The sequence below is a fragment of the Eleutherodactylus coqui genome, chromosome 7 (assembly GCF_035609145.1).
Source record: "Eleutherodactylus coqui strain aEleCoq1 chromosome 7, aEleCoq1.hap1, whole genome shotgun sequence".
Classification (NCBI taxonomy): domain Eukaryota; kingdom Metazoa; phylum Chordata; class Amphibia; order Anura; family Eleutherodactylidae; genus Eleutherodactylus; species Eleutherodactylus coqui.
This window is the reverse complement of record NC_089843.1, coordinates 98,593,619-98,877,465: the sequence shown is the minus strand read 5'-3', so window position 1 is coordinate 98,877,465 and position 283,847 is coordinate 98,593,619. Positions and strand designations below refer to the sequence as shown.

At 42.7% G+C, this 283,847-nt stretch overlaps 1 protein-coding gene across 15 annotated transcripts; it reads right to left on the bottom strand.

Moving 5' to 3' along the window:
* Positions 1–53,818: 53,818 nt before the first annotated feature.
* SORBS2 (sorbin and SH3 domain containing 2) lies at positions 53,819–282,650 on the bottom strand. Of its 15 annotated transcripts, XM_066573447.1 has the most exons (29): positions 281,505–282,650; positions 243,555–243,652; positions 187,661–187,710; positions 184,090–184,182; positions 180,419–180,445; positions 180,129–180,256; positions 170,816–171,364; positions 153,305–153,437; positions 148,550–148,722; positions 135,278–135,344; positions 132,397–132,441; positions 129,947–130,139; positions 126,568–126,682; positions 116,127–116,210; positions 109,744–109,800; positions 102,605–102,654; positions 100,845–101,023; positions 96,466–98,031; positions 94,275–94,360; positions 92,840–92,880; positions 92,495–92,609; positions 87,204–87,332; positions 85,652–85,852; positions 75,648–76,472; positions 74,031–74,213; positions 66,429–66,536; positions 61,665–61,708; positions 58,937–59,043; positions 53,819–54,454 (listed from the first exon to the last, which is right to left on the bottom strand). In XM_066573447.1, the coding sequence occupies exons 3-29, from the start codon at positions 187,668–187,670 to the stop codon at positions 54,393–54,395; spliced, it is 5,370 nt and encodes a 1,789-aa protein (XP_066429544.1). In that variant the 5' UTR covers positions 187,671–187,710; positions 243,555–243,652; positions 281,505–282,650; the 3' UTR covers positions 53,819–54,392. The 15 variants fall into 15 exon arrangements, with proteins under 15 accessions (XP_066429544.1, XP_066429530.1, XP_066429531.1 ...); XM_066573433.1 differs by lacking the exon at positions 96,466–98,031; XM_066573434.1 differs by lacking the exon at positions 96,466–98,031 and having other exon boundaries at positions 180,129–180,184.
* Positions 282,651–283,847: the final 1,197 nt, after the last annotated feature.

Here is a 283,847-nt window from a genome sequence, read left to right as displayed (position 1 = left end):
TGTTCTTGCTTGAAGCCGGTCACTGGTGCCAAAAAGGTTGGGGACCACTGTTCTAGAGAAGTCTCATAGGGAAAAAATGAGAGGTTCGGGCTAAAGGGGCGTTTAATCTGATTTTGTTGGCGGAGCGGAGGGTGCGGGATTGGTGGAGGATTGAGATGAGGGAAGCAATGTAGGGTTGTGCGGTGCTGGCGAGAGCTGGAGTCATGTCCCAATGCTTGTTAAAAGGTCAGACTTTGACTTTTGGGATGCTAACTTCCATTAGGTGGTGCTGCAGAGGCATTATATCATCGGTCTTTTGCACACCAAATTTTCCAGAGGAGCATTGTATGGCCTATAAGTCTCCTCATACAAACTTGCCACTCCCCACAAAGAGAAATACTACCCCCCCGACCCAGATCACAACCCTCTCACCCAGCCAACCAGAACCTTACCCTTTACTGATGGGCCAGAACCCTAAAATAGCTGTATGTAGGTGACTGCTGCAGCCAATCAGAGGCCCCAGCAATACCGTCCAAATTGCTGGCATCAGTGCTCACATCCTGGGTGCCATGATGCCAGGAGTTTAAGACTGTGGTCTCTGGATGCAGTGATCACCTGAATTCCTCCAAATGTACACACGGCTCAACTGTTTTCCAGGCAGGCTGAAGACAGGTGAGTATTGTCTCTTTATTTTTTTTATTTTAGGCCATGTCCAGTCTTTATTATTATTATTTTTTTAATAGTCCGAAAACCCCTTTTAAGTGTCATAATGTTTCTTTTTATAGTCCGAAAACACCTTTTAAGTGTCATTATGTTTCTGTGTCCATCATTTTTCCTCTTTCCTTATATATAAATACCACTCATGCTACCTGTTATTTGCTTCTGTGAACCTCTCTCTTTCCAAAGTTTTTAATGATTTTTATATATGTTAGATGACATCTAGAGATGAGCAAGCGTACTCGCTAAGGCAAACTACTCGAGCGAGTAGTGCCTTATGCGAGTACCTGCCCGCTCGACTCAAAAGATAGAAGTAGTTTGCCTTAGCGAGTACGCTCGCTCATCTCTAATGACGTCGCATAGCTGAGCATGCGAAAATTGCTCTTTTTCTAATACAAAATTAAAAAAATAAATTTTACTCAAATTGGACCAGAACTGTGGAATTGTATATGATACATACAAGCTATATATAAGATTTTAAAAGAAAACAGAAGTTATCCATGATCTAGATATGTAGCATCTATGTTTGCAATTCTACTATGTTGCTGGAAAGGCACTTTACTGTTGGTTGCTGTAAGAAATATTGAAAGTGTAATAAGAAACCTAAGAGCTGGAAGAGGCCAAAAAAAAAGAGATACATACCTGACATGTGCTCTAACAACTGCTGTCAGACAGGCAGCACTATATTGGAATACATAGATAAAATGGGTAAAGTAATTAGTAAAAAGAAAATTGCACACAAAGTATATTATTTCTTGAAATCATGATGATCATCTGATCATCCGACAAGTACGAGAAGTTCCAGCTGTTTAGTTGGCTATCCAGAAACAAGTGGCACCATCATTACCGGCCTCTCTGTCTGTCGGAACCGTTTCCAGGCACTTCGCTAAAGGACATCTGGTCTCACGGTGACCATTACATGTACTGCCCTTGACACCGACTTACCGTAATTTCCGTTTGCGATGGTTTCATGAACGACGAAACTGGACTGATACTGAGGGGAACTGGGTTGTCTTCAGCAACGAATCCAAGTTTAGTTTGGGCACTGACAGTGGCCATGTTTGTGTCTGAAGACCTAGAGGTGAGCACCTCAATCCTGCCTTTGCTGTGGAGTGGCACACTTCCCCTACTGCTGGTGTGATGGCCTAGAAGGTACTAGTAGTGGTACAAGGGACAATGACAGCTCAGCGATACGTTCAGAACATTCTGCAGCCACATGTGTTCCTCTCATGGCGGCTTCCAAGAGGCATTTTCCAACAGGATAATGCTTGGCTGCGCACAGCAAGGGTGTCAGAGGAATGCCTCCACAACATTGTCACACTTCCGTAGCCTTCCTAGTCACCAACTTTATCGCCAATAGAACATGTATGGGAACATCTGGGACATCAACTTCGACAGCCTTTGAGTTTCCATGATCTAGAGGCTCAGTTAAAACAAATGTGGACTGATATGCTGCAGGATACCATACGGAACCTGTATGCTTCCATGCCCACTTGTATCACATCTTGCATCTAAGCTAGAGCCGGTACTACAGGGTACTAGAACCTCCATGCCCACAGGCATCACATCTTGTATCCAAGCTAGAGATGGTACAACAGGGTACTAGAGCCTCCATGCCCGCCTGTTTCACATCCTCCATCCAAGCTAGAGGCGGTACAACAGGGTACTAGAGCCTCCCTTCAAGGGTTCAATTTTCCACAATTTAATGATCCTTTTGCTCTAATATTGTAATAATTTACTTATATCAACGTTAGAATCACCCACAAAGTTTCATTTGATTTCAACAACTCCTTATAGGTGCTTGATTTTACTTGACAAGGAGTGTACATCCGTTATGTATCCCCTTAATTGTTACAACACATACAGTAAATTTAAAATATAATTTAGGGTGTTGGGAGAATGATGAAAGAAAAACAAAAAGGACTGAATTAAATTTTGTGCAAATTGTACTTGGACAAATTAATAAAAATGAAAACTTAATTTCCAGATGCTGAATAATTACATAAAGAAATACATCCTGACACAGTTAGATGCTATGTATACTTTTTGCATTCTACTGCTTCAGTTCAGTGCACCTAAAGCAAAAAAATGAAGCAACTTTGCAATAGGTCTTTGTAATGAGACACCGGCTGTTTACTGCCATACCTCAGCTAGCTGCCGTTGCCAATCTGCTGCTGCCTCTGACACTACACACGGCCTCATCCTAGGTTTTCTAAAGGGACAGTGTGTTACAAATAGTTTCTTCTCAGTTGATGGTTGAGCATAACTGTCTATTTAGCTTGCACCCTTCTATTTGTTTATCTGGTTATTTCTTTGCTTCTTAATTGCTGCCTGCCCTCACCCTTATCTTTGTGCCTGTGCTTATTGAACTCTGCTTACGCATAACTCAACTACCATGCTTCTGCGTTATAATTTTTTTTACCCGTTATTGGATTACCTTTGCAAAACATCAGCAGTTGCAACTGGAGTTCAAAGTCCTATGAAGTTTGCTTTAAGATAAATATTGCAAAATCCTTTAGGCCTCATGTCCACTTGCACGCAGCGAAATTCAGCCGTGCCCACAGACATAGACAGAAAAATAGATTTTCTTACCTGTCCAGATCCAGCACAGGTCTCCTGCATGCTGGCCGGATCATCTTTCTTTAGCACGGCGGATACGTCCGGACGTGCTGGCTGACGTGCCGGAAGCATGCACAGTGCATTTTTTAAAAAATCTGCTTTCCCGCGGATCCACGGCACGTCCACAGTGACAGCTGTGGCTGTGCTGTGGATCGGACGGCTTCCATTGACCTCAATGGAAGCTGTCCTTGTAGGATCTGCAGAAAAATGGAGCATGCTGCGATTTCTTCCCGCGCGTGTGATCCGCACAGCGGGGGGAGGGGGGAAATCGCATCCGCATGCTTTAAATTGTTTTGCGGATGCTAATGCATCCCTATGGGCGGCTTGATTTGTGGATCTCTCACGCGGGTTCCACAAATCAAATCCGCCCGTGGACATTGGGCCTTAGACTCTCTTTCCCAGTTTAGCCCTCATTCAAATCCAGTAATGACGCAGTGAGTTCCTGTCCTGGGGTTAGTTTGTAACATGACTTAGATTTCTCATTGTTTTGTCTCTTAATTAATGCTAGTACACTACATGCAGATGGATGATTGACTATATGACTGCAGGATCAGACTGCAAACTTTGTTTGCATCTTTCTAGATTGTAAGTCCATAGGCCTACATGGTAGCTGCATACACAAAGTGGTAGCAATTTTTTAAACAAATCCATTAAAAAGTTTTTTGTTTTTTTAATTTATAGTGATTTGGACACACACAAAATCAAAGCCATATGTGAAAGTCCACTGGAGTCTGTGGGGAATATGGAAATGGTCAAGCTAGTGACTCACTTAGAGACTCTGTCTCCTACTTTTAGCCCTATAAGCTAAGCTTTTGGTTTAAAATTTGGTAATCGGTTGCGTCCGGGCATGTAAGTGCTCTACTTGCCTCTCCCGTCATTCCCCAGAGTGTCAGCGCTGGAAGTGGCTGCTCAGTACATTGAGCGGTGCTGCTAAGTAGGCCGCCCATTCTAAAGTAGAACGGGCGGACTACTTGGCAGTGCCGCTCAATGCATAGAGTGGTGGCTAACAGTGCTAATGAAGGGGAAGGTTAAGTAAGTATAACACTTACATCCTTGGACTCAGCAGGTTACCTACTTTTAACCCATAATCTTAGGCCATAGGACTAAAACTAGGTGACGAGTCTTCTCAGGATATGTCTAATTGAATTTTTAAATAATTGAAATGTTCATGAAAGAACAATTCTGAAGAATTTATGCTTAGAACTTTGAACAGTGCTATTCCTCTGTTATCCCTTTTTGAAATTTATTAATAAGTTAGGAACTGGGTATTACCGCCTGAGGAAAATAGGTCTATACACATTTTAACAGTGTCATGTCCGTGTTGACAGTATCAGTACATACCACTCTGACAAGGGGAATGGCAATTCTCAGTTGCTATTCTTTTATAAATATTTAGCAGTATCAAAGATGGCACAATACTGAATTATTAGGTAAATGCCTCTAGAATTGTTATTTCATGGGGAATCCAAGTATTGACTAAAATAGACAGATGTGATGACTGACCCTCTTTGAAAAGGAAGCCACAGAGAATCATGGCCCCCTTTCAATCTTTTTTTGCTTGGATAGTATTGTCACTCAAGATGTTGTGGTAGTAGAGATGAACAGTGTATATACCACCTATCTAAATAGGTGCTACCAGGGGTGTAAATATAAAATTATTGGTAGGGTAAATAGGAAAGACCAGTCTCAACAAGTGATAACAGGTGGTGGGGTTTTTTATAAATTAAGGGAGTGGAAGACCGTTGTTTCGGTGCCTTTTAACACAATTTTAGAAAATGTACAAGTGTATACGTAACGTAAAGGTTTTAAAAATGATGCAACTAAGGTTGGTTTTACATCTGCGTCTGTCCCAAAATCGGGCAGCTGGTCAAAAAGCTGTTTGGTCCCGTCCAGAGACAGAATCGCTTGTCCGCAGGTATTCCCCCTTTCTTCCCCCTGAATGGAGCAGGAAAGCAAAATCCCCAGCACAAGTGTGAAACCACACTAAGACTTTCCAAGCAAATAAGCAAAGATTTGCCATGCTGATTTAACTTGATAACTGAGCATTACAGAAAAGCAGAAAATATTATTACTGCAAGAATAGATGTTGTGCGGCTTGACAGAGTTTAGTCTTATCTGGTGTGTATGTGATTTGTGATTTGATGCCCTTCAGTTTTGTCTGCCACGTGGCTGAACAAGACAGGTCTAGTCTGAGGTCTGTAAGAATGAAGGGGAAAAAATGGCTTCTTGGCTATCTCCTGTGACACAAATAGAAGAACTCTTTTATATATTTCTCATAGGTTGGAATGCAATATGAAACAGTTTAGAAAATAAGTAGAGGGGTCTGTTATAGAAAGAATTGCTGACTTTTCAAGGAGGTGTAGTGTGTTTCCTTATCTCAGCTCCACAATCTCTCTTTATATTTGCAGTTTGCACTGTGGTTAAAAATGTTAATATAGAAGAATCATATTTAGTAGAAAAAGCCCTAACTTCCTCATCAAGAGAATCTGTCTTGATAATCTGGTAATGTGTGAACTGATATAGGTGGCAAGAGGAAGGTGAGAAAGAAAGTGTAAGACTGTTGTCTATGGATAAACCATCTGAAAATAGGCAACCCTAACTATATTGAAGATTATGATAATGTGAGCACGACTGTGAGAAACTGCAAATAAGAACTGAAGCGTTTGAGATGACGTCTTGCAAATTGGAGCTTATACAGATGCATGTAACCAATTTGGAAATGCAGTTAGCAAAGAGAAATAGTAAACTGGAGTTGCAGATAACTGCACTCAGGGAAAGCCTGGTAATGGAGAAAGCTGCTTGCAGTCAGGCACAGAAGCAAACAAAGCTCTTAAAAGATTTACTGGATTACAAGGAAAACCAGGAAACACTCCATGAGCTACTGCTGTCCCAGCTACACATGAGCATAGATGAGGAAACTGAAGAATATGAAGCTCAACCCAGGAGCTTAAACAGAATCATGTTCTAGTTATTAGGGAACTGTCCAGACAGTTGGAACAAGCTGAAAAGGAGAAAGAAACCTTGGAAAAGGCCAAGCGGGCTTTGAAAGGTGAATGTAATGAGCAAACCCATAGAGTGAAGGGGATATTGGAAGACAAGCTTGTGTCTGAATGCAAGAGTAATGCTTCAAGAGCTGCAAGTACAAATCACTGAAAGTGACAGATTGCAGACATAGAAGTCTGAGAAGATTAACAGACTGCAGGTGGAGTTAAAAGCTCAGATTGAAGAGTCTCAGAGGCTGATCCAAAAAGAGATGCGCCAGAGGCTTGGCCTTAGTGCACACCTTAGGAGAATGGAAGCTGAGAGAGATGTGTTTTTTAAGCAGTTAGAGGAACATGCAGAAACTAAGAAATCGTCAGCAGATCTCAACACTTCAGGCTCAGGTGCCAGATATGGAAAAGACAATGGATGAGAACCCTGCATGCTGGGTGTTTGTTGAAGAGCAAGAGAGAAAAATTCTAGAAGAATTGGAAGCTATAAATCTGCTTTTTCCTTATACCGTTGCCTATGATAAATAAGAGAAGTTTTAAACAAGTCTTCAGCAGGAAGTGGAAGATATTAGTGTGGAGTTTGGTTACCAATGTCAGATGGTGTCCAACTGGGAGAAGAAACAGAAGATGTGTAAACAGTGGCTTACTGAGGAGAAAACCATGTCTGCTAAAGATGCAAAAGAATGGTTTAACAAGCAGGTGCGCATGGAAATAGACGATTGGTTTAGCACCAAGATGGATGCTGAAAAGAGAACTCTGGTCCAAAGCATTTTCCAACAACCAGTAAAAGAATGGAGACCCTGTTGGAGAATCTTAAGAAAGAGACTGAAGCGCTAACCTTGACGTGCACCCTGAAAGTGGTGTCAGAGGAAAAGGTAGTGTTTTAAACGTTCGCTAAGAAGTTAAGCGCAAAAGTGAAACTCTGGGAATCAAATAGTTGTGTTGCTGGAAGTAACGTTAAGACGCTACAGAGGTGTAGGACCCAGTTCAGACAGAGAGTAAAATAAGAGTTCCTGTTGAAGAATTGTAAAAATGAAATACAAGCAGTGAAGTATACCAAATTATGCGAAGCTGACGGGTGCTACAGGGGAGCGGTTTAGGAAAACTGGAAAGTCTTGAGGAAAGAAATCGCTTCTGTAAACAAGAGTAAAGTAATTGAGAAAGTAAAAATTGAGCAAAAGTTGGAGGCTGAGAAATCTTCTAAAGTGCAAGAGACTAAAGAGAAGGCAGTAGGTTAGGCTACTGAGGCTGAGGAAGCCATTGTAGAGACTGGAAAAGAGGCCTCAGAAGTTGCAGGTGGAAAAAGTCCTATAAAAGAAGTTGCAAAGAGTAGAAAAACAGAGTCTGTAGAGGCAGACTCCACACCAAGACCTGAAGAGAGGCCAGTTAAAGAGAGAGGGTCAGTTATAGAACCTAAAGAAAGGTGCAGTGTTAGTCCTGTACAGAGACATTCTCGAGCCTGGTGTTTTGACCCCGAAGGGGCAAAAGCTGCATTGAGGCCTACAGCCTTCATCAGAAAAGGGGATATGTAGGAGTGCAGCATCAGAATGGCCTGCAGAGGGTGCTAGACAGGCATTCTGATAAAAGAAACCAAACCAACCAGAGGGTTAACACCCTGGGTGTAGCAGGAATAAGATAAAAGCCATTTCCTTCCAGACTCAAAGGGGAAAGTGGTAGCTCAGTGGAAATGGAAGGGCTGCAAGTCTGAGGTCCAGTTTGGACCAGTGGAGGCAGTGTGAAATCGCATCAAGAACTTAGAGCCTGAGGTCTGACGCAGACCAGTCTGGGACTGTCGCGCCAGTCTGAAAGAGGAGGGACGCCCGGGTGGGGTTAGTGACGGGGACCCAGTGGGTTTGTGAACCCTGAATAATGAGCATGGTGTGATATGCTGGACTGTATTTACCTTGCTATGCTGTGTGCAATAAATACTGGCAGGCGCCAGTTTTAAAGAAATTCTGTCTCTGGAGCATCTATCTACAAGTGTGGTGCTCATTTCCAGTCCCAAAGGTTGACTACACAAGGTGTGAACTGTTCTGTTCAGTGTGTATGTTGTATTTTCCTTTAGTTACCATCTAGGACGAACCAGGCTCCTAGGTTCCAACGTGTGGCCATCCTTATTGGGAGGATTGCTCCGATTGTAGGCAGGGTTTCATTTTGTGTTTTCTGTTGTCTTGTTAATGTAGGGATTCACAAGACAACGAGGACCCTTGATGTGGGCTTGTGAGCTTATATATTTTGGCCACAATACAAGCCAATACCTCGTACCTGCCAACAGATATTTCTATCTGTATGCTAGTTCAGTACATTGGTAATTATTGGGCTGTCTGGCGTTGGGTCTGATGTCCCTATTTTTCTTTTGGGTGTTGTATGCACGTCTAGTTTGTTTGTTGTTGGTGTCCGGTTGTGTATGTATGTCCCCTATTTCCCTTTCTTCTCTCTTGGTATAAAATTGGGTTGCGTTCATGTAGGTCGTTCCCGTGGCCTGCACAGATGTATTAGTAACATAGTAAGCCACAGTTTGCACACTTCCTGGGTTGCATAAATCAACATAGCTCCCTGTGCGGCACTGTTTCTATAACTCCCATGCATCTCTATGGAAGTTACAGTAATAGCGTAAAAAAGGCATCTCGCTTGCTTCCGAAATTCTGGCCACCAGTGGTGGCAAAATACAGACTGGTATTCTCACTTTAGCCACGATTGACTGAGATGGGACTAGCCCTTTAAGGTTCCGTGCACATGAAATATACATACTGCATGCACAAACCGTCATCTACTCACCCATTAAACACATACAGAAGCACACTTAAGTTTTATATTGTAGCTTCATAACCGTCCATAGCTATACTATATAAACTCACTATATGGCTACGTGCATGCAAGTGACTACTATACTTTGTATGTAAATGACCACCCCTAGCTTACAGTTATAAGCACTCACAATATACATGTGTGGTATGATTGTAGCATTTACAAAAATGGAAGGTGATGGTAAAACATAAATGCAACCCAAACAACCGAGTAATACTTTCTGAATGTTAGTGATGCTGTGTACTCAGTATGGATCTGTGTCATTTTCAGATAAAGATTCATGAACCATTTACTGTACATCATGATTTAGGTTGTTCTTTTCTTACAGAAAGACCTGTCAGCACCGAAAGCTCAGAAGTAAAAATCCAGTTCTGTGGCTGGTCATCAGTGGCTAAGCTCCATGCTTAATAGCTGGAATCGTACGTCACCCCCGTGTTTGGCAGGCTGCTTCCATATTTGGTTTGAACTTAAATCCCTGTCTGGCAAATGGAAACTGAGCAGGCTCATTCCAAGAGAGCTGATTTGGAGGGTCTCCAACTAGGAACTGTGCCAATACTGTAAGAAATGAGAAGGGGAAGACTGTAGTCCTTAAGTATACCGCAGATAGTGAATATGAAGAAATATTAGTAAGGTTTGTGAATAATCAAGTTAAATATAACTACATACCTAAAGTTTAAAGTCCTTATTAAATAGTTTCTACTGTATATAGATCACAATGTTTTTCAATGTAAAATTAATATGTGCGTATGTGTATATAGTGTAGTATTGTGCAAATAGAAATTTAGGTGACGCCTATAGACATGTCTAAGTGCATATATACAAAGCAGCTTCTTAGTCTTCTCCATGGGCAAGGATGGATCTCTGAACAAGAAGCAGTTTTTTCCCAGCTTGCTCCCTGCTAAGTGGTGGCCTTTAACCCCTGACTATACCTCCAGGTCTAAGGTATCAACCCATAGCCAACAGAGAGCATGCTTAATGTGGATACTACGGTACTCATCTTTAATGCATTTTATTACGAACTCCTTTTAATAATCTCATGTGTGACAACTTGGGGGGTCAATTAGTTCACAGGATGGTCAAGATCAATGGTATAGAAAATGTGACCAGGTCCTTAAGCTAGGGGGCCCAGAGGCCCTCATTACCACAAACATCACTAGGCTTGTGTGTCCCCCCTCCTGCGCCCTCCGGCTGGCTGAACAGTAAGAAAAAGTCAGAGCTTTTCTGATTCATCAAATACAGCACTGTACTCACACTGCTTGTCACTTGGGTTATACGGCAAGAGCATAGAACACCTCCTCTCCCTTCTTATGATGTCTGGTGCTTATAGCGCATAGTGAACAGGAGGGGAGGGAGGAATAGTTCTACATTCTGACCACATAGCCCGGTCGACAGGCATCATGAGTGCAGCTCTGTGACTTGTTTTTGCTGCTCGGCTGGACAGGGGATGGGGGGACACATTCAGTAGTCTTTACTTTGAAGGGTGAGGGGCATTGGAGGGATCTATTTTTTTGTAGTAGTACAAGGGGGCTCTATTACTTTGTAGGGGCAGCGAGGGTTCTATTACTTTAAAAGGGCCTGGGGGTAAGGCTCTGTTACTCTAAAGGGGCACAGGGGGTCTTACTTTAAAAGGTTTCCCAGTGTTCGAAGAAACAAAAAGCTCCTTCAAAAAATAATAAACAATCACATACTTATCTCTCCCCGTAGCTTCAGCGCCACATCCTCAGGTCTCTGCTATGACACTGTATTGACATCTTGCAACAGCCTATTTTCAGGACATTACAGGCTGCTGCATCTAATCACAGACCTCAGCATCCGGCTGCAGCAGCCTGTGGCTTCCCGTAGACCGGCTGACTGCAGCTTGTTAATGCAGACCCAGCGTTGAAAACAAAGCTATGGTGCTGGAGCTGAGGGCAAGCGGCAGAGGTGAGTATACAATTGTTTGTTTTTATACGTAAGGAGTGTGACTTTAAAAAATTAACTCTGTGAGGGGCATTGGTAGAGGCAGATGGATAAAGTGTGATCAGACAACCTGTAGGTTTAACAGATCTTCGTGGTGATCTGGGCCAGATGGAAAAGAAAAGACAAAGTAAAAGACACCAATCGGAAAAAAAATACCTGTAATCACTAGAGGTCACTGCACTGTAATCACTATCACTGTGTAGAGCTGGTATCTGTTATATGGTGGCTGCATTATATAGAGGTTACTAGAGTCGAACTGCTGTATCCAAGCTATTGGATTATAATTATTCTATATATAAATAAAATATATGTGTATATTTTTTGGGGGTGGACCAAGACTGATAGCCATGCAGAGTAGTTCCATCAGGGCGGAGTAAGCTGAACGCTTGCACAAGAGCTCCTGAGTCATCTGTAGGCACACAACTGTATTAGCATTGCGGAATCTGGAGCGAAGGGCTGCCTCTGTATTCTGCAGCAAATACCTTCCATAGCATGCTATGGAAAGGTACTTTTTCCTGCACACGAGTGGAAATCGTTCAATTTTCCACTCGTGAAGGAAAAATTGCAGCATGATTATTTTTGTGCGGATTCCATGCTGACAGCTTCCATTGAAGCCTAGAAATGACGCGGGAAAATCAGGGGTTTAAAAAACAAAAATCTGTACTGCGCATGTCGTCAAGCCGTGGAGACAATCCGCAGAAGAGAATAAGTAATGACCGGTTCGTGCGGACGCAGGCCAGGCACAGGGTTGGATTCTGCTGTGGGCTTCTGCATGCAGAATCTAATCCGGGCGTGTGCAGCTGGCCTTATTCTTCACACATGAAAATAATAAGTTCACAATTCAAAATAAACACCTAGGCTGTCTAACCTCTTGCAACATAAGGGATCTCTAGCAGTCAAGGTATGAACCTATTACCTAGCTACTAAAATAAGTCAGTTTGTTCATACTGTCATGGTGGCTCTCACAGGCTATTGTTTCAGTCTGCTTCTTTCATAGTCATACTTCTTTTAATGAGCGCTCTCAGGTGAAGCATAACAAACTTAATTACAGCAGTTCAAAACTATAAGTGGATGGATGGGGTGGTTGTCAGCCCTGCTCTCCCTACGTTAAGCAATCCTGGCCACTTTTCTGGGTTTCACTTGTAATCCAGTGTTGAAAAATGCCTTCTCCCCTATTGTTTCCACCCTGGTTGCCTGTAATTTGAAATTTTAGCGGCATAAATACGCTACTTTTGCAACCACGTAGTGACAGTTATGTGGATTTTTTTACTTTTTATTAGTGAAAATGTACTTTTGATCAGTTAAAACTTGGTTGGAAAGTTTCCTGACTACAATATGATTTCTAAAAATAAGAAATGGAAAAATCATGCATGCTAATTTGTTTGTAATCTTCCAATGTAGCTCTATGTCCCAGAATAAAACAAGTATCACTTTCAGGATTTCCTTTGGGCTTTAACTATTTTTGTCACAAGATTTATATTGTCTTTTTGTACAAAAAGAGCAGTTTATGTATTTAGTAATCAATTTATTTGATTGACGTGTTTGAAATAAAGTGAAGCAGAAAACAAAAATAGTTTTAATTATAACCACAAGTTGAGTATATTTTTATGTTGTTGTGTTTCATATTTGTAGAGAATATTGCTAACAAATGCTAGTCACCACAATAATGTGGACTGTTGCTCTGTAAACAGGGACTCATGAACAGTAAAACTAATGGATACTAGGAGTGCACATAGCAATGTTAAAGGTACACTCCCGTGAAAATACTGTTTTCTATCCCTGCTTCCCTCACCTGATTGTCACACTCTGGACGTCTCCGATGCATATTGCAGTCGCTTCCAGGTAGTGCAGCCTCATGTCTGATGCTTATCAAGTATCATCTCAATGTTAACTTATGTCTGTGCTTTCTCTTTTACTGTTCTATGTGATCAATCCCATCATACATCGGCGCAACAGCACATGAGTATCTAGAAAACATATTCCATCTCTGCCTGCTGGGACATCACTGTAAATATCATTACCTTCTATGTTAACCTAAATTTGCTAAGTCCCTAAGTATACAGTTAGGAGACTGAACTATCATCTTCTTCATTATAACTGTGTAACACGAGCCTCTGATCATCATCAGTAACTGTGATAAGATTGTCTGTACTTCCCTCTTAAGAGCTTGTGTGGTAGAGTCCATGACAGTAATTATTATGGCTGAAATACTGACTTTTTGAGAGAAACCTAAAGCCAAGTTAATATCAGACAGTAACAATGATATCACATGACCACCTGAAGAGTAGGATTCCAGGAGTCTCAGATGGAAAGGAGTAACTGAACAACGTAATACTTGCCAACTTATATATACTGGGGGGAATAACTACTGTACATAATACATGAAAAATAAATTCAACAGAGTGGCTTCTTAAATGACCAAGAGCTACTAATTATCATTGCCTAGACATCATTGCCTAGACATCAAGTTCTTCAAGATGGCTACAATAGTGGCTGGCAGCATGGTACAGGACTCTACTAATGCCACTCTCATCCAGCAGGCCGGCAATGCGCTGTGATTTCACTTTCATTTTCGGCCATAGCTCCCTGTGGCCGACAGCAGGGTTTAGCACACCACGTTTACCGCAGTGTGGAAAACGCCACGTAACTGCGGAAGAAACACCTGCGTGAGAGCGACCCAAGAGTCCGAAACTGACAATTCTATCAAATTGGCACACACTATGTGTTAAATTTAGCATATCTTGCTTAGATATATTTCAAACTATTCTCTTCCTTACGCCGCTTCCTGGTTGGCTTATGTTACATTAATATTTTGTGCCAAAGTAATGGCACACAATTAATGAATTTGGTACATTTTACGACTGCTGTTTACCATTCTCCCTTTTTCTAGACACTGCAAAACTGTCTAGTAAAACATAAAAACTGTCTCAAAACAATAAAGCAATTCAACTTTTTGGTGCACTTTGAGATGGAATTATTGTACATTATGTTTAGTAAATCTCCCCCATTCCTCCTATCTCCCTCTTATCACCAAGTGACCCATCTAAAAAAAATGAACCAGGCTTTTAAAGCCCAGGGAGTTTGAAGAAGTACAAGAGTTTCAGACAAACACAACCATAGGGGAGTATAGTGTAGAAAAGAGCTAGTGAGTCAAAGGTTTTTGCTCCAACTGTTTACTTCCCACCACAGAACTGTCTATGACTCTCCCAAATGGTATCACCAGTTTGTAGATGCCCCTTTTAAAGTGAATTGGTTAAACAACTTGGATCATTCTCTGCAGTTGTGTCTCCTTTCATAGTTAATACAGCAAGTGTTGATTTCTACAAGCACTGATCCAGGTTTAATGAGTCACAGTCATAAATATACGAGCAACACGGGAAATGCCATATGTGGAGTTGACTTTTGTAACTTGAGATATGTTTTTATGTATCTGTGATTGGTGTACATATCATCACTTGGACACACTGATCTGTTCTGTGATTTGATTTATTTTACTGAAAATGAATGGCATTACTATATGAAGGTGTTAACTTTAGCTTTAAACTTCAAGTTTTTATTACTATCATTACTATTAGATGACTTATCGTAAAGTCAATAAAATATTATTTTGTGTACATATTTAAAGGGAACCTATCACCAGGCATGAGCACTGTAAACTAAGTTTATGATGCTTATACAACAGATTCCCTGGAGTTCAGGAAGGTATTTTAACTTAGCAACATCTTACAGGTTATATATCTTAATGAAATGAATAGAACTCCATTTTCCCTTGACTGTCTTATAGTATGCTCCTTCCATTTTGTATAGTGTGCCAATATTTTGTACTTTTCCTTTAAGAAGATTTGCTCGTCTTGTTAGTAAAAAGGGACCTCTATGTTTAGAACATTCCAAGGCTCTAGATTGAATGTCTCGAGTCATTGTGCCCTGCTCTCCTGTTACTCTTTAAACAGCTTATTGTTTATACATACTGTACTTTTGTATTCTAAGAAGTTAATCACATATGATTGTTTCTGCGCCTGAGTTGCATTTGCCTGGCATTTTACATGTTAAATTCCTTATCTTGCATATTCATATTTTGTTTTTCTTTGACCAATGGTAATAAATGAATTTCATAATAGATTTGAATTATCATAATTGAATCATGTGCCCCTATAAAAACTGTTGCCTGTCAATCAATAAACAGATAACTTTGATCACAGTAAGTGTTGATGTGGGGAGAGTTATTCTCTAGTGCTTGGCACATCTTCTTATTAAGAATTAGACCCCAAAGGATATATTTGCAAATATTATTGATTGCACTAACATATATCATCACAAGAATTCTTGACTTTTAGAAGTTTGGAAGTGGACATCAACATGGAAGGGTAGAGTAGCCATATGGTGAACTGCAATGTATGCTATATGTTTACAGACCTACCAGAGGAAAAGCCAAACCTTACCTGCTAGAAATGCAACCTTGTGTGTCTATTGGAGGAAAAGGTGCAAAGTCTTCAGCAGAGAATAGAAACATTAAAAGTCTTTGGGGAGATGAGGATTTCCTTGACAGAGCAGAATTGTCTCTTTAGAATATTGAAGGAAAATAAATTCAGTGTACCTACAGAAGTAGAGGAATGGAAGCATATGACCTAAAGAAGTGGAGGATCAGATGTCAGTCTGCACTCATACTGTTCAGAAACTAGTACCAGGCTCTCATGCAGAACAGTGAAGAGTTACATTAAGAAATGACTTTGCCTACAAAGAACAGTCTAGTAAGCACTCAAAAACCTCTTGGATGGAGAAAAGTAAGTGTTGTGAAGAAGAAAAGGAGAGTGGTGGTTGTGGGAGATTCCCTATTACGAGGAACAGAGACCGGTGTCTTCAGACCTGACATAAACTCATGGAAGGTGTATTGTCTTCCAGGTGCACAAACAAAAGATGTGTCTGATAGGCTATCAAGACTCTTTAGTTCTATAGACAATTATCCATTGCTACTGATACATGTAGGGACAAATGACACTGTAAAAATGGACATTCCAATTATCTACAGAGACTTTGAAGACCTTGGCAGAAAAGTGAATGACCATGGAATAAGGAGAAAGAACAGGATTCTAGAGGTGAACAACTAGTTACGTTGATGGTGCTGTAAGCAAAGCTTTGGTTTTGTAGACCATGGAGTGAAAATAACTTTGTGATGGTCTTCTTGCTAAAGATGGGTTGCACCTTACAAAGACAGGAAAGCATATATTTGGCAGGTGCCTTGCTACAGATCAGGAGAGCTTCAAACTAGAACAATATGGGAAGGGAAGGTTAAGGCCAGTCAAAATATACAGCTAATGAATACAATTGAGAACCGTTCTACACAGATGCGCAGAGTATGAGAAACAAAAAAGGAGAATTGGAGCTCCTAACACAGGAAGAGAAATATGATGTCATAGGCATCACGGAAACTTGGTGGGGTGTTACATATGATTGGAATACAAAGCTTTAAGAATACAACTTATACATAAAAAGCAGACTTAATGAAAGAAAGGGGGGAGTTTGAAGGAAAGCAAACAAGGGAGTTATGTTAGGAAAGCATACAGCTCCACAGAGATTAAAGCTTCAGAGAATAGTAGTTTTGTAGTAACTGTTTGGGTAAGTATACAAGGAGAGACCAACATATGGCAGTTGCTACCGGCCCCTTTTGAGGCCTTGGAGGATAACCCTTGAGGCACCAAGGGATATATAGTAGTGTTCTACGTTTAGAATTCTGAATGTGGGGAAGGAAGTTGATGAGGCATGGTATAGTGACGATATCTGCATTTAGGTACCTTAGATTCCTGGAAATGTGTTTCCTGTATGAAGACTATCATTGTCTTCTTACAGTGGAAGTGATCTAAGATCTGCCCCCTCTTGGCCGGCTTGTTTAACCCCCTTGCATTAAAAGTGCTAAAAGTAAAGTCAGCATCTGGTTGGATTATGGAGTGTCTCGTCTTAGGTCGGATGTGGATAGTTGAGTGGTGAGTGGGAGGGGGGAATGGTGTGGAGGGAAGAAATGTGTTAAGGATGAAGAAGTACATAGAGAGAGAAAAGGGAAAGTGAAGTGAAAAAAGCTTGCTTATTGAAGCCTTGTGCAGCGCTAAGTAGTTGCGCATGCTTACTGGGTGGACTACTGGCTTGAGCTTGCTAGCGTTTGCAAAAGTGCTACTGGTCACCCTGTGTGGGGAGCGAGGAGGTACCGGTAGGAGGTGCACCGAACCCCCGAGTCCCCCACCCACGAGACCAACGTATGGCAGTTGCTACCGGCCCCTTTTGAGGCCTTGGAGGATAACCCTTGAGGCACCAAGGGATATATAGTAGTGTTTTGCGTTTAGAATTCTGAATGTGGGGAAGGAAGTTGATGAGGCATAGTATCTAAGAGTAAAGAAGGAATGCATGAAGAAAACAGTCTATAACCACGGTTTATAACTATTAACTCAGGAAACAGCTCGCAGGTCCGGTCTCTTAGCATAGAATCAGTCCATAGAGCCTCGTGTCTTTTCCGACTCGGTGGGCGGTCTCACGTGCCACTTTTCCCAATACCAGACTTCGATAGCTTATGGAGGGTAAAGTCAGATTGTCTCTGCGTCTACTCGTGGGGTAACCGAAGCACGAACGGTAGGGTCTAAGTCTCTTTAGTGTTCTGGGCTGTTGCTATGAGAGCCCAAGAGAAGGGCCGGGCGGCCTCTCTAAATTTATCCTCGTAGATTCAGGTGTTCTTATCTGCACAGGTTCGTTTATCGCGTTATGCTTTAGGTTGCATGGTCTGCCATTGTTCTTGTGTTGTGGGGGCCAGAGCCGTTGGGACCATGGGCCAATCCGGGAGGGCTATCATTGGTAGTTGTAGAGTTCCCAGAAAATTGGGGAGGTCACCCAGACTACGGAAAACGGCTGTTTTCCCGTCTTTTGTGGCGGACAGAGAAAAAAGGAATCACCATATGTAGGGGGTCCCCTGGGCTTTCAGTGCCGCTAGGAGAGGTCTGAGGGCTCCTCTCATTCGCAGAGTGTGACGTGCCAGGTCTTTGAGGAGTATGACAGGCTTTCCGTTGTGGTGTAAATCTCCTCTCTCTTTGGCTTTTTGGAGGATCGCGTCCTTATCTTTATAGAAATGCACTCTGCATATAATATCTCTGGGCCTGTTAGGGTCAGTGGCTCTAGGCCCCAGGGCTCTATGGATTCGGTCTATCTCCACAGGACTCTGTGCTGGCTGTTTTAGTAGTTGTTGAAAAAAAGTCTGTGCCCACTCGTCTAGATGCTGACCCTCGACCTCCTCCGGCAAGCCTCGTATTTGTATATTATTTCGACGATTCCGATTTTCCAGATCGTCAATATGCATGATGAGACCTGTGATCTGGTCAGCATGTGCTTGTATGGCTTGTCTGTAGGTTTCTAATATGGCTGCCGTGCCCTCCTGAGCGTCTTCTATTTGCAATATTCTGTGGCCTAGATGCTGTATGTCTGAACGTATGCTGTCTAGAACTTGTTTGTTAGAAGATTCAAACTTGTGAAACAGTTCCGTTAGCTCGCTCTTTGTTGGTATCGCCATTATATGGCGTTTCCACGCATCATCGCCTGTTTCGTGTGGGGAGCCTCTGGTCTCTTTAGGGGATAGGCTAGCTATGGTATTAGGCATAGGGGAGAGTTTCCATGTGGGACTATCACTCCTATCAGCCATGTGTGTCTGTGCTGTGGGAGAGGGTGAGCTGCGCTGTGTGCAGGGGCTGCTGCCCGAAGTACTCACTGCACCCACGTTCGGTCTGTTACCTCTTTGCTTCAGCCATCCTGATGGGGAGAAGTCCGCTCTGTTTTCCCCTCTTGCTGCTCTGCCTTCTGCTAGCCTTCACTTGTCTGGTGCCTTCCCCGGAGTGCTGAACTGCTGGTGAGTGTGGGAGCTGATCCGACTCCCGCGCTTCTGCTGATGCCGGCGCCATCTTGCTTCCCGCGGCCGCCTCTCCCATTCCGCCGAAATACCGCTCTATTCCGCCGCCTCTGCTGACCGGAGTGCAGGACTGTGACTGGGGGGGGGGGGTCTTCTCTTCCCCATGTGCTGCTCTGTGCTCCTTTTCTGACGCTCACCGGTGCCTCAGGGCTGCAGGAAAGGTAGGAGTTGCGGGAGCTTGCCTGGAGTGCGACTTATCCCGCCATCTGCTTGGCCACGCCCCGACTTTTACTATTTGGACATTTTGTTAGGAATCTATCTCAGGCAAAACTAATACATCCAACAAATTATTATCTGCTCCTGCTGCCAACTTTGATCTTCCAAAAAATAGAAGCGAAAACAAGGGAATCTGCTCTCTTGGACCTAATTCTTATCAGGGAGGAAATGGTCTAGGAAGTATGGGTGGCTGGGACTTTAGGAGGCAGTGATCATGTTTATCATTGAATTTTGGATAAAAAGGGGAGGAAGACCTAAGAAGACTCCCGACTTCAAGGCTGGATTTCAGAAAGGCAGATTTTAATGAAGTCAATAAGAGGGTGGGAAGGATCCAATGGATGGATGTTCTTAAGAATGGAAATATCAAAGAAGGATTGGAAATATTGCAAAATTAGATTCTCAGAGCCCAATCATTAACATTCCTTAAAAAAAGGAAGAATGGGAAGCATTTAAAGAGACCGGAATGGATGAACAAAGAATGTAAACACATTCTAAAAAGGAAGAAAAAGGTTTATAAAATGGAAGGGGGGGGAGGGGGATATGTAAAGAAGAATAAAATGCAACAAAAGCAATTAAAAAGGATTTGGGGGTATTTTAAAAGCATAAGACCAGTGAAAGATGCTATAGGGTGTTTACAAGATGAAAATGGGGAATTGGTTAAAAATGACGAGAATGCCTGACTTTTAAATTCCTATTTTGTATATTTTTTGTCTGAGAAAGTAAATGCAACATCAACTGATCTTCCCTGTGCTATTTGGGATATAGAAAAGAATGCAGGCTATCTATAAACCAAGAGATGGTAAGGGAACATTTAGCTAACTTAAATTAATTTAATTCTCCATGTCCAGATAAATTACATCCTAGGATACTGAAGGAAGCAGTAGAGGTTATTGCTGAATCACTCACTGTAATCTTTGAAAATTCCTGGAAAACAGGAGAAATACCAGAAAACTGGAGAAGGGCAAATGTTGTCATCTTTAAAAAAGTGAAAAAGGTGGACCCAGGAAACTATAGGCCTGTGAGCCTGACTTTTTTACTGGGAAAGATTTTTGAACAAATTATTAAAGAGCATGTATGCAAGTACTTGGTTGAGAATGGTATAAGTAACTAGAGCCAGCATGGATTTCTAAGAAACAAGTCATGCCAGATAAATCTAATTTTATTCTATAATAGAATCAGCAAGTTAGTTGATCAAGAAAATGCAGTGGATATAGTATATCTTGATTTTAGTAAAGCATTTGATAAAGTATCTCTTACCATTCTTACTAACAAAATGACCAAATATGGGATTGGCAAGGCAACTGTTTAGATGGATTTACAACTAGCTGAGTGATCGTACTCAGAGTGGTCATAAATGGCTACACATCCAAGTGGAAGAATGTCTGCAGTGGGGTACTACAAGACTTTGTCCTGGGCCAATGTTGTTTAACATTTTTATAAATGATCTAGAGGTGAAACTGATCAAGTCTAAAAACAACACAAAACTTGAAGGGGTGGCTAACACTGGAGAAAAGAAAGGATTCAAAAAGATCTGGACAAGCTTGATCAGTGGGCGGCAACTAACAGTGGTATTTTACAAGGAGAAATGCAAATTACTACATCTTGGCAAGAAACATGAAAAAACATATATAGAATGTGAGTGTTAGGTTGTGCTACTGTTTCCAGGGTCACATTTTCACAGGTGTGGGATAATTGAGCTGGCTGGGTGTGGAGTTTCTCCAGCCAGCCAATCCCCACTGGTTTGTTGCACATATATACCAGCCATTCTGACTGGAGAATGCTGTTTTCTAAACACCCTGGTGTTTGCTTTCATGGATGTTGTTCTGTGTGTGTGAACAGTGATGTGTGCAGGTAGCCAGACATGAGGTATGAAAATCCTGTTCTGTGCTGCATGCAATCCCTGGTGTGTTGGTGTGAACTGTGTCCTGCTTTGGATCATTTACCGTCTTTGAGCCAGTTAGGTCCTTAGGTTCCAATGTGGGGCTGGCCTATGTGACGTTGTGTCAGTAGGGGAGATTGACAAATTTTTCCCCTCTGGGCTTGTGCACTCTCTTTGCAGGGTACTGTGACTGAGGCCATTTGCGTAAGTCGCAGTTGACCTGTTTAGAGGTGCACAATGATTTACGCCCTCCTGTATGGCAGTATCTGTTAGAGGAGGGGTCTAATTTTTTTATATGCCCTAAGGGTCCAAAGGCCCCTTTTTTAAAGGGGAGCTACTCTTGGGGTGTGCTGCTGAGATCTGCAGTTCTATGGTGTTCCAGAAGTACATTGCCACAGGTGTGAGATAATTGAGCTGGCTGGGTGTGGTGTTCTCCAGTCATCCAATCCCCACTGGTCTGTTGCACATATATACCAGCCTCTCTGGCTAGAGGTTCCTGGTTTCCCAATACCGTGGTATTTGCAGTTATGGATGTTGTTGTGTAGCTATGAACAGTGTCATGTTCTGTGTCTCTGTGCAGATGGCTGGACATGTGGTGTGAACAGTCCTGTTCAGGGTACATGGTGTTCTGTGTGGTATGCAATCCCTGGTGTGTTGGTGTGAACTGTGTCCTGTCCTCCTTGGATAGTTTCCATTTAGGGTCTGACCGGTCCTTAGGTTCAAGAGTGGTTCTGTCCCTATTGGGAAGATCGCCCTGCATGCAGGCAAGATTCATGGATAAGTTGTCTTGTAAAAGTAGGGACCTAAGAGACTTCAAGGATCCTTGTCGTGGGCTTAAGTGTCTTGGCCAAGACACAAACCAATACATAGTATGTTCTGCAATAATTCCATCTATCTATGCGTGCTGGTATACTTGGTGAATGTTTTCAGTGTTTGTTAGTCATTGGTTTATGTCTGAGTTCCGTTTGCAGCTTATGAATTCAGTTCAAGTTGGAGGTAGTGGTTGGAGCTGGTTGATGAGTCTATCCTGGATGGAAGCTATCTACATTCAGATAAGTGCTGGTTTTCTTTCCTTTTGCTTTATTAGTGTTTGCACAAATGCTTTGTGGTGTTTAGTGCATCCCTCCAGGTGCCTTCTCAGGGATAGTCAGGTCCTAGATGAAGACCGTGGGGCTGTCCTTACCAGGACACTATCTCTATGTTTAGGCAGGGGGTTCCCCATCTTCCTGACTAGTAAGGGGCAAGTTTCTCCATCTTCTGTTGCCTGGAGTGATGTAGTCTTTCTCAGCATTGTTGTGTGTGCTTTTGCGGTACAGTGTGAACGCCACCCTGCATCCATGCTGGGTGTGGTGCTCTAGCATCACTGGGACACGACAGTGAGGAATTGAGCTAAGCAGCACATGTGGAAAAAGACTTTAGTATACTAATAGATCACAGATGGAACATGAGTCAACAGTGTGATGCACTAGCAAAAAAGGCAAATGCAATTCTGGGATCTATCAAGAGAAGCATAAAGCCTAGATCACATGAGGTAATTATTTCCCTCTACTCCACCTTTCGTCAGACCTGATCTGAAATGCTGTGTCCAGTTCTGGGCACTCCAATTTTAAAAAGGCATCGACAAACTGGATTAAGTTCAGAGAAGAGTTCCCAAGATGGTGAGCGGGCTGCAAACAGTCATGGTTCATGGACCGCAATGGGGTCGGGGTGTAGCGGCCTTACCACGTAAACTGACTTTGTTCCAGTTAGTCCGACAGTTTAACTTTATGTTTCTGGGTTTGTCTTTTTTGAGGGGTGGCTTTTGGTTTGCTCCTGGTGCTAGGTGTTGAAGTTGAAGGGCTGTCACAGTGTAGAGGGATCTGCCCTATTCTTATTTGCACAAAGAAAGATTAGAAGCAATGGAATGAAACTGAAAGGGAGGAGACACAAATTAGATATTAAAGAAAACTTTGAGGATGATGAATGAGTGGAACAGGTTACCATCGGAGGTGGTGAGTTCTCCTTCAGTGGAAGTCTTCAAACAGACGCTGGGCAGATATCTGTCTGGGATGATTTAGTAAATCCTGCATTGAGCAGGGGGTTGGACTAGATGACTCTAGAAGTCCCTCCTACTCTGCTATTCTATGATTTCTTATACTTATTCAGTTCCAACACTGTCACTCTTGAAAGTCAGTGTGTACCATGCAGCCAGACCGCTGGCTGTACATGCGCACTCCTATTGATTTCTTTAAATACATACCTGTTGTGTAATAGACTGCTAGAAAGAATACAGTGTGCTCCATCTTACAAGACTGATGTATTCAAGATGAAAGGAATGCCCTAGCTATCTCTCTATCCCTTCACCAATAACTGACTGTTACCGTTGTGTACAAGCTTATACTGAAGCTGCCATTACTGGGTAGAGCAGTGGTCTCCTACCATTGGCTTGGGAGCTATATCTGGCTCATTTTCCCTTCCTGTGTGGCTCGTCATGGGAGTCTTGAATTGTAATCATATGTACTGGCAATTGACACTATTGCTAAAGTATCCTTACCACCAAACTGTGCCAATTCGGATGGCATAATTTTTGACATCCTTTCTCCACGTTTACTAGGTCTACATGGCAGCTTTCGGTGCGACACGTGTCATGTGGCCAAAGATTGCACTACGGTCTTGCTACATTGCATGTGAATGCAGTCATCAGGTTTGGGTTGCAGCATGATTACATTCACTTACATTAGGTTGTGATATAGCAGGGCCATGGTGCAATCTTTGGCAGCATGACAAGTGTCGTGCCCAAAGATGCTGTGTAACCCTAGCCTAAACATTTCTCTTCATCTTTGAGTTTAATGTGTGGTTATTTAACAACACTCAAAGGTCAATGTGGCTCATAAAATATAAAAAGTTGGAGACCACTGCTTTAAAGAGTGATTGTGATAGTTAAAGGGGTTGTTTGGGATTACAAAACATGGGTCTGCTTATTTTCAGAAATGGTGCCACTGTTGTCAATAGGCAATGTCTGGTATTGCAGAGCGTCCTAATTTAAATGACTGTGACTTGCAATGAGACACATCCCATGCACAAGAGTGGTGCTTTTTCTTTAAAAGAATTGTACCCTTCTTTTTCTAATCTCACACAACACTATTTAGGCTAGGCGCACACTAGCGGTAAGTGTGAGTTGCACCATAGAGGCACAACTCGTCACAACTCGTATCGGATGGCACATGGAGACTAGTCTGTATGCTGTCCAATATACACAGATATCAGGCCATGTTAAAAGGAATAAAAGAAACATCCATGTACATAGCCTTACTAGGTTTATTAGTTGTATAGGAACACAGTGGACCTTTTAAATGTCCAATCAAAAATTCAAATAGTACATAACACATAATGCCCTATAACATTTTACATTTTATCTGTACTTATAGACATCTTTCACAAGCAGCACCTGCAGTTATTTTTGAAGTACCACAGTGTGGACCTCTAAAGGTCACTGCTAGAGATGAGCGAGCACCAAAATGCTCGGGTGCTCGTTACTCGGGATGAAATTTTCGCAATGCTCGAGGGTTCGTTTCGAGTAACGAACCCCATTGAAGTCAATGGGCGACTCGAGCATTTTTGTATATCGCCGATGCTCGCTAAGGTTTCCATTTGTGAAAATCTGGGCAACTCAAGAAAGTGATGAGAACGACACAGCAACGGATAGGGCAGGCGACATGTTGGGCTGCATCTCAAGTTCCCAGGTCCCACTATTAAGCCACAATAGCGGCAATAGTGGGCCCCCCCCCTCCCAACAGCTTTTACTTCTGAAAAGCCCTCATTAGCAATGCATACCTTAGCTAAGCACCACACTACCTCCAACAAAGCACAATCACTGCCTGCATGACACTCCGCTGCCACTTCTCCTGGGTTACATGCTGCCCAACCCCCCCCCCCCCCCGCGCACGACGCAGTGTCCACAGCGCACACCAAAGTGTCCCTGCGCAGCCTTCAGCTGCACTCATGCCACACCACCCTCATGTCTATTTATAAGTGCGTCTGCCATGAGGAGGAACCGCAGGCACACACTGCAGAGGGTTGGCACAGCTAGGCAGCGACCCTCTTTAAAAGGGACGAGGCGATAGCCCACAATGCTGTACAGAAGCAATGAGAAATATAATGCTGTGCCACCGCCATCAGGAGCTGCACACGTGAGCATAGCAATGGGGAACCTATGTGCCACACACTATTCATTCTGTCAAGGTGTCTGCATGCCCCAGTCAGACCGCGGTTTTTTATAAATAGTCACAGGCAGGTACAACTCCGCAATGGGAATTCCGTGTGCACCCACAGCATGGGTGGCTCCCTGGAACCCACCGGCTGTACATAAATGTATCCCATTGCAGTGCCCATCACAGCTGAGGTAACGTCCGATTAAATGCAGGTGGGCTTCGGCCCACACTGCATGCCCCAGTCAGACTGGGGTTCTTTAGAAGTGGACACATGCAGTTACAACTCCCTGTGGACCCACAGCATGGGTGGCTCCCTGGAACCCACTGGCTGTACATAAATCTATCCCATTGCAGTGCGCATCACAGCTGAGGTAACGTCCGATTAAATGCAGGTGGGCTTTACCCCTTTCCTCTTCAGGTATGAGAGTGGAAAGGTTCTCTTTATACCGTGGGTCGAGCAGTGTGTACACCCAGTAATCCGTAGTGGCCAGAATGCGTGTAACGCGAGGGTCACGAGAAAGGAATCCTAACATGAAGTCAGCCATGTGTGCCAGGGTACCTGTACGCAACACATGGCTGTCCTCAGTAGGAAGATCACTTTCAGGATCCTCCTCCTCCGGCCATACACGCTGAAAGGATGACAGGCAAGCAGCATGGGTACCCTCAGCAGTGGGCCAAGCTGTCTCTTCCCCTTCCTCCTCATCCTCCTCATGCTCCTCCTCCTCCTCAACGCGCTGAGATATAGACAGGAGGGTGCTCTGACTATCCAGCGACATACTGTCTTCCCCCGCCTCTGTTTCCGAGCGCAAAGCGTCTGCCTTTGTGCTTTGCAGGGAACTTCTCAAGAGGCATAGCAGAGGAATGGTGACGCTAATGTTTGCTGCATCGCCGCTCACCATCTGGGTAGACTTCTCAAAGTTTCCAAGGACCTGGCAGATGTCTGCCAACCAGGCCCACTCTTCTGTAAAGAATTGAGGAGGCTGACTCCCACTGCGCCGCCCATATTGGAGTTGGTATTCCACTATAGCTCTAAGCTGCTCATAGAGCCTGGCCAACATGTGGAGCGTAGAGTTCCACCGTGTGGGCACGTCGCACAGCAGTCTGGCAGATGAAACTGATGTTGCAGGGTGGCAGCGTCCGTGTGGGACTTGCGGAAATGTGCGCAGAGTCGGTGCACCTTTCCGACCAGGTCTGACAAGCGTGGGTAGCTTTTCAGAAAGCGCTGAACCACCAAATTAAAGACGGGGGCCAGGCATGGCACGTGCATGAGGCTGCCGAGCTGCAGAGCCGCCACCAGGTTACGGCCGTTGTCACACACGACCATGCCCGGTTGGAGGCTCAGCGGCGCAAGCCAGTGGTCGGTCTGCTCTGTCAGACCCTGCAGCAGTTCGTGGGCCGTGTGCCTCTTCTCTCCTAAGCTGAGTAGCTTCAGCACGGCCTGCTGACGCTTGCCCACCGCTGTGCTGCCACGACGCGCGACACCGACTGCTGGCGACGTGCTGCTGCTGACACATCTTGATTGCGAGACAGAGGTTGCGTGGGAGGAGGAGGAGGAGGGTAGTTGAGTGGAGGAAGCATACACCGCCGCAGATACCACCACCGAGCTGGGGCCCGCAATTCTGGGGGTGGGTAGGCCGTGAGCGGTCCCAGGCTCTGACTCTGTCCCAGCCTCCACTAAATTCACCCAATGTGCCGTCAGGGAGATATAGTGGCCCTGCCCGCCTGTGCTTGTCCACGTGTCCGTTGTTAAGTGGACCTTGCCAGTAACCGCGTTGGTGAGGGCGCGTACAATGTTGCGGGAGACGTGGTCGTGCAGGGCTGGGACGGCACATCGGGAAAAGTAGTGGCGACTGGGAACTGAGTAGCACGGGGCCGCCGCCATCATACCTTTGAAAGCCTCCGTTTCCACAACCCTATACGGCAGCATCTCCAGGCTGATAAATTTGGCTATGTGCACGTTTAACGCTTGAGCGTGCGGGTGCGTGGCGGCGTACTTGCGCTTGCGCTCCAACACTTGCGCTAGCGAAGGCTGGACGGTGTGCTGAGAGACATTGGTGGATGGGGCCGAGCACAGCGGAGGTGAGGGCGTGGGTGCAGGCCAGGAGACGGTAGTGCCTGTGTCCTGAGAGGGGGTTGGATCTCAGTGGCAGGTTGGGGCACAGGGGGAGAGGCAGCAGTGCAAACCGAAGGCGGTGAACGGCCTTCGTCCCACCTTGTGGGGTGCTTGGCCATCATATGTCTGCGCATGCTGGTGGTGGTGAGGCTGGTGGTGGTGGCTCCCCGGCTGATCTTGGCGCGACAAAGGTTGCACACCACTGTTCGTCAGTCGTCTGCACTCTCAGTGAAAAACCGCCAGACCTTTGAGCACCTCGGCCTCTGCAGGGTGGCATGGCGCGAGGGGGCGCTTTGGGAAACAGTTGGTGGATTATTTGGTCTGGCCCTGCCTCTACCCCTGGCCACCGCACTGCCTCTTCCAACCTGCCCTGCTGCTGCACTTTCCTCCCCCTCTGAAGACCTGTCCTCAGTAGGCGTAGCAAACCAGGTGGGGTCAGTCACCTCATCGTCCTGCTGCTCTTCCTCCGAATCCTCTGTGCGCTCCTCCCTCGGACTTACTCCAATTACTACTACCTGAGTGATAGACAACTGTGTCTCATCGTCATCGTCCTCCTCACCCACTGAAAGCTCTTGAGACAGTTGCCGGAAGTCCCCAGCCTCATGCCCCTGGACCCCGGGAACTTTCCAAAGGTTGGGCATCGGTCACGACAAACTCCTCCAGTGAGAGAGGATTCGGAACCATTGCTGCCCATTCTGGGCAGGGGCCCGAGAACAGTTCCTGGGAGTCTGCCTGCTCCTCAGAATGTGTCATTGTAATGGAGTGAGGAGGCTGGGAGGAAGGAGGAGCAGCAGCCAGAGGATTCAGAGTTGCAGCAGTGGACGGTTTAGAAGTCTGTGTGGTCGATAGATTGCTGGATGCACTTTCTGCCATCCACGACAGGACCTGCTCACACTGCTCATTTTCTAATAAAGGTCTACCGCGTGGACCCATTAATTGTGAGATGAATGTGGGGACGCCAGAAACGTGCTTCTCTCCTAATCCCGCAGCAGTCGGCTGCGATACACCTGGATCAGGAGCTCGGCCTGTGCCCACACCCTGACTTGGGCCTCCGCGTCCTCGCCCGCGTCCACGTCCTCTAGGCCTACCCCTACCCCTCAGCATGCTGTATTACCAGTAGTGCAGAAACAGAACGCTGTAATTAAATGTGCCGCTTATTGGCCTGTGGTTGGAGGCTGACTTCGCTTACGGAACGCACAGCAGAGCCAGGAAACAATTTTGCGCACGCCTGTAGTGAGACGTAGGTGCGTATGACTGAGCTAGTGGAATTTACAGCGCAGAAGCAGTCAAGTGGCCAAAGCCCAGTAGTAGGCCTTAAGTATTTTGCTTCTATTTTTTTAAAATGCTGAGCTGATACAGCAGACAGATACTGTAGGCAGCGTATAATATTATGTATACTCTTTTCCTCTGGCGGGATGACGGCGATCATGTAACAGAGACAGCAGATCCAGGAAACAATTTTGCGCAAGCCTGCTGTAACGCTTAGCTACGTATTAATTAGGACTACTACCCCCAGCAGATAGATACTGTAGGCAGCGTATAATATTATGTATACTCTTTCCCTCTGGCGGGATGACGGCAATCATGTAACAGAGACAGCAGATCCAGGAAACAATTTTGCGCAAGCCTGCTGTAACGCTTAGCTGCGTATTAATTAGGAGTACTACCCCCAGCAGATAGATACTGTAGGCAGCGTATAATATTATGTATACTGTTTCCCTCTGGCGGGATGACAGCGCTGAAGTAACAGAGACAGCAGATCCAGGAAACAATTTTGCGCAAGCCTGCTGTAACGCTTAGCTGCGTATTAATTAGGACTACTACCCCCAGCAGACACGCATTAAACTGAAGACGGTCACAGGCAGCCCAAATATAGTATTTTTCCCCAATTTTTTGGAAAAAGCCCACTGCCTATATAGCCTGAATATCTCTTTCCCTGCCTCACCAGTACTGGCCCTATACTCTGCACAATGACTGCAGACTGCGGACGCAATGCTCTGCACGCCCGATATACAAAAAAAAAAATTGTGCAACACTGCTAAAAGCAGCCTCAACAGTACTGCACACGGTCAGATGTGGCCCTAAGAAGGACCGTTGGAGTTCTTGAAGCCTAAAATAACTCCTAACGCTCTCCCTATAGCAGCTCCGGCACCAGCAGCACTTTCCCTGATCTCTGTCAGAATGCATCTGTGGCGAGCCGCGGGAGGGGCCGATTTATATACTCGGGTGACACCTGATCTCGCCAGCCACTCACTGCAGGGGGGTGGTATAGGGCTTGAACGTCGCAGAGGAAGTTGTAATGCCTTCCCTGTCTTTCTATTGGCCAGAAAAGCGCGCTAACGTCTCAGAGATGGAAGTGAAAGTAACTCGAACATTGCGTGGTGCTCGCCTCTAGTAACAAGCATCTCGAACACGCTAATACTCGAACGAGTATCAAGCTCGGACGAGTACGTTCGCTCATCTCTAGTCACTGCCAAGTGACCCTGTAGTAATTTTCTAAGCCGTGCATTGTGATAGATGATAGTACAGACCATTTGTTACAGAATAGATCTGTATTGTTTTATGACTCATAATTTGACTTTAGTTCTGATGCAGCCTGTTACAGACACAATATGAACTTCTTAATAGAGATAAACTAAGATTAGTATATAATTTCTTCAAGGTCACAAAGAACTCAAACTGTGTTTCGGGCTGGCTCTGATGCAAGTAATTTACCCATTGACAACCATATTCTGTTACCTCTTTGCGCCTCACTAAACCACTTAACAAATTGTATTGTTTACATCAGTTAAAGCCTTTTAAATGGCATTTGTTAGAAATATAGAAAAAGCATTATCTTAAAGGAAGGGTATGAAAGCTATGTAATACACTTCTAGTTTGTACACTGATGTGGACAGTGAAGGCATTACCTGACTACCCTGGCATGTCTCCAGTAAAGGTATGAACAGTGCATACTTGCAAATAAATTGTCTTAGTGCCGTCTTATTGATTGTTTTCTCATTTGTTCTAGTTGCATTTAGGTACTGTTTGATATTGTTTACCAAGATCTTCATATGTAATAAGCCCTGACATTTGTTGGATTTTCACAGATAAATCTGCAGTTATATCACCACTAGCTTGTTACCCACGATTTCATCCACGTGGAATTAGTATTTTTTTTAATCTAATCTGTGTTTTGCTGTATATTGAAACGTAAAAAGTTGAAATAGTGAAAGTAATGTAACTGCAATCTGCTGTCAGCACAGTTCTGTACGTTTTTGGTCTTGTCATGTTTAGCTATGTTAATCTGTCTTTGGCTCAAGTTTTAGTCCCGGGCAATGCCAGGTATCCCTGCTAGCTTATTAATCACATACATGCGGCGATGACGTCTGCCCTCACGTATCTGCCTGTTTTATGGAGGCATAGTTTATGATGTGCACTCCCTTTCCGCCGCACTTAATAATCGCATACGTGCGGCAATGACGTCTACCCGTTTGTGTAGGTATAGCTTATGATGTGCACCCCCTTCCCCTCTGCCTTGGGTGCGGAGTGGAGGTGCACCTGCGCATCACCAAATAAATCTGTCTTGTCGCGCTACCTAAAGAACTCTATAAATTTTTGGCATAAAATGTAGCCTATGTCCTTCCTCAAGATGCAGCTATCTCCCCGCCAAATTTCATCAAAATGGCTTCAGCGGTTTAGCCTGGAAAAGGTAACACCCAAAGGCAGATTTACTTTCACATTTATAATATTAGTATGGATCATGCGGTGACCCCATTCACTAATGTCCTTCCCTTACTGTTTTCAAGCTTCCTCAGAATGCTTGACTAAAGTATGCAGAGCACTTTCAATGCCCATTGACGGTAAATCATTCTCCATTGCAATGTGGACAAGACAGATACCTAGCAAAAGTAAACCCCAGTACAAACAACAGACCCAGCGCTAGTAAGCTAGAAGTGTCAGATACATTAGAAGGAATGGTGGTGTAGAAGAAAAAAGGCAGGAAGTGGAGCTACTCCGATGAAGGTCCAGTGAGGAGATTAGTGAAATAATTGTTCCAATATAATGGTTTCTTATTTACATACAGTATGTAGTGAAGTATATCTTCAAATCGGCAACTGCTGGGGGTGGGGGGGTGTAATGTTGCTGCTGGGGGGGGGGGGGTGTAATGTTGCTGCTGGGGGGGGTGTAATGTTGCTGCTGGGGGGGGGTGTAATGTTGCTGCTGGGGGGGTGTAATGTTGCTGCTGGGGGGGTGTAATGTTGCTGCTGGGGGGGTGTGTAATGTTGCTGCTGGGGGGGGTGTAATGTTGCTGCTGGGGGGGGTGTAATGTTGCTGCTGGGGGGGGTGTAATGTTGCTGCTGGGGGGGGTGTAATGTTGCTGCTGGGGGGGTGTAATGTTGCTGCTGGGGGGGGTGTAATGTTGCTGCTGGGGGGGGGTGTAATGTTGCTGCTGGGGGGGGTGTAATATTGCTGCTGGGGGGGGTGTAATATTGCTGGGGGGGGTAATATTGTTGCTGGGGGGGTGTAATATTGTTGCTGGGGGGGTGTAATATTGCTGCTGGGGGTGTGTGTAATATTGCTGCTGCTGGGGGGGTGTAATATTGCTGCTGGGGGGGTAATATTGCTGCTGGGGGGGGGTAATATTGCTGCTGGGGAGGGTGTAATATTGCTGCTGGGGGGGCGGGGTAATATTGCTGCTGGGGGGGTTGATATTGCTGCTGGAGATGATATTACTGGCGGGGATAATGTTGCTGAGGGGTTATTACTAGTGAGGGGGTATATATTACTGTGGGGGTCGCTATTACTACTGGAGTAACTGTGGGATACCCTGTTACTACTGGAGCCACTGTGGGATACCCTGTTACTACTGGGTCCACTGTGGGATACCCTGTTACTACTGGGGCCACTGTGGTGCTCGGTATTACTACTGGGGCCACTGTGGGGCTCGCTATTACTACTGGGGCCACTGTGGGGGGTCGCTATTACTAATTGGCCCACTTTGGGGGTCAATATTTTTACTGGGGCCACTATGAGAGTCACTATTACTACTGCGACCACTATAGGGGTCATTATTAGGGCTCGTTCACACGGGCATAATCGTATTTCGATCGCACAAATACGCTGCGTATTTGCACAATCGAAAATCGCTTATGGCTGCATATTTGGGCATGCAATAAAGAACGCAGATGGGCCCACTGAAATGGTGCGCAAATATACAGTGAATACAGAGGTTTCCTGCACATTCACCACGTATTTGCGCGGCCCATTCACTTCAATGGCCTATTGCAGTGCGTCGTACGCAACAAAATAGGTCCTGCTGTATGAAAATATACATCATGCGAATTAACTCATTGAAATTAATGGCTTCTATTCACTGCATATTATGTACGCAAATATGCTTGTGTGAACGAGCCCTTACTGTACTGTCTTACAATCTGCCCTTTGAAGGTCACCATAAGCCTGATGTGGCCCTCGGTGAAAATGAGTTTGACACCCCTGCCCTAGAATGAAGGGATACCAGCCTCCTCTTGCAGAGGGACTGGTGTGTGTGTGTATATGCATCTATGTTTTATATATATATATATATATATATATATATATATATATATATATTGAGTGTCTGTATGTATGTGTGTGTGTGTATTTATATATATATATGTATGTGTCTATGTATATGTGTGTGTGTATATATATATATATATATATATATATATAATATAGCAGACCGTGGGGATTGGCAGGCGGGAGGAACTCCACACCCAGCCAGCTCAATTAACCCTCACCTGTGAAGCTGTGCTCTTGTAAACTGCACACAGTATTATTGTATCTTGACGCCACCAGGAAGGTCTGGTGGAGTCAACATTGACAGGGGAGTAATGCGCCCTGTACCTGATTGGCTAGACAGCTGGCTTGGCTGCAGGTCCTGGCAGCCCAGTAAAATAATACTGTAGCTGCAACCTAGGCCGGCCTGTAACTCCATTCCTTCCCAGGCCCTACTCCAGCTGAAAGCCCCTTCCCCTCTGGTGGTCCAGAAGACGGCACCCTGCTCTGTGTTGAAGCGCAGAGCGGGGGCGGCATGAGGGAGCCCACAGTGCCGGGAAGCAGCTTTGGTGGCGGCACCACTGAAGCCGCTTCCCCCAACCCCCAGGTGTGTTTTACATTGCGGATCGGCTGTAGGGAGAGCACAGCGGCGGGGTTCCACAAACTGACACACTGTCCATCCACTTTCTGACATGCGTCCCCCGTACATTGCATTAGGAGAGCAGGGAGCCAACAGCGGCTGGGAACTCAGAGTTATAGGCACCAGCCGCAGACAGCAGAATTAGAAAGAGGACAGCTGGGAGGCCACGGGGTCAGGGGACAGGCGGTGAGCTGCGGTAACAGTGCTGGAGCAGAGCGGCGGTCAAAACACACGCACGGCTGCTCACTCACTACGGTGCTTCCCGCAGTAATGCAGTTTAGCTCCTTCCAAGACCTTCGCCTCTTGAGCCAATCGGGAGCTAGGGGTGTGACATTGGCGTTCCTCCTGTCAAACCCGTAGCTTCCGGTGGCGTCAAGAAACAATAATACCGAAGCCCAAACCTAACACCTGTGGCTTTTAGAACAGATATTTTGCTTAAAGGTGTTTTAGGCCGCATTGAACTCTTGTAGAGCCCTTGAGCAGCCAAAACGATTAAGAACTCCTACAAATGACCCCATTTTGAAAACTAAATTCCTTAACAAATTCATCTAGGGGTGTACTGCGTATTTTGACCGCACCATTTTTGAATGAATCTAAGCAAAGCAGAAGGAAAAAATTGAGATTTTCATTTTTTTGACAATTGTGTCATTTTAAAAACAGGTTTTTTTGTACAGCACCACACATGAATGAAGACTTTCACCCCAAAATGGGTACCACTGTTTGTCATGATTTCAGAAACATACCCATTGTGGCCCTAATATTATGTCTGTATGCACAACGGGGCTCAAACTGAAAGGATGATCGCCATTGTCTGTTGGATAATGGTGATCACGTGATCGGGGACCGCTCACTGCGACCCTCGGTCACTGCTCCAAGCTCTTGACTACCTTTAGTAGCAAGGAGATTTAAAATTTCCTGGGCTCTCCCCAGATTCTGTGCTTGCGTTCGCCATTTTGCCAACGGGCGCATGCACTGAAGTTGGGAAAAGGTCTACCGATAAAGATCCTGACGGTGGACATCACCGGAGAGCTTAGGTAAGTAATTTCACCTCCCTTCATGGATTGGATGCGTGATGGGAGGTGAAATTTTAACTTTTTTTTTACTTTTACGTGATCGCCGTTATCAATTGGATAGCGGCAATTAGGAGACTAAAAACCACGTACCGCGGCCCCCTGTGAAATGTTCAGGCTCTCGACTACGTTTAGTAGCCAGGAGCACAGATTTTAAATCACCCGCGCAATCCGCGGCTTATGCGCATATGTCCGCCATTTGGGCCGACGGGCGTGTGTGCAGAAGCCTGGGTAAGGTCTATGAGAAATCCGGGGGCCTTAGGTACGTAATCTCATCCTCCCTCACGTATATGATCTGAGGGGAGATGAAACCTACTTTTTTTTTTTTCTTCCAACTTTACATGGTCACTGTTTTCCATTGGATAACAGTGATCATATAACCGAGAACCATGATATCTCTTCGTTCCCAGCTACTCATGCTAGACTGGAGCAGAGAGATTTTAAATCTCCGGTGGTGCGAGCCCTTCTGTGCACGCGCCCGTTTTTGTCAGGTGCGCATGTGCAGAAGACGGCGTAAAGTCCTGGAATGACTGGATTGCCGCGAGCCATCATGGAGGATGGAGGTGAGTATTTTCACCTCCCCTCATGGATCTGATCCTGCATGATAAGTCTGATGTATATTTAAACTGTCTAGTCTAACCTATTGGTTGTCTTAGTTTATGGCAAAAACTGCACCAAATATTTGGCCCAGATTTTGTATCAAAATGTATTTAGAGTACACCCTCTTATCACAAAGCCATACCTCTTTGTTTAATACATCATTGAAAGTGTCTAAACCACATCATAAATGTGGTGCAAACTAGGTACAAGTTGCACCAGAAAGCAGATTAATTTCAATAATAAATGTACTTCAGCAACTGTATGAAAAGGAGGGGGTTATAACTTGTGGATCTGCAGCACTTTTTTCCATAGATGTAGTTCTAGTAGCATTTGTGATGTTCTTAACAAAACCACTTGTAAAATACAGTATGTGGATTGGCTGCTAATGTGCTCAAGGTGAATGTCCACCCTTAATTAGCACCATTTGATTTAATTTCTTAATGTAAATAGGTTGAAACTTATTAACTAATTGTGGATTCACACCTGCCCACAGGTTTCCATTTACCTGCTCTATTCGGTAATCAGGAAAGGGGAATCCCCAGGGACGAACGGCTCCATCTCAGGACAGAGTTGAACAGCGCTGAATGGACCTCCTTGCCTATGGGTTCCCACGGGACTGTTTCACTGCGGAAATCTTGCGGTTTTGCCACAGCGAAAAACAGCAAGATTTCCACGGGATAAACGCAGCTTCAAAACCCGAGGCAATTAGCCGTGGATTTTAGAGCGGCTTTGCTGCATGCTTTTCCGTTGCGGCCAAGTCTCCCATACAGAGAAGCGAGGCCACAAAGGGGAAAAAAAATAATTGACATGCTGCGTCCCGGGAATCCGCGCTGGCTGAAGCCGATTTTGCCGTGACAGATTGTCCGCCCTGTGTGGACGAGATTTTTGACAAATCTCGTCCACATGGCTGGCTAATCCTGGGATTAGTGGCCACAGAGAAATTCCGCAGCAAATGAGGTTTCCATCCAGCTGCCTGGCTTTTAAACGGAAGAAAAAGCGCTGCATGCAGCACCTTTTCTTTCTGTATGTTTGTGTCGGATCTGCGACAAAACCTGCGACTCGTCTTACTTGAACAAAAATAATGCCGTATTTTCTTTTCCCCAATTGCCTTAATCTTGAGTTACTGTGGTTTTAAAGGTAACCTGGCACCTCCCTACAGCACTATTAACTAAGTTATGATGCTGACAGCGAGCCGGATGATGTATTTCTATACACGCCCTCTCTTTTGAACCCGCACTATCACTTGTTGAAGTTCGCGTGCGGTAATCTGATAAGAGTCAGTTTTTCGTGCAGCGCATGGACTTCAGGGGGGTGAGTATAAAAATTACATCACTTGATTCCTTCCCCTAACAAGACCATAATTTATTTTATGGTGCTGTTGGGAGGTGACGGATTCTCTTTAAATGATGTTTTTTTTGTACATTTCTTTGTATTTCAAGTCTTTTATTTACTTATAATGTATTTTCCATTTTAGCAACAGTTACCAGAGATGTTCTCGGCTTGATTATGTCATCCAAACAAACAGTCACAGCTAAAAGGCAAATAAAGCATTCTTTTCTTTGTGCCGTAATGTCGGTTTACATCAACTGTTACAGATAAAAACTTGCTAGTGTTTAGATGACACAATCAGTCAGGACCGAAGGGGTCTACTGTATGTGAAGAAGTAATTTACAATGTGAAAATTGACCTATCTAGCTTTGCAGACATGGCATGTCTATGACTTGCGAACAAAAACCAAAGAGGGTAAATATATTGAAGCATATTTAAATCAGTAGGCCATATAGCACTCTAATTAAATGTATTAAGAGGGGTCACAAGTGTATTGACACACCTGGCGGAGGCACCTCCCTCTGCTAGATGGTAATCTCTGCCAGCTTCATGCTGGCATAGCTTTCTGCTATAATGTATGCCAGTTTCTGGCATACATTATAGTAAATGTAACAGGTTGCCCATGGCCACTTCTACAAATGCTAGGCTGCCTACTTTTTGGGAAAAGTAATGGGGCCTGGTGTAAAAGCTGGAAAATTGTGTGCAAAATTACAACTTTTGTATGCCAGAAAACTGGAGTGCAAAAGATAATAAATATGCACAAGTATTTCTAGTATCTTGGGTATGGGAGTCCTCTCATCCAGTAACATGAAGTTCACATGAGGGCATTGGACAACCTTTGTCCCATAGTTAGGTCTATATTTTTTTAATGCTGTTTATGTAACATTTTACAAAAAAACCCCAAACAAAAGCCAAATATCACCACCAGGGAGTTGGAGGGTTTAAGGGAGGTAGGGTGGGGTCCCTAATGGAATGGAAGTTCTACCAGTATAATTCATTTACCTATATGAATGAGACCTGATCACAAGGATAGGTGTAGTCAGATTTTATTCATGCGTAGTCTAAATGTGTTTTGCCTGCAAGCAATGTCAGAAAGAAGACTGCTGTGCTGGCGGCAAAACCCAAGTTCATTTGAAGTGGAGGTTGGTGAATAGAATGTGTTGACTAGGTGGTGAGTCAGCCGTTGACTAGGTTCTTGAAGGACATTTTGTGAATAGTTAATAAATGTACTCCTCGTGATTTGTCAGGCACATATACTAATGTGGGAAGGGGGTGGAGGAGAATGAGGACGTGTGGAGCAGGACCACCGTAGGTGATAAACTCTCTACGTATCTGGTTACAAGTTGTTGATGTTGTAAGGTCATATGTGATATCTATTTGCTATGGCTTGCTCTAGCTATCATATAAAGGTTTGGAAGCATTCATAGATTATACATTTGTTATAGAAGTACATTTTTATTTAATATTACCTATTGTTCTAGATACTGGAAACTCCTCAGGTGGGACGATGCGCCGCTACAAGAGAGAAACACAATCGAGGTGGTTACTGCCTGCAGTGATGCCGTAGCTTTGTATCGCTCCCTTTAAGGCCTCCATACATATTATAGAGTTTAATCGTCCAATTCATCAATAATGATTTTATCATGTGTATGGGGGCAGCCCAACTTTTCCCCCAAAAGATAATGTTGGAGGAAAAAAGAATCGGGGACGTTGAGTTCAAAGTTTGCAGGAAACTTTAGCTCTATGTGAGATAAGCCAGCAGCAGAGCTGCCTGGCTGTGGCTTTACCTTCCTAAACACAAGAATGTTTGGCCTTGCCAAGCATTCATACGTATGGAGGAGCCAGTGGAAACCCTTGTGAGATAAATGGTGTATGGGCACATGTAGGCACCTCACTAACAAGGCGACCTTCAGATGAAATGCTACATTAAATATGAGGGGATGCTGACAAGTCCTTGGCTTTGTGATCTTGATGTATATTTCATTGATGTAAAAACAAATAATATAAAAACTAATTCTTTGCATTACTCTGTGAGCAAATTTTGGCATGATTTTATGTTATGCAGTTTTGAAAACAACATGGTGGCGTCTGCAGCAGAGTCCACTACAAAGGAGAACAGAGCAGTGATGAAGTTCCTGTTTCTAAAAGGGATGCAGGCCAAAGACATTCACGGTGACATGCTGCAAACATTAGGCGACAAGTGTGCTCCATGCTCCACAGTGAAAAATTTGGTTGCCAAATTTAAAACTGGTAGTTTCAACACCAACGACGAAGACCATTCCAGTGGTGACCATTTCAGAGACCAAAGACCTAAACCATGACATCCAAGGTGATGGCGTCTGTCTTCTGGGATAAAGAAGGGATACTATTCCAAAATGATCCACTAGCACGGCTATGTATTACACAACTTTTCTGGAAAAATTGAAGGAGGTATTACAGTCTAAAAGGTGTGGAAAATTAACCCAACGTATTGTGTTCTTGCACAACAATGCTTGGTCTAACAGAGTGGTCATCATGTGGACTTCTAGGTGCTGGATCTTTATTTGTCTAGTCTGCACCCTGCTGACTATCATCTGTATTCTAATTTGAAAACACCTAAAGGGAAGCAAATTTTCCTTCCATTTCAATTGCAGCAGCAGACATATTTGCTACCCAACTAAAGGAATTCTATCTGGATGGGTTGGGTAAGCTGTAACATTGCAGTCAGAAGTGTATTAAAAGCCCAGGGGACTATATAGAATAATTGTGAAATTTCATTACTCCTTGCCGTTTTTTTGTTGTCAAAGCCAAAGACTAATCGGCACCCCCTCATAGACGCATCTCTCTTGGGCCTAGGCCTTTAACCCCTTGAGTGGCGAGCTCCACTGCCGATAGTGATATAGCCCGGAAGATTTCCGGGCTATGTATCACTATGGGAGCTGCAGAGCAAAATGCCACAAGCTGTGGCATTGTGCTCTGCCTGCACAGTCCCACAGAGAACAAAGCAAGGGCTTTGAAAAACCAGCAGAAGATATTGCCGATCTGCCGGCCATCTCCTGCTTCTAAGTCTCCTGCTTTGTTTACAGGTTGCCATAGAGACCATCGGCTTGTCAGAAGCAAGCCGATGGTCTCTGTGGCAGGGAGAGCTGGTGCTTGGCTGTCAGAGGACAGCTAGGTACCAGCTCTTACAGCAGAGATCAGAGAAAACCTCCGATCTCTGCTGTGTTAACCCTTTACATGCTGCAGTCTATGTGACTGCAGCATGTAAAGGGCTGTCGCCATCGAACCCCTGGAATGTGATCAGGGGGTCCTGATGGGTCCCTGTGGAAGTCCCCTAAAGGGACAAAAAAAAAAAGTAAAAAAAAACAAAAGTAAAAAAATAATTAAAAAAAATAAAAACACTTGTCTCCCTTTACTTTGTAAAAAATCAAAAATAAAATCACACATGTGGTATCCATGCATCGTAATGACCCAGAGAAGGAAGTTAATACATTATTTAACCCCTTAATGACATGGCCCCTTTTTTTCTTTTTTCCCCATTTCTTTTTTTCCTCCCCCCTGTTTAAAAAAATCACAACTTGTCCCGCAAAAAACAAGCCCTTATATGGCTATGTCAATGGAAAAATGAAAAAGTTATGGCTCTTGAGATGCAACTGCAAAATTAGTTGAAATTCAATGATTAGACCATTTTAAAAAACCTGCCCTGGTGGGTCTGACAGGGTGGTAGGAAACCCGCCACTCAAGGGGTTAATACTCAGTGCTTTTGCATCCTTTGTGATTATTTGCATCTCTGTTGCACCACACGATATTTGAATGTGCTATATAACTTTTTTTCCCATTGTACATTTGGGGGTGTGATTGCCTTTATTTTGGACTTGTTCTCCTTCTCATCTGTCCAAAGCTGGTCTTAACTAGAGCAGAGTATAGCTTGATCCTACATGCTCGGAGTTCATTTTGGGGGCCTAGGTCCAAGAGATGTGTATCTGGACAGAGCTGTAGTGGTGGTGAATTGGGTCTAACCTAAGATACAGCTGAAAAGGATATTAACAACTTCACAGAATAGGGCAACACAAGAGTGTTGGACTATATTCACATATGTACCGTGTCTTGCATTTATATTGGAGGCTCCAGTGACAGTGTAAATAAATTTGCAGGCTATTTCTTTGGGTTCATGGTGATACGTTCTGTAAGGGATTCAGCTAATGTGCAGATAAATAGTGTTGGTGTATAGTAGTTTTACTTTTCTCCTATCAGTACTGTACAGCTCTTAATTATAAATACATGATGCCTGCTTAGCTTGTGTCACTAGATCAGGAAAGGACAATATTATATAAGTCCGGTATGTACAATATGTATGTGAGGCACTCTGATAAGAATGTGCCATGAAGAGAAGGCTGCCAGCTGGCGAACGCTGAAACCCGGACAATAATGTGATGAGCAATCTGTACTCACAGATCATCTTAGCACTCAGCCACTTGAAGTGATTATAAGACTGGTGTAATAGTAATTAACCTTTCTGCAGAGACTGTGACAGCACAGGCTATTAGTATCAATGATTCAATTATAAGTAGAAATTGCATATAACGTATTGGTACTCCAGTCAGAACTATCCAAGGTGAAAAACTATGGGATCCAACCTCAAACTTGCCTTTCTTTATTTTTTAACTAACTGATGTTGTGTTATGACAACTTCTGACCGTTATCTATACATGGGGGATCCAACCAATTGCTAAGAGGGGGGCTTTACAAGCGACAACTGTCGTCCGAATAGTCACTTGAAATAGTTGCTAAAGCGTACGAAAGACTGTAGTCTGTCTGCTTTTACACAGAGTGATTGATTATATTTTAATTTCACGATCGCTGAACAAATTGTTGGAAACATTAACATGGGCCCAAATATCATTAAATGACTAGTTAGAGGGTGTGAGGTTGTTTGGCTGGCATATATTTGAAATTTTGCCCCCTAAACAACTCATGCTTATTGATTTCCGAGTCCACTGAATGTACATAAATACATGCAAGTGGTCTTCAAGTGAATACTTGCAGCTGTGAGAGGTTGGATCACCAGCTTTTCTAAAGTAATAAGTAACCATAACATATAATATTGTACAGCTCAAGAAAGACATCCAGGCCCCTCTTGAGCGCTTTTAGTGAGTTTGCCATCACCACATCCTCAAGGGGAGAGTTCCATAGTCTCACTGCTCTTACAGTAAAGAACCCCCTTCTATGTTGGTGTAGAAACCTTCTTTCCTTTAGACGTAGAGGATGCCCCCTTGTTACAGTCACAGTCCTGGGTATAATTAGATGATGGGAGAGATCTCTGTATTGTCCCCTGATATATTTATACATAGTTATTAGGTCGTACCTCAGACGTCTTTTTTTGTAAACTTAATAATCCCAATTTTGATATCCTTTCTGGGTATTGTAGTCCATCCATTCCATTTCTTAATTTAGTTGCCCACCTTTGTACCTGCTCAAGCTCTGATATGTCCTTTTTGAGTACTGGTGCCCAAAACCATACACAATATTCCATGTGTGGTCTGACCAATGACTTGTAAAGAGGATGAACAATGTTCGCATCATGTGCCTGTAGACCATTTTTGATGCACGCCATCATCATATTTGCCTTGGCAGCAGCTGCCTGACACTGGTTGCTCCAGGTAAACTTACAATTAATTAAAATCCCCAAGTCCTCTTCCATGTCAGTTTTACTCAGTGGTTTATTTGAAGACCAAAACCAGCCACAGACGGTAGCAGTGTGAATTCTTTTGAAGACCAGCAGGGACTGGGGGAGAGTAAAACTAAAAACATTATATATATATATATATAATATGCGGCAGCGAATCGGTGTTCAGTCAGAGGTGCAAGCTAAACAAGCGCATACCTGCCTGCAAAGTTGTTGGCGAGTCATCGAAAGACAACTATTACCCGTTTACACTAGACAATAAATAAATAACCAGCTATCATATTTAAGTGAGCTGAAGCAAAGTGACTAGTGAACAAATTCTTGCATGAGCCAGCACATGATTGGTGGCTATGTTTACACTGAACAACTGTCTGTACTGTACTAATAGTTGCTCTATCGATGGTTGCCCTGTTTAAAGCCACCAAAAACAAATATGCCCTTTTACACTTATTGTGCCTTTTTATGCTTTTAATGTATAGATTACTATTGCTGATGTTCTTCCCATACATGTCAGTGGGTCAGTCTGTATGCATATAAGTTAATGGGCAGCTTGTTAACATTAGCCCGGGAATTTGTAGATCTCTGACCGAAAAGCAATAGAGCCTTGCGACAGAGGCAGTTGGATTTGGGGCTATCATCACCTGAGTGAAATTTGTTGTCACTGATTTTCTTATGAACCCCTGAATCACAAGCAACAAAAGCATCAGTGATTCTGCACCATAGCTGACTTCATAGAAATCATCAGAGAAAGTAGAAGTGCATCATCCCACTCCAAGCTGAACTCCTGCTATCTCCCTCTGCTTTAATCCTCTGTGCTGCTTGCTTGCTGTGAATTATGTATTTTGCATTTCATCTGTTTGCATTGGTAAATGAAACTTTACTTTTAGTCATTTCTGCCATCCACCTCCCCCAAATGGCATCTTTCACCCATCCTTGCTGAGATGCTTTCCTTATCTAAGGAGAGCAATACATTTCACCCCCCTTTTGGTCATTAGGTTTGCAATGCTGAAGTCAGCTGGCCAGTCAATTGGAACCTCATTAGCCACTCCCAGCTGTTTCCTAGTCATACCTTAAACTTTCACTATAATATCAGTGTAAACATGCATGCCACGCGTGTGTCTGCCATGCGAATATAATGCTGTATGAAGTATGCTGTAGAAAGTATGATACAGTTTGACCATGGCAGTTCGACATGGTAGGAGACAGGTAGGCCACAAACTCTGCCTAAATAGTTTACACTTCAAAGCTATCGCTAATGCTGTCACTTCTGTTCTCATTCTTGGCTCCCCCACTTCCTATCCTGTGAAATTCCAACCCTCATCTTAGGTGATTTTAACATCCCCACTAACGACCCCAACTCCCCATCTGCCTCTAAGCTTCTCTCGCTCACCTCCTCCCTTGGTCTCTCTCAACTCACAGCCTCTCCCACTCACAGGGATGGCAACACTCTTGATCTGGTCTTCTTCCGTCTCTGCTCTGTTTCCAACTTCACTAACTCCCCTCTCCCGCTCACAGATCATAACTTCCTCTCTTTCTCTGTCACGCTCCCTAACATCTCTCCAGACTCACCTACCTACCGTACCTACAGGAACCTTAAGGCCATTCACACCCAGGACTTTGCTGAATCCCTACAGTCCTCTCTGTCCCATATCTCTCTCCTCGCCTGCCCCAACCTGGCTGCCGCTCACTACAACACCGCTCTCAAACATGCCCTGGATGAAGCAGCGCCCCCCAGAACCCAAGCCATTCGATGTAGAACGCGGCCACCCTGGCTCACACCTCAAACGCGCTTCATCCGGCGGTGCTCTAGAAGTGCTGAACGGCTGTGGAGGAAATCGCAAACGTCCGCAGACTTCCTCCACTACAAATTCATGCTCAGAACCTACAACCTCGCCCTCCACCATGCCAAACAAGTCTACTTCACCTCTTTAGTCTCCTCATTATCGCACAACCCTAAATGGCTCTTTGATACTTTTCACTCCCTTCTCAGCCCAAAACCGCAGCCCCCTGTGACGGATCTCAGTGCTGAAGAGCTGGCTGCTTACTTAAAAAAGAAAATAGACGACATCCGTCAGGAAATAACTTCCCAATACCAGACTAGCCCTGACCCTAGTCTTGTCAGCACTGCATGTATCTCCTGCTCACTGTATGTACTCAGACCAGCGACAGAGGAAGAAGTCTCCAAATTGCTCTTCTCTGCTCGCCCCACCACCTGCGCTGGCGACCCTCTCCCCTCACACCTCCTCCGTTCCTTCTCCCCAGTAGTCATCTCCCATCTCACCACTATATTCAACCTCTCTCTGACCTCTGGCATCTTTCCCTCTTCTTTCAAACACGCCATCATATCCCCACTGCTAAAGAAGCCGACTCTGGACGCGACCGATGTTGCCAACTACCGACCCATCTCAAACCTCCCCTTCATCTCCAAACTACTAGAACGCCTGGTTTACTCCCGCCTTGTAAGCTATTTATCAGAGAACTCTCTCCTAGACCCCCTACAGTCTGGCTTCCGACCTCAACACTTGACAGAAACTGCCCTTACTAGGGTATCCAATGACCTACTGACAGCCAAATCGAGGGGCGATTACTCCCTACTGATCCTCCTCGACCTTTCTGCAGCGTTTGACACTGTTGACCACAAACTCCTCCTCCTTATGCTTCGCTCCATCGGCCTAAAGGACATTGCGTTCTCCTGGTTCTCCTCCTACCTATCTGACCGCTCTTTCAGTGTCTCCTTTGCTGGCTCTACCTCCCCTCCTCTTCCCCTTGCTGTTGCGGTCCCCCAGGCCCCTTTCCCTTCTCTATCTACACAGCCCCTATTGGACAAACCATCAGGCGTTTTGGCCTCCAATACCACCTGTACGCTGACGATACCCAGCTATACACCTCTGCCCATGACATCTCTGCACCCTTCCTCCAAAACATCACCGACTGTCTGTTCGCTGTCTCTAACACTATGTCCTCTCTCTATCTAAAACTAAACCTCTCTAAAACTGACTTACTGGTATTTCCACCCTCCACTAACCGACCTCATCCTGACATCTCCATCTCAGTGTGTGGCGCCACCATAACTCCTAGACAACACGCCCGCTGCCTTGGGGTCATATTTGACTCTGATCTCTCTTTTACCCCCTACATCCAATCTCTCGCCTGAACATGTCAGCTGCACCTCAAGAACATCGCAAGAATCCGCTCTTTTCTCACTGTAGAGACGTTAAAAACGCTTACTGTCGCCCTCATCCACTCCCAGCTCGATTATTGCAACTCGTTGCTGATCGGCCTCCCCTGCACCAGACTCTACCCTCTCCAATCCATCCTGAATGCGGCAGCCAGGCTCATCTTCCTGTCCAGCTGCTACTCGGACGCCTCTGCCCTGTGCCAGTCACTGCACTGGCTGCCCGTTAATTACAGAATTCAATTCAAACTCGCTACCTTCATCCACAAAGCCCTCCACAGCGCAGCGCCCCCCTATATCGCCTCCCTCATCTCAATCCATCAACCAGCCCGGGCTCTCCGCTCTGTTAATGAAACCAGACTGAGTGCTCCTTTCATTCGAACTTCTCATTCCCGCCTCCAAGACTTCTCCAGAGCAGCACCAGTCCTCTGGAACGCACTACCAAAGGCTACCCGAGCAATCCAGGACTCGCAGAACTTCAGGCGTGCTCTAAAAACGCACCTCTTCAGGGAGGCATACCGCATTCCCTAAACAAACCCCTCTGTACTCCGCCTGATAACATGCTCCCTGACCTACTGACTGCAATCCCTGCTAGCCATCATAAACTGCTCCTGCAGTCACACCATTTCTGCCGTCACACGGCTAAATGTCTGACCATTGTCTATGTGTATAACATCGCTCACTCTTCCACTTCGCCATACCGTGCATATCTCCAGCCCCTCTACTTTCTGTATCACCCCACCATTCGTAGTTTGTAAGCTCGTTGGAGCAGGACCCGCACCCCTATTTTTCCATCAATTGATTACTATGTAACTGTGGTTCTGTAATGTTTGTACTTTTGTCTTTCTGTATCCCCCCTGTCTATGTAAGCGCTGCGGAATATGTTGGCGCTATACAAATAAAGTTTATTATTATTATTATAAGTCAAAATGCAGTGTCAAAAAGGGTCTTTTTATTCCATTGAAGCAGGTGTGACTTTTCGGCTGAGCATAGCCTTTTTTTAAACAAAAAAAACTGCCTTTTGGAAGCTGCTTTCTATGTTCTTTGATGATTTACATAGTTGGAATCAGGATTATTCTCACAGAGAAGGCGTGCATCCACGCTCTTCATACTTTTGGAGTGCGTCAGGCTTGCTTTATGGATTGGGACCTCCTCAAAGTAGTTTGTTTTGAGGAAAAGGACACTTGAGCATACGACCCCAAAGGTTCAGTTTAAGGTAGACTAACTGCTCATTGCTTTATGTGTGGTAATTCTTGAGCTGACTTCACAAGCCACCTTGTCTTTAAATAGAATAACCCATGTCCACCAAGTTGTACTTGTGTTTTTTCATTAGCATTTCTGTCTAAAGGTACATTCAGATGGTGGAATCCCATGTGGAGTTTGCCTCTAAAAACAACGGCAGATATCCGCACTGAGCTGCAGATTTCTGCTGTAGCTTCTGCAGGTGTTTTTGGCTGAGCTAGTTTTACAAATGATGTAGATGGTTTCACTACGCCTCACTTTTGAAAGCTGCTTGGCTGAAAACTGCATCACAAAACCGTGACCCTTTGTAGTAAACTGCATGCAGTTTTCAAAAATGTGTTTTTGATTGGAATTACAATGTACATCAAAAAGGCTGCTAAAACATAGAAACACAGTAAAACTGTGCTAAAAATGCCCCGTGGAAAGAGAAAATGCTATTTTTTATTTATTTATTTTCAACATTAACCCAACTTTTTAGCTTGAAAAGCAAATAAAAAGCTGCTCTGAACTTGCGCAGTCTGAACAAGGTCCTCCAATAAATAATGATGAGTCAGTCTATTCCAGGCAAAATTTATTAGATGTCTATTGAAGAAAAATAACAAACCAAAGAAAAATAACACATTTACTGTTTGCTTGTAAGAATCCATAGTTAATGATCTGGAAGCCAGGTATGAAACAGTTTTTTAATCAGATACAGAGTAGAAACAGTGCGTTTTTAAATAATACAGGCATTAATCCAGACATGGGAAAACCTACCCATTCCACCTTTTCTAGAGCCACATCTCCCATAAGCCACCACTTGCAGTACTACCCTGTACATGAGAGATGTCGTTTACAAGGCACGGGATACTGACAGATGCCCATGCATTAGACCCTATACTCCCCCATAGTAATGCCATCCAAAAGTAGGTGTTTATAGCAAAGCTGCATGCAGTAAAACAACTGTAAAATTCAAAGCCTTCCAAATATAAAGCTTCTTTTATTTCTTTAACATGAAATACTTCATACTGCAAAAGGGATGTTTATTTTATAGCATTTCTCTGTAACAAATAAATATGTACATTTAGATACCACTGGTATTGTTTCACAAAATCGTTCATAAAAGGTTATTTTACAGGTTTGAACTGGCTAGTGTGGCAGAGAGCAGAGAAAAGCTGTCAGCCTCACGCTGACTTGGGCACCCCCAATTACAACTTGGCATAACGGAGACGTGGGACGGAGGCTCTGTACAACCGAACCAGGCGACATATGTACAAAATACTACATAAAACGTGAGTGTGTATCTAACAAAAAACAGAAATATAGTAAACACTGTTTAGTAAGGTGCTGAAAGGTGTGTACTCAATGTGTGGTGACACTGTTATATGTTGGGACGTTTACAAAAAGTGCAGCTCCGCACCTATAGGTGGCAGCAGGCCTAAACTTCCTAGTATATGACATCTTGTAGAAGACTCCCATTGTCTTCGTGTTGCATCTAGCGCTTTCTTTTGCAGCCAACTTCCAAACAAAGTTAGCAGGAAAGGAGTTCCCCTCCTAACACATACATCAATGTCATGCAAACTACAAATTATGGCTTTTAAAATTAGATACTTCAGGTAGAATTCTCACATTGCATATCAAAAATAATTACTGGTTTGACCAACATGAGAGATATCAGGAGATACAGAGCCAGAAACATTTGGAATGGAATATGTAAAGGTATTAAATTGGAAAGGTAGAATTAAATTAGAAGCTACTTAATAACATTCAAGACAAGAGGCACCCCTACATTTGGGTGGTGTCTTCACTGACCGCATGTTTGATGCTGCTCCATGTTACGGCTACACATTGCAATAGCTAATGTAGATCAGTGCAGATCTTTGGTAAATTGGTTATGTCCGATCCAAAAATAACTCCTATTTACTGATCACTTTGCTTACTGGAGTTGTCTGAGATTATTATTGGTCTGTGTTTTTCTTGCAGCACCACTCAACATGGTTTGTATGTGGTATTGCAGCTCAGCCCCTATTAAGTGACCGTAAAGGCAGATTCCAGGCATTTCACAGCAGAAACTGTTACTATCTTTGAGCCCCATGAGTTATTGGGATGAGAGGTGAGGAAACGAGGAGTCCGGGGAGCTGTGTTTCATACACACCAGGTGCCCCGTTCCAGCGAACGTTGCGTGTGCACCCAGCATGACTCTTCAGAGGGCTCTCTGTGCGCACTCTCACATAGAGCCGAATGGGACGGCACACACACAGAGCCATCTGGAAAGAGTCAGTCTGCGTATGTACTCCAACTTCGCGAGGACACGTCACAGGAACGGGGTGCTTGGTGAGTATGTAACAAAGCTGACCAGACTCCCTGTTACCTCACTTTTGAGCGCCATAACATAGTTTATGGGGCTCAAAGGTGATGACAGGTTCTCCTTAAAAGAAAGGTCCACTATAATGTTTTTTTTATGTAAGACCTTCTCAAAGTTATTGGATAAGTTATATTATTTATTCATAGATCATTTAAAAACGTTTAGGATTTGTGGTCTGTTATATTCCTTCTGATCTAAAAATATGATAAATGTGTTAGACTTCGTTCACATCCGCGTCAGAGGATCCATCTGGATCTGAATTTTGTTAAATTGCAGGCAGATGGAAATGGAACAGGCTTCATTATAATCAAGGGGTCTGTTTGGCTTTGTCATAAGGTGAATCCATTCGGGCCAGTGGATTCCATTCTCCTGCTCCTACGACAGAACAGGGAAACAGAAGCCACAAGGCTTATGTGGACAAGTCCTAATTCTGCATGCAAAGATTGTGTTTCATACTGGGAAATGTTATGGTAGAGCATTGCTGTAGGATAACAAATGTGTATATTGTCCACATAATTTATTATATTGCGTGTATAGCAGAATTGTCAACCTTTGATACGATTAGTAGTTGTGACTTTCAGGCTTGTGATTCTGTGTGTTGTATATCATAATGTAAAACTCAGACAAATGTTATATATGGTCTTATAAATATGTGCAGTGAATAAGCTGGTTAACTAGAGCTAAATGGTATAAGCTTGTGAGTAAAAACCACTGCAGGACAGAGAATACATGTGATGTTGCTGCTTTCTCTTCCATATTCTTCTTTACAGCAGTTTGTGTGCAAGAGTTGTTCAGCTAGCCTTGAAATGGATGTCCGCCATGGAAAACCATTTTGCTTTTATTATTCTATATATATTCAATATTCTACTCTGATTAATATCTCATTATATCTTTATATTGTTTTCTGTGGTGCAGAACTGAAGATCCCACGCCTGGGTATAGAGCTGAAAGATGACATGTTGGCTGCCTACAAACAACCCCTACAGGTAATATAGGACCTTCCTGTATAATATTATACATTGGACGCAGTAATAATAACGTATGGATACAGCACAGCTTTACTGGATTGGGATAACTTTCTGCAACAAATTATCTTAAGCCATTAAAACTATTCTCTTTTCTTAACAAAACAAAAGCCATTATAAAGCAATAAAAAGTGTAAATAAACTATGGCACAGAGAATTACCATAATGTTAAGTCATGTTAACTTCTGACACATCCAGTATGCAGTAAGTTCCGGAGCTCCCTACAGTGGTGCCTGCAAGCAGCCAACATATTCATCTTTTACATTATATCTACTGAAAGCAGGAAATTTGTAACTCATTGCACAAAACACAGCGTTTCAACACTATAAAGATATATTAAGAAATTTAGTCTGAATTTTGACCCTAAAACGATGTGAAGATGAAAAGGAGAAATTCACATTAAAGACACTAATTGACCCGTATTCCTAACAATAGTTTTTAGTTTTTTTTATAGTCCTTAACTGGTCAAACACATTGTAGAGGTAAAAGCCAATGATTTAATGTGTATGATGGCAGCATGATGTGGCAGAAATATGTGCAGTTCAAGGAAAAAGGAATTGGGCATATTGGATTTCAACAAGCCTGATGCTTTCTTCCCGACAAACAAGTACTGCCAGTATCTGGCAGCCGCTTCCTATTGACATAAAGCTGCATCCTCAGCCGATCGAAGCATGACAAGATAGCGGTCGGTTGGACGAGCAAGTGTGGCTGCCTTTTGTCTTCACTTTCACAGGAGAGAAAAATCTCATATCCCAATAAAGTTATACTATCAAGCTGTCATGTGCTGCCTTTTTTCATTAAGTTTTTTTAAAACTCATTAAGATGGTAAGAGAAAATATTACCTGCACTTGATGCTTGTATAAAGGTGAATGAAGCAGAAGAGAAAGGGGAAGTTGTTTGGGCATCTACTGAGCTATCTTTACTAATGTAGTTACACATATGATAAGGGTTAGCGATCCACCTGGGATTGTATTTAGTAGGCTTCTTTGTTGTGGTGCAGGACTACCCTGCAAATGTATAAACTGGTATCTTCTCTGCACCCTAAAATGGAGTCAACTGCATAGTTATACAGTGGGGAAAAAAATATTTAGTCAGATACCAATTGTACAAGTTCTCCCACTTAAAAAGATGAGAGAGGCCTGTAATTGACATCATAGATAGACCTCAACTATGGGAGACAGCATGAGAAAACGCATCCCGAAAATCACATTACCTGATTTTTTAACTAATTTATTTGCAAATTATGATGGAAAATAAGTATTTGGTCAATAACAAAAGTTCATCACAATACTTTGTTATATATCCTTATTGGCAATGACAGAGGTCAAACATTTTCTGTAAGTCCTCACAAGGTTGGCACACACTGTTGCTGGTATGTTGGCCCATCCCTCCATGCAGATCTCCTCAAGAGCAGTGATGTTTTGGGGCTGTCGCTGGGCAACGCGGACTTTCAACTCCCTCCAAAGGTTTTCTATAGGGTTGAGAACTGAAGACTGGCTAGGCCACTCCAGGACCTTGAAATGCTTCTCACGAAGCCACTCCTTCATTGCTCTGACGGTGTGCTTGGGATCATTGTCATGCTGAAAGACCCAGCCACGTTTCATCTTCAGTGCCCTTGCTGATGGAAGGAGGTTTGCACTCAAAATCTCAAGATACATGGCCCCATTCATTCTTTCATGTATACGGATCAATCGTCCTGGTCCCTTTGCAGAGAAATCGCCCCAAAGCATGATGTTGCCACCCCATGCTTCACAGTAGGTATGGTGTTCTTTGGATGCAACTCAGCATTCTTTCTCCTCCAAACACAACAAGTTGTGTTTCTGCCAAACAGTTCTACTTTGGTTTCATCTGACCATATGACATTCTCCCAATACTTTTCTGGATCATCCAAATGCTCTCTAGCAAACTTCAGTCGGCCACAGACATGTACTAGCTTAAGTAGGGGGACACGTCTGAGTCCCTGGCGGTGTAGTGTGTTACTGATGGTAGCCTTTGTTACGTTGGTCCCAGCTCTCTGCAGGTCATTCACTAGGTTCCCCCGTGTGGTTCTGGGATTTTTGCTCACCGTTCTTGTGATCATTTTGACCCCACGGGGTGAGATCTTGCGTGGAGCCCCAGATTGAGGGAGATTATCAGTGGTCTTGTATCTCTTCCATTTTCTAATTATTGCTCCCACAGTTGATTTCTTCACACCAAGCTGCTTGCCTATTGCTTGCCTGGTGTAGGCCGACAATTTTGTTTCTGATGTCCTTCGACAGCTCTATAGTGGAGTTTGGAGTGTGACTGCTTGAGGTTGTGGACAGGTGTCTTTTATACTGATAAGGTCAAACAGGTGCCATTACTACAGCTAATGAGTGGAGGACAAATGAGCCTTTTAAAGAAGTTGTTACAGACCTGTGAGACCCAGAAATCTTGCTTGTTTGTAGGTGACCAAATACTTATTTTCCACCATAATTTGCAAATAAATTCATTAAAAACCAGACAATGTGATTTTCTGGATGTGTTTTCTCATGTTGTCTCTCATAGTTGAGGTCTACCTATGATGTCAATTACAGGCCTCTTTTTAAGTGGGAGAACTTGACAATTGGTATCTGAGTAAATACTCTTTTTCCCCACTGTAAATTGTAGACCCTCATGGAAGTGTCAGTGGTCCTCATAGATCCCGTTTTTCAGTTCTAAATATACTCTGGCAAGCTGCAATCTAATTGCAAATTAAGGAAAACACTTTTCCTTAAAACATTTTATTTATGCATAATATCTACTAGCCCGGATGGAGGTTTTCTGTGAAGACCTGTGCTAATCCCGTCTTCACAATAGAATGTAGTGAGGTTGCATCCAACATGGCGTGACGTCCTTCACTACCAGGGTTATGTGACACGATGTTACAGTGGACATTACGTCACAATTTTCTTTTGTAGGGACACCATTATTATCGGCATTTTTTCATACATTTTCACACATTTCAAGACACCCCATAAATTTTAATGTGGGATACTGCAGGTATGTGATATTAGGTTTAGGTTTTTCTAAGCCTTTATAATATCTGGCTAAGAGGGCATATACGTTTGTTATATTAGGCACATATAAAGGGTCTGACATGTACTCCAGTTGATGTGGCGTAAGGCTCTGAACACATCTATGTTGAAGCTTTCATCAAATGTAAACTATGACACAGAGTCCGATCTGTTACAGGACGGTAACTGGCAATGACTGATGGATCCCGATGATAGCATGCATTGCTACTCTTCCCATCAAAAACAACGGAATCTGAGACAAAAGCTCATAATGGAGCCTCCGGCACAAATGTGAACAGAGCCTAACAGAAATGAATACCTTATGAACCAGAATATGGCACTCGAAGAACTCGTCATTGTGTTCTTTGGTTAAGCAACAGTTATGATGAGAAAGTGGATTCACAGGCAGCTGCTCAAACACTCGAATGATTCATCAGCCCATCAAATTTTTCCTTCATTCAATATTTTTTTCTAGAAAATATTAACAATTGTGGATTATAAAGAGAAATTTATGTAAAGGTAAATGTGCAGTTACAAATGGCAACCGACCACATTGCTTCTGTCCACTGTGATGTCAGGTTCCAGTACTGATTGTGACTGACATATAGTAGGTGTCTTTTTTTTTTTTCTTCAGTTTTTTCTTCATGGCCCCCCTAGCATTTAGGCGATGTGAATTCAAGTAACATCTAAAATTCACGTTAATTTGCTTACATTTTTTGCATTTTTTTTTTCCGTTTAGGATTTGTTTCAGCAAGTAACAACTCAGTAACAATGCAACAAAGCAGTATATTCTCATATGTTTTATTCATATCACATAGACGTGACTGTGACGAGATCTAATGTTTCATCTGTTATCCACTACTCATACCCTGTGGAAAACCTGCTTTCATACACCAGGGAACCATTAAGTATATAATGCTGGGGTCATCAGACACCATTACCCTTTGAAACGACAGGCTGCGAGATCCATCTGTGATGGATCAGAGCCGTCCCAGTAGCAATTAGTTTACCCACATCTACCTGCTCCTATGAACAGGTATCTAAGCAGGCTAGCATCTTTTAATACCTCGTGTTCTTAAAGTGTCTTACACAGTGTTTCTAACTTGTTGAAAAGCTTCTAAAACACACATCATTAGAGGCAGCGCGTCATCTGAAATTGCAGATTGATGAGGAGTGAATAAGTAACGATTGGTGCTAGAAGATTATCAGTAGTGATTGGACTGGGCCGAGAAGGCTCTAATACTGCTAGACAATGTTGGCAGGCTGCAGGACTACATATAAACTGGTTCAGGTCAAAAATAAAGATGCGTGCTTCCTAGCAATACATGTGAAGTTGAGCATTCAACAAAACAACTGTATTTACAGCCTTTTGACATAGTTTCCAGGGAAAGTTCCAAAGAACTTTGTTCTTCTAGAAGTGCCTGAAAATAGAGAAGAAATTGCAGTTTAAGAACCATGAATTTACTCGTATGAAGAACAGATTTACTATGGAATTTAAAAGCTTTCTATGATAATAACATAGGCTGAGAGAATACAATGTCCATCCAGTTCAGCCTGTTTCTACCTACCTTTGTTGATCCAGAGGAAGGCAAAAAAAACCCCAATGAGGCAGAAGCCAATTTAGCCCATTTTTGGGGGAAAAATTTGTTTCCCCCCTCTATAATGCCAGTCAGAATAATCCCTGGATCAATATTTGAAAGTTCCTACCTGACTCCAAGACCGGGATCAACAACCCTGCTGGTTATTTAATGTCAATATCCTGTAATATCATAGCGCTCTAAAAATATGTCTAGTCCCCTCTTAAAAGTCCTCAATCGATTTTGCCATCACCACATCCTCAGGTAGAATGTTCCTCGGTCTCACTGCTCTTACAGTAAAGAGCCCCCTTCTGTGTTGGTGATGAAACCTTCTTTCCTCTAAACGTAGAGGATTCCCTCTTGTTACCATTGCAGTTCTGGGTGTAAACAGATCATTGGAGAAATCCTTGTATTGTCCCCTCATGTATTTATACATAGTGATTTGGTCGCCCCTTAACTCTCTTTTTTCCAGGTTGAATAATCCCAATTTTGTTAGCCTCTCTGGGTTTTCCATTCTTCTCATTCCATTTTTTAATTTAGTTGCTCATCTTTGAACCCCCTCAAGCACTGCAATGCCTTTCATGAGTACTGATGTCCACAACTGTACACAGTATTCCATGTGAGGCCTGACAAGTGCCTTATGTAAGAATTCTGTACTCATCCCTCACCCCTATACCTCTTTTAATGCACTCCAAGACGTTATTTGCCTTTGCAGCAGCTGACTGGCATTGATTGCCCCAGTTAAGTTTACAGTCAACAGTCTTTCTATCTGGTCATTGAAAAATGTATTGAACAGAATGGGGCCTAATACTGGCCGAATCAGAGTACAAACCATTTATTACCACCCTCTGCTTTCTATCTCTGACCCAGTTCTTTACCCAGATACACACGTTTTCACCCAATCAGAGCTGTCTCATTTTATATATCAGTCTATTATGCGGCACGGTGTCAAATGCTTCAGAAAAATCCAGATATACGAGATCAATATATTCTCTCAGGTCCAGCCTAGAACTTCCTTCGTTCTAGAAGCTGATCAAGTTGGTTTGACATGATTGACCCCTCATGATTCCGTGCTGATGAGGAGTTATACTGTTGTTTTCCTTGAGGTATTCCAGGATAGCATCTCTCAGCAACCCCTCAAATATATTTCCATTTATTAAAGTGAGACTTACCAGCCTGTAGTTACTAGGCTCTCTTTTTAAACCCCTTTTTGGAGATTGCAACCACATTGGCAATATACCAATCCCGTGGTACAACTTCGGTCTCAATAGAGTCCCTAAATATAAGAAATAGCGGTCTATCTATTATGTCACTTAGTTCCCTTAGGCTCTTTGGGTGTTTTCCATCTGGGCCCAGTGATTTGTTGATTTGAATCTTTTTTTTTTTCTAACCAATTCTGCACTTCCTCCTGCTTTAGACATTTACATGATTTGTTTTTTCCCTGTATGATTTTAGCGCTTCTTCATTGCCTTCTACTTGTAGTTCTTTTATTTTTGAAGGGTATAAACTGCTCACATGAGGTGATTAAGATGTTTTTAAACTTCTCCCATGTGATGCCTGTACTGTTATTTTTTTGAGGACATTAGCTCAAAATTACTTTTTGCAACATTAAATGAGACAATCAAATTTTGCTTTGCTAAAGTTTCGTTTTTTTTGTAACTCCAGATAAGGCTTCCTATTGAATGACGACTGAAATTTAATTTATATTGTGGTAGCTATTTCCCAAGTGTCCCTCAACCTGATTCCGTCCGGTTTGTTGGTTAATAAGTACAGAGTGGCTCTCCCGCTAGTTGGCTCCCACACAAGTTGGGTAAGGTAGTTATCTTTAAAGGGGTTGTCTCGCGGCAGCAAGTGGGGTTATACACTTCTGTATGGCCATATTAATGCACTTTGTAATATACATCGTGCATTAAATATGAGCCATACAGAAGTTATTCACTTACCTGCTCCGTTGCTAGCGTCCCCGTCGCCATGGATCCGTCTAATTCTGATGTCTTCTGGCGTTTTTAGATGCGCTTGCGCAGTCCGTGCTTCTGGCTGGTGAATGGGGCCGCTCGTGCCGGAGAGCTGGTCACCGCGTCGTCATCGTAGCTCCGCCCCGTCACGTGTGCCGATTCCAGCCAATCAGGAGGCTGGAATCGGCAATGGAACGCACAGAGCCCATGGTGCACCATGGGAGAAGACCCGCGGTGCACCATGGGAGAAAACCGCAGTGCATCCCTGGGAAAGGACCGGCAGCCATCTTAGGGAGAAGATTTTTATAACTCCATATTTCGTCGGATCGGTGAGTAGCAAGCGGTTTAAAAACCGCTTTAAATTGCTATTTTACGCCAGGGGGGTGACAGGGGGAATGGGGTAATGTAAAATTTTGATGTTTGCCACGAGACAACCCCTTTAATTGTTCTCAAGAGCTTATCACCCTTGTGAGATTCGCAGGTTTCGTCTTCCCATATTATATCCGGATAATTAAAGCCTCCCATAACAATTACTTCATTGCGGTTTGACACCTTTTCTATCTGTCTTAGGGCTCCTGCACACGGGCGGAATTTCTACAGCGGTATTTTCCCTGGATTGTCCGCCTGTGGCCGCAGCCAATACACTTATATGGTTTCCGCAGTTGTCCCCAGATGGTTGGATTTGCAGCGCGGATTTTTTTTCACGCTGTACATCCGCGATGCATCTGCGGATGTACAGCGTAGTAGGTGGATACTGTACACTGGTTGTCATGAAATTGAGGAAGTAGGCATGGAGGAGGCGTGGAGAAGACAGAGCACATAATTCCACAGCAGCCAGCAGATGAATGGGCAGCTGCAGTTTTTTCAGCATGTTTTTTCAAGCAGCACATCCGTGTACATACGTGCGTGATTTTTCACGCATCTGCACTAACTCGCAAGCACATTCAGGTGCCAAACACAGGACTCCCGCAGGTGAAAATCCGCTTGCGAAATCCGGAACACTCGTGTGCAGGCTGCCTTAGTAATAAGTTTTCTGTTTTTTCTGTTATTTTTGGTCGCCTATAGAAAAACCCTATCAGGATTGTATCCCCCCCCCCCCCCCCCCTATATTTCTACCCACAGAGATTCCACGTGTTCATTTCCTACACCTATGGCCTCCTGCACATGGGTGGAAATTCCGCGGCAGGATTTCCCGCAAAATTTTCGCCCGTGGAAGCTGGCATAGGATTGCGTTAGAAAACGCAATCCTAGGCAGACGGCCGCGATTTGTCCATGCGAAATCACACGAAGAAAACAAATCGCGGGATGCTCTATTTCTGTGCGGGGCTCGCACAGCCCCGCACAGAAATGTCACTCCCCGGCCACCGGCTCCGCTCTGCGCATGCATCGGCTGGCTGGCAGCCGGCACATCAAAGTGCCGGAGCCACGGGATAGGTGAGTGCCGCGCTGGTCGGGTCCTGCTGCAAAAATTCTCGCAGCGGGATCCAACCTGGCCGTCTGCAGGCGGCCTATATCTTCTTGTAGCCTTGACATTAAGTAAGATTTAACATACAGATAAACCCCTCCCCCTTTCTGGTTGCTATGGTCTTTCCTGAGATTGTAACCCTGTAAATTCATCGCCCAATCGCAATTATCACCAAGCCATGTTTCCATTATTACTCCTATTTCGTAATTTTCTTCAGACATTCTCGCTTCAAGCTCACCCCTTTTACTGATCAGACTTCTTGCATTCGTCACCATATAATTTATGGGGTTGTTGTTATTTATATTCATTATGCTATGTAGGGTTCTATTAGCTTTTCTATCAGTTCCAAGTGTGCTAACCGTTTCCCCCGCTCGACCACCAATTCCAATTACTTGGTCCCAGGTCACTGTCTACACTGTTTTTCCCCCTACTGCACTTTCGAAAAACTTGACATGCCAGGGTGCTTTCACACGGGATGGAATATTCTGCAACAAAGTTGTAAAATATGCCCTCTTGGAAAATATTCAGCACCAAAATCCACACTGCTAACATTTGGATTTTGATGCGGAATTCCGGGATGGCATATTTCATAAAGCGGTTGTGCAATTTTCCGTCCCATGTGAAAGCACCCTCAGAGGGACGGGTCAAAAGTTTTGATTATTGTGGGAATTCTGCTGCTGAGACCACACCGATTGTTAGAATGGACCACCTGAGGTGCTCGCCCTAGCGCTGTCACTGCATGCTAGCTGAAGATAGGCTCATAGACGTAGACATAGATTCTATTGAGCCGCTCTTTGGCTAGCAGTGCAGTTTTGCATGCATTTTTTCCTTTATACATTTCTTCAAAAACTGTAAAATGTTGATGTATATACCGCACCTAAAAAGATGTGCTAAAAGAAAACATACCTACAAACCAGCCATCATCACATTTTTCCATGACATCTATCACATCGCCTTCCCTTAATTCTAGCTCATCTTCATTCCGTGGAGTATAGTTGTACAAGGACTGGTATCTGACAGAAAGAAAAGTATAACGTCATTATTGTAGGATCAGGTTTTGTCACTCTTCACACACGGGGTATTATTATGATTCTTTAAAATATTTTTGTGCCAGTTTTATCCTAAAACAGGCCACATTCCGATTTGGCAGATTTGTTGCATATTTTCAGTGCAGATTGTAATCTGAATGGAGTTGTGAAAACCTCATTCACACGTAGTGAATTTTTTCTGCTATGGTGTGTCTGAATTTACCCTTAAAATAAGCCATCACATCCTCTGATAAGTGAAATGTGCTGCATAACTTTGTTGCAGCTCCTCGATGATTCCTTCTCTGTTTTTAATTCTGTTCTAGCCCCTCCCCATACTTGGCCCAGAATCTGTCCTCTTATTTTAGGAGTGCAATACAAGTCAGTTGTCAAGTAGGCAGTCTCTACTGCCCAGTGTCAGTGGCTGACGTGAAGTTTGATTGATACCGCATAACGGAGAGGGTGAGGCAGAACCTCTTTAACCCCTTTCCGCCGCTGCAGCCTTTTTTGTTATATTACTTTTTATTTTTTCCCCCACTTTCAAATATCCTCTAATTTTTCCGGTGACATAGCTAGAAGTGGACTTGTTTTTTTTTCTTCTTTGCGTGGCTAGTTGTATTGTTCAGTTGTAGCATCTAACCTACCATGTAATGTATTGGAAAACTTTTAAATATTTCTAAGTGGGACAAATTGGGAAAAAAAGCGCAATTGCCTCATTTTTTGGGATGGCTAGGGGATGTTTGTACAGCATTCATTGTGCAGTAAAAATTACATTTTAATTATGTGCGCGAATACGATTACTAAATTTATATATTTTTTTATGTAGTGCTACTTAAAGAAATATTTTCTCTCACCATCTTTTTTGCTTGCTTGACTTTTTTTCTTTATTCTTCTGTTGTTGCAGCTGTGTCAGGACTTATTTTATGCAAGGTGACCTGTAATTTTATTGGTATCATATTGGAGTACGTAGGATTTTTTGATCAATTTTTATTATTTTTTTTTGGAGACAGGCTGACCAAAAAAGCTTTGTTTTGGCATTGCATTTTTTTTCTGATGGTGTTCATCGTGCTGGATTAAATATGGGGATATTTTAATAAACTGTAATTTTACTAATGGAGTGTTACCAATTTTTATTTTGTTTTTATTTAATGTAATAACTGAGAAATGGGGGGTGGCGGGTTTTAACTTTTAATATTTTTTTACAATAATTTAAAAAATCTTTGTTCCTTGTTTTTCTCTTATTTTTTAAGTTGTTACCATACATTATACTGTATTCTGACAGGTGATCTATTAAGACATGCCACAGGCAGGTCTCAATGCATAATCATGGCAGCCCTGTGGGTCTTCAAACGACCCCAGGCTGCTATGATACCTGAACGGCCCTCATGATCTCATCCATGGCTAGACATTTCAGTCCTGTTCATCACATTTAAATGCCACTATCAGAATTGACAGTCCATTTGAAGGGTTAATGGCCGTGATCAGAGCTAACCCTGATTGTGGCTGTTACAGGTGTGCCGTACATGTACAACGCACATTTGGAAGTGGTTAAGGAGCATCTGTTGCTGTTTTCTAAGTGGCAATTAAAGAAGCAGTCCCCTAATTTTTTTTTTCATTCGCTATATAACTAGCCTAATGAGCATCAGAGAGGAGGCTCTACTATATGGAAGATGCAATATACAGAGGATACCATATGCACAAAAAAAGTGATAAAAAGCGACTGCAAACTTGTATGTACTCCAAAATGGTACCAATAAAAAACTACCAGGATGTGGTGCAAAAATCAAGCTTTTATTATTTCCAAACATACTTAGTTTTTTAAATAGTATGGCAAAAAAAAAAAAAAATATATATATATATAATATAAATTTGCTATCGCCATAATAACACCTGACCCACAAAATGAAGTTATCATGCCATTTTTGCCAGAGTATGTACATCGTAAAAACAAGCACTGTCCAAAGATGGCGGAATTGTTTTTTGTTTTTTTTTCCATTTCAACCCACTTCAATTTTTTTAAAAGTCTTTCAGTGGAGATGGGCGAGCATCGCTCTTCTCGAGTAACTGCTTACTGGTCCGAGCGTGCTCGGGGGTGGGGGGTGGGGTGGAGAGAGAGATCTCTCTCACTCCTCCCCCCCCCCCACTGCCCCCTGAGCATGCTTGGACCAGTAAGCCGTTACTCGAGAAGAGCGATGCTCGCTCGAGTAACTGCTGTATCCGAGCGTGCTCGCTCATCTCTATTTTTCAGTAAATTATATGGTCCAATAGTACCATTGAAAAATACAACTCATCCGACAAAAAAATAAGCCCTCAGAAAACTATGTTGATGGATATATAAAAAAGTTAAGGTTTTTTTGAAAGTGGGGAGGAAAAAGACGCAACTGGAAAAAACAGGGCCGGTCCATAACAGGTTAAATACATGATATCAAAGTACCCAGAAGGCTAGTGATTATGCACTGCACCTATGAAAGGCACAGCAAGGGGACCTCCTGGGTTGCACATGCAACAGGTCAATAATCGAAATTCTTTATCATAGTGCACGGTACATAGCAATATTCATCAAACTTAGACACTTCACATAAATACACATGGAGAAAAGGTAAACTTACGGTTCCCCCATAGCCTGGATGTTTTCATGAGTGAACACAGCTCGCTGTTGGGAGAAATTACATTTATGATTAGTATAATATACACGGATCATACACTGTCTAGTTCTTCACGGTCGGTCATTGCAGAGTATCGGTACACATAATGCAGACAGACTGTTAACAATACTCTTACACTGAACATAATCTGCTTACAAGACTGTTGCAAGTAACATAAGCTAAGCACATGTCACTTATACAGGCAAAGCTTTGTGTTTTACAGATAACACACTATGACCTCTCTACCCCAGGTCAGCTGTAAGATGTCTAGTTAACACTGAGTTGTAAATGGGGGACCATAATAAAGTTCAGTAGAGTATATGGTGGATTCCCTCACCAAAGTTAAGACCCATTTACACGGAGTGATGATAGCTCAAAGATCGCTCAAACGACAGTTTGAGTGACAGCTTTGAGCGATCATTTTGCATAAACTTTTAAGTAGCTACTCCGCTACTTAAGAGCAATTAACTGTGCAAATGAAGCCTTAGCTGAAAGCAGTTAATAGCCCAAAGGCTCTTATCTGCGCTCAGATCCTTTGCTCTTCAGGGGAAACAATGCTATCAGCACTACTCGCAGAGAACTGCTGATAAGGCTGACCGATTTTTAGGTTGGACTAAATTTAACGATCAGCTAGCAATGCATGAAAAGTGCACGATGGCCGCATGTTTAGATGCAACGATTATTGCTCAAACGATCGCTTTTTAGTGATTTTAGCGATCATCGCTCCGTGTAAATGGGACTTTAGAATACACACTTATACTATATGGACCAAAGTATGTGGACATCCCTCCTAATTATTGAGTTAAACTGTTTCAGTCATATCCATTGCAAACTGCTTCATAAAATCAAGCACACAGGCATGTAATCTCCAATGACAAACACTAGCAGTACGACCCACAGTATGGGTCGTACTGAGGAGCTCGCTGACTTTAAATGTGTCACAGTCATAGGATGCCACCTTTGCCAGTCAGACAGTTTGTAAAATTTCTGGTCGACCCCGGTGAACTGCAAATTCTATTACTGTGAAGTGGAAGGTCTAGGATAACAGTTGCTATGAAGCAGCATACCAACACAAACGGCAGGACCACCAAGTGTTGAAGTGAGTGTTGTGCAAAAATCACCTATCCTCTGTTACATCACTCGCTACAGAGTTCAAAACTGCCTCTGGAAGTGATAAGTATAAAAATTGTGTGACGAGCTTCAAGAAATGGGATGTTAGTGCTTAAGCAGCCACACAACACCTTAAAATGGTATCCTGGGAATTTAACTATTTGTGACCTGTCCTCAGGATAGGTCATCAGTAGTTGATTGGCAGGGGTCTGTCGCTCAAGATCCCTGCTGATCAGCTGATCATTTGGCCTGCTGTCAATCATGTCATCATAGGTGGTTTGTTTAGGAAATCCATAGGAGAGTTGTCTCTAATTACACTTCCGGCTCAGGTCAGGGCCTGATATCCAACCCTGATTCAATGAGAATGAAGTCTGCTATTACACTGCCTCCCCTAACCACGTCCAACATGCTGTACTGACAGTGGGTTGAATGATTAAATGATTGGCTTAATTCCGAGCAACAGACCCACTCCAAATAACTATTAATGACCTGTCCTAAGGATAGGTCATCAATAAAGTCCTTGAATACCCCTTTTATGTTTGCCATTCATAATGCCATTGACTGCAGTGGTGTAACTCACCAATACTGGAAGTCTTAAGAAGTGGAAAAGTGTTTGTTTCACTATCTGGATGAATCTGGCTTTGGTGGATGTCTGGAGAATGTAACCTACTAGAATGCACAGTGCCTACTGTAAAATTTGGTGAAGGAGCCACAATGGTCTGGGGCTGTTTCTTCAGTTTTGCGCCCTTTTTTCCAGTGAAGGGTAATATTAATACTATAGCATACAACAATTTAGACAATTGTAGCTTTGTAACTTTGAGACAACAGTTTGAAGAAGACCCTTTTTCTGTTCCAGCATGACTGTGTCATGTACACAAAGCGAGATTCATAAAAACTTGGTGTGATGAGTTAGGTGTAGAACTCAAGTGGTTGCTCAAAGCCTTGACCTCAGTCCCACTGAACAGCTTTGGGAAGAACTTGAATGCAGATTGTGAGCCAGACCTTTCTGTCCAACAGCAATGACTGCAAATTCTCTTTTGGCTTAAAGGGGTATTGCGGAACCTTGTTTTCTTTTCCGAGTGATGACTGCTAGGTCATTAATAATAACCAGCGTGGACCTGCCATTCAAAACAGGAAGTAGAAAGCGTTGACCACAGTGTAGTGGCCTGGGTTGGTATTGGAGGCGCAGCTCCTATTGAATTCAATGGGAATCGGCTCATTGGCTAGGAGTGGCAGTTCACCGTCGATCATATATTAATGAATTGTCTGTCATCAATAGAAAAAAATTTATAAACAGTCCTGAACTACCTCTTTTTACTGGCATAAATTTTACAGACACACTCTAAAATGTTGTTGAAATCCTTCCCAGAAAAGTGAAAGCTGCTCTAGCTGCAAAGGGGAAAACCCAACTCCATATTTATGCTTTCAAATGGAATGCCCAATAGGTGTGATAGTCAGGTGTGTCCACAATACTTCCGGCCATACATATGACTGTCTGTGTTAGTTATTTAGCATCGCCAAATCTACAATTAAAATTCTGAACACATACTACTAATAAAAGACTTCAGTAATAAAGCTATACTCCTTGTTTACACCAGCTATAAACACATTTTTGCACATCCTATTTCAATTAACTTAAATTGCAAAGGGCAGTTTAGTATATATTATACTATATTCTGAGGTTCACATACAAAGCACACACCGTACATGATTAACAAACATTGCAGCAAAAGAAACACTGACTTCATAGCGGTTTAGTAAAAGTCCAGGCAAATATGGAAACCTTCACATGTATGAATATAAGCAATTTGTATTTGGGCCACGCTGACATCTGCGCCTGGGGTTCCATTTGTAGCCTCTGTCACAGATTCCCTTAAACTGCTGGAAAACTTAGCGCAGCATGCCGCAATATTTTTTTAAATCTGCTAAAATGCCAAACACTATAACAGAAACCTGGAAGGCACCATTATGGTCTTTTGGGTGCATATGCCAGATTCAGCACCCCCATAATGTCCTTGTTGTGCACCTAAAATGGAGCAAAACAACAGAAAGTTGGAATGGCATTCAAGGTCAATGTGAACGAGCCCTAATGCAAACATTAAGACTGCAGGTACAAGTAAAGGCCCATTTATATGTAACAATTGTAGCTCAGAATTTGCTCAAAGGAAGGAAAGTGCACGATTAATCATTACGTCTAACGCCAGCCATCGTGCACTTTTCAGTAGCTTTTCATTTGTCGTTCAGTTTCAGCCTGTATAAAAATCATCGCTGGTTCGCTCGCTTCTTGTCATGTCTAAACACTCCCCGCAAAGTGTTGTACATAGGATGTGAGCGGTTCTCAGCCATGATCTGCACAAGCGCCAACGACTAACAGGGACCTCACTTGCTTATTCAAGCGAGAATTATTCCGTGTAAAAGGGGTATAACTTAGTCTTCCCATGGAATAGTCTCACATCCCCAAGATTACCATTATATCCACATACAGCAGCACAACATGTAAGCAGATATAAGCCAAGCAGCATGCTACACATCTCCTTAGACTGCTCTGTCCTGTTTAAGTATCGAAGTGCCATGATAGATAGATTGTTGGGATGGCAAACGTACCAGAGGTCTCTAACATAAGGCTGGTTTATGCTGTAGTATGCTTTATTAAATAACACATTTCATAAAAGGGCATTTCATCCCTATGTAAGAACTGAAGAGGTACTTCTGAGGGCTTTCATTGGACATTACCTGTATTAAAGTTAATCACTGTTCCCATCAGTGTTTATATATAGCAATTGAGTTATAGGCCCCAAAAAAGTAATATTTTAGAGTTTTTTAAAATTTATTTGAGGCTACTATTTGCTACAGTATAACATAAGCATGAAGTTTATAATAAAAATATACAGAGAACAAAAATATAAATTATATAATCTATACGGTAGTCATCAGTGTTAATGGGCTGTACGCACTACAAAGTGTGACACAGTCTACTGGCTTTCTATTGCTTGGATATTTTTGTGTGTGTGTATTTTCTATGCCTAAAGTTCCTTTAAGGGTCCAATTCTGGTTTTAGTTCCTAATATTTTGCTCAAAGAACAGCCAGACAGGTTTTAAGATATTATACACAAGAAGCATCACATGAATGCAAAATACAATTCTACATACATAATTATTTTTGCATCAAAATAAGTACATAAGTAATGCACATCACTAACACAATTATGTACATTTTAAGCAAAAAAGCAACATACATGAGACATACGTGTATAGTGTTGTAAAATCAGGCGCATTCATCACACATAAAGAAGAGAGTAAAGGAATATCATAATGCAGTGGTTGAGGGTCAGAGTCACACTATTGGCGTTCTGAAGGTGAGCGAGAATGTGAGTTTTAAAGTGGTTGTCCAGGCTTACAAAAAATGGCCTAATAGAAACAGCGCCACTCTTGTGCATGGGCTGTCTCTGGTATTGCAGTTCAGCCCTTTTCCCTTGAATAGTGAAGAGCTGCAGTACCCGACATTGTCTATTGACAAACATCGCACTGTTTCCTTTTTTTCTAATCCAAAAACAACTCCTGGTAAAGCAAGCTTCATGATTAAAAAGAAGTTTACAAAATGGATTCAGATTACTCTACCCTTTGGATGGTTTTGGGGCTTTTCACTGGTGAACTGCAGGCTTTTCTAGACATCACAGGACTACGAGGAGGTTTACCAACAACTACTAGATCACTTTTATAAATAGTCTGAAAAACCATAGGACAGGAATCAGTTTCTGAATTTACCAAACCATTTTTAATCTTTATTAAGGTTATTAACCCATGCAAAAATGCCATATAACTGTTAACATGCAAACAACATATGGAAATGTAAGTAATGGGATGAAATACATTATGAATAGCATGGGAAAAATGCACATATAAGAATACAGAACAGACACAACATAAACTATAATTTATAAGAAAAGGGAGAAACATGATGATAAACAAAATATGTTAGATATGTTATTTAGATACTTAAAGGAGTATTCCGAAGGCGCAGCCAATTAAAAAAAATTCCCTCAAAGTATGCGAATGCAATCCTAATAATTACCCAGCCTTAGGTGATGGATAAAACTCCATCTTTTGTATTGAAGTACCGCTACCTCCTGCTCATGCTTTTCAAGATGGCGCTGGCAGAGCAGAAAGCAGGCGGTCAAAAACTACAACACCCTGTCAACTACAACAGGCAGTCAAAAACCTGTGTGTTCACGTATCGGCAGTGTGCATTCTCCATCTCTTTAGACAAATCTGAGATAGGTGCCTATAGTAGCAGTACTGGTTTTGGTTTTAGTATGTAAACCGCAATTTGTGACACTCCACCTTCAGGGCTCGTTCACTCGAGGGACCTAATCATGCAAATATTCTGCATGCAAAAAAATTGCATCTAACTCCGCAAAAAAACTACATGAATGGACGATTTTCTGTGAGACTTATTAGCGGTAAAATTGCCCATTCACACGAGCGGAGTGTTGCCAAACAAATGCGCTGCTGAGAGATTTTTATTTTGTCTGGCCAGCAGGAAACATACATTCAATAGCAATGTTTAGCTTAACTCTGCTAATCTTCCCTCCCACTCCCATTGTTTAGCAGTTTAAGTTAAACAATGGGAATGTTTAGCTAAACCCTGCTAATCTTCCTCTCCCTTTTTTCTCAGCTTCCATAGGAATCTATGGAGACTCCTGTGTTTTGCGCACCAAAGAAAGGTTCAAGACCTATAATTGCAGTTGCTGAATTTTAGTTGCGGATGTCCCATCTTTTTAAGTGTGATTTTTTTTTTCTTCTTTTTTGCGCGTTCAAAATTCCTTCGTCTGAACGTTTTCATAGGAAGCCATTGGTTCTAATAGTCGCAATATTTTTGTGCGTGTAAGTTAGCTGTGCAAATTCCCTACTGTTACTGAGCCCTCAGGGTAGTGCAGCCTGCAGGTTCACGCATTGTACATCACACAGAGAGCCCCAGTCATATAACCCTCACAGGAAGACTGGCACAGACCTGCTGGTTTCTGCAATGTGTTCTGCTCAGGTTCAGCAGAGCACACTGCAGAAACCAGCGGAGCAGCACCAGTCTTCCTGCACGGGTTATATGACTGAGGGTGGCATCATATGAGCTTATGCACAAACGTTCGCCGCAGGTTGGAAGTAGTACATAATCTGTGTGTTGCATATGCTTCTACGCATATTACTGTCATTTTTGCGCACACAAGGCCAGTTCGCATACGTGACACACACTTTTCGGAGTTGTGCCAGTTGTCCTGCAAGAGTTATATGACTGATGCCGTCTGTACAATGTACAACGCGTGGGCCTGTAGGCTGCGCCTTCCTGAAGGTAAAGTGTCACGAACCGCGTTTCACATACTAAAACCAAATTCAGTACTGCCATAGAAAACTGTAGGTAAAACTGTTCCAAAATTAAGATCCACACTTGGATTTGCTGAAATCTTTGGATTACAACTATAAACGTTTTTGCATATACATCCAATTTGAATAATGAATGCTCATGCAATGTTTGTAAGTGTTCTCCGTTCCTACTGTGCACGCTGGACTGTACAGGGTGCTGGAAGCGGGCGCAGCACCTGCTCTTCGCATAACTCTCTAAGTAAAAGAACAAGTGTTTGGAGCGCCTCTACATAAACAAGGTTTGTCAGTTGTTATGGCTGCAGCGGTGAATACCAGCTAAGGGGACAGCATGCTTTTACTGCTGATACCCATAAAGTACTATGCTATTTTGTGAAGCAGCCAAACACACTGACATTTAAGAGCAGAATGACTCACAGGACATAGTGATACCAGAACTAGTACTATATGAGGGAGAGGTCTCCTGTCAAGGGCTTAAGAGAAATCTACCACAATTTGTGATTACTAAACAGGAGACACTTATGTGGTAGATGTAATAATTATTGTTTTAGTCTAATTCAAAAGCCGTTTGAAGCGACATGTCAGAAATCTGTAGATCATTCATTAGAGTTGGCTGCACATGTACACCTCATCTTCAATAAAGTCAAAGGACCATATAAGAACATGAAAGTAAGCGTCCGGGACCCCAGCAATCTGACTCTTGTGACATTACTGATTGCCATGCATGTCAAATTTTTGGAAAATGTTTATAATTACATTGTGCAAAGTTGAAAGCGTTTCACTACATAATTAATTGTTTCAAACACAAACCGTACATCAGTGTTACTGACTGTAAGTGGATCAGTCTGCCCTTTCTATTTATTTGCTGACATTGAAAGGTTCAAAAATGCCTGGCTGGAAAACAAAGGAGCTATTTTCATAGGACACAGGTGCCGGTAATCTTATTAGAAAATCTAAAAAAAGATAATTATGGTACATTGCATGACTTTTCGATAGTAAGAAACAGCAGCACAGGATGCCATTATAATATATACGACCTGTATCTATATTCACAGAAGGACTTGTTCCCCACCTACTTATTGTAAGGTCTTCGAAAATCATGCCTATTTGTGGATGGGTGGAAAGAGAGACTTGTAAATGTCATCATGGAGACTGCAAAAGGTAAACGTAATACCTTATCTCCGTCTTGTATGTAATGCAGTATGGAATTGCAGAGGGGATATGGTGGCTGCTTACTGTATATATATTCTTGTGTCCTGGGAATAATCCTGTATATACAGTGCTATGAAAAAGTATTTCTTCTATGTTTACGTATTTGCCACACTGCAATGTTTCAGATTATCAAACTACTTCTAATACTAGACATAGCCTAAGTAAACACAAAAAATTGTTTTTGAATGATGATGTAATGTATTGGAGGAAAAATGCTGTTGAGCCCTACCTAGCGCTATGTGAAAAAGTAAAAAGTGCCTCCTTGGCTACCAAATCAACCTATTCAATCAGGTTCAATTTCACTGGCCACATCTAGGCCTGATTACTACCAGACCTGTTTACTTAAACAGAATCAGTCTGGCGGTGTGAAGCAGGTTAGGAGGTCTAAAGATACACAACAAGGTCACTGAAATATACCGGTCAGGAAAGGGGGACAAAGGCATTGCTAAAGGCCCACTTAGACACAGTGAATATCGCTCAAAATTCGCTCAAAAGCCATCTTTTGAGCAATAATCATTGTGTCTAAACACGCTGCCATCGTGCACTGTTTGTTCATCGTTGATTCCTAGCAAGCTAGAAATCAACCATGACTTATCAGCGCCACACGCTGGTTTTCTCAGCGGGTGGCGCTGATAGCATTCCTTCAGCTAGTATCCCACTGATACTTCCCAGCAGGATACCAGCTGAAAGCTGGGAGAACAAAGGAGCTGTCAGCCCTCCTGTTGTTCCTCGGTGCTATCAGCTCAAAGGTACACCTCTGATAACTGCGAGAACAGAAATGTAACTCCGCTTACATTTAACTCTTTAAGTAGTTAATTAGCTACTTAAGAGTTATGCAAAGATAATCGCTCAAAACTGTCACTCAAACTGCTGTTTGAGCGATTTTTGAGCCATCATCTTTCAGTCTAAATGCACCCTAAGGGCGCCCACCCACTGGCGTTTGCGATTTCCGTGCGTGAAAAACGCCGTTTTTCCCGCGTTTTTCGCGACGTTTTTTGCCGCGTTTTCGCGGCGTTTCCATTAATTTCCATTGACTTTCATGGGTGCATTAGGAGAAAAATAAGGACACATATGCAACTGACAGTTCCTATGTTAAAAAACGCAACGCAACGCAAAACGCCAGTGGGTGGGAGTACATTCAATTCTAATTGCACTTGAGAAAAAACGCAAAATGCAGAGAAACGCAAATCGCCAGTGGGTGGGCGCCCTAAGGCTTCGGGACTCCAGTAAACTGCCGTAAGAGCCATTATCCACAAATGGAGACAACTTGGAACAATAGTGAACCTTCGCAGGACAGGCTGGTTTCAAGAGCGCATCAATGACTTATTCAGGACGTCACAAAAGAATCCAGACGAACATCTAAATACTGGCAGGCCTTGGTTGCTTCAGTTAAGGGCAATGTACATAAACCCAAAATAATGGCATCCGTAGGAGAGTTGCAAAATGCAAACTACTGCTGACCAAAAAGAACAGAAAGGCTTTCCCACATTTGCCAAAAATATCTAGATGACCCCAAGACTTTTGGAATAATATTCAGTGGACTGATGAGTCAAAAGTGCAATCTTTTGGAAAACATCATGGGTCTCGTTACATCTGATGTAATTATAATACTGCACTTCACAATAAGAACATCATGCCAACAGTCAAACATGGCAGTGATAGTGTGATGGTCCGGAGGGGCTTTGTTTCTGCTGAAACAAGGTCACTTGTTATAATTGATGGAGCCACGGATTCTGCTTTCTTTAAGAAAATTGTGAATGAGATTGTCCACCCATCAGTTCATGACCTAAAGCTCAAGCGCAGTTGGGTTATGCAGCAGGACAATGATCCGAAGCACACAAGCAAGGTCCACCTCTGAATGGCTCAAAAGAAACAAAATTAAGGTTTAGGAGTGGCTTGAATCCCATTGAGATACTGTGGGAAGACCTTCTAGGGGCAGTTTATGCTTGAAATCCTCCAGGGTAGCTGAGTGAACGATTGGCGTTGTTACTGCCAAGGGTGGCACAACTGGTTATTAGATTTATAGGAACAATTTTTCACATGGGTGATTCAGGTTTTCAATGGCTCTTTATTTTCAGTAAAACGATCATTTAAAAGCTGCATTTTGTGTCTTCTCATGTTGTCTTTATCTTATATTAAAATTACTTGGACGATCTGAAACATTTAACAAAAATAGAAGAAATTGGGTGATGGGCAAATACTCTTTCACAGCTCTGTAACTCCTAGTTTTGTGCATGTCCCATAGTATAATACATTATCTGTAATTCTGCACTTGTGCACATATTAGCGTCACATTCATGATTTACTTTATATACGGTATAAAATATCCCTAACCAAAGAGGCTGCATGAAAAGACTGTTCATCCAGAATAAGTCCCTACTGACTTCCCACAGATCACAGCACTTCACATCATTCAGTAGGAAGAAGGAGGGATTTGATGCTATAGTTTTTAAAAATAGTCCCATGTCCTTGCCTCTGCTCAACACTATAGGCCAATTACACGGCCACCTGTCTTCCATTAGTTGGTTTTGCACCCGGACAATGTAACATTGTTGGAGTCATTTTGTCTGTAATTTCTTTATTTAGTAACCCTAATGCTTAGTAATTGGACTGCAGGCTTTAGTTATTAACTCACAATGTTTAATAGAGTGTTTTATTGCACTTTAATGGAAAATTTCTGTAAGCAATTCAAGTTAGTGGACTCATACTGTTAACATGACCTTTTCAAGGATATAACAGCAGAGGACAATTTGATTTTGCTTAAAGAAAACTTACTTTCTGAATAAAGTTGCACACATTGTGCAATTATATGACTTTGCTTTTCTTACTTTATCTTGATTTTATTTCAAGGAGGTATTTTAGTAGATATTAAGTTACTCCCTATCCACAAGTTAAGGGATAACTACTTGATGATCTGACTGCTGGGACCCCCACCGGTTGCCAGCAACTCCACTAATTGAGTGTTTGGTTATTCCTAGCTGTCCCATTGAAGCAAATACAGTGGTGGCCGCTCATGTGCGCTGCTGCTGAATTCGTTGCCAATCATGCAGACTGACACTGGAACCCCAGTTTGGCGATCATGGGGGTACCAACGGTTAAACTTCCACTGATCAGGTAGTTTCTATCCAGTGCATAGGGAATAACTTGATATTGCTAGAATACCCCTTAAAGGTCCATTTAAACTGGCAGATTTTGTTCCCAGTAAGGCCGGATGCCCACAGGCGCGTTATCGCTGTGGAATTCAGGGTCGGACACCTGCCGCAAATTCCACAGCAATGTCTGTCCCGGGGGGGGGGGGGGCGGGGGCGCCAGGTCTAATTCCGCTGTAAAATTTCATAGTCGGAATCCGACCCGGCCGTGGGCATGAGGCCTAACAAGTGCCAACTGACAATATAACAGGTCGATCAGCACTCTCTTAGCTTCAATTACAGCCATAAAGCAATTGGCATTAATGCATGTCACCAAATTTATTATACCTTATTATAGAGTAGTGGACAAAGCTTTACCGTATGAAAACGGATTTGTATGGCACCCTCTAAGATAAAATCTTACCAAAAAGCAAAACAGCTGCCTGCAGTAGAACGTGTGATGACTGGTTTATTTGTAGTTACTGATGCAAATTCTGCAACAGCTGAAAGCGATGTTCTGTCTTACAGAACATAAAGTAAGAAAAAGCACTTGACAGTGTGAGCTGTAGAAGCACGAAGTCCAACTCTGCCAGGGCTTCTGATATGTTAGTAAAATACACTTAAAGGAGACATCACGAAGATGAAAGTTAATAGCGACTTCACTCTTAAATCATCAAAGGGTTATGCCTTTGCTTTGCAACAATACATAGGACCCTTATCTATGAGTTGCTGCACACTCTGGCATGTTAAAGGAAATCTGCCGCTGAGTTCATGCTGCTGGAAGCATGGGCATTATGAGCCCGGTACAGGTATGCCTATTGCCCCCCATGTGTGTCATGTTCTGAAATGCTGCAGAGTTTTTCAATAAACACACTTTGAATATTGACTCTGAAAGGAGCTCTGAGTAAAAGAGGCGGTCCGCTCCGGCTGCTTCCTGCCCGCATTGTAAAGAGTAACAACTCTCCCCCCTTTTACATGTAGGGAGAGAGCTGGCAGTCTAAATACTGATGTGGGTGGGGAAAGATATGCATGGACTACCTCTTTCACTTGGAGCTCCGTTCCGAGTCAATGTTCAAAGAGTGTTTATTCAAAAACTCTGCAGCGTTTCAGAACAACACACATGGGGGGGCAATGGGCAAGCCTGTCCCAGGTTCATTGTGCCCATGGTTCAGACAGTGTGAACCTGGTGACAGCCGCCTGGCTTTCCCTGATGATGCTGCACTACTTGCTTCAATCTGTGCCCTGGAGAAACCTCTTGACAATCTCGTCTTAAATATTTATCAGTACATTATAACTAATATACCATGCATGAAAAGAAGCACAAGAAGTAAACACATGTATCATGCGTCAATATTGGATACAATATGCATAAGGGTTTTGTTCTAATTAGTAATTAGTATTTCCAAACTTAAGCTTGAAACCAAATGTGCCCATGCTTTTTTAAGCAATCAGACTGTAAACTGTGTTGATAGAAAACAAGTGACAACCACATGCAGGTTGGTGTTACCTTCAACAGTGGCGATTGTGTCTGCGGCCTGGATGTGAATTTCATTAGCGCAGAGGAGTGTGATAGAGTGGACTGAGAGGGTGAAGGTGGAGATACACAGTCAGCATGAAAAGGAAGACTAGAAGAAATGTGGGGAGGAGAATGTGCAGGAAACCTTTGCTTTCCAGAAGGAATGGAGGCGTTCTTAAATGTTTAGGAAAGAATAAAACCGCAAAATCAAGTCATAAAAATATACCATCTATTCCTGTAAATAAGTTCCATATTTTGTCAAAGTTTCAGATTTAGTCATTCGGTGAGTCTACTAAAGAACCCCAATGAGTTATAGTTATGTTGTGGGGTCAGAATTAGAAGACTGTCAAAAAAGTGGTGAAGGAAAACCTAAAAAGAACCAAATGACCTTCATGCATTAATATAGAATAGAGAACATGTAATGCGGACAAGACTTGTCAGATACTGTGTGATATGACTAAAGAAATAAATGGGTGACACCACAAACTAAGACTTTACAAAAGTAACATTTACCTCGCAGGACTGTGTAGCAGTCAGATGACCATGGCAAAATAACGTAGAAATATTGTGTGACGTCAAACTACTTATCCAATATTGACCTGTAGGTTCACCTTTTCCCGCGCAAAGTATATTACAAAATCACTTATCTGAGTAATTACCCAATGTTGTATAATAAGTGAAGGCATACTTGACATCCTAAATTTGTATCCAATTAACTCTATTTTGTTGTATTATCACTAGACATGAGCGAGCGTACTCGCTAAGGCAAACTACTGGAGCGATTAGTGCCTTATGCGAGTACCTGCCCGCTCGTCTATAAAGATTCGGGTGCCGGCGGGGGAAAGAGCGGTGAGTTGCGGGAGTGAGCAGGGAGGGGGGGGGGGGGGAGTGAGAGGGAGATCTCCCCTTCGTTCCTCCCCGCTGGCACCCAAATCTTTAGAGACGAGCGGGCAGGGACTCGCATAAGGCACTACTCGCTCCAGTAGTTTGCCTTAGCGAGTACACTCGCTCATCTCTAATTATCAGATTAATGTTATCCAGTGACCTTAATAAAGGTAAGTGTGCTAATCGTGTGAAATAATGAAGAGTATGAAATGTAAACAGAAATTACTTCTATATTATACATATAGATTAGATTTTAAAAATGTGTGTTTTTAAGTCTCAACTACGGCAGCAAATAGGAAATTTATGTTTAAATAAGATTTTAACCATCTTTATTTCAGTGATGTTGTTTTTGGTAAGGAATAGAATTTTAGCATGCATCATATTTTCAAATCTCTGAAATTAGGTTCATTTTAGTGAACTCCAGTCCAACGGCTTCAGACTAGATAAAAGATCTAGGTAGTTAGTGGCTGGGGAAATGACTCTACGGCCTCAAATATCACCCAGCACTTGATTAAAAATGAGGGCCCTACAAATCAAAGTTCTATTGTATGCCTGGCATCATAACTAAAGATGTTACTTGTGGAGTTAATTATATAACCGGATTTACTATAGGCATTTTAATTTTTTGCTTTCAGACTAGACTTATAGTAAAATAATATAACGGACACTGTTGGGCAAACGCACAAGACAACATGCAGTAGCTTGATCTTAGCAACAGAATACCTCTGCATTGATACTGGGCGAATACTCTTCATGACCTATAATAGGTTGCACTATGTTTTCTACTGGTGGTTGTACGTTTGCACTTTCACCATCTTCCTCGATGTAGAGTCTTGGATGTTGCTCTGTTTGAGGTTCACACCTAGAAAACCCTGACTCTTGACGTGCCAGCTGACCTCCTTGAATAATGGACATTAGTTCTTGACAAATCTCCTCTTCCTGTTCATCGACAGATGTTGTGTTCATTGACGATGATGGCCCTGGTGCACACTCTGAGATTGCCAGTTGATTTCCAGAGGTTTCAGGTATAGTAATATGATTTGAGCAACTTTCTGTGGTTTGTTTCATACTTATTTGTCCCTTTGACTGTGTCTGGTCCAAGTATTTTCTCTGTTGTTCAGTCAGACTGATGTCAGTATTAGTTGCAGGCATAGAAGGGACCTCAAGCTGCTGAATTATAGGAGAGGAAAGTGTTGTGTCAGGAAATGGTGAAGGTATGGTGAGATGATTGCAACTTGAAAGGGTCTTTGGTGATGTAATAGGAACAAAATGACCATCCTTAATTCTGGAAGCTACATCACTTGAGAACAACTGTTCAGGCTGCAAAACGGTTAATGGCAAGGAGGTAGGCTTCTCTAGATTAGGAGGAAAGTGGTCAGGAAAAGGTGATGGAGTTGGGATAGGTGTGTTTGAAGGTGAAAAGCCGACAGTCAGTGACAACCATTCACTTGTCACAGCTTCTAGGTTCCCCTTACTAGAGTCTGTACAAGAGGATGAGTCTGCTCTGAGAGTAAGGGGTGGAGTATGGAGGCTCTTAGATGAAGGTAACTTTAGAAATAAAAGATAGGTTAAGAATCAAAGAAAAACAAATACTGTAACAAAAGTGATTTAAAGGAAAATAAAGTAATTTTAAAGAATGTTAAAAGTGACAAAGTAGCTAATTGTGCAGGTGCGCATGCCAAAAACTATTAACACATGAAACCAAATGAGTGAGATAAACCTATCCGAAAATGTCATGGTATCCGCTGATAGAACTGGTTTCAAATGTCAAAACTTGAGAGGAGTCTGAGTCATTCTGTTCAGAGCACGAGTGAACTACGGGTTTCTTCTGTAAGAATGGTAAGCTGCAGCACTGAAAGTCACAGCAATATTTGGCACTATAACACAACAGGTACCAAATGGACGTACTTATTACAGTACTTGACCCACTCTCGTTACTAATCTTGCAAGAACAATACACTCATTAAATACAATTTCTTTACAACATTTACTTGGTCACCCATCTCTTACATTCACACAACATACAGCATACGCTCATTTATCATTTCATTATAAGGTAAAGGTGTTTTCCAGGGAAATACTCTTGATGAACTATTCTCAGGATAGGTTATCGATAGATGATGGGCTGGGGTTGGCCACTAGGGGCCCCAGCTGATATTGCGCTGGTAGCGGCTGCCCAAACACACAAGGATACATAGTGGAAGCTGCTGCTCTAACCCCTGCGTAGTGGTCATTTCTTGTAACTACAGGTGCAGCTACCACTGATTTTAATAGGAACTATGTCTCCAATTACAAGCACCTTCCACTACACAGGGGTGAAAGCAGCAGCTTCTGCTCTGTACTCCTGCATGTTGCGGCACTAATGGCTGTTGCACGAACTGCTGGGTTACAGGGTGGCTAACCCCAGAGGATCAACTATTGATGGCCTAACTTGAGGATAGGTCATCAATACTATTTCCCTGGAAAACCCCTTTATAGGTTTTACTTTCTTACAGGGTTTTCATATGCCGTATGTATCCAGCAGGTACGATGAGAGAAATGTATAAAATAAAAATATTTTAGGATCATAATGAATAGACAGACATCAAATATATACACAAAACAAATACGGAGAATATGGTGTAGACCAAGAAAAACAGTGGATATAGAAAGTTTACACACCCCTGTTACAATACAATGTTTCTGTCATGTTAAAAAATAGAACAGAGATGAATCATTTCCGATTTCTTTCCACCTGCAATGTGACCCGTTATCTGTACAATTCCACTGAAGAACAAACTGCAATATTTTAGGGTGGAAAAATTAAAAAAATAAATAATGTTGCATAAATATGCACACCCCAAACTTTGTTGATGTATCCTTTGACTTTATGGCAGCATTCAGTCTTTTTGGGAAGATGTCTATCAGCATAGTATATCTTGGCAATTTTTGCCCACTCTTCCTTGCAAAAGCCCCCTAAATTTGTTAGATTGTGAGGGCATTTCGTGTGTAGCGCCCTCTTCAGGTCAACACACTGATCTTCAATGTGATTCAGGTCTGGACTCTGGCTAGGCCATTCCAAAACTTTGCTCTTCTGGAGAAGCCATTCTTTAGGTGATTTGGAGGCATGCTTCGGGTCGTTGTTGTGCTGAAAGGTGAAATTCATCTTCAGCTTTTTAGCAGAGACCTGAAGGTTTTGTGCCAAGATGGACTGATATTTGGAACTGCTCATAATTCCCTCCGCCTGGACGGGAGCCCCAGTTCCAGCAGCGAAAATACAGCCCCATAGATAATGCTGCCTCCACATCTTCACTGCGGGTCTGGTGATCTTCCGGTGTTGCGTAGTATTGGCTTTGTACCAAACATACCTTTTGGAATCATTGGTGTGTAGACTTTTTGTATCCACTGTACATGCTATTGACCCTGCCCGCTATTGTCAGAACGGTTTATACATGTTGTTGCCGCTGTTCCCTCTAAGCTGTTAAACCAACATTTTAATGAGTCCAATAAGAGCGCTACCTGTCTGCAGACTCTGGAACTTTTAACTCTTTGAGATCCAGAGCACAGAGCTTAAGGGCTTTTACCCACTAGTGTTTTTTTTAACGCTGTGATATCGCTGCATTTTTTTTCAATGGGACTTTCTCATGTTAAAATCGCATCGCACAAAAATCGCCAAAGCAGAAACTTGTGATTTTAACATTAGAAAGTCCCAATGAAAGAAACGCAGCAATATCACAGCGTTAAAAAAAACGCTAGTGGGTAAAAGCCCTAAGAGAGAACATTGGTTGTTGCCACTACACAGCACTTTGGGAGCGGCTCATATATGCGTTTAGTGCTGCTTGGGGGCATTATTTAAGGCTATCAGTTATTTTTGGGAGCATTCTAAGCAGGTTTTGTGTCACGTATAAACCGTGAGAATGTCCCCTTATGAGTACTGTCACAGGGTGGAACGCTTTGCAATCCACTATGGAAGAAATAAAGTGTATGTTATTTAAAGGGGTTGTACCACTTCTAGCCGTTTTGCTAGAGGAAGCAGACAGCTCTGTACATCATGCAGTGGCCTAGATTGGTACTGCAGGTCGAGTCCAATTGAAGTGAATGGGACAAGACCTTTCAGTTCAGAATCCTGACAATGTTGCCCATGTCAGGCTGGACACACTGTGTTAGGTCATAGGATTTGTGTAGCCTATTCAGTATGCATAGTGTTTCATGTTTTAATCCCTGCTATGATTGATGGCCTAAGGCTGCATTCACACAGGGCGGATTTGCCGCGGTTCTGCCGCAGCAGATCCGCCTGCGGCCGCTAATCTCGGGATTAGCCAGCCATGTGGATGAGATTTCTCAGAAACCTCGTCCACACGGGACGGCTAATCCGCTGCAGTAAATCCGGTTGAAACCGCGGCTGCGGCCGCCGCAGCCACGGTTTCAAAAGATTGAGCATGTCTGTTTACAGACGTTTTTTTGTTTATTTATGTTACGGCTTAAACCGCGGCGGTTCTCCCGTCGGAAATCTCGCGGTTTTTGCTGCGGCCAAACTGCGAGATTTCCGACGGGAATCCGCCGTGTGTGAACCCTGCCTTAAAGCGACCATTTGGGCCTAGACAAACAGATTACCCAGCGCTATCCACATAAGCAGTGCTGGTCAGTCAGAGCAGCATGTATTATCTTAGACTAATGATGTATCCTAATACACAGTGTGCATCAGGTAGTCAGAGAAGCTGGTGCAGCCATCTTTTTTTGTCCAGACCCAGAGAGTTGATTTTAGGGTGTCCATCAGTGTGCATTACCCACGACATGAATTTCATCAGGGTTAGGCTGGGCTCAGACGGCTGTAGTTCATCGTGTGCCGCACACAAGAATGCAGCAAGCACTATCTTGGCGTAATACGCGACAAGATAGAACATGCTGCGCTTTTTTTTCTCTGCGCGCATAGTTCGTGCAATTCATGTGAGCAGCAATATGGGGGATCGGTACAGCGTATTACACGTGCAAAATATGCTGTGACCATACACTCATGTGAGCCCGGCCTTATGGGAAGGCCTTTCCGGTTTACTGATAATACTACATTCTCTGTACTTGTTCTGTGTATTTCATGTCTGTCTATTCTTTATGAACTTATAGGGTCTTTCAATGTTTTTTTACTAAACGTTCCATTTTATAAATTTACCTCATCCTACCTGCTGGATAGATTTGTATTTTAGTAGGAGGAACTGCTGACTTTATTTTGGTCAACTGTTTTTTTGTAACACTGATTTTTACCCACAACACAGGAATAGTTGTAGCAACCATAGAAAATCACCTTCTTGAAGGAATTTCAGAAAATAAGCAACATCACTGCGGCTAAAGTGTCACTGCGGGCAGCAACAATTGTCCACTGCGATCACATTATACCATGAACAGCATTTTATGCCTGAATCTAAATCCAGAAGCAGTGGGTATAAGAAGGTTTATCTAGAAATATGGGGAGCTTTACTTATACTGAGAAAAGCCTTAAGCATTGAAGATATGTTATAAATACCTTTTAAGAATGCGACAAGAATCCACTTGGTGTTTAGTTAATAAATACAGCACTTAAATAGCATGATATTTTATATATACACATTTCTGTCTACCAATTAATTTAGATTTGTGCTTATGTCACAAAAGTAACACACCAGGCATAGAGATAGGACCTCTGTTTGCACTTCTGACAAACAAGCAAAGCTGTGAACAGATCATTAAGTATAGTCTATATTTTTAGAAGCCTGACATCCTAATGTCAGTCAACAGTATTAAAACTTATACTAGTCATTGCAGTTGAGCAGGACACCAGACACCACACTCTGTGTGATATAAACTTAGCAGGTTCATAAACTTTACCGACAAAATCCTGCCAAAGCTATTTACTTTGGTAAATATCAAGAGTTCTTGAACTTCCTAACATATGGTATATACTGGGCGCCCCCCCCAAAAAAAATATGTGCACACTTCACTAGTAATGAAGTAACAAAAATCCTGTTTTCTTGTCCATGTCATTGGAGGACACTGCAAGACCATGGGATGTTCTAGAGCAATACCCAAGGGGTGGGTAAAAAAAAACAAGGAAGAGAAGCGTGATCGGCATCTCGGCCCTGCAGAACCGTAAACTGTCAGGAGAAGGTTCACTACTCCTGTAAAAAAGTCTCAGTCCCCAAGGGGTGAGTATGCAGTGTTTTAAAAGTACCAGACGATGGACATCGTCAGGATAATGGGCAAGACATATCGACCTGTGCTGGCAGACTGGACTGTTGGGGGCGGAAGAAATGTACTGCACAGTTGAATCACATGTTGTAGAATATACCTGCTAAACTGAGGCAAGAGCTAGAAATACACCTAGAAAAGAGGCAGAAGAATAGACCCAGAAAGGAATAATAAGCACATGCCTCTTTGCAGGGGTAAAGGGCAAGCACGAATATGGCTGGCAGATCTGTTCTAGCAGAGTGGAAAAGGAAGAAAGCTGAAATATGGAACCTGAGCCACTGCAGTGGCTGGACCTCCTCGACCTGGCTGTGGTGATGTGGGCTTTCCTCAGATTGTCAGGGTAAGATCCAAGACAAGGAATGAATAGTGAGTAGATCTGGTGTCTGAGGGACAGAAGGCGGGATGAGATGGCAGGGCAAGTATCAAATGGAAAGAATCTTAAAATAATCTGTTGTGAACCAAAGGGAAAAGATAAAATCCCTTTGGCAAGGATAATCAGCCTGATGGAGGGAGTCAAGCTCAAGAAACTGCAGAGGCCTTGGGAAATACCCTTGTTGAAAGCAATGTGAACATACCTGGGAGGAGTATGAGTAAGAATTTGGCCATGAAGAAGTGATGGCTGGAGGATGCTTCTATACCGATTTGAACAATTTTGTGCCATAAATCAAGCGCAGTTAAGAATGTTATCAGCTGGTATCAGCGCTGCCTGCGGAGAACTCAGCATGTTGTCTGTCTAATCAGCTATGATGGATTTCATGCTGACCTGAACTCAGCGATGGACGAAAAGTGCACGGTAAGTGCATGATGGGCGCACATTTACACACAACGATTATCGCTCAAGAGATGGCTTTTAAGCAATAATCGTTGTGTGTAAAAGGACCTTGACAGTGTGTCTGATACAACACTGTTCGCCCTCCCCATTTAGGGACAATCAGGGAAGTTAGTTCATCTTTGATTCTCACCAAAGGGAAAAATAACAAAAGCAGAAAAGGCCTGCAAGCAGGAGGTCAGCCTCCTACAAAATGATCTAGCTTAGTTTCTGCAGGAGGAGTATTGTTAGTGGGAGAGACTAACTTTCTTTGTGCTTAGTGTCTGCCTCCTAGTGGCAGTAGCTATACCCAAGGTCTTACTGTGTCCCCTAGTGCCATAGACAAAAAAATATATTTTTGTACCATAAACTGTAGGCAAAGTGAAATGTTGGGACCATAATATAAAAATAAAACTTGACCACTAAGCCAGTCATGTCAGAGAGCTGTAGGCTGAACAGCTGTCCCTCCTGACTCCCTCCTAAATATGTTTGTTTTAATGGGGAATAAACCGATGTCAGAAAACTTTGACAGCAGCTTTTCTTTTGGATAAACAAAGGATTTAACATGTTGAACTTCGAAATACCTTCTTTTCCTTCACCTCATTTCATCTTATATTTATAGCCAGCTTTACTTGAGCAGGGCATTTTTATTATTAGGAATGAGGGATAACAAAAAAGAGGGGTTTAGTACTGTGTTAGCCAGTAGTGCAAAGTATATACACACAGATACTTATGACAAGGCACAGATCTGGTGGGATTAATTTGCACTTGAAAGAATACTACAACAGAAGTACAAACCTAGATGTGAAGGTTTTATGGTCTCTGAATTAGTGATAAAAGATTATCAGGCCAGCAATGTTATCTGTGCTATAGATTTCTCAAACTTCCCAGTCACACATGAATCCTTTTGACGAATTTAACCCTCTATTTAAAGTGTCAGGGGTGGTTATAAATTTGTATTCCCAAATTCTTCTATGGCTTTGTGATCTGAAATTGCCTTTCAATATAATAACTTTCATGTCTTGCAAGTTGTGTCCATGACTAGAAAAGTGCTCGGCCACAGGGAATTTTGTCTTTCTCTGTTTGATTGTGTGGCGGTGATACCTCATCCTCACTTTAACTTTCTGTCCTGTTTCTCCAACGTAAAGGGCCCCAACAGGTCATTTACTGCACAGAATCAGGCACACAACATTGGACGTTCCCGGGCACATTCACATGTTCCAAGTCTGATAATGTGTACCTGATTCATAAGTATGTGTGTGTATATATGCATGCCTCTTAGGATCCATTTCATTTTGCCTTGGTGAAGGACCCTGTGAGGTCCGAAAGCTTGCATTACCATCATGTATTTTTTTGGCTATTAAAAGGTATCATATCTACAAGATTACTTGGTTTCTCTCTTTCCTTGATAAGGCTTGTTCACATCAGTATTATGGTTTCTGTTTTCCTCTTCTGTTATAGAAGCAGGAAAACGGCATCGATTGGTAGAACAGATCTGTCTTATGATGGAATCTAATGACGCCAAACAGACCCCATAAAAATAAAGGTAGAAGCCACAGCACTCAACCTATGCCACGGTCCGGGGAGGCGGTCTGCATGCAAAGCCACTTAATAGAGAACTGAATCCGTGGTCTCCAAATATATCCAAAGCAAAGTAGGCAAGAGTCGCAGCATAAGTCTCTCAGGTAAAATAAAAGACTTTATTCATTCCATATAAAAACAATATTTCGGCCAAAAATGGCCTTTTTCAAGCTATTTCATCCTGTATTTTAGCGGTATTAAGCTACGGAGGCTCCATACAGAACCTCGAATGCTGATATAAACTTTAAAAGGGTTTTATCATACTTGCAAAAAATGTCCCTATGTGAACAAAGCCTTACAAGTATCAAATCTCTCACTTTATTTAGGATGTCATGAGACATCTGTGTTTATCAATTAAAAAAAAATATCACCATAAGGCCGGCTGTACAGGAAGGGATATTTGCTGCAGAATCCGTGGTCGGCATCCGCATAGAAGATCGGCAGCAAATACCGTTCAAAACATGCCATGGAAAATCCCTTTTTCCTTCACACTTGCGGAAACTAATTGCGATTTCTGCGAGCAGAGGAAAATTGCAGCATACTCTATTTTTGTGCAAGCTCCGCGCGGACGGCTTCCATTGAGGTCAATAGAAGCTGTCCGACCCGTGGCCCATCGGCAATTGACATTGCAAATAGGCCGCGGATACCCACATCATCGCCTAGCAGCCGTGCGGGAAATACAAAAATACAATTTTTTTTTAAAATATCTACTGCACTGGAACGAAGGCGAGCATCCACAGTACAGAGGAAACAAGTACTTGGGGTCGCCGGCCGTAGTCAGAGCCGGATACCGCTGTAGGCTTCCACATGCGGAATCCAGGTCCTCAGTGTGCAGCCAAAATCAAATGTAGCCATGGAAGTAGAAAATTAAACAAAATATAACCAATGTAAGAAAACTAGGGGGTTCTGCAATAAATTATCATGTATGGTAGCATGCTAAGGGCTCACTCACATGGGCGTATGTGGCTCGTGTATTACAAATCCACTAATCCTGTAGATATACCTTTTAAAGGCCAACAAAAATGCATGATGTTAATGCAAGCGTTGGATGCTGCCCCAGCTACAGTGGAAAATTATGAAATCAAAAAAACCACACAATGTAAATGACACCCGGAGGTCTTATATGACATCATGAGGGATATAGATGGTAAAAAAAATAGTTACAAAAATAAGTTTAAAAAATTGCAATATAAAATAAACGTATACATAAGAAAGAAAATGATCCACTGCTGAGACCAACCAACACCATCACCATATGAGCTCGGCAATCCAAAACTATAAATGTTATATATCAAAACATTCGAAACAAAATGAGGAACCCATTCCTGTACTTTTATTTTTTAGCGTAAATGTACTAATTTTTAAAATAAACTATAAATTTTTTAAATCATTTTTTCAGCTTTTTACCCCCCCACCCCCACGTCAAAAATTATTTTGGTACATGAATAAAGAAAATAAGGGCAGTAAAATCACCACATGGGTAAAATCCCTAAAAAGTGTCTGGTCTTTAACCCTTTAAGGGCCAGAGTGTTTTGGTTCTAATGTACTGATAAAATCTATACACAGGAATCCATACAACAAGAGATCAGGTTACAGCTTCTACCAATAGAACTCTATGTAGAGGGAAGGAGGAAAGAACTGACACAGATGTGCCTGCAGCTTCTAGTGTTTTATCTCACTCCAGTGCTGGATTCACAGCTACACTGCTCAGTACTGCTGTATAATGTCTTCCATGCTGCTTCTGAGAGTGTGATAGATAGAAATAGGGGAGCAGAATCTCCTCTGTATGCTGTATATGGGATACATCATAGCAGCTAATCTCTACCCACCAGCCCAGGGAAAACTGAGAATTAGAAATATAGGCTACAGAAGGGGAAAAACTGCTATTCAATCAAGGCTATAAGTCATATAATTGTCAGAAATATTGTTATTCCTCATATACTAACACGGCAGCTTATTCTGAAAAGTCATCTGAAATTGTAGATACACTTTTTAACCATTAACCAGGAAAACTGTTTGTACACATTTTACATCTTCACCTGCACATAGCTCATAAACAATTGGCGAAATACTAATGGAAGAAATTTCAGGTCCAAGCGAAGTGATATAGATGACTATATTTGTGAATGGGAAGACTTACTGTGTTGCTTGAATTATGTATCCTCTCAGTAGGGTAACTTTGATGAAGTGACCGTTCTGGAGATGCGCCTGGACTCTTGGAAGGACTCTTTCTCACAATTTCTACATATGACACTGGGAAGATGCCTTGTCTGTTGGTTCCTGGAATTTTACCTTCAAACCAGTTTTTATCAACCTTCTTAAGAAGTGTTATCCTTTCACCCTGAAAGACAAAGCAGTTATTTATGATGTAAGACATTTTTTCATCTGTTTCAGAACTGACCATCTAAACCTAATTTGTGTTAAGCAGATAGGGGTATAGTTAGGCCAGGCTCACACGGCATGTCCGGATTCCGGCCCTGACTACGGTGGGTGACCATGCGTACCCGTCGTCTTCGTCACCGGCGTCCGATGTGCATGAAGAATAATTTTTCCACAGCGTGCTTTGGAGGGTTATTGCTGCAAAACCCGGAGGTGGACACCAGCCCCAGGATTCCACAGCAAAAATCCGTCCATGTGCATTTGGCCTTAAGGGCAGACACGTGAGTTGAGTGTCCTGGGTATGATAGCATGCCAACTAGACAGTGTGTCTGGGCTATAGAGGCAGGGCTAGGGCAGTAAATTGAATTTCTGCTTTGTGTGTAGATAAGCTTTAGTACAAGCAGCACAGCTCCCCACGTTGTAGTTTGTTGATGCTGAATGATGCATTCTCAGTCCTTCTGTAAAAGACTTGTGTTCAACACTTCTGAAGAAAAAGCTTGTCAGTCAGTGGCTCTTATTTATTTAGTCTTGCCCAGTGCTCTCTGCAGAAAATGCATTTAGCACCTCTAAACTTCACTTTGGAAAACTATAAATAAGGAACTTTGTGCAGACTGTTTAATCCTGTATAGGAATCCTATAGATGTCCTGATTTAAATTGCCACTATTATAGCTGCCTGCAGATGGCCGGGTCGGATCCCACTGTGAGAATTCTCTCAGCGGGATGTGGACCCGTGCCCCTGCAGAGACCTGCGGCTCACCTGCTCCCGACGTCTTCCATCTCTGCTATGTGCCGGCTGCAGGCCCGTCACTAGAACATACATCGTTTTTCACGCATGTTTTCACATGGACAAATCGCAGCTGTGTGCATAGGACTGCATTAGGAAATGCAATCCTATGGCAGTGGGCACGGGCGGAAATTCCTCGGCAAATCCCGCCGCAGAATTTCGGCCCATGTGCAGGGGGCCTAAGACAGATATGCTGCTTTAAAGACTTCTTCACTAGTCCGTAAACTGTGCTCAGCTCGGCTTAACTTTTGCCACTGGCTATCAAAAGTACTGCAAACAAGTAACTTCTGTATCATCCACAGACCTCTTCAAGCCACTGGCAATGACCATATGTGAAGATAAAACAGGAGCGATTGAATGGTTTCGCATGGTTTTCTCACAAGAAACCTCCACAGGATATAGGATATTTTAGGCTATTTTCGACTTGAAATGTGTGATTTCACTGAAAGTAAGAACTTAACAAGATCTCCTGAGGAGGAGAGGGAAAGGCCTTCTGCATTGCAAGCTTAATACATCAAGGGAACTTACCTTTCTCAGTGTTAGCTCCACATTTGTGTCAGCGGTGAAATTATATTTAGCTATTGCTTCTCCAATCTCTCGAACTTGTGCGGGAGGTGGGGGTCGAAGTGGCTGTGATTTCTCAGTTGGGCTTATTTTCTGAAAAAGAAACAGACCATAAGATGCATCTATAAAGCATTAACTCTAAATATTTTTAAACCTAGTCATTAGGGGGTTAACTAGCATAGCTCTGATTCACATTCATTAGATTTTTTTCACAGAAGCAAAAATAAAACCGAATCCACGGCCATGTTCACATCTATATCAGAAACTCAGTCGCTGATTCCATTAGATTAGGCCGAAAGAATGGCAGCAGTACATGAGCGCTATTCTTGGCATCAGAATGATGGACAATACAACAGTACTCAGTGGACCTCATAGGGCAGTGGGGTCCATCAGGCATTGGTTGTCGCATAAATGTAAACCACGACACAGATGTGAAGGCAGTATACGACTTGGGCAAAGAGGCCTGTTTTAATGAAAAAATCATAAATAGTATTAAAGTAGTTGTTCCAGGAAACAAAGTTATCTCCTAATCCACAAGACAGGGGATAACTAAAGGCCCATTTACACTGGATGTATGTTGGGCAAACGATGCCCGACACTCGTTCCTGTGTGTACTTGCGAGTGTCGCTGGCTCACTCACAGAGCGGCCAGCAGTGGGCCAGGGCGGCTGGATGAGATTTCTTTCCTCGCTCTCCCCTGGCCCCTCACCCTTTACCTTAGCAGCGGCTGTTCAGTACTGAACAGCTGCAGTTTACACTGAACGATCATTGTTCAGGATTTTATGCAGCTTAAAATCCTGAATGATGATCATCCAGTGTAAACTGCAGCCGTTCAGTACTGAACGGCTGCTGCTTACTGTGAATGGAAAGCGGCAGGGGAGAGCGAGGAGAGAAATCTCCTCCAGCCACCTGCGTCCCTGCTGAGCCAGCCAGCGATACTCGCTCTTGTGCAGGAGCATGGGAGCGAGTACACACAGGAACAAGTTTGCCCAACATTCATACAGTGTAAATGAGCCTTCAGTGATCAGTGAGGGTCCAACTGAATGGGGGTCTAGAACCATCCCCAAATGAATGGAGCAATAGTCACGTATGTGCGCCACTGTTCCATTCCTTTCAAATAGACTGCTAGGAATAGCCTAATTCACAAGCTATTTGGCCTAATTAACACTTGGCTATCTCTGGAAGTCCTATTGAAAAAAAAAACAATGTATGGGAATTACGCATTGTCAAACACCACTCCATCAAGGTACACTCATAGTTTAAAAATATAACTGCTATTGAGCTGGAATGATTGAATGCGTTATATTCCCATTATTTTCTTTTCTTTCCCATCTCAATGGTGGGAAATGGCAGCCGGCAAGTCTGGGGATACATATTGGAGGGGCGGGAAGACAAAGATCTCCTGCAAATGACTAATTTTGTTATCACTGCAACAAAGGGCTTCCTTGCAGGTCCCAAAAGGAACAAATGGAATCCATGGCCCTCGGGTACAGGTGTAAAAGGCAGTTTAATCAATATAAAATAAAGTACAACCGCAATTGGATTAATTTATTCTTCATAACTGGAAAATCTTACGTGGCAGAAAAAAACGGCTATCATATTTGTATTCAGCACAATAAAGTTACTATAAGCCGCCTATCTGCTACAAAAACTGTGCTGCGCAGTGATATTGTTGAGCATTGCTTGGCAGGAAATACACTTGGGGTGAATGCCCACGGACGGAATCGCTACGCGTTTCCCACTGCGGAAAAACACGTGTGAATTCCGCAGCTATTAGATTCTATTGAACCTAATAGCTTTCTGCCTGCCAGTGCTCACATGTGGAATTCTACCGCAGATTTCCGCTGCGGGAGAGAAAAATCGAGGCCTGTTCTATTTTCCGCGGATTTACGCCGCAGGAGGTATCCATTAATATAGCATTAATGAAGACAACGGAAATCCGTGATCACTCGCAGGCACTTTTTTGTTTTTAATCTCGGGCATATCCCGTGTCGCTCGTGGGCATGGGCCCTAAAACTTCTGCTTAAATCCATTCAACTTTTCCCAGACCAGAAAGGTGGCAGATTGTTACCCATCTTTGCGTGTCAGTCTACCAGTATCATCAGTTTGAAGACACAGGTGATAAAGTAGTTGTGGTTTAAATGCCCCTCATGCCATCAGAAGTGGCTTAAAGAGATTGTTTTACTTCTAGCTATTTTACTGCAGGAATCAGATGGCTCCATACATCACACACTCTCAATAAGTAGACCCCCTAGAAATACTTGTAACTTAAATTGTCGATTATTACATTCTGTTTCTCTTGACGCCGCAGTTACCAGTGACTTATTTAATATTATATTGTAACATTGATAGTCGGGAAATTTTCTTTGATAAAGAGATTGTATCTGTTCTGCCACCGATTTATTACATACATGAGACAAATGTGTAAATCCAGATATCAGAGCGGAGAACTCTATTACAATGAAGTATTAAATTATTTGGGGGCATTCCTGTAAGTGGATTTTAATAATAGTGACAGTCTTAAAAGATCTTCCTGGTTGAGGGTGAATAAAATGTAACCATTCCGTAATGAAAAGTTATGCAATTTTTCCAATATACTTAGTGTGAAAGAGCTCTTATATGTAGTGGCTGACAACCTACACAGAACCATTTCTGCTCACAATGCAGTCTAGACAATCCTCGCTGAACTAGATACTTTAACACAAAACTTTATTATGTCCTGATGGTTAGCTACAATCAATTAGTGTATCTTTAAGGGGTTGTCTGGTTACAAATTAGGTTTTTAAATTATGGCCAGATGGGTAAAAACTAAAATAAATGGAACTTATCCATCTTCGGCCACGGCAGATTTTCCTGTTGTCTGTTGGCAGCGGACGTCAGGTGACCCCTATCTGCCAATCAGAGGCCACTGCATCACCCCCCATTCACCTGGCATCAATGCTCACAGTCTGGGCGCCATCATGCTAGGAGTTTGAATAATGATGCTGCAGCCGCTAATTGGCAGGCAGCGGTCATCTGACTTCCACTGTCAACAAAGACTGGGAGGATCACGGAGCTACAGTGCTGGGGCTGAGGACAGGTAAGAACTATTTTATTGTTTTGACCCATTTGGCTCGAATTTTAAAAACTTACTATGTAACTAGACAACACCTTAAAAGATATTACCCTGGAGTCCATGCTGTTTAGATAACGATGGATTGCTTAGGCAATGTTCCTGTTACGTGAAGCTCTATGTTTAGCATATATGCTAAACGTTTTCATATGATTGACCCGAAGTAAGCCTCTGGTGGGCTGATAGCCACTGGTGTACTTTTTTTTTTTACCGTACAGAAAAGTATAGTATAGCACAATTTTCTATGTAGAAGCATTCCACCAACAAAACATATGCTCCATGGTGTACTTTTTTTCCATGCTATTCTGTGGGCAACATAAGCTACTGCCTATACATCAGAGCCTTCAGTCACAAGGTGTACATCAGACAATACTCCAAACATATACATTTGGCAGAAAACTCAATCATGATGTGAACAGGCCCTTAGATTGCTACAACTCTCACCTGGCACAGGACTAGGTGTGTACATGTTTTTAGCCTCTACATGTAATCAAGCTTTGTACTCCCTAAGGACTCTTTCACACGGACATAGGCAATTTTCTGTTGCCTGTGCCACGGCCACAATGCAACCGAAAACTGCATAAACCGGCGCACAAATCTCCCGTTTATAAACCGGCGCACAAATCTCCGAGTATATGCTGAGCCTGGCATACTGTCGGGCCGGGGAAGACTGTTTCACCCTTTCCACCCCCTCGCCGGCTCTCAGCAAGCACAGGAGCAGGAGCTAGTGTGCTAAGTTCCCGCCCCTTATCGCCTGCTAACAATGGGAGGGGACGGTGAAACTAGTTCCAGCCACCTTTCATTGCTAACAGCTGGCAAGGGGCGGAGAGGTGGAGCGAAGAGGGTGAGAGTTTAGCAGACACGCTGCTAAACTCCCTCTCTTCTCTGGCAGATACCATAGGCTCCCATAGGACTCTATGGGAGACGCTGTCGTATTCCGGCAAGAAGATAGTTCCTGAACTATCTTTTCTGGCCGGCGTAAAAACGCCCGACGGGAAATATGCGCTATCTTGGCCAGCCTGGTGCTTTTATGCCACGGGAATCTGAACTGCCCATCTGAACTGACGCATTGTAAACCAGTGCATCATATGGGCAGCGAATATCATCCGAGTGTGAAAGCGTGGCCGATATACACTCGTGTGAAAGAGCATTAAGCGCTCTTTCACATGAGCATAGGCGTTTTACTTTTTCTCTACAGCGCCGTAAAACCGCGTGAAAGCACTTTTTTCCGCCAGGGTAATTAGCATTTTCTTCCCTATTCACACGACTGGGTGCGTGGTTTTTAGCAAACAATAGAGGCACCTGTAAGCTTTTCGCTGCATTGGCCGCTGCAAAAATGCCTTCCCCTTCCTTTCTTCCCTTGCTTCCATTGGGGTCTATGGGACCTGCCGGAGTATATTGGCCAAAAGATAAGTCCAGAATTATCTTTTGCCCAACGTATATGTGTGGGCATCTATTTCGGTTGCGTACGTTCCATTTTTCACAGTTCAACATTTTTAAGATCGTATATTCGCCCATGTGAATAGATGCATTAGAAACCTATGGCTCAGGTGGTCGCATATATCGGCTGGGCGTAAAAATGCTGACGTTTATATGCTCGTATGAAAGAAGCCTAACAGCAAGCAGAGATCCTGGAAATGTTAAGCAATTGAACAACAAACCATATTAGAAAGTCACAGACGTTTTCATTATACAGTGATCATGCCTTATTTACATAAAACAAGAAAATCCACATAATGCAAATCTAAACAATTTCCTATCTTTTAAGGCCTTATGCTCACGGCCGTGACGGGCTCCGCAAGCGGAATACCACAGCGGAGTCCATCACGGCACCCCCCCCCCCCAAAGACCCTATACTCACCTCCGGATCCGCCATGCAAAATCAAGCATGACGCTCTGGCGTGCATGCGCAGTAGACTACAATGGAAGCCATCCGCGCGTATACACGCGGCAAATAGGACATGCCGCGGGTAATTTCACGCTGCGGAATTCCGCAGCGTGTACATTGAGCTATTAGGTTCAATAGAACCTAATAGCTGGGGTGAAACGCCGCAGATTTCCTCCGCGTTTTATGTGGCGGAAATCCGGACGTTGGAATTACGCCTAAGTAAACAACTAGAATTGAGTAAAGGAATTCCACTTACCTCAACGTAAGAAATTGGCAATATTCCCACTCTCCCATGATGTTCTCCTTCGTACCAGTTCTTGTCTATTTTCCTGAGGATGTACACAGTATCTCCTTTCTTAAAGGACAGCTCTCTGTAAGATAAATGTCACATACATAAAAAGTATCAACCACATAGTAATACAATGCAGCTTGATACAAAAGTATCTCTCCCCCAGTAAAAAAACAAACTAATATAGAATAAAAAAATGAAAGAGAAAAATAAAAATGCACATGGGATCAGCAAGACTTAACATATCTGGATAGATTATGATGCCAGTAGTGCAGCAGAAGTTTATCATCTACTTATGACCAAAGCACTTACTTTGGTGTCTGAGCCTTGAAGTCATACACAGCTCTAGCAACCTAGATATGAAAAAGACAAAGCGGCTAGTATAAAAGGTAACTTTTCGAAATGCATAGAAAAAGTATACAAAAATGAAAATGGGCTCGGTTAACCTGGCCATACATATTACATAGCTGGCCAACCGAGTACTTTGCTGACAGCTAGCTTCTAGTTAACATGCACAGATAGATTTCAGTAGGCACAAGGTTGGCAATACATATTACATAGCTGTCAGCCAAATGACCATTCGCACCACAGCTTTCTTGCCCGATGCCCTTGGCTGAGCAGGCATATGTTCTGAATGCGGAGAGGGAAAAAGCTGCTGCCAGACTCGTCTGAAAGCGACTTACCTCCAGGAGAGCAAAAGGAGTGCGCAGTTGAAATCCAACTGCCTGATCCTTCTCTTCCCCGGCATCTGCCATTAGTGGAGAGTCAGAAGGCCTCTGTACACATTAGATGATCAGCTGGCCCTAATGAAATTGGCAGGTTGTGTTGATCTACTTCTAACGTGTATGGTTAGCTAATGCTGCTGCGGGACATCTAAAATAGCAGTTACCTGCTGCAAGAACATAGAATTGTGCATCTTAATTTTCTCTTCCCAGACGTCTGCTGTTGGGAGGCCCATATATACATTAGATCTTTTGCTAATGCCACCAACTTTTATCTAATGTGTACGGTAAGCTTTAGATGTTTGATTTTCTGTTTTCAACCAAACTGTTGTTTATCTGTGAATGTGTGCAGCCATGTAACAAATCAGTTTAAAAAACACAGGCTGCGTACACCACAGATTTCGGCCATATCCGCGCCACCCTGTGTGGGCATGCCGTTAGTAAGTCAAAGGGGTTGTACCAAGATTACACAGATTCATAGGATAGAGAAAAACTTGCAAATCAGTAGGGGAGCCTCACTGCTGAGATCCTCGCCAATATCGAGAGCAGGGGTCCCGTGTCACCCTCTTCCTGTCACTGAGGGGGTCGCTTCTGGCAGTGCTAACTGAGCATGGGCAGTCAGCACTTCATTCATTTCAATGACACTGCAGGAAATACTAGAGTGCTTGCCACTTGGATATCTCTGCAGTCCCATTGGAAGTGAATAGAGGGCATCTCACTTGCACAACCAGCGTTCATTGAGCCTTCTTTTCACTGTGAAGTATGCATTAACCCCACAGTGAGGATGAGGGACACGTGATCCCCGTTCTCGAGATCAGCATGGGTCTCGTATATGATTATTCTGTGGATAGGAAATAATTTGTACCCTTGAAACAACCCCCGTAGGTTTAATGTGTCCTTTAATTCATTATTTATATAATCTTATGCAATTCCGTAACGCTTCAGCATAAAGGTGAGTATGTTTCTTCCATCAGACCAGCTCAGGTGATAAGAATGTATAGCATTTCTTAAAGATAACTGGTTACCTCCCTCTCCTGTACTCCCCTCTTTGCAGAACTCTTGCTCACATCAGTAAAGGCTGATGAATAATTTCGTGGAGAATCTTGATCAACTATAAAAATACAATATCATTAAGTCAGACCTGCTCTCATTTGCATTCTTTTACTATTTCTAACACTTTTGACAAAATTAAATAAACCTCTTAGTGCTATCCTGTCATACAATCCTATAGGGCTCACTACATACTGTATGTCTCATACGTGCAGTCTATTTTAACTAAGGGACATACTGTAAGCACAGAGCTTCCACTACAAAATAGGTATGCTGATCCCAGCCCTGGTGGCATTCAATGCATTCCTGAGCAGTGACTTCACTGCAGCCGTCCCTGGGAGAAAAGCTTCATCTAGCAGGAACAGGGCGATCTAATACTGTCATACACTATTTTCTGCTAGCACATATCTGTTGTAAACATTAAGTCAAGCAAAACTGCACAAATTAAACACAGATGGACACAGATGGATGTATCATCTACAATGTCATGCTTTATACACATGCATGGAAGGACTGCATGCAGAACGAACATACTCGGTAAAAATACATGATCTCAGCTTTCATTTTAATGCATTTAATAAGGTATATTTTCCCCACTGAGTGCAAATGCCAGATTATAATCTTGCAATACACAATAATCTAACAATTAGGGCCAGAGGTCACTTTTTTGATGTACATAACTGGTAAATGCGGTTTGTGCGCCCTTTAATAAAAGATGAGCGCAGCCTGTGGGAGGGCACCAGACTGAGCTCTGAGCTTACACTGAACACTGGCACAGAAGATTAATGAAGTGCATGGCAGATTTACAGAGTTAAGTGAGATATGCCGGCTGGTAACCTGTATTTGATGGGGAACTATAATATACATATTTTACAGCTGAAAGTGTAAGGGGACTGTCACACTTGCTCTGGGGATTCCGCTTTCCAGCTCTGTTTGGGGAGCAGGAAAGGGGAATAACTACGGTCAAACGGATCCATCTGTGGACAGAAGCGAGCACTGCTGGGCGGTCTTGATGATCTATGATGGAGCCCACCCGTTTTCCACCCAGCTGCCCATTTTTGGGATGGAAGAAAAAGCATGCAGCTCTTTTTCTTTCGGTATTTGCAGCCGGATCTGCAATGGACCCTCTGGTTGGAGGATCCAACAGAGATGTGAAACGTAAGAAAGGTGATCTGGAAAATAATTGCCATGTAGATTAACTGTTCAGATAGAACTGTTTGAAGGTTTTCCTTGGTATTTCTTCCTTTAGTTAGGGCATTGACTAAAGACCCATTTAGACGGGACAAGTGTCGGGCAAACGATGAGCTAGTATGTGTGGGGACGAGTGGCGGGACTCATTTGCCCGCCACTCGTCCTGTCTATGGGCCTTTAGGCAGGACTACAGGGATTTGCAAACTACCAGAGTTGGGGTACTTTTACACAGGCCGTTAGTTACCCAAGTAATTGCCCAAAAGAGCTGTCATCCCATGTAAACACTGGACCCAATAGGGCAAGTGAGTGAGCATTGCTCACTTGTCAGAGTCGCTTGATTTTTAGCTCACCTAAAAACCAAGCGATTATTGGTCTGTTTAAACAGGCAGTAATTTTTCAACAACTGCCTGTTTACTCTGAATGAAGGTAAGCGGCTAAACGAGATCTCTGGCACTCTCTGCCTCCATTCAGTGAGCGATCGTCATTCCTGTGTGAAAGCACAGGGGCGATCATCGCTTCGCTGGCTGTAGGGTGCTTAAACACACAGACAGTCATCCCATGTAAAAATACCAGTAGCCAAATTTAAAGCTCATATAATCATAACATAGGGAAAACTTGCGGTGCATGGTATTCCATCGGTATTCTTAAGTAAACCGATAACTTCATAAAAGCCCAATAAATGGTATGAAAGGAAAGATAAATAGATGGTTTAAATGGAAAATTCTTTGAAACAGAGATGAAGAAGAAGCAGGAAAGATCTAAGATTGATATAGTGTTAATACTAGAAAGGTGGAGTGCATCACTAGATATTGTGGCGATGCATTTGTAATAAGCCAATCTAATGAAAAATAGGCTGCACAATCAGTCTCTTCCTACAACATCTCTGCGTCACAAATGACTCCACAACATGAGAAGTTTGCATAAATGAAATGAGGTGGATACATCATGAAATTTAGGGAAATGATAGCGGAGCACCTTGGAAAGCATATGGGCTATCCTGGGAGTTGTTGTTGGTTGCATCCACATCTGGGTAAGAGGCACTGATGGGCAATCTTCCACAATCATTCTGATAAGGTGGGAAATGAATAGCACCATCTTGAGGCAGCTGGTAGTAAGACTGGTGGGCGGTGGATAAAGGAAATGTTTTTAAAGAAGAATTTCTTTCTGGAACATCTGGTAGGAGCTCACTAATAAGTCTGTGCAGGATGCTGTTGTCTGGCAAGCTCCCACGCCTTTTTTCAGCTTTAATTTGGTCACAGATATCCTGAAGAGCAGAGTCCAGAGCTTCAAAAACAGATGCTTTACATCGGCTCTTTTCAGATTGCTTTTTAGGCGTAGAGCTTTTTTTCCTACGAAAAGGCACTGGACTGACAAGAAATGCAATTTTGGAAAGGCCTGAATCGGTTTCTTTCCTTCCTGAAGTTTCAGTTTTGTCCTGCTTAGCCCTCTCGTGTTTTAACATGGTGGTGAAGCGCGTGTATGATGCTGGGCACCTTCCTTTGCAAGAGCTGATGAGGTGCCGATGGTGGTGGTGATGATGGTGGTGGTGGTGATGGTGATGCCCAGAACCATAAAAACTTTCAGATGATGTGAAGGAATAGTGGTCAAAATCACTCTCGCTGCAAAATGAAGATCCTTCTATTTGTATAAAGTCACTCAAGTCTGAAACCACTGCCTCGGGGTCACTATCGGATAACTCCACGTTGGCTCTTGGAATCTGATCACTTGTTACTTCAATATGGACGGGAACTAAAGGTTTAGCTTTGCCATTGTGCTGTACCTGAGATATATGTCTATCTTGAGCTTCTTCATCGAGAAGAGATTCAATAGAAAACCTACGTTTAGGGCAGGAGCTGTGGGTGGAGATATCTAAGCTGACCGCAGACAGCATTTCATCTGCAAGGTTAGGCATAGATTTGGACTTCTGGATAAGCTGTTCAAACTCTGATATTCTAGTTGGGACCATATCTCTTGGCACTTCTTCGGACGCCGCCCTCCAATTTGCAAATATTCCCTTTTGCTGTTCCTGCTCATACTGCATTATACGAGTTTTCACAGAACAGATCACTTCCGAACTCATTAAGTCCTTACGATTGATGCGATGCATTTTTTTGTATAACTTTAGGAAGCCTGGTGTGTCATGTGCTGACCTGTGACGGACCCTGGACTTGTTTGGCACACACCCTTCTGAGTTTCCCCACAGTGTGGGAATACTCTGCTTAGATTTGTCTTCACATAATAAGGATCCCAAGCTTTCAGATTTGGCCTGGTTTGTAGAGAAGTTATTGTGATCCTCTGTTAATAAATCATCACAACTCCTAGACTTAATTTTTGGCGACGCTGCTTCCTCCGTGCTGCTCCACACCTCTGCGTTTTGTCGATTCATCTGCCAGCCGTTCTTAAAGCTTATTGTACGTTTTGTATCGTCAGGCACAGCTAAGTGGTAACTATAGCCACTACAGTAATCTAATGAGTTTGAGGCATTCGGTTTATGTACAGAATAAGTGAATAGGGGGGGATACATTCTGCTAACATCCCCACCTTCAAAATCCAATGAGCAGCATGACAAGAGAGAGACATTTCCGGAAATTAACAGATTATAGCAAAAGAAAGAAAAGGCATCGATAGAGACATGAAAAAAGTAACCTCAACAGACTTCCCAAAACCCATAAATGTTGCACAAATCATGATTTAGATACATTATCTATCTGAACTTATTACGAACTATATTGGAGAGGCCAGGAAACACCTCAATTATAGACATGGGTCATAATCTACTATCAACTAATGTTGCAATTAAAAACTTGTGATCTTGAGAAATATATTGCTCTAGTCATTATAACCAAAATGACGTAAAAATGGACAACACTGCAAGTATGAAGTTTGTAATCACCAGATTTCTTTGACTTGATTTCATCCATTTCTAAAAAAGCAATTCTTAGGGCCAATGTCCCCGGGCGGATCTGATATGCGTAATTTGCACATGTCACCTGCGCAGAAGGTCCGTAAATCAAGCCGCCCATAAAGATACATTGGTGTCCACAAATGAAATAAAGCATGTGGATTTGATTTGCGGACCTTTTGGTCTGGAAAAAAAAATCGCAGCATGCTCCATTTCAGTGCGGATCCCGCAAGGATGGCTTCCATTGAAGTCAATGGAAGCTGTCTGATCCGCGGCCCTTCAGCAATTGAAATTGTGGATGGGCTGTGGATACCACAGGAAAGCAGGATTTAAAAAAAACAAAAAACCCTCCGCTGCGCATGTGCAGCAGCGTGCCGTCCGGTGCTTCTGCACGCCTACACTGTGAAGAAAAAGAAGACCCGGACAGGTATCTGCCCGTGGACATGAGGCCTTATAAAAGTTCTGTAGTCTTATAAAAACACTATTTCAATGGCTTTATCACTAACCTAAAGCAGTGTTAGGGTGGTTTCACATCCGCACTGGGGATTCTGCGTTCCGTCTCTGGAATCTGTTTGCTTTCTGCCCTATCTGCTTGGCTTTTGGGCAGAAGAAAAAGCGCTGCATGCAGTGCTCTTGCTTCTGGTATTTTCATCCAGATCTATGACAGAATCTTCGGCCGGAGGTTCCGATGCAGATATGAAATCGCCCTTACATAGTGTGCTCACACATTGTAATATACAGTATAAGCTGCTGAGAGCAACTACACAACAGTGAGAGTGAGGAGGGAACAGGCGTTGAGTCAATAGTTGTTCCCTTATTGAATTCAATGTCGGAAAGTTCATGCTTACAACCACTAGGCATTTCTTTCTGCTCCTCATCCTGAAGGTATAGATATTCTCACTACAGAGTTGGGAACCCTGTTTAGGTTGATGCAGAATCCCTTTAACTGTTAGAGTGGCTTTATGTGGGACAGTTATAGCCCGAACAGTTGTTTGACATAGTAGCTTCAGCGAGTCCTTGACGTACAAACGACTGTTTCCGTGCTTTTAGACAAGCAATTGATTAAGGAGTGAAAGCAAACTGGACTAGTCACGGAAAAGCAGACTGTTGACTACTTACACCAGACAATAATTATTTAACCAGAAATTATTTTTTAGGTGAGCTGAAACAAAGTGACTAGTGAACGACTTCTCTATCACTGGTCACCCTGCTGGTGGCCCTTTTTACACAAAATAGCTCTCACATTCGCTCGATTGAGCAACTATTCAGACAATAGCTGTTCCCTTGTAAAGCCACCCTTACTAATATCATGAGTGTTTTCATTCCTGACCATCTACCATACAACTGCTTGCAGGCAGCAAATGGAAACACATTGTGCACATTCAGAGGTTGAAAAACAGTCCTCAAGAGGACAAGCTTCTGCATGCAAACAGTCCAAGGAAAAGCTAGACAGGTTAGCTAGCTGCTACAGCATAGGCCATACAACATTTCCTCCATAAACATGTATGATCAGATAGACTGAGCTTGTATGTTTACTGCCATAGGTAGAGGGGAACAACTGTTAATTCCCAGGGGAACCCCAAAAATGTATGTCTGATCCCTGTGTCAGGGAACAGATATATTATTGTTGAGAGTATATATATCTATAGGGGCTTCTACCAATATGAAATGAAAACCCTTCAGTAGACATAGTCTAAACACCCATATACAGCTAGTGTCACAGCCATTTTGCCATCATCTGAACATACTAATAAACTAGAATGAGTATTTATAGAAAGTGCATGTATCTTTATATTTTGGGCGCTAAGTCCTGTGGATCATTTACAAGTAATGCAAAAAGCCTCAGAACTCTTTTAAAGTGTGACTTTACTCTTGTGCCAATTTTAACATATGAAATTAATAAAGTGTTGGCTAACTCTCTAAATCCAATGCATCACTATGTGCACTAGTGATCTAGACTTACAGCTTATAGCCCAGAGCTGTATTCACAGTTCTGCAGACCTTAGGTCTGAAATCTCTAAGCATTCCTTTATTGTATAACCTGTAAGCTCTGGTGAGTTACATGTTGGGAAAACAGTCTTTACACCAGGCCCTGTAGAGCCTCCAACAGCTCTGTGAATGCAGCTCTGCACAAGGTAAGTAACAGAAAGAGTTTACAAAGTTACTCTACTTTAATGCAGCTTATACCTTTATATAAAGTATGGTGCTTTAAACATAGTTTCAGAAAATAGCTATATCCACCAGACAAGTCTATTTATGTTATATTCCATTGTATTTCTTTAAAATATATCCGAATTGGAAATAACAGCACCAATACTGAATATTTAGTGAGCAAATTGCTGGATATACCAGTAGATGGCGATATTGCATTTTGAGTTAGAAAACACTGATTGAAAACTGTTTAAGCACTGGTTGCAGTGCGGAGTGGTGTATCTATCACCATCATGCCTACCTTTTGTCCGTGAAGGAGATGGAGGTGAGGAGTTAATGAAAGGTTTCCGCAAGGTGGTACTTGTGCCTTGTATTCCTGTTCGACTAAGGCTGTGTCTGTTTGCATTCTGGTCAATGTTCACTCTTTGATGACCTACACTGGGCTCAGACTTCCGTCTTTTCCTGTAATCACTTGCAGAACTTGTAAGAAGAAAATGAATTGATTACATTTCTGGACCAAATCTCCTCCTGTGTGTTACTATTCTCAGGTGTGATGCAAGTTTCCTTCTGTTCATGTCATTTGTTTTCAGCATTTAGTGACTCCTTGGCTACACTTAAACCTCACATCCATAAATACCGAAGGAAGAATATGACTGATACTGCAGCTTTCATATGAAGGTTGTCATCATAATTTTATCACAAACTTCATAAAAATCTATCATGATTATTAATTAATGATGATGATAATTTTTGATAGAACCTATATGGGACATGTTTCTTTAAACTGTAGTGCAGCATTAATGTTTGGTGAACATATCATAGCAGGGTGGTGGTGGTGGGAAATAAACATACAATACTGCATTTTGTCTTGTAAAACGTAATATTTATTGTATATTCACTATTTATATTTATTGTATGGTAGATGTTCATTTAGGATTTTTTCATACCGTTCCTTGCAGAATGCTTCTAGTTCCGTAATATCTTTGATTGTGTTACATGCATAGCGTGTATGAGATCTTCCCATTCAAAAATATTCAAGGGGTATTCCCAACTTATGGAATATCCACATTATATACAATACTATAAAGCTAAATTTAAAGTTCCCCTTTAAAGGGGTTGTTCCACAAAGAATATTTCTTACAGATAGATCCAGACCATAATTATAATTTTTTTTGTATTTATACATAAAATAATGCTTATTTCCCCAGATATTCCAGGATTAATGCCGCTTGCTGTATCTATTTTATGTCCACCTCAGTAAGTGCTCCAAAGTGGTCACACATGCTCAGTCTTGCTCTTCTCTACGGAGTATGTGGAGGGATCCCTCATGTAGTGAGCAGCTGCTTCTCTACGGAGTATGTGGAGGGATCCCTCATGGAGTGAGCAGCTGCTTCTCTATGGAGTATGTGGAGGGATCCCTCATGTAGTGAGCAGCTGCTTCTGAAGTTGCTCTACTTGTCAGAAAAGACAGTGTTACTGAAATTGCTCAGAATCTCTTCTGACAAGGAGAAAAAGATGGATACAGAATAGAAACAGCAGGTGGTGCTATAATAACATCAGTTCTGGAATATCTGGAGAGAGAAATACTATTTAATAAATTAATGTACCGTAAAGGAAAAAAAGGTTTATAATTATGGTCTGGATTAAACTATAAACAATAATATTAGTGGGACGGCCCCTTTACATATGGGGGCTGTGATGGCCATTCCAAGAGCTTAATGTTTGTTTTCTAGCATTACTGAGAGACTGCTTTTTGAAGAATGTTTTAAATTTGAAATGTTAGAAATCTGTGCTGAGCTAATCTAATTTCTTGATTACTGGATGAAAGCATTTTGGAAAAAAAAAATTATATATATTGTGTTAATATAGGATTTTTACAGAATGTGGGTAACTTTCATGGATGGTTGTGATAAATTGCCATAGATACCAACGACTATAATATACAGTATGTGAGTTACATACTTTATTAATAAGTACAACAACTATTAGCAGCCAGTAGATGTCATCTACCTCTATAGTATGATGACGGAGCATATATGTATTAGTCAAAATCACAATTACCTGGACAGTCTTTCATTGCCTCTTTCTATTGTTGGTTGGTACAATGACGTCTGCAGAAAGAAAAGACAGTATCACTGAATGCTAGAAGGTATACATCATAAAAGTACGTATATATACAGGTTAGTAATTTTACAGCCATCTGTCTGCTTAATGTAAGACACTATTCATTGCACATAACTAATTAATGAGCCGTTTCCAGCAAGCTGTCAACGATGTGCTGCCCTGCTAAATAAACTGTAGCGTATATAGCTGCCCGCAGTAATAACGCTTTACACTTTAAATGATGCTCCTTGACATCCTGGCTGTTTGTGAGGTCAGGAAAGGACATAGAGATGAAAGGGCCAGCTGTATACTGGCTGCTTGTGGAAAATAACAAAATCATGCTGTTAAGTGTAATGATAGCATAGGAATAGGCAGCTAAAACTGAGCTTTCATACATCTTCGCCTTTCCATGACTCTAGTGGGAGCTATAAATGTGTAGACTTCTGTAGTGGCCAAGTCTACAGCATACTGATACATTAAGATGAGAGATCTTAGCTCTGTACATATCTTAATCAGGCAAATAACCATGTTATTGCTCCAATCCAAATGAGAAATTGAAGACACTCTGTCAGCTACTCTAAGCCCTATAAACTAAGCTTATGGGCCTAAAGTAGCTGACAGCCTGAGTCCAGGGATGTAAGTCTTATACTTGCCTGTCCCGCCATTCCCCCAATGTCCTCCCTCAAACCTACCGCTACAATGCATTCCAGATATACCTGTCGCTCACCATCAGAGCCACAGGCGCTACCATTTTTTATTTTCATCTATCCTCTTTTGGGCAATTCACTTTCTAGAATTGAGAGCTAGCTGGGGGCTACTATATTCATAGGGTCAACTAGTAATCAACCTGAGTATGTAGCCGTTACATTAGGCCTTATGGAGGGACAATAATTGATCCTTTATTAGATACTCGCTCCTTAGTAAGATTTTACAGGTCTAGCTCTCTACTATAATCCTCATTGGGAAGGCAGACATATTGGATACTCTACCATTGCAATCTGTAGCAGTAGTGACAATCAGTTCTACCAGAAAGCCTCTTGAGTGTACTGCCACACACTATAAAAATATAAGAGGATGGATAATATTGGCACACTGATGCTATGTTTAATATTTATCTATTTGGCTCCTCTGTCTGTATACATCCTCCTTAACATCACTGTGCCAAGTGTTGAGTATTGGACACATGACAGGAATAATAAACCACTGATCGACTGTCACCTTAGTTATCCAGTATGCTTAACTAAACTCTGAGAGAGATTTATTCTGGTGAACCTCATAAGATCTGACTCTGTGATTAGCTCCTGATGAACTGTTAGTAACAGAACAGGGAAACGCGTTGAGCAATAACCTAATGCTAATGAGTCACTACACTTTCATCATCAAGAATCTGGGTGACAACTGAGAACATTGGGGGAGCAACGTCAGTGTGTAGTCCCCATATGTGCATCACCTAGTGACGTGACATTCGCTATCCACTTAGTGATTAACATACTCTATATATTTCAACTAATGTCTAAAATTGATTGATGTCCTATATCTTCATATATATTGAGGACATCTAATACTGACCGCCCCCCCTATGATTGAAGGCTGGTAACCCAGAACAGCCTTACTGTCCGTGTCTGGTTGTAGTTTGTCTGTTTTCATGTTAGCCCAGGATTTTAATAATATTAATAAAGTTTATTTTTTTATTTTTTTATTTTTTCTATATCTGTGAAGTACAATGCATTCCACGGACTATATAGTGCGATTGTTCTCAGTAAGAGAAACCAAGTAATCTGGTAGATATGATAGCTTTTAATGTCTAATAAAATTACAAGATTACTTGGTTTCTCTTGCTGAGAACAACCACACTTTGCTCTACTGGCTAACGTGGTACTAAAGATTTTTTGTTTTACAGACTATATAGGTTGCCAGAAACCTTGGTGGGCAACAATTGTTTCTAAAATAACATTGTAGTAGAGAGTTGCAGTTTAAGAAATGATGTGACGTTATAGGTTCTGGTCCTCTAAGCCAGATGTACTTCTTAAATGGGTTGTCTGGTTTAGAGATACTTTTTAAAAAACCCATTTGTAAAAAGGACAACCCTTTCAAAAGGGATTGTCTGGGACTTTTTTGGACTTTTACTATTGATAACCTATCCCTGGGATAAGTCATCAATATTTAATCGCCAAGCTGGCTGCCAGTGTGAACAGAGCAGGAAGCAAATAGCGCTGTCAACACTGCATTGGTCTAGTTTGCTACTACAGACACAACTCCTATTACATATAATGGAGATGCGCCTGAAGTACGAAACCAGGCCACTGCAATACACACAGCACTATCTGCTTCTAGTGCTGCCTGCACTGACAGTGGGCCCGGAGATCTGCCACCAATCAACTATTTATAACCTATACTAAGGATAAGTCATCGATAGTAAAACCTCTTTAAGTGATGGGGGATGTTCAGGCTTTGCTCAGTTATTAATATCTGATGAGATTTTTTGAATCGGTTTATGAGTAAGTGAAATGTGTCGTGTAATTTTCAATCTGTTTATTGGCTTTTGTAGAATCTATGTGTTATAAAACACATTTATCAAATCTCATTCAAACACTGCAAGATTATCAGCAAAGACTATTATGAGCTCTAGTTAGCTTTGTCCACTGATTGACAGCTGCCCCCTTATGCACAATAGCCAAAAGACACCTGTCAAAAGTGGCGAGAATACTTGATGGGTTAGTCTAATAGAGGACTAGTCCTCAATATTCATGAGATATATTTGTGGATGCTACTAATAAAATGCAAGTTTATCCCAAACTACTGCACAGATACATAAAGCAGACATATCGTTGTCATCAGTGAGCCTGTTACTGTCTTATACTGCCCTCAGAGTAGTATCAGATTCCCTATAAATCCACAGCATGTCAATTTGTGTTGCAGATTCTGAGCATGGGTATCACCCTTTACATGGGTGCTGTTTTTGCCACTTTGCCACTGCAGGTTTGCTACAGAATATTCACAGCAGATCGGCCTAGTGTTGCCATATCCAAAGACACACTAAAAATATAAGTGATATCTTATCAAAAACTGAGTGCACCCCCACAATTGGTGACAGGTACGTGTTAATGACTTCTATAGGATGCTCTGTTGCACTTACACACCCCTGTTAAAGTGCCATGTTTTTGTCATGTTGAGAAATACAACAAAGATGAATCCTTTCTGATTTATTTCCACCTTCAATGTGACCCGTTATCTGTACACTTCCATTGAAATACAAACATTAGGGTGGGAAAATAAAAGTAAAGGCCCATTTACACTGGCGATACTCGCTCCTGTGTAACAGCACGGAAGTGAGTGTATGCGAGGATGAGTGTCGGGCATCCTTTACCCGCCATTCGTCCAGTGTAAATGGGACTTTACAAAACTAAAATAATGCGGTTGCATACGTGTGAACACCCTCTCTTATATATGAGGTTGTGTATGTGTTCAGAATTAGCCAATCAAAAATTGATGAAAAGACCAGAAAAAAATTAGTCCAGGAGGCTGCCAAGAGGCCTACAGCAATATTAAAGGAACTGCAGGAATGTCTGGCAAGTACTGGCTGTGTCGTGCATGTGACAACCATCTCCTGTATTCTTCATATGTCTGGGCTGTGAGATAAAGCCTTTTCTAACAAAGAAAAACATCCAACAAGTCTACCAAAATTATGTGGGAGAACGTATTCTGGTCTGAGGAGACCAAGGCTGATCTGTTTGGCCATGATTCAAAAAATTGTTAGGTGCAAAGCCAACACTGCATCACCAAAAGAACAACATACGCGTAGTGCAGATGGTGGAGGCAGCATTATGTTTGGGCCTGTTTTCTTGCTGCTGGAACTGGGGCTTTCGTCAAGGTGGAGGGAAATATGAGCAGTTCCAAATATCAGTCCATTTTGGCACAAAATTTTCAGGTCTCTGCTAAAAAGCTGAAGATGAATTTCACCTTTCAGCACAACAACGACCCAAAGCATACCTCCAAATCAATAAAAGTGGCTTCTTCAGAAAATCAAAGTTTTGGAATGGCCCAGCCAGAGCCCAGAACTGGATCCCATTGAAGATATAAGGTCTGACCTGGAGAAGGCGCTACACACAAAATGCCCTCACAATCTGACAGAATTGGAGCACTTCTGCAAGGAAGAGTGGGCGAAGATTGCCAAGTCAAGATGTGCCATGCTGATCGACACCAACCCAAAAAGACTGAATGCTGTCAAAAAGTCAAAAGTACATCAACAAAGTATAGTTTTTTTTCCCCACACCAAAGGCCCATTTACAAGCAACGATTATCATTCAAAATTCGTTAAAACGATGGCATATGAGCGATAATCGTTGCAAGTAAATCCTCACATCATTTACGCTTCAGATAAACGATGATTTTAAGGTGAGCTTAAAATCCATCTTTTAGCTGGAGAGTAGATAACACAGACCGCATGCTGTGTTCTCCACCGGAGTGGCTGATTACATTGTATATGTGCTGACAGCCCCTGCGAGAACAAAGGAGCTGATTGCAGAGCTCAGACCACCTGCTGAGTTCTGCAAGCAGCTCCTGGAGGCTCATTTGCATGCAAATGAAGCTGATAAAGTGCTAATGGGCATTAGTGCTCATTAGTACTTCATGCAAAATGATTGCTAAAACTGTCAATCGTTTGAAAGATTGTCTTTGCGTGTAAATGAGCCTTAAATGATTTCCGTTGGTTTTTCAATGGAATTGTACAGATAACGGGTCACATTGAAGGTGGAAATAAATCTGAAGTTATTCTTCTTTGTCGGATTTTTTCACATGATAAAAACGTGGCATTGTAACAGGGGTGAGTAGACTTTTTATATCCACTGTATTGTACTTCTCCCCCATTATCTGTCAACACAATGCTCCAGATTAAACTACAAAATTCACGTAATCCCTATAGCCTCAACTACAGTAATACGATGTCTTTGATGGAAATAAAAGAGAATGTAGAGAATCCAAACTATGCCAGGGTAGCCGTGCCTATAGTGTGTTCTTGCTTAGTAAAACCCTGTAACATTCTCATTTACTGAAGAAACATATAAAAATCCAGTAATGGAAAATATAATGTCTTTTATCCTTTATGGGATCTAAACTAAGTAAAATAAAAATACAGTGGCCAACATTTACTATTCAGTATACACCTAATGTTGGTGGAAACGACATCGGTTATAAAGTCGCGTCGAGAGTTGGGCCAAATTTGCAACATTTGTCTTCTTACTTCCAAAAAAAGAAAACAAGCAAGAAACATGAGCATGGTGAATCCTCCCAGCGGCTTCTGCAGGGGGAAGCTGTGGTTACCCAAGGCTTTCTCCAGCAACTCGAACTTCTTATTGAAGAGGGCTTATCTTTTCAAGACAATCACTTTAATGCAAATACTTAATAATGGAGAAAAGTAAAAAGCTGGATCTTCATTCTCCGAGTAACTTTGCCAAAAGAGCCCCCAAATACCTTCCTATAGTGAAATACGAGCTCACATCAAGATCCCAGTCGTGTCCACCCAGTTCCTGCTTTATAAGTAAATATTCAGGACTTATAACTCAATACTGCCCTCCTCTACTTAAATTTGCACAGTATCTAGAGATGGAGAACTACAAGCGTTTTTTTGTTGAAAAGAAAGCCTGTGCTTACACTAGCTACATAAAACACGGAATGGATAGTATAGGGTTATTACAAATGATCTTCCCAATTTGAACCCCTCATAACTCGCGTATAATGACACTCAGATACATAAATTTGAGATTAATGGAAATTCAAAATTTTTTAGTTAGCAAAACTGTCTAACACTAAGATGTGCTTGTCGCCGATAGCAACCAATGACAGCACAGCTTTCATTTCTCAAGCTGCTGAGGTAAAATGAACGCACCGCTGTGATTGGTTGCTACAGGCAACAAGGACAGTCTTACTGTTAGACAATTTTACTAAAAATGAGGCTCAAAAACATTTTATGCCGTAGTTGTTGCTAGGGTACTATGAGACAAAATGGCTGCCAAGGAAGACAGGAGAGCGTTTTTTGTCCTTGATTTTCACATCTACCTATCTGTCAATAGTGTGCAACGTCATTGTCGAACCATGTTTGGTGAAGATCCACCCAGCGGGCGCACAATTCATAAGAGGTACTTCAGTTTTAAGGCAAAAGGTTACATCTGTAAGCAAACATCATCCGTCTGTCAACCAGCAAGAGGGGAAACAGTGGAGCGTGTCCGGGCAAGTTTCACACAAAGTCCTCAGAAACCACACCTTGTGTAGAAGAGTCTGTGCAAATGTTTACAATGTTACCCCTACTGACTGCAACTGTTACCGGCCCTTGGGCTGTGCAATAAAGAGGGGTGAAGTTCTTTCTGCGAAAGTATGTAAATGAACTGTAATGGAAAGCGATGGTCTCACGGAATCTGTAGTGTTTATTGATGAAGCCGCCTTCCAGCTTTCAGACACCGTTAATAAACGTAATGTCCGAATCTGGGGCGGCCAACATACCTACGTGGAGCAGATGCACGACTTCCCCAAGGTGGATGCGTTTTGCACTCTAACCTGAAGAGGAAACAATCCCAGGGATTTCATACCTGGACACTACAGATACGACTTCTGCAGCAGGTAGTGATGATTGGCTGTGCGGGTAGTGATGATAGTGAACTTGTTCCTTGGCCTCTACGTTCCTCCCGAACGTTACGCCTTAGGAGTGTTAGAGTCTACATGCCACCCACCATCCATGATGTACAAGTACACATTACAGAAGCCATTGCAACAGTGTATAGTGATCCACTACAACGTGAATGGCAGGAACTTGTTACAGGCTTAATGTGTGACAAAGGCGTCTCTGATATGGAAAGCATTTTAGAGTTTATGTTTCCATTTATATAAAATTTATGTATCTCAGTGCCATTAAACATGAATTATGAGGGTTTCAAATCAGGAAGATTGTTTGTAGCAACCCTGTAAATTTCTTAGTAATGTAAATCTATTGTTCCTGACGTGTTCATCCTTTATTACCCTCCTACTGCCCTCACAGACAGAAAGATGAAGAACTACAAACATATTCAGGTGTAGAACAGGCCATGCAAACAATGAATAAGATTTACCTCAGTAGACACACGTGGGGGGCTCTCCTGCACATAATCCAATAGTTTTTTAGGAGGCTGGCGGCAGACACAGAACAGAAATGCAGAGGTGAAATGGATAATCATTATAGTAGACCATTACCAAAAGTGATGGAGAATGTTGGTGTTAGTTTTTAAAAAAAAAGGGGGCTTCACAAGGTAAAGAAAGCAAACTACCGACATGAGGAAAACCAGAAATTAGTGAAAAGTAGTGAAATGTCTACATGCAAGCCACACAAAACAATAAGCACACATCTGCGGAGTGCTGGGGATATGTTAGTGCCATAGTTGTCCTATGCAGCTAGTCACTCTACAGGTTTCCAGCAATGGAAAGAAAACACAAATACACCACACAGTTACAAAAGGAAGACATGCAGGCCCAGCACTCTGTAAACACCCTATTTTGCACCATTGCTCTGTGCACCTCTTTCCACACATACTACACTAGTCGGGTAATGTATCCTAATGATTAATGTTACAGGAAGTGAGCAAATTATATGCAAATGTATACTACGTCATAGACTGACCATTGTTTACTGAGGATTACGCCGGAGTAACCCAACGGATAAATGCTGACTGTGAAAAGTTCATAGATGGCTGGTTGCTCATCTGTATGACTTTTATTAAAAAGTTATGTCTACAAAGCTGCACTATTGTGGTGGCAGATCATTTCCTGGAAATGAGTTTATGGAAACGTGCATGGTGGTATCGTAATAAAAACTACAACTGCTGTAAAGTTGTACGCATGGTTTCCTATTGAATCAATAGGGAAAAACTGTAAAAAAAACAACATGTTACAAACATTTTCTATATCTGGCATAGAAAAATGCATGCTGTAAAGCACTATGGCTTTTCATCACACTGCGTGAATAGGATTTCCTATAACATACCAATCATTTCATTGTAGCACCCGACCCCTGTGGTGCTAGTGCAGCAGCAATAATGGGGCATACCCACTATGACTGAATGTGCCAGAATTCAAAAAAAGAAGCAGAGTAATACTAGCCAGCCCAAAGTTGAGAAGCCTGAGAAGGCCCTCAATTTGTTATAGGATATTAAATCACTGCTCTTCTGCACAACATTGAGGGGGTAATAGGCTGAACTGCATGGACATATGTCTTTTTTTCGAACTAACATACTACCGAGTTTTCCCAAAAATAGGACTCTGTCTTGTATAAATTTTTGCCCCAAAGGAGGCGCTAGCTCTTATTTTCAGGGTATGTCTTATTTTACTTACCTAGCAGGCTCAGTCCAGGTCCCTCCCACTGCTCTCCACAGCTCCGGCATGGTTCCTGCAGTCCTCGGCCGCCCATATAAGATCACTTCCTGGTTACGGGATTCATTAATCCTGCCTCCACGAAGCGATGGATGTGATCGATTCTGCAGGTGCTGCTCTACCAATCAGTGCAGCGAGGACTGCGATTGGTTTTTCGGGCACTGCTCTGCCAACCAGTGCAGCACTCGATGAACCAATCACAGTTATCACGTTATGGAGGTGGGATTTATGAATTGGCTGAGCCGCGGGGACAATAGCAGAAATCCAGGCAGCGCTCAAGAAAAGCATTTTCATTAACCCAGAAAAGATCTTCATTTGAGTGCTGCCTGGATTTCTGTTACTTTGCATTTACAAGAACCTTTGTAGCAGGTTTAGCAAGGCGTGCACCCTTACAAGTTTACGTTTCCTTTGCTGCTGATTTCTATTGTGCATTTGCTCAGACGGGCTCAGTTTGGGTTAAGAATAGAACGTTTTCTACCAATTTAAAATCCTACAACTCCTGAAAATCAGTTTCTGTGTAAATGCAATAAAAATAGGGGCACATATGAAGGGGAACTAGAATTGTATTCATATCTATAACAAGCAATTATTGCTAAGCTGCTTCTTGTTCTGGCAGCTTAGTGTTCATCTGGGTGTGAGAAGTTGTTGGGCAATGCGTTACCTAATAATTGCCTTCTGAAAAGACAGCCTGCCACAACACATGGCCATATTGGCACTAAGCTACAGACTGAAAGTGGCTCAGCACTACTCTAGATGTGTCTTTTACAGTTCAGATGAACTGGCTAATTTAAAGTTGTATGTATACATACAATGCTGTTGTTAGCCGTTTAGTCGTTCGCGACCCTAAATCAATAGTATTTCCACGGAAAACCCCTTTAATTAGAACACATATTTGTTCAAAAATTACACAAAACCTTCAACTCAAATAAATGAAAAATTAAATATTTTCTGAAGTAAACGCTTGAAGATGAAAGTTTTTAACTAGGTTGTTTCATCAAAACGACCAATTCCTTCTTACATTGAAGCTTATTTGATCTCTAGCAGATTGCCTTAGGTCTAGCTTCAGAAACCTCTGCGGCTGGCTTTGTATAGGAAGGAATTGTTCCTGTGAGAACCCATTTAAAAGGGTTTTCCGCTTAGTACAATTACTGCTTGTTAAGGTCCATTTAGACACGATTATCACTCAAAAGACATCTTTTGAGAGATGATCGTTGTGTGCATTTACATGGCAAGATGATCGCTCAAAATCCGCTCAAACAGCAGCTTGAGTGACAGTTTTAAGCGTTTACTTTGCATAAGTGTGTAAATGAAGGCTCACGCTGTATGCAGAAGACTAGCGGGACAGCTATCTTCTGCATACAGCTGTTGTCTTCTTGGAGTGCTCAGCTGGTATCTAGCTGAGCGCTCTGAGCGGGGTATACAGAAAACAGCTGCAGTGCTGTTTTCTGAATACTCCTACTGTGTTCACGGAGTGCTCAGCTGGTATACAGCTGAGCGCTCTGAGCGGGGTATACAGAAGACAGCTGGAGCACTGTCTTCTTCATACTCCAGCTGAGTTCTCCAAGCAGGATACCAGCTGAAACACTAGTATCAGCGGTATCCTGCTGAGAACTCAACACACGGCCCTGATAAGGCTCATCGTTCTCTTTCAGCTTGCTAAAAGACACCGATGAACGACTGGTTAACGAAAACTGCACGATGTCCGTGCCGTTAGATCCAATGATTCTCGCTCAGAAGATGGCTTGGAGCGATTTTTGAGCGAGAATTGTTGGGTCTAAATGAGCCTTTTGAAGGAAGGGCTCCTTGACAATTAGTTTCTCATAAAGTATTCATTTGTTAGTACCTCCACTGATGAGTTGTAACCTGAGGGGAAGCCTGGCAGTAAGGGTTAAGGACTATTTATATTGGATAATTATCATGCAAAATTTGTTCAAACGAACGAAAATGCATGATAATCGTTTACTATTCGTTTACTGTTTTTTACTCGCTTTCAAACAACATAAAAATCATTGCGGGATCGCATTCTTTTGCTGTGTGTAAACGCTCCCCTCTCAGCTGGTTTCACAGGAGCGTAAGCAAAATATTGTGCATGCTCAGCACTGCGTTTTTGCCCACTGAACAAGGCTTTTTGCGCACGTATCGATGTACTTTAATGTACTTTTTGCTGCCCGCAAAGCATGTTCATTTGTGTGCAGCAAACAAACGCACGATTGAAATGGCCAATTAGTTCCAAACGTGTTCTTTTCCCAGCGGAATTACGCAGTGTTTCACGCATCTACTTGGGTATCTACATGCGCATTTGTGCACACCACATTGACTTCTATGAGGACCTGTGGTGCACAAATACGCAGAAAGAGAGAGCATTTTCCATTTTGTCTTGTATGGCCGAAATGCACACGCAAAATACGGAAATATTAACAAAGCCATTGAAATCAATGGGTTCTATCCTCTGCGTATTCTGCGCACAAATACACAGGTGTAAAGCCGTTCCTTACATGGTGCCCGCTCAGATAAATGAGGACAGGACCTATACGCTCTCCACTCTAGCCAAAAGATGAGGATCCTGAAATGGGCACCGATTAACTCAGGGTCCTCTAATACTGTAGGTTACATGACGTTGTTTGTGATGAAGGTTTTTATCTAATTCATGTAAACATATATATATGCTGCTTTTTTTCATACACTGAAAAATTAACTTGTATTTTATTGCTATTTTGACTTGAAATTGTACCAGCAAAAGGGCGGTCTGTGACTGTTGTGCAGCACTGTACACATTTATCTCTCTCTGTGTCTGTCTGTCTGTCCTAATATTTTTGCCACCCAGGCTATTTCCATTTTCAGTTCTATGTTGAAGTCTGAGTTGGAGGACTCATCCCCTGCAGCTTGTAACAATTATCCATCTGAATGTGCTGCTGATCTTCTCTTACCATCACTTCCACTTTCCTGATATGACTTCAATTATGTATTTACTTAGACATATAATAGAAAGTGGCATAATGAGGACATCAGTACTATTTATTGCATTTCATGCAAACTATGGCGACAAGGTACAACCCGTAATACTATTTAACAGTCATTCACAACGATGACCACAATTACAACTTGCAGACCTAGAGATGCACCACTGGACAATACTTAACGGGAACCTGTCACCTCTAAACAGCACCGTAAACAATGTTAGGGTGCTGTTCAGAGAGGTGACTGGGAGCCGGGTGATGTATTTTTTGTACTTGCCTGCACCCCTATTCCCGGGTTGTCTGCTGGGAAAGTTTGTATGATACGAAAATGTGAGTCCTTTCAGACTGCCAAGTGCGCACACTCCTGTGACTATGGGAGAGCGTTCATACAGCAGTTTCATATTCCAACCAGTCATGGACTTACCAGTGCAAACGGGGCAGCGGGTGAGTATAAAACCTACTGGTCCCAGATTGCTGTCTACTCTACAAAAAGCACCATGACTTAGTTTATAGTTCTGTTCAGATGTGACCGGTTCCGTTTAAATATTAAATTGCACCTAAGGACACTTTTATAAGGAGTTTTCTGGTCAATATGTTGTATCAGTATTTGTAAGCCAAAACCAGACGTGGGACCTACAAAGAAAAACTATAACGGAAAGATTTGCACCCCTTCTGTCTACTGAACCCACTCCTGGTTTGGCTTACAAATACTGAAGCAAAATGCGGACCAGAATACTGCTGTGTGAGAGTGGCCTCATTATTTAGGACGACTACCTTTGTATCACTGCTCTCATTTAAGAATAGCCAGCATATAAACAGATGTGCTGGATACAACTTGTTCACATTATATCCTGTTATAATGTCCTTTCGATTCAGTGATTGAACGGATCAATTAACAGATGCATAGCTTCTTGGTGTCACTTCCATCATGTTTAAAATGGTTTGTTTGTCAAATCCATCAGGATCCATTTTTTCAATAGGATAGACAAAGATTGACTCGTTTACCTGTCCTGTTATTAATCCCTACAGATCTTTCTTTTACTATGGCAACAGGATGTTACAGGACAGCCACCCTGAGGCGCCAATCGTGCAATTTTGGCTCATCTGTGTTATGGAATTCCATCTTCTTGTTCTTTCACAAGAAGAGTAACACCGAATGGCAGGCAGGGAATGGATTTGTCCTATGATGTAAAGTAAAAGTACACATTGACTATAGTGGGGTCTGTTGAGTTTCTGTCACGCCGCTTGCCATTTTCCTGTACAAAGTAGCGCAGGGTTCTGCGCTATATCATACAGGACTTTGTGCTGGATCTGCACTGGAAGCTTCTAATAGAACCCCCAAGGCATGTGTGAACAGAACTATACATTAACACCTCTAAAAAAAAAGAAGTAAAATAAAAAGAACTGATCTTTTTAAAATGGATACAACAGATCTATCAAAAAAATGTATTGTTCTTAAAAAAAAAAAAAAAAAGAAAAAACAACCTTTTTTTTAAGCTAAAGAAATAGACATTTCAATAGGATGCAACCTGGCCATAATTAGATTTGCACATGTAAGCTGGCTGTCATGTCTGCTTTGGGGTACATTCACATAGGTGAGAAATTTGTGCGAGATGTACAAAACACGTGAGAAAATACAACCCATTATTTGCAATGGGTATATTGACATGATTTTGATGTGAGTCTCACAAGAGCACAGAACATGCAGATGCGTGCTCTCCGGCACAGCACATGGGCAGGGTTTACGTGTGCTGTGTGATGCGAGCCGTGCTCAAGGATGTGTGAATGCACCCTAGATCACAGTGGGACATAGTACTCATGATGTTGCCCATACAGGATGTAGATAAGTAGCTTCTATTGGGTATAGTTGCTCTGATTTGTACTGTAATATGCATCTTTCATTTTCTGTCCAGCGGGTATAATGGGTGCACAGTATGCAGTATAGGGAGCCTTACGATGGAGTATACCCTAATTCAATGCATTGTAAAGACTATGATTGCTTCTGCCTACAAGTAGGTGCACAGCATACGGTAATCCTTCATGGTGCATAAGTGGGAGTTAATAAACCATAAACTTCACAGGATTAGATTTCCTAACACCTATTGTAAGCATTAGTATCTAACCTCACTTACCGGATGTCCAAACTCCAGCTCTGAAAAGAATTTATACCATGGTTCATTTTCTAAATCTATCTCATCTGGATTTATACGGCCATTCTGGAGTAGGAAGCAAGGAGGGGGAGGTAAAAGGTACTCAAAAGGGTGCAAAGTCTAAAATGACAGCAGCAAACAAGCATAAAACACTAGTGCAGGGGATGTTCAACAGAGGATGTGTTCTAGCAGCACCGATCCTTCAAACAGATGCACTCTTGGCTAGTTTGATTAGCGTGAGGGCAATATCTTGTACATCTATCCAAAGTGTAGGTTTAGCTTCATACAAAATGTTACGGTTTACATAAATAAAAAGCGACATTAAGTTGAGTAACATTACAAATAAATGTCCTAACTTTTCTTCTGCTGATATTGCGTTACATTCGAAATTCGGTTGGTTGGTTCTGGAGTCAGCCAATAACAGACGAGGAGCAATCTAGATGCTCCTATACTATATAGGGCCTGATATAAAAAGTTACACTTGCCACAGTGCAAGTTATGAAAGTGGAAGGATTAGGTGTTGGTAAGGAACTTAGGGATAGATGATATAGATGTATAAAGAAAAAGAAAAAGTATTCACATGTTATCTGAGTCTTCTACGAATATGTACAATACACGTGGATGAAAACAGTGTTTTTGTCAGTTTTTAATGGTAGACCCTGTCCTTAAGGGGATATTGAAGCAAATAATCTTTCTTGGGAAACTGCTCAGCCAGCTGCATAAACAGGAAAGTAGACATGTTCACCTCACTCAGTACCCTGCTGCTCTTTAATTCCTGCTCCAGTGCTGACATTGCTGACAACAGGGACATGTGACTGCTGCAGCCAATCACCTTCAGCTGGTGATTAGTTGAAGTGGTCACATGACCCGTTGTCTGGATGTCATCCCTGCTGCAGCAGGAAGTTGAAAGCAGCAGGGGACCAGACCAGATGCTGTCAAAAAGGGTGCAGTGAGGGATCAGATGTCCTTTTACCCCTATAATGGAGTATGAGCAACCTTCTAAAACATTTTTAAGGTTAACCCCTTTAAATATTTGCTCTAAACACATTCTTATCTGACCCCAGAAAAGCCACTAGACACCAGCTACTTGTATGCAGAGTAGCAGAGGCACAGCTTGGATGGACCCAGGTGCGTAAGAGGTAATTAGGTTCTCCTCCTAGCTGACTAGATGCTAAAGTGTATAATGTCATGTTGCACATAATCTACACTCATTGACGAAAAAAATGATGCACCTAGATAGAAGTGTTGGATTGCTGCAAAACTCTGCATGCAGTTATGTTTCCGGCAGATAAGGCTGACTTCACACGGGTGAGCACGAAAGGCATCAGGGCCCGATATCGTGCTCGCTATCATGTTAATTCCCCGTGGATGCAAGGCGTTTTTATGTCAAAACCGCCTCACATTACTTCGGGGAAGTAGTGATCCTCCGCTGCGGCTGACAGCTGTGGTGGAGTATTGCGGGATTTCTCCCATTGTTTTCAATGGAAGACCTTGCATATCATGCCCCTAGCATGTGGTGCAATACTGGTCCCATTAAAAATAATGGGAGATGCGAGAGCATGCAGAAAGATAGACCATGACTGATTTGTTTCTCGCATCGCAGTGCCATGCAGGATATTCTTGCTCGTGTGTTTGACCCCATTTAAAAGAATGGGGTTCATATTTGTGCGTCTTGTAACGTAGCTGAAAAAAACATGCAAGATTTGTTCGTTATGAGAAGCACAAATCTTGCACGATTTCCTCACCTGAGTGTGGGCAGCCTAAGTAAATAATTACAGTTGTGGTGTGATTACACATTGTGTATTGCCACCAGAGGCCATAAAAGTACTTGCCCCGTTGCCCTATAAAAATGAGGCTACTTTTGTATAGTGTACCTAGTTGTGAGATTGTTGACCACTGGACATGCCTCTGCAACACACTCAAAGACATTGTGCCCAGTTTAAGGCTTTGAGAGGGGGCACAGGATTGAAATGAGAGAAGCAGGACAGTGGTTTCGACAAATTGCCCCTCCTCTAAGCTGTTAGGAGCAGTGGTTACGTGAGGGCACACACACTCCGAATAGGCTTCAGATAGCCCAGACAGACCACCAGTAGAGAGGATCATGTGATGCGCTACCAAGCACATCCAACAGTTTGATTTCCACTATCCAGACACAGGTGGCACCTGCATTACAGAACCCTGGACTGCTACGGACTGGAACGGTATCGTCTTTAGTGAAAATTCCAGGTTCTATTTGGGAGTTGAAAGCAGCCGTGTTCGAGTGAACGCTGCAGTTCTGCCATTGCTGTGTCAGCGACACACTGCCCCAACTGCGGGTGTGATGATCTAGTGATTGAGGGACATTAATAACTCAGTGATATGTGCCAGAAATGCTGCAGTTACATGTGTTGTTTCTTATGGCAGGGCACACACAGCAAGGATTTCCCAGGAATGTCCCTGCCAAGTTGCCACACTTCTTTTGCTTGCCCAGTCGGCAGATTTATTGCCAATCAAGCATTTTTGGGACACGCTGGGACACCAATTTTGGCAGCCTACGAGTGTGCAGGATCCAGAGGCCCACTTGTAACATCTGTGGGCACATGGACCGCAGAACAACATGTGGAGCCTGTATACCTCCATACCTGACCGTATCTCATCATGTATTCAGGCTAGAGGCCGCCCAACAGGGTTCTAGAGCTTCCTCTGAATTGTACAGTCATCCCCAATAAACCTATCCTTTCGCTCTAATATGCTAATCACTTACATATATCATTCACACTTATAAAGTTTCATTTGATTCCAACAACTGCTCCTTGGTGCATTATTTTTTTGTCAATGGAATATATACCTTTTATAGATGAGCGAGTATACTCGCTAAAGGCAATTGCTCGAGCGAGCAGGTTCGGGTGCCTGCAGCGGCCACGGAGCTGCCGGGGAGAGCGGGGCGGAATGGAGGGGAGATCTCTCTCTCCCCCCCCCGCTCCCTCCTGCTGACAGGCGCTACTCACCGCTCCCCCGCGCCGACACCCGAACCTGCAGTCTCGAGCAATTGCCTTTAGCGAGTATACTCGCTCATCTCTAATACCTTTCCATCAAAAAAGCAAGACTGAAAGTGGCCACTCTCCTAATAACCTGAAAGCTGCCACTCTCCTAATAACCACTTCATTATGTAGCATTACCTCTTATGAATAATTTATTAAGTGCAATCATTAATGGGGGCTGAATAGATGATTTCTCATATATATTCACATATAATACGGTGCCCACTGCTATACTGTCCCAGATACCAGTAAACTGTGCTCATCTATACATGCCTCTGTGAAAAAAAGTCCCAGCTCCCATATAAGATGGGCTGAAACTCTGGCATAGGAAATGTTTGGCATGTGTTAGAGGATTGATATCCTGCCAGTGGTTTCACATTTAGCTTTTATTCATGGTTAGATTCATCATAGATGTAGTGTTTATGCAGTGGCTGCAGCAAACACTTGCTGGAGACATGCCCAGGTTATTCCTGCATTAAGAAAACAAGACACACCCGCCTGGCGAGCCCCTGACTGTACCCTGCCTTTAATTATGGATTTTCCCAAAATAAAGTCCTTGGCGGTTTATATGAAGTAGTTACATTAGTGTCAGGAATATTAGATTAAGAACATTTTTCCAAGTGATCCTATTTTGATAAATTATTACTGAAGTACATTTACTGTAGAACTAGTTATGCCTTATGGCCTTATGGCCAATCTTGCTGTGATGGCTTTCCTGGATAACAGGGTTAACATTAGAAATGGACACAAACACTACTATGGGTGCCCTGTGGTAATTGTTGGAGAGATTATATGCCTGAAATTATTTACTTCTCTCTAAAAGTAGCTGCAGATTGTTACAGAGTGAAATGAATGGGCATCAGCAATAAATGTCAAGATATAGCAAGCACTTGGGAGTATTTCTTGGTGCTGTAGATTATTCTGACATGCACAGCCAGCTTTAGGTCTTAATGGAAAGGGTTAATATTTTATACTACCTACATAAAGGTGAAAGATATAGCATGAGTATAAGCTCCACTATTTTGAGCGTTCATTTAGTGAAGTGCGCTGTGTAAGGCCGGGTGCACGCTTCCCGCAGGCGCAGCATGCATTGGACACCCATATACAGAGAGAACTGCAGTCTATACATTTCAGATATCCCCAATAATCAGCTGAGCAACTGTTTTTGTTGGGGAAGCAGCCCAAGCATAGGCATTACACTGCAATCAATTGGAGCTCATCCTCCACATGGCTGTAGAGGGGGTCCCAAGCAAGGGAACCCCAATCCTATGCGCTAAAAAGACAGATAGAAAGAGGTTGTATACATTTGAGACCAATATCCAAATCGATAGGAAAAGCCTTCTTTATGAAAAAAAAAGTCTCTTGTGTAACAGGAAGAGTAGTAGCTACTCCTGCAGTGGGGGACCCTCTGTGACGCCCGTATGCCTAAAGGCCCATTTAGACACGATTATCGCTCAAAAGATGTCGCTCAAGCGACTTTTGAGCGATAATCATTGTGTCATTTACAGCGCAAGATGATCGCTCAAGATGAGCGATCACCTTGCGCTGCCAGCGGAGGATGCAGAAGACAAGCGGGGTGTCCCTGCTTGTCTTCTGCAACCAGCTGTTCCCCGCTCCGAGTGCCCGGCTGTTATACAGCCAAGCGTTCTGAGCGGAGGATGCAGAAGACAAGCGAGGTGTTCCCTCTTGTCTTCTGCATCCAGCTGTTCCCTGCTCAGAGCGCCCGGCTGTTATACAGCCGGGCGCTCGGAGCGGAGGATGCAGAAGACAAGCGGGGTGTCCCTGCTTGCCTTCTGCATCCAGATGTTTTCTGCATGGACTGCCCGGCTGTTATACAGCCAAGTGCTCTCTGTGCGGAGTATGGAGAACATAACTGGACCCCTCTGTTCTTCATACCTAGCCTGTGATCGGGGAGCGGGATACAGCTGAAACAATAGTATCAGCTGTATCCCGCTGTGAATCCCTGATAAGACTCATTGTTGTCTTTCAGCACGCTAAAGACAACGATGAGCGACGGAATAACGAAAACCGCACGATGTCAGTGCAGTTACACGCAACGATTATTGCTCAAAAGAACAGCTTTGAGCAAAATTTGAGCGATAATTGTTGTGTCTAAATGGGCCTTTATACAGCATATTGACGAGGATTGTCAATATAAAATAGTTATACACTTGGTGACCACCCAGATATAATTAGTAAACGATGTCATGTAACAAACTTTGAATATAATTATGGGTGATGTGCTGGTGTGAGTATAAGGGTGTATTCAGATAAGTGTGTCCAATTTTGGTCTCTGTTGCATCCATACTCGCTGCATGTGTTCGGTTTTTTCTTGAATTAGTCCCCGTGGACCATTGTTGTGCGCAGAAAAAAAAAATCCAAATAAGGCCAATTTCACATGGGCAAGAGTGATTTTTCCCGTGGATATGAGGAGTTTTTGTATCAAATACATCTCGCATCACTTCGGGGAGGTAGCAATCCTCCGGTGCAAGCCAACAGTTGCAGCGGAGGATCGTGGAATGATTCCCATTGTTTTCAATGGTAAACATTGCATCGCACTTGTGTGCACCTAGCACGTAGTGCAATGTTTTGCCGGCCCCATTAAAAACAATTTAAAAAGAAGATATGTCGCTCTTTTGTATGACCCCGTTCAAAAGAATGGGGTTCGTATTCGAGCGAGATTCTCGGCTGTGTGAAACCGGCCTAAGGAAGATGGAAGAATACCTCTGCAGCGCCCCCTTTTGGAAAGCAGCATTCCTGGAAGCCAATGTTAGACTCTTTAGACAAGCCTTATAACAATGATTGGGAATTGAAAACCAAGCTAGAATACCATACTTAGACAGCTGTTTCGGGGGTTTTGCCCCTCATCAGTGTGCAGTAGGTTTCTGGCTTGGGTAGTGAGAGGCCTATGATGTGGGTCAGGCAAGGTATCGTTTTTCCTTAAGGAGAGCATCTAGAAGGTGAGTGAGGAGAGTTATAAGGCCATCCATGCTCCTCCGGGAAATGAATAAATAAGGAAGATGGAACAATACCTCTGCAGCGCCACCTATTGGAAGGCAGCATTCCTGCAAGCAAACGTTAGACTCTTTATACAAGTCTTACAATCAATGCAGGAGTCATTGTTATAATGGCTTATTCTGCTTTGTGCAGTCACTTGCAAAAACAGACAGCTCAAAAATGTGAAAATAGCCCAAGAAAAACCACTGCAACTGTTCCAAAAAAGCAGCTAGCATTTTCAGAATGAAGCATAAGGGCTTTTACCCACTAGCGGTTTTTTTATCGCTGCGATTTTTTTGCGATGCGATTTTAACATTAGAAAGCCCCATTGAAAAAAACGCAGCGCTATCGCAGCATTAAAAAACTGCTAGTGGGTAAAAGCCCTTGGACAGCTTTTGCACCTTCCGCTACAATTTTGAAAAGTGCTTAGAAAAAGGGGTGCACCTACCAGCTGTGGTAAAATGCTATATATTTAGTAACAGAGTGCACCAATTTTTTGTGCAGAATACTGGTGTGCTCCATGGCTGGCGTGAGGTAAGTCTTCCCCAATGTCTGAGCTAGGAAATTTGATGCTGGAGCTGAGCGGAGAGTTGTTAGACTTGTACAGTGATCCCTCGTCTATCACAAATGAATCTGTCGGGTGAACTGCCAAACAATTGCAAAAGTGAACAAACAGACCGATGCTACGATCAATGAGCCAATCAGCACCCAGGATACAGAACACATTCCAGCAGCCAATAGTGTGCCATGTACAATCTAGCGTTGACAAGCACTGTATTTCCTGTATGTACTGCAAAATCCCGCGATATAGCAAAAAACTCAATGGAAGCAGAATTCTATATGGTCTATCTAAATCCGCAATGCACTGAAGCCGCAATCACTGAACCGCGATATAGCGAGGGATCACTGTACAGGCAAGCAGACATGCAACAGTTACATAACAGATAATGGGACAGATATACCATTCAAAATAAGACACTTTTCAGGTGCACACTGCACCACAAAACTGTCTTACATGCTTTGCACCACATTTACTATGTGTTTTTAGACGCTTTTGAACACCTTTTCTGAATTGTCAGAAAAGGGTGTGGCTTAGTAAAGAGGGGGGTGTGATCTAAATTGCTCAGAAAATTGTGCCAAATTTGTGGCACAATTTTTGCCATAAACTAAGCCAACAAGTGGTGTAAATATAGTCTAGACAGTCTTAAAATTGTCGACAAATCGCCTGCGGATCACACTATGGAAAGCTTCCAATAGGCTAACTATGGAAAGCGCAGCCGGACATCCACGAGCGGAGAACCATAGCAAGTCTCCGCTTCCGGGATTAAAATCGTGGCATGCTGCATTTTCCAGCAATTCTCTGGGGTAAGCCTATCTATTAGAACTGTCAGGGCTCCCCCCTCCTCCCCTGCGGTGGAATATCGCTAGCGATATTCCGTCACGGCCGTGGACAGGCAACCTTACTTATCTTGTACCTATTGAGAGTTTAAGCCTGTATTTTAGAGTAGCTGCTTCTTATTGCTATTTGGAAACGTAACATAATTATCTGAGCTCCTACAATGTAGTAATAAGAGTGTTTCCTGTACAGAGCATACTTTAGGGAATGCGTTTCTTCACACAAGGAGCAATAGTCCTTCAGTGAATGGAAGGCGGAGCACCCTGAAGATCTCTTCTGGCCACCCACCTCCATTCACAATGAATAGGTTGTCATTCATAGCTGAACAACTACATGTTTACACTAAGGGCTTATTCACACTAACACATTTGCGCTGCGTATTAAGCGTGACAAATTTGTGCACACAATACACAGTGACTAGAACCCATCGATTTCAATGGGTTTGGTGACATCTGCGGTTTTTGCACACACATTTTTGTTGTGCAACAAAAAACACAGAATGTCCTCTTTTGGAGCGTACTGCACACCAATTAGCCCAATTTAAACCTAATTTGCAATTGAAATCAAAGGGAGCATGCTTGCGTGTTTTTTTTTTTGTGCAAGCAAATATGCAGGACACGCGCGTGCAAAAAATACAGAAAAATACGCATACCTGTGCAAAAACGTAGCGCCCATCACACAAATGTGCACGTAAATACTCTTACGCCCGTGTGAAGCCAGCCGCAGGCTGGATTCAGACGAACGTATATCGGCTGGGTTTTCACGCCCAGCCGATATACGGCGTCTCTCTCTGCAGGGGGAGGAGGCTGGAAGAGCCAGGAGCAGTGCTCTGAGCTCCCGCTCCCTCTCCGCCCCTCTGCACTATTTGCAATGAGGAGAGGTGAGATGGGGGCGGGGCTAATTCCCGGAATTTAGCCCCGCCCCCTTTCATTGCAAATGGTGCAGAGGGGCGGAGAGGGGGCGGGAGCTCAGTTCCTTCTCCTGGCTCTTCCATCCTCCCCCCCTGCAGATGAGGACACCGTATATCGGCTCGGCATGAAAACCGAGCCGATATACGGTCATCTGAATCCACCCTAAGTGAGATGTTGCTCCCTAGTTGCTTCATTTCAGTGAGCAGAAATAAAGCTACTGTGAATAATGAGTGAATTCTTGCTCAGTACCTTGTCAAGTCTCGCTTTTACACGGGATGACAAGTGATTGAAATCGCTCGTTAGAGCAATTTTTCAGCCAATAGCCATTCCGTGTAAAAGTACCCTAAGTCACCAGAGCGAGCTCTGTCCAGACATTAAAACAGCGATTAATGCGGACAAATTTCTGCTCTCAGAAGCAGGAAGAATTTTGAATAAAGCTCTTAAAGGGTTCGTCCAGTTACAAACTATTGATGGCCAATCCTCAGGATAGACCATCAATTTTAGACAGGGGTCTGTCGCTTGGGAACTCCACTGATCAGCTGTTTACTGGGTCATTATTGCAAGAAGCAGATAGCTCTGTTACTGTAGTGGACTGGATTGGTATTGCAGGCCACCATCCCATTGAAGTGAATGACCTGTAATACAAAGTCTGGCCACTGCAGTGAGAACACAGCTCTCTGTTTCCTGCTGAAATCAGAGGGCCAGAGAACTGCTGATTGGCAAGGCTCTTAGGCAAATGACTACTACCGATCTACTACTACTATTGATGACCTATCCTGAGGATAAAGGCCCTTTTACACGGGGCGATTATCGTTCTGGTCGTTCCAAAACCTCACACTCCCGTGGGGTTATGAACGATAATCGTCCCATGTAAAAGCATGCAGAAACTGAATGACTGGATGAAAATTGTCCAATCGTTCAGTTTTAAGCTACTTAAAATCCAAACAACCATTGTTCAGTGTAAACAGCAGCCGTTCAGTACTGAACGACCACTGCTTACACTGAATGAAGAGGAGAAGCAGAGAACTCTCCTCCAGCCGCTCCGCCTCCCTGCTGGCCGCGCTGTCAGCAATCCAATGATACTCGCTTCTGTGCAACAGCACGGGAGCGAGAAGACACAGGGACGAGTGTCAGGCATCATTTGCCCCACACTCGTCTCATGTAAAAGGGCCTTTACTGGTCAGCCCCTTTAACTGTACACATGTCGTAGTTTAGGTTAAGTGAAAGATAGGTAATTCAATATATTTGCAAAGCTATTCAACTTTTTCTCTAGAGTAATTTGATATAGCACCAGTAAAATGAGTGTGTAATGCTAGTGACTCTGACATATGACACTCTAGCAGTGATAACTTTTCTAGGTATAGGCTCAAAGTATCGCTGTTTTATGATCGAGGTGTCAGTAAGTTATTCTGCCAGGATGCCAAAAGCAGCAACTATTATCCAGCCCTTCTAAGACTGCTAATTCATAAGCATGTATATTATTATTTAGACTATCTGCCCTTTCTCCCAGGCGAACGAATCATCCACATTCCTGCAATCAGCGAAAATCTGAACGATTGTTGTCCAGCGTGAAAGCATGAACAGACTGAACGAGGAAAGATAATTCATTTGTCCAGTTCATACATGTCTCAAGTCCGAACGACAAATGCAAACAGGCAGTCGTCGTTCATCTATAAATGACTGCCTGTTTACTGTGAATGGAGGCGGGCGGGCCCCCTCCATCTCCATTACTGAGTGTTGATCCTTCATGTGTAAAAGCACAGGTATGATTATCGCTGAGACATCAAAATGTTCAGAGGGTGTCATGGTATATGCATTTGCCATCACGAAAATATAATCTCTGTCTTGTAAAAATACATAAAACACAGAAGTACCGTGGAAAATGGAATCAGCCAACAAAGCCTAAACAGTGGTCTCCAAACTGTGGCTGTCAGAGCATGCTGGGAGTGGTAGTTTTTCATTTTGCAACATCTAGAAAGCCACAAGTTTGGAGAGTATTATACATAGCACATTTTGTTTCTTGAGCCCTGGTACTGGCAGCAATGTAAAATATAAGGCTGCTCCTTATCATGGACTGATAGTTCATAGTTTGCTCTTACCGGTCTTTCATGCTCAAGGATGGAGGATTTTCCAGGTTCATATTCAAAGATACTGCGAGGTTCAGAACGGAATTTGCGGGTATCAACTTTTCTGTCAGGTGGTTCCCACTCATTCCTTGTAGGAGGAAATATACATATTAGTACACATAACATGTCCTTAAAGACAGAGTACTCAAAGTATGGTTAGAGGTTGGTATGTATCACTATGAAGGACTTTAAGGATAATTGATTTTTCTCTCAAATGTTCAGTTGAGTTTTAGAAATGAAAGTGAAGAGAATTTATTTTGATAAAATTATCAATTATTCTTACATTTTCATTTTTTTGCGTATATACACCTTATGCTTAAATAAACGGGAACATGTTAGTGCTATATATTAATAAAGAATGATGGTAAAAATACTAATCAAAATCACAGATAAGGAAAATCTAAAAAAAAAGGTGTGTGAGTGGTTGATCATCAGTACCTTGCACCAGTGTAAATTGCTCCTCCATTTAGCAGTTTGGCCGTCTGCATGTTTGGGATGCGGTGTTTATACCTGCCCTCTTGTATCAGTAGATCAGTAAGTATATGGCCGCTCTCTATTACCATGTTTCCCCGAAAATAAGACCATGTCCTATTACTTTTTGCCCCAAAAGAGGCTCAGGGTCTTATTTTCGGATGTCTTATATTCGCCTACAGGTACAGTCAGAGTCCCTCCTGCTGACTTCCGGCGTTCCTGCAGGCTTCGGTGCAGTTGTCAGCGCCAACAGAACATCTCTTGCTGCTAATGGGGTTTGAAAACCCCACCTTCAGGGGTTTTGATGCACCAATCAAAGCCATTCAATGAAAGGCTGTGATTGCTTCATCGAGCGCGGGCTCTGATTACCTAGGCCGCGGCGCTCAAGAGCCAATCAGAGCAATTGCTTGCTGGAGGCAGGGTTTTCAAACCCCATTACCAGCAAGAGATATTCTGTCGGCACTGACAACTGCACGGAAGCCTGCAGAAACACCGGAGAGCAGCGGTAGGGACCCAGACGACGCCTGCTAGGTGAGTATTGCCTTTTATTTTTCACGTAGTGCAGATAGAGCTTATTTTTGGGGTGGGGCTTTTATTTCAAGCTTTCTCCCAAAAATCAGGTTAGAGCTTATTATCGGGGTAGGTCTTACTTTCAGAGAAACACTGTATAATGATACTGATCTATTATGCAACCTTTTTTACTTGCAGAGTCTTGTAGGGGGTCTTACAGGCAATGCTCCCTGGGAAAAAGTATGTAAATTTGCTTACTACTAAACAGGTATTAACAATAGCAGACCCCTTTATATCATCAGTTGCATGACCTGAAAATCCTCCAAAGACACCACAGCCTGTATGAAACTGGCCCCAGAATGTTATGATGGTGTATTCACTTAAAAACCAGATATATGTATAAGACTGCTGGACTACAAACACTTGTGTCATTTTTAACCTTATTAATGGTGTTACTATGTTTGCAAAAAACTGTTACAGGAAATGTTCCTAAATAGAGATGAGCGAGCACCAAAATGCTCGGGTGCTCGTTACTCGGGCCGAAATTTTCGCGATGCTCGAGGGTTCGTTTCGAGTAACGAACCCCATTGAAGTCAATGGGCGACCTGAGCATTTTTGTATATCGCCGATGCTCGCTAGGGTTTTCATTTGTGAAAATCGGGGCAATTCAAGAAAGTGATGGGAACGACACAGCAACGGATAGGGCAGGCGAGGGGCTACATGTTGGGCTGCATCTCAAGTTCCCAGGTCCCACTATTAAGCCACAATAGCGGCAAGAGTGCCCCCCCCCCCCGCACTGTCAGCATAAAGATCGTTCTCCTCTGCCACAGCTGTAACAGCTGTGGCAGAGAAGAACGATGTTAGCCCATTGAATTCAATGGAGCCGGCAATACAGCAGGTTCCACTGAAAGCAATGGGCTGCCGGCGTGCGCGGGATGAATTGTTGGGAAGGGCTTAAATATAGAAGCCCTTCCCTGCAATTCATCCAGAAATGTGTAAAAATAAAAATATATACCGTATATACCGGCGTATAAGGCGACGGGGCGTATAAGACGACCCCCCAACTGTCACCTTATACGCCGGGAATACAGCAGAGCAAAGAATAAAAATCATTACTCACTTCCCCCGGCGTTCTGCGGTGCTGCTGCAGGCTGTCGCTCCCTCCTGGTCCCCGGCAGAGCATTGCTTTCTGGACGCAGGGCTTGAAATCCCCGCCTCCAGAAAACACACGTGCCTTCAGCCAATCACAGCCAATGACAATGATGTCATTGAATGGCTGTGATTGGCTGACGGCGTGTGTTAGCTAATCACAGTAGCTTTCTGGAGGCGGAGATTTCAAGCCCTGCGTCCAGAAAGCAATGCTCTGCCAGGGACCAGGAGGGAGCGACATCCTGCAGCAGCGCCGCAGACCGCCGGGGGATGTGAGTAATGAATTTTATTCTTTGCTCCGCTGTCTTCCCGGCGTATAAGGTGACAGTTGGGGGGTCGTCTTATCGCCCCGTCGCCTTATACGCCGGTATATACGGTATATATTTTTATTGTAACACATTTCTGGATGAATTGCAGGGAAGGGCTTCTATATTTAAACCCTTCCCGACAATTCATCCCGCGATCGCCGGCAGCCCATTGCTTTCAGTGGAACCTGCTGTATTGCCGGCTCCATTGAATTCAATGGGCAAACATCGTTCTTCTCTGCCACAGCTGTTACAGCTGTGGCAGAGAAGAATGATTTGTCTTCTATATGTTCTCAATGGGGTCGGTGCTGCTGCCGCCGGCCCCATTGAGCGCATATAGAGAAGAGAACAGGAATCGCAGATCGCACATAGGTGCGATCTGCGATTTCTATGGCCTAAGAAGGACCGTTGGGGTTCTTGAAGCCTAAAATCACTCCTAACGCTCTCCCTATAGCAGCTCCGGCATCAACAGCACTTTCCCTGAACTATGTCAGAATGCATCTGTGGCGAGCCGCGGGCGGGCAGATTTTAATACTCGGGTGACACCTGATCTCGCCAGCCACTCACTGCAGGGGGGTGGTATAGGGCTTGAACGTCACAGGGGGAAGTTGTAATGCCTCCCGTCTTTCTATTGGCCAGAAAAGCGCGCAAATTTCTCAGGGAAGAAAATGAAAGTGACTCGAACATCGCGTGGTACTCGTCTCGAGTAACGAGCATCTCGAACACCCTAATACTCGAACGAGTATCAAGCTCGGACGAGTATGCTCGCTCATCTCTATTCCTAAATTAATTTATTATGAAAAACTGCATAGTGGTGCTGTGATAAAAACCTCAAGTAAAATTGTACTGTAGATATGGATCTGAAACAGAACAGAAAAAACTAAGTGAGGAAGGAACATTAATATTTAGTGACTTACTTCTCAGGAGAAGTCAGCTCCCGCATGCGATGAGGCACGGATGGAGGAAGCACAGGTACAGGAGGAGGTGGTAATGGGGATGAAGCTCTAAATACATCGGTGCCATTGTCAGAGATACTTTTAGATAGAGGCCGGTATGTTTGTGTCTTTGCAGCAGGGTGTGAATAGGCAGGTAAAGCCGAGCTGTAGTTATCTGTTATCATATAGACAAGAACATATACTTACATACAATGGAGTTTACATTTTACTAGACTTCTAAGAGGTAAACATACATATCATATATAGACACATTCTCACACACACAGAGGGTGGACAAAAATATGGAAACACTATACAAAATGCATGGGATTTTAATCATTAGCATTGAGCTGCTCTTGACTCCTGCTTGGCTAAGAGCTTTCCACAAAATTTATGTTTACTTCACCTCTTATCCTGCTCTCTGTGGTTTGAGCCTGCCGGTAACAGAAGCTGAGTGGCTCAAATCCCTGACTAATGCAACCTCGTTGGTTGGGCAGATATTCATTTCTGCCTGGCAGCCTCTGTGTCATTGTACCTCCACTTAAAATCGGTCCCTACATGTCTTTATTGAAATATGATTTATAATGCCATGTAATTTAAGGCATGCACTTATAGGTGTTTGTTTTTGTGTCCACCCCCCTGTATATTTACATATGAAAGTATACTGAAAAACAACATAGTCATCTCTCTTTAATTAATGTAATATATTTATTTTCTAAAATGATGAAAATTGGCTTCTACCTCATGGGAGTTTTTCTTGTCTTCTTCTGGATTAACATTGCAGAATAATAGGCTGAACGAGGTGGACACAAGTTTTTTTTTATTTTTAAAAACTTGAATAAAATGGTCATGTCTTTTTTTAGCCTTCCAAACTATTTTACACTCTACATGTCACATAACTGTTAGCTAAACTACCAGCTAAAATGAAACATTTATGGAAATTCTCTGAATTGTGTTAGCATATTGGTGTTCACTGTAGATGGCAGACCCGGAAGCCATCTTCAAGCCTTTAGGTGACATAGCAACCCATCAGGACTCCATGATCAATTGCAAGGGTCCGATTTGTGGGTACTATTGTACCTTGACACCACCCGGAAGCTAGGGGTTTGACAGGGCTTGCATGGAGGAATGCCCGTGTCACGCTCCAGTTCCCGGTTGGATGAATTGCTGAAGGTCCTTGAAGGTCTAGCAGCATCTGTAGTGATTTTCACCTGGGCTTCACCAAAGGCATATATTTGAACACTATGGGATTAAATGAAAGGTAAACAAAGCATTTCAGGACTGAAATCAGTGAGTGGTGCATGCCTGTCTGTAAGCCATTAATTTAATTTAATAAATTGCATGAAAGGGGTTTATCTAAAGCAGGCAACTCCATATAATGCTAGTTTCACATGAGCGCAATATTGCTCTAGTCAACATTTGTTTTATTACGTGCACGCTCGGCGATTTACAGGCAAAAACGCCTCACCTCTGTAAAATTCTGATCCTCTCGCGTGATAGAGGATCAGAAGTGTTTCCTATGGATTTCAGTGGGAAGCATCGCTGGCAGAATTAAGGGATTTTCAACTGCACATCAAAATCCGCAAAGAAGTTGCGGATTTTGGGGCAGAATTTTCCATATCTTGCAGTGCATATTGCCAACTAATTTTGACAGCGTAAAAGCACCCTAAAGGGCCAAATATTATCCAAAAGTATACTTTTAACCAAGTTCTCCTTTATGTTGGCATACTTTTTCTTGGAGGACAGAGTAGGTCTGAAACTTTCTATTGGTAGATTTATAGTATGCTTATTTATTCTACAGAATGTTTAGTTTGTTTCGGCAAGGTATAAAATAATGTTAGGGTTTACTTAAATTATAAGGAGGTTAGGGTTAGATGTAGGGTTAACTTCAATAATAATAGAGTTATGGTTAGTTTTGGCAGAACTTAAAGTAAAAGGGTTATGGTTAAACCTAATATTCTTAGGGTAAGGAAATGTGTATAGAGTCATTTATTTTACACATTGCCGTCAAGTTGTAAGCTACAGTTTGGTCCTTTCACATGTTGTCTAAAACAAGCTAGACCCTCTGTAGAACACCCAGGAAATGTATAAAGATGACTTTATTTTATACATTGCCTTGGAGTTTTAGGCATTCTAAAGAACGTCTGCGTTTCACACCTTGTCTGCAAAATATATGCCATACGTAAAAACAAAAAGTGATGTGAACATGCCATAATTATGGCAATTTGGGGTTTGAAACAATCCATTATTTGAAACAGACACCAACGCTTTGTAAATAGAGGCTCCTGCTAGTTCAGCAGTGCAATCTGACATGACAAAGGCAGTATAGAACTCCTGTACATACATTACTATTCATTGACTTCTTACACAACAGGTCATTCATTCTGATAAATACCCTATTTATACTCGTACATATGGATGGAGTAACTCACCTGTATTATATGCATAGCCTGTATTAGAATAATCACTGTCATTGTCTGTAAAACAAACACAATCTCTGAGTCCTCTAATATGTCAGAGTCACATTTACTACAGGCTGAGAACAAACCAAGAATTACTTCCACCTTCTCCTTTGTGTCTCACGCTTCAGCTCATTTCACAGCTCATCTCACCTTAAAATGATTGCGCACCCATACATTCTCCTTGTTTGAGATTTGTCCTTGTCATATTACTGCATTTCAAGGCTTTGAACAATGAAATTGGCAGAGTCATACGGTAAACTCAAGTCCCAATGATAATGGGGGCACATAAATATCTGCCGAGTTCTCAATGAAGAAACGCCTGTAAGGGCTTGTTTAATATTTCACAAATGTAATCGTGATTTGTGACTTTTCTTTTAAGAGCCGTGATGCAAGACCAGAATTTCAATGAATTTATAGGAAGGTTGTGTCAGCAGAGGTTACACATGGCAGGACATTGGAATTTTAAAAACAATTCCATTATGTCCCTGACTGCCTCAGACTGGAAACCACTTTCTACATATGTTTCTATGTATACTCTCCAGACACAGGTAATTAGTGCTTTGGTAGGCTATCCCTAATTAATAATTTACTATGCTATTCAGGGCTCTTGGGTATCTCAAGTACTATTAGGGCATAGCTGCACTAGATGGCAAAATCCACAGCATAACTGCCAAAAATCAGCGGAATTTTAAAGAAATTATGTAATTTCTGTCATGGATTGCTGCAGAATGCTGAAGATTTACCAATTAAGTGAAATCCGCAACATAAATCGACATGCTGAGGATTTTAAATCTGCACCACAGGTCAATTTCCACACAGATTTTGTGTGATTTTTTTTTTCAACTGCATATGTGATTTGTTTAAATCTCATCCATTTAGCTACTGCTACAAATGCTGTACATTTTCTACACAGAAAATCCATCGTGAACCTGCCTTGTATGCTCATATATTTAGATACATCTAGATCTCTCCTGTGACATAATGCTTACAGGCTGCAGCAGCCCATTTACACAACATCACAAGCTGCTGCAAGCAATCGCAAACCCTAGTTCTGTCATTGGCTGAAGCAACCTATGACGTCCCATACACAGGCTACTACTACAGCCTGTAAACATTATGTCACAGGGAGTCCTATAGCGGTGCTCGACAAAGTGGAGAAGGGAGTATAAGCTACTTTATTATTATTTTCGAATAAGTTGGACAGCTCTTTTTAATGCTTTGATTTAAGCACTTGTCAACTAAAGCAATGGGCATAAGAGTAAACTTTGATTCACTGAAATGTATCCTGAAGATGGGTGAGTTGGTTCACTAGTTACAGGGGTTGTACCAAGATTACCCCCTATCCACAGGATCTCAATAACAGGGGTCCTACATCCCCCATCCTCCTTACTGGGGGCAGGAGGAGACTGAATAGAGAGCTGGTCATGCGAGCATGCTGATGCTCCATTCACTTTCAATGGGACTGCAGTGATAGCCGAGGGGCAAGCACTTTGGTATTTACCTCAGCCCCACTAAAATGAATAGAGCGTCGAGCGAGCATGCTCGGACAGCGCTCCATCCATTCTGACATCACTGCAGGGGAAGAAGCGACTCTGCAGGAGTCAAGAGAGGACATGGGATCTCTGTTCTTCAGATCGGTGGGTGTCCCAGTGTTAAGACCCCCACCCACCAGCAAGTTATCCCCTATTCTGTGGATAGAGAGTGACTTGTAATCTCAAAATAATAAACAAACATGGAGACCACTGGATGGTAAGGAATCCCAAAGCAATCCATTTAGAAAGCTGCAGCATGACACACAAATAAATACCAAGAACAATTTTAATCAAAGGCTGTATCCTTGGGAACATTGGGTCAGCTTAAAAATGGCTGCCTCTGATTTGTATAAGTGACACATCGAATATTCTCAACAACACAATCACTTTCAATTGAATAGGATGGCACTTGATTAGAAGCATAACTTGAAGCTCCGGTGTGCCAATGCAAAAATTGTAAGCGGGTCCCTCAACTATCACATTGTTGGAAGTACTGGTTGTAGAGGTACATCAGGTTACAGGGGTGACCTTTGCACCTTTACAGTTATGCCTGTAATCTACCTTACTACTACATAGGACCTCTCCTTCAAACTTAAAGGGATATTACGGTTGTGAAGCAAATGTTCAAAATTTCAGATATGAAAGGTGTTTGTGCCATGTTTATGCACAGCTATGTACCTTCTTATTCTGTCCTCCACTTTTGAGGTTTTCCCACATCGCTGTTTTCCAAGATGGCCACCACATCCGCGCTGCCATGCAGCTTGAAACTACAGTTAGCACAGTTCCCTGCTCTGTACTTCCTTCCTGTGCAGGTCCCCACTAAGCACTGCCCTATTATTGGTCAACAATCCGGTCCCGAGAGCTGGATAGAAAAAAAAGCCATCCCTGGTCACTCCTACTGAGCAAGCCCAACCGGTAGCGCTGGAATGCCTACAAGTCGTATCAGGGCAACCTGTGAATACCCACTTCTGAAGTGCCAGGAGAAGGTGATGCTTATAGAGCTACAGACACAAAATCCAAAGCAGAACCACATTGCAAACTTTAATAACATTTAATTAGCAATCATCTGACAGCAACTTTGCGTAACCAGTATGCTCCTTTAAATCTGACATTTTGCTGTCAAATAGATTCCAGTAGAGCCGTAAGGAAATTGATCTGTTTCTAGACCATGTAAATACGCAATATGAATTATAAGGTGTTTGTGTAGGTACTCTGCAGAGTCTGAGGTTTCAGGTGGAATTTGCCTTTAAGTGTCAGAAACAATACAGCCTGTGTCGACAAGAAGAAATCACTGCAGAATACAAAGAGCACCCACATACCTGGCTTGTGGACCATATGAATCTGCTTGAACATTGTCTTGTACCAGTCTTTTGGTCTGTCAACCGTCTGGTAAGAAAGATGAAAAGGCAAAATGACATTGTTTATAGAAGTAAAAATAATTATCAAGAAATCATCCAGAAGGATAAAAATACACCAAATTACCAATTTGTTGAGAAGGGCTACCAGATCACTAGATACTGACTGTGAATTATCTGTATGTAACTCCATGTCTGCGATCACTTCACTCTCTGCCTCCTGCGAGATGAAGTTTTGATCTGGGTGATCTTCTTATTGGCACACTGACATCTTTCCACAGTACAATACAAGAACTAATCCAACCTGTTGCACTACAATACCAGCCACATTTTTCCCTCTGCTACAGTATCTGCACAATGCAGCTTGTTACTTAAATTTATCAAAAAATGCACTAAAACATTCAACAATTAAATGGCGGTAGCATGCAATAGGAAATACAGCAGTATTCACACTTTAAAGCAAAGGATTGTCAGATGGACTGAAAAATGACATTCGTGTGCTGTACATTTCCTTTGGTCGCTATTAAAATGGTTGTTTGATGAAAAATGTTGCTTAGGCCTCATGCCCACGGCCGGATCGGATTCCGCCTGCAAAATTTTGCAGCGGAAGCAGACCCGGCGCCCCCCAGAGACCCTATACTCACCTCTCTGGATCCGCCGCAAGTGTCTCGCCCATCATAAATGCGCAGTGCAGCGCATGACATGCCGATGCTGGACTGTGACATGGATTCCCGCAATTTTTCCGCTGTGCCCACTGCGCAGAATATCGCGGGACGGACGGCTTTTCAATTGACTGCAATGACCGCAATTTTCCACACAGAAAAGAACATGCTGCGATTCTCCCCAGTGAGCAGAAAAATCGCAGTTGATTTCCGCTTGTGGGCAGGGGAGAATCATTTACCACAGCACGTCTATGGACCGACATTGCTGCAGAATTCGCGTCAGACGTATCTCCTGAAAAATGATAACGTTATGAATTTTGTTGTAAATGTGTTCTGGACAGAGGCGTATCAATGATCCTTGGTCATGAAAGGGTTAACTAGCATTCTGGATTCTCCTGCAGGCAGTAGTAAGGCTGGCTGTCCACAGGCAATCTGTCTTAGAGTGATCCGCGGCGATAAATCGCACGCAGAGCACGCATGACGCTTTCCATAGGATAACTATGGAAAGCGCAGCCCAATGGACACGAGCGAAAAATCGCTTGTAATTTTCCACTCGCATCTAAATGTCGCGGCATGCCACGATTCTCTACCATGAACCCATCATCAAGATAGGTTCATCACAGAAAATCGCAGTGACAGTAGTGCTCCCCCGCGGCGGAATACCTCTCGCGATATTCCGTCCCACCTGCGGACACTCAGCCTACGTCTTTCTGCATGTGTAATCTTATATATAAAATGCAAAATCTGTTTTTTTTGTTTGTCTCGCATACAAATTCCCAGTTCTGGTCCGATTTGAGTGAAATTTTGCATGAGCGTTCTTCAGCACCAGGTGACAAATACTATAGGTAATAATCGGAAACTCACAGACTTCCCCTGTAATTTTTGTTACCAATGGCAACCAATTACAGCTCAGCTTTCATTTCTTCTTCTGCTGAGGTAAAATGAAAGCTGCTCTGTGATTGGTTGCTATGGGCAACACAGATTTTTTTTTAAGACAGCTTTCCTAAGTGTGCGTTTCTGGGCTCATTTTTGTGGCCCACTTTATATATTCCAGGACTGCTATTCATAGAATCGCCGTGCAACACAAGGGTAAGTCACCTAGTTTGTCATAAAACAGGTCTAGGGGGATAATGCCATGTAAGATTTGCCTGCTAGAAACTGAACAACTCTACACAAATGTGCTATTCTTCATACCAGTTAATGAGCTTTTCAGTCATTTCAATCCACATATGGCTACATGATATGCTAATGAAGTGCATTTGTATCTCTCATTGCCTTAAGGAAGAATATGGCAATTGGCAGTGAAAACAACATGTATCAGTATTGGCGCACGCTGTGGTAATTGGCAATGTCCTGTTCCGTTCTTTAATATGTCATTTTCCCCACTGCTTTTTGGATGCCATAAATGAGACATAAGACTAGGATTGTAGCAATTTTCGAGAGCTTATAGTGGGATGTTGTTGCTTTGTGTTTAAGTGCATTTCCTGGTATATTCTGCACTGAGTCATAATCTGATATGCAGTCTATGTAGAATCAGCACTCTCAATAAATACCATGTCATTTACATAATTACAAACTTAAGTACAATATTTTTGGATTATAAAACACAACCAGGCTTAGATAACAAAATAATAGGAAAAATATTTCATGTTAATTAACACTAAGCTGGTGATCTACAAAAGTGAATGGGTTAATGTCAGTAACTTTAGTGGTCTAGGATAGAAGAGGGGGTTCATCATTAATACTTTTATGTCTTTCATGTCCTCAACTATAAAGACAGCATAGTGAAGAGTCGCCAGCAGTTTATGTGGCATTGGGAAACAAAGAGTGGTAATACGAAGAACAATAGTATGTTAGTGTATGTCTAAAACATAAACATTTATGGTGGATCTTTTCTGTATCAGTAGCTAGGGTGAGGAGCAAAGAGTAACTACTGCCACGGGATGGTGTATTAGGACCACTGTATAGTGCATTTATATTCCTCCAACAGATCTTGTGCCTCATTAACAAATGTTTATGCCTTATTCAGATGGCTTTTGACTGTCAGATTTTTGTGATGTGAATCTGACACCTTAATCCATAGCAGAACTCCAAGACTGAGCCTGAGAGTTCTGCTGCAGATTTTTGTGTGGGTCCACATGTAGATTTGGCTTTAGTTGATGGGATACATCTGCAAGCAGCTGCCCGACCCTAAACCCACATCAGGAATTGATCGTTTTCTTTTAGCAATGTGGATTTGAGAGTCTGTGCCATGCGAATTACGATGCGGATTTGCATAGCATTCAATGAAATGGTAAAACAGCTCAGATTTGAGCTTGCCCAAATCTACTGCAAAATTGCGCAGAGTAAACAGGGCAATATTATTATATAGTCGTTATACATCTGCGGTGACAGCATGCCATGTTACAGTGGGTGCTCCCTCAATCCATATGCCAGTACTATTAAACAGAATATCTCCTAAACAGTAGTGTTATCAGCTTCTGTGTACACTGAATCACTGGACTTGCAACCATTGTTTAAGGCCCATTTACACGCAATGATTATCGCTTAGAATTCGTTCAAGCGATGGCATATGAGTAATAATCATTGTGTGTAAACACTGCTATCGTTCACTCTTCGGCTGAATGATGATTTTAAGGTGAGCTTAAAATCCATCTTTCAGCTGGAGTGATAACAGGGACCGCACGCTGTGTTCTGCACAAGAGTTGGAGATTACATTGTATTCTATCAACAGGCCATGCGAGAACAGTGGAGTAGTGTGCAGAGCTGAGACCACATGCTGTGCTCTGCAAACAGCTCCTGAAGGCCCTTTTACACACAAATGAAGCTAATAAAGTGTTTATGCAAAGCGATCGCTAAAACTGTCAATCTTTCAATCATTTGAAAGATTGTCTTTGTGTGTAAATGTGCCTTCAGGATAATAGGGTGCTGCTATAACAGTAAATTACCCCAACAGTAGTTTGACCTGGGGGATCACAGCAGTGTCTCTACCTTCTAGCTGAACTTGTGCTTTCAGACAGTGCTGGGTACTGGGACAACTCCCAAAAACCCTGCTCCAAGCATCCCTCCAAACAGGCCGGGAAGCAGTAGCTCCTCTATAGTGGCTGCAAGAAGAGGCCATAGACAGGATATACAGTAAGTGGATCAGTTGACCACCCACCTCGCACACACTCCACTCTGTTTAATATCTGTGTGTGCCACCAGAGTATAACACACACAGAGACTTTTAACAAGACTTTCTTTTTTGCTAAAAAGTGTCTTATAGTTCAAACATATTGTAATCCACGTATAAAAGGTTGTACTCTCCCAGTCAATATTAACTTTGTTATATCTTGCCCCTTATTATAGAAACACAAGCATTTTTTTAGATGTACAATATATGGTTATGTATAATCCCTACAGCAGTATACTGTAATAAGTATATGTACAATGTGTGCAATAAAATGGCTTCAATATAGAACAGGTAAAGGGTAGCACAGAAATTTAGAGCGCACCCAGTAAGCAAAACAGAAATATGCTGAAAAGATAATAGCAACGCATCTAGTAGAAATGATCTATTAACAAGACCGTCTTTAGTTACTCCTCACCACCCCAGCCCTGCAGCCTTTCTGTGTGGACACCACATTTTCTTCATAGCATACATTGTAGTAATGAATGAGCTGCACTGCCCACAATATTGTTACATCAGCTTCAGAATAAAACTGTACAACAAAGAGGACTGACTGGCAATAAAGGGACAGAGCAAGGCAAATGCCTAGCGTAGGCCTGGTCATGAGCAGGTTTATAGGGAAGGGCAGGGATAAAGCATAGGACTGTTAATCTGTGTGTGGGAAAGTGTAATGTAGAAAAGGGGGCTAAATCTAGATTGGTGGAGACAGCTGGAGGGGAGGCTGTTACCTGTATTAATACAGGAAGAAGGTGGAGCCTCCCTTTCCCTTCTTGCTAGAGCAGAAAACACCATGCCCGGCCTAAAGAGAACCCTTGGTAGGGATCAAGTGGAGGCTTTGGAATGAACACTGACTGTCGCAGCAGCAACGACGTCTTTGATGACACTTATTGTGGGGTCGTTGTGACCCATCTGGAGCATATAGCCCTTGGTCATGAAGGAAGCTTTACTGATGGTTCTTCTGTGAAGAATCAGTGGTTGGAGAACCCTGACATATTCGTCAATCCTGATTCGGCATGCTATGACTGGAGAGGTTTTGTAAGATAAAGGGTGGTTTCACATCTGCATTGGAACTTCCTGTCGGGGGGTTTGCCACAGATCTGACTCAAAATACCGGAGCAGCGCTTTTTCTTTCGTCTAAAAGCTGAGCTGCTTATTCCACTTGCAATGATCAGCTATAACAAAACCACTGCCAGGTGGAATAAATAACACTGATTATATCCTTACAATGGCACCTGTCAGGAGTGAGATAGATTAGACAGCAACTAAACAGTCAGTTCTTGAGGTTGTTGTGTTGGAAGCAGGAAAAATGAACAACAGTAAGGACTTGAGCAGCTTTGATAAGAACCAATTTATAATGGCTACACAACTAGGTCATAACATCTCCAAAGCAGCAGGTCTTGTGGGGTATTCCTAGCATGCAGTAGTTAGTACCTACCAAAAGTGGCTCAAGGAAGAACAACTAGTGAACCAGCAAAAGAGTCATGGGCACCCCACGACTGATTGATGCATGTGAGGAGTGAAGACTAATCTTTTTGGTGTGATCCTACAGAAGAGCTAAATTGGTACATAATGATGAAATAGTTAATGCTGGCTATGATAGAAAGATGTCAGAACACACAGAACCTTGCAGCTTGCTGTGTGTGGGGCTGCTAACCAGTGTTCACTTCCAAAAACGTCACAATATTCATATGAGCATCAGAAATGGACTATGCAACATGGGGACAAAGTGGATTGGGCTGATGAACCACATTTTCATTTATATCATGTGAATGGCTGGGTACATGTGCACCACTTTACTGGGGAAGTAATGGCACCAGGATGGACTATGGGAAGAAGACAGGCTGGTGGAGGAGTCTGATGTTCTAGGCAATATTCTTTTGGGAAATCTAAGGCCTGGGGATTCCTGTGGATGTTACTTTGACATGTACCAGCTACTTAAACATTGCTGCAGACCAAGTACCCCCCCCCCCCCCCTCATGGCAACAAAATTCCCTAATGGCAAATTGCCTCTTTCAGCAGGATAATACATCCTGCTACACTGCAAAATTGTTCAGAGATGGTTTGATGAACATAGCAAAGATGTCAAGGTGATGATTTAAAGAATCTTCTGCTAACATCTTGGTTCCAGATACCAGAGGACACCTTTAGAAGTGTTGTACAGTCCATGCAGCGACATGTCAGATTGTTTGAGCAGTGTAAGGGGGGTGAGCAGTGCTTCTCAACACCCTTTTCACAGTCTGCCGTGGCCCGAGTGCCGCAGTTTATTCCCTGTCCCTTGTGGACCCGTAACCCAGCTGTGGAGAAGAGAAACCAACAGAGTGCCAGGTTGCTGTGGCACATGCCAGTGCCATGTAGAGAGCCCCTCTAAAGGCCAGGAGCCACGGACAGGGAGGGGAGGTGGAGGAAGAATGTCTGGGCTGTAGTTAACAGGGTCAGTAACAGCCAAGGCCAATTGTATTATGTGACTTGCGGGCTGGCCCAGGTCGGGAAAGTGATGTGTGCAAATAGGAAACGCTATGTTCAGAGAAGAGTTATCAAGATGGTGAGTGGTCTGCAAACCATAGCCTATGAGGAACGGTTAAAGGATCAGGGAATATTGAGCTTGCAAAAAAGAAGGCTGTGAGGAGACTTAATAGCGGTCTGCAAATATCTAATGGGCTGTCACAGTGCAGAGGGATCAGCTCTATTCTAATTTGCAAAAGGAAATACTAGAAGCAATGGGATGAAACTGAAAGGGAGGAGAAACAAATTAGATAGGGAGGGTGATCAATGAGTGGAACAGGTTACCACGGGAGGTGGTGAGTTCTCCTTCAATGGAAGTGTTCAAACAAATGCTGGACAAATACCATCTGTCTGGGATGATTTAGTGAATCCTGCACTGAGATTAAGGCTGGTCCAGATGACCCTGGAGGTCCCTTCCAACTGTACCATCCTATGATTCTATGATGTTGAACGTTGCATTATAACCACTGCATTACAAGTATTACGTGCCCTCCCGCAGGATGTTAAGGAAATGTTGTTATACGTGTGCAGTAAACCATGTTAAAGTTCTAACACACTGTGTGATGTAAGGGCATAGCAACATACTTGACAATATAAGTGTTCGGTAAAGGTGTTTGTAGCCTGAGAGACCTGTGACAAAGCGGTATGTGTAACGTGGTTGCTGTGTAATAGCGTCTACGATGTATTGGATCTCATTTGTAGATACGGGGCTCCTACGGTATGGAAAGATGTTTAGGCAATGTGTAATAGAGTTTGTAATGGCTTATGGCCAGATTGAGAAAGTCAGGTTTCTCATTGTGGCCCAGATCGGTGCAGAGTAAAAGTATATACCCAAGTATTGCTATGTAAGCTATACCGTGTGACGTTCAGGTAATGTTTAAGCTATTCATGCCCTCCTGTGGAGTTTTAAACCATCTAACTTCTGGTTTTTGTAAAGTTTGTTGTTTAAAAAAATGTGTGCTGCCTCTGCCTTCATCTGTCACCGCTGCGCCAAAGTACCATCCAGCTGTTATAGCACAAGGGAGATCTACACAATATTAGATGCGTGTATACTGGTAATTATTTTAAGTAAGATTAGTAAAATTTCTTCAAGCTGACTGCCTTTGAAAATTCATATTTATCTTTGAGCTGAATACATTCTCCGGTGTCTATCAAATTATATTTAAACCCATCTGAATATAAAAAATGATATGGAGAATAAATTGTCTTTTCACTGTATTCTCTACAGATATTTTGGAATAAAAGGGGATCATGGGATTAGAAAAAATTGAATTCTAGTCATAGAAAAAAATAACCTGGCAGGTATTGGTTTAAAGAAGAGATATTGCACCTAGCAAGCTGCAATGAGATGAAAGTATTTTATCTAAAACTTTGTCCCTCACGTCTACTATAGTGGGAATATAATTATCTACCATATTTGATTTAATCTTGTTCCCAATGATAAGGTACCTTACCTGCTTGCCATATAAATGCTGCACTATAAGGTTTAGTTCAAGCATATGTTCATCTTTGAATCCAATTAACACATAATTATATAGCCTAGAATGAATAAAGTTTAGTAACTTTGTACATACAGTACATTACTTGGGGTCTTATTCACATCAGTATTGGAGGATCCATTCAGAACCTCCCTCTCTGGATTTTTCTACAATACAGGAAGACTAACGCTGTATGCAGTGCTACTTCATCCTGTAAGATGCAACCCAGTTGCGTGGAAACCGAACGAGTCCCATTATAGTCGGTGAGGGCTATTCTGCACCATTCAGTTCAATCATAGGACGGATCAGTTCGGCTAATGGGTGGCTTTTTCCTGCAGAAAAACTGTACCCTTTGGCGCAGCTGTGAACAAGACCTTATCTTGTCATTCGCATTAAAAAAATGCAATGTTAAAATGGGTCGCGCCCATAGGAAATCATTGGGCTCCCACAGGTAATTAAATACCTGCGGATGTAATTTTCCCATGGCATGCGGATCGCACGCACGGGAAAACAACCGCAGCATGCTCCATTTTTGTGTGGTTTTCCTGCACGGACGGCTCCTTCAGCTTCCATTAAAGCCAATGGAAGCCGTCCGGATCTGCAGCAAAAACGCAGCTGTGACTTCCTCCGTGCCGCGGACTGTAGAAAAGTAGGAGTTTAAAAAAAAAGATGGCATGGCGCATGTGCGCAGCACGCCGCCGGCGTCCTGAGCGCATCTGCTGCGCAGAAGAAAGAATATCCGGCCTGCAGGGAGGAGAACCCCGCAGCATCCAGAAACCATATGGGCCGGTGGACATCATGCCTTACAGTCTAAAAAATACTTTAGAGCTGCATTCATGATTATGCTAGTTGTCATTGGAAGCATACCACAAACTTGGTAACATATATCTCCCTAACAGTTTTAGTTTGACCCTATGATGCTGCATATTACATGTTGTAAAAACTATATTTCTGAGCATGCAGAATTGTAAATGCAAGTCTGAACAATACAAAATAGGTTGTAACTCAAAATCACTATAGAAGAGCTAGTACAGCATATTTACAAAGTTTACTTATTTTTTAACATACAGTCATGAAAAAAAATAAGTACACACCACATATGAAAAAAAATATCTGATCCTTAGTAGGTTTTAAAATTTGGTAAAAACAACCTCAGATGAACAACAACACATCATTATTTAACAAAAACTAGGCCAAAATCCAAAAGAATGTGTGAAAAATTAAGTACACACTTACTGCTTCTATAGAAATTAAAAGGATAAGTAGCAGCCAGCTGCTGCTAATCAAATGGCTGTGATTAATTGGCCATCAGCAAGTGTTACTACCTCTATAGAAGTGGAATGTTTGGCAGTTTGCTGGTCTGGAGCCTTCAGACTTGTGTTTTCACACAATGCCAAGGAGGAATACATCAGCAGTGATCTTGGAGAAGCAGTTGTTGCTGTCCATTAATATGAGAAGGATTTTATGGCCATTTCCAAACAAAATTGATTCCATCATTCCACAGTGAGAAAGATTATTTACAAGTGGAAAACATTCAAGAGTGCTGACAATCTTCCCAGGAGAGGACGTCCCAGACAATTCACCCTAATTCAGACTGTGCAATGCTCTGATTAATTGCAAAAACCCAAGAACTACAACTCAAGAGTCTAACGGGCGTACTTAGCATTTGAAATGTTCAAGCTCGTGACAGTGCAATTAGATAACGACTGAACAAGTATGTCTTATTTAGAAGGGTTTCTGGGAGAAAAGTCTCTTCCTTTTAAAAAGAACATGACAGAACGGCTAAAGGTTCCAACTAAACAAACCACAAGGCACGCGACCTACAGGTGACGTCATTTTCGCACGCCACGGAGGCGGCTGGCACTGGAGCGCGACAGCCTAATTGGAAGTAAGATTTCTGTGTGTTTATATATGTGAGTTCCTAGATTATAATGTTTATCATTGAAGAAGGCCTTTGTGGCTGAAACGCATTGTGTGTCTGAATAAATTTGTTTAAACTTGTTCCTGTCTCTGGATGGAAGGAGCACAGAGGGTTTTTTCTTCTACTTTACTGGTAATATTTGGAAGGGATTCTGGGAGGAAAAGCTCTTCTTTTTGAAAAGAACATGGCAGCACGGCTAAAGTTTGCAAAGTTTTAACTAAACAAATAACAAGGTTTCTGGAACAATGCCCTTTGGACAGACGAAACCAAATTGGAGATGTTTGGCCATAATACCCAGCATCATGTTTGGCGAAAAGCAACACTGCTTATCAGCACAAACCCCTCATGTCAAGCACGGTGGTGGAGGGGTGACGATTGTACTCTTCTGTATATCAAAGTATTCTAGATTCAAATTTGAGGCCATCTATCCTAAAGCTTAGCTGTAACAGGGTTATGTAATTGGACAAGGATCCCAAGCACACCAGCAAATCTACATCAGGATGGCTGAAAAAGAATCAAGGTGTTTCAGTGGCCCAGTCAAAGTCCAGACCTCAACCCAATTGAAATGCTGTGGAAGGACCTTAAGAGAGCGGTGCATAAATGAATGTCCACAAGCATCATTATAGTAAAGTAACGTTGTAAGGAAGAGGCGGTCAAAATTCCTGCAGAACGATGTCATAGACTGATAAAGTCATACAGAAAATGATTAAAGGTTGTCCCGCGGCAGCAAGTGGGTCTATACACTTCTGTATGGCCATAATAATGCACTTTGTAATGTACATTGTGCATTAATTATGAGCCATACAGAACTTATAAAAAGTTTTTCACTTACCTGCTCCGCTGCTGGCGTCCTCGTCTCCATGGTTGCCGTCTAATTTTCGCCGTCTAAAATGGCCTAATGGCCAAATTAGACGCGCTTGCGCAGTCCAGGTCGTCTTCTTTCTTCAATGGGGCTCCGTGTAGCTCCGTGTAGCTCCGCCCCGTCACGTGCCGATTCCAGCCAATCAGGAGGCTGGAATCGGCAATGGACCGCACAGAAGAGCTGCGGTCCACGGAGGTAGAGGATCCCGGCGGCCATCTTCAACCGGTAAGTATTGAAGTCACCGGAGCGCGGGGATTCAAGTAAGCGCTGTACTGTTCTTTTTTTCAGTCCCTGCATCGGGGTTGTCTCGCGCCGAACGGGGGGGGGGGGGGGTTGAAAAAAAACAAAAACCCGTTTCGGCGCGGGACAACCCCTTTAAATCAAGTTACTGCAACCAAGGGTAGTTCTACTAACTGATTCATGGGGTGTACTTCATTTTTCACACATTGTTCTGCATTTTAGCCTAGGTTTTGTCACTGGCCAACACGTATTTTGGTGCAGAGCGTTTGACAGCTGTTATAAGGTATATTTTGTGCCCTGATTTCAAATATGCCATCCATTTTCCCCTATCAGCTCTAGTTTCTGTGATATAGGCACCGACTGAATTTTGTTACCATATTCCATATTAGACATATGATTGATATAATTAAACAAATACCGTACAAATTAGTGTTTTTTTTCTACAATATTGTGATACAAAGAACAAAACAAAGTGGACTATGTAACAATTTATTTTATCGAATCAAATTAACGACAACCATGTTCTCCCTCACAGGCCACTGTCATTTCACCCAGTGCTCTTGTTTGGCCCTAGTGTCCCAGAGGCACATAAAACATGGATATTTTGTGTACCCGCTTTGTTGGCCTAATGGGAAATTGATAGAGATGAGCGAGCATACTCGTTAAGGGAAAATACTCGAGCGAGTATCGTCCTTTTCGAGTACCTGTCTGCTCAGCAGAAAAGACTCGGGTGCCGGCGGGGGTGAGCAGTGGGTATGCTGAGTGCTTCACTGGCTGGTCACCAGCAGTGTGTAGCAGCTGCGGGAAAGGAGGAAAGGATGCCGGCCTAAGATCACCCCAGTTGTCCTGAAGAGGAGAGGACAGCCGCTGCTATCATTCACCTCACAGCCGTCTCACATGGACCCCCACTGGCAAAGCGGACAGCAGCTTCCAGGACCTGTGGTGATGTCACCAGTGTCGGAGGAGTCAGCAATCACATAGTACCCTAGTGTGTGTGTATTCTAGTACTCTAGCGTGTGTGTAGGAGTGGCCAAAGGGGCTACAAATAAATTTTCACGTAGCGCAGGAAATGTGTTATATTTGGAAAGATTACACCAAGGGGCTAGTTCATGTATGGAAATGTGTTTTGCAGCTGTATGCAGCACGATTTAAGAAGAAGGGAGGGGTCCAAGCTGAACTTTTGCACCTGGGCCCCTGAGCCTTTAGGTATGCCCCTGAACACAATGATTGTATAGCTACAACACCCCACAACACCTCGGGCGACAAATGTACACAACCATTCCTCACTACTGGTCGGGACAAACTAAATGTACGAATAAGATTGGCTATGTGACGCAGCATGGCTGGCAATGCGCATGCGCCGAAACTATAGCTGATGGAGAGAAACTGTTTGCATATTTGCAAATAAAAGGTCAAATATACACTAAATCAGTTGTAACATTCCCGGCACCAAACAATTTTTTCAATTTTGTTGGCCAGTGAATCAATCACATGATGTAATTTCCCATGTGTTGTTGTTCTTCTGAGGTTGTATTTACCTAATTTTAAGACCTTCTAGATATTTTGTTTCTTATGTCCTGACATGTAAAATCACAGAATTCAAAGAGGGTGTACTTAGTTTTTCTCATGACCATATATTAAGGCCTCCCTCACACAGGCGTTCGCAAAAATGCTGCGGGTTTAGCTGTTTTGGCATGCGTTTTGGCTGCATTTTCAGCACAGCTGAAAACATAGCCAAGGAAGCTGAAGAAAAAAAGCAATACTCACCTAGCAGGCACCTCCTGGGTCGCTCTGGCTACTCTTCAGCGTTCCTGCAAGCTTCCCCCCACCACCAGCAAGAGATTGCTCTCATTTGCTCTAGCCAGTCAGAGCCGGTGCTCAATGCACCAATCACAGCCTTACGGTCATATTGCTTTTTTTTTCACATAGTGTAGCTAGGAAGTTTTAACGTTGTAAAAAAAAGCGGTACCAAGTTGTGCCATGTTTTCAGCAGCGCTTTCATTTCAATGGGTGACGCACACTCCCAAAAATAGAACAAACATTGCTTTAAAATCACTGCGTTTAAACCATGCTTTAACCCTGGTCTGAGAAGCCCCATTTAAATGAATGGCAGCGTTGTACAGCTGTTAGCACAGCGCTGAAAACGTAGCAATAAATGCTAAAAAACACCTGTGTGAGGGACACCTAACACTGTTAAATGCTGTTCAAAAGTGGATTTATTTGAACAGCCATGAAAGCCATAAACATATTATTTCCACTTGCAATAACATTTGAGGAACAAGTAACTCAGTATCTCTGAGAACTCATTCACTATACATTGACACTACTAACTTGATATTTCCTGAGGAGAAAATACTGCACTCATCAAGCATGAAAAATAGGTAATAGATTTTAACTCCTACCGTCCTAATAGCCGTTGGTATTCCAGATTCATCAATGGGTCCAATCCCTGCATAGTGTGGTGCTTTAAAAACAGTGACTTTTTTCTCTTCTTCTGAGGTCCTGCAGATTGGGATGGTGCTGCTGCTTCGGGTCACTTCTGACTGGTACTGCTGGGAGAAAGACTCCGTAGAGTCTATACACAAAGGAAAATCAGTTAGAGAGAAATGTAGGAGAAATAGCACAATCAAAGACAAGCAGACATCCCAATATTTCAGATGGTCAAGAAGGGGCTGTCCTAGAACAGAAGTTATCCCCTATCCATAGGGACATTCATTTCGATTGGACTGCTGGAAAACATTGCTATCTGCAGCAGTCCCACTGAAATGAATGACATTGTGTTGCACGTGTGACCACAGCTCCATTTATTCAGGGACCTTCAGGAGTTCCATTTTCGTGATCCATTGAGGTCCCAGCAGTTAGACCCCCACAGATCAGTTATAGGATGGGAGATAACTGCTATTCATGGGACAGCCCAGTTAAGGTTTGACGAGCAATATGTCCAGTTCTTATTTTACATGTTACATGTTTTTTTCAGTGGTGTGAACATAACATCATGCTTTTTATCCCAGTGCCTGTGCATGGGGATTACAAAAACCCTAATTGCATACATTTTATACTGATTTTAAGAAGAACCCCAAAGAGCACCATGCACTGTGTGTAGAGCTGCAGAGGACGAATAGCCTTCTGCCCACTCAATATTGGGTATTTCTATACAAATGTGGTCCCGACTGTTTCCCTTTCCAGTCTAGCCCTGGCATGTGCCTTCCTGTACTCTTAGCTTATAATACAAGCCTCGAAGACTGATATTTTATCTGTCTTTCAGTGACAAGGGCAAACGTTATCTACAAGAGGAATCATTGTTAAAATTCCTACCACTATACTACATAATAGAAAATGAGAAGATAAGTCATTCCTATTGAAAGTATAACCAGCTTGTTATTTAGTATCACGAATATATTGCTAAATGATCTGGACAAGCTTGTAGATGGGACAGAACGGAAGAGAGAATATGAAGTGACTGCTTGTTGTGCTTCCCGACAATCATCAGTTGTGTAACAATATAGAAAGAGCAGAGATAAAACTCAGTTTTTACTACTTTACTAGAGCTAAGACACAGGATATTTACTACTGCCAGTCTGAAAGGGAGAATAAAGCTTTCCCATCATTCATTACCCTAAGCCGTCATATAACATCCTGCTGCCACACAATGGAACATTTCATTTTTCAGCGCACGAGTATAAAAGGTTATACAAATTAGGGTGGGCCCTGGAGGCCAGTGAAAAGCAACGTCAGGAACAATAAGTGTTTCAAATAACGCACGCAGAAGCCAATTGTTTGATTCTGGCAGAATATCACAGGCCTTTTTTGTTTCAGAATCTCTTCTTTGTAGTTACGCTGAAATTAAGCACATTCCTGATGCGGCACACAGGACATATTCACAGAGGAGCAGCCTCCTGACACACCTCTTCATACTCACCCACACTGGGAATTGCACTTCTCATTAAACTTTAAGAAGAAATCAATTGCAAAGTATATAATTATGGCATTGAAAATAGGTTAGCAGGTGGAGAACCTGGATAGTGGGGTCTGACATAAAGCAGATAACTAAAAAAAAAACTCTACACGGAACATGCCGCACTTCTAATTGTTATCGCTCAACCTTGTGTCTTAATTAGAAAGTACTGATGGACCAGGTATGGCCTCCAGTGGCCCATATTGTGACTCAATAATGTCCCCTACAATACAAGAGGGCCTCAAAGGTCCAGTAGAAGAAGTAGGAGCTGATTTGGAGCAAATCACTTACAACAAGGGTCAATTTGTGTTGGTTAATTTACGAATAAGCTATAAGACCTTATTGATAAACTATTATATGTGTACATATTACAGTGAACATAAAAGTGGTGTTATGTCTAAGGCAGACGCAAATATTATGTCCTAATAGGACGGATATACCTACAAGGTACAAATGCGGATGACACAAAACAGTACATAGGGAAACACAAAATTGGGGGAATTGGGAATCATAAAAGTGACCTGGGGCGAACCTGACCCTCCCAGGATAATGACAGGAAATGTGGCAAACCTTAATGTTACTCGAGTATATGATCCACCAATAATAAATGAACAGGATATACGATGTGACTACACCCCATATAATAATACACCAAACAGACTTCTCTGAACTCAGACGCAGGACTGGACAATAAACTGCCGACTGACAGAGTATAACAGGTGTTCTGTGTGAGGAGCAACCGGAATAAATTGGCTAGAAAACACACCTCCCAGCCGACCAATGCAACCACATACCAGCAGAGGAGTGTCAGTGTTAAGCACCGAAATGAGACTGAGCATGGAGCGGCATGAGGATCATATGGGCTAGAGCTGACGCCATGATGTCACCCCGGCTACAATTCTCCAACGTGGCCGGTGAGCTGTGACAAGTGGACATGTATATGTCCTGTGTAGGTGGGTCCTCAGAATCATTTTTCCTGATGGATCCAGTAACAGAAATTATGTCAGAACTCTGTTTTTTTTTTAACTCAGCCATTATAGGTTTTATTGGACTAGGGTAGCTAAGAGAAGTATTTTACAAGGTGACGCAGGGAGAATGGGCGAACATCTGCAGCATCAATGCCTGCTGTTCTTGCTGAGATAATATAAGATCCCGTGTTGTCATATCCCACATAATGTCTCCATACAGGTGAATGCAATGTAATGCAAACACTGTAGCCTAAGGTGCAATACTGTGAAAGAATCAAGTAGCCTTTAGTCCCTGACCTAGTAGGCTTTTTAGTGCATGGATTGTTTTTACATAACTAAAGGATTTACAGTTTTGAGAGCTAAAGATAGGGCTGCTATTCTGCGCAAGTCAATGTAAAATATGGCTATCTTCCTATGTGCTGTGAAAGATCCTCACTTCTACATCTGCCCACTGAAGTCCAGCTCAGTGATTCTGAATATCAGGTCCAGTAGGACACTGGACAGTAAGTGAATTATCCTACAGTTCTTACACAGACAGACATGACGTCTCAGGTACTACACGGTTCCTAGTAGGTCTGACCTTTAATATACCACTAACACGCTGCCAATAAGAGCAGCAGTGTTACAACATGAATAATGGGGCAGTGTAGTGCCTGATGCTAATACTGTATGGTGAACCACCAGCTAGCCATCCATTTCTATCAACAAACATACAACTTTTATAACTTTTCCACAGGACGTAACATTTGAGTGGAGCAATATCTGCAAGATGAAAAGCCACATGTTGTAGTGTGTAATAGAATGAAAAGAACCATTTTCATTTACTTGAGCTGAATTGTCAATCTCTTAGCGAAGGCATCCTACAAGATGTAATACATTTAATATAAAGTAACACAAAACAGTCTTATGCAAGAGTTTGGACAAACTACATGTTCTATTGATGTTGCAACTGAAGAAAAACTCTCCTGCCCAGTCTTGCATGGAGTACATGTTCACATAGGGCAGATTTGCCACAGATTTTCTGTGTGGACCCTGCACATGGAAAACCCACTGCATTTACCGTAGTAGCAGAGTGGATGAGATTTTCAAAATCTCATCCACACACTGAGAAAAAAAAAGTCACACAATACCCTGTGTAAATTGACATGCGGTGTGGAATTTAAATCTGCAGCATATCAATTCTAATATTGGATACGCTGTGAAATACACCTCTTCTGAAATGATGGGGTGCTTTCTGCACTAAAATCCACCCTTAAAACGACATCAAAATCTGCACCAAATAGTGCAGGTTTTGATGCAGATTTTCAGGCGTGGATCTGCATAATGTCTGTTGTGAATGTGTGCATTCCAGAGCAAATCCATTTCATGTGAACATGTCCTGAGTGTGCAAACATGCAAATGTATCAAGGTGGCACTGAGTTGAGTACTGTGCATGATAGTTCCGTTGGGCTGCTTTGTCAACCCTACTGCCTAGTGTGAAGCTGCGTCTCTCCATGATTAATACCAGTTTGGGCAGAAGAGTAAGTCTGGCAGTCCCTTTAAAAAGGAATCTGTCACCACAATGTCACCCTTAAAAATGTCTTTACTCATTGGCAGGGGACAAAAAAAAATCGATCAATTCTACTGACCTCTCTTTTCTTAGTGAGTCCATATACTTTTGCAATTAGATTCCAAAATTACCCCACACCACATACAAATCAGCAGAGAAGAGTCATCTGGCTGAAAAGAGTCACACTGATTCATGAGCTGTTGAGCTAATCACACCCCATTTTTTCTGGGTAGATCGCTCGCTGCATCTCCAATTACACAGGGAATTTTGTCTATCAAACAGAGGGCATGATTGGCGCAACAGCTCATGAATCAGCTTAACCCTCATCAGGCAGATAACTCTTCTCTTCTGATTTGCATATGGGATGGGATCATTTTGGAACCTAATTGTGGAAGTACATGGCCTCATTAGGAAAAGAGAGGGAATTAGAAGTGATTGATTTTTCATCCCCTGTCGGCCAAGTGAACACAGTTTAAGAGTTGAGATGATGTGATCAGTTCCTTATAATGAGCTAGTAACATTTTTTCACCCTACTGTACTGTGGTCACTTAAAAGAGGACAAAATGTAAACTAGTGCAATGATCATTTAAAACACACTCTAAAAATACATCAATAGTTTGGTCTTTTGACTATTACACAACGTAGAAGTCAAGTTGCACATATAAAAATGCAGTTTTAAACCCACCTAATGTTCTGTTGTGTTGCATGACCAAGGAGTTGTGCGATGGTGGAGAGGGGTATGTTGGAGAGAATGGTCTTTGAAAGTGACTCATGGGACTGGCTGGGCTCCCTGAATTTCCATTAACTGTGACTGAAGTCTGTTAAAAAAAAGAAGAAAGTTATTATTAAAAAAAGGCTAGCTGAAAGAGCATGTTTTAAAGGGTCATACTTAAAAACGGTGTCTGGTTATTGGACAACCCCTCTTCAATAGGACCCCTGGGCTAAATTAATAAACGGAGAGACACCCACCACTTCACAGAGCCCAGGATCTAGTGCTACAGCTCGCTGCAGTCCTGGTGATTCCTGTGATAGATGATGACACAGGAAATCAAGTGACCGCTGCAGCCAATAGAGGCTGAAGCGTCACCACAAGTTCTCCCGACATCTGTGCTCACATGCTAAGCACCATGATGAGGGGAGTTCAAGACGCTGCAGCATCTTATTGGCTGCATCGGTCACATGATTTCCTGCGACATCATCTGTCGCAACAAACGCCGTGACTGCAGCAAGCTGCAACGCTGATTCCCGGCGTCCACGGAGTGGTAAGTATCTCTCGGTTTGTTTTTATTACCCTAGGTGGTCCTATTGAAAAGGGGTTGTCTGGTAACCGAACAACCCCTTTAAGAACAAGGAGCGTTAAGGGCCTTTTACACAGGCTAATGATTGGTCATGAATGTTTACCCAAATGTTTCACTGCCCAATCATCTCCCTGTCTGTATCTGCCGGTAATCAGCCAACAAACGCTGATTGCATCTTTTAAAATGCTTTAGTGCTAGGAGCACATCTCTCCATGTAAAGAGGGGGATGTGCTGCCCACAAATAATATCTACATGGGGCAAATTAACATGTTAACGATCTTTTGTCCCTATACTAGTGATTCTCTGCTGTTGTGATTGGCAATAGCGAGCGCTGACGACATGCTATTTTTGATCAGTGCTTGTTATAACGGGCCTATCCTCAGCCTGTGTAAAAGGAGCCTTATTCCTAGTATTGTTTAGAGAATTACGTTTTGTCAGGTAAATAAACCATAACGCCATCATTCAATTAGAAAAAATTAGCAATATATATTCGCTGCACAGGGAGTAAACATGTTAGTATGTTAATTTTTTAACATGAAGGAAAAAACAAAAACTAAGTATACAGTGTGTAATATGTTATATTTGATTACCAAAAATAGGTGCTAGTCTTTCTGTGAACCCAATCAATAACATACAACATGAGAAACATTGTACATCAATGTAATGCGCAGTAAAATTATCTTCTTCCTTGTATTAAATGAAAAATGTTGAAAGCCAAAGTGGTATTGCATCGTATATGGAAATAACAGTCAACCTTCTAGATTGTGGGGGCCGTAAATGTGGCCCTTGACTCCAGCCAACAGCTGCACTGAATTTCTCTGTGTGTCATTCTATGTTTGAGGTATAGAGGTGACCAAATTGATAACATTTCCAGCATTTTTCACAGAAAAAAATACAGCTTAGCCCCCCTACCCCACCCCAGTGCAAACAGCCGGAGGGGAGGAGAGAAGAGGGAGGGAGTCCATGCAGCGGCCGACGTATTCCGGCCCAAAAGATAGTTCCAGGACTATCTTAGTGGGCTGGCTTGAAAGCGCTCGGTGCTATATTGGCCCGGCTGGACGCCTCTAGGCCACATGAATACGGCCATGTGATCTGATGCACTGGAATCCAATGCATCAGATCGTAACGTATATTGGCTGGATGTGAAAATGGCTGGCTGATATACGCTCATGGAAAAGAGGTCTAAGCGTGAGCTGAATTGCTGAATTTGACTGTGTGCAGTAAAGAGGTGACGCTTCATGCTCAGCCACAGTTACCACCATGCCTCCTGTTTACTATAATGGAAGTTGTATGTATGGTCATCTCTCTATTATAAAGTGGACACCTGTTAAAGATGTGGCTGAATCCTAGCAGTCAGACCCCTCCAAACAAGCAAGTATTGTAGAACCCATCAAACTTCTAGTTGCCCACCACTGATATGTCATGGTACAACTATAACAACTTTTGCTTTGTCAATGGTCCATTGTCAATAGTCTATTAACGTTGATATTCTTTGCCCACTCAGTTACTAACGTATTCCTAAATGAAGTCCATAAATGAAAAATAGATTTTTTTTCCTGTATACATACTATAAAAGATAGCATTTTTAAGAACTGTTTTGGTCCGTAGTGGCTGAGATGTATAGCTGATCTATATTACTCATCATATGCACTCAGCTTATATTTGCAGTACATTTAACAACTGTATATGCAGCATGCTTCTTGACGAATGATAATATCCTCATAGACTGACAGCAATTAACAATAACGGCAGGCTGGGTCAATGTACTGCAATTGCTTGCTGTTCCCACAGCTGTTATAGCAGTTATTGCGTTGTGCAGAGGTTGCAAAATCATTTTTGAGTATTATGCTCTCAACCTCAGCAGTTATCAATGCATGGGATATGTCTTTATTTCTTTCATGAAGGCTTTATTAAACCAAACAAAAAAATATATCAGAGATGTGAAATGGGACATTTCAAATGTTGAGCATTCAACCTGATATACTTAATATGAAATGCACAGTTCTGATCATTACTGGTTATCTGTAGAGTGTCATGCTCCACGGCATTGCAGATAATACACTTGCATATGCCCTTGCTTTCAGTGGGGTCCCCAACCTAAAGCGCATGTGCACACCACACACATCTATGTCTATCGGTACAGGAAATTCGGCTATGAACATTTTTGGAATGTGAGATGATGAACCAGGGAGAGACCGTCCTCCTCATTTTATATATTATATACACAAACATATATTTGGGTCATTCACAATACAAAAAAGAACAGGTACGCAGGGTCGCTGGCCGGGGACAGAGCTGGATTCTGTGTGGGCTCCTGCATGCTGTATCCAACCTGTCCGTGTGAGACCAGCCTAAGTTTTTTACATGAGTTTTTTGGCAAACTTTTGGCACGTTTTTGGTGCATGGTCTCTTTTAGAACATGTCACTTTCCAGCAAGCTTATCACCCTTCCCACAAACCCAAGGTCCCTGTTTGGACTTGGAAAAGGGTGCCTTAATATGCAATATAAATGCTGCATTATTTCCACAGTGGTATTTGCTACAGAAAATTTACAACATTTAAGCCAGGATCACAACAATGGGTCAGATTGCAGATATCCGCAGCTGAAGACCTGCAAATGATCACGATTATGAATTGAGTTTAGTCGCATGTGCTTGCAATTTTCCATGCAGATGGACAGAGTAAATTCCGAGTGGAAAACCAACGCAAGCAAGAAATCTCATCAGAAAGTAGCCCAACCCCCTGGAAACACCCTTCTATCACTCAGATGACAGCCCAGGTTTTATTTCCTTGTGCTGACATGTCTTCGGAACGGGATACTGCTCTCTAGGCTTGGCTTGGCTTCGGATCAAACACATCCATAAAGATCAATGGAGCCCATACTCGCGGAATCCGCAGTAAAATAGAGCATGCTGCAATTTTTCTTCATCTCACGGAATCTGCAATTCCTACATGCAATTGTGAATCAACCGGCGAACGTCCATGCATTTCAATGCCCGCATATTACTGCTTATCATATGCACGGACAGCTATAGCGGAATCTGCAATTCAAATCCGCTCGTGTGACACCAGCCTTATAGAACAAACCATGTGGACAAGATTTAGGTCTCAAATAACTGAAGTTTTAAGCATAACAAAATAGGCTGAAAGCCAATTATTTCCCCTTTCAATGGGTGTATTATTATATAACAGAAAATGAACTTCACATGGAACGTCCACACACATTGTCAGGTAATATTTTTGGAGAGTTGAGTATTTTGCTATGAGGCCTTAGTCAGACGGGCGTTTTTTCGCGCGATTTGCGGATCGCATGACGGATGTGCATGTGCAAATCGCGTGACCGGGGGCGAAAAATCGCGGGAAAAATCTGCACCTAGCCGCGTTAATCGTCGCAGCAAAACGCCCGTCTGACCGGAGTAAAATCGCCGTGCGCATCAAAATGCGCATGAAACTTAGACTGGCTGGCGAAAAAAACGCATCTAGCTGCAGTAAATGATTTTGGTGCGCACATAAAACGCCGAACGCAGATAGGCGCGATCTGCGAATCGTCGTGTCCTATAATTTATCGCATATCCGCATAAAAAGCGGACATGTGACTGATACCATAGCGAACCATTGGTTCTATATATGCGCGAATCGCATGCGAATCCGCAAATCGCGCGGAAAAACGCCCGTCTGACTAAGGCCTCAGGGGTAACTTTGAGGAGGCTAATCCCAACAAATCCCACTCCTAGCATTCGTTCACCGCACATTATTTTCATGTGATAAACCGGGTATCTCCAGATATATATGCGGATGAGATTTAAAAAAATCTCATCCACATGGAGTATTTGAAATACTTCAGGCTGTGAAGTCAAAATCTGCAGCATGAACTGACATGCTGTAGTTTTAGACAGTGGATTTCAGCCTTTGAAATGGAAGGTTGAAACACGTGACAAATCCACACCCAAACCTGCTGCAAAATTGTTACAATTTAGGTGCGAATTAGGCCGCTGTGAATTTGCTGAGTACTTACTGCCGAGTTTCCGTTGTGGAAAGTCGGTATCAAATACACCCCATGTGAAGGCACCATAAAGTGTTTACAACTCATTATAGACCTGGTATAAAGTATGAAGGCAGTTTCTGCCGCAATTTGTGCCAGAAAACTGGCGCACTTTCACTAGTAAATATTTGGGGGGAAAAAACACCCTAAAGCAAAATTGCAGCTCTTATTGTGTAATCTTAGACAGACACTGTAGGAAAAGCAGCTGCTCGCTCAAAAGACAACATTATGCACATAATCCTCTCTATTGGGAAAAATGCTTTCAGTATGAACTGAGCCTTTTTCATTTTTTTTTCTAAGAGCATTATGTCCTTAAGACAAAGCAAATAATACATAGCAAAAATCCAGGGGAGTGCTTTGATGTGAGGGGGCCGCATGATGTGATGTGATCTAGTCCTGTGATGTGATCTAGTCCTATGAGGGGGCCGCATAGGAAAAATTAAAGTGATGCACCCTCTAATGCTGGTTAACACCTGCGATAGATCCTTGAGATAATTTCACACACCCTTATTTCTCAAAGAGCTTTTCCCCTCTGGGCCCATCCTCTGGGAGATGAGAATACCACTCTGTACTTTGCAGCCAGGGTGGCCAGGAGTACAGAAACAACCGAGAGGCCTGAACTACACTGTATCCATAGCTAGCTCCCATTCACTTCTGTAGGAGTTATGGAAGCTCTTCCAATCAGAGAATTCATTGGAGCCGTTACTGCGGCTGAGAACTATTTAAAGGAAACAAATGAGTGAGTGTGTGAGCTGCAAGTGCGGTTTGATTGAAAGTGTGGTTTATTGCTCTCCAGCAATGTACATCTTGTGCCACGTAGGCAGTCCTTGAACATCCATTCAAGGGTGCATACATCTGTACGAGAATAGGGCAATGTGCCAAAAAGACTGGAATTATTGAACAGTGTGTTGTCTTCCTGATGCTAGAGTTCGAAGTATCGCAGATCAGGTTGATCGATTACTGGGAGGGAATGGTGAGGACACAGCAATCATGGGGCACATTGGCACCAATAACAAAGTTAGAGGAAAGTAGAAGGCCCTTAAAACAATTTCAGGGACCTAGAATTTAAGCTTAGGGTAAAGACATTAAAAGTAGTATTTTCCGAAATACTATCTTACCACATGCCACACCAGAAAGGCAGCGGGAGATTAGGGGGGTAAAGAAGTGGCTCAAGAGTTGGTGTAGGAAGGAGAGATTTGGGTTTCTGTGCCATCTTTGTTGTCGGCTACAGGTTCTAACATAGGAATGGACTGCACCTCATTTGGGAGGGTACAGCTGTGCTGGGGATAAGATGGCTAAAAGGTTGGAGAGCTGTTTAAATTAGGGACTGGGGGAAGGCAACCAGAGAGATAAAGAGTAAGATAGTGTAGACAGTGACATGAGATTAAGTATTAGAAATGGGGGTGGAGCAGTGGGAGGGGTTAGTACAGTTAGAATCGGCAAAAACGTTACTAGGGATACACTTAAAATAACAAAATAACCAAAAACTTCTAAACTGCTATGGTGACTAATGTGACCAGTCTGACCAATAAGGTTGATGAACTAGATGTAATAATGGCTGAGAAAAACTATGATCTAGTTGGTATAACTGAGACCTGGCTGAAAAGTGTGGTAAGGTGGTTAACTTACAGAGCTATAGTTTGTTTAAAAGGTATAGTAAAAGGGAGTGGGTTTGTCTTTATGTAAAGTCCTATTAAATGCCCACACTATGGGAAGATATATGTGAAGGAGATGAACATGTGGAGTCTCTATGGGTAGAAATACATTGGGGAAAAAACAATAAAATCCTCACAGGGGCTTTCTATAGGCCACAAAACAGATGCCACTAAAAATCTATTACTAAGACAAATAGATGAAGCGGTAAATCACAACGATGTAACTATTATGGGGACTCTATCAGTGTTACATTTTGCTCCTGGGCCCTTTAGTTCTACGGGTTTCCAGGAGCATACTTCCATAGGTGAGGGATATTTGAGTCAGCTGTGTGTGGAGTTATCCAACCAGCCAATCACCACTGGTCTGCTGCACATAAATACCATCCCCTCTGGCTAGAGGGTGCTGGTTTCCTTATTTTCCTCCCAGTACCCTTGTGTTTGCATTCATGTGCGTTGTTCTGTAGGTGTGAACAGTGGTGTGTTCTGTGCGTCTGTTCAGGTGGCCGGACATGTTGTGTGAACAGTCCTGTTCCATGTGGTATGCATTCCCTTGTGTGTTGGTGTGAACTGTGTCCTGTTCTGCTTGGATTGTTTTCCATCTAGGGAGATCTAGGCGCTTAGGTTCCAGCGTGGGGCCAACCCTATTGTTGTCGAACCCGGAACCCAAGACCTTAGAACAGACTATGACTATTACTGTAAATGCTGATTGTCATCTTAGGGCCCGACGCAAGACTCACACTGAACCGGCCGTGACCCGATCTGAGAATCTGCCTGTGACCTCAACTACCAACGGAGTCGAGGCAATAGAAGTGGGCTCCTTGTCCCTGAAGGAGAGCAAGGAATTTCGGCTCAGGACCCAATTCTGCCTATATTGCGGAGGTCCAGGTCATCGGGTCGCCAGCTGCCCCAAGAAACAGCCGTCGGAAAACGTCCGCTCCTAGGCGATCCCTCCGGACATCGCCTATGAGATCAGGTACTTCCGGAATGTTCTAAATTGTTAGTGCTGCTCTCTATTACATATAACACGCATATCCTCAATAGTCTGGCCTCCATTGATTCGGGGGGGCGCCGCAAACTTTGTTAATTTGGGGTTTGTTAAGTTTATGCCTGCATGCCTGTTACCAGTGAACCCTCCCATCCGGGTCTCGGGTATCGATTCCACCCTGTTATCAGCGGGTTAATCAGTAATAGGACCCCATAACAGTTTTTTTTCTGTAGGGGCGCTACATTCAGAGGTGTGCTCATTCCTGGTGATGAAGAGCTTTTTCGTGGATTTGGTCCTTGGGTTACCCTGGCTCCAGCAGCACAACCCCCAGTTCGATTGGTCCACCTCTGAACTAGTACAGTGGGCGAAAGGTTGTGGTGAGGATTTGGTCCCGTTCCAGGTGCACTCCACAGAGTGTATGGTAAAGGGGTTACCTCCGTATATTAAGGATTTTTCTGATGTCTTCTCCAAACAACTTTCTGAGACATTACCTCCGCACCAGGAATGGGATTGTAAGATCGATCTTATTCCCGGGAGCAAGATCCCTAAGAGGGGATATATAATGTAACTGTCCCTGAATGCGAGGCAATGAAGGCGTATATCACTGAGAGCCTCATCAAGGGACATATACGTCTTTCTGAATCGCCTGCAGGGGCAGGGATATTATTTCGTAGAAAAGAAGGATGGTGGGCTCCAGCACTGTGTTGATTATAGAGCCTTGAACAGGATAACCATCAAAAACCAGTACTCTTTGCCTTTGATTCCTGATCTCCTCAACCAGGTTGTAGGGGTCCGTTGGTTCTCCAAATTAGACCTCCAGGGGGCCTATAATCTCATCCGTATCAGAGAGGGGGATGAATGGAAGACAATGTTTAATACTCCACTGGGACATTTTGAATGTCTAGTCATGCCATTCAGGTTATGTAACGCGCCAGCTATTTTTCAAGGTTTTATGAATACCATTTTCCATGACATTCTGGGCACGTTTATGGTTGTTTATTTGGATGACATTCTGGTATTCTCTCCTGATTGGGAGAGCCATGTCAGGCATTTAAAGACCATGCTGTCCCGTCTTTAAGCCCATCAATTGTATGCTAAGTTGAAGAAATGCCTATTTGGTGTACAGGAAATTGCCTTTCTGGGATATGTCATTTTTCCAACGGCCATCCGGATGGACTCGGACAAGGTTAAGGCTATCAACAATTGGGTGCAACCCACCAACTTAAAGGCGTTACAACTCTTTTTGGGGTTTGCAAACTTCTATCGGAAATTCATAAAGAACTTTTGGGTGGTGGCCAAACCCTTGACTGACTTGACCAAGAAAGGGGCTAGAGTGGATTTCTGGTCATGGAAGGCTGTGAAGCCTTTGCAGTTCACCACTGAAGTGGATGCCTCCGAGCATGGTGTGGGAGCAGTTCTCTCGCAGGAATCTCCCGGCCGACCTAGTCTTCAACCCTGTACGTTCTTTTCCAGAAAGTTCAATCAGGCAGAACGCAACTATGATATTGGCAACAGAGAATTGTTGGCCATAAAATGGGCATTTGATGAGTGGAGACATTTCTTAGAGGGCGCTCGTAATACTATTACTGTCCTCACTGACCATAAGAATCTTGTTTATCTGGAGTCCGCTAAGTGCTTGAATGCACGTCAGGCCAGGTGGGCATTGTTTTTCTCGCGTTTCAATTTTGTAGTCACATGTGCCGGGGTCCAAGAATGTCGAGGCTAATGCGTTGTCACGCAGCTTCGGGGTTCCCGAGTTAGAGGAGCCTCAGCCAGAGAGTATTCTGGGCCCGGGCGTGGTTGTCACCGCTCTTATGTCTGACACCTCTGCTTTACTCCAGTTGGCTCAGCAGTCAGTTCCCCAAGACCTTCCGGAAGGGAGGCTATTTGTACCCCGTGCCTTGCGGCTCCTCATATTGGAGGAAGTTCATTCATCGGTGTTGGCTGGACATCCAGGGGTCCGAGGCACCCTGGAGCTGTGTGGCCATTTGTATTGGTGGCCACAAATATCTCGGGATGTCTGGGAGTTTGTCAAGGCCTGCCCAATCAGTGCTCGAGGGAAGAGTGTACGGAGACGACCTGAAGGTCTGCTTTGTCCTCTTCCCATTCCAAAGAGGCCATGGACCCATCTGTCGATGGATTTTATTACCGACTTGCCCGAATCCCAGGGGTGCTCGGTCATCTGGGTGGTCGTCGACAGATTTTCCAAAATGGCGCATTTTACCGCTCTTAAGAAGCTTCTGAGTTAGCCAACACATTTGTCAGGGAGATTGTGCGCCTGCATGGGGTCCATTAGGATATTGTTTCCGACCGGGGAGTCCAATTTGTTGCCCGGTTTTGGAGGGCGTTTTGTAAGAATATCGGTATCGGATTGTTGTTTTCTTCTGCCTTCCACCCGGAGTCCAATGGGCAGACGGAACGTATGAATCAGGAACTGGTTCAGTACCTCAGAATGTATGTGAGTGATGGTCAGAGTCTCTGCGTCAATTATCTAGTGTTGGCTGAATTTGCTATCAATAATCATACACATTCGGCGTCTGGTGTGTCTTCGTTCTTCTGTAATTTTGGATTTAATCCCAGGTTCTCGGTGTCCTTCCCCTGCTCTTCTAACAATCCGTCTGCTGATGCTTACGTTCAGGACCTACGGGAGGGGTCGGAGAAGGTGCAGGTCAACTTGGAGCGGCCCAGGGATGTGTGCTGAGGAAGAATAGAGGTACACATACAATCTCTGAACCTTTGTCTGTGGGCCAGTTGGTGCACCTGTCTTCAAAGAACCTGAAGTTAAAGGTTCCTTCGTTGAAGCTGGCTCCCCGATTTGTGGGCCCTTTCCCTATCATTAAAGTGATTAGTTCTTTGGCATACAAGCTGGCACTACCGGACACGTGGAGAATCCACAGGGTGTTCCATAAATCGCTCCTCAAGAGGTACGTCCCTCCAGTGGTGATGTCCGTGAGTTTTTGGATCAGCAGTTTCCGGGGAAGTGAATTGAGGGTCATGGCCCGGTTGAGTGGTTCCTGCACTTGCGGGATTTCACCTCCTTGGACTTCTACCTGCGGAGTCTTGTCAAGTCCAGGGTTTACCGAGTGAAAATCCAGAGTGTGGCGCACATGCAACAGTGGATCCTGGACGCTTGTGCAAGCATTTCTGTGTTGCTCTCCGTGCAATGTGAATGGGAGAAAAGCATAGCATTAAAGATTCAAAATAAAGGGGAGTACAGAGCATATTCTGCAGTGGATCATTGTTGTGTTCCATCTCACAGAAAAATTGATAATAAATTAGTGAGGAATAAAGGTACATGACATTTTAAGCACCCCTTCCTACTTGGAAATACTGACTTGGTTCCAAGATGGAGGCTTTCAAAATGGCCACCATGTTGGACACTGCTCCTCACAGATTTGTCCCCTTCCCCTTAGCAACATGACACACACTAGATGGTATTCCCAATAACTGCATTCTATTTTAGGCGTCTCCATACCTTTTGACTACCCTGCACATGTTACCATTACACACTAAATGGAAAAACGCTGGGTAAAACGTACAATGAAAAGGACCTGAAGATTTTAAATAACTGTAAACTTAAATGGACTAACCCACGCCAGGTAGCTCCTGCCAAGGCAAATAGGATCATAGGGTGCATGAAAAGAGGTATAGGGACACATGATGAGAATATTGTTCTTCCTCCTTTACAGACTACACATGGTATATTTTGTACAGTTTTAGGCATCGGTACTCGGGGAGGACATATCAAAGCTTGAGAGGGTTCAAAGGCAGGCAACTAAATTAATAAATAGAATGGGAGGACTACAATACCCAGAGAGATTATCAAAATTAGGATTATTTAGTTTAGGAAAAAGACAACTGAGGGTACACCTAATAGCTATGTTGAAATATATCAGGGGACAATACAAGGCTCTCTCCTATGGTCTATTTATACCCAGGACTGTGACTGTAACAAGCGGGCGCACTCTATATCTTGAAGAAAGGTTTCTACACAAAAATAGAAGGGGATTATTTACTGTAAGAGCAGTGAGGCTATTAAACTCTCTGCCTGAGATCATAGTGATGGAAAACTAACTAAAAGAGATCAAGAGGGGCCTGGACTTCTTTCTTGAGTGTAACAATGTTAATTCAGACAGGTTGTTGAACCTGGAGTTTATTCCGATTACCAGATTGGTGTCCACAAGGATTTTTTTCTCCTAAAATTAGAAAAATTGGCTTCTGCCTCATGTTTTTTTTTCCTTCCTCCGGATCAAAATTAAACGGAGGGGGGGGGGGGGGGGGGGTGTAGGTTGACCTAGAAGGACATGTCTTTTCTCAGTCTTACAAACTATTGGCTGCTTCCCTAACTTTCCAACATTCCAGGCCATCTCATACAGCTGGTCCAGGAGTGTTCTTAGGTCCCCAAGGTGGGACCCACATCTACCAGACTTTTATGTCATAACTTTTTAATGTTGTAGGGTTTACAGAAAGAGCATCTCTGCTTAGGTCCTCTCATCTAAAATAATATTTGTAACTAATTTGGGCTGGGTCCCCTTCCTACATAGGCCCCATAGAAGACACGTACTATGATTTATGTCTGTTTAGCATTAGTCAGAAAGTGTCAATGGACTAATAATGTTAGTCTAAAATCCTGCTCTATAGATAAAATCTTAAACTGGCTTCCTAAGAAGAAGACACTTAAACCCATTACCCACAAACAGCTCAAATTTTCCTTCATAGGCATATGAAATATTGTAGACAAATATCGTTTTACTCTTATCACTGCAAATATTTTTGCATGAAGATACACCATATTAGATAAAGCTTACTCGACATTTCAGTTTTGTAGTCACAAAGGTACAACGAGAATCTGAAGAATAATCTGTAATTAGATATATCTGACTTTTCCTGGTTGAATACACACTCTAAGTCTAAGCAGTCCAACAATGTGTATATTTCATAGGCTCGAAATACAGCACAGCAAGAAACGGGCAAGAGAATATTAAGTTGACCATCATTTGAGAAATTTAGAATATTTTGCAGACATTTCTATATTCTACAAAATATTATGTTGATTTACTGTGAGAAATTCTGTACCTACTTTGCCACCATATTCTATTATACCACTGTAACTAAACCAGGATTATGAAGTAATATATCTATATGACTATAGCCATTGTATATTGTAATCTCACAATTTATAATGTCAATATAAAACCAAAATCAAATTAATCCACAATTAGCTCATTACTGCACTGCGATGGTTAAGGGTAAATAAGTAGGGTACAAAGCTTAGGCAACTGCTTGTGCAATAGTCTAAGTACTGATAGTAATTTTACAGAAAACGCCATCAATGCACTAGATCAAAGACATGGGTCTTAAAGTGACAAGTCTTTAAATAGCTACACACGTTATCCTGGCAAAATAGAGAGCATGCGTTTGAACTGACAACATTAAAAATAACTAGGTAGATTGCCTTTGGATATGTGTAATTATATGTCACCTGTCATTGATGTATTATTGGAACTTCCTTTAAGTATGAAGTAATTTCCTCTGAATATACTAATTACGTTAGAGGTACTGATAGTCTATTCAGTAGAGTTCACTTTATTGTAAGAGATTTAAAACTTAAATGCAGGAACCTTTTAAAGAGCTACTAAGTTTTAAAGTAGACTAGTCAGCTCTTCTGACATGTCTATTGTAGCAAATACCTGGACTACCCTGTAATAGCAATACTTGAGCATGTTTTCTGGGAACTAGGATTGGTGTTGCTCTTGTTAATGTATAAATAATTCAAAACTTTGTCATTAGGCTGTGTCCATACTCAGTCTTTTCTGTCAGCCATCTTGAACATCAGACATTGTTGGGGCACATCCTATTAACAATGAGAATAATAAGCCCCAGTTGTCAATTTATTCACATATTTCCAGGAGACATCAGAGGAACAGTACAACAGAAAGTACTAAGAAAAGATCTTACATCATTGATATTTTATGCAGAATTGAAGTGCAAATACAGGGTGATTCAAAAAGAATGGTGCAAACTAAAGCCGATTTCCTCAGACATGAATTGACATTCAGTACAATAGTCAGATTACATGACAAGATATAAGAACTCTCCAAGTTTTGAATGTACCTTACAGATGTTCAATATGGGGGCCATTAGTGACATGGCAGATGTCAAGTCAGTAGTCTAGTTTTACATCTTCACTACAGGGGAATCAATAACAGATGATATTCTGAGATGCATTTGGGCAAAACTTGGCTACCAACTCAACTTCTGCTTGGTCAGCAAAAGCACCCACATCGAACATCTATAAGGTGAGTTAAAAACTTGAAGAAGTATCTTTTCATATCATTCTGGCTGTTGTATGTCAATTTATGTATCAGCCTTCTATTAATACACGTAATCAGCTTTCCTTTACACCATTTTTGTTAAATCACCTTTTATAAAGAATATAATAATGCTGAAATGCTATATGGCATTATAACAGAAGCTAACATGGAGAACTTCATACGTTAGAATTGGTACTTTGTTAATGTTGATGTGCAGCTCTACTGATACAGTAGATCATTAAAATATTATCTTAAATATTGACTACCCAAACGTACAGTATATTCTTTCTTTTAGAGTGTAAGTGAAAAAGGCAGCGGAATCCAGCTCTATAGACATCCAGTTGCCGTCTGCTCTAGCAGTGTACTGTTTTTTGCAGTATGCAGTAAAAAAAAAGTATAGCAAAAATGTGATGTGAACCTAGCCTATCATGTTAACTGCATAAAATACACCAAATACTATACCTGTGGAAAATGGATGACTGTATCCTGCTTAAAGGGAACCTGTCATGACCTTTAAGCCTCATAAGCTACGTTATAGGGCTCAAAGGTTAGGGAACAGTTAATCCAGGGATTGTTGTGTCATACCTACTGGATTCCCCATTCTACAGTTGTGTCCCCACGAAGTTGGTGTGTGCACACAGTGCTAATCGTTTCAGCCTGCTCTGTGCACGCACTCCACCATAGGGATGAATGGAAGAGCAAGCGCACAGAGTAGGTTGAAAAGTGTTAGGCTCTCTGCACTACAACAGGGCACCAAATTTAGTACTTAATGACGTATGGTCCCTCTTATCCAGAGTTCATACAACCCCGAAGTGGTATCCACTGCGCGAGCAGCTAGCTGGCAGACAATGAGAGTAAGGCCTCCTTCCCACGGACGGATTTCCGCCGCGTAATATGTGGTGAAAATCCGCCGCGTTGCCCGCAGCTATTAGGTTCTATTGAACCTTATAGCTCAATGCTCACGGTGCGGAATTCCATCGCGGAATATCGCACCGTGAAATCTCCCGTCCTCACCCGCGGCATACTCTATTTGCCGCGGGTGTACGCGTGGACGGCTTCCATTGCAGTCAGTGGAAGCCGTCCGTCACGCTATCTTCCGCTGTAGCACAGTGGAAGATAGCGTGAAACCGCTTCCCCGCCCACCGCGTCATATGAAGCATCATGCGGGACAGAAGACGCCGGATCCGCAGGTAAGTATTGGGGTCTCTGGGGGGCGCCGTGACGGGCTCCTCCGCAGAATTCCGCGGCGGAGCCCGTCACGGCCGTGTGCAGCCGGCCTAAATGTAATTTGGTTTTGTTTATTAATACCCATGGAAGTATGTTATTGTTTTTTATTGCTTGAGAAAGTCACAGTTGGAGTGACGAAACGCGTTGCATTGTATTAGAATGAAACCTTTTATATGTCATGGAGGAGATCTGGGAGTCATTCTCTATGGAGCGCTGAGCTTTTTTTATCTTCACTGGTATCTTACATGTACTGCATTATCTGTCCTAAGAGTTATCACCGTGTGTTGTCTGTGGTGTTACATAGGACTGCAGGTGGCATCATTATCTGTTTTAATAGTTATCATTGTGTTATCTGTCGTGTTACATAGGACTACAAGCGGCATCAATACTCACCTTTTAGTTGCTGTCTGGGTCCCCCCGGCTTTTGGAGCTTCTGGACGTCTGCCAGGCATTGTCAAGCCGGCAAAGCATCTATTGCTAGTGACAGAGATTGCTCTGATTGGCTGAATCGGCTGAGTGACAGTCCTCTCAGCCAATCACAGCCAGCCAGCAAAACTAGAGGCGAAATTCTAGCTTGGAAAATCAGCCAAACTGGAAACTGGCAAAACTAGAAGACAACACAACTAGAGCTTTGACTGTAACACGCAGTTGAAACCCTCATGCAATTCACATGTGAATATCAAATGTCAACGTAGTCCCCACCATCATGTCACAACGCCAAAGGTTTACGTACTTTATTGTAAAGTATATAGTTACATGACTGTCAATCTCTTAGGCCTCATGTCCACGGGGAAAATTAGGCCCGCTACGAATTCTCCATGGAGAATCCGTAGCAGGTCATTCCTGCCCCGCGGACATGAGCGCTGAAAATAACAATTACTCACATATCCGCACGCTCCGGATCTTCCCTTCTTCGCGGCTTGATCTTCTCTCCGTCGCGGCCGGATCTTCTGTATTCGGCCCGGCGGATGTGCACGGCACGCCGGCTGCGTGGCGCGCGCATGCGCCGGCTCGAAGAAAAAAGATCCGGCCGCGACGGAGAGAAGATCAAGCTGTGAAGAAGGGAAGATCTGGAACAGGTGAGTATATTCTGATTTTAGGTCTCCCGCAGATCCGGACGGCTTCCATAGGCTTCAATAGAAGCCTGCGGAAGCCGTCCACGCGGAAGACCCGCACGAAAATGGAGCATGTCCATTTTTTTTCATGCTCCATATTTTTTTAAAATTCACTTTTATTGACTATCCGCGGGTATTTATCTACCTGCGGATGGTCAATGCATCCCTATGGGGTGCGGATCCGCATGCGGGTGATCCGCTGCGGATTTAAAATCATCTTTTACCTGTGGACATGAGGCCTTAATCAACAGCTTCCCAGTGACTTCTGTCTGGGAGATGCAAAAGAGAGCAGAAAGACACATTCAAGCCTTAGTCAGACGGGCGTTTTTTCGCGCGATTTGCGCGTGCTGCAGGGTCCTATTGATGCCCTAGTTACAGTGGAAAATTGTGAAATAAAAAAAAAAAAGGTAAATGTGAATGACCCCCTGGAGGACTTATATGATGTCATGGGGAATATAGATGTTAAAAAGAATGTGTTACAAAAATAAGTAAAAAAGACAAAAGAATAAAATATAAATTTATATATATATATATACACGACCCAATGCCAACCTAAACCATCGCCATATACACCCTGTAATCCGAGACTATAAAATTTTATATCAAAACATCCAAAACAAAATGAGGAACCAATGCCTGTTCATTTTAGTGTAAATATACATATTTTCAAAGTAAGCAGCCATAGGATTTTTTTTAGCTTTTTATCCCTAATAAAACTAAAAGGGAGAAAAATTCAGTTATAAAAAAAAGCCCTATATTCCATGGGGGAAAAAAAAGCTCCATAATAATAATTTTGGTAGCTGAAGAAAAAAGAAATAGGGCAGTAAACCCACCTCAGGGCTCAGTCACACGGGCGCATCGGCACCCGTACACAGGCGACATGACCACATGTTCTTTCTCCCGGCGCTGCAGAGAGACGTCCGTCTTGAGGTACGGTCGTCTTCCTCCTGCAGAAACACTGGCGCCGATGCGCCCGTGTGACTGAGCCCTCATGGGTAAAATCCCTAAAAAGAGTCTGGTCTTTTTGGACCAAAAGCCCCTTGTGCTTAAGGGATTACAAAATCTAATTTATATGGTTACCCTAATTGATGTAGCACTAGAAGGAAGAAGTCCCATGGATTTTAAAATTCTAAACATTCTAGAACCTTGTGATCTCGAAAACAGCCATTGCATAACCATAAATTTGCATCTTATGAGGCTATTTCACAGTATGTTAGAACAGTACAGACAGTAACACTTTAGGAGGTCTTTGCATCAATGCTAAATTAGTTAATAGCTATTTTGTAGCTAAAATTTTAGCAAATATTAAAATAAATGAATCTTACATTATTGTTCTCTCTGATAGAACCTCTACAGATTTACAGTCCGAGGGTACTGTGAAGCTCTGACCTCTGCATTGATACACAGACCCCTGTAATTACAACATGCTGACACATGCTACTTGATCAATTCACTAATTCTAGGTTCCATTCTTAAAAAAGTACTATTAGATTAGGTTAAAGTACTAGATCACGGCACTGCATTCCTTGTTAGACAAGACACTTGAAACTAATCGGTATACCACTTGTCTTTCTGTAGCAGTCTTTTGTCCAGAAATACTAGCAGGGGCCTTGAAAGTGTCCACATAAATTGCTGCAGGAGGTCGATGATATCCTGGATTCTCTTCTCCTTTGGTGTCCTGCTTTGAAGCTATCTCAAAAGACAGGGAGGCCATGTGTTTTTCAGGAACAGGGTTACGGGGCATGATGTGGGGTGAGTAGTCTAAGTGTGCAGAAGAATGGGCTTTTGCAGGAAGAGTGTTAGATGGGGAGCTACCTGAAGAGTACTCTTTTAGAATTAGTTTTAAGGTGGAAACTCTACGTTCCTTTGACTCCTGCTTACGTTCCAGCAGTTTACTTTTCACCTGTTCTGATTTAGTATTAGAAAATGAAACCTGTGGATTAGTGGTGGTTTGTTGCATATTTGTGCTCGATCTTGCAGAATAAAGCATGCTACTTTCCTTATTGGACTGATCACTTGATGGGCTTACTATGTGCCCACTTATCTCACCCTGCTGGAAATGAGTTGATGAACTTGGATATCTGCCTTTTCTAGGGGGAGGTGGGGGTGCCTGTTATTTATATGGAACCGTAGAACAGAAGATAACATGGAAAGAAACACAAGAAGAAGCTTATATTAGCATGTTTAGATGAATGAAAATGTTCAATATTTTACATATTAGATGCTACATTTAACTAAGTGTCTAATCATTGTATAGACAGTCAATTGCAGCACTTGGTTACTGGTAGATACTACTAGGATGCTATAGGCTCCCAAACCATATCAATATACAAAACATCTATGCATTCTCCAATTGCAACACAGTTCTTTTTTATTTTTAAGTGACTTGGACAATCCAGATAGATGGTAAACTTTTTCGGTATAAAAATAATCCTAAGACCACCTGGGTAAACAGTAACACATAGTACGCATGTGTTAGAATAGAAAATGATCTGTGGTAAACACTTAAGGCTACATTCACTTTACAACTTTACTTTATGTCTTCATGTTCCGTCATGGGGGAAAATTAAAACTGGAATGCCTGATCTATTCTATGACAGAAATGAATGGTACCAGACGAAGCTAACTAACTATAATGTGGTCTGCCCACCTTCTGTCATGTCCTACGGCACCTTAAGAGACAAAATAGAACATCCGAACAGAGCTTCTAACGCAGAAGTGACTCTAGCCTAAGGCCTGTTCCACCTGGCCAAGATTCTCACGGGCGATATGTGCGTTGTGAGACGCACAAATATGAACCCCATTCTTTTGAATTGAGTCATACAAATTGTGTCACGTCGTATCTTTGGGTGTGCCCTCGCATTGCATTTCCCATTGTTTTCAATGGGACTGGGAGCAGCATCGCATCGTGTGCTAAGTGCACAGTGTGATGCGATGTTTCCCTATTAAAAACAATGGGTGAAACTTCATGAACCTCCGTCATGGCTGGCAGCCACAGCAGAAGATCGCTACTTCCTTGAAGCGATGCAAGACTTCTTGATACAAAAATGCCTCTCATCCGTGGCGAAATCACATGTTGGCGAGCGAGGTATCTGGCCATGAGTCATGACCAAATATCGCACTCGCCTGTGTGAAGTTAGCCTACGAGAGGCATCAGATTAATAGTAGTATCAATAAGACATAAGGTACTAAGATGTTTTATGTATTTAAGGTTGTGTACATAGGTTCTGCAAATTTTTCGATTCTGCTTTGGATGCTACCTGTGTAACTTTGTATGGACTCCATTATTGATGCTTTTGCTAATCTGATACCTCTCTGTATTGTGTTACATCCCTCCATGCATAGGACTTTGTTTACTCACCTTTATAACACAGATGATTATCTGTTCTAACACATGTACATCACCTTAGAATTGAAAACGTTTACCACATAGATGCACTGCCATTGGAAGGTGGAGGCTTTTATCCACTTCAATATAAAACACATGTAAACCATACACTAATATATATCCCTGTACTGTCTAGCTAAAATATGAACCCTTGACAAATGTTATATAAACCAATGTAAATAAATGCATCTCTGAATGTGTTAACAACAAATTTAATAGCAAAATAGTCCCCTATTTAGGGCTAATGCCCACGGACGTATTTCCGCAGCATTACACTGCAGCTATTAGGTTCTATTGAACCTAATAGCGCAATGTTCACGTTGCAGAATTCCACCGTGGAATTCCGCAGCGTCAAATAAACCGCGGCATGTTCTATTTGCCGCCGGAATACACGTGGCGGGCTTCCACTGTAGTCAATGGAAGCCGGCCGTCACGCTATACTTCCGGTGTCAGTACAGCCGAGGTGTCGCAAGAATACGCGACCCCGCCCACCACCGGGCACGTGATGCGCTGTACTGTGTACGCGCGTCGGCGCCTCAGGCGGGACGTGCACAACGGATCCGGGAGGTGAGTATGGGGTCTTTGGGGGGGGGGGGGGGGAGCTGTGACTGAGTCCATTGTGATATTCCGCTGGCGGAGTCTGTCACGGCCGTGGGCATGAGCTCTTAGTGTGTTTCTGAAATTGGTCAGAATGATGCTCTTCACTTTTTCAGCCTATTCTGCCTACAGTTTTTAAAACTGTCTAATAAAACAGGGTGGCTTAATGTTGTAAAATGCAACATATTTATTAAAGACCTGCAGCATTTGTTTGGCCTAAGATAGGTGTGCATGTACAGCAGCCATTACGTGGAATAAAGTAAAGAGGAGCAAGTAACATATGTAGTGAGTTGTGACACATGTACAGTCCAACTTTCATAAACATGGCTAAATTTGCACCATTTTTTATTGTTGCTCATTGATGCATTATATGAAGCGATTGATAAATCTGCCTCATTATTTTTGTCGAGTGCTGTGTGATCCTGAAGACCTTGTGTGCATTCAAAACACCATCTACATTATTATGGAGATGTTACATGACCTGAATAGCGACAAATATGGGAATGTATGTGTGGATGTAGATATAGATGGTGATCCCCACCTTGCTTCGGCTCCCCTTTTTCATTCATCCAGAATCTTTCTCCTAACAGGGAGCATTTTCAAAACTTGCTAGCATATAAAAAGGATTAATAGCTACCTTAAAATATAATTTTATGTTTGAAATATAATTTTACCTTACATTTTTAAGTATAATGGAGTGTCTTGTATGTAGTCGCTGTAGTTGCTCATTAAAGCGCAGCTGACTTTTCAGTTGATTTCTCAGAATAAGTTGCGATGAGGAATAACAATCGTTCTGGCTATTATATAACTTTGTATACTGTATTTTCCCCCTTTTTCCACTCTGCAGGGTATATAATATATATATATATATATATATATATATATATATATATATATATGAGATTCTCCATCCTCTAAGGACTGATCAGAGAAGCCTCTGCTGTGCCATGTGTGCTATGTTCTATAGACTATACACAGAAAACTGCAGATATCCTGCTTTCTAACTGTCTGTAAGACACACATACATAATTTCATCATGTTGGAGAATACAGCAAACTTTAGCAATGTATATGTGTATAAACAGCAGCAGATATCTCAGCATTAGCTCTTGCAGCAGGCACACTATGTGTGTCTCTCCCTCCCTCTTCTCTGTGCTCCCTGCATACAGTTTAATAGGCAGGATGACTCATCACCTGCTCCAGTGTCTGATGCCAATCATGACAAAGCAGACAGTGGACAACAAGGTAGGTGGAAGGGAGACAGCACTTGAGTGATTTTTTTTAGCACAAATACCTAATTTTAGGTAAATAAAGTACAGTAAATCTTAGTTTTGCAATTTATCACACAGGCTATCATATAAGAACAAGTTGCTTAAAATGCTATTGTCCATTTAAAAAAGGTTGATTTAATCAGCTTCTAATTATTGGTAGAAAAAAAAAGCATATTGTATTAGGCATGGCCATGACTGACACAAGTATCAGAGAATGCAGTATTGTCAGGCTTCTAGTATTTGGATTAATGGATTACAGTGTGAATAAACACAAGCTAATATACTCTGAATGGCCACTTTATTTAGAGACACCCATCTAGTAGAGTGCTGGACCTCCTTTGGCCTTCAGAACTGCAGCAGTTCATTGTAACATTTGTTCTGGAGGAATATTGTCCCATGCTGACAGGAAGCTTCTTGCTGTTGTTTCAAATTAGATGGAGGTACTGAAATGCTCTGAACAGAGCTGACAGGAAGGGATCATTGATTCATGCTGCTTGCGCCAAATTCTGACCCTCTCTTCAGTATGGTGCAACAGAATTCTGGATTAATCTGACCAGGAGATGTTCTTCCATTACTAAGTCATCCAATTGCTATGCTTTTTTTGCCCACTTTCCTTTTTATTTTGACCAATTGTCAACTGGTGTTAGATGGGTCTATGTAGAGATGGTCTACCTAATGATTCCTTTGTCTCAGGTCTCATGTACTACACAGGCAGATAAACATTCTTTCAGGATGCTTCCTAGCCTATGGTCAAGTATTGAATGCAGTACGTTCAGTTCCAATCCTCATAATTTGATGCTTCACTGTGACAGTAAAGATCACACATGGTTATACATGATATTGAAGGTAGCATTGGGTGCCTCTGGATATCATATTTCTACTTTATTATACAAATGTAGCATTTTAAGTTCTAAATATGTTTTGTTACAGTTTTATTATAGTTCCCTTTATTGAATTTAACTGGGACCATCATGGCATTTAAAAACAGCTATGTGGTACCCATAGGATGTCTAAACTGTAACATCTCTAGGGTAAACAGTATGTGCATACAGGACATTGCAGCCTTTTATGTGAGGCCAGGATGTGTGGACTGCTACTTATTACTGAAACAGACTGACTAGTATTCTTCCAAGCACTGCGCCCGCTTTTGTTGAAAAGCGTTTTTTTTAATAGCAAGTGTAAGCAGTAATTAAATTGTAAGAAAACGGTTTACATTTGTACTTCTAGTTCTGAAATTAATCTAAAACTTTATGGGTTTTGTTGCAGAGTTTACAATTAGTTTTTTAATATCTGTGTCGCCACCCTGTGGTTTCTTATGATGAATGTATTCTAGGTTCAATCATCATGATATACACATGGTTTATTTTAAACGTAGGCCGAATGCACACGCATGCGGAATCCGACCTTGCCCGTGGCCAGCACCCACGCGTACCTGTGTGTTTTTTAAAATTTTCTTCTGTACTGCAGATGGTCTGCACGGCAAGCCACCTAACATGCGCAGTACAGAATTTTTTCCTCTCCGCTAGGCGATGACACGGAATCCGCAATTCTTCCGTAATGTCATTGCAAAAGGGCCGCAGATCGGACGGCCTCCATTGACCTCAATGGAAGCCATCCGTGCTGAAATAGGACATGATGTGATTTTCCCCCTGCGATCGGAAAATTGTGATTGATTTCCGCTCGTGGACATGGAAAAGCGATTTTTCATAGCATGTCTGTGGGCAGTATTTGCTGCGGAATCTGGATAAAAAGTAAAATCTGATGAGAAGGAAGTTCAGTCACTATTGCTTCCTTGCATTATAGAACAAGGATGCTATAACATGAGCACAAGAGGCTGCTGCTAGTACTCATGATTTACACAGAATTTACAAGCCCAGGTGCAGACTGGCAATTTGCTCTAAATGTTGAGAATTAGCTAAGCTCGTGTAATAAAAGTAAAGTATTTTCTGTGCTTCCTCCTACAATATCTTCCTGCTCTAACAGCTAAGCCAGATAAATGGATTGAAAATGGAAGATTTATGAGTGTCCAAATTCCAAATATGTACTATTCTGAAAATCCTACAGGAAACATATGACCCTTTCTCCTCAGGTTTGGTTTAAATGTATCCAATACGCTTGAGTCCACTGTCAAAATTCATTAATACAAAAAACGTATTTTTGTTCAGTGAAAATCATGGAAAGTTTATACAAAAGCCATAGAGGTCACTGCTTATAATTGATGTGTTGCTCTTAGAACTATAATGACCAACCACAAATGCAATCCTGTGTCATGTAAGCCCAGAATGCCCCAAGTATTATGCTAAAATACAGATCTGAGATACGGGTCAATGAAAGTTTTTCATTGATACACTTGTAAATTAAATTTGTACAAATATCACCTTTTGATGCAAGAGTGAAGGTGTATTTACCATGCAGAGTACAATGTAGGTCCAAGACAATTGGATCTATATTGCACTCATTTATCCTGCATTTTTTCTACAATTACAATGCGTTTTGGCTTTGAAATATATTGCGTAGCTCTGCATGTGGTTTTTATGCATGTGAAAAAACATCATGCTGTTCCAATTAGAACAGAAAAAAAGAACGTGTTGCACTTGCATGTAAATTTGCATGGCATGCAAGTGTGTTGTGATTTCTTTCATGCATCCATGAAAAATTGCCCAAAATTAGATATGCTGCGATTTTTCTATCTTGGATTCTTGTTCCGAGAAAAAAATTGCCAGGGTGTATAAAATAATGGGTTCTTTTACAGTTCGCATTCTGTCCATATCACAATTGGACGGAACTCAAGCGGAGAAATCACCCATGTAAATGCATAGAGAAAACAGGTGTACATGAGCACCGCGCATGTCTGACTGCAGAAGAAGCCTGCTGCACAGAATGTTCTGCTGTTTTCGCAGAAGAGGCTCTTCAGCAGCTGAAGTATGTACAATTCAAGATCTGTAGAAAGCTAGGGTAGATAACAAATGACAATCCCTTTGGGAGGTGTAAAGACGTACAGAATAGCTGAAGGACTTGTATCTGCTGGGAAGGATGTGTAAATGTGAAAGTGCATAGAAATAACAATCCTTATTTTCCAAATGTTAATAATGTCTTTAAGGATGTATAAGGTACACAAATAAATACATTTTGTATGTCTGGTGCAAATAAGGAGTTATAATTAAATAGGCGTTTCTGTTACGATGAAGATTTATGGATTTAAAAAAAACATTGCAAAAAAACCCATGCGTTCTTGATGCTATCTCTCCATATGGTAACAACACTCTGAGTCTCCGATAAACCCTAAACACCATTATAAAGCATTATGCATTGTTGCAGATGGTTCATCACAAGCTGCTGTGTTAAATCTCACTTAAGAAGAACGAGTTCAGGCATGGAGACAATGGAGCACTCAATAAACCATTGTAATGAGATAGTTCAAGCTCATTTGAATATAATCTAATTATAGGTACCGAAGAGATTAAAACAATATTATAATGGGAATTGGAGTCATAAAGAGTTCTTTAGAGTCCTGAATGATTACTTTGTTGATGCAGACTGTTTTATTAAGTCTGGGTCTAGATATGTTTGAGCCAATATGTAGCAATAAACACTGCATGGAGTTGATGATGTAGCCTGCTCTCCAGACTTCTGTGAAGATGTGGCATGCCGTGTGCTGGAAGGCGTTTGGTATGTATTTATGCAGGCCACCAGCACTCTGCTTGCATTAAGTGTAAAATGGCCATGAAACCTCAACACTAAGTAGGCATTTCCCTTTATTGGTCTGTGTATTTCATTTTATATGTATGTTTTGAAAGTTCTGTGTACCTTTTACAAGACGTTTAGTGCTCCCAACCAAGTTTTATATGCACTGCAGGGAGTGTGGGTTGAAGTGAAGCCTAGGCAATTCCCTCTCTGTGCTGCACTTTATTATTTGGGCTGGAGCACCTAGTAACTGGTGGTACACTACAACACTGTGTATTATTTATCATATACATATAAGAAAGGCATAATCTTCATATTCAAGATATTTGCGTTCTGTCTCATTCTCCTTGGACATCATGCATGGCTTCTACATCGGTTCTTGGTGATTTAGCACTGCTATTACAGTGCATTACCATAGCAACCTACTACTTTCATGGGTAGTCAAGTCCAAAAGAAACACATATTGTTAATATATAGAGAGAGCTTAATTTTTATAATTAGCTCATCAAATGTCTAAGAAGCTGTCATTATCCCTCTAATAGCTATTAAACTGATAGGCAGCAGTCACATAGATAACAGTGGCAATCAGTTTTCAGAATGTGATCACTGTGAGCCCAGCTCCCGAGACCCCCCAAAAATGTGCAAAATGGAGATGAATGGCTCTTCATTCAACTACCCCTTTAACACTAGCAGACATTTTTGCAAATAAATGTTCCTGAATTCTTTGCTTGTTGCTGTACAGCTTTTCTGAATAATGAATCTATTCAATGTTGACTAATTTTCACACCCCCGTTAGGGACATCAATGCACATTCATTGTAGACCTGTATTGCAATATAAAACAGTATACGACTTCCAAATTATTGCACTCTGCACTGACATGTTGTACTATCCGCACAGCTACTTTAATCGTACAGTCAGTATCAACACATTTCTTATTATTTTTTTTTTACAGAATGGAAGTTCATTTAAGAGACAGTAAAAAAAAAAGTCCACTCTGCTCTCAACTGAACATAAACAGGACACTTCCATTTTCTTGGGAGTCACCAATTTTCCCAATAAAAGCCATGAGGACTATTTTTGACCAGGACTCCAGCTTTGTATTCCAATAAATATATTTTATGTTCTATCTAAATTGCTTGATGAAAAGCCTGATGTTACCATTTAAATGCAGTAAATGTATCACTTAAAAACACGAGTCACATTTGAAGGAGTCAAAGTTGGAGTCTGAGAAAATTGAAGAGCCCGAATTGGAGGTTTGGCTTTCCGACTTCACAGCCCTGTTTTTGACTATATACCTTTAAATTCATAAGCAGAAACGTAGAGGTATTCAACATACACTAATAGCTTGTATGGGCACCTAGCACAGGCCACCACTTAAAACATGATGTTATAGACTTGTGCACTGCAAACACACCTGTTTCGGATCTGCAGGTTAAGGTAATCTAAAACAATTCACTGCATTATTAAAATGTCTCATTCAATAATTTAGCAAAAATATTGTGTAGCGTCATCCATGGTTTATAAATTCACTGCAGACCACCATGGAATGGTATTGAAGTCTGCTCTCAACCTCTGGGGCTGATAAACATTGTCTTCCCCTGCAAATGATTTGCCACATACCCAATGGGATAGATGAAAAGTATAATATTGTTTTGTTTTTCTCGTATCTTGCTGATACACTATCTGTATATCCTGTCTGTAACTTTTGATCTTACATGTCTTGTATGGTGATATCTTTCTTGATATCTTGGATCTCTTGATACCTTCGTTGTATATCTACTTTTATCACCTTAAGTAAAGATAAATTAATATTTATCCTGTATATATGTGATCCCATTTATTCTCACAGTGGAATCCGCCATAAATTAGCAACCAATACATCTAAAATAAAAAAAATGTGAACAACTTTGTATAAAAAAGAAATCCTATTTACCTGAGTAGGCGATTTCCTTTCCTGCAAGTTTGGCCGGACACTTCTAAAGCCTTTTGCTGCAAGGGAGGAACCACTTGAATCACCATTGAGACCATCTTTCACATAATCATTGTAAGATCTCCAGATATCTAGAGTTAAATCAGATCATATTTACAGTGCCATTATCATTACTCTAGTGAATAGGATGTGGGAAGATGTCTGCCCAGCTACTGTAGCCACTTCACTGCCTATTATAACCAACAACACGGACAAAAATACAAAACTGATAAAGAGAAAAACAATCTGAGTACCTGAGTCAGGCGAATAAGAGTCCTGCCCTAAAAGAGAAATGATGGATAGTTAATAGGAGTAGATTTTAAATTTTATTTTTTATTTTTTTTATTAGACAGGAGACCATTGACAGCTAGTTGACAAGTTCACTGTCTTAGCTTGACTTTAGAAAAGTTTCCTAGTGCTAGTCAACCTTTTAAAAGGTCCAATTAGTCAACATTGAAGGAGTTAACAGATTAGAAAAAAGGGTCTGCTACCCCATCCCTGGAAACACAGCTACAGTATGTTTGTCTGTGGGATGTGTCTGGTATTGTAGAGCATCCATATTAAATGGAATAGAGTCTGTAGAAAAATATAGGTTCCACGCTCCTTGGGACAGGCACACTCCGGTCTATGATTAATATCTCAAACTTGTTTATTGCCTGTACAACGCGTTTCGTCCCGTCTGGACTTTTTCAAGTTGTACTTGAAAAAATCCAGCAGGATTCAACGGGACCTCCGGTGGATTATCCCATAGGCTTATCTGGATATGGGGTGTTAGTAGGGATCTTTATACAGAGGTCTCCGCTATGCACCGGGTAAGTGCTATCTATCATTATAAGCTTGAGGTGCTGAGGCACACTACAAAATATTTTTTTAATATAATTTGGCCGTAACTTCAGGAGCGCCATCCTAATTTTGTATATTAAATGGAATGACACTGAGATTGTCATACCAGTCAAATCCTGTGGACAAGGTGGCACTGTTTTAAGAAAAAACAAGCAGACTTTTAATTTGTAATCCTATAAAATCCTTTTAAAGTTAGATCAGAATATACCTCACTTTGTTATTGATAGAAGATGCTGACCAGATAAAGTTTACAAGTACTTTTTGAGAAGTTAAATTAGATGGGTTATCCAGCCTTTAAAAATCAATGGCCTACCCTTAGAACACTGTATTATTATAGTGGCCATGCTGAGTACTGCATGCTTGTCCCATTTACTTCAATGGGAGAAGACTGTAGTATTCAGAATGACCTCTGTAAATGATACAGCATTCTAAATACGAACGGGATTGTGCTCAGACGTAAACGTTGAAGAGGCTGCAGTGCTGCCGCTTCAATCAGCTGATCAGTGATAGGTATATATAATATTGATGGCATATTCATGTTTAAAAGGATAACCCCTTTAAGTTTGCCAGCAAATAGACTGCACTTCCTATAGTCCCTTTGTCAAGCATAACCAAAATGAAAAATGCCAATGTCACTGTAAGTTACTGAAACACAATTATCAAACATTCAGCTACTACTGTAACCTCTAAATTACTAATATATAATTAATAATAATGCAATCACCTTTAAATTAATGCAACGCAATGAGCTGTATCTCTAACAAATATATATATATATATATATATATATATATACATACATATACATATACATATATACACATACAGATGTAGTAAAACTGCAATGTTTTATGTTGTGTTAGGATAACATTAATATATATATATATATTTATTTATTTATTTCACACACACAAATATAGGTACAGTACAAACTCAAAGTTTGTAAGTTTGTGTTTAGGTATTTATGATTATTGAGATAAAAGAATATATATACATATATTTATATATAATTGCTTTACTCCCCACCATGGTACACTTTCAATACCATTTTACTCTTTTGATTACTGATAAAGTATAGCAAAAGAAAAGTTAAACATCTTAGCTAGTACATCCATAGAACAATTAATTTCCATGTTCTAAAGAAAAAAAAGACCATTTTAGTGAATATCGTATTGAAAACTATTGCTTTTTTAGAAGAGCATAATGAATGAGAAACCGCCTTTAACTTGGCTTTGCTCACTGTATATCATATGCTAAGAGACCATGCACAATGCTATATTATAGATCTCTGTACGCCACATACAGTATAGATTTGCTTTGTATGGATCGTTGTGTGGCACGTATAAGTTGCTACGGGGCTCTACTATACCATTTGTCTTTGTTTTAATTCAGCAGCACAGTTTTTTCTAATGAATATATGTGCATGCCATATGATGGTGGTATATTTCATTATAGCATGGCTTCTAGGGAAGAATGCAGTTTCTCATAAAGAAACCATATGTCAGCACACCAAGTGCCTATTACTCATGTTCATAGACGCTAATACTAAATCCAGCCTGCGTCTTCATGTACTTCACTTACCAATAGTACTAAACCATAAGATCTGTTGCAGACTGCCGCACAGTGCTCACACAAGGTGTCCTTGACAAACACTACAAAATACTGGTATGCTATTGAATACTTACATTAATATAGCCTACAATATTCTGGAGAACACATTATTCCCACACTGAGAAGAGTGAAAGCCATACATCTCTACTTGTTACAGTTTTCACTCAGTGACTCATTTTTTGACATTTTCCAAGTGAAAAAAATATTGCACCTAAATATATAAAGATAGACCATGATTCATCTTAGGGTGAAATTTCTGATATGTTTATAGAAGTTTCACAAGTATAGATTTGCATCTATTAGGGCAAATACATAGGTATGTATGTATATTAAAAAGTGTATTAAACATGGGCAAGCATCACAAGCAAGATCATTTAATTACTATTGAATATAATTACTAAATTATATATATTATGGCTCACATACAACAGGTTCTGTTATGCAGAAAAAAAACGTTATGGCCTAAACTACAGTACAGCTATGATTATAGTTGGATTTAATCATTAAAATCTTATTATTTAAAGAGTACATCCCTATGTATAATGTGTTCTATGCAGATCTGCGGTGAACAACAACAAATCTGCAGCAGAATTTACATACGTGGGCTGCATTCACACGAATGTATATCGGCTCAGTTTTCACGCCGAGCCGATATACGTCGTCCTCATCTGCAGAGGGGGTAAGATGGAAGAGCCAGGAGCAGGAACTGCGCTCCCGCCCCCTCTCTGCCTCCTCTCCGCCCCTCTGCACTATTTGCAATGAAAGGAGGCAGGGGCGGGGCTAATTCTCATAACTTAGCCCCGCCCCGAAAACCGAGCCGATATACGTTCGTGTGAATGCAGCCTAAGGATTAGGAAATCTGTTTCATTACAGACAATCCCAGAGCCGCCTTGATGAGCAGATGATTGTCAGGGGTTCAACTGCTCTGTTGACCTGAAACTGGAGGGGAAATGTAGCATTACATATGGCCATTGAAGTACATCATCATCCACGTAATACATGGGCAGACTAGTCTACCAGAGCAAAAACCGCAGCTTGTTAGCAGCTCTGTACTTGTTCATCAAGTGGCAGAGATACCCCCTTTATGATGTCCATATGCCCTGTAGAGGCACTTGAAAAGGTGTAGTCTACCTGACCCTTTATATAACCTAGTCATTTTTTTGTGTCTTCTTCTGGTCAGATATAACAGTCTTCCCATTAATCCACTGTATTTGCACTAGTTTACAGCCTCTGGGGCATGCAGTAATGGACATATCACATCACAAGAGCATTTTATTCCATAATAAAATGTTTTCTTTTATTATGTATATTGTATTCAGAAATACGGTGTGAAATGTCAAATACGTATCAGCTGAAAGCTACACCAGGTGACGCCGCCTTGGATACTGAGGATATTTTACAGCAATCAGGAAAAGTGAGAGCTGCAGTAAAAAGTTGAAGATCTTCTCTGTTGTTTGGTTAGTTGCTATACCTGAAGCCAACAGATTTGGCGAACTCTGTACTCTCTTCACTGCTGTTAGTGTGACAGACATTGCAGCACGTTTGCGCGCACATCCACCGCTATCTGGAAGCACACAAAGTGACAGTGATGCAAGCAAACACAGACATAGCAAGCACATGCAATGCTTAGCAAGGATATGTGAATATGTTGCCTTTTAGTGCAAGAACATGAGAAGACGGCAAGACAGATATAAACATAAGCATGTATAGTACTGCTGCTGTACTTGTACATAGTATTAGCAGAATTTTATGAGCCACATATTACACAGAAGTCATAGATTAAACTTATTATAGCACCTGTACCTACTATATGTGAGTCCAATAGTAGTAAGTAGGTGCTTTTGGATTTCTCATTTGCTTACCTTCCAGTACTTGAAATTATAAAAGTAGGATAGTGGGAACCACAACCTGTCACTTGTAAAATGGATAGTCCAAGTAAGACTCCTATTTACACTGATACCAGGACAAGACTGACATGGCCTCAACTAGTTTGCTGCATTTAGCAGTGAAAAGACGACATTTTTTTAAAATCAATGCTTGTGAATAAAGAAGGCTAGTACCATTCTGTTTGGTCATTCGTACTTCGCCCCTTGTTTAGGGCTTGTGAGAGGCTTTGTCATATGCTTTCATCAAATATGAACATCTGTAGGAATTGTCCGAGATGCTCATTTCTTTATAAACGTAGGAAATGTGATAAAATGAAAAAGATGCTGTACTTACTTATTATGATCCTCCACCAATCTGGTTCTTCCTGGCCAGCTTTGTTCATACAGGAGCAGTGGCATGTGCCCTATACCCACCTGTCTGCTGCTGCCATGGCATGAGCCTGCTCAGCCCAGTGATTGACTGCAGCATTCACATGGATATACAGGCATGTCACAGCTGCAGCCATGTTCACAAACTCTGCAAGAGAGGCTTCTGCCTTCTCCCCCAGGTCCGCGGCTATGTTGTAGGAACTTTAATCCTATGCCATATTTTTACTATCGGCTGGTCCTTATCGAGTTAATGCACTTTTCATCACAAATTACATATCCAGGGATTATTCCGAGCCAGATTGGAGTCAAGAAGGAATTTTTTCTCTTAAATGGGGAAAACTGCCTTCTACTTCATAGTTTTTTTTTACCTTCCTTTGAATCAAAAATGGGGGAGAATAGGCTGAACTGGATGGGCGTAAGTTTTTTTTTCAGCCTTACATACTATTCCATATTTGATTGTGTCACTAATGAACATTCAAATAGAATAGACAAAATGGTGCTTGTAATGTGTCAACCGTTCATGATACAAAAAAACAAGAATAAACCTATCTGACTTACCCTATGAAATAAGCAATGTGTAGCTCTTCGCATTAAGAATGTGGCAGCTACTGCCATTTCACACATCACAATAACACAGCTTTAAAGCGAAGTTGCACTACTAAAGTGCCTTTAAAAAGGTATTCTGACCTTTTGGGAGAGCAGACTGGACCTGCATAGGGCCAAAAATATCAAAATGTCACATATTCACTGTTTAAATTATCCGTGCTTGCGGTTCCATGGTTGCCCATAATGGTGTCACATGATGCAAGACTGCGGCAGCCCATCAGAAACCCTTTTTAAAAGCTATGGACAACTATTCCTTCCTAGTGTATAATCTTACATTTGAGTACATTAGTGTACTAGTCTGCAGGTTCACTGATCCTTTTCTCAAGAACAACATTTGACCTTATGGTGTTACACTTTGTGGAGGTCAGTATTCCTGCCCGAATATTTTTCCCTTTTCTTCAGGACAGGTTAAGATTCTATTATGGTAGAGACATTGAATCAAGATATTTTAATTTTGTAACAAACAGAAATAGGCCAATTTTGTTTAATTGTTGGGTTCTTTTCCACTTTAGTTACTTTGCTAAGAATCCCCTAATTCCTGTGTTTACATACTGAAGTTTACAAATATGTTTACTTCAGTATTTACACTTATCGGAAGAGATGTAACAAACTACTTATGGGTGCATAAAAGTCACAAATTTTCCCACAGGCCATATCTACATTACATTTTGTGACTTACTTTTTCTCACTACTCTTAAACTATAGTGAGGCAAGGGATGCGGCTTTGAGGGAAGGACATGGGCTCCTGCGATCCATCAGATTTGTAACAATTTATGACCGAACCTGGCACAGGTTATAACTGAATTCTACACCAACTTGTAGCTGCCATAGATTTCAGACTGGTGCGTGGATGGCCTGAGCGGCACCAAATCTACTAAAGCAAGGCTGTCACCTTTTTTAAGCTGCTAACAGCTTGATGTAGGGCCTACAGCTTTTATGTATGTGTCTTCTCAGTATTACCAGCTTGTAGAAATAGCTATAGCCATGTGGGTGGGACTTCTTCCAGAAGAGTCTTCCGCACTCTCCAATGAGCTGACTGACAGCTGCATTCTGATGGGACTTAGCAGGTCATCACCTTTTAACCTTCAAGAATACATAAACCTAGGTTTAATTGCCCTGACGTATCTTATTGATGTATTATCCCATGTACAGGATCTTGACGGAATATCATTTAAATATAATTGCTTTTATTTCAGTCCTCCATTGGTTTACTTGCCTGATGAAAGGGTTCCAGTGCTTGAAAAGCCTGCAAATATAATTTTTCTGGTTAGCCAATAAAGGTATCACCCCGATAATACTTTTGTCTTTTTTATCCAAGAGGATGTAGCATCACACAGAGTTTTCTGGCTAACACAGTATCATACTATTTTTGCTCTACATCATAACTACGGTATGTAAACACAGGAAATGCTGACAGACTCCTCTTAAGAGGCTTGTACCTCTTAGTACATTTGGGGCACCTTATTCTAAGACTGGGATATGAAATGCTGGTCTTAGATAACTGCGCCCCCATGTGTGTTGGAGCCGTAAAGTCCCCGCAGAAAGGTGCCCTCTTTAGCGGACACGTGGCATCTGCACGGCGCCCACATGTTCTTAGTGAAAGCATTACCACAGATGGAAGCAGACAAAGAGCGATTATTATCATCGGCATGTACATAGAATAAATTCTGTATACGGACATATTTCCCATGCAGTATTCATCTGTGGCTAACAGGATGGTTGATGATGATATGGTTACAATAGGCTGCCAGATGTGCAATGGAAACTGATGGAAAAAAGTTGACACAAGTGCACCACATTTAGTTTTCTTCATTAGAGCTTAGCTGTGTCCTTGTGGTCATCTAGATAAAAGTTAATAATGGTCTAATCTTACAGATGTAGGTGAATGAATCGACAACACAGAGTGTGCCTCCCTATCATCTTCCTGACTCCCATGGCACCACTATAAAGTTATGTTTTCCATAGAAGCCACCTGAAGGCAGAAGTAGGCGACGCCTTCTGCATTTTTTAAACACAACCCTTAAATTGAGTGCCATGATTAGTTTTCATCCAAAAATTTTTTTTCTAAAAATGAGCTGAATGAAAGGTAATGGAGCCCAGTGTTGTAAGGTTCAACAATTCAGAATATGACAGTAATGGATAAAAACCTAAATCAAAACAAGTCTAGGGATGGATTCATACCTGTATTCATCTTGATTCCTCGTGGTTAGAAAAAGCAGACTTCAGTTTGCCTATGGATAGAAAAATAACTATTTAAGTAACTCTGATCTATAAATAATGATTATAGCTTTAGGATGATGATAGTGCTTAACAATCCCCGTGCAACCAGCCTTCTGGCTACTTCTACACTGAACTCACAAATAAAACATTGTGCAGTAATCTCATTAAAGCCTGGTTTAGACACAATGATTAATTTATCGCCCAAAAAATCTATTGAGCAACTTTTGAGCGATAATCGTTGTGTCATTTACAGCGCAAGGTGATCACTCAAATGTTGAACGATCACCTTGCGTTCCAAATGGGGAATACAGAAGACAAACGGGGCCGCTTGTCTTCTGCATCCAGCTGTTCTCTTCTCAGACCGCCCGGCTGTTATACAGCTGTGCGCTCCAAGCGGGGTATGCAGAACATAGCGGGGCCACTCTGTTCTTCATACCCTGGCTGTTCACGGAGTGTTCAGCTGGTATACAGCTGTGCGCTCCGTGCGGAGTATGAAGAACACAGCTGGACAGCTGTGTTCTTCATACCCCAGCTGTGTTCAGGGAGCGGGATACAGCTGAAACAATAGTATCAGCTGTATCCCGCTGTGAATCCCTGATAAGGCTAATCGTTGTCTTTCAGCGACTGCTTAACGAAAGACGAATTTTGAGCGATAATCGTTGTGCCTAAATAGGCCTTAACCCTGTCTATGTCTGTTTTTAGTAAATAACTGTATTCCCCATAACAGAATCATTCTGGAGCATTTTATCTTATAATCCGGCATTGTGCAGTTCCTTTGTTATTCCTCCTAGACATTTATGAATAAGTTGACAACTGGATGTTACCATTCCCTTTGCCAGAAAGGCGTGTCCCTACACAGTGTAATACTGTCAGCAATGATTGGTCAGTTTATGAGTGTACAGGGGCACCCCAACACCCAGTTGCCAATTTGGTTATAGACTTCTAGCAGGAATAACAGAAGAAAAGCACAATGCAGAGTTCTAAAAAGAAGAAGTTTTAGAATTGTTATGTCATGAGGAATACAGTTATTTAGTAAAACAGACATGGGTGACAGCCCCTCTTTAAGCAGGTCATATGGCTTATTGTATGGTGAAGCCTATTTTCTCCAGTACTAAGCACAGACACACATGCAGTGGCTCCAACTTACATTTCCATTTTAATTCCATCATCTTTCCTTCAGATACATAAAATATAGGTATACAGATATCGAGCGCTCCGACCACACAGAGATTTTCATGGTATGGAGTAAAATGCTTGGTATTCAGTTTGAAAACTCATTTATACGCAGTTCACATATTTTAAGCCGTCTAAAACTAGAGCGAGTCCAATCATTTCTGTTCTGTTTTGATAAAGTTTCTTTGATTTTAACCGCAGCCGAGCAAAAGAGCTACAAATTATTATTAAGGATACCACATTCTTGGAGTGTTTGCAGGCTGCTAGTGGAGACGCACTTCTGCTATTCTTTGAGACAATGTAACTTAACCAGCAGTGGCCTCCGTGAAAAAAAAAAGCTTGTGGAACTCAACATAGCTCCAATTCATCCCAGTCAGTCATGATGATCTCTTCCATGTGCCAGAAGGCTTGCAGCTACTTACAGCATCCCCTCACCACAGCTACCGGGATTAGCAACAGCAATCTATGGCTTTTGGTGGTAAATCATATTAACGAGTGTTAAACATCCTGCCTATAGAGAACATGCCTTACTAATTAGAATACTTCTCATACATTCCTCTGATGAAGCAGTGGTTCCTGAACCATACCACATGTCATATACAATAACCTGTAACTACAGATTAGGTTTTTGGAATAAATCCTGTGCTGATTAATAACAAAGCATAAACTTGTTATAAGAGACATGTCTGTAGCTCAGAATACTGATATCAACATATTAGCAGCCAGAAGCGTAACTAGATGCTCTTGGGCCCTGATGCAAAATCTGTAACAAGGCCCCTACCTACCATGTGCTATTGATAATACTGGTGTCTTCTTATGTGGTGGAGGGGCCTTTGGGCCCCCTAAATCTCCAGGACTCGGTTACGACTGCTACTCCAGCAGCCCTTATAGTAAGGGCTCCTGTTCACGGGCAATGATTCGCTGGTGGTAAATCGCCGGCGAATGACGCTGTCTAAAGCTATCCATAGTGTTTCTATGGAAATCACAGCCCCCCTGTCCACGAGCGGAGAATCATTGCGATTCTTCGCTCGCGGCCGGCAATTCGCAGCATGCTGCGAATTGCCGCGATTCTCCGCTCGCAGCCTATCTGTCAGATAGGCTGACAGTGGAGATCCGTCTGCCGGCTCCTGCTCCCTGGCGGAAATCCGCCGTGGGATACCGCAATGCCCGTGGACAGGCAGCCTTAGGCCCCTGTTAGCAGCATTAACTGGGAAATAGAACTACAATCACAAGCTGCACCTCTGACCTAGGAAAAAGAAATTACAGACGGTTCCATTATCTTTATTATGGACGTTCATAAGTTCCTTACTTTTACAGTGCCCATGAATTTAATTGGCAAGCCTAGACTTTTTTTTTGATACTCCGCAGTAAATTCCCTAATTTCCTTCATACAAACATCTGTCGCCAGCTGTCGCCAGAAAATTAGTTTTAAAGTCACCACCATAGTGTAATGTAGCATAAGATTTTTTGCATGCCTATTATGCCAATGCACCGCCTCACTGTCACTGTGGAAAACGGCCCTCTTCCCCCTCTGGTTGCCTTTGCTTGTGTAAGGACATCAGTATGTCTCACTTAGGTGGCGTGCGTCCCTTCTGCCACATCTTCCACACTCATGTGCCATGAAGCAGGGTGTATACACCTCAACTTCACCAGCGCATTGCACATGTGTCGGAAAACACAGTAGGAGGGGCACACGCCACATCTGCGAGATTTCAGCACTTGGATCGCTTACATCCATACACAGGGGAAAGCAGCTAAGGGAGGAGAGGACGGTTTTCCACACTGACGTTTTGACTTGGAGAAATGATGGTGCCCCCTTTTTAAATCGAGGTGGTGCATTTGCATAATGACTGTGCAAAATCTAAAGTAGGAATTTAATTTACTAATGTTTTTTTGGGTGCAAGCATGTGTGAACTGCTTATATTATGCTACATTATGGTCCTTTTACACGGGCCAACAGTCATTTAAATGACCGCACAAGTGCTGACGTCACCGCTAAGGTAATCAGCGCTCGTACACAGCGTTTAGACTAAAAGACATCGCTGGTTTCTCAGTGCTTCACCTTTGGGAGTGTTTATATGCAACGGGAAACCAGTGATCCTGCGATAGTTTATTTGTTAACTGAAAGTCAGTGATAAAAAATTGTGAACAAATAGTGAGCGATTTGTTTTGCGTTTACACTGAATGATTATCGCTCAAATCCGTTCATTTGAATGAATTTTTAGCGATAAATGTTACATGTAGGGATGAGCGAGCGTACTCGCTAAGGCAAACTACTCGAGCGAGTAGTGCCTTATTCGAGTACCTGCCTGCTCGTCTCTAAAGATTCGGCTGCTGGCGGGGGGCGGGGAGCGGCGGGGGAAAGCGGGGAGGAACGGAGGGGAGATCTCTCTCTCCCACTCTTCCCCTCCCGCTCCCTCCTGCTCACCGCCGCAACTCACCGCTCACCCGCGCCGGCAGCCGAATCTTTAGAGACAAGCGGGCAAGTATTCGAATAAGGCACTACTCGCTCGAGTAGTTTGCCTTAGCGAGTATGCTCGCTCATCTCTAGTTACATGTAAATGGGCTATTATTCAACAGTGGTAGCTTTAAAACTAATTTTCTGGTGATATGTTCCCTTTAAACCGTAGATATAACAAACTATTCAATATATTTACATTATTACCTCCTGTCTTGTTCCCCACCTCCTAATGTTTACCAATGAGGCTGCTAGAGTGTTGCCCACATTGAAGACACATAAGATAACCGCTGATGTCAGTCACCAGCTGTAGCCATGATATTCCATTTATAGTGACATCACTGCTGCAGCCACTGATGACATAGCAGCAGCATGCATGGAGGGTCCATAGAGGAACCATTACAATGTTCATGGATATGTACAAAAATAGTACATATAAGTATAAACAGCATTTAAAATTAGCACCAAATCAGTGGATGAGGAATTACATAACCCAATTATATGATGGTAATTTTAACTGCGAAAGCAGTGTGACTTAAAATGTTGTACTACTGCTGTACAAATCTACTGTCCTTTTGATCTGATGAAGTGGGTTATCCCCAGAAGCATGTTATCTCTTGACCTTTGAATATATTTAAATGGATATTGTGCTAACTCAAAGCCCTTATGCTGGGACTTTTTTTTGCTTCATGTACATTTTGCCTATTGTATTGACACCTGAATTGATACCGTGTGCAACTGCAGATTCGGGAGAGTTGGATATTCTGTATGCTGTTACAGCTTGTCACGGATTGACTAATCCAAGTGCACTTGCCGCTGCTAACTTGTCACAGGAGAGCCTCGATCAATCACTCTAGCGAGATTGCAAGTGTGGATTTGCCAGACTACAGGTGGATTTGTAACCAGTTTTCACAGGGTCCTGCCACATGCAGACCAAAAGCACAAATCACCTCTGACTCGGTCTAACATACCCCAGCAGTCCACAATGAGGCTCGTACACACGCTACCATGACCAACTTTCCAACAAAAAGCCGGAACCCAGACTTATGAATTATGCACGAAAATTCGAAGTTATGGTTAGTTTTAAAACGGACAAGGCTTGACTAATAAATTGCAGATTTTTTCTAAAAAAAGATTAGCAAGGCAAATATATATAGACTTCACTGGGAATTAGCATTTGCAACCCTTAAAAAATTTCAAACGGGACTCAAGTTTCTACAAGCTGTCCGCGCCTTGTACTCTTCACCTTCTGCAAGGGTGTTAGTAGATGGCACTCAATCTTCGCCATTTATAATTACGATCGGGACGCGGCACGGATACCCTCCCTCTCCCCTGTTGTTCATTATGATAATGGAACCCTTGGTGAAATTAATAAGAATCACTCCTGAGATACTGGGAGTTCCTCTGGGTTCAGACAACATAAAAGTGGACTCTTCGAGGATGACGTTCTCCTGTCTTTGACTGATCCCTTAAACTCTCTGAGAAAACTAGCAGTAAATATAGAGATGTTTAGCAGAGCTTCTTATTATAAACTAAATGTAGATAAATCACAAATACTAACTATTAACGTAGATGAACAATTAAAGTTAGACATTCAGAGACAATTTCCCTTTCAATGGCAATCTGAAATCCCATATTTGGGCATAAAACTGTGTTACCCATTGTCCAAGATTGTTTCAATCAATCTAGGCCCTTTATTTTCCACTATTCAAAAAGAGTTAGTAGGATTGGGGAAAATGGCACACTCCTGGATGGGGAAAATAGTGCTCTACAAGATGTTAATATTGCCAAAAAATCTACACTTCTTCCGTACCCTTTCTTACCCAATTCCACAAGAGTCAAAAGCAGGGTTTCAAAAACAACTACTGAGCTATATATGGAATAATAAGAGACATAGGGTGGCAGCACAGATCCTATACCAACACCGTAGACAGGTGGGATTGGGTGTCCTAAATTTGCACTCATACTATCAAGCAACTATTCTTAGTCAGACTGGGGCCTGGCTGCGGGATTCGGAGGTGTCGTCATGGAGTCTTATGGAAAAGCAATTAAACAAAAATAGATCACTAGGTTCCCTCTTGGGGGTATATATGATTCGAACCTCATATCCGAAATGTCCAACTTTGGTGGATGTGGAAGAGGGGTCCCCTCCTATGCTCGCAACATTACAGGCCTGGAACCACTATGTATACAATTTTAAAGGTTCTCCAAGAGAATTAACCTTTCGGTTCCCTCTAGAGATCTTTACATATCTTGTTCAAGACTTGAACATTAGCGGTTGGAAAAGAAGACGAATTAAGCATTTATCAGACGCTCTGGGGGAGGGGGGGGGAGAGGAACTACTCGCCTTTGACATGCTTAGGGAGTGTTTTGCTGACTAGTATATATACTATCAAATCTAGTCTTTCCTAAAAAAGAATCGGACGGGATCCCTTAATTTCCCTGAGAGTCTGGGGTCCCTCTTCACAGCGCATAAATTTCTACATGGGTTTTAAACAAGGAAATTTTACAATGTCTTATCAGGAGATATAGGTGCCACGAAGGGAGTTCATCTAATAAATTGGGAGTCGGATCTCAAGCAGAGATTTTTTCAACTTCAGTGCTTGAAGTCCTTCGAGTGGGCTAATAGATCCACTCTCTCAGTGGCGATTTTGCAAATGGACTATAAGACACTAAAGAGGTGGTACTACACTCCAGCTAAAATAGCTAGAAGTTTCCTTTGCCTTAGTAGAGAGTGCTGGAGGAATTGTGGACAAGAGGGAACACTGTTTCACATCTTATGGGATTGTCAGATAATTCAAAATTTTTGTGGAGAGGTATTTGTCCTTTTTCCAAGGATTATGGGCACCTAAGTGAAAAAGAGTCCTCAGCTCTATTGTTAGACTGTGATGATATACTCAAATCACATAGGATGTGAATATGCTACTTCCTGTTGACGGCAAAACTTATTACTAGAAATTGGAGAACAAGTTCTCCTCCACACATTAAAGAACTTCTAGATACCTTTGGCAGATCATTATGAATATGAAAAAATGCACACTAAATCTAAAAATTCCATATATCATTTTAATTCCATCTGGAAACCTTGGTGCCCGTTTTGGTTATTAGTTAATCACGGTTAGGAACTATTTTAAAGTTAATTAACAGCATATGTAATTGCAATATGAGTGGAGATATATAATTCTGACAAACGCAAATATATAAGCCACTACATACATGTCATTTACATAAGTTTTATCTTGATGCTTGTTTTTGTGTTTCCAATGATGTGAGTGAAGCATGATGTTATTGCAATTGTAACGAGGATCATTTATTTTGCATATTATTTGTATGTTTTTCAAAATCAAATAAAAAATATTTTTTTTGGGGAAAAAAAAATGTCAGCCACAGCAAAACAGAAAGATGTTGATGCCTCTACCAAAGTGTGGCTACAGCCCTAATAGGCATCAGGACCATACATTTGCTAAAAAAATTCTCAAAGATGAGATAAGGTGATCTCAGGTGACAGGAAAGAAAAAAAATCAACCAGTCCCTACATTGGACATCCACATGTAGAGTGTTTACTTTTACTATGGATGAATTACAACAAGCGTACTCTTCAAGACTCAACTATTAGGAATAAGGGCTGCACAGGTTTACTGTCAGACATAGTAGTGGTAGTTGTGTTTACTTTATTTATTGTGTAAGAAAAGTCAAGGTAACTAGTAGCCAGCGGCGTGCATGAGACTGGGGATATATTTTTAAGCGCTGTGAGAGTATTAATACAACAAACTGGGCAGTAAACCAGCATTATCTGCCAGCTGTATTTATAGCCACTGCAATCTATTCATTAAAATTCCTACTCTTGAGTTATTTTGATACCGCACTTCTTCCTTGCTCAGTGCAACCCTCTCAGTGCAGACCCAGGCTGTGATACTTTTACATATTTTATGAAACACTCAGGTAACGGAGCATGGGCTTTATTCATTATTTAGGCGCTGGCTGGATTGCTCTGTTCTTTCTATGATATTCTTGTTAAACATAAAACATTTTAGCTTGACTGATTATGGATTTATTTAAAAAGACAAACATGTCAACATTTTCTAACCTCATGTTCTAAACAAATCAGTCTTGCAGAGTTAAACATGTAAGGTTTTCCACTGTGGTTCGATCCTAAATGGTCTAAATAAAGTTTATTTTCTTTATTACACAATGGCCTTTGATCTAAATGCAAAAAATAAGTTGACATAATTGTAAAGAATATTTGAAGTGTCCTATCATATCATTCTCTTGCTCTGGTGTGGTGAGAACAAAGAATGTAGGGCAGTACAGTTGTGCAGACATCCTATCCTAGTTAGGCCTCTTTCACCCGGGCAACAGAAATATCGCCGCGAGAAAATCACAGCGATATCGCAGCTGCGTTCTGTGCGATATTGCTGCGTTTTCTTGCGGTAATATATTGCAATTTTGTGTCGCTAAAAAATCGCACGACTTTGTAGTGCTCTTTTGCCGGGATTTTCGGGGAGCTTAAAAAATATGCCCTACCCCAAAAATAACCACTGGCTGCATTAAAAGAAATTATTAGATTACCTAACAGCCGCTGTCCGCTCCGCTGCACTTCTCCTCGCAGGTCCCCAGCACACTTGCTTGTAGTCTTCAACCAGCGCTTCCTGGTGAGGGGTTCAAAACCCCACCTCCAGGAAGCGCTGGCTCTGATTGGTTCTCGAGTGCCACGGCTCAGCCAATCACTGCAGCACCTGATGAGCCAATCACAGCCATCGCATTTAATGGCTGTGATTGGTTCATCGAGCGCTGCAGTGATTGGTACTCGAGCACTGCAGCTCAGCCATTCAGCCGACACTTCCTGGAGGCAGGGTTTTTGAACCTCTGACCAGGAAGCATTGGCTGAAAACTACAAGTGCGGCGGAGCGGACAGTGCCTGTTAGGTAATGTATTGTTTGTTTTGTTTTTAAAGGCAGTTAGGCGTTATTTTAGGACTCAACCAGTAGGACCTCCTACTGTAAACGATGCATTTTACTGCACGAAACACGCATTTTCATGCAATGCAACACAAAGGAAGACTCTATAGGGAAACATGGACTACAAAACATCGCACATTGCTGCAATATTTAGCATGCCATGATTTTTTTTTTCTCATAATGTAGCAGCCTACAAAAAATGGCTAATGTGAAGGAACCCATTGGAAAGCATGGGCTTCACATACATGTGTTTTGTAGAGATGTCGCATCACGAGAAAATAGCGCGATTTTGTCAGCCGCGTGAAAGCGGCCTTAAAGTGTTGTCGCTTCCTACTAATTTTACCTGCTGAAACTATGCAGCACTATCATACTTCTCTCTTCTAACAAGGTAAGAACCTGTTCCAATACTACTTCTACCTGACAGGTTGCCGATTAGTCATACCCCGCTTCTTAGAACTAATGATTATTATTTGGAAATTGTTAATTTGTATGGGACGGGCTCTCTCACCTGAAGTATTTAGTCTACGCTGGGCATGAATTGTACCCTGTATTGTCCTTGTATATTATACTTCTTTTTATGCTTCATCTAAACATTTTATATTGCAAATGATAACAACAAACCTGCAAAAAATCAAAGTTGCTCACATTTTATAGTCTCTTCATAGTTTTCAGGTGTCAAGTTACCACAGATAAAGGCCTCACGTTAACGGCCGTATCGGTAAAACACTGATTTTGTAAGCACCGGGTCTTTTGGCAGAGACCGCGTCTAGCCGCTAGTGTACTGCTCATGCCTGTATATCACACGCTCTGTTTCATAGTGCAGTTGTGTATGAAAACGCTGTCCATACGCAATGTGGAGTAAAGCGCCAAATTTACTTAGATGAGCATGCATTGAGAGGTAATAATAATAATCTTTACTTGTATAATGCTAACTTATTCCGCAGCGCTTTCAGGCATGGGAGAACACAGACAATACAACAATTACATGTGATATACAATCAGTTTGAAGTCAACGGGGTGGGGGTGATACAGGAGGTACAAGAAGGAGGGAGATAAGGCATGGGGGAAAACAGGCAGTATAGGAGTTACATGTGGAAACCAGTTATTAGGAAGCACACAGGGTGGGAGCGGTAAGGAGGTGCAGGTGTAGGGGTCGTATGTGATAGGCAAGGTGGAAGGTGTGGGGAGCCCTAGGGATACTGGTGTATATTAATGCCCCTGGAAGTGGTGGGTGTACACCAGGGCTAGGCTGCTTGATAGCCAGGTGATGCCCCCACTTCCTGATTGGCTGTTATCAGCGTCACCGGCCAGATTGACAGCAGGGGACGGAGAGCGTCGGAAGCAACAGGGGAGATGCCACAGCATCGCCCAAACACCAGAGGCTCCTGCGGCGCCGGGGACATTGAGCGGCGATTGACAGCAGGGGACGGAGAGTGGAGGAGCAGCAGGGGAGATGCCACAGCAGCGGCCGAAGTTACAGGTGGCGGGCAGCAACACAGCGCCCGGGTCGGCATCGGGAGCGCGGCTGGGTGCACATTACACTCACAGCGCCCTGTCCTCACTGGCGTAGTGCATGTTGGGAGGCTGGTGTCCTGCGACATATTGCAGCTCCCAACCCCACTCTTGTCACCTGGCAGCGTAGTATCTCCGGTACCGGCAGCCCCGCTCGCACAGTCCTGACGGGGGGTTGAGGGGCAGGCTTTCTCATATCTCCGCGGAAGGGCCAGTGCACAGTGTCCCCCCCGCCGCCGGCCTCCCTTCTGCGCTCCCGGCTGCCTCCATGCAGCCCCGCCGCTCACAAGGTACTGCTGTATCTTGTGACCAAATGTGAAGCTAGGGGCGCAACAGGGGTGTTAACTCCTGGTGACAGCTGTCACACCCCTAGCTTCCGATGCCGTGGACAGCTTTGTGGATGAGGAGCTTAAATTTAGTTCTGCAGTGGCTGGGCAGCCAATGCATTGACAGACATATTGCAGAGGCGTACGGCTGGATAGAAAAATGAGCCTAGCTGCCACGTTTACTATGGATTGGAGAGGAGAGAGTCTGGTGCGGGGAAGGCCAATGAATAGTGTTGCAGCAGTCAAGTCGGGAGTGGATGAGGACGATAACAAGTAATAATAAAGGAACGGTAATAAATTTGGTGCATCTTTGGCAGTTCCAAAGCCAGAAAATTAAATCTATTCATACCACGAGTGTCAATCTTTCATTCATTGTGTTATTACTCATAGAATGACTAGCGTGAAGAAAGTGGTACAAGCAAGAATAAGTATTTTACCATTGGAATGGCCAGAGCATATACGTAGTCATAATTCAGGGCTCCTATCATGAGCTGAGGCTTGAGAGGCACATGTAGCTCTCAAACCATTTGTTGGAAACCATTAGCATAATTTAGCGATGCTCAACCTTTTCTGGTCTGAGGGCCACAAAGTTAAATTGAGCCAATTCCAAGGGCCACAATAGAATTTAAAGGGATATTCCCAAGTAAGACATTTATGGCATATTGAAATAATATTCCATATTCCTGACAAACTCTGATTCTACTTCCAGGACTGACACCTATTGAAAAATGGGGGCCTCCTTCTTGCCCCCTTTGACACCTCAGAAAGGAATAGACCATGTATGGGGGCTCTCTACATTGTAATTTACTTCTCTCATAAAAATAAAGTTAGCTGCATACAAACACGTCCATCTCTACAAATCATCTACTTATTGCTGGAGTGCCATACAGGGGTCTGAGGTCCTACAAGTTGCCCCCAGGCTGACAAGAGATGCTGAGAGTCTATGGTTACAGCATCAATGTGTCCAACTTATATTTTTACACCAGCACACAACCAAGCTAATAAAAAACAACCTTCATAAATAAATACACATGAAAAAGGTTACATATAACGGCAAAAATTCATAGGTATTCAAAAGACAGAACTAAATAGCAGTAAATCAATTACACGTTAAGAAAAATGCCCATTCTTTCACACCCTTCCATAATACACATTTTTGGTCCTGCAATTTCTATATTTTGTCCAACTATTGAACATACCCGTAAATGGCAGAAATACCTATTGCCGTAGCTGATCTTCCTGGGACTATTCTGGCCTGATGATTCCCAGCAAGAAATAGCTGAGAACTATGTGATCGTTCCCCCTACTGCAGGCTAAAAAAGCATCTAATAAATTTAGCTTCATGCTGAACCATGATTAACAAAACATGTATTTCAGGCCGTCTAGGTTTATTTTCTCCCACATACATTGTGTACCCAGAGAAGTACGGAACGATTTGCTACACGCTTGGGACAAAAGCAATGTTATAGCTACTCACCGCATAGCCATTTATATACAGACATGCATAATATATTTATAATATGGAAACTGTAACCACAATGCAATAAATACTGGCTGCATTATCAGCATGAACCAAAATCACTGGGCTTCATTTGTACTCTGAGGGGTGTAGCTGGGGCACTCACTGGGCACTCCAGGTACTGTGGGGGTATTGAAAGGCTTTAGATAACTTTGGAGGGCAGATACGGTTTAATAAAACATTTTGCGCCATTTTTCTTCAGCAGCTTCTACATATCTAGTGTATGTAGACACTGGTCTCAACAAGATCTGTCAGTGAGGCTGGACTGACAGCTTAGAGCCCTTTTACATGGGTGCTTTCAGCAACAGTGTTGTGGAATATGCTGTTTTACGGAATATTAAGCACCAAAATCTGCACTGTTAAAGGTGAATGCACACAGGCAGAAACTCCTGTAAATTCCTGTACGCTGCCATAGGATTGCATTGGTTTATGCAATCCTATGCAGACAGCAGCGATTTGACTGCGTGAAAACTTGCGTGGTAAACAAATCGCAGTGTGTCTTATTTCTGTGCGAGCCTCACAGAGGCCCGCACAGAAACGTCACTGCTGACGCCCGGCTCTGTACTGCACATGCGCGCCAGCCGGCACATCACAGAGCAGGGGAGGTGAGCCACGGGTCACTGCAGGGGCACGGGTCACATCCCGCTGCGAGAATCCTTGCAGCAGGATCTGACCCGGCCGTCTGCATTCACCCTAATGTGGATTCTGATAAGGAATTGAAAATGGCAGAATTTTCCTGGCAATTAAATGATTTGGTTCAGGGTTGGAGTCTCTTTGTCGTAACAGGTGCAAATCGGTGGTGTGGTCAGTGGAAGCCAGAGGTCGGTACATGGGTAGTAACAGTTCGCGGTATGGGGGAGCAGGCGAGTGGTGCAGCTTGACTACCGGCTGGGAGCACAATAATCATGGATGGGAGGTGCTAGACCAGGTTATATAGAGTATGCAATTAGGGAAACAGTGACTGGATAAGAACTAGGAACAAGGGACAAGAACAAGGGTTAGCAGGGGAGCTTGTCAGAAGGATAGCTCAAGGTAGATCTTCCGCCTGGAACACAGGAGCTACTGGGTTTGAGCCCTGACCTTAGCAAAATCTGCATAACCCAGTGAGTCAGGAAGATTTTGCTGTGGAATTCCTGGACGGCATATTCTGCTAGCTGTTGCGGTATATTCCGTCCCATGTGAAAGCACCGTTCAGTTTATCACTGGATCACGCAAAACTGAATGATAACTTGTTCAGTATAAACAGTGTCAGCGACTGAATGATGAATGATAATTTGTTCGCTTATGGTTCATCCTACAGTTTATGCAGGCATAAAAATCAAATACTGTTCATGTATGAACGACTGCCTGCTTACTCTGAATGGAGGCGGGCGGCTGGAAGTGACATTTAGCGCACTCCGAATTCAGTGAGCGATTATCGCTGCTGTATGAAAGCACAGAAACGATAATTGTTAGGATGATTGTTGGGCGCGTAAGTACCAACCCGCTGTCCCACATGAAGGTACCATTAGCTTCCATCTACTCTCTCCTCCCCTAACAGTCTTATCAGCTAGTTTATCAGCATGGTATCTTTGTTGTGGTTAATATTAGCTGATAAAAAGTACAACGTGCTGGAGAGAAAAGATAAGGGCCGAAAACTAAAGGTCCATTTAGATGGGACGAATGTCGGGCAAACGATGCCCGACACTCGTTCCTGTGTGTCCTCGCAGCTGTGCTGTTGCAGGGCAGCTAGCGGAGCTGGCTTACCCGCAGAGCATCCAGCAGGGGGTGAGGAGGCTGTAGATTTCTCTCCTCGCGCTCCCCCGCCCCTCTTTATTGCCCTAACATAGCGGCCGTTCAGTCCTGAATGGCTGCTATTTAGACTAAGCGATCAGCTCATCGTCCATCATTTATGCAGCATAAACGATGAATGATGAGCTGATCGCTCAGTGTAAGTAGCAGCCATTCATTACTGAACGGCTGCTATGTTATGTCAATGGAGAGGAGCAGAGGAGAGAAATCTCCTCCAGCCTCCCGGCTGTGAGCCAGCAATACTAGCTCCCATGCAGCAGCACAAGAGCGAGTATGTGCGGGGACGAGTGTCAGGCATCGTTTGCCCAACATTCGTCCCGTCTAAATGGGCCTTAAGCTGGCAGTCCAGCCTCACTGATGAATTTCCTACTGAGATTTAGACTGCAGTGTCTATATATAGTGAAATGTAGAAGTTGCAGAAGACAAATGGTGCAATATTTTTCATTAAGTCCTATTGCAGAAGTGATTGTCAGCCCCAAATATATGCATGTAAGTGAAAAAAAAAATCCTCCCCACAAAAAAAGGTGACCTTAGCCTTTAAATACTCAGCTGAAATGAGATATTTCTTGCTCCATGTTAAGGAAAAAGTAACTGCAACTCTGTATACAGTTCCTATGTAGAAACTACGCTGACAGAGTTCAGCCATTGTGTCTAGTTAATAAATCATTTCTGTCAGACCTCTAACAATATATGCAATATTTGTTATTGTAACAAGCTTGTTATCAGGAAGTTAGGCAACCGTTAAGGCTGGGGTCACACGGGGCGGATTTGCCGTGGAATTTCCACACAATTTGAATTAGGCCTCCTGTACACAATAAACACTTTCCATAGGATAACTATGGAGAGCGCAGCCCGATGTACAAGAGCGGAAAATCGCCGCAACTTTCCACTCGCATATTAAAATCGCGGCATGCCGCGATTTTCCGCAATGAACCTATCATTAATGATAGGTTTATCGCGGTGACTTTAGTGTTCTCCCGTGGCGGAAATTGGTCAAGATGTTTCCTGCTCTATTCTGAAGTGTCCATCTGCCATAACACATGCCATGTGACAACGACGTGTCACATGTGTAAGCAACCTACTACTAGAGCTGCATTAACAGCCTCCCAAAATAAGCAGGTTAATTGAGCTCTGGTGTTCCTTCAGAATCTGATAAGTACAATTCCTAATGCAGAGGGAGGAGGACTTCTCTTTTCTTATAATGATTCTTGTATAAAAGTTTTCCCACTGTGTTTTCTTCTCTTCAGAATATTAATGCTGTGGAGAAATATATTTTCGGGCACAGTCAGCCAGGATTGGACGGGAAGTTAAATATGCACTTTATGTACTGTAGGTGCAGAGTAACCGCAGGAGCAATCAATGAACTCTGCGTGTAAATACACAGACGTGACAAGTCCTTCTAAGCGAGAATGTCCTTAATGGCCGACCCCCGCGTATTAACACATGGAACAGTAGAAAATGGGTTCTCTAGAGTAGATAACCATTTAAGTACTAAAAAAATTAGGAAAACCAGAGATATATACTGAATACAATATTAAGGTACAGTAAACCATATTTTTAAGCCCTGTGGGTTAAATGCTAAAAGTAATCTCTGTTAATGCTAAGCAATAGAATAAACATCCTTCAAAACACAAAATCAATGCACAGATCAAAGTAATAGTCATTTTCTGGCATGCCCAACAAGAACCTGATGCTGAACTTCCTGAGTTCCTGCCATCTATAAACAATTTCTATTTTGTAGTTTTATTCTAAAAATGCTTCCGGAATAAAAAGGAGAATGAGACTTACTGCGTACCTCTGCCAGCTGGTGTTATTTATATGGCGTTTTATTCTGAATACGGCAGCAATAAAGCCATCAGTAGGCTAGAGCCGATAGAAATGATGGCAGAAAGGATAAGAGCGGCGGCCGGCTTGTAGAACGAGAAAGCTATTTATTGTGGCTGCAAATTAAGGGGGAAAACAAGCTGCTGAATGGGAACTGTTGTGTTCAGTTACATGGTGTTCCTAATTAATAAGTGCAATAGGACAGTTATTCGATGAGGGAAGAACTTTGGGGAACGACATATCAGAACGAGAGAAGTGAACTATGGTATTTATAAAGTTCTGCAAGAAATGATAACTTGTTGAAGACAATTCCAAGTATGACCAAAAGTAAGGGACAATGGGGCAGATTTATAAAAAGGTCGAAAAGGATAACTGTCTAAATTACCCCTAGCAACCAATCACAGTGCAACTTTTATTTTGTATTCTGCTCTGGTAAAATGAAAGCTGAGCTTTGATTGGTTGCTGACAGTTTTATTAAATCTACCCAAATATTTTCAAATTTTGATTGTAAAGCTGGGTTGATTCATGAAGGCACTACCCTGCAAATACACCGACTCATTGTGGATCCACATTTGAAGCAATAACATAGTAACATAGTATGCTAGGCTGAAAAAAGACAAATGTCTTACAAAAATCACATAAAAATAGAACTGTGAATACAAGGCCTAACACAATTTAGCCTTCTTGCACTTTGTGATTGTCCCCTGTCATTATTAAACCTAATACAAAATTGCTATGTGAGATATATAAAGGGTTCTCTAGTCTTAATGCCTTCCTTGCTTAGGTTGTGTTCACTTTTCCTGGTCGCCTCATGGTCGAACTGTTGTAGCTCGGTGACCAAAACCGACACCACTTGTTAGTCTGCACATCCTTCTAATTCAACGCTGATGGAAGTGATTTGATTGTAAATGACTGGCTGGTATTGCAGGAATTGGGCTAGGGCTACATGGTGACGTGTCGTATGCAACATCACTCTTATGGTCCTAACACAACCTAGACACAAAGGTTGCATAAAATCCAATTTGGTTATATTCTGGTTGATGGTCACAAGTTGCCTGCAACTTTTTCCACCATAGCACTATAAGTGCTCCATTCCCTGTTCTGATCACCATACATATCAGCCTCCATGAAGATACATCTACATAACTATGGTAATTATTGTATGTTACCATTATGTATCTGAATCAACCTTAAATGGTCAGTAGAACCAGTATAGGAGATGGTGTATGGTGCTATAGTAGGGTCCGATAGACATCTAAATATATATGACACACAGGCTATAAATATATTTTACATAACAAAACATATACAGAAACCAATCAGTACTTGCAAAATTCTGCTGTGAGATAACGTCAGGTCATTATATTGACGTGCGATCATTTACTGCATCACATAAAAGGATTAAGGAGCAAGAAAGATAGATTGAGATGAAATCCTGAAAAGATTTGATGCCTTCAGCATTCAATAAACTTCGTGTCAGTTAGAAGATGTATTGTAATTGTGTGTAATGGCTTCACAGCCCCGGTGATACATTGATATAAAACAATTCTATTTTATGAAGCTCCAGGATTAAAATGTCTCATGCGAGCGTCTCTAATTTATCTTCCTGCTCTCCAGCAAAAAATAATGTCTCAGGTGCAGCGCATGAACTAGAATGATCTGCCCAAAATACGGTGCTAGCGGATGCCCAGATGCTACAGCCATAGGCAAGTGCATAGAGAACACCTTGCTCATAGGTCTAGCATGTCCAGGTTATCTGATATATAGAAATCATTCCCTTAGATGTAATTAAACAGCGGTGAGCAGAATACAGGCTGCCATTTACAGCAGCCTGCAAGTCTCTAAAAGCTATCATGATATGCCTATAGGATTTATGATAATCTGCTTCTGCAGCACATTGGGAGAGTCCATGGTGCCCAGAGGACCTGTAAGGCCACTCTCACACGGCACTTTTTTTTTTACAGTATTTAGAGTGGCGATAAACTCTACAAAAAGCCTCCATTGATTTAAATGCAGCTTCTCAGATGAACGTTACAGTGTGGCATTTCTAACGCTGCGATTTTCGAATGCTGTCTGCTCTATTATAGATTTTTAACGTACCTCATCATCCATTGCAATGATAAAGTGCATAAAAAAAAATTTGCTGAATGGGGTGCATTTGAAGACACTGTAAAACAGCGCGTTTAAAACATGGTGTTTTACAGACGCCTGTGTGAGAGCAGCCTAAGGGCGCCCACCCACTGGCGTTTTTGTTTTTCCTTTGCGTTTTGCGTTTTTTCTCAAGAGCAATTAGTTTTGAATGTGTTCCTGTCCACTGGCGTTTTTTTTTTCGGTCCGTTGCGTTTTTTAACATAGGAACTGTCAGTTGCATATGTGTCCTTATTTTTCTCGTAATGCACCCATGAATGTCAATGGAAATGGCGCAAAAAAGCCGCGAAAATGCCGCGAAAACGCCGCGAAAGACGCGCCGAAAACGCTGCGCTTTTCACGCACGGAAATCGCAAACGCCAGTGGGTGGGCGCCCTAAGGCAAATGCTGGGAATTTTAAACTCCCTGCCTAAAATTAATATTAAAGGGCCACTGTTTCCAGTAAAAACACATTTTCCATCCCTGCCCCTCACCTGATTGTGTGTCACACTCTGGAGGTCTCCTCAGTATATTGCAGCCACTTCCATGCAGTGCAGCCTCCTATCTGATGTTTAGAGTTTTGCTTTCACTTTAAAAATGAAAATTCTGAAAATGCTAAAATCTAGGAGGTACAGCTAAGGAGCAACTTGTACCTTTTAGGCCGGCTGTACATGGCCAGATTTGCATTGCGGAATATAGGGCGGGCGTCCGCCTCCGGGTTCCGCGGCAAATACCATCCATAGCATGCTATGAAAAGGGCTTTTTCCTGCACACGAGCAGAAATCAAGTGTGATTTTCTGCTTGTGGAGGAAAAATCGCAGCATGCTCTATTTTAGTGCGGTGTCCACACGGACGGCTTCTCCAACGGTGAGTCATATGGACCATCCACAGTACAGAAAAAAGAAGACGAATGACAGGTACATGGCATCACCGGCCGGGCATAGGGTCGGGATTCTGCATCCGGAATCTGACCCAGTCGTGTGCAGCCAGCCTTATCTGCCAGTCCAGATCCATTTGCAAACACCCATGCTTCTCTATGGGTGGCTTGATTTGCGACTCTCCTGCGTGGATTCCACAAATCAAATTTACCCGTGGACACTGGGCCTTACTGAGAGTCCGTGAGAAAGCCTGCTGATGCAGACAGAGCCATACAACACTCTGAGCTGCACATGAGCAACACAGCGCAGTGCTTCCGCTACTGTCCTCCCATCATGCACTGTTCACAGGATGTTGGAGATCATGGATGTGGAGGAAGTAGCAAATGCCAACAAGATCTCAGAGGAAGTGGAGATATTTTTCAGAGAGTCATGCGAATAGATAGAACATGAAGGAAGTAGCTACACCAGGTACAGTGAACCTATTACAAAATAAATTATGATGATGTACATTAGATTTTAAAATGTTAGTTTATGCCCGGAATACCCCTTTAAAAACTATATTTGTATATCTGCTATACCAGTTCGCCTTCTGTTACCCAGCCTTGTCTGGCCTGATACCTGCACAACTCTGCTACACCCTCCAGTGACCAGCACAGCTCTGCTACATCACCATCTCACCTATCCAGTTCTGCTACATTATCACTAGAGATGAGCGAGCGTACTCGGATAAGCACTACTCGCTCGAGTAATGTGCTTTATCCGAGTATCGCTGTACTCGGGGCTAAAGATTCGGGTGCCGCTGCGGCTGACAGGTGAGTCGCAGCGGGGAGCAGGGGAGAGCGGGCGGGAGAGAGGGAGAGAAAGATCTTACCTCCGTTCCTCCCCGCTCTCCCCTGCAGCTCCCCGCTCCGTGCCGGCACCCGAATCTTTAGCCCCGAGCACAGCGATACTCGGATAAAGCACATTACTCGAGCGAGTAGTGCTTATCCGAGTACGCTCGCTCATCTCTAATTATCACCATCAAGCCTTTCTTGACCATCTGCGCTGCTAGCCACACCGTGTTTATGGTTCCAGGGATCCATGAAACAACAGCACCTGGGGTAGGTAACATTGCAGCATAACATAATGTAGTTGTATTTAAAATAGACCATTTGCCAGCTTTCTACCAACACATCTAACTGGTGATGAAAACCTATTTTTGTAGTACAATTATCTATTCAGTAGGGTCAAATAACATCAGCAGGACATGAGACACTTTGTGCTTAGAGAAGTGATGGGATGACCATGTGCTCAGTCCACACTAGGTGACAAGTAAACTTTAACAGAAGCTTATCAAGTAAGAATGGCTTGCCAGCTAGTTGGCATAATGTCAGATGCCCACTACAAAACAAGTAACCTTTAGCGCTATCTTGCTCACGACAACAATCCTAAATTTTCAGGCAGCTTCAACTTTGTATGTGATGCAGATACTGCTGGAATGCAGAAAGCTTTCCTGCCTCTTTCTCCACTTTCCAATCAAGGGCAATACAAGGTCAGACATCTTTCTAAGGTTAAAACAGAAACCAGCACTCGAAACATGTCAATCAGAACCGCAAAAGCCAAACTGAAAATAGATTGTGGGTTTCTGTAATACAGCAGGGTGTGTTGCACAATAATATGCAAAGCTCAGAGCTGACCTATTGATTAAGAGGGATGACATAAGAATGAAGAATACAATTAGTTAAAATATATAAATAATTAAAGCCTCACTGTAGACTTTAGTGGCACGTCACCACAATGTGTCACCAAGTAGCGAGTAGTCCATGCCGTCACTTAGAAAAGGCTGACTAAAGATTAAATGACACTGCACATTTTTAACACTGCTGCCACTCCACTTTAGCAATTGGTGGGGGTCACCATGGATGAACCTCAGCCAACCGGACATAATGACGGCTCATTTTATTTCAACAGTAGTTAGACATGTCCGATATGTTTCAAGGAGGAGCCTTAATAAATCAAACCTGTTTTTCTAGCACATCCCATAAATGCTCAATCAGATCGAGATCTGGGGAGTTCAGAGGTAAAGTCATTGACTTGAACTTTTTGTCATGTTCCCCAAAACAAATCCTTAATAATTTTTGCAGTGTGAAACAGTAAGTTATCCTGCTGTAAGACGTCATTGCCATTAGGAAAAGTCAGAGCCATAAGAGTGTATTTGGTCTAACAATGCTTATGGAGATGGTGTCAGAGTAACATCCACATAAATGCCAAAACCCAAGGTCTCCCAGCAGAACATTTACCAGGGCATCACACAGCCCTGCTAGCTTTCCATCTAGTGCATCTTGGTGTCTCCTCTTCTATCTAACCATCCATCTGTGATTCATCAGACGAGGTCACCTACTTCTATTGCTTTATGTCCAGTTCTGATGCTCAAGAGTTCAGTGTAGGCACTGTGGGCGGAGGTCATCATGGGTATTGTGACCAGTCTGTGGATACACAGTCTCATTTACAGCAAGCTGCTACCAGTCACTGTTCTACCATACCCAGGAGTATATGCTTTAGTACAAGCTCTTCTGTGGACTCAGACCAGACGGTTTAGCCTTTATTCCCCCCGTGCATCAATAATTCGTAAAGGGGTCTAGTTTTCAAAATGGGGTCATTTGTGGGGGTTCTTCATCGTTTTGACCGCTCAAGGGCTCTACAAGTGGGCAATAGGGCCCAAAAAACCCTCCTTTAAGCAAAATTTCTGTTCTGTAAGCCACCGGCTGCTCCTTTTGGTTTGGGCCCCGTTGTGCATACAGACATAAGATTAAGGCCACAACGGGTATGTTTATGAACACAGTACAAATAGGGGTATCCATTTTGGGGTGCAAATCCTCACTTTCATGTGCACTATAGAAGAAAAAACTGTCTTTAAAATGAAATATTTGCAAAAATATTAAATTTTATTTTTTCTCATCTAAATTGCATTACTCCTAAAAAGAAACTGTGGAGTCAAAATACTATTGACCCCCTCAGTGAATACACTAAGATGTGTATTTTTTAAAATGGGGTCATTTGTGGGGGTATTTATCATTTTGATACCTATGAGCCTTTGCAATCTTGACTTGGTGCAGGAAAACAAAGTGTTCCCGATAATGTTGGTACTTAATGTTAAATTTGTACGTCTCCTAAATGGTTTAAAAAAACTAACGCTTTTCAAATGTGCATCCAGAATAAAGTAAAGAGATGGAAATATATACATCATATATATATATCCACACGTCATATACAAAGTTGTACAGTATTGTAATACGTTTGCACATATTTGCGATATTGCAGTTGAAAATGTGAAAAAATAAAAAATTTTCTAAATTTTCTCAATATTGCCACTTTTAATAAATATACACAATGTCTATTGGTTTATTTGTACCACCTAAATGAAGTACAATATGTAGCGAAAAATCAACGTCAGAATTACTTGCATAGGCAAAAAGGTTCACAGAGTTATTCTATGTTAAAGTGACACATGTCAGATTTCCAAAATTTGGTCTGGTCATTAAAGGGGTTGTCCCGCGAAACAAAGTTGGGGTATACACTTCTGTATGGCCATATTAATGCACTTTGTAATGTACATTGTGCATTAATTACGAGCCATACAGAAGTTATTCACTTACCTGTTCTGTTGCTGGCGTCCCCGTCTCCATGGTGCCGTCTAATCTTCAGCGTCTAATCGCCCAATTAGACGCGCTTGCGCAGTCCGGTCTTCTCCCTTCTGAATGGGGCCGCTCGTGCCGGAGAGCGGCTCCTCGTAGCTCCGCCCCGTCACGTGTGCCGATTCCAGCCAATCAGGAGGCTGGAATCGGCAATGGACCGCACAGAAGACCTGCGGTCCACCGAGGGTGAAGATCCCGGCGGCCATCTTCACAAGGTAAGTAAGAAGTCACCGGAGCGCGGGGATTCAGGTAAGCACTATCCGTTTCTTTTTTTAAACGTCTGCATCGGGTTTGTCTCGCGCCGAACGGGGGGGCTATTGAAAAAAAAAAAAAAAAACCCGTTTCGGCGCGGGACAACCCCTTTAAGGATTTTTTAAAATTTTATTTTTGAAATAAAGAGAGAGAAGGCTGGAGCTGGGCTGAAGATACACAATAAGCTACATCTTTCCTGCCTACCGCTACAAACGCCTCCTTGTAGCCCCCATTATGAATCTGCCAGTTACAATTTCACTCACCTCTTTACCTCCACGGATTCTCACTTTGTTTCTTCTTCAAATGATCCAACTCTTCCATGCCAAAACTGCTATGACAAAAACTCCAGCTCGCATTACTGAGTTATCACAATGGAGGGTTGGAAAGTTACACCATAATACCCCAGCTGGAAAGACCACCTATTCTAACCATCTACTTTACTACTAGCTAATACCTGACCCACCAGGGCCTATGAGTACTACCCACTGTCACATAACTTTATACTGTGTATATTTCCCTCACATTCATCATTTTTCTTGCATCTAGTCAAACTTTAAGGCAATGTACATCTTCGTGCCTTTTTTTAAAATAATCAATGTGTTTTTGAAAATGAAGAATTTGTGTAATTGATTTTCATTTAAAAATTCTGATTGTTTGATTTTTAATCTTGCATGTTTTTCCAAGGCACTGCAGACTGGAGGACTGAAATCTTAGCAGATTCTGTCAGTCAGAGTAAACTGATAGATCCTCCCCTAGCCTGCTCACCTGTAGTGAAGGTGCATTCACTGAGCTATTACAGAAGGCTGTATGACATTGCTATGGATGGTGCAGGAGATCACAACAGAGAAAGCTACTATTACAGAGGGCTGTAAACACCTCAGGTGGATTTTCTGCTCTTATCAGCAATGGGGGGAAATTGGACCAGCAGCTATTCAGACAGAGTAGAGATACTGTCTAGTAGAGAGTAAAGGCTCATTTACATGCAACAATTGTCATTCTAAATTCATTCAAACCAGTGAAAGTGAGCAACAATCGCTATTGGTAAACACGAAGCCATCGTGCACTATTCGTGCACTTGCCATTGGTCGCCGAGTTTCAGATTGCATAAAAATAGTCACTAGTTGCTCGCTTGTCGTTAAGTTTAAACAGCAGTTCAGTTATTCAAACAACTTGAGGGGAGGGGTGATTGTTTGCCCAGCTAAACGCAATGACTCATTCAAAAGCCAATCTACATAATGCCACAGTAGACAATGGCTTTTCATTTGCACTAATTAAAAACTTCCCACCTAGAGATTCTTTACATATACACACACTGACCTGAACAATCGTCCACTTATCTCTTCATATAAACACTACCAAACGACCCAGCAAACGAGGGAAATTGCGAGGGTTTTAAAAATTATCTTTACGCGTAAACACTCATCACTTGAAAGCAAAAAAGTCGTTTGTTAGTTCATCAAATGACAATCGTAGTGTATAAATGGATCTTAAGTGTGGTAATGCTAAACAGCCTTTGAAAAAAGGAGAGGGTTGGGGGATCTGGGATTGTATGCATTCATGAGAGACCCCAGCTGATAAGTGCTGTGAGCAACCCCAGCCAGAAACTTGAATGTAGGAGAGCCTCTAAAGCAAGTATGAGGCTTTCCAAATGCATGAGAAGGAAAACTCAATGCAAAAAACCACAGATAAGTGCATCATTTTTTTCTGCAGGGACATAGTAAGACATATGTCTATTAATTTTTCATGCACAAACATTTCCATAGCCATTAAGATCTACTCTAAAAGGTAAAAGTGATAAAAGCACACAAAATTATTCATAAAAACCTACATCTACTGATCAAACTTGTAGATGGTTCTTCCAAATCCACCATTTATTTTCTCCTACTTACGACAAATGGACAGGAAGAACATTCCAAGTTCAGCATGAGAGTGAAAACAAACTGACATCTAAGTGTTATTCTGACCTAAATGTACAGTGCTGCAGGCTAGAGGGAATGGTAAACCGAAACAAATTTGTGAGCCAAAGAGGCTGAAATGCAGCAAGCCTTGTGAGGAGCATGTTCTGGAGGTGTAAAGCTACATTGACAGCTCAATCACAACATAATGAGTAAGACTACCATCATTAGCTTTCCTCCGCTCCTAGTTAGAGGTACAAATCGTGATTGATTACACAAAAACCTGTTGATCTTGTTTCCAAGGAAATCTGCCGTATCTTTTATGTGGGATTAATCTAGTTTCATGAGCTGGTACTAGAGATGATTAAAGGGCTTAGAAGAATTGTGACTGCCCATTACATCTAAACAAAGGATGCTACATGTGCGTGGGTTGTTTGAAAAGACTCATCACTAGTGTTGTGAAGTATGTATATTTTTTGTCACTTCATGTCTTATGCAAATGAAATCAACAACAGCATAAATGACAAAATTAAATGCATTCTTCCGGTGATGCTATTACAGTGGCAGGAAACTAGCTAGAAAAGAAGGAGTAAAAGAAAGCTATGAAATCTGCTGTATAGGAAAGGCAACACACATACTTTACACCACACAAGTCAAACACAAGGCCCGCGGGCCGCATCCGGCCCGCCACCTCACTTTATGTGGCCCGCCGGCTGTGCAGCAAGTTCCCTCACCCTCCGTGCTGCTGTCAGTACCAGATCATCTATCGGCTTGTTTTGTCTAGCAGAGCAGACAAAAACAGATGAGTGCCGATAGCACACTGACAACGGCCACGGAGGAGGGAAGAACCCTGCAGATAACATGATCCCTGGTGCGAGGAAAGCGGGGCTGAGGAGTAGCAGCTGCAGGATGAGAGCTCTCACGGGCCCCCCCTCAGTTCATAGCAGCAGATTTGGGGAGACATCAGGGGCCCAAGTATGCAAGAGGGCCCCAAAAAGGACCGAGAGCAGCCTGTATACCTTGCATTGGGACCGCATTGGATGCAGGTGAGTATACAGATTGTTCTGTCTGTTATATAAACATATGTGTTTGCACTGTGTATAAAAATGCAAAAGTGTTTGTGTGTGTCTGGGCGTATATAAATACTTATATATAAAAGCGTGCGTATATAATATAAGTGTGCGCCTGTGTGTATATATATATAATGTATAATTGTGTACACCTGTGCGTGTATTTATATATGTATAATAGTGCGTGTCTGTGTATATGTATGTGTGTATGTGTATATATAATATATATTTGTGCGGGGGTCACTTTTTACTACTACGACCAATATTGGGGCCACCATGGGGGACCCTATTACTACTGGGGCCACCATGGGGGACCCTATTACTACCGAGACCACAATGGGGATCAATATTTCTACTGGAAGCACTATGGGACAACTATGACTTCTGGGGCCATTATGAGGGTTACTATTACTACTGGGACCACTATAGGAGCACTATGACTACTGGGGCCATTATGGGGGTTACTTACTACTGGGGCCACTATGGGTGACCCTATTACTACTAGGGACACTATGGGGGACCCTATTACCACTCGGGCCACTATGGGGTTCGCTATTACTATACAGTCTTACAATTTCAATCGGCCCTTTGAAGGCACCCATAAGGCTGATGTGGCCCTCTGTGAAAATGAGTTTGACACCCCAGCTTTACACTTTAACCAGAAGTTTCTTGTGGTACATGATGGTACCTCTGCATTGTTACTACGCCAGGGCCTCCAAATATTAAAGAATTTTACTTCTAAGTTTTTCTAAGTTTTATCTACTTAGGAACACTAGGTTTATTAAAAGGCTGTTAGTTTAAGAAGAGCTAATAGATTTCAGCTGGTGGTACATGTACAGCTAATAAATACATCTTATGTCCTTTGCAGCAAGTAACCTCATTTGGCAGAACACCCCCTCCCCTCCACTTGTGGTGGCCGATGAGCAGAATTTTTTGTAGTAGTACTGCCCTTTTACTAGCAAAATCCTCTAGCCATTGCCTATGAAGGGTGGGCAGGATTTTTGGTTGTATTTAGAAACTTTTCCCCTGGAAATATGGATGTGAGGAAATCTCGATTACGTTGAAGAACATGCCATGTCTCCTTGTATCAGGTACTCTCGTCCTTTGAGGGGCATTTCACAGCTCTGAGCCCCAATAATGTCAGGTACATTCTTTGAAGTGATATGGTCTTTTGCAAGTTCATCTTGATTTTTATGGGGTTTCCAGGGAAATACTACTGATAACCAATCCTGCTGCTCCGAACCCCGGCCTATCAGATGCTGCAATCACTATGTAGTGGCTGGCTCTTGGAACTGCAAGTGCAGCTCTCACTGACTTTAATAAGAGCTTGCAGTTACAAGCACCGGCCACTAGATAACGGTCAGAAGCAGCTTCCACTCCATACCCCTGTGTGTCGCAGGAAATGCAGTGGGTGCCCGATCAGCTGATTGGGCAGGGTCCTGAGCAATGGACCGCAGTTGATCAAGTATTGATGACCTATCCGGAGGATAGTTGTTCAATAGCATTTTCCTGGAAACCCCCTATTAAATCATTTGATTGCGCAAGTATGTAAGCACTGGGTCTGGCCCCTATATCAGATTCTATATCCTTTTATTTTTTTTTTTTAGATATGAGACCTTTTATTTAATATGTTTTTATTAAACATTTTCCAAATTAAACAGGATCTCCATTCACATACAGGGTTTGCAGTAATAATCATACATTTATATTAGGCTGTCTGTCAGATTGCATAGTACAAAAGTATTAGGATATACTTCCATCAGTAAATCCAGATTCTATATCCTTTTTATTGAGTTACCATCATCTAAGCCATGGACACACTGACACTTGGGATTAAAAAGGAATGAACATTTAATATTCCAGAGTAGCAGAGTCACACCTGTATTAGTAATGCAATGTAACCATGACACTTGAGATCTTGGAGAGGCATTCTGGCAATGTGGAGTGACATACTTCATAGATTTTGTTTATAGAAGGGTTGAAATTAAGCTTGTCAGTCCTTGCAGAATGATGCCCTAATATTGCAAGTGCCAAGTACCATTTAAGTGAATCTAACAGTGATCACATAGAAATGTCATAATTGCCAAAGGTTTTGCAATAACTTTGCTCAAAATGCTGTAATGACTTAAAGGGGTTGTCCGGCCATAAACATTAGGTCTCATTACTTCTGTTTGCCCAATACAATGCACTTTGTAATATACATTGTGCATTGTAAATTAGGCAAACAGAAGTTATTCACTTACCTTTTACGATGCCCCCCCCTGTGTTGCTCCTCGGTTGCCATGGGTTCCGACAAGTCTCTTGTCCTCTTCTTGTCGGATGATGGAGACACGCTTCTCCAGCACAGCTCTGCGCATGTGCAGAAGAACTTCAGCCGCTGGGAAGCTCAGTTCTACCTGCAGGGGAGGCGTGGCTGCTGGCTCTTCATCTCCAAGGTAAGAATGAGTGGAGGGGCGGGCTCTCGTGGGGGGGGTGGAGAGGGAGAGATGGATGGACGGATGTGTGCAAGGGGGGGTGCAGTGATGTGTGTGTGTGTTCGTGGTGTCTGGAGACCCGGCTGTCAGAAGTGTGTGGGGGGGGGGGTCATTGTAAGGGGGAGGGGCACTATGAGGGCATGTGTGTGTGGGGAAATGTTTTGTTTTACTTTACTTTAGCAGGGTGGGGGGGCAGTAGGTAGCCTTGCAGTGGGAGGCTGTAGGAGAGTTCTCTCTCGGCTCTCCCCAGCCCCTCTCCATTCACTATACACTCATGCCAGGATTTTATCGTGAACCATGAGTGTATAAGTGTCCCCTGGCTACAACCCCTCTGAGTATAGTATGCAGCAGGGGGCGGGGCCTGGGCGGGGAGAGACTGTAGAGCAGTTCAATAGAGGTGGGCGTGTTGTGGGCGGGGCTAGGACATGAGCTGAGGGAAATCCTGCCTTTTCATGTCTCTTACTGCCATCGGGAGCGCGCACACAGAAGAGGGAGAGTGCAGAGCATGTGAGAAGGCAGCACAGAGGCGCCATCTTTGAAAGCTGCAGTGAAGATCAGAATCTAAGGTAATAAACTGACATTGCAGCTGATCTGCCGGCCGGTTTGAGCCCCTGTATGCTGTCTGTTACTATCCTTACTGAAAGGGAAGTAGCAGCATTATAAAAATTTTTACCCTGTGAGGCCGGACAACCCCTTTAAGGGTACCCGTGTGGCTGTGAACTTTATGATAAATTTACTGGCAGCAAATGGTAATATCCCTACACACTTCAAATCTTCAATCATAACATATTTTTAAAATGTGTGTGTACTGCCGTTATTCACTTTTTATCTCATTTGTATTATTGTGATTGTTCTCAGCAGTTTAAACAGATGCCATTCAGTAGTGAACGGCGCCTGTGTTCTGTCAATGGAGAGGGGCGGGGGAGCAAGAGGAGAGAAATCTCCTGCACTGACCCACCCCCCTGCTGGCCGCTCCATGAACCAGCCTGCTCTGCTAGCGAGGAAACACAGTGTCGTTTGCCTGAAATTCGTCTCGTGTAAATGGACCTTTAGTGTTAGGGGGTCACCACGCTGGAGTGTTATCTCTTCTATAGAGTTCTCATACTTCCCAGTCTTGCATATATTATAGACATTTTAGAGCAAAAGCTTGCTGACTGATATAAGAGCGTGAGTATCACCTTCTCTTTACATATATCATTTTACAGCACTGGCCTTTCAGAGTATTAAGCCCTGATCTTTGGCTCTATTTGGAGGCCTGAATGTGGGCTATATACAATATACTATATGGACCATACAGAACTCTTTGGGGAAAGTCAAGGGGAGGTGAAGCCTATTTGTTTTAGGAATAAGTGGAGTTCTCAGGACACAGTCCTCACAAATCACAACTTTTTATATGTCTGATGTCTCATATATTTATTTTTAAAGGAGTATTCCCATATTGGAGTATTATGGCATATTGTTGGGATATATCATTACATTCTGATCATTAGGTATCTAATCTATGGGACCCCTGCCATTCCCAAAAAGAAGGGACAGAGGTAATTTGGCATTTCTCTTGTACAGTGGTGTTTTTCCCTCCCTGTTGAGCAAGGAACTGCAATACAGCTCCATTCAAGTGCAAATCTGTGTGAGGTAGCTTCCGCATTAACTAGTGTCATTGTGTTGTGGCACGCCTTTCACAAGCAGGAAGTGGAGCCAGGGTGACGTCATGATGTCAGCCCCAGACCACGTGACTACACCTTTGGCCTGTTTCTCGTCACTGCAGAAGTTCCCTTGGAAGTCGTTTGTGAGGAATCATTAAGTGTTTCCTGTCACTGCAGAAGTTTTCCAATGAGCCGTCTGTCAAGGTACAGGCCAAGTCCCCTATATTCGGGATGTGTGGCCATCTTACCCTTCTTTTAGGCGGGCCTTGTCACACCAAGAGTAGTTAGAGATAAAGTCCCGACTCCTGTATTTGTGTTTCCCACATGTTGTATATGTTGGTCCATTGTGGACATTAATGTTGTCTTAGTCTGACGTGTTGGTGTTAAGCTGCTGTATTTGCACCCAGGGTTGCCTGTCAACCATGGGCCCAAAATCAGAAATTCCCGAATAGTCTGTAAAACAAATAGGGCACTTTTTCCAAAATCCGTGAAAAAAAATAGATGTGTCTGATTTTTTTAGGCTGGTGGCACTTGTGCAGGTTATGATGACTGTAAATATCATGTTGGTAATGTAAATGTTGACCTCATATCTGTATCTGACCCATAGACATGTATTAGTTATAATCTTCATCATTCATTATAGTTTTACAATATGTTCGTAAAAAGAAAAGGGTGGCTGTCTGTGATTTTTGAATAAGTTGTCCAAGAAAACAAAGCATTGAGGTTGGCAATCCGGCTTGCGCCCTGCATGAACATAACACATTGGGGTCCTAACAGTAAGACCTCCATCAAAGAAGAAGTGATGGCTTATCGTAATAATATATCACCACTTATTATAACGAGAAAACCTCTCTAAGTTACAGCAGCCATTTCTAACAGCCATATATTGTTCTATCAGTCACACAATCTTCATAGAAGTTCCTAGTTCCTGTCTTCTCCTCCCTTTTTCCTCTCGGCGGCTTCTCTTATTATACACTGAAATAACGCAGTTCATGATCTATAGCTGATTAGAAAATAGACATACTTTGATAGCAAGAACTGAAGATGTGTTTTACCCAGGCAGCATACTTTTGGCAGAAAACTAAAGTGTCCAGATGGATCCTTCATGAAGACGGGGCTCGCGTACGAACTCCGTGCATCTGTTCCTACCGTTAGAATGGAACCATAACCCTGGCACTGCCATAATCCTGAGAACCATTTTAATTTTTGACAATTAAAATAGCATGATGCAAGAGTCAAACGAAGTCTTTTTCTCCAAGATGCCCTTGTATCAATGCAGGACTGCTGAGTGTACTGGTAGTACCCATCAGTAATATAAAATATGGATGGACAGTGCCGCACAGTGTGTCAGGGTAGAGATATGCAAAGAAACAAATCATCCTGGAGAAATGCTTAAAAATGATTCCCTCGGTATATAAAGGGATAACAACAAGACATCTGTACCACTTGCTGTGCTCACATTTATAGCATGTCGGGTGTGAAGGTCACTGGCCGCTGCTTCACCGTCTGTTCTAAACTCAACACTCTACGGCTGTGTATACATGGACCAGCACGATATTGGAGAAACTCAGGCTGATATCACGCTGGTAAAAATGTGATTTTCGTGACTGCGATGAGAGTTGTAAGAAAATCCCATTATTGAACATGTGATTTTCACAAGCGTTTTTCACACGCATAAAAATCGCATGTTGTTTCAAGGGTGAAATAAATTGTAGCATGTCCAAATCTTGTCCAGCAAGAAATGATGTGTTGGGGGCGCAAAGCAGGGTACCCAAAAACGTTGATGCATAGAATTAAAGGAGTTCCATCTTTATTGAAGCCACACGGGCATCAAGCCCTAAATCAGGCCCTGGTTACAATGTAGTTTTTTAATTAGTGGTTTATACAATATGCTATAGGATCCTTTGTATTACACTTGTAGCAATACTACAATTTATCCGGCTTTCTGATGATTCCAAGGCTTCAAATCACTCACACAAGCATGATTTCACTGTGTATTTCGCACACAATGTACACTCGCATAATACGAGGTGAATATAGTCAATGAAATTACATTGATTTCCACTGATCCAGTCACACTTGCGTATAATATGCGTGTAAAAAACAAAACACAGCATGTTATATTTTACCGTGTATTACGCGCGATAAAGCCGTATTATTCTCTATGGGTGTGCATGAAAACTATATACAGACACAATTACATATTGCATGTTTTATACGCATGTTACTAGTGAACAATACAAAGTAAGTAAAAAAGAAGAAACCAGGAAGCCAGTGTATGACAGAGCAGGTAAGGGTGAATGGGAGTGAATGGGTGTGAGGGTCAGCGGGGCTGCGGCTGCAGAGCTATGCATCCAGCCCCTATGCATTTAGGGTAGGACAGGTTCTCTTTACAAAGCATGTTATGTTCCAATATTATGCATAGATAAATATAAGACTGCAGACAAGTTTCTAGAACTTCTGTTTGCCTTCTTTTGGTTTTCTTATATGGTTCTGTGACATATTATGGTTGGCCCGGCCATCCAGGCTCTATGAGCTCTTACTTCTTGCCACACTACTTGTCCATAGAGTCACACAGTGTTATTCTTTTTAGTGCATTTGCTTCACAGATAGGTCTAGACCATAATGTAACAATATGCGCATGAAACTGGCCAAATTTTGGTGTATTTTACGACAAGGTCTAAGCACAACTGTGATTGTATTCAGGCTACACAACTCTCAGCATGGGGTATGTAGGTGGGGGTTCCAAATGGGTAGACCATTTTCCCATAAATACATATAAAAGAAGAGCGAACAGCACAGCAGGTAAATATGCTTGTGATTACAATTTATTTATTGTAATTGATTAAAAAACGCTGGTAAACAGACTCCGATTTGTGTGCATTTTGGGTAAGGATACCAGGCATGGAATGCAGTTGAAGACATAAAAACAAAGGCCGGGCCCAGGCTCACCCTTGCCAACTAACAGCTGAAAGCACGAGGTCTTGTGCTCGGCACCAGTGTTGGCATGATGACGGGAAGCCTTAACCAAAATGTTTTATACAAATTAGAGGAGTCAATTGAAACAAATAAATTGTCATCACAAACATATTTACCTGATGTAAAATTTATTAGTAAATTCCAGGAGGAATAACAAAGTTATATAGAGTTATAAGAAAAAATGCTCCAGAATTGTTACTTCATGAAGAATACAAGTATTTGCTGAAAACAGACATGTCAGGAGAGAGGACAGCTCCTCTGTACCAATATTGACATAGTTGAAATGCGTCTGAAAGTAAAATAAGGTCTTTGTAAGGCAGAGTAGCATGTGACACCTGAGAGAAGAGATTACCCTCTAGTCTGTGGTTGGAGACTATTTAGCGGTGTGCAGTTCTCCGTCTGACAGGTGAATAACATCACACACAGACGGCTGCGGCTGTAAAGCATGAAATGCAGCCAAGAAAAATGTCAGCATCAGTCTGCAGTCTGTGGATCTTCTCCAATCCCTGTGGTGTCCGGATGTGGCACCTTGCTGACGGTACACTGAGTTCTAAGCCCCTTGCTCTTCTCTACCTGCAGATTAATGGAGCTTTCCCTAGATGGGAATTTGCACTTTTAATGTGCTCCGAATTGTTCCTTCTTATGGCTGTGCGGGGAGAAGAGATGTGTGTTTTGTGAGTGACAAGAGAATTACTGTAAGAGAAGATGTATTGTGTGTAGGACCTGGGCTCAGCCTGCCATCCAGCAGTCAGGTAGGGAATGACTCTCAGGAGTTCTGCTGAGTGAAAACCACAACTTTAGGGGCTTATTTAATACAAAACGACTAAAACTAAATATTATGATTCTCAGCACATTTATGACTCTCAAATGATACATTTTGCCAGAATATTTTTCACTACCTTGTGATGTAAAATAAATGTACACCTTTTATGGCTTATGACGTCGGGCTCACACAAGCGTATAGTAAAATGCTGTGTATAAAACGCAGCCTGCTACCGGCGTGTGAAGCTGCATATCACCACGATTGTGGTTGCGTATGCCTGCGCATAACAGTGAGAAGCAGCGTGCTATCAGTAGAGCTCTACAGCTAAACCCCCTGACTTTACAGCAGGACACTTCCTCTTTAAATGTAAAATATATTTTTGATTTTATTATGATTTTGATGATTATTCTATTTTACAGTTATATAACTTAGCCAGCATATTAGGTAATACAGTATGTTTATGAATTTCTAATTTTTCTGATTAGGTAATATACAGTCTAATCACAATAATTCAAATTCATAAATTCAGTGTAATCACAATAATTCCATCTCAATTACACATAATTATACATTTCTAGAATTATTACTACTAAGTAATAGTATGTTTCAGACACATTGTGAGCCTTAACATTTCTGGGTGCAAATATAATTACATAAAAAAGAAGATAAAGGATTTCAATGACAAAAAATTATTATTTCATCGTAGTAGCTTTGCTGCTAATTTACTGCTAAAACGGGCTATTACAATATCTAATCATTTAGCTGATGTTCCGAGTAATGCATAAAGCTGTATTGTTCCATGAACAGTGAGATCACCTATAGGAAAATGTTCGGGCTCATTGTTTTCACCAGCCTACCCAAAAAAGTCAATAGTCTCTGAAGAACATCATTTGATGATCTTGAGAAAGACCGCTTATATGACAAACTAGCTGATATACCCGGCTTCGCCCGAGTTAATTTGGTACTGGTGTTTATCTGGTGTTCACACGGAAATCTTATGAAGTCGTGGTTACTTTAGAGATACCGGAAAAACATATGTTCACCATTTTGCATAGTTCTCTGTGTTACCCAGGAAACACCACGGGAGGTAACCATGTGACGTTTCCTTCATATAAAATGACATCAGGAAGTGAGAGAATTAGATTCCATACGTAAAATGTGTACGCTAATTCTTTTGCGCTTAGAATTGAACAATCGAGTTTGGACCCATTAGCTTTTCCTATTTATGACATAATCAATGCTCGTGCCAAATTTCACATTTCTATAACACCAGAAAGTGAGAAAATTACATTCCGTACGTAAAATTTGGACGCTAATTCTTTTGCGCTAGAATTGAATAATCGAGTTGGGACCAATTAGCTTTTCCTATTTATGACATAATCAATGCTCGTGCCACATTTCACGTTTCTATGACACTGGAAAGTGAGAAAAATACATTCCGTACGTAAAATTTGGACGCTAATTCTTTTGCGCATAGAATTGAATAATCGAGTTGGGACCCATTAGCTTTTCCTATTCATAACATAATCAATGCTCGTGCCAAATTTCACGTTTCTATGACACCGGGAAGTGAAAGAATTAGATTCCGTACGTAAAATTTGGACGCTAATTCTTTTGCGCATAGAACTGAATAATCAAGTTGGGACCTATTAGCTTTTCCTATTTATGACATAATCAATGCTCGTGCCAAATTTCACGTTTCTATGACACTGGAAAGTGAGAAAAATACATTCCGTACGTAAAATTTGGACACTAATTCTTTTGCGCATAAAATTGAATAATCGAGTTGGGACCCGTTAGTTTTTCCTATTTATGACATAATCAATGCCCGTGCCAAATTTTAAGTTTCTATGTGAGAAAATTAGATTCCGTACATAAAATTTGGACACTAATTCTTTTGCGCATAGAATTGAATAATGGAGTTGGGACCCATTAGCTTTTCCTATTTATGACATAATCAATGCCCGTGCCAAATTTCGAGTTTCTTTGACACCGGGAAGTGAAAGAATTAGATTCCGTATGTAAAATTTGGACGCTAATTCTTTTGCGCATAGAATTGAATAATCGAGTTGGGACCCATTAACTTTTCCTATTTATGACATAATCAATGCGCGTGCCAAGTTTTAATTCTATGACATCGGGAAGTGAGAGATTTAGATTATGTACGTTAAATTTCGACGCCAATTCTTTTGCGCTAGAATTGAATAATCGAGTTGGGACCCAATTACTTTTCCTATTTTGGAGATAATCTATGCTCGTGCCAAAATTCGTGTTTCTACGACATCGGGAAGTTGGAGAACTTTTGGCGAGTCAGTCAGTGAGTCAGTGATTCAGTGAGGGCTTTCAGCTTTATATATATAGATTGACTTGATGGCAATCATAATGATATGTTATGATAGATTTTCATCTGATGTCTATAAATGGTTTAAATCTATATAGTTGACAATTCGTAAATTCAGAAGAAAGCAGCCAAAAATCCTTATACATGCATATTGCATAACACTGTAAAATAAGCCATATTCCCCTTTCAATCCCTAGTCCTGCAAGGTAGCTGGACCATCATTTTGACCCTATTTAGACTTCAAGGGAATAAGGATCAATCAACTTAGTATCTTGCTACAAGCTACAGACCATATAAAAAGTCTACACGCCCCTGTTAAACCTTTGCAATCCAATTTTGGATTCAGGGTTTCCTAGGGGGCTTTCTCTTTCTGCCATTATACAATGGCGCCATCTGCTGGCTAGAGCCAGTACTGTGTTATGTGACATGCTGGAGAGGCTCCCAACAACAGAGCGGCTAGTAATCTACAGTAAGAATACCCTGCCGGACGTCTTCTGACATCGGAGCTGTACAGCCTTCAATCAGAATGTCTTTATACGTCAGACAGTGGATTGGAAAGGGTTAAAATGCTGTTTTTTTTGTCATGTTAAGAAATCCAACAGAGATGAATCATTTCAGATTTCTTTCCACCATCAATGTGACCCGTTATCTGTACAATTCCACTGGAAAACAATCTGAAATCTTTTAGGGTGGAAAAACAAAAACAGAACTAAAATAATGTGGTTGCATAAGTGTGAGCACCCTCTTATATGTGGGGGTGTGGTTGTGTTCAGAGTCAGCCAATCACATTTAATCTCATATTAAAGGGGTTGTCTCGCGGCAGCAAGTGGGGTTAAGCACTTCTGTATGGCCATATTAATGCACTTTGTAATATACATCGTGCATTAAATATGAGCCATACAGAAGTTATATACTCACCTTCCCTGCGCTGGCGACCTCGTCTCCATGGTGCCGTCTAATTTCAGCGTCTAATCGCCCGATTAGACGCGCTTGCGCAGAAGGGTCTTCTCCCTTCTGGTCGGTCCGGGCACGAGCGGCGTTCTGGCTCCGCCCATTCTACGCGTCATCGCGTAGCTCCGCCCCATCACATGTGCCGATTCCAGCCAATCAGGAGGCTGGAATCGGCAATGGACCGCACAGAGCCCACGGTGCACCATGGGAGAAGACCCACGGTGCATCGTGGGTGAAGATCCCGGCGGCCATCTTGGAGGAAAAGAAGAAAGAAGTTGCAGAGAGGGGATTCTGGTAAGTGAAATTTTTTGTAAAATTTCAACACATTCCTTGGGTTTGTCCTGCGCTGAATGGGGGGGCCTATGCAAAAAAAAAAAAAAACCCCGTTTCGGCGCGGGACAACCCCTTTAAGTAGTAGTCAGTACACGGCTGCCATTATTTCCCCCATATAAAGTTCAGCTCTTCTAGGAGGATTTTTCTGACATTTTCTTAGTAGCATTTTTCAGCAAAAGCCGTAAAGAGCTTACAGCACATCAAAGGGGTCTGATTGTTGAAAGGTATCAGTCAGGAGAAGGGAACTAAAAATGTCCAAGTCATTGCATATACTATAAAAGACAGTGAAGGCGATCATTAAGAAAGTGGATTACATTTTGCACAACAGTAACATCACCAAGAACTGTGCGTCCCTCAAAAATTGCTGAAAAAAACAGAAGACAATTGGTCTGGGAGGCTGCCAAGAGACCTGCAACAACATTAAAGGAGCTGCAGGAATTTCTGACAAGTACTGGTTGTGTAGTTCATGTGACAACCATTTCCCATATTCTTCATATGTCTGAGCTGTGAGGTAGGGGGGTAAGACGGAAGGAAGCCTTATCTAACAAAGAAAAACATCCAAGCCTAGCTATATTTTTCCAAAACCTACATCAACTTCTGCGAAGATTATGTGGGAGAACATGTTATGCTCTGCTGAGAACAAGGGTCAACTTTTTGGTCGTAATTTCAAAAGGTATGTTTGGTGCAAAGCCAACACTGTGCATCACCAAAAGAACACCATCAACCCGCAGTGAAGATGTGGAGGCAACACTATGCTTTGGGGCTATCTTTCTGCTGCTGGAACTGGGGCTCTAGTCAAGGTGGAGGGAATTATGAGCAGTTCCAAATATCAGTCCATCATGGCAGAAAACTCTCAGGTCTCTGCTAAAAAGCTGAAAATGAAGAGGAATTTCACCTGTCAGCACAACAACGACCCAAAGCATGCCTCCAAATCAACAAAAAAATAGCTTCATCAGAAGATCAAAGTTTTGGAATGCCCCACCAGAGCCTGGACCTGAATCCCATTGAAAATCTGTGGGCTGACCTGAAGAGGGCGCTACACACAAAATGCCTTCGCAATCTGACAGATTTGGAGCGCTTTTGCAATAAAGAGAGGGCAAAGATTGCCAAGTCAAGATGTGCCATGCCTAGAGACAGCTACCCAAAAAGACTGAATATTGTCATAAAGTCAAACGGTACATCAAGAAAGTATTAGTTTTAGAGTGTGCATATTTATGTAACCACATTATTTTACATTTTTCCACTTTAAAAGATTTTCATTTGTTTTTCAATGGAATTGTACAGATAACGGGTCACATCGAAGATGGAAATAAATCTGAATGATTCACTTTAGTCGGATCTTTTAGCATGACAAAAACATGGCATTTTAACAGGGGTGGGCAGACTTTTTATATCCACTGTATATATCAAATCGCCCATTCCATTCTCTTGTATATCAGGGCCTTCTGGTCGTGCGACATCCTGTGGTTACGGCATATATTTACTGGTGTAAAACATCAGGACATTTCTATTTTTTAGTCCTGCTGTTTAAGTCATTATGCTCATTGTTGCTCAGCACCCTCTCTTCTGAGTCAAAATGGAAAGACGCTCTAAACCAACTATTGCCATTCTGGCGGAGTCTAGTTATCCTTGTATTCCTACATTGGCTGTTTGAGTAAATGTAATACTACATTTCCCCTACAGTGGCCAATGCAAATAAAATGCCTGGCTGACTGAAGATTGACAAACTTAGCTGATTACACCAAAGAATGCAATTGGAAATGGGTTGTCTCTGATGACTCAACGCCTTTAAAAACTTAAAAGTACAACTAAGGTCCTTTTATACGCAAAGATATTATTTCAAACAGCTGAAAGATTGAAAGATTTAGCGATGTATTTGCATAAAGTACACCACTTCAAGTAGTGACGGACTACAGCTCACTGGCTTTGGCGATCGGTAGGGGTCTCAGCGATCGAATCTTTTAAAAAGTTAATTACCCTCTAAGAGGACAAACAGATGTACGGTTTTGTTGAGCAAATGTATTGGGATGCTTTGAGCAGTCATGTGAGATAAAATATCAAGAAGACATGGCATGACCACTACTGTCAGTTGATATTGAAGTTGTCACGTGACGAAATTCGGTTGATAGGCTCATCTCAGAATGCAAAATTGGTGTAAAGCAGAATTCTTATTTTCTCCCCTCAGTCTTGGCCGGACGCAGCACCTGGAGGCGGAAGGGAGGAAACAGGAATTCTGCTTGCAACTTTCTATGACCAGCACATGGCACAGGAGTATCCCGTGGTGGTGCAGGCTGAAGATATTACTTTGGAAGCTCACAGCAGTGTTTTTCCTGGTGCACAACTTGACCTGGTTAGTGCATGTAGACATATGCTTCGTTCACGCTTACAAATCAAGAGAATTTCTCATTGGCTCTCTATTTTTTCAGATCAGCTGTAAGTAAATGAAGCCTTATTGCTACACAATATTCTGTGTCATCTTGGATTGTAGTGTTCTTTAACTAAACATTATACATTACAGAAGATCAATTGGAATTGGTTTTCTGGTTCAGAAATTCAGTCTAATACTTGCTCGTTAGAGCTGTAATGGGGACATTAGCCATGGAAAATGACCACAGTAAATGAGAATGCCAGTAACATGCAACAAGCCAGTCTCCTCCACAAGCAAGTAGTTTTTGAGCTCACCAATAACTATTATTCAGCTGTAATGAGATTACATTTTAGATCCCTGTAAACAGATATTACATAATTGCATATGCTACAATTCCCTGTCGAGCTCGGATGTCGCTAACATGATGTCCAGCATTAGGGAACCAGTACGCAGAAAGAAATAATTAGTGCATCAGATTAAATCGCTGTAAACACCTTAGCAGGAATACATAATTTCAGATAATTTCAGTATTTAGCCGTCCCCATGGTATATTTTGTAGATGAGGACAAGCAGATGTTTCTGAGTCACCGGGGACTGAAGAGAGAACTTCCTTTCCTTTTCATGTGTGCTAAACCTATTCAGTAAATGCAGATAAAAAGCATATCTGTGGGTATTTTGTACCAGTATGAACAATCTTGTCTATTCTGACAAATCACTTAGGTCACATCTGCATTATAGGATCAGGTCTTATATGCTGGGAAAAACAGTGCAGGATGCAGTGCTATTTTATCCGTTGTAAATGGACATTACAATGGAAACCAGATTAAGCCCACGGTAGCTAATGGGGTCCGTTAAGTACCCCTGTTGATTGTCATGTGACAAATCTTGCTATTATTTCCGTTTTTGTTTTCCTTTAATGTAACAGAAAAAAGGGAAATGCAGATGTAAATCTAGCCTCATGCCTTTATTTTTTAGGTGAATGATTTCTAAATACTGCGTTTCCCCGAAAATAAGACACCCCCTGAAAATAAGGCACTCCCTGAAATTTGCAGAAGTCCCAAATATAAGGCACCCCCGATAGTAAGGCATAGTAACGTGTGCAGGCAAGTCAAGAGGCCTGTCTCCTGCTGCCATCCCCGTTGTCTCCTACCTCCAGATGTATAGGTAGATCTGCAGACAGTCTGCTGTTATCCTGTCCCTGCTGTGCTGTACGAGTGTGCTGTTGTGAGCTCCCCTTGCTGGCTGGAAAAGTCCATACTGTACGTTCTGTTCCTGCTGTACATGTCTGCTGTGATGAGCTCCCCCTAATGGCCGGAAGCTGCAATACCATCCCTGCTTACAAGTGGTACAGGAACTTCTGTCTGCAGACAGGTACCTTACTTTACAGCCCTTATTTTTTTATGGCTCTGTGTGTGAGTCAGACAACCTGTGTGTGATTCTTAAGGCTGGGTTCTCACAAAGCGTATTTCCAGCGGAAATCTCGCAGTTTGGCCACAGCGATAAACAGCGAGAATTCCGCCGGGAAAGCGCTGCTTCAAAACCCACGGCACTCAGCCGCTTGTTTTGAAGCGACCTGGCTGCATGCTTTTCAGTTTCTGTGGCCGGTGAATCCGCACCACAACACCGGCTTCTCCCAGCTTTGCCGTGACAGATTTGCTGTCCCATGTGGACGAGATTTCTGAGAAATTTCATCCACAAAGCTGGCCAATTGAGGGATTAGCGGCCACAGACGGATTTACCGCGGCAAAATAAGACACCCCCTGAAAATAAGACGCGTCTTATTTTCGGGGAAACAGGGTACCAATAATGGATTAAAGTTTAACCTATCACTACCACTAGCCAAATACTAGTTGTTTTTTGTTTTACATTATCCCTCCAATTAAATTTCACCATTTGATCTGACATCGGGCATGTGGAGAAATTGAGAGCATGCTGGAGGTACAGTTGTTGGGGTAACCCTACAATGTGTTATGTCTGCTACAGTGACTAAGGAGTTGAAAGACAGAATCAGTGTGCCATGCTTCATCCCCTCAGGTCCTACATGGACACATTTGTCAACCTATTTACGCTAGGTTTCTGGCATAAATACATTGCACATTGCAAAATAAGGCTTTCAGCTGAATATTTATGAAGTCGCTGGGTCACAGAGCTTCAGAATCGCACTAGTCTTTATTTATGAGGATTTCCTATACTGTTCTACAAAGAACAACGTCTCAAGCAGAAGCATTAAAGTTAGAGATTGGGCTATGTCCATATCAGCGTTCAGTTTTCTTTTTTTTTCTTCCATCTTAAGAGCAGGAAATCAGAAAAAAAATATTTCAATGCACCTTATTTCTCCTCAGTTTCCCTTGATTTCTGTCTTTTTCATGGAATAAAAGACAACTGCAGAACATTTTTTCCATCCAAAATAACAGAATCCAAATGGAATGGAGCTTTCAGGTTTTTCTTTTAATGTTGCTATCAATGGGGTAGGAAATAAATGGCAACTATTCAGTTTGTATCAATTTATGCTTCTGTTTGGCGGATCTGTTTAATAGAACTGCGTGTGTGCAATTGTTTGGTTTTATTCTCCCAACTGTGAACAGTTTAAGCTATGTTCTCATCCACATCGGAGGCTCCGTTTGAAGATCTGGCATAATCTCCGTTGGGAGATCCCGGCCTGAAATCCTGGACAAAATAGTGCAGCAAGCCTCCTGCAGGTCAGTGTAGGCCAAGTCACTAGTGACGTAGTGTTCACTGCCTATCAGGGAATGCCGAATCCTATGCCGGGCTATTGACGAGACTGTGCATGCACGCTGTCTCACTGTCAGTGTTCATATACTATTGCCGCGAGACAGCGTGCATGCTCAGTGGCGGCAGTAGCCTGTCATAGGATTCAACATTCCCTGCTAGGCAGTGAACTCTAGATCACTAGTGACGTAGCCTACACTGACCTGCTGGAAGCAGGATGCCTGTGAATGTACGCTACATGACAGGAAAAGAGGATTCAGATAGCTGATGGTGGGATGACCCGGGAGACTGGAGGAGCCAGAAGATCCATGAGGAGAAGATGCGGTAAGAAGACTGAATGGGGAGGAATAGGGAAGTATTGATTTTTTTTTCTAATGACAGAGCCCCTATAAGTATAATTAAGGAATAATATATCACTGTGTTATTGCCCATGTGTCAGCAAAGGGCTCTCATGACAAAACTCACACAACAAAGCTACCCACATGTATCCTTAGACTGGGTTCACACAGGGCGGAATGGTCAGTGGAAAGTCTGCAGCGGACGTCCCACTGCCCATCAGCCGCAGAATGCCTGCCTCCATTTGGTGCGGGTTTTGAAGCAGGTTTCATCGCGGATTCCTGTGCGGTATTCACCCCCTCATTAAGAGAGGGTGAGTTCTGCAGTGGACACGGCGATACAATTGACATGTCAAGTTTCCGCACAAGTTTTGTGGGGTTATTTCCTCAGCATGTGGAAAAAGCTTTTCAAAATCTCGTCCACTTTACTGCTTATGTAAATGCAGCAGAATTTCCGTGTTCGCCCAGCCTCAGAGATAGCCTAAAAGCATAACTGGAATAGATGTGACTAGCTGTTAATGTTTTATCCACCTGCCATGTTTGTGTTGTTAAAACCCAAAATTCCTTTCCCAAGTCAAAATCACATTTAAAAATGCCAGTCACAGCATTCAACTCTCTCCAATAGTAATTATAGCATGCCAAGGTTATCTGACTGGGAAAACATACCACACGGAACTGGCATTGTTGCTGAAATCCATACCTGATTAGCTTTGCTTGCTATTGTGTGGGTTTTCAAGTCATGATCAGATAAGGTTTTGGGTTGTTTTTTTTTCCCCTTTTTTGTGTCCGATTTGTTTTCTCTAGGACAATCGTTTTGAGCATACTTTGTAACAAGGACAATCTAAACTGTTGTAACTTGCACTATGACTTCCTGTCTGCCTCCAGCATACTTTCCATGCAATTTGCATGCAGTAACAAAATTGATGGAAAATATAAAACATTCCCAGATTAGACAAATGGAAAATGTTTCACTATCTAGTTTTAGTTAATACAAATTTTTTTTTGGGTGATATAGTCCCTTTAAATATCTACCTACTGGCTAATGCGCCATTTATACAAGAGAATTATTGCTCAAAATTTGTTCAAATGAACGAACTTGAGTGATAATCATGCAGTGTTAAAGCAAAACAAAACACTCGCTATTCGTTCACAAGTCGTTATCGCTGACTTTCAGTCAGCATAAAACCTATCGCTGGATCGGGGGCTATTTGTTCCGCCCAGGACCTCGACTGATCAGCTGTCTGCCAGGTCAATGCAATTGTTCACAGAGCTGATATGTGCAGTGGCTAGACTTTATTTGTAATAGCACGCCAAACCACTGCAATGAGAACGGAGCTGTCAGCAGCCTGCAGAAATCAGCTCCCGTGTACAAGCGCACTAGACTGGCCAGCAGCTGATCAGCAAGTGTCTCAGGTGGCGAAAACCCAATGATCTATTATTGATGACCTATCCTGAGGATAAATCATCAGTACTTTAAAGCTGGACCACCCCTTCAACATGTCCTGTGATATGGGATCCAAATGTTGGGAAGTATAACACATATAAGGAATGTTACGTCACCGAGGAAGCAAAATAATGAGAGAAGATAATTCAAATTCTTCTGTTCATGTAAGCCAATGGGCTATGCAGCCTGGTGTATCAGAACTTGAAAAAGGGCAAGGCAAAGATTTCTTAAAGCTTTAGAAACAATTAGAGTAAGTCCTCATGTAACAGACCTTATACCATGAATGACATAACAAATCCACAGCAACAAGAGTTATATGTGGATTTTGCTGCAGACCTGCCATAGGTTTCAATTTATAAATTGTACAGGGTGAAACCTACAGTAAAAATCCACAGTATTTCCACAAAAGGACCAGCATGCTGCAGATTCGAAAATTCCATTCAGAGGGCTGTCCTAATTATTTATGATGGAGGTAAAAAAAAAAAGCATAGACTCTTCTGGTCATACAATCATATACAAATCCAACATTCCTTGTATTGAGTTATTCCCATATTTTCAAATTTGTCATATACTGATAAAAAGGTGTTTACCATTTTTTTCTTATTATCTCAGTTTGTTAATTCGTTAAACAACCTGTCCCACAAATTAAAGAGCGTTTCAACAAGTTGCCATATCTTATTGAAGCAAAAGTATCTTTTCCATTTCCAACTTTACAAAGATGAGAAATCAGTCTGGGTCTTACAAACTCAGCAAACTGTCACCATGTAGCCTTTTCCATCATTTCTAACTTTTCATAATGCATTAATAATCTAGAGAATTCTAGAAAATTGATTGCTACATAAGACTTCATTCCCCAAAAGCTGGCAAAATGTTTGAAACATATTTGGTGGGATGGCACAGAAGTCAAACCGTGCTGGTAAGATCTATTGTCAGTGATACTGTATGTAGTTGTATAGTTAACCTATGAATATACAATGATATTGTTAGCAACAAGTTCAAAAATATCTAAATATTGGAAAACCCCCAAAACACCACCTATATTAGAAATACTTACTCGTGCTAATGAAAATGGTCTTTCCAAAAACAAATGATAGCATTTAGCCATTAAGTTGAAATCTGCGTATAAGGTCACTTTCTCTTCTTACAAATGTCCTTCTTTACCTTTAATAATACATACAGAAATTCCAGTTTTCCATTGGGGGAATGCAAGTAGAATTGTATGTGTAGAAGAAATGTTACACTAGGATAAAGCATACCTTTCTTTGTACATTGTGCCTCATGTGTCTTCCCGGTATGAGAACCTCTACACTCTTGTGATTTTTGTGTCCCCTCTACAATATAGCTTAAAAATGAGTTTTCTTAATTGTTATAAAAACCCTTTACAAAAAATGCTCTAATTGCACTTTGTCTCTCCATGGACTTAGATGTCGGGCTGTGATTCACGACAACCTGCATTTTACTTAAATAGAACGGACAACGCATCTCTAGACAGAAAGCGACACACTTGGCTGTAAATTGTTTTTTGGCTCTGGTACAAAACTTCTGCATTATTTAAGTCTGGAGAATAATTTGGGATCAACCAGCATAACAGAAATTAAATATTTATTAGCAAAAACAAAATCTGTTATCACAGGCTTCCTTAAGTTGTAAAGTGCTGCGGGTGAAATGTGTTTTGGTTCTCGCTGTAATCACAATACACTGATAATTAGGCTACAGCCTTGGGTTTTCCCATGTACTCCTGCAACTTCTACTGAATGCATTAGCCTTCGGCCAGATGTTTACTGTATTTTCTTACTATGTTAAACAGCTCCCTCAAACTGTATCTAAGGCAAAGTGGAACTCAATGATCATCTCTCCAGTGAAGCTGCTTTTAGCCATACACCCAGTATATATTCATGAGCTTATGACCTCTACATACGTTTTATGACTAGCGTTCAGCAAACTTTTGAAAAGTTTGGTTATAGTGGTTCATCTATTTGAGGCAAAAAGGTTGATTTGGTACAATCCAAGTTCATTTGAGTCCCCAAACTGATCAGCAAGTTATCTGGTAATCTTGGTATAACCCCGTTAACCCGATAAAGACCTCGTGCCGTAAATCTACAGTGCTTTGTCCTGGGCTTTAATCCCAGACGATAGTAAAAATACAGTGCGGAACTAAAGCTCCTGCTCCTGCAATGGTCAGGTCCTTGGCGGTTAGTTACAGCTGAGGACACAGAGGAGAAGGCAGAAGCAGTTTTTAATTAGCACTATGTAATGCATAAAGAAAGCGGAAGTGTTTCTTTCACTATTCGACCTGGCAATCACATGATTGCCAGGTGCCCCCTGCCACAGCAGAGCTGCACAGTCTTACCAGACCCAGGCCAGCTCTGCCAGTGACTACTGTCATAACAGGGACACGTTTTCCCCTGTAACTAGGGTTCCTATGGATTTACAGTGGAAAAGTGTAAAATAAATAAAAAGACAATGTGAATCACTGCCAGAGGTTTCATATGATGTCATGGAGGACATATATGTTAAAAAAGAATTTACAGAAAATATATGTAAAAAAGAAACCGCCAACACCAACCTAAACCTTCGCCATATACGGCCTGTAATTCAAGATTCAACAAATTATTCATTAAAATGTCTTTTACCCCAATAAAACTAAAAAAGGAAGAAAAAAAAGATTTAAAAAAAAATAGCCTTATATGTCAAGGAAAATAATGCAGCAAAAATGAAAGAAAAAAAATAAGCAGTAAAACTACCACATGGGAAAAATGCCTAAAAATTGTCTAGTCCTTTTGGACCAAAACACCCTGATCCGTAAGGAGTTAAGTATTGTGTCCTGTGAATCAGCAGTCAGAGTGCATGTCATGGCAGGTAGATGTGGCCACAAGTAAAATGCATGTGTTAAGTATCTGCCTTGTCCATTATATCTTTAAGCTGCCTCTATTTAGTATTCATCATGTCCGCTGCCTCTCCTATTCATCCTACTCTCAGCATTTTGTAATGCTGATGCCTTCTTTCTGAGATCCAATAGGATCTAACACATATTGAGAGATAATGACACTTCTTAATAGAATGACTTAAGAAGAACAAAAAGCTTTCCAATTTTCTACGGTAGGGCTCTGCATAGAAGTAACATTGCCCTAATTAACACAAATGTTATTCATAAATTATCTTTTTCTGGCAAATGCAAGCAAGAATAAATCAAATAAATCTACACATTTGTAGCAAAAGGCAAATCTGTATTATAGTTTAGGGCCAGGATATATACTGTATGCTACTCAATTCAGAATCTGCCGTAATTGAGCTGATTTGCCTCTTGGACATTGTTCAATCAGGCATCCATAAAATTATACCATTATGCAAGAGAGGGGATTTAAAGCGCAGACTAAGAACCCAAATCCCCTTTCTTTCAAATGGATCCAGCACGTGCGGTTGAGCGATAACCGCGCAAACACCAATAATGTGCCAATCAATTAGTATTGGATTATTATTGAGTGCTCTGTGATATCATTCCAAACACACAATCACCGCTAATGCTTCATCTTGTGTGGACAGCTTTATACAGTTCTATTTGGATAATATATTTATCGCTAATTTGCCATAAATATGCCTTTTTATAGTCTTTAGTTCTAATAAAAACTGTAATATTGTCATTGTTTAATGGTCCCCGGTGGCGTCTGTATGCTGAAACCACTATGACTGTAACTCCTAACTAACAAGCCAAGCTATGTTTGCCAAGCTTCTCTGGAAATTAACAGAATTAGTACATATAACAGTCTCTAACCAGTTAATGTGAAGGCAGAAAATGCCTGAAACAGAAAAAAATATTGAGCCTCAATCTAAGGGACTCGAACCCACTAGCGATATGTTTTCTAGCGATGCGAGACTGAGTGAGAACACATGATTATGAAACCAATGATTTTCAATGTTTTCATACTCATTTGCCATGTGCTCACTGAAGGCTTGCAGCACTAAGAAAAACCTGTGCTATCGCCTATTGTTTTCAATGGGGCCGGCGGGCCGAAAATCACCCCTAGCTGTAAAAAAAAAGTAAAAAAAATAAAAAATAACTCACTTAGAAAAGCTGCCCTGCTCTTCTTTTCGTCCCCAGCAGTGTTCTTCTGTCTTCTGGTGGCCAGGGATTGAAAAATCCTCGCCTCCAGAAAGCGCTGCTTCTGATTGGTTGAGCGCTGCCTCTTATTGGCTTAGCGCTGTGACCAATCACAGGCAGCGCTCAGCTGTCATTCAAGGACACAGGGGTTTGCCCAAACTGCAACTCAAAACCCACTTATTCATCGCAAAGTGCCAACATGTCAGGGGGCGGGCTTATCACGACATATGAATTTTACCTCCGTTGTTATAAAAAGATTTTGACTGCTTTTTGGATGCAGAAATGCTGCAGAATTTGCCACAGAAATTTCCGCTGAGGGCATTCTGCAACATTTCCGCCACGTGTAAACATACCCCAGCGGTAATAGTGACCTCCCACGTTGGCCCCAGCTGTAACAGTGACCCCCCACGGCGGCCTCAGCGGTAATAGTGCGCCCCCACGGCGGCCCCAGCGGTAACAGTGACCCGCCCCCACACGGCGGCCCCAGCAGTAACAGTGACCCCCCCCCCCAACAGTGGTAATAATAACCCACCCACAGCAGCCTCAGTGGTAATATTGACCCCAGCGGTAATAGTGACACCCACACACACCCACAGCGGCCCCGGCGCTAATAGCGACATCCTACAGCGGCCCCAGCAGAAATAGTGACATCTCACAGTGGCCCTGACGGTAATAGTGACATCCCACATCGGCTCCAGGGGTAATAGTGACACCCCACAGCAGCCCCAGTAGTAATAGTCACACCCCACAGTGGACCCAGCAGTAGTAGTGACCCTCTGAGACCCATATTCTCCTTATAGAAGCACGGCACTGCTAGCAGCAATGATCTTAGATTAGAGATGAGCGAACGTACTCGTCCGAGCTTGATGCTCGGGCGAATATTAGCGTGTTCGGGATGCTCGTTACTCGTAACGAGTACCACGCGATGTTCGGGTTACTTTCAGTTTCCTCTCTGAGACGTTAGCGCGCTTTTCTGGCCAATTGAAAGACAGGGAAGGCATTACAACTTCCCCCTGTGATGTTCCAGCCCTATACCACCCCCCTGCTGTGAGTGGCTGGGGAGATCAGATGTCACCCGAGTATAAAAGTCGGCCCCTCCCGCGGCTCGCCTCAGATGCCTTGTGAGATAGCTGAGGGACAGTGCTGCTGGTGCCGGAGCTGCTGTAGGGAGAGCGTTAGGCGTTAGTGTAGGCTTCAAGAACCCCAACGGTCCTTCTTAGGGCCACATCTAACAGTGTGCAGTACTGTGGAGGCTGCCTTTTGCAGTGGTGCACATTTTTTTTTTTTTCCAAATCGGCCGTGCAGAGCATTGCGCCCTGCAGTAATACTACAGGGACAGAAGTGGTGGTTAGGCAGGGAGAGTGTTAGGAGTTAGTGTAGGCTTCAAGAACCCCAACGGTCCTTCTTAGAGCCACATCTAACAGTGTGCAGTAGTGTGGAGGCTGCAGTTAGCAGTGTTGCACATTTTTTTTTTTCCAAATCGGCCGTGCAGAGCATTGCGCCCTGCAGTAATACTACAGGGACAGAATTGTGTAGGCAGGGCCAGAAGACATATTTTATTGATTGAATATACGCAGTGGGCCTTTCCTTGAAAAAAAAGGGAAACATTCTATTTGGCCTGCCTCTGACAGTCCTCAGCGTTCTGGGTACGTGTGTGGTGGGTGGAGAACGTAAAAAAAATCATACGCAGCCAGCTAAGTTTAACAGCAGGCTTGCGCCAATTTATTTCCTGCCTGGGAAATCACCGCTCTGCTGTAGTTAATAACTCTGCAACACTGCAGTTCTGTGACACATTTGCAGGGCCAGAAGACATATTTATTATTGATTGAATATACGCAGTGGGCCTTTCCTTGAAAAAAAAGGGAAAACATTCTATTTGGCCTGCCTCTGACAGTCCTCAGCGTTCTGGGTACGTGTGTGGTAGGTGGAGAACGTAAACAAAAATCATACGCAGCCAGCTAAGTTTAACAGCAGGCTTGCGCCAATTTATTTCCTGCCTGGGAAATCACCGCTCTGCTGTAGTTAATAACTCTGCAACACTGCAGTTCTGTGACACATTTGCAGGGCCAGAAGACATATTTATTATTGATTGAATATACGCAGTGGGCCTTTCCTTGAAAAAAAAGGGAAAACATTCTATTTGGCCTGCAGGCTTGCGCCAATTTATTTCCTGCCTGGGAAATCAAATCACTGGTAATACAGCATGCTGAGGGGTAGGGGTAGGCCTAGAGGACGTGGACGCGGCCGAGGACGCGGAGGGCCAAGTGAGGGTGTGGGCACAGGCCGAACTCCTGATCCAGGTGTATCGCAGCCGACTGCTGCGCGATTACGAGAGAGGCACGTTTCTGGCGTCCCCACATTCATCGCACAATTAATGGGTCCACGCGGGAGACCTTTATTAGAAAATGAGCAGTGTGAGCAGGTCCTGTCGTGGATGGCAGAAAGTGCTTCGAGCAACCTATCGTCCACCCACAGTTCTGCGCCGTCCACTGCTGCAAATCCGAATCCTCTGTCTGCTGCTCCTCCTTCCTCCCAGCCTCCTCACTCCACTACAATGACACATGCTCAGGAGCGGGAACACTCCCAGGAACTGTTCTCGGGCCCCTGCTCAGATTGGGCAGCAGTGGTTCCTCTCCCACCAGAGGAGTTTATCGTCACTGATGCCCAACCATTGGAAAGTTCCCGGGGTCCGGGGGATGAGGCTGGGGACTTCCGGCAACTGTCTCAAGACCTTTCAGTGGGTGAGGAGGATGATGACGATGAGACACAGTTGTCTATCGGTGAGGTAGTAGTAAGGGCAGTAAGTCCGAGGGAGGAGCGCACAGAGGATTCTGAGGAAGAGCAGCAACACGATGAGGTGACTGACCCCACCTGGTTTGCAACGCTTACTCAGGACAGGTCTTCAGAGGGGGAGACAAGGGCAGCAGCAGGGCAGGTTGCAAGAGGCAGTGCGGTGGCCAGGGGTAGAGGCAGGGCCAGACCGAATAATCCACCAACTGTTTCCCAAAGCGCCCCCTCACGCCATGCCAACCTGCAGAGGCCAAGGTGCTCTAAGGTCTGGCAGTTTTTCACAGAGACGCCTGACGACCGACGAACAGTGGTGTGCAACCTTTGTCGCGCCAAGATCAGCCGGGGAGCCACCACCAACAGCCTCACCACCACCAGCATGCGCAGACATATGATGGCCAAGCACCCCACAAGGTGGGACGAAGGCCGTTCACCGCCTCCGGTTTGCACCGCTGCCTCTCCCCCTGTGCCCCAACCTGCCACTGAGATCCAACCCCGCTCTGAGGACACAGGCACTACCGTCTCCTGGCCTGCACCCACACCCTCACCTCCGCTGTCCTCGGCCCCATCCACCAATGTCTCGCACCGCACCGTCCTGCCGTCGCTAGCGCAAGTGTTTGAGCGCAAGCACAAGTACGCCGCCACGCACCCGCACGCTCAAGCGTAAACCGTCCACATAGCCAAATTTATCAGCCTTGAGATGCTGCCGTATAGGTATGTGGAAACGGAGTCCTTCAAAAGTATCATGGAGGCGGCGGCCCCGCGCTACTCAGTTCCCAGTCGCCACTACTTTTCCCGATGTGCCGTCCCAGCCCTGCATGACCATGTCTCCCGCAACATTGTACGCGCCCTCACCAACGCGGTTACTGCCAAGGTCCACTTAACAACGGACACGTGGACAAGCACAGGCGGGCAGGGCTACTACATCTCCCTGACGGCACATTGGGTGAATTTAGTGGAGGCTGGGACAGAGTCAGAGCCTGGGACCGCTCACGTCCTACCCACCCCCAGAATTTCGGGCCCCAGCTCGGTGGTGGTATCTGCGGCGGTGTATGCTTCCTCCACTAAAGCACCCTCCTCCTCCTCCAACGCAACCTCTGTCTCGCAATCAAGATGTGTCAGCAGCACGTCGCCAGCAGTCGGTGTCGCGCGTCGTGGCAGCACAGTGGTGGGCAAGCGTCAGCAGGCCGTGCTGAAACTACTCAGCTTAGGAGATAAGAGGCACACGGCCCATGAACTGCTGCAGGGTCTGACAGAGCAGACCGACCGCTGGCTTGCGCCGCTGAGCCTCCAACCGGGCATGGTCGTGTGTGACAACGGCCGTAACCTGGTGGCGGCTCTGCAGCTCGGCAGCCTCACGCACGTGCCATGCCTGGCCCACGTCTTTAATTTGGTGGTTCAGCGCTTTCTGAAAAGCTACCCACGCTTGTCAGACCTGCTCGTAAAGGTGCGCCGGCTCTGCGCACATTTCCGCAAGTCCCACACGGACGCTGCCACCCTGCGGACCCTGCAACATCGGTTTAATCTGCCAGTGCACCGACTGCTGTGCGACGTGCCCACACGGTGGAACTCTACGCTCCACATGTTGGCCAGGCTCTATGAGCAGCGTAGAGCTATAGTGGAATACCAACTCCAACATGGGCGGCGCAGTGGGAGGCAGCCTCCTCAATTATTTTCAGAAGAGTGGGCCTGGTTGGCAGACATCTGCCAGGTCCTTCGAAACTTTGAGCAGTCTACCCAGGTGGTGAGCGGCGATGCTGCAATCATTAGCGTCACCATTCCCCTGCTATGCATCTTGAGAAGTTCCCTACAAAGCATAAAGGCAGACGCTTTGCGCTCGGAAACAGAGCCGGGGGAAGACAGTATGTCGCTGGATAGTCAGAGCACCCTCCTGTCTATATCTCAGCGCGTTCAGGAGGAGGAGGAGGAGCATGAGGAGGATGAGGAGGAGGGGGAAGAGACAGCTTGGCCCACTGCTGACGGTACCCATGCTGCTTGCCTGTCATCCTTTCAGCGTGTATGGCCTGAGGAGGAGGATCCTGAAAGTGATCTTCCTAGTGAAGACAGCCATGTGTTGCGTACAGGTACCCTGGCACACATGGCTGACTTCATGTTAGGATGCCTTTCTCGTGACCCTCGCGTTACACGCATTCTGGCCACTACGGATTACTGGGTGTACACACTGCTCGACCCACGGTATAAGGAGAACCTTTCCACTCTCATTCCCGAAGAGGAAAGGGGTTCGAGAGTGTTGCTATACCACAGGACCCTGGCGGACAAGCTGATGGTAAAATTCCCATCCGACAGCGCTAGTGGCAGAAGGCGCAGTTCCGAGGGCCAGGTAGCAGGGGAGGTGCGGAGATCGAGCAGCATGTACAGCACAGGCAGTGCAACAGTCTTTAAGGCCCTGGACAGCTTTATGGCTCCCCAGCAAGACTGTGTCACAGCTCCCCAGTCAAGGCTGAGTCGGCGGGAGCACTGTAAAAGGATGGTGAGGGAGTACGTAGCCGATCGCACGACCGTCCTCCCTGACGCCTCTGCCACCTACAACTACTGGGTGTCGAAGCTGGACACGTGGCCTGAACTCGCGCTGTATGCCCTAGAGGTGCTTGCTTGTCCTGCGGCTAGCGTCTTGTCAGAGAGGGTGTTTAGTGCGGCTGGGGGAATCATCACAGATAAGCGTACCCGCCTGTCAACCGACAGTGCCGACAGGCTTACACTCATCAAGATGAACAAAGCCTGGATTTCCCCAGACTTCTCTTCTCCACCAGCGGACAGCAGCGATACCTAAGCAATACGTAGGCTGCACCCGCGGATGGAAGCATCGTTCTCTCTCACCATCCAAAACGGGGACATTTCTGCTTCATCAATCTGTGTATAATATTCCTCCTCCTCCTCCTGCTCCTCCTCCTGAAACTTCACGTAATCACGCCGAACGGGCAATTTTTCTTAGGGCCACAAGGCTCACTCATATAATTTTTCTAAACAATTTTTATACATTTCAATGCTCTTAAAAGCGTTGAAACTTTAACTTGAACCAATTTTTCGTTAAACTGGGCTGCCTCCAGGCCTAGTTACCACTTAAGCCACATTAACCAAAGCGATTAAAGGGTTTCACCTGCCATCTTGGTTGGGCATGGCCAATTTTTTCTGAGTTACATTACTACTGTTGGTACACCAATTTTTTTGGGCCCTCACCTACAGTGTAATCATAGTAATTTCTATGTTCTTCGCCTGCACTCATGGTACAGAAAGGTGTGTGGCCTACACTTTAGCTACATAAATGTAACTGGGTCCTTGTCTATACTGCAGCTACTGAAATGTGAAAGAGACTGTTATCTCCCTAAACTGCTGCAATGGGAATGTTACTGGGGCCTGTCTTGAGTGCTACTATTACTGAAATGGAACTAAGACTGCGCTCCCCCTATACTGCTGCTAGTGATATGTTAGTGGGGCCTGTCCTTAATGCTACCGCTGAAATGTTAATAATTCTGGGCTCTGCCTATACCGCTGCTAATGGTATGTCACTGGGGTGTGGAAACAGAGGCTTCACAAAGACATGATGGCGGCGAGGCCATTTCCCACCAACGCTGTTACTGTTAAGGTGCATATAACCACGGACACGTGTAGAGGACACATAGTGCCTCCAAAACATCCCCCTCCTCCTCCAACAATGAAAACATTCTTGGCAAATACCTTTGCATTGGTCCGTCTGGTGGCAGTCCAAGAATTTCACCTTTAACGACACAACAAGAGAGCACCACCACCATCCCCCCGCCACGGCCCACTTAATCCTGGCCCCATTCCGAAAACCAACTACATAAAACCGCGCTACCAGGTCCGCAGTCACCACCACATTACCACCAACGAGGTTACTGTTAAGGTACATATTACCAGTCTGACTGGGGCATGCAGTGTGGGCCGAAGCCCACCTGTATTAAGCACGACATTACCTCAGTTGTGATGGGCAATGCAATGGGATATTTTTATGTACCGCCGGTGGGTTCCAGGGAGCCACCCATGCTGTCGGTCCACAGGGACTTCACAATAGGGAGTTGTACCTGCCTGTGTCTATGAATTAAAAACCGCGGTCTGACTGGGGCATGCAGACACCTTGACAGAATGAATAGTGTGTGGCACATAGGTTCCCCATTGCTATGCCCACGTGTGCAGCTCCTGATGGCGGTGGCACAGGATTATATTTCTCATTGCTTCTGTACAGCATTGTGGGCTATCGCCCCGCCCCTTTTAAAGAGGGTCGCTGCCTAGCCGTGCCAACCCTCTGCAGTGTGTGCCTGCGGTTCCTCCTCATGGCAGACGCACTTATAAATAGACATGAGGGTGGTGTGGCATGAGGGCAGCTGAAGGCTGCGCAGGGACACTTTGGTGTGCGCTGTGTGTGTGTGTGGGGGGGGGGGGTTGGGCAGCATGTAACCCAGGAGAAGTGGCAGCGGACTGTCATGCAGGCAGTGATTGTGCTTTGTTGGAGGTAGTGTGGTGCTTAGCTAAGGTATGCATTGCTAATGAGGGCTTTTCAGAAGTAAAAGTTGTTGTGAGGGGGGGGGGGCACTCTTGCCGCTATTGTGGCTAAATAGTGGGACCTGTGAACTTGAGATGCAGCCCAACATGTAGCCCCTCGCCTGCCCTATCCGTTGCTGTGTCGTTCCCATCACTTTCTTGAATTGCCCAGATTTTCACACATGAAAACCTTAGCGAGCATCGGCGAAATACAAAAATGCTCGGGTCGCCCATTGACTTCAATGGGGTTCGTTACCCGAAACGAACCCTCGAGCATCGCAATAATTTCGTCCCGAGTAACGAGCACCCGAGCATTTTGGTGCTCGCTCATCTCTATCTCAGATGTACACTGTGACGTCGCTGTGCCGCCGGACGCCTCCCCCCCTGCTTTCGCGGAACCTAAAAGGAGCGGGGAGGAGGATCCCGGCTGCACAAGTCCTAATTGCACTACTGCACAACTGCAGAACAAGTTTCTGTTACATAAATGTAAAAATAAATAATTAATATATAGCCTGTAATATATATTAAGGCATACTGCATTTTATAATGTTAACTGCATACTACATAAAATGTAAAGGCGATTTCATGAAAACATTCCCATCCATAAATTGAGCTCAGATGTAATGTACTCACCCTGTGAACCTGGTAACTTGGCCCAGAAGCTGTAGTTCAATGCCCAAACTTTTGCTCTACCCTTTTCCTTAGACTGTCAAGATTGTTAAGGTTATTTCCTGTAAAAAAAGAAAGCGAGAAACTGATGGATCACATTATCATGTCTGTTTAAAAACATTCATCTCAAAAGAGCAGCATGGTGGACATATCATCATTGGATAGAACTATTGATTACACCATTTATTTTCATTTCCTTATCATGGAGCTACCAAAATTGGGAATATTCACCCTGGAAAAAAGACGGTTAAGGGGTGACCAAATAACTATGTATAAATACATGAGGGGACAATACAAGGATCTCTCATGATCTGTTTATACCCAGGACTGCAACGGTAACAAGAGGGCATCCTCTACATTTAGAGGAAATAAGGTTTCATCACCAGCAAAGAAGGGGGTTCTTTACTGTAAGAGCAGTGAGACGGTGGAATTCTCTGCCTGAGGACTTTGTGAAGGCAAAATTGATAGAGGAGTTTAAGAGGGGACTAGATGCTTTTCTAGATCGCTATGATATTACAGGATATAGACATTAAATAACCAGTGGGGTTGTTGATCTGGGGCTTGTAGTCAGGTGGGAGCTTTCAAAACGTTGATCCAGGGATTATTCTGAATGCCATTATAGAGTCAGGAAGGAATTTTTTCCCCCACATGGGCTAAATTGGCTTCTGCCTCATTGGAGGTTATTTGCCTTACTCTGAATCAACAAGGGGGAGGGAAGTGGAAACAGGCGGAACTAGATGACCATTGTCTCCTTTCAGCCTAACATACCTTATTACTATGTTATCCACCACAATTACATTTGTTTAAGGTTTTAAAGGGCTTTCCAACTGTTTTTACTATTCCACCCTACTCCAACTCCATCGTGAGATATCCAAAAAAAATTTTTTTGGAGCACCAATCCAGTACAATGTCATGTGACCAGTGGCATCAATGATCTTCTTGCCTTAATGACATCCTGTAAACAGGTCACATGGGGTGTTAGTGTAGAGGCCGAGGTCTGTTCACAGGATGTCTCTGATGACCTCCTGTTCCAGGTTCCTACTGGCTGCAGTGGCTATGGGGGCTAACAATCAAGTGACTGCTGCAGCAAATTGTAAACAGATTGGCTGTAGGATGTGAGCAGCGGCAGGGAAGCAATGGGTGAGCGGCGAGATATTAGGGTTTTTATGTTCTCTTTTTTTTGTTAAGATTCTAGCTACTATAAATACGGACCTGTAACTATGATATACTGCTCTTACATAGGAATCCACATAGTGGACCGCTTCTACATCCGTCTCATTTCAATAGTAACATTTGTTTTATAAGCACATCATCCAAATGCTTTGAAAATATTCCTATAACACAGTTTTGTCTCCTTTCACATCATGTTCAGGAGATCTGCTTTCCCATATGCATTTTTTTTTATCAAAAGGAGAATCAGATAGGAAATGTTAGGGAACGTGCCCCTCTCCCTGTATTAATGATCAGATATCTATAATTTGTCCCTGGACTCGGAATGTTATCACAGAAGGCCGATATAATTACCATTCTATGTTCTGCACATAGCCACACTGACCACTTGCTTTGGTAAAATGTGTTGCACAAAGGTTATGCAAATATATCTGTAGTACCCCAGAGTTGGGTACTCCAGCGCTTTCTGTACCAATCGGAGCCTTACAATCAGGTCTTAATGTGATGTAAAAAGTTATGATATTATGATCATATTTCTCTACTGTAATGTATGTTCTGGCAATATTCTCCAGCCCTGGGTGCTATAGGTCCCCTATCAACAGTCAGGGGAGTGTTAGCCAGGCTCAGCAAAGAGTAGATAGTCTGAAATTGGTAGTTTAGATCCCCATCACAGGCTGTGCTAGTGTGTGGCAGTATAAGAGATAGAGAGTGAGCAGAGTTAACTAGCCTTGTCCAGGGAAGCCTGAGAGAAAGAGACCGGGGAGGAAAAAGGAGAAAGGCCAGTGCGGTGGGAAGCTGAACATCAAGTGTGAGTACTCAAGAGCAATAACATTTACTAACAGAAGAGAGAGAGATAAGAGGAGAGTAGAAGGATATCTAAGTCAGCCATTTCTAGGCACCAAGCAGAAAAGAAAGCACGTCTGTCAGAGACAGGCCCAGCCAGGGAAAAGAGATAAAATGCAACACACAGAGTAAAAATGTATTTCCCTGTATCACGTCCCTGAGGATCTGGAGAAGTAATTAACACCTGTAGCTGTAACTGTTTCTACTAAAGTCTGTCAATGTAAACTGTATGCAACAAGTCAAGTTTATCTCTCATCTGCTCTTGAAGAATAAAACAGTTTTGGTTTACTTTATGACCCTATTCCTGGAGTCACTTCCCACCACCTATTCCATCATCAACATCATGAGGTACTCGAAGCAAGACAGAGGTTGATCCCCCATTTTTGTTTAGTTCTCCATTTTTTATATTAATTTATTTTGTGCGGAATGGGTCCCTACTTGTAAACGGACTGGCATCATGACAAAGCATGTTCCCCTACTCGACTCTGCAGGTAGCGCTCCAGTGGGGTATCACCATCTTACACTGCCCAACCCTGCAGGCAGCACACAGTGAGAACTGCCAAATTATGCCATTGTGTAGCACCACGTCCAGACCACCTCTACCACCTTGCCAGGAGGAGCAGTACAGCCACCGCGACCACCATCTTAATTTCCCTCGCTGCTTAAGCCCTCCCAGGTCTCCCCCGGTTGCTGCATATCTATGGTACTAGCGCAGTTTCTCTCTATACAATGTGAAAATGCCATCTGTTTATTAGTTAAACTAATTTACTATGAATAAGTGAGATTAGGGAGGTAAACAAGTGGCTCCAGAGTTAGTGTAGGAAGGAGGGGTTTGGGTTCCTGGAGAACTGGGCTGACTTTGCTGTTGGCTACAGGTTCTACCGTAGGGATGGACTGCATCTCAATGGGGAGGGTGCAGTTGTGCTGGGGAGAAGATGGCTAGAAGGCTTAGGAGTGTTTAAACTAGAGACTAGGGGAGGAGAACTAGAGAGATAGAGGAGAAGACAGTGTAGACTGTGACCTTGGACTAAGTAATAGAATAGGGGTAGTACAGTTAGAACTGACAGAATAGTTAATATGGATACACTTAAAATAAAAACAACCAAAACCTAAACTGTATGGTGACTAATGCTAGAAGTCTGTCCAATAAAGTTGACAAACTAGAAGTAATGATGTCTGAGGAAAACTACAACATAGCAGGAATAACTGAGACCTGGTAGAATAAAAGGTGTGACTGGGTGGTGAATTTACAGGGTTATAGTCTGTTCAGAAGAGATCATAAAACCCTGACAGAGAAGAGGTTTGTCTTTATGTAAATCCCATTTAAAGCCCACACTAGGGGAAGATATATGTGAGAGAGATGAACATGTGGAGTCTCTATGTATAGAAATACACGGAAGGAAAAACAATAATAAAACCCTTGGAGAAATTTTCTACAGACTACCAAATATTACAGAAGCCACTAAAAATCTCTTACCGAGGCAAATGGATGAAGCAGCAAATCAAAATGAGGTAATTATTATGGGAAACTTTAACTATCCGGACATAAGCTAGAAAGCTGAAACCTGGGGATCTCATAAAAGTAATACGTTTTTGTCAATTAGACCGGACATAAAAAGAAAAGAAATGGTCAGCTAACCTCCTCTATAACGGGAAAATCCAGGGTCATGCGTGCATATATGTTCAAAATATGCTTTATTTCCTTTATAAACAGGACATCACATAGCACAGAAGGTACGTTTCTACCGACAAGCGATCCTGATCATGATGTCAATAGAGTGTGAAAAAGAAAAGTTTGATGATAAAAGAAAGGTTTCCCTTATTACTCAGAAGTGCTTTAAATGTCCTAATAAGTGGGTGATGCAAGACTGCTTGTCGGTATAAACGCGTCTTCTGTGCTATGTCCTGTCTATAAAGGAAATGCATATTTTGTACATAGAGCTGACACTTTGTCGTGTTTGATGTCACCAGACCTGACACCTCCTGATTCCTTCCTGTGGGGTTTACTGAAGGGCTGTGCATACAGCAACAAGCCATGAACTAGTAATGCCCTCAAATTCTCGATACAGCGGGAGATTGCTGCCATTACCATTAGCAGATGTCTTTGCTAATAATAAGCATACAAAAGTGGATGCTGGAGGTGACATTTTCAGGATATGCTCTATGCAGATGTTGTTTTGCAAACAGGTGGTAATTTTCACGGGGAACCACACAAAAATTAAAGTTATTAAAAGTTTTATTTTTCTGGGCTATTTTTATTGATGACCTATTCTCACAATAAAATATGAATAGTTGATCGTCCGGCGTATGTTGCCCGGGATCCCAACTGATCAGCTATTCAGGCACCCACTGTTACCGGCAGATGGCTCTGACCCTGTGCAGCGGCTGGCGCTGGTAATTGCTGGGCCTACAATCACTAGCAATGGCCACTACACAGGGGTCAGAGTGATCTGCTTCTGCTCCATACCCTGTGTGTTTTGCCACTGATAGTGGGCATCTGAACGGTCCTGAGCAGTGAACCCAAGCTGATTAGCTATTGATGACCCATCCTGAGGATTGGTCATCAATACTAAATACTTGGAAAACCCCTTTAAAGAATGTTTGGGGTTCCTAGCGAGAGAATGACCCTGTATAATTTTTCACACTACACAGCAACTATCCACATCCTTCATACAGGGGTACCTGCATGTGAATTTGTTCACTACCAACACAAAGTCATGTAATCCCATATTAATAGAAGGATATAACTAAATCATAAGGCCCTGTAAAGACCATTTGCCTTGTGGCACATTACAGAGTGCAGGCAGGACTTCTTTATTTCCACATAAATCATTATGTGACCTGCGTGCGAAGGGAGGCCCTGATCACATAAGATTAAATTACACGTGCTTCCAATAGGCCTCCATGTCAGTTCAGTTCATTAATGTGAGAGTGGTGGGAATCAAGCAATTTACTGAGGAGATAAAGGATCCTCCAGGATAAAAGACATTCCATGGAGGAAAACCTATTTGCCTGTGAAGTGATATATCGGTGAGTTCAAGCTTCAAACGGAAGAATGCAGAAACATAGCTACGGAGACATGTTTAGCGGGAAGCTGTTCTGTGCCTCTCTTATGTCTGCTGAGACTAAATCTACAATTCCCATTGAAGTATTAAGCCTTGGGAAAGGCGGATTAATAGCAAGCAGAGTTTTGTTTGTACACTATAACAAGATGTTTTAAGGCTGTTGTCACAAGTCTTCATCAAAGCTCATCAGAAGAATACATGAGAAGCACATGTCAAATTATTTTGGCCCTGAAGGAAATTGTGAGTTTTTTTCTGATATCTTAGCTACAAATCTCAGCATGTTTTCCCTTGTGCAGGATCTTAAGTTGAAGGTGCTCCCCGGCGGACTCTGCCATTATATTGTATATTGTGCAGAATTAAGAAAGAAGACATTAGGGACACGCAGAGGAGCATGTAATTCACCTGTAATGCGAAGAGGAGAATGCTAGCAAAATGTGAAAGCTCAATCTGCTCTGAGTCAGGTGCAGCTTAAATCGGGGTGTTTGGTCCTACAGTATTTACTACAGGCTGTCTTGGTCATTGTGTTACATGGCAACTTCAGCCATAACACAGGTGCAAAAATAGTAGCCTAGCCCTGCTACATCACAATGTAATATAAGTGAATGCAGTCGCCACAACCCGACAATTGCAAAAAATCCAAACCTAATACATTTTTTGGGATCATCGGAGCAGAGTTGTGGCAAATTGCAAGCTGCAATATGACTGCATTCACATCGATTAGTCTATGATGTTCCAGGGCTATGCTGCAATTTTTGACTATGTACAGTGCATCACGGTTAAAGCTACTGTGTAGCCCTAGCCTTAGAGGGGCATTCTCATCTCAGGAATCCTATTTCAATGCATTCGAAAATTGCAAAACTATGCGCTCACCCATAGGATGTATATTTCCAAAATGCTCCGTTCTCCAGATATTGTAGATATTGATTCTTCTGTCCTCTGGCTGCTTACTGCTTGTTGCCAGACTACCCCTTCTATAGCCCCCGTCTGGTGGCCAGGATCTCAGGAGCACATGAACACTAACTTTCCTAACTTTTGGTTCAGCCACCAGCTACTACTGTACTCGAATATTTCTTTCTATAAAGAGGTGGTCTGTTTCATTGGCAACAAGCAGTAAACAACCCGAAGGCAAAGGAATCAATACCTGGAGAACGGAGCATTTTGGAAATAAACATTTTATGAGAGAGTGCATTGTTTTGTGATTTACGACACTTTGAAATAGAATTCCTGAGATGGGAATACCTCTTTTAGCCTGTGTAACGGCATACTTGAGATGCAATTGGCAGTTTGAGTAAAGCCAAATATTAACACGAGCGTTTTACAGGTACATTTATGCACCTGTAATACAGACTGGCATCCTGGTCCGATCATGACCCTACTGACCCGAGCTTAGAAAATCACAAGTTCCTCTAATGCTGTAAGCTCGGGTCAGTAGATCCACAGTGAAGCTGGGACAGTAAGATACCCAGGAGAGTGGGCAGCAGCATTTATTCTCATATGAAGTGATGAATGAGTGCTGGCATTGCCTCAACTAGTCCCGATTACACCGTGGCTGGTATGCCAGCAAAAAGAGGATGTTTCCGGGTCTAAGTAGACTAGGCAAAACCCTAATATTGACAATTAATACTGTAACTCAGCCGATGTGTCCTATAGATATGACAGTATAGTGTACAAATAATAGCAAATATCACTTTAATAGTCCAACCTTAACCAATAAACCAGTAAGGACTCAACTTCCCTCCAATCTGAGGTGATGTAACCTACCCTGCTAAAAGTGTCACAGAATGCAATCATAAGTGGTACAATAAAAGGTTTCACCTCCTGGATCTAAGTTGTTACCTAGTAATTGATCTGGAAACAGTGTTCTCTTATGTGCTGTAACAACCCTCAGACAAAGGCTGAATTTATGTCTGATACAGGTTTGTTCTAAAAATGTTCTGACACATATTTCTTAGTAAGTTGCTACATTTCCCATTAGCTATATTAAAAAAAAAATGAAAATCACTGATTGTTTGTTGCTAAAAATTTGAATCATAAATTAAACTCATGTCAGACTGTTTGCATCTGCATCAGAGACTCTGTTTGGGTCATCTGGCAGAGATCTGGCCCAAAATCCCTGAAGAAATAGCGTAACACACTATTTAACCGGGAAAATGCCGACGGACATGATGGAAGCCAGACAAACCCCATTATAGTCGATGAGCTCTGTCCAGTGCCATCTGGTTCCATCATGAGACACATCCATTCTCTGCAAGGCTTAAAAGGATTCTGTCACCAGGTTCATGACGTTTGACTCGGAGCTGAGCTCTGAGTCACAGAGGCGGGCTGTGCTGGCCTCTCCCCACCCACAGCGTGCAGGGTACAGAGTGGTTAGTCTGCATGGACTTGATGACAGAATCCCTTTAAGTTTCCCTGCTCCCATAACAGGAAAAGGGAAACCTAAATGCAGATGTGAACATAGCCTTAACCCTTTGCAATCCAATTTTGGATTTAGGGTTTCCTAAGGGGCTCTCTCTTTCTGCCATTATACAATTGCGCCATCTGCTGGCTAGAGCCAGTACTGCATTATGTGACATGCTGGAGAGGTCTCAGACAACAGAGCAGCCAGTAATACACAGAAAGAATACCCTGCCGGACGTCTTCAGACATCGGAGCTGTACAGCTTTCAATCAGAATGTTGGAAGACATCAGACAGTGGATTGGAAAGGGTTAATCCATTTTTTCTTCAGGCTAAAACTCATCATCAAATGCAAAGAACTATGAGGCCCCCTTCACATGGGCATATTTGAATGCGTATTTGATTTTAATAGGTTTGTTCACATGCATAGATTTTTCCTGCACATGTCGGTTGCACAAAAAGCAATATGTTCTATTTTCCTGTGTATCTGCACACCACAGATCCCCATAGAAGTCAATAGGGGGGTGCATAAATGCACGTGCAATATGCAAGAAGATGCATAGTATTAAAAATTGTGTAAAAACAGCACTAAAAATTTGTGAGATTTTTCAGGACTGAGAAAAAAAGCCCATGTGAATATATTCTAGTTATTAATTTCTTTGCATTTTTACTGCATTTCTATCTAACCTACTTTGGGGATTTATTCGGGTTAGTCACAGACAGATGACTGTATTTTATTTTTAAGTTTCCTTATCTAGTTTTTGAGAGGCTGGAAGGAACGCTTAAAATACTTAGTAAGAAACTGAATACAATGTTAAGGTTAGTTTCACACCCAGGTTTTTTATAGTCACAGTTTTTGTGGAAGTTTTTCAATGCAGATTTTATTAGCCAAGGCCTGAAATGGATTGAAAAGAACTGGGAAATGTAAAACAAGGACTTCTCCTTCTCCTTCCTGCTGAATCCACTTCTGGTTTTGGGTAACAAAAAAGCTGGCACAAAAAACGTGATTTAAAAAAACAAACAAAAACCAAACATGCATGTAAAACCACCCTCTGATCCCCCATTACTTGAGTGTACGCGCATTTGCGTACGCATCAGCACAACTTTTTTGCGCACTGAGCGAGCCTTTTTTTGTGCACGTCTTGGCGTATTTTACTGTACTGCTTCCGCCTCCCGGGCATGTCTATTTGTTTGCGGCAAACAAAGACACACTGATTAAAATGGCTAATTTGTTTAATAAGTTCCAGATGCATTCTTTCTCCAGCAGAAAGGGTGGGAGGGAGTTAAGCAGCGGCTCGTGCTACTAAACTCCCTCCCCCTTTCTTTGCCGGCAGCTCCCAGCAATAGAAGCTCCCATAGAAGCCTATGGGAGCTGCTGGAAAAGGGAGAGGGAGGGAGTTTAGCAGCATGAGCCGCTGCTTAACTCCCTCCCACTCCCTTTTCTGACGTCTCTCATAGGAGTCTATGGGAGCCGACAGCATATTCCGGCCAAAAGATAGGGCAATACCTATCTTTGCTCACCGATTTTACACAGCTAAAAATTTGCAATCTGAAGGAATGCACTGGAATCCAATACTTGAGTTGGTCGTGACTTTCAGAAATATTTTATTGCGCAAAACAGCCGCGATAAAAGGCTTGTGTGAATAAGGCCTAAAACAGCCTTGTAATCTGCAGCTGCCTCCTTGTATGGCCCCAATCTCATCTTCATGTTCTGTTGGAAAAATGACAATACATTCTAGGATCTCCTCAGCCTCACATAGTCAGTGTAGTTTGACCTTTATTATAATGAATTACTTTTTTCTCATTTCCCCTCTTTTGTATTGTACTAATGTGAACCTACCCTCAGCCTCCTTCTTGGCTTGTAGTATAAACCATTAATAGACCTTCACACTTGAATTACAATGACTATTTCAGGCATATAATGCTCTGCCAACATAATAATCTGTTAAAAAAATACTCAATTCAATATCTGCATAGACATACTGAGCAGTGATATACGGTAGGAGCATCTGATTCAACCAATATGACTTCATCTGACTGCACTGCAGAGAAACTTCTTGGATGAAGCGAGTTGGCAGAATACTGATACATGGCACAGAGAGGGGCTCCAAGAAACCATTCAGTACTTCTTACAGGGGAAGGAAGCCAAGCTTTACTTCTGCATGAGAAAGTCTCCATCATATCAGATGTGTTATAAAGGGAAATGGAAGGCTTTATCCAGTAACTTCACACAATGGCTATAAAAACATTCCACCATGGAGGTGATAGAACAGATTGAATATTAACTGTGCTAAGTCCTGTGTGCCTCTCCGAACAGCTGACAGCATGGTGCTTGGTTTAGTTTTCACTGATCTCAGTACATGCACCAAAGTGTCACTTAGGCCCCCCTTCACATGGGTGTATCTGCGCCAATATGCAGTGAATATAAGACATTGATTTCAACCTGTTTGTTCACATGCACATATTTTTCCTGGCATTTGAGCAAATACAGCCACATGAATTTGGCGTAACTCAACATTTCTTGGAATCAAAGGCCTCCTAGTGGACTTGGGGCTCACATGAGCCTATGTGGCGCACGCATTTTCCACAGGTGTAAAATACACAGTTCACTGCAAGTACGCATGTACATGTGTATTTTATGATTCTGTTAAATCTCCATAGCCTATAATACAGGTGCATATTGCGCACGTAATACACACCAAAATAGTATATGCGCTTGAAAAAAAAGCAGCTCTCAGTGGCCCAATAAAAATCAATTGGCTTTTAGCACTGCATATTATGCCCGTGAAAAATACACCCGTAAGACACGGGCAGCATCCACCTGTGAGCTCCTAAATATCCAAGTCCAAACCAGGAGCAAGCATCTCCAGTGAGAACATAAGAGAACAAGTCGTAGTAGAAACCAACTTGTTATCCATTCCAGTGACTGAAGTAGTGATGAGACCGGTGACAAAGGTTGTCATCAGCTGCCTCAGTTTCCCCCTCATTATCCCATTCCTGGCAATGCATGGGGGAAAACAGTCAGATTATCCGGTATTCCAGCCACTGGCACCATTCTGTCATCCTTCAGATCAGAACTTCCATTTGTTGCATACGTCGTCCCAATTGTTTCAATGTTTGAAAAAGAGTTTGAGAAAGAGGTTTGAAGAGGATTATAATCTGCGTGTCGCACGTCTGCACATATTGTGTAATTTTTGCGCACACAAGGCCAGGTCGCACACGCGTGACACACCCTTTGGGCTTATTCACAGAAGCGTATATCGGCCGCCGTTTTCACGGCTGGCCTATATGCGCTACCATCTGAGCTGTCTTCCCCCTTCCCTCCCCATCGCTGGCTCACCTTCTCTCTCCTCCCCTCCGGATGTTTGCAATGGGAGGGGACGGGGCTAAGCTCCCGCCCCTTGTTTGCAGCCAGCAATGGGAGGGGGAGGACAAGGCAGAGCTTAGCTCCACCCCCACCCCACCCCCTCCTACTGCAAACAGCCGGAGGGGAGGATAGAGGAGGTGAACCAGCGAGGGGGAGACAGCAGAGATGGTAGCGAATATCAGCCAGCCGTGAAAACGGCGGCCGATATACGCTCCTCTTAATAAGCCCTTTCCGTGGAGCTTAATGGCATGCGCATAGAGGAGCCGGCCGGTCGCCACTGACATCTCTGTGTGGGTCTCGCAGAGAAATAGAACATTCCGCGATTTGTTTTCCGCGTGTGTTTTCACGTGAACAAATCTTAGCCATCTGCCTAGGATTGTGTTTTGCAATGCAATCCTATGCAGGCGGGCACAGGCGGAAATTCTGCGGGAAATCCCGCCGCAGAATTTCCGCCTGTGTGCAGGGGGCCTAAAGGGGGTAAGCAAAAAAGTGTTGTTTTTTTAAATAAACTTTAACTTTATTGAACTTTTCTTTTTAAACATTTTTTGTCCCTCAAAAAAACAAAAGAGCATTTAGTGCTGCAGACTTTGTTTAATATTACCTTACAAACTTTTTACTTTAATTAGGAACTATCACTTTGGATGCACGAGAGATATTCAGGTTAGACCTGCGCAGCTGCAGGATCTGGATCACAAGACTATTAGACAAGATGAAGACAAGAGTGCATGCATGACAGGGAGATTGAAGTTAGCGCTAAATGGAGAGTAGCTAGAAAAAGAGTTGCCAACTGCAGCGGTACATGGAGCGATAGACTGCCCATAGAGGCACGAGCTGCACAGATCAGGAAGCGGGGAGGACAGAAGATCCGGACAGGGAGAGAATCAGCCTTTATTATCCTTCTCTTGTGCACTGAGCTGTTGAGAGGGGATCACATCCCACCTCCACGGGTTCACTCACACAAAGATGGAATCAGACATCATTGTGTTTGTCTGTGAGAGCAAAGACATTCTGTATTTGGTATAGATTTCACATGGGGGATAAATCAGGCTACTTCTTCACTCTGAATACATGTGCGCAATTTAGCCAAAAGAAGTATTCCTGAGGGATTCCACAGACGACCGTGTGCGCAAATTCATTCGCTGCAACGGAGAGCATTTGCACATGAACAAGGTTGTCAGATGGCAATACTCAGGATGATACCTGCATGTCAGCGCGTAGTACTGTAATTTTCGCGCTCGAAATGCCAGTTTACACACGTTACTACCTTTCTGTGCAATAGAATGGCTATTTAAAGCCTAATAAGGGCCGGTTGTCCGCAAGGTCACAACCTTCCCCTTGTTTTTTTTTTTCACCTGCCATAGACTTCCATGGTAGCTTTCTGCATAACACACAGGAAGATAGTGAGTGGAGTAAAAACAGTGGTGATTAGGCGCTGCTCTCCAATAAATTCAGACAGACAGTAAGATAAAACTATCCAACATTTCTTTTATTATATCAATTAAAACCAGCAGAATATGCGTTTTGGGGTAGGCCCCTTTATCAGTCAGGCTGGGTAGGACATCACTCTTGGGAATAGAGGATATGGGCCCAAAAGCTGGTGGAACCAGGAACGTTGGAAGCCAAAACTGGGAGCACCAGCAGAAGTGATAATAGGACCTGTGCAGTACCCCAGAGGAGTACCCCGGACACCTGACATACGTGGGGAGCTGGGAGGGTTAAGTGTTGGCTAAGTCACAGCGGCACTTACCAGACTCTGTTCCCGGAAGGATAACACGCAGCCAAGGCCAGAGTGTAGCTGCAAGACACCCCTAGGACAGGGAATGACAATAAACAGGAGGATGGTGGTAGTAGTTGTCACGGGTGACACCACCGTTCCTACACACCGGTATTCTGCATGCCGGAGAATAATGACAGACACAGGTTTTCAGTACCTTGGGTCCCAAGGAACTGTTAGGGCCCAGTATAAACTTTACTTGGATAAAACGGTAGAGAACAATTTTACAGGACAAATAAGGTACAGTCTTCACAGTGCAGGCAACTCAAAATATCAGAGGTCAGGGGGAAAACACAGAATGAACCAGTCCTACAGTCCACGTCATCGGTCAGGTACCACTCCTGGACAGGGAGCACTCCGGAGGAGGAAAGGGGTAGGGCTCACTCCACAGATAATCTGGCAGGATTTAATTGGCTTTTAAGATTTGTACCCCGCACTGGAGACGCGTGAGTGACACTTAGTAGCGTAGTTCTACGTGGGGATCCTGGATTTGGACGGCCGCGTAGGAAACTTAAATTAGTATCTCTGCACAGATCTCTCTCACAGAATTACTTACGAGTGCTTTCTCTCTAAGGCTGCCTGTCCACGGGCGATGATCGTTCGTAAAGCTTTCCATAGGGTTGCTATGGAAAGCGCAGCGCTAGCGTCGACGATTGGAGAAGCTTAGTGATTCTATGCTCGCAGGATTTAAATCGCGGTATGCTGTGATTCACTACGGTGAGCCTACTAATCAGATAGGCTCACCTCAGAGACCTGTCAGCACTCCCCCCCTCCTCCTCCCCCGCAGTGGAATATCGCTAGCGATATTCTGCCTCGGCTGTGGACAGGGGACATAAGGCTTGGGACTCACTCCACTCACATCCAGTTTTCATCCACTACGGGATATCTCTCCCCTTCCTCAATTTTCACCACAAGGAAGCTGAAGGTGCTTCATGTGGCTCTGTGTTGCAGACCTCAGGTAGCAGACACGGTGGAGCCCTCTGAACACAGATTGCACTCGTATTTATAACCTCACTCACACCACATGACATGAAAGACTGGATACATATATAAGCAGAGTTTGATTTTATGAAAGTTTACCTCTCAAGCGCCGCAGCTCTGCAACACACACACTGGATATAACAGGACAGGCTTGCATAGTGCATCTACATAGGACAAACATGTATGACATTTATGGAGGGGACCAGAATGATGTACTGGGCCACTACACCTGTCCTATCTTTTCTTGCGCGCAGAAATTGTGTGTGTGAAACACTCTCATGAGAGTGAACTCATTGAAATCAATGAGTTTGCTTTGTTACATTTTGTGAGCGTGAGTTTAATGTGCGCAAAAACATTCATCTTTTAGGCCCCCCGAACACGGGCAGAAATTCCGCAGCGGGATTTCCAGCAGAATTTCCGCCCATAGAAACTGCCATAGGATTGCGTTAGAAAACACAATCCTAGGCAGACGGACGCGATTTGTCTGTGTGAAATCACGCACAGAAAACAAATCGCGGCATGCTCTATTTCTGTGTGGGGCTCTGCGAGCCCCGCACAGAAATGTCGCTCCCCGGGCTCCGGTCTGCGCATGCGCCGGCTGCTCGGCAGCCAGCACATCAAAGAGTTGGAGCTGCGGGAGCAGGTGAGTGCCGCGCTGGTCTCTGCAGTGGCTCGGGTCGGGTCTCGCTGCCAGAATTCACAGCCAGATCCAACCCGGCCATCTGCAGGTAGTATAAAGTAGAATTCTGCATCAGTGAAAATATTAAAAGATAAATTGGGACCACATTTCCACCTATAAAATAAATCTAGTGGGACCTATGAATTATAGAGGTCACTTTAAGGGCGCCTTCACATGGCCGTGTTTGTACACAGGTTTTGTGCATGCAAAATCTGTGCACGCTAAAGACAAAGAATAGAACCCATCGGTTTCAATGGGTTCGTTCACAGAAGCACATTTTGCACACGCCTTTTCAGCGTGCACAAAAAATAGCGGGACCTGCTCTACTTTCCTATGTTTTGTGCAGCAAAACTGCCATATAATAATATGTGAAGATGCAAGTACAACAGGCTGATTACCTCGCTCTTCAAACCTTGTTCATGCGCTAACGCCCGTGTGTCTTTGCCCTTAAGAGCCAGTGATTAAATGCAGCGGTCACATGTCCTGCTGTACAAAGACCACTAAGGTTGAAACGCTGCGGATTTTATCATGAAGAAATAAAAATACTTTTATATTTTTTGCACCATATAGACTGCCACTCTTTCTTGATGATTATGAGGCACTTTCTTTGGAGGTATTGGTTCTGACTTCTGAGTGGCATTTGGCATAGAGATATATGGCCTCAGCCAAAGTTCTGCTTTATATTTGAGTGTGCTGCTGACTACACCTATTTGAATGTCCTGCTGTACAGACACCATTGCTTTTGCAGCAGGAAGTGGACAACAGAAGGGAACCAGGAACTGGCGGAACGGCTACGGTGAGAGATCGGATAAGGGAGTATGGCTTTTTAATGTTTTGCCAACACTCTAAACTGCTTGCAAACAGTGTTAAACTCCCTCCATTTGCCGGCTGGCTCACATAGTCTCCCATAAGAGTCTATGGAGCCAACGGAATGTCTTTTGATGGAGAGAAATCTTGTCATCAAAAATTTTTTAGCAGCTTTAAAAAAATAATTTGTCTGGAAGAACCTATAGGTTCTTCTAGTTGCGATTTTTTGACGCACCTGCTCTTCGTGAACATTACGCTCATTTGAAAGAGGCCTTAAAAGGATGGACCAATGGAAAAAAAAATGCCCGGAAATACTTTTAAATTAGTAGCTCCATTTGTAGATGTAATTTTATTAGCAAAAAAATGATTTTTAGTGCATTCCTGAACCCTGATTTTGCTGCACACCCGCCCTTCTTTATTCTTCTTGTGTCAGGTGTAATGTGTATTGTCAGCCTATGCTGAGAAACTACAAATTGTGTCACTGCAAGGAACTACACAGTTTACAGGACCGCATGACTGTGTAATGAAACAGAGGATCTGTGGAGCTTTGAAAATATAAGTATATTAGTCAGCGCTCTTAAGTTATAACAAGAGTTGTCAATACCAGGATGCTTTTCAACCAATCACAGAACAAATACTTAACCATGTTTAACTATAAAGCGTGGCATGCCACGTTTTTAATATTGTGGACTCCTTCATGCATAATTTATACTGGCAGCAGAAAAGATTCTGCACAGATTACTCCCATGTAGGTGTCCGCTGACACAGATTAGACTGGAGAACACAATAAAGCATTCCTAAACTTCCCTTACTTATTGTAATCAAGCATGACTCAACATCAACCATCCGATTTTCTTTATGTCATAGAAGTACATCATGGGACAACCCCTTTCCAAGAGGATTTGCCCTCCTAAGACCATGGCGTGTTTATAACAATAGACAGGAAGGCCCCCAGTTTCCCGCACGGACTATATAGCACCCTGTTTATATCCGTATCCCGCGTTGTACTCAGCAGCACATGCAGATAATGAGCCTCGGGAGCTTTACTTTCCCTGCTGCCCAGACTGCTTTATTGTTGCTCTAAATACTCAGCCAAAATTGCAGTGGTGTAATGAAGGAGAATTAATTTGGAGTATTGACAAGAAATGTGACAGCGGAGGCATTTGCACTGTTGACTGCACAGTTATTCCTCTTAATGATTATGATTCATGGGAAACAAATGCAGGAAAAGCCCAGCTGCTTTCCACAATGATTCCAGTTATTGTTGCTCCGGCATGGATTGTGCACAGGACACTCCATTATTTAGTACTGAAAACCACTTAGGACAACATAACGTATGAAATGTACATTCATCTTAATTACTGAAGAGCCCGTGTTATATCACTACAGTACGCAGAATTACATTACAATATCTCACCGCTCTGACGAGGGATATAAGGGGGAAGCGGACGATCCAAGGATTCCTCCTAATTCACACTATGCAGAATTGTGTCCATTGCGTCCATGCTAGCACATCATCCAGCTGGTGGTTTCAATCTCCACAGGACGCAGATTTCCAATCGGATCACACATAATGCAGTATGTTCCAAACCTGCTTTCGCAATTTACCAATCATACTCACGAATGTGAATTAAAAGGCAGTTCTGGAAAACAGGCGTCACGCCAACAAGTTCTGCCTAACAAAGGCTCTCTTCTGGGGCCTCCAGGTGGTATTGGTGGCGTAAAACCTGCCTTTCTGAAGTGTCCTTTAATTCACTTGTTTGTGAGTATGAATAATAAATTTATGTGAAAGCAAGTTTGGACTATACTGCACTATATGTGATCTTCCCTCTAGCATTTCATGCCGGTTGGAAACCTGCATCCTGTGGAGATTGGAACCACCAGCTGGATTATGTGCTAGCAACCACATGGATGCGATTCTGCAGTGTGAATTAGGAGGAATCCTTAGATTGGCTGCCTCCTCTTTATTTCCCTCATCAGAGCGGTGAAATTGTAATGTGCTGCAGATAATATGACTACTTTCTGTTAATCACTTGCTACAAAATCATTGCTACAATGTGAAGCCCATGGTTTCCAATGGGGTCTTTCACATGAGTGATGTTCTGTAGCAAGATTGTGTGGCCCGTGTGGATGCAGCCTCAAGGCCATGTTCACACGAGGCGGATTTACTGTGAATTTTACCGTGCAGACCCTCTGCACAGAAAATCTGGAGCATAATACAATAGCAGCAAAGTGTAAAAGAAATTGAAAATCTCGTCCATATGCTGCGGGAAAAAATCCTCACAAAACTCATGCAGAAATTAACATGCGGTGCAAAATTCAAATCGCCGTTTAAATCACCTCTTCTTGATGAGGGAGTGAATTCCACACCAAAATCCGAGTTAAAAACTGCAACAAAATTTGCACCAAATGCAGCAGGTTTTGATGCAGACTTTCAGCTGTGGAACTGAAGCTGTATGTCCGCTAGGTTCCTAGAAAAAATGATGTAATTATCTTTTTTACATTGAGATTTCCTTTTCATGCATTTAGAAAGCCTTATACTTGGTTTGCAGGTTCTCCTATATTCAAGTTTCTGTCTCGGAGGCGTTCACAGCACTGGTCAGCTGGTCTCTCTCATGAAAGTACACAAGCTCAGCTCCCTGCTCCACACCGACAGAGCATTGCTTTCTGGATGCGGGGCTTGGATGACATCATTTAATGTCTGTGATTGTTTAACGCAGCGCCGGCTTTCATTGGCTGACGCCGTGCTGAGTTAGCCAATCAGAGCCTTCTGGAGGCGGGGCATTCAAGCCCTGAATCGAGAAAGCAATGCTCTGCCGGCGTGGAGGACGGAGCGACAGCCTGCAGCAGCGCTGCAGATCATCGCAGAACGCTGCGGGAGGTGAGTATTGATTTTTTTTTCTACAGGTAGTTAGTCCGGCGTATGAGACGACAGGTAGTTCGTTTCCCCATTGAAATGCATTGGAACGCATTAATGCCTTACAAGCTCCGTCTCAGAACAGATTAAACTCGTATGTCAAGGCACCACTGTATATCCCAAACTCTATATTTTAACTGGAAAAATTGTGGGCCGTCTTATATGCCGGAAAATACGGTACTTAGAAAAAGTCCTCATTTCCAAAAACACATTGATGAAAAAAAGATTGTAAAAGGTGTGCATAGCATTTAAAGTGAATGTGGTTGATTAGGATTATGCTTAAATTTTAATCCATATCCATATCAGAGTTCAGATCATCATTCATCGTTTAGGCTGCATAGAATCCTGAACGATGATCGTTCAGTGTAAACAGCAGCTGTTCAGAACTGAACAGCCGCTGTGTTAAGTGAATGGAGAGGGACAGGGGTGAGCGAGGAGTAAAATCTCCTCCAGCCATCCCGGCCCCCTGCTGGCCGCTCTATCAGAGAGCCAGCGATACTCGCTCCTGTGTAACAGAAGGGGAGCAATAATGTGCAGGGATTTGTATCGGGCATTGTTTGCCTGACATTCATCCCGTGTCAATGGGGCTTTAGTTGCATTCATTATCTTCACAATCCCCCCCTTTCGTTGCTTCTGAAATCTTGAGGTGCTGCAGAAACAAACTAAGGGTATGAAGAGGGAGTGGGTAATTGAGGCCAAATTAAGGCCTTGCTACTATATATCCTGCCTAGTTGTAGGTTCATTGAGAACTGTATGAAGTCCTGCATCTGGTGAAGTAACTGCTAGGCCGCTGTGCCTCAGACATGGCACTTCCTACAGAACCTGACTTGACCTTGTACAAATCTTTACATGGTGTGAACAAATTATCCTTGGCTTGTGACAATGTCACATGAAATAAACCCAAACTTCAAATTAATATCCTATAAGTAGCCATTTCCTATCTTACACGGTATCAAAAGATTATGTTCTAAAAGAGCAACTTGTATTGGGAAGCACGACAAAGAGGTTTAGCAGAAGAATGAAACCATTCGTAATTGTTACCTTACAATATCAGCATTTGTGTGATAGGAATAACAAGTCATTAAACAGATGGTGTTTAATTGCTATTAGTTGGGATTAACATACCAGAAAGCCTTAGTCAACTGCAAATCTTCACACGGTGAAAGAAGGAACAAGAAGCATTTCTTCGAAAAAGATGGCAGCCTGGTTCTTTTTGGGAATACGCTGCCGCACAGAGAAATGCCCCGCCATGCATACAGGATGATTTTGTTGCAAAATTATGCACTTTTCTGGGTATATTAGAAGCAAGATATGCAGCTTTTGGTGTGATATGAAAGCCTGGTAAAAGCGGAAAACCAGTATGTGAAGCTAATTTTTAAGACGTTATCACGTGCACAGAAACTGCTTTGTGTCGTTGTTGTTTGTGTTCTCGCTGCAGCCTTTTTTATCATTTAACTTTTTTCCTCCTGACTTTTAAAAAATCATAACATTTTCATTTTTCTGGTGGCATGAAACCTTTTTTGTAGAACGAGTTGCATTTCTCATTTAAAGTACCTTACAATGTGATTATGCTGATACCAAATGTGTAGAGTTTTATTACGTAGTATTGCTTAAAAAAAATAAATTACCATTTCAAAAATTTTTTGCTTGCTATCACTATCTTTTTTTCTATTTCGTTGTTCATGGGGTTGTGTGAGGGCTCATTTTTTGTTGTGTGACCTGTGCTTTTTAATGATATCATTTTAGCGTACATTTGGCTCTTTAATCACTTTTCATTAAATTTTTTCTTGGAGATGGGGGGGATCAAAAAAAAAAAAAACTTCTGTCACTGACTGGACTATTTACTCCATTAAAAAAAATGTAATGAAAAGGAATGAAACTTTCTGATTATTGAAAACCCACTGAAGTCAATGGGGAAAAATGAATCTGTTTTTTTGTGCTCCAAAAATGGAACAGACAGGTAGACGTGAACGAGCCGGTATACTACCGTGCAGCTAAGCTGCAGTCACTGATAGACAGCTGAGCTAAAAAGGAGCCAAGATAATTATTAGCTGGTAAGCTTTACCTATCAGCGGCACTACTCTTTACCTGGGCCAGAGTGAACTGCTTCTTTGCACACCAGGTGAAAAAGGCTGTTCTGTACAGACCCTAATGAAGCTCCTGTCCTCACCACAGGAAGTGATTTACATCTTCTAGCAGCTCTTTTTATATATAAGGACTTGCTTTATCTGTATTAGTTATCTGCTTTATTTCCTTTGATCTTGATTTTGTATTACTTTCGGTTGACATTTTGGGGGTTTTGGAACCAATTACCAGTTTTCCAGAGTTATAGTTTCAACATATGATATTTTCAGCATACAATGGTCAACACGGAAACAATTAATATTGTACGGAGAGATCACTGTACTCTCAAAATCAGGGATATACTGGAAGTTTCATTAAATTACCCTTTCTGGAAGAAACCTGAACACATAGTACAGTAGCTACCCCACTCATCAGGGATTTCAAATCATGCAGTAACCTCTTTTATGTTCCTATGTAGGTTATATTCCGGCAGCTAACCCAAGCACTATTGTTTTAATGAGAATGTAATAAAAACAAAATTAATTACATTTACATCTGGGAAGTTTTGCCCTAATTAACAGATTTATATAAAAGAATTACTCTGCCAGCCAGAATGGTACCAATTACCAAGAGATTTTTCCAACATAATAACTATTAACCTTTTCATGTAAAATATTAAAAAATCTTTAGCAAATTTTTGTCACTGAAAGTTTTCATATATGCTGTATATGCACCGCTGAACTAAAACATTAAAACCATGTGCCTAATATTGTGTAGGACAAAACAGCTCAGACCTTGTGAGACATGGATTCCATCATATTTCTGAAGGTAGCAGCTGCTTTAAGTCCTGTAGGTTGTGAGACGGGTCTTTCATGGCTTGGACTTGTTTGAGATCTGGGGAATGTGAAGGCCAAGCCATCACCTCGAACACTTTATCATGTTCCTCAAACTATCCCTGCACATTTTTTGTACTGTGGCTGCTCCCAGGAAGAAATACCGCTCCCATGAAGGAGTTTTCTCAGTCTGTAATTACTTAGGTAGGTAGAGGTGGTAAGTCTCAAAGTAAACATCCACATGAATGCTACGACCCAAGATATCACACATCCTCTTGATTTCATGATGTGAAAGAAAATGTGATTCATTAGACCCGTCCATTGCTCAATGGTCCAGTTCTGATGCTCGTGTGCTTATTGAAGGCGTGGACAGGGATCCCTGACCAGTCTGCAGCTACACAGCAATCTGCCGTGCTCTGTGTGTTCTTAAACCCATCATAAGCAGCATTAATTGTTTTCAGCATTTATGGGATCAGACCAGACAGGCTAGGTTTCGCTCCTCATGCACATCAATGAACCTTGGATGCCCATGACCAGTTGCCAGTTCACCAGTTGTCCTCCCTTGGACCACTTTTGGTAGGTACTAACCCCCGCACACTGGTACTACCTCACAAGACCCGCATTTTCTGGAGACGCTCTGACACAGTCGTCTTGCCAATACAAATTGGTTCTTGTCAAAGTCGCTCAGATCATTACACTTACACATAATTGCTATCTTCAACATTTCAACTTCAAGAACTGACTTCACTTGTATCTGACTCCTTGACTTGTGCCATTGTCGCAAGATAATGTAATTCACTTCACCTGTCAGTGGTTTTAATGTTATGGCTAATCGGCATGTGTATGTGATGTAAACACACAAGAAAAATGCTTGGTTACAAGTGTGTAAATATTTATCCAATATCCAGCAAACTTGCTTGTCCAGTATTTGCTACAATGTTTCCGTAACACACTGGAACGGAGAGAGCTACACAGATGCAAACTCCATTCACTCTCTGTCAGAATGTGGTGACCATCTTACCAGGTGGAACTGCAGTCAGGGAACTTTCTTCTCTCTGGGCATATTTATATGTAGCAAATCAGTTCCATCCATCTGAATGTCTAGAAGCCTCTTTCATATGAACAAGACAGTCACAGAAACTTCTCCAAAAAATCTGCTGCGCGTAAATTCGCCATTATTGTATTTCACGTATTAGGACAGCCGTTCCCACTCCATAGTTCTTCTTTTCTAGTGCCCTACCACTTGTGCCTTCTGTGCCCACTTGGATCACTACTCAGAAGAAACACAATTTTGTGCCTATAGAACTTTGTTATTAGTCAACATCCTCCATGGAACAAACAGGTGTGCAGGTGACTCATTAAAGGGGTTGTCTCGCGGCAAACATCAAAATTTTACCTTACCCCATTCCCCCTGTCACCCCCCTGGCATAAAATAGCAAATTAAAGCGGTTTTTAAACCGCTTGCTACTCACCGATCCGACGAAATAAGGAGTTATAAAAATCTTCTCCCAAAGACGGCCGCCGGTCCTTTCCCAGGGATGCACTGCGGTTTTCTCCCATGGTGCACCGCGGGTCTTCTCCCATGGTGCACCATGGGCTCTGTGCGTTCCATTGCCGATTCCAGCCTCCTGATTGGCTGGAATCGGCAAACGTGACGGGGCGGAGCTACGATGACAACGTGGTGACCAGCTCTCCGGCACGAGCGGCCCCATTCACCAGCCAGAAGACCGCACAGCGCAAGCGCGTCTAAAAATGCCAGAAGACATTATAATTAGATGGATCCATGGCGACGGGGACGCCAGCAACGGAGCAGGTAAGTGAATAACTTCTGTATGGCTCATATTTAATGCACGATGTACATTACAAAGTGCATTAATATGGCCATACAGAAGTGCTGAACCCCACTTGCTGCCGTGAGACAACCCCTTTAAGCACATGATGTCCAGAATTTTGCAGATTCTTAATTTGTGCAATGTCATGTTTAAGGGAATTTGTCAGCTTTAACCTAACCACAATAAAGAACCTCATTAATTAAAGGGAGTCGGTCAGCTCGAATATGTGGCCCAAACTGCAGGCATCATCTTATAGAGCAGGAGGAGCTGAGCAGATTGAAATATGTGATTCATTATAACTTGTGTTCTATTCATTTATATCTCTGCTCATTCTGAACTGAACAGTCCAATGAGCGGCCCTAGCAGTGATTGACAGCAATCTGCGTATGACTGTACAGACAGCTGCAGCTGTCAGTCACTGATAGCTCCGCCCATTGGACTGTTCAGTTCAGAATAAGCAGAGATATAAATGACTATTATACAAGTTATAATGAATCTTTCCCCATCAAACTATATATTAATCTGCTCGGCTCCTCCGGCTCTATAACAGGATGCCTGCAGTTTGGACAACATGTTTGAGTTGACAGATTCCCTTTAATTCATGATGTTCTTTATTGTGGTCTCCGTTTCTAACAACAGAAAAGTGTGAAGACAATTCTCAATGCTGCATACTAAGAAACAGTCGGCTATGTAAGTACGTTAAGGTGTAAAGTTTTATTTTTATAATTTATAAATGAAATAAAACAAGAACTTATTTTACAGCAAACATAATCCACATATAATTATCAGAATAATAGCTGTGGATTTTCTTGAAATTTAAACAAATCACACAGAGAAAAGCTGTAAATCTGCTAAAAGAGCTGAAAATAGCAGCGCGCCAATCTAACCTCTGATCTCAAATCATGGTTATTAAACACTTGCTATAACAATACATTTTATGACTGACCGTTATGAGGTAGCTGTTTTGGTAATAAGAGGTTCTCTTATATGTTGGATTGGTATTGGTATTGTGTTAAAACATTCATTTTTTACTTTTGCAGCCATGAATGTATTATACTGACAAAGGGTGATTATTTGATTTCATATGATTCTATTGCATTTTTGTAGAATTTGACAGCTCCAGAAATAAATTAGGGGTTTCCAAAACTACACAAAGAAGACGCTTTTTGTCGCAGCACACTTCTGGGGTTTGGGTCGTATTTCGGAATGCGGAGGTAAAAGAAATGAAAACAAAACTTCTACATCCTTAGGGCTCGGTCAGATATTAAAAAGAATGCATGTTTCTATTTAGCCACGTAATAAACAGAGTGAGTAATAAACCACGCTTCTATAGAAACTAATAGGTTGCTATGGAAGCGCTCACATGGACCCTTTTTAGAAGCGCAGAATCTGCGCTTCTGAAAAAAAACAGCGAGTACCGACTTGCCTGTCATCTCCGTAGTGCGCGCTGTCCAGGGTGCTTACCATAGGCTCCTATGGGAGCCGTGAAAGCAGGCTGCCCGCACCATGGACGTGTGACTGGGCTGCTCCACGAAGTTAGAGACAGCCCGGGCATGCGATCTCTTCCTGCATGTCAGGAGCGTGGTATTACACGTTGCTTACAAGCGTGTAAACCACACTCGTCTGACCGTGGCCTTACAGAGGTTGTCTCACAAAATATAGGTTTTATCATATCAGCAGAATAGGTGACAACTAACTGATCACTCGGGTTCTGACCAATTGGGGAGATGGGGGCCTGGAGTGTACTCAACTGAATAGAGTGATAGTCACACATGCACACCACTGCACTATTAATTTCAATGTGACGTATAATAGCCGAGTTCAAACACTCGGCTATCGTCAGGGTCCTACTGAATGCTCTGGGCCCTCATTCTCGTGATTAGCAGGGTTCCCAACAGTCATACCCTTAATGATCAGCTAAGGTACAACCCCTTTAAGGCCAACCCAACCTCTGGGAACACAGTCTTATGGTATGCCAAACTTTTGCTTATATTCCTTTTCAGTGTGCCTCCAGTTTATAATACTTCTGATATGCCATGAAAATACGTCAGCTAGAGATTAGCTAGAATTCCATCTGGAGTATACTTGGGAAGAACCTCCAGGTTGGATATCTGAAGCTAAAGCCAGTGGGGAAAGTACTAGACTGTTATAGCGATTGGTGAGGCAATTTTCCTTGGATCCCCAGTGCAGTGAACGTGACATCAGCTGTATTTGTCACAAACATAACTTAGAGGGTTAACTTGTGTTCACACCGGTGTCATAACTTCTGTTCATAAAGGCAAGCTCACATGAGCGTAATTTAACAACGTGTTAAGAACATGTAATACTCAGTGAATGGAGTCAATGAAAGTACATTAATTTTTATTGATCCATTCACACTTTCATATATACATTGCATATAATACACGCGTTAAAAAGAACACATGTTCTATATTGCCCCATAATAAACAGAGTGGGTAATAAAAAAAGCAACAAAGCGCATGACAGCATGTGTGAATTACGCTGTCATGCGCAGTCCAAAATCACTGCCATACGTGGCGATAGGCCGCCTCACATTATGGTAAAATGCTGCATTTACTGCACACTCATTGTGAGCCTGGCCTAAGGGAAGCCATAATACTGTGCCAGATCTCTCATACGTATAATGGGGTCTGCCAGGGTTATGTTGAAGTTTTCATTTTGATGCTAGCTGAAGCAAGATGGAAACCCCAAAGGACCCCTTGTTGGCAAGCCCAAACACAAGTGTAAACATTGTAGGCTGTGCATCAAAATATGCTGTTAAAAAGTTGCAAATTGTGTATATGACAGCTGAGCAATAAGTAACGAGGGGGCGTATGGCCTCTTGCAGCCTGACGCATTTACTGTCATTTATACTAGAAACTGGCAGACATTATAGTGCAAATCTACAAGGAAGCTGCCTCATTACTGCAGGGGTGCCTTTCATCTCTGCCGCGGCTGTCACAGCCGGGGCAGGAGATTGCGTGTTCTCCCAATGTTTTTAATAGGGTTGGCGCCACTGCCACCGGCCACATTCACAACATGTGGAACAGGGCTGAAGAATTCCGCTGCCACAGCTGTCACAGTCGAGGCAGGAGATCGCATTGTTCTCCGCTGTTTTCAAGGGGGCCAGGGGCAGAAGTGTCGGCTCCACCGAAATCAATGGGAGACGATTGCTGATGGAATACCCTGATGCAGCTGTCACAGCCACATAAGGGGATCGTGATGGTTTTCCATTGGTTGTTGAAAACAATGGGGGATATCGCTAAAAGAAAGAACATGCTGCGATTTGCTTTCTGCATCGCAACGCAGTGCTATGCAGGAAAACATCACAGATGTGAATGAACACATTCAAAAGAATGGGTTTTATATTTCTTGCAACACACAAATCTCACACGCTTTTACCGCCAGTGTGAAGGCACTCTAAGGCCTCGTTCATGCGAGCGTTTTTACACAGCTATTTAGGCGCAATAAAACGTGGTCCGAAAATCGCAACCATGTAAAGCATTAGAGTCCAATGCATTCATTCACATGGCCGAAAAAAAATTGCACCATCAAAACGTAAAATCGGTCGCCGATTTTTCAAGCTGCATCAAAAGATAGGTCTTTTGACCTATCTTTTGATGAAAACCGCAGGAAGCTCCCATAGACTCCTATGGGAGCTGAAAAAAAGAGAGGGAGTTTACCTGCGTCTGGCGCTCGGAAAAAAAAATGGCTGGCTCTATTTAAGCATTAGAAGTCATGACAAGCATTCCTGCTGACCGACAGAATTCCGCGCTGCAATGTATTTTTCACACGATACGCCCATGTGATTGGACGAGAAAACGCTAATTAATCTCAGGACTCGATCACGGCTATTCTTCATTTATGTGATTTTCAGCCGCAATGCGGCTGACATAAAGACGCATCGCCCCCGTGAATGACTGCTTGAGGTGCTTTTAGACAGAACAATTATCGTTCAAACAAGCGAAAGCAAATGATTATCGTTTGGTCTAAATGCGAGCCAACGGTGAACTATAATTATTCACTTTTCGGTCGTCGTTCCTTTTATGCAGGCATAAAAATCATGGTTGGCTCGTTCACTTATTGTTCGATTTAAACAGCGCTCGTTCAGTCCCTATATTCGCTTATACAGTGTGAAAAGATGTGAAAGACTGAACGAATCTCGTTTGTACGAGCTAACGATGTATCTGCCTGTCTAAGCTGGCTGCGTGAGAGAGAAAGAGTTAGCGATGACGTCACTTGCTCATTCGCTCGTTCAATCATCGTCTCGTCTACAAGGACCCTTACAGTGCTAATGACATTTGGTCTGTAGAGGTAGGGAACTTACTGACTCCTCATGAACTCATGCTTACAGTATGCTCTCACTTTCAGCGTAATACAGTTATAAGAGGCAGGTAAATGTAACTTTCTACATTAGGTTACCATGCTGTACACACTGCCAAATCCAACAAAAACAGAAAACTGCGAATACACCGGTAACCCACTTGTGTATACATGCGTCACTGGGTTGATGAAGGCTTGTACTGTTCTGTGGCAGTGGATCTTATTAAGGAAGGGTAAGGAGAACTGGCTATGTTTTTTTAAGTTATTTTCCCAATCTATTTGACACCACCTTTGGAAAGTTTACAAAGGCATCACTGTGTCGCCAAAACCTGCACAAAATGTTACTGTTTGCTGATCTGAGCCCAGAGGTAAATTGAAGCAAATAAAAGGCATTCCAGTTTTCCCATGAGACTCTTTTCTTGTAGCTGAATATGGGCAGCTATGAATGGCCTGTGTCTACCTTCCATGACCTTCACTGTACTCGACTTATTAAGCAACGGTCAGCTGGGAAAACAAGAAGCGTCTTGAGCCAAGCTTCGCAGAAGGCACCAAATAAAGTCTGGCCAATCATGTGAAAATCTTAAAAACTATTTGCAGAGGGAATTACATAAAATCATGTCTCGCTGCCATCAGCATGTAATGTAACCATTTTCCAGGCATACATAGTGTCAGTTATGAGCGGCTAAAAATATATAAAGGAGTCAATGTTGTTCTTTAATTTGTTATACTGCTAATGTCACGGGGATTTGTTTTATCTACACTTACAGAGCGAAGTACGGTGCAGTACTACTGATAAGCTGGCGGGCACAATGGCGTACCTCTTACGGCTTGTTTTGTATGCTATGGCATATTCCCCGCTGTTCAGAAGGTGGATTGAGGACTGTGACTCGCCGAAACAGAGCATATTTGCGCATGAACAAGGTTTGCAGAGGGCAACAAACAGGCTATTGCGTGCGTGTCAGCGCATAGTACTGTAATTTATGCGATTGCCGGCTAGTTCACACGCGTGCGATCCTCCTTTCCTGTGAAATAGAATGGCTATTTAAAGCCTAATAAGGGCCCGGCTGTCTTCTTTGCCCTGCGTTTTCCGCCAGTCACACCCTTCTCCTTGCTTTTTTGACCCTGCCATAGACTCCTATGATAGCTTGCTGCATAAAGATAGGGCAGGTCCTATCTTTTATTGCGTGTAGTAATTGAAATCAATGGATTCTATTGTCACATTTTGCAAACAGTTTAGTCTATTGAAGCCGTAAACCATGACTCTGATGCAGAATTCACGCCTTAGGCCATTTTCACAAGGCTGAGAAAATCGCGCAAGATTTGTACCTTGCAACACGCGATATCGGGTCTAGTTTCATAGCCTGGTATCGCATTTGCCCGTGTTAAATTTGCCTTAGGGCTTACACAGGTGACCGTGATTTTGTCCCATCTTACTGGCGTGAAAATCATGCCTGCAAAATGGAATGTGGCAAAACCATTAGTTTCAATGGTTTTCCTTTAGCTAGCATGATTCTCATGTGTTAATACTACACGCAAGAAAAGATAGGACTTGCCCTATCTCTCTTCCACATGTGAGAAAAGATAGGGCAGGACCCATCTTCTTGCTTTTTTTTTTTTTTTTACCCGCGCAATAGCGTGAAATTTGAACTGTCAAAACCAAAAAGGATTTTGACTGGTTCATGTGCTAATACGCTCCATAGCACAGCGTGTATTTGCACATGTACCCTTCTGTTTAAGGCCTTAACCTATATAGTGCGGATTTTTACTGTGCGTGGAAAAAGCAGCAACACACTGCTTCTTCACCCAAAATCCACATCAGGATATCCGTACTCAGATTAGCTGCATGGAAAAAGGCCTATGCACTTGTGGATCTGCATCAACTGCATGTGCAAATGTGTGGCAGAAAGCGGTGGCATCATTTGCATATACATATCACACAGGAGTGTCTGAGCGCTGTATACTTACCTCGGCAACTGGACTGCCCTGTCTGATGCCTTTCAGCAGTAATCAGTAATTTTTGCAGGAGATGATGCTCAATGACACTTTTTAGGGATTTTACCCATGTGATGGTTTTATTGCCCTATTTTTTTTCCTTTAGCTACCAAAATTATTTTGGCTGCTTTTTTTTTACCGAGCTATTTTTTTTAAATCTTATTTTTGCTTACATTTTTTTCAATTTTTTAGTTTTATTGGGGTTAAAATACCCAAAAATATTTTTACTACTTTTATAGTTTTTTTTTTTAAATTAGATTAGATAAAGTACAGGCACGGGTTCCTCGTTTTGTTTCGGATGTTTTGATATAAAATATGTATAGTTTTAGATTATAGGGCGCATACGGCAACGGTTTTGGTTGGCATCGGCGATGGGTCATTTTCTTTTTTATGTATATCTTTTTAATTTTATTCGGTTATTTTTTTACTTACTTTTTAACTATATTTTTTACCATCTATCGATGTCATATAAGGGGTTTATTCACATGGTCTTTAGTTTTTTTTATTTTACACTTTTGCACTGTAGCTGGGGCATCCATAGGAGAACCAGTTACAGGGGGAAAATATCCCCCTGTAGTGACAATAGTCACTACCAGAGCTGATCAGGGTCTACTAGGACCCTACAATCCTACTGTAACAGAGGAGCACCCAGCAGTCATGTGATCGCCAGGTTGCATAGTGGAAGTTATACTTCCACTTTCTATTAAACAGTGCTATGTACCCGGGGAGGAGTGCTATGTACCCGGGAAAGGAGAAGGCAGAAGTAGTTAAAAACCACTTCTCCCTTCTCTTCTGGGTACTCTGCTGTGTCTGGTTTTAATCCCACGCTGTACCTCTGTTTAAATCGGTGGGGGTTAAAGCTCAGATCTTGGTGATTGATCGCTCGGTGCTGCCATTGGCTGCAGTGTCTGTAATGTCCCATAAACCAAGCGCGACTGCAGCCTGTAAACACACACAGGCACGGAACACGGGTGCGGGACACAGCGGGAGTGCATGGAGAACTAGTTGTACTGAACCTAGAACTCGGACAACCTTTGCAATAATAACGATTATACTGCATCACAAAGACAATGAGCCTTAGTAAGGAAAGCCGTGAGATCACTTTAAAGAGGACTTGTCATGGCATCAAGTCATAACTCTGCAGTCACAGCTCAGCTGACACTAACCCCATTCTTTTTTCTGCTCACCTACTGTTGCTTGGACCGGCTCTTCCGGTCTGACTTCTGGCACTGTTAATGTGTCAAGAGGACGATCCCCACCACTCACTTTCAGTGGGTGTCATTGGACTGGCAACCAGATATGTTTACACACATTTTATATACCGCACATTTCCTGCTGCAGATGTATTATCCTACAGGCCAAGTGGATGAGATTTAGGTCTCCTTCACACTGGCGAGGGCGGTATCAGGCCGTGATTCATGCCCCAATATCGCCCTCGCAATCCTTTTGAAAACCCCTGGGTGCAAAACGTTTTCACATGGAAACAGTTTTGCATTCCTGAGGGGGGTCCCTACAGCCGCGGCAGGAGATCTCCTACTGTTTTCAATGGGGCCGGCCCCATTGAGAACATGTGGAAACCCCTGGATGCGACAGCCTCATATCCCTGCAGGGCTAAAGAAATCCCCCCGCTGCAGCTGTCACAGCCGCGGCACGGAATCGCGATCTTGTCCCAGTGATTTAAATGGGGCTGACGCTGTTGACGCCGGCCCCATTGAAATAAATGGGCTAAGATGCTGCTAATTTTTTTTTCACGCAGCATTGCAGGAGTGAAAACATCACTAACGAAAATGAAGCCATTAAAAAAATCATTTGTTTCCTAATCATGTGCTTTCACTTACCTCTCGCATTGCACACTTTTTTTGCCAGTGTGATGCTGGCCTTAAAGATTTTCTATTTTATTTACATGCAGTAGAAAAAACTGCAGTGTAAACTGAGCCGCTGCGCGGATTTTAAATCTGCAGAGTCAATTTATGCAGAAGTTTTTCAGCATGGATTTTACCTCTGCAAGGGAGGGAATGAAATCAGCAGCAAATGTGCACCAAAAGCCATGACACGTGTAACACACGAGGATTTAGCCTCAGATTTTTTGCAGATTTTCCGCTGCAGACAATATGCCCCTTGTGGATGTACCTCTTCTGTTTAAGTAGCTGTTGGATGCAGAGAATATATTCCTGCGGTATCGGAGCCTCCCACTGATATTACATACAAAGCATCGCTTCAAAATGATCACTATTCACAGGACGTTTTCCATCAATACATTGAACTAGTCTACTGCACATCCCAGGCAGCAGGAAAACCTGTCACCTCACATTGTTATGCCAGTGAAGTGAAGCTCCACCTTTGTAGTCATTTATTTTCTAAACGCAGCATGTAAATATAGTTGGAAACATTCCATTTAGCTGTGGAAAGATTCTTTTACTCCTTCACATTCCTGGCGGCCTGTCAGCAGACTCAGGACACTTCACCACCATGTACTGTATAATCTGGGTAGGTTTGCAAATTGCCTTACAGTTTCGGTTATAGTTTATTCTGTTAAGCTTTAAAGGGAACCAGTCATGTCCACACAGCACCATAAACTATGTTATTGGTGCTATTAGGGGACATGACAGGGAATCGGGGATGTATATTTTTATACTCGCCTGCTCCTGCGATCCAGCGCGCTCACCCACTAAAGTTGGTGCGCTGCATGAAAATCTGCCTCTTTTCAGGGTCCTATCAAGATGTCTAGAGGAGAGCATATGTTGTTCTAAAACCTCTACATACTGCTCAGCATTGATAGTGCCATACCATAGTCACCAATGTAACCCCATAATACCAGAGATGCAGGTTGTTCACCTACATGCTGATAACAAGCTGGATGGTCCCTCTCCTCGAGTCTGCAGGTCCCATACCAATGATGTATTTATTAATGAACTTGGAGAAGGATTGCACAGTAAAATATCTGTATTTGCAGAAGATACAAAACTATGTAAAGTAATTAACACAACAGAGGACAGAATGCAGTTGCAAATTAATCTGGATAAATTGAGGGCTAGGTTAGAAAAGTGGCAAATGAGGTATAACACTGATAAATGTAAGGTTCTGTACATGGGCAGGGGAAATATATGTCACCATTACTCACTAAATGGGAAACCACTGGGAAACACTGACAGGGAAAAGGATTTTAGTAAACTGTAAGCTTAACTGGAGCAAACAGTGCCAGGCAGCTGCTGACAAAGCAAATAGGGATCATGGGGTGCATTAAGAGAGGTCTAGGGGCACATCATGAGAACATTGCTTTTCCTCTTTACAAGTCACTGGTCAGACCACACATGGAATATTGTGGACAGTTTTGGGCAGCGGTTTTCAAGAAGGACAATGAGAGGCAACTAAATAAATCGAATGGGCGGCCTACAATACCTTGAAAGGTTACCAAAATTAGGGGTATTTAGTTTAGAAAAAAGCCGACTGAGGGGCAAACTAATAACTATGTGTAAATATATCAGGGGACAGTAAGGCTGGGTTCACACAGGGCGGATTTGCTGCAGAAATTTCGTCCGGAATTTTGCTGCAGCATATCCGCCTGCGGCCGCTAATCCCGTGCTTAGCCAGCGATGTGGACGAGATTTGTCAAAAATCTCGTCCACATGGGACGAGCCAATCTGTCGCAGCAAAGCCGGCGATGCAGTCACAGATTCCCCGGCCGCAGCATGTCTATTTTGTTTTTTTCATTGCGGCCGGCGCTCCCATAGAGAGCAGCTTGGGCGGCAACGAAAAAAAAAAATAGACATGCTACGGCTGGGGAATCCGCGCTGCAGCGACGTCATCTGCCGGCTTTGCTGCGATGGATTGACCGTCCCGTGTGGACAAGACTTCAAGCCAAGCCGCTCCAAAACCTGCAGCAAAGTGCCACGGATTTTGAAGCTGCGCTTTCCCGGTGGAAATCTCGCGGGTTTTTTTGCTGTGGCAAAACCGCGAGATTTCCGGCGGATTCCGCCCTGTGAGAACCCAGCCCATAGGGATCTCTCCCACTATCTATTTATACCCAGGACTGTGACTGTAACAAGGCATCGCCCTCTACGTCTAGAGGAAAGAAAGTTTCTACACCAACATAGAAGGGCTTCTTCACTGTAAGAGCAGTAAGACTGTGGAACTCTCTGCCTGAGCACGTGGTGATGGCGAACACACTAAAAGAGTACAAGTGGGGCCTAGACGTCTTTTTTGAGTGTAACAATATCACATGTTACAGTCACTAATTTTTTAAGATGGGTTGTTGGTCCGGGGATTATTCTGTTTACCAGATTGGAGTCGGGAAGATTTTTTTCCCTTAAATGAGGAAAATTGGCTTCTGAGGTTTGTTTTGCCTTTCACTGGATCAACATTGGGAGGTAATAGGCTGAACTTGATGGTCATACGTCTTTTTTCAGCCTAAAATACTATGGTACCAATTAGTACAACAGTGAAATACATTAATTTCTAATATTGCTTTGTATCCTAAAGAATAGCAGCAGTATTTGTGAGGGCTTTTATATAGTGAATAATAATAAAACTTAAGATGTGGACAACGGGACTCATGCAAGAATTGTAAATCATCCTTCAGTTCAGTTTATTTCTAATTTTTATTACACTTCCTATATTCCAGAGGAAATTGAAGGTGGACAGGTGGCTAAATAAGGAAGCCATCCTAAATGAGGCCTGGCGTCTCCTGTCCTGGGGATTCCAACCTATAATAATTTGGGATGACTCAAGCAGTTAGTGATACTAGATAGCGCTGTGCACTGAAGAAGCTTTGATTAACAAGACAAGACCAAGGAGCTCTACGTCTGACAATGCAGATAACAATTTCTACTATAGTATACAGAAGTGTGCAAAATAATTGCATTGCACGCTCCATTCATTGTGTCATACTGAAAACAATAAGCAAGCAGCATAAAACCTCCATGAAATGTTATAAATGTTTGTTTAAATTAAATTCATTTTTTTCAACTTTTTGCATTATTTACAATGGTTGACGGAGGTTTCATTCAGCTTGCTCACTGTTTTCGGTGCCAAATACCGAATAGAGCATGTGATGCATTTTTGCACATCTCTGTATATGATGAGGATCGAAGGGTTAGAATGTAATGTTGCAGAAAAATGATACAAGGGTTTCTCTTTTCTCAAGAAAGAGTCTAGGTTCCTTCTTGTAAGTGATTAAATTAGGAATATTAATGCATGCAAGCACCGAAATCCTACCTTTGTGGGATACTATAAAATGTTCATGGGGGCAGGCACTGCACCCAACTATGCCATATCTGTGCCCAAACACAATTACTACTATTATCTAACTTTAACAAACTAATGTTTTTTGGGCCCGCCCGACAATTCCGCAATGACAGGCGTCAGAGAAAATACTATATTTCAACATACCAGATCCTTCTTTTGTGCCAGGTGGTTAGTTGCTGTCTACCTTTCTCTTCCTCTAATCATATGCCGTAAATGAGTGGAATAAACCCTTTTTATGACAAGGTGATCCAAACACTGAATTTCTATTTAAGCGTTTCCACTAAAGGGGTATTCCGGCCAAAATCATTTATCAGCTATCCATCTGAAAAGTGATGTTAGATTGTGGAGGTCCAAGCACTGGGATCCCTACTGATCGTCAGGTCTTCCATCTCCTCAGCCATACGCAGCAGCTCCAATGCAGTGATGATCCAGCATGCACGCTGCTGCTGTCTCCCAATGACAAGAACAGTCTGGCGCTGCAGTAATACTTGCAATGTGCTTTACATATCGCACTTTGACTTTCTCTTGCAAAAGTCATGTTAGATGACGTGAATATGGAGATCGTCAGTTTCCTCCAATTTAAACCTAGTGCTAGACTAAATTTCAATTACAACATAAGGCAGATTTATCAATGTACTGATGCCTCTTTTCTGTTTGGTTCGAGTGCCATATTTATGAAGCAATTGCATATTTTCTAGATTCTAAATCCTATGACTCTTTGAATAAGGCCGCTTTTACACGAGTGCTGTTAATGCTTGTGTAATTACCGGGCAGCACCCGCAAGCCTGCAGGTTCAACCTGGCAACTCTTGGGAAAACGCAAGCGCCAATGGCCACCACTAGCACTTCTGTAGGACTGGCCTCAGCAAAAATGGACCAATCAGCTGGCTTCATGAGACAATCCCTTTAATGGGGTGCTACCAAAAATACAGAGTCATCGCAACCCTTAGGGCTAATGCCCATGGCCAAATTTCCGCCGTGTGAAACCTAATAGCTCAATGTACACGCTGCGGAATTCGGCAGCATGAAATTACGCACAGCATGTCCTATTTGCCGCGGGCATACGCGCAGACGGCTTCCATGGTAGTCAATGGAAGCCGCCCATCATGCTACACTTCTGCTGTAGCACAGCGGAAGTATAGTGTGAATACGCGCCCAGCCTACTGCGTCATGTGATGCTGCCAGCGTGTCATGTGACACCGCTGATGCGTCATGCGCTGTACTGCGCATGCGCGCCAACAGTGTCATGCGGGAGCTACGCAGCTGATCTGGAAGAGAGTATGTTTTTTTTTGCGGGGGGCACCGTGATGGACTCAGCTGCGGAGCCCATCACGGACGTGGGCATTAGGCCCTAATGCAAATATCAACAGAGCCTTAGAGGGGTTGTCCAGTTGTAAACTATTTATGGCCTATTCTCAGGATATGTCATCATTTCATCAATAGTCGATCTTCAGAGATCTATCACTCAAAAACCTGTCTGAGTAGATGTTTGCAGAGATTGGCTCATTGAACTGATTTCTACAGGAAGCAGACAGCCTCATTCTTACTGCAATGGTCAGGCCTGGTATCACAAGCAAAGTTCCCATTCATTTCAGTGGTAACTTTGCCTGTAATACCATTTCAAGCCACTGCAGTTAGAACAGAGCTGTGTACTTAAGCAGAAATCAGCTATATGCATGAGTACACCAGACCAGGAAACAGTTCATTCTGGGTGATCAGTAGGAATGAAAAGGTTAATTAAGAGGGATGTGTTTGGGTGGATACAAACATGGCATAAAAATCAACCACAAATTTAACAACATCAATTAGGGCAGCAAAAAACGCAATTAGTGGATTTGTGGCGTCTTTGTTGCAGAATTGTTTCACAGTTTTCTATGCGGAATCTCACATAGCATTCAAGTCTATGATTAAATTCTGCGTGCAATATCCACGAAAATTGTAGAAAACGTTGTGGAAAGTATTTCCAGGTCATAAAAAAATACATTGCGGAAATAGTTTTCATAAAAGCTTGACAATACAGATGGAAACGGGACAGGAAATATATAAATTTGCAGTCTTTGCATTACGAACATTTACAGTTGCCATGATATGATGGACATAATTATACTACATTATTTGGGGTGAATTCACCTCCGTTAGGGCTGGCAGTTAGAGTAGAGACACTGAATTAAAACGGAAATAAAGCATGGAAACGTATACTTTTGTAAACTTACAGTCAATGGAAAACGTATGGAAATACATGGCTGTATGAATCCTTCCGCTTAAAGGAGTTGTGGGAGTTAAGAATGTCCCTGTCATCGGGCCCCCATACCATAAGTTAAAAAATCAGCAGTTACTCCCCTCTCCCCAATTTGTCCTCCGCCGCCAACTTCGGTCACTTTAGATGCTGAGCCCATCTACAAACAGGCTTCAGCAGTCAATGACAGCGCTGGGCGATCGTGGCTGAGCACTGTCATTGGCTGCTACAGCAGGTTTACTGGATGTCACAACTACCTGTAAACACACAGCAGGGATGACAGCTGTCGGCGGGGAACGAGCAGGAGAGCAGGGAGAGGTAAGTAACCGCTGATTTTTTATTTTAAGGCATAAGAGACCCGGTGGCAGGGGTTTCCATAACTCAGACAACCCCTTTAACATATGTTTTTTTGTGATCAAATGCTTTAAAACAGACTCTGTCACCTACTTTTAACCCCGTAAGCTAAGCATATGGTCAGAAAGTAGGTGAACCGCTGAGTCTGGGGATGTACGTGTTATACTTACCTCCCCAGTCGTTCCCCCGGTGTCAACGCTGAAAGCTGCCACTCAATGCATTGAGCTGCACTGACAAGTAGTCCGCCTGTTATAAAATTAGAACGGGCGGACTACTTAATGTGTCACTCAATGCACTGAGTGGCGGCTTTCAGCGCTGACACCGGGGGACAATGGGGGAGGTAAGTATAACACTTACATCCCCCAACTCAGCGGGTCACCTACTTTCAGCCCGTAAGCTTAGCTTAAAGGGGTAAATGTAGCTGACAGATTCCCTGCAAAGGAAAAAAAATAGGTTAAACTTTATTAAGAAAAGAGAAAACATAAGTTTTTCATATCAAAAAGGATGAAAACCTGTACCGCACATGGGATGTAAAGACGTAAGCGAATGCTTAAAAATGCACGCTTTTTTACACGGCTTTTCCTGTACATTTCTCACGTACGTGAAACATACTTGAAAGTGCGGACAGCCCCTTATAGATCATAGCCGTAACTGAAGTGTGAAGATGCAGGAACGCAGGGATGTAATAAATGAGCTCTCCTAAATGTTACATGCCTGCGGGGCAGCACTCGAATGCTACAGATGCCATCAAAACTGATAACATCCCCCTGCAAAGAAGCCGAGCATCCCTATGGTCCCTTGTGTCACCGGCCTGCATACAGTGGTCACTATGACAGGTACAGTAGCCGCTGTCACTGACAAGCGTCACACTACCTGTCGCCATATAGCCTATATAACCTTGGCCTTACAGAGCGGTCGGTAGGTGTCTCTAATGCAGGGTGCAACTAATCTGCTACAAGTCACAGACATGGCAACATGTGTCAACACACTAATAACAGTAAATAGAAATATTCAGCAATGTGCCACAGCTTATACCCACCTGGCAGGGGCATCCAGGATGGCAGGACAAGTGCGCCTCAGGTACTGCGGTGCTCGGTCTCCACAGCAATCCTCAGGTACTGCGGTGCTCAGTCTCCACAGCAATCCTCAGGTACTGCGGTGCTCGGTCTCCACAGCAATCCTCAGGTACTGCGGTGCTCGGTCTCCACAGCAATCCTCAGGTACTGCAGTGCTCAGTCTCCACAGCAATCCTCAGGTACTGCGGTGCTCAGTCTCCACAGCAATCCTCAGGTACTGCGGTGCTCGGTCTCCACAGCAATCCTCAGGTACTGTGGTTCTCGGTCTCCACAGCAATCCTCAGGTACTGCGGTGCTCAGTCTCCACAGCAATCCTCAGGTACTGTGGTTCTCTGTCTCCACAGCAATCCTCAGGTACTGCGGTGCTCGGTCTCCACAGCAATCCTCAGGTACTGCGGTGCTCAGTCTCCACAGCAATCCTCAGGTACTGTGGTTCTCTGTCTCCACAGCAATCCTCAGGTACTGCGGTGCTGGGTCTCCACAGCAATCCTCAGGTACCTGTATGGCTGTCAGCTCCAAGAGTTGCCCTCAGGTACCTGTATGTTGTTGCTGACCATGCAGCTGTCAGGCACCGGTGCTGCCCTCACATTTACAGTCCCAGGGCTGCCTTTGGCCGTGCAGCCATGTACAAGTCCTGGTGTTGTCCTCCTGCTAGGACTTTTACCTCACAGTATTGCTCCCAGCTATGGAGCTCAGGTGCTCCCAGAACTTCCAGCTCCCAGTGATGCTGTAGCCACTAGTCCGGCTCTCACTGCTGCTGTAGCCGCTAGTCCGGCTCTCACTGCTGCTGTAGCCACTAGTCCGGCTCTCACTGCTGCTGTAGCCGCTAGTCCGGCTGTCAGTGCTGCTGCAGCCACTAGTCCGGCTGTCAGTGTCGTCCCCTCAGGACCCGTCGCCGTCCTCCTCAGGTGCCGCCGTGTTTACCTCAGTGCAGCGGCAGAGCGGGAGTCTCGTCTCCTCCGCGCTGTGTGCAGCCCCGTCAGTGTGTGGCGTGCAGGCAGACTGCACAGAGACCTCCCTTTCTTCCTCTCTCTCCAGGGTCTGCCTATCACACCACACAACATGCCAGCCTGCCGCTGCTACAGGCTAGAGGTGATGCCACAGCACTGAAGGGCACTTTACCTGGCAGGAAGTAACTGGCTGTTATGTCTAAAACCGAAAGTGCAGCGGTTGCCAATAGTAACCATTGGGTTTCAGCTATCACAGCTAAAGGCAACATGTTTTCTGGGCACTAGCTCTTATGGATAAGGAGATACTGGCACAGTGGTAACTGGTATGCCCGTCTGCCTAGTGTGTGTGCCATGTTAACAAGAGGCAATGCCAGAGAGGTACAAAACTTCTGCAAAGGGAAACTGGAGTAGTTTCTATGGCAACCTTTAATTTTCCACAGAGGGGCTGAAAAATGTGAAGTGGGATTTGATTGGTTGGCACGTGTAACTAAGGCTCGTTCACACAGCGTGTTGCGTATTTAAAGCTATTCACTGACCGAAATACGCTAATTCCGGGTAGAATCAGACATGTGTAGGTGCAACTTCGCCCACCGGCACAAAGCGTAGTTGCGCCGGAACAAGGGGAATTATATCTTCCTCGCACTGAGGCTTTTCGAACTCCTCGCAAAAAAAAACACGGGAAGATAAGTGCTGCCTGACCTTTCCGGCACGCGGTATTCACTACATACGGGAAAGACAGGGCGCGTTCTATCTTTTCTCAGCCGCACAAGTAGGGCTTATTCAGATGAGCGTATGCGTAGATACATTCACCGGTACGGAACGTATTTTCGCATGAGCAAAGTTAGGAGATGGCAAGAAGCAGGCTGATACATCCGTGCCAGCAGATCGATCACTTTTTTTTTGTGATCGAAATGCCAGTTCACCCACTCGTGTGTTACACCCTTCCCGTGGTGTACAATGGCAATTAAATGCCTAATTAGGGCCAGCTGTCCTTTTTTCCCTCCGTTGTATGCAGGGTATCTCCCTCCCCCTCACTTTTTTGGAGCTGCCAGATTTTACATACATCTGAACGAATGTATTGAAATCGAAATCATCGCTTTGTTGTGTTCTACGGGCGAGATTTTCACATGCAGATATGCCTCCGCAAATACGTTAGTCTGAGTGCGCCCTTAATGCACGATAATGCCGCTAGTGAAAGTGAAACCATTAAAATCCATGGTTTCGTTTTGTCCTGTTATGTGGCCGTGACCATCATAAGGGGAGAAAACCCACGCTCGTCTGAAACAGCCCTCCGCGCGTATTTATGCCTATTGACGTTTTTTTCATACCCAGAAATAAGCACAAAATCTCATTGAT

Excerpts from the sequence above, each read along its gene's own strand:
- SORBS2 (XM_066573447.1), bottom strand. Across the intron at positions 153,438-170,815 it reads CTGCTACAGAAAGACAAGTG|ACTTCAGTCACAGTTAATGG; the intron begins GTATACCGATTA and ends TTTTTTTAACAG. Across the intron at positions 54,455-58,936 it reads TGATGATGGCTGGTTTGTAG|GCACTTCTAGAAGAACAAAG; the intron begins GTATGTTTTCTT and ends CTCTATTTTCAG.